The sequence below is a fragment of the Micrasema longulum genome, unplaced genomic scaffold (assembly GCF_059751315.1).
Source record: "Micrasema longulum isolate JH-2025_06_02 unplaced genomic scaffold, ASM5975131v1 h1tg002076l, whole genome shotgun sequence".
Lineage (NCBI taxonomy): Eukaryota > Metazoa > Arthropoda > Insecta > Trichoptera > Brachycentridae > Micrasema > Micrasema longulum.
In genome coordinates, this window is record NW_028279243.1 from 1 (window position 1) to 235181 (window position 235181).

Sequence of the window (235181 nt, forward strand, 5' to 3'; positions counted from 1 at the left end):
TACTGACTTCTATGCGATTATAAAGTAGCGTTTATACGTAGACACAATGTTGTTTTGTCTCAGGACTCTACCATTGTCCGCGTGTAAACAGCAATTTGAAGGACAAAAAATTGTCCCGAGATGTCGCCACCGAGATGGACGGGCGGGCTATCTCCGCTGCACAATGATTACTCCCCACCACCGCGCGTGTCCACGTGTGAACACGTACAAACAGGACCTTGTGACAATCGTGATTTGCTTGACGTGAACGTGTCGCTCCCAAAAAAAAATCTACCGATAACGGCTGCAGAAAAAAAACATTTTAATGCGTCCTTTAACAATTCCAATATATATCGGTATACAATAAATCATATTTTTCTTGAATTCGCTCGTAAATTACGCCGTCGTAATTTTGCGGCGCTCACGTGTGAACTGCGGTCGAATTTTCGTATTTTCCCAGCGTGCTGTCCTGCGCCGTCGAGGCTGTTCGCGGAGCTTGGACGACACTAGGACAATGCGGCCGCGCACGGTGGTGGGGGTAATCCGTTGTCTGCCCGACCGCCTATCTCTAGCGACAATGTCTCAGTCCACTGTCCTGTCCTCCTGTTTACACGAGGACAATTGGTCTGATGCTGGGACAGGACAATATTGTATTGTCGTCGTGTGAACGCTACCTATATGTTTTTAAAATTATTTTTACTCATATTCTTGACTAAATTGTTTTCATTTTCAATTTAATTAAATGCATTCTGAGAGAATCTGACGTTTTTATCACAAAGGTCAATTACTTCTGATAATTCAGTCTTGGAATACAGTAGAATTCCGTTTATCCGGATCGTTGTCAGGAAATAAAACCTCGAAATAAGAACGCTGCTCGTAAACGAGTTACTTCGTCGAAGCAATTAACTTTGCTAGACATGTTTAAGTAAGTTTTAATGTGATTCCTATTCGCTTTATTATTTCAAAAGTAATAAGAAAGTGATCCTAGAGTAAGTTTTGCGTTTTCTTTCAAAACATTGCCCTAATTTAATGGCTAGCCTTATTATTTGGAGTTATGCATATCCGGATAACGTCTGGCACTCATTTATCTAATTAATTGGGTGTTTAACTGTAGAAAAAAAATATTCTTAAAAACAAACAATCACATCGTTTCTCGTTGGGGGTAGGCAGAGAGAATAGAACGCTAGCCAGAAGAAATTTATTGTTTTTTTTTTTTATAAAACCAACAGACTAATTATACAGGGTGTTCTTTAAACCCTGTCACATCCGAAACCACGATGATCAGTATGAGCAAGAAGACATATTGGCACATTAAAATATTTTTTTAGAACTAATAAAATTTAAAAAAATAAAATATCAAAAAAGCAAACGGTTGCTTACTTCTGCAGGGGTGAAACGATAAGGGGGGAGGGGGGAGTCTGATACTGCGCCGCGCTCCCCTCACTACTCCCCTGCAGAAGTAAGCAACTATTTGTTTTTTGAAATAGTTTATTTTCAAAAATTTTCTTTGGTCTAAATATTTTTTTTAAATATGCTAATATATCTTCTTGCCCATACTGATCATCGTGGTTTCGGATGTGACGGGGTTTAAAGAACACTCTGTATAAAGTCCGATTTCATTTCTTACCGAGTTAATTCTTTAACATGCCATAGTTTTGGGAGATGTCTCAGGATAATATTTAAATGCGCAAACTTAATAATGAAATACATGAATCGCTACAGGTCACATTGTGTTTTTCTCAAATTTGCTTTTTCCATATTATAAACGGCAATTTTCATATAAGTTACATGTATTATTTCACCAAATTTTACCTTAGAATTATATATTATGATTGACATAACATGACTTTGCCTTTGATATGTTGTATAAACCCAAACGAGTTTTTAAAAATAAAAATAAAGAAAAAAAAATGTATAAAAGACGACATTGATAAATTTTATTAATGGAATATTTAAATGAATATTTTTTTCTTATCTTGTATCTCTTCATATATCTGGGCCCCGATTACAATGGGAAGTTAACATTTATCTTAAATTTTATCTACAAAGTGAAATTAAGTTTTCTGCATGAAAAGCAGAATAAGCATGCATTGTTTTCTTCCAAACATGTTCAATTATAGGTTACCGACGAAGATACTTAAATGTTCATGCAAATATACCAATTTTCGTACACAAATATCGTTTTTTTTTATTTATAGATAGTCGAAGATAACTCTGTTAACTTCCCATTGTAATCGGGGCTCTGGGCCTGTATTCCTGCGAAAAGTTATCTGTAATTTTATCTAAAAGGTAAAATAATGTTTTCTGGATGAAACATATAAAATGTATACACTTTATATTCTAAATATGTTCAGTTACAGGTTACCGACGAAGATATCTTAAATTTTCATTCAAATACACACATTTTCGTTCATAAATATCGATTTAACTTTATACTGTCTTGATATGTATCGATGAAGATGGCGTTTATAATCGCGGGCCTGGAATGTTATTGATGTGGCAAATTAGTTAAAATTTGATTTAGTGACTTTTTCTTGTTTATAATCTGGACAACGCAACACAATAGAGTTAGTCATAGGAAATAAATATCAAAAATAATTATTTTATCGTGTGCCTAAAAATATGTTTTACGTAATAAAATATTTTTTTAAAACTGTCATACTTAAAAAATGATAAAAAAGCTGCCTAAATTGTAAAAACCTACATTATACTCGTATTTGCCTTTAGTGATTTAAGCTTGTTGAGATTTATTGTAATTCACACCACTGTTTTTCAGCAATAACAAATAATTTCGATTTACGCAACCTTTTTCAATGTAACCTTGGTGTCTTGCCTTTTAATGAACATGATTTAGCGCTTTCAATGGCATACTCAACTCAAAACTGACTTCTTTACCGGCGACGATATGTTATTCAAAAATCGATTCTTTCATTAAACCTTGCATCGATCTAAGATTCAAATTTGACATCGGTGATCGGAAAATTCTAATTCAGTTCTACACATTCCACATAATCTCTGATTCACTTTCAGTAGAGTGTGAACTGCCCTCGCGTAAGCACGTCCGTTTCAGGCAATACAAATAGAATATTTTTTAGTGTATTGGAGTAACAAGTAATAATAATTTATTCAAGAACTTAATGTGATATTAGTATTGAGTGTCGTGAAACTATGATAAAAAAATTCCAGTTAACATATTTTGTTTTCAATTTAAACAATGCCGTTTTGTAAGTTTTTAAACATTTTAATATACTTATTTGTTTTCATTTCTAACCAATTCTTTAGGTCTTTTATTTTAAAGTACCGACAAATGTGATTATTGAAGAAATATGAATGTTCAAACATAGGTAGGATTGAAATCCTTGTACGACTTTTATCATGTTTTATAGATGTGATGTAATGTATTTTTTTATTTAGATAGTTGTAAAAAAAAAACAACCAGTATATAATAATTGTATATTACCACTCACCGACTTTTCTGTGTTTACCGGTTTTGAGACGTACCCGTCTCTTCGTCAGAACACTAATTAAACCAACATTCAATATCCACTATACGCCTTTACACATATACTTTAAAAATATAAAACAAACCAACGTGCTGACTGAACACATGACGTTAGTAGCCAACACCAACGTGCACTGTTTGATTTTGTGGGAGAACACTAATGTCTGAGCACTCGATGACAAACTATTGGTTAATTATTTATCGGGACGAATATGTTTATTAAAAAAAAAAGTATTATATTTAAAACTTTAATTACAAATAATAAGTACTTTGGCGGAGTTATTGCAAAAAGCAATATCTACCAGCCAACCAAAAAACAGACTGGTCAAAATAAGAGATTGGTCAAAATTTTGTACTAAAAAAACATAAATATATCAAAAGATATACATAGATAGACACATGTGAAAATAAAATAAAAATGAACCTAATAAATCAAAAATAACAGCTGTTTTTTAATTGGGAGATAAGGCTTGCACATATTAACATTAATAAAAAGAATAAAAAAGTACAACATGTTATATTTACATATTAAATTATGAGGAATGTGGGATCAGATAATGAGTTTGGAAGAAGAGAGAAAGACAAAAGAAGATTTAATGTTTTATAATGTAAAATAACATATGTTTGTTTATTTTTTTTATTTAAACCAATCGACAGGTTATTAGATAAACCCTTATGGATTCGTATATAAAAAAGTATTTCAAAAGTTAATTTTAAAAATATTAAAAAAAGTATGATCAAAACATAAATTACGTAGTGTAAACAACATAATATAAGGAAAAAATGTACACAAAGAGATAAGACAAGAGGCAAGACATTATTGCTCTTTCAGTAAGTTTCATCTTTCAAAAAGTGAATTAGTAATTTATCTTTTGAATAACTCTCTTCGCTGTAGGAATACATCAACCGAGCTGTCTTTGGACACGTCATCGTAAAGCCTAAGCATTCTTTTTTTCTAATTTCTTCATTCTATTCTACGAGCGTATTTTTACCAAATTTCTTTTTTACATGTATGAAAACACTTCTCCACAATATCCATATTGATTTTGATAATACAATTAATTATTCTAAATCTATTTAATATATTTTTATCGGTATTCGTAGTATGTGATATTTCCCTATTTTTACTGTAAGGCTTTTACTCTTCACTGAAAAAAAGTAAGTTGAGGATTCACGAGTTTTACAAGCAAACCTGACATTAGACGATATACATATTAATGAAACTAAATATTATCTTATTTCAATGGATTTCAATTGGAATTTCAATTGCGTATTGTATCTTTTTCAACTTATTTTTAAATGTACCTACACTTAAGATAATATTTAGTTTTATATAAGTTATCCTTACACTGTATAATATTCACCAGTCTGAAGATGCCTATTAGAGGGTGAAAGCGATAATTGGTCAAAATAAATAAGTGGAGTGTACCAAGTATTTTTTAATTAATAACTTATATGTAAATATAAGTTATTACATCATTACAATGGAATTCCATCAAAAATTGTCAATAAATAACTTAAATGAAATATTATTTATATAGTTTAAATTTCAAGCCGTCGTCTCTTTATTACAGTATTATTTAGTGAATACATATAATTGGATGGCAGGCCCTACTATGTATACATTTTTTATAGTTTTTTAAAAAAATATTAATTTAACCTGTACATCTGTTTGTATTCGAAATAAATAAAATAAATAAATAAAAATATTTTAACAATGTTTGATTCTGTCCAAATGCTTGCAGACTGGCTGGATTTTACTCCCTAGGGAGTTGTTCATATTAAAATTTATTTCAACAGAGAGGGAAAATTTTTTTGAGAAGGGACTAAAGTCACAAAAGTCAACAGGTGGAAGAGTTGAGGAAATGTGGATGTTCAAACATGGGCAGAATGGTGAATGTTACACAGTGTGTAAAGTGGCCACTTAAACCAGCCAATGACAGGTCATAAGCCCTGTAAATGCCTAGACTTCCATATTCCCTTCTCAAAAAAATTTTCCCTCTCTGTTGAAATCAATTTAAATAAAAATATTTTACTCTAAAGGGCATGTCTATGTATTGTATGTCAATGGTTCCGGTAGAATGGGTTAAATACTTTTGAGTTTCTTTATCTTTGACAAGTACCGGATATTATTATGACGTTCATGAACTTATCAATCTCGACTCTCGACGTCCAATCCGGTAGGTTCACTACATCATCTACGTATAACATACGTACTCGTGTCTAGCTTCAACAGCTTCGCCTAATGCAGTGCATTCTGCATTCCTGGCATGCCTTAAAGCTGTTTTATACGGATCAGAATAAGTGTTCAATAATCTAATGCCGAAGTATTTTATGTGTGAAATTATACCAAATAGAAATGTACAAAACTATAGAACAAGAAATAGGAATAGGAAAAGGCTACCACTTACGAAACATAACACAAAGGAGCGCAAAAACTGAAAGATGAGATGACTGAATGTATGAAGAATTAAAAAAAACTTTTTTTTTTACAATAAAAATAAGTGATAAAACAGAGTATTAAAAAAAAGCATAATTACATAGCAATGAAATACATATTAATAGTAAAAATAGTAAACAAAAAATCCCACAAAGGCATGGCCTGTTCGTGGGTATACAAGAAAATGTTAATGAATTTTCGCTTCCATAATAAATAATGGACAGTTATATTTTTGTGTAACATAGTAATTAAAAAAGGAAATAAAAAATATTCAAAAAAACACAAAAATATTCCTTATTATTAAAGAGCAACAAAATAAATCATAGAAAAATAGAGTTCATATCTTTAGTTTGAATCCAGGATAGTGCATGTTTTTTAAAATGAAAGTACCTTCTAATCTCTTACAGAATATTTTCTTTTCTCTTTCTTATATTATTTTATACAAAAATATTAAACCTGTCTATTATAGGAGCAAAAAATTCATAAACATTTCTTGTATACCCAAGAACAGGTTATACCTTTGTGGGATTTTTGTTTAATATTATTACTGTTAATATGTACATATTTCATTTCTATTTAACTATTCTTTATTTTTTTAATACTCTGTTTTACCTCTTATGTATATTGTAAATAAACAAAAATAATAATATTAATTTTTTTTTAAAAAGTATTAGTATCTCTGTTTAAATCACGTCTGAAGTAACATCTCATTTCTCTTCCTTAGTCTCTCCTCCTTTCCTCTTTTTTTCCTTTTCCCGTTGAGTAATAGTATTGATTCAAGATAATTTATATACAAATACACTTATTTATATTTTTATATATCTTTAGCTTTTTTTAAAATATGTTTTCTATTGAATATGTTTTTTAACTTTAATTATAAAAATAAAACTTTTATTTTATTAGTGGGTTGGAATAAAATGCCATTTGGCAATAAGCCCGCCAATGTACAATTAAAATTATGTACGAAAAGTAAAATAAATAAAACAACTTTGTTTTTAACCACTAATTTTTTCTTTTTTTTTTTCCACCGACCTGTTTCAAAGACGAAGAAGCTTGTTTGCTTTGAAACCGGTCGGTAGAAAAAAATAATCAAAAAATTAGTGGTTAAAAACAAAGTTGTTTTATTTATTTTATTATAATGAATAACCAAAAAGTTAGTGCTTCAAATATAAACTTTATAAAAAAAAATATTTATTTAAAAATGTGTTTTTACACTGGAATATTTCATAATCCCTAGACTGGCACCTGAACCGTAAGACTGATCATCTTACTTTCATGTTACAATAATGATTAATGTACGCTGCAATTTGTGTACCGATGCAGTGTCCTATGCACTATTAGGTCCGGGAAGGGAATGACGCTGAAGATGGTTTATTAGACCTACATATTAACTTTTGTAATGAAACGGTTGAATTGTAATTTTGTACCTGACATGTAAACGCCCTCTGGGCGTATAAATTAAATAAAATTTTACCAGCATGTAGGTGATAGGGACTATCGTGGCATTTCTGGTCCGTGTGATTCGGAAATTATTCCCGTCATTCTAGTACCGTGGTATTCTTGCCAGTTACCATCCAAGTAGTGCTTAGTACCGATAGACCTAGAGGCTTGTCTTGTATGTACATTACGATTTCTCGTGTTGGAATTTACAAGTCCAAGCTCAAACCATTCGCGTTTACATTATCGTCGCTTACATTAATCAACACATTACAACAGAGGTGGGGTACACTTGACAGTAGGGAATATGCAGGTCTAAGCATTTGTCTAAGCATATAAAAAAAAATAGTTGGAAACTTACAGCATGTGTCCTATCAGCACGTTGGTTTTATATTTTTGTGCAACTAAAATGGCGAAGGTGTAGTGGGATTTGCATGTTAGTGTAATTTTTTACATTTTTACATTTACATTTTTTTTTTGCACCACAACAGGCCAGGAGGCCTAATTACAGTGGTGAATTACGTCACAGAGCACCCAGGCTTGAGAAAAATCACATTTTATTTTTTGTGTTCTCACCGGGAATCGAACCCGGAACCTTCCGTGCGTGAGTCAAGCGTCTTGACCACTACACCACGGAGGCCGCCAATTAGTGCCCTGACGGAGAGACTGGATGTCTCTAAACCGGTAGACACAGTAAAGTCGATAAATGGTAATAGACAAATATTTACTAACATTTATTGAAATGTTTGACAGCAAAGTTAATGCTTTTTTTTCAAATTATCATATTTTTTTCTTTGCATTTTACAATAGGTATACATAAAATACAAATAAAAAAAACTATTACTTTGGACATTGACATTTTTCACGTCTCTGAGGGAGTTTTTCGTTTCAAGATTCTCTTTTTTAACATATTATTCTCTGGATATTATGTGGTTTTTTTTTGTATATACTAATTATTTCTATATGTATGAATTAAGATATTCCATTTTGTAATGTACATAAATATGAATAAATAAAATTGAATTGAATTGAAAATGTCCTCTTAAAAAAATTGCAATCTTTCAGCAACCCTTTGATAATAATCGTGTAATCCTGCATTTATTTTTTCTAGTGACTTACCGAAACCGAATTTCGGCTTTTGTTCTAGTTTCGGCCGAATCCGAAACTTCGGTCGGTCAATAATGTTTTCTACTCTCCAATACGATCAAAACAGTGAATCATATCATTATTGAATGATCTGATTCATGAATTATGTTTTAAACGTGTATATTTTCACATTATATTCGTCATAACATAATTCAACAAGTGAGCCAGTCAATAATTATTATTTGATATTGAATCTCTATGTTTGCTATCGTCTAAGGCTCTACCTAATTGTTTTTGGAAAGTTGCAATTGAATTTGTGGTATCTTAGACAATTATGACCTTTTAAATATAATGTCACGCATTAAGATTTATTACTATTCATTTTCAATCCTCAGCTTTCGAAATCATTAGGATAGGAAATAGTGATTTAAAGATTTAATTGAGACTTCCTTTAATGACGTCAAGGCGGGCTCCTATTACAATAGGGAGTTAACATTTATCTACATCGTAAAATTAAGTTTTCTGTATGAAAAAAATAACATGTATACAGTTTTTTTAAAACACGTTCAATTACAGTCGAATCTAGATATAAGAGAGCCCATAGGGACTGGACTTTTTCCTCTTATAAAGAGGTCTCTCTTATATTGTTATTATTATTATGGATAACTTATATAGTGCCATTTTCGGAATATAATACCCTAAGGGCACTTACAAACGAGTTATTTAAATAAATAAAAATATTTTAACTTTTTGAATTTGTAATTTAAGCAAAACCATTTATTTTGTTATCACATGCTACGGATTTATTCAAACGATTTAGAGAACAAATGGGTTTTAAGATTTTTCCTAAACATCGCTTCACTATCACAGTTTCGCATATCTGCTGGGAGAGCATTCCATGCCATGGGGCCTGCGACCGCAAATACGCGTTCACCGAATTTAGTGCGCTGTTTGCGTAGAGGTATAACAACTCTCCCTCTTGACTTAGATGCAGCTGATCTAAGCGTTAGACGCTTGTCAGCTAGTTCGTCTGGAATGCAAAGTTCCCTTAGATATTCCGGAGCAGAGTTGTGCAGTGACCTCTACATAAGCCAGCAGAGTTTGTATTCAATTCAATTAATTTATTAAAAATAATACATACAATATAAACTAAAATTCTAGACGTATATAATATTATAAAAAGACAAAAAATACATAAAGAGACTTGTCAAAATAGGAGAATCCTGCGCCGGTAAACCCCTTCGGATGCATGGAATAGATTAACACCCAGAGCGATGTTGTTCAGCATGGCTATAGCCCTTTCAACAGGCATAAGCATCAGCAGGTTGGCCCTGTATATCGGAATATGAAATAATCTATGCTGACGCTGTATTAGGTAATTATCAGGAACATACAAACCAATGCTCATCATAATCTCTGAATTTTTTACCATACCGCGCAGCAATCGATAAAAATGTGTAGACAAATACACATTCCTTCTAGTCTCTAAACTGTTCTAAACTATTCCACCCTGTGTGGAAAACGTAGCCAGTGTAATTCCCGAAGTAATGGTATGTCCGTGCTTTCTTTTATGGAGGTCAACAAACATAACCAGTTGCTTAATCACAAATAACTATCGTCGTACCAATAAGCGACGTGATAACAATTTCTCACCATGGTTGTTTATCGTTTAAAATAAAAACATCCGTAAACACCTAATATTAAATGTCAAAATATTTACGTTTGGCGACGTATAATTCTGCAGCGCAATCAATCACATATTTGAATTTCACCGGTGTAAATATGGAAAATATTCCAAAACTGCTATTTTTATCGTGATATTTATTGCATTTAGCCGGCGGTTGGCAAGCCAAATGTCAAGAAAAGCAGCCACCTTAGTAATTGTAATTTAATTTTCACTTTTTTGTATTAGATACCCCTTACTATTTTGCAAATGCAATATATTGTATTATTTTTATAGTAAACGCAGATTTTTCGCCAATGAACTGTATTTATTTACGAGGAAAACCAAAAACAAACCGACACGAGCGTTGACTTAGAGATTACACACGCGTTGACTTATGACCGTGATAACTTAAGCATGTTCATTATTGTTCATTGTGATCGCTCAAATGCTTAGCATGTTTTTAAGCACGTCGATAGTTATTCGTGATTGAGCTACAGGCTTCCTTTTCCGATTGTCTATGTACTACTATGTACGTATGTACAGGAGGTACAAAATAAACTAAAGTACATGACATATGTATGTATTATATGATTATAAATGACGTATGTATTATATTACATATGTGTATTTACATTCTATAATTTCCAGCCACAATCAATGAACCTTGACTCCGCGCTTCGGCTCCTCTCGGGACACCTCATCCGCATTTGGTATTCCGAATTCTTAATCATAATTATCATAATTATTTATTTAAATGAAATGTAAAAAGGTGCTTTTTAGTTGCGTTCTCGGACTAGATGTAGAAGTTAGTCAAATCAATAACACTTTTGTTCGTGTCGTGTCGATCTTAAATTATATTTTAATTCTTTAGCGACAAAACTATTCCATTAGAACCGCTGAGGAATAATAGAGATGACGCTTCATAAAACGCGAATTTAAAATCGTGTTCTAAAAATTATATACAGGTGTTCATTATTCCCTGTCACATCCGAAACCACGATGATCAGTTTGAGCAAGAAGACATGTTTATGCCGCTCACTCTGAATTCAAAGCTGTACGTCGCGCCCTTTTGCATCGCTTCACACTATGAAAAACTTAAAACTACGAAACCACGTATACAAATTTGTTAGAGATTTATTTATTCATTTTAAAACTATATGATCACAAATACCAAAAATCGTAAAAAATAAAAACATGTTTCTGGATAAAAAAATATTTTCTGTATCGTATTATCAGTGCTATGATTTTTTAAAGTTTTATATTTCTGAAATCACTCCGCATGTGACGTCTGAAGTTCTCTTCCGCTTCTTCTCCTTTCTCTTCCTTAATCTCTCCCCCTTTCCTATTGCCTCTTTATTCCCTTTTCCTATTGAGTAATAGTATTTTTTTCTTTTTTTTTAAATTGATTTAAGAACAAAAAAATTAAGACAACTAGAGCACATCTTTATACTTACAGAGGAATATTTTTCTTCAATGAAATAAACAAAGAAAATTAAAAGTGCAGTCAGGAATACAACATATTTAAGAAAGAAATGAAAATATCATATTTTTTTTTTTTTTGTGTAGCACTGATTAAAAACACATTTTTTTTGCAATTTATATGTTATCCTAAAAGTATTAATTAAAAATAAAATATTCAAATTATTGTAAGACGTCACTCACCATTATGTACACAAGAATTGTTTTTTTCTTTTACGTAATGTGAAACGTTAATGTTAATATATGTTAACATATTACAACAGAGATGAAGAACATTTAAGAAAAGGTAATATAGATGTCTAGGCATCTACAGGGCTTATGACCTGTCAATGGCTGGTTTAAGTGGCCACTTTACACACTGTGTAACATTCACCATTCTGCCTATATTTGAACATCTTTATTCCTTCAGTTCTTTCATCTGTTGATGTTTGTGAAGTTAAAGAGCTGAAACCTTTATTTATGCAGGTGAGATTCATCTAATTGAATTATTTCACCTACATACTAGGCAACGCCTGAAAATGTTATTTTTTCAATTTCTATACTTCTTCATGGACCAGGTAATTTATCAACAATATTAAATTCATATTCAATACATATATTGTTAATATGTGTATTGAATTTATTTAAAAATTGTATTTAGAAGTAATATTGGATACATATTTGTTTATCTGATGAAAAAAAAAAAAATTTTTAATTCATTTATGTACAAGTACAATTATTTATATTTTTGTATATCTTTGGCTTTTTTATTTTTATTTTCCATTGCATACGTTTTGCAACTTGGATTATAAACATAAAACTTGTACTTAACTGGTTGGTGGGAAGAAATGTCAATTTGTCAATAAGCCCCTATGTAAAATTATCATTATGCACAAAAAGTTAAATAAGTAAATAAAATTGTGGTGAATTTTTAAATACTAAGTATCATTTTACTTAAAATAATGTCATTTGTAGTTACGGCCCTTTAGTTCTCGCAGTGTGATATGTTTTCAAACGCTTGGTTGATTTTTAAGGCCAGGCTCTTGCCTGTGTTTTGTATTACGCTGGCATTATTTATTTATTATTTTTCTCAGCGGCACACCCTGCGTATGGTTTAATAGTAACAAATGTACAATACTCTCAACTGATAAAATAAATACATACAAAAAATGTAGCTACGAAATTCGTTAAAAAGCCGGTGGAAAATATCTCAAAGAACGAAATGTCGGAGTCTAATCATTTACTACAGGGCTTATGACATAGCAATGACTGGTTTACATGATCACTTCAAAAGCTGTGCATCATTTATCATATTGCCTATGTTTAAACACATTTTTTTTTTAAAATCCATCTTTTGACGTTTTGGACAAATCATCATCATCATTCCCCTTCCGCACCCAATGGTGCATAGGGCACTTCATTTGTACACCAATCGCAACATATCTTGATCATTTTTGTTACATGAATTTATGTCTGTAGCTCAATCACAAATAACTATCGACGTGCTAATAAGCGACGTGATAAAAATTTCTCACCATGGTTTATCGTATTCGCGATCACAATGGAACACCCGTGAACACCTTATATTAAATGTCAAAATATTTACGTTTCGCGACGTAAAATCCTGCTGCGTAATCACATATTTGAATTTCAACGCTGTAAATATGGAAAATATTCCGAAACTGCTAATTTTACTTTTTTATTTATTTTTTATCATGCTATTTATTTCATCCAGCCGGCGGTTGGCAAGCTTAATGTCAAGAAAAGCAGTCGCCATAGTAATTGTAATTTAATTTTTCCTTTTTTTCCTTGATACTTAATTTCCTTTATAAATGAATAAATGTTCAGTTTTGTTATTAGTAAATACTAAAATAATGAAAAAAAATAAAGTTCTGAATGCTTGAAGGTCAAATTTTGGAAAAATCTCAATAAAGTATAAAAATTTACATATCTCCCAAACTATAAAACTTTAGTTTAGGAAAGAAAGGTCCAATAATCAGCAAATGACCTCCTCTATATGCGAATTTGTCCAGGCGAGTTCAGTTCCAGTCACCCTGTATAAGTAAATAATTGATTATATTTTTAGAACATTTTTCACAATTTGAAAGTACACAAATAATAACACTGACAGCTGCAAGGTAGTGTCGTATCTGTGGTAACGAGTTATGCGAAAATAAATATGAAGTAAGGAAATATGTGTATTTTTTTTATTTTTATATTCTTGACAGCAACCAATAGGAAAACGCAATATGTATATCTAATATATAGCTAGTATATGTCTATTTATTATAGATATGGAATCTCTACAATAAATAGAAAAATCTAAAAATCTCTGCTGTAAAAATAATCGAAATGTTAACTGAAAAAGGTTTCATAATGTGTATTTTTTTAGGTTATATTTCAAATAATTTTAAATTAAAATTGAAATGACATGTGTTGCCAAATTGGCGCATCTAATGTTTGATCAAGTGCATTTAAAATTTCGATCTTTTAAATAAAACTGTGTCAGTATTGTTTATTTAAACACGTTTAATTTTTTCCTACAAAAAACCTTTTATTTCCTAAAATATTTTTTTAACTTGTTTTTTTCAAACTAATTACTGTCAATTTTGTTTTGATTGAAACTGAAAAGTTTCCAGAATCAGATTCCTGAAATTATTTTCAATTTTCAGATTTATTCCTGCTCTCAGTAATTTAAACGGATTAAAAGAGTCAAAATGAAACATAAACCGCCAACAAGTTGTTTAGTTGGTTTTATGTAAAGTAATATATTCCGCAAGGCTATTCCTAGCGTAAACAATGTCTTATTTTTACAATAATTCCATCCTTACAGAGTATCATTATTGTGATTCATAATATAAATTATTTCTGTCTAACCTGATGTATTTTGTAATTGTTCATTGATTCTTTATCATAAATAATTGTAATCTTTTTTTGCTTAATTAAATGTTTAATCATTAAGTCTCTGTAAAACATATTATTTTGAGAATAAAATATCGAGTAGTGAAGAAACTATCTAGAATACGTAACATGATTTATATGTTACTTGGTTACTCAAGAAGCATTTTTATTCATTTTTAATACCGATATTATATAATTGTAGTTGGTAGTAGCCTTTAAAGGGAAACTATTAAACACAACTTATAATATAAAGGGAAACTATTAATAAATACTTAAGCATTGTTGTTATCCACTGTATTACTCTAAAATTGATTGATTGCGTCTGTCACTTATACTCGTGCACAGGAATTTGAGCCTCATTATTATGGTATCTATGATAAATCGGGGTCATTTTCGTTTGTTAAAATTTGGTGAATTGCTATCCCAGTAATTTAATCCTCGTAAGCTAAAAATATCCCCATAGTAAAATGGATAGTCAAATAAATGAACAAATCGAAAAAGTTTGAGACTTCAACTATAGTCATTAAAATATAGCTTGATTAAAATGACAGCTGCCAAACTAATGTCAATAGTGATGGTGCACATGATAATATGTGCACATTAGGGCAGAGATGAATTGAGGAAACATCTTCGGGGTAAACTTCGTTTACCTTACATAGTTCTGCAACGGTAGCTGAAATTATGGAATGAGTCCAACCTATGTGGAATCACCCAAAAAAGATTTTGCATATTGCTGAGTGACTGTGAAAATCTACGCACCTATGTAATTACGATTTTTTTTCTTCTTATTTTTTATTAATTTTATTTTATATATTTTTCACGCCCACAAGGCTTTTACATACATGAAAGTCATATAAAATATGAGTATATAAACAACATAAAATTTAAAAAATACAATATAAAGCAACAAAAGATAGAACAGTGTTCAAAAGTAAAGTTGGTATAAAAAAAAGAAGATGAGTATATAAACAACATAAATTTTTTAAAAAATACAATTTAAAGAAATAAAAGATAGGAACATTGTTAAGAAGTATAGTTGGTATAAAAATAAAAAGATGAGTGTATTAACAACATAAATTTTTTAAAATATCATATAAAGTCATAAAATATAGAACTGTGTTAAGAAGTTTAGTTGATTTAAAAAGATTAAAAAAACCATAATATTTTTAACTTTTTTTTTTTTTAATAAGCTAAAGAAATGCAGTTAAAGGTTCTTTCTTTTGGGTCCGTATTACAATGGGAAGTTAACGTTTATCTTCAATTTTATCTACAAAGTAAAATTAAGTTTTCTGTATGAAAAACATAATATGTATACATTTTTTTTTAAACACGTTCAATTACAGCTTACCCACCACATACTGCACACCGCATCTGAGGACATAAGTCTCCTTGGCGGTGCCCACATACTCGGAAAATTTGCTCGTTGTCAAACGAGAAAAGCTGCCCGAAGGAGCTTTCTGAAATCTGGTAGCCTTAGCATCTTTGTGCTGAAAGAAAGTAATCCAGAAGTACATAATATGTACTCCATTGGATTGAGAAGAGAGGGAAGTGAACTCTTCACTGACTGGGATTAAATTGATTGTTTAAATTAAATTAAAGTGTTTACAATTTACAAATTTTCATACATAAATATCGGTTTTACTTTGTACCGTCTCAATATGTACTGATGAAGATAGCGTTTGTAATTGCCCCCCTGATGTTATTTTTACCCCTTTGTTATTTATCGATTTTTTACTCTATTTTAAATTATGGATTTATCAACAATATTTTGAGTTTGTCCAAATTTTTGTAGACAAGGACTGGATTCAACTCCCTGGGGAGTTTATATTAACATATTACAACAGAGATGAATAACATTTAAGAGAAGGTAATATAGAAGTCTATGAATGTCTCTCTATAGAATCTTACAGTGTGTAAAGTGGCCACTTGAACCAGCCATTGACAGGTCATAAGCCCTGTAGATGCCTAGACTTCTATATTACCTTCTCTTAAATGTTCTTCATCTCTGTTGTAATATGTTATGGATTTATATTTTATTCCTTGTTTTTTATTTAATAATTTGACTGGCTAAGCACTGTTTCTGCTTTGTCACGCTGGAATGAATATTATTGGTTTCTTTATTTATTTTCTGTTTATTTTTGTTCGTAACATATTATTTTCAATTTTTTTAGATAAATAATGAGCCAAAAAAATCAGCCACGCTGCGTTGTTGCTGTGGAACCACTAAACAAAGTACAAGAGGTAATCATTTATTATCCGACCGTCCATTTCGTATTCAATTTGAAGTTTTTACAGAGCGGGTCTCACTTACAGTCGCAATTCCCGAGTGTTTCTGCCGCTGGTGTATGTTTGATGTTTTATCTTGATTGCAGGAAAAGATGGAAAACTCAACCAAAGAATCTTCAAAGAAAAGGTCCAAGGATGAGAAGAATGTCATTCCAACCAAAGATATTGTTCCTGCTGAATCTACCAGCAATGGACAAGCGTCAGCCACCAAGGTATTTACATTGTGTTGTTTTTTTATATTTCCTTATTTACACATTTTTAATTTTCTGTAACAAATTATAACATTATGCATCATGAAGTACAAGGAAAGGTATGAAGAAACATAAAATATAGGGACGGCCGTCCGTCAATTAATAAATGCGTTTGTAGTATCTAGAGTCGATTATTGTAATGGTATCTATGCAGGTCTACCGATGAACAAAATGACTCACCCACAGTCTGTATTAATTGCTGCAGAGAGACTTATTTTCGGAATCTCTAAGTTCAGTCATATCACCCCACTACTTCGGAAATTACACTGGTCTACGTTTTCCACAGAAGATGTTGACACAAACTCTGTTGGCTTATGTATAAATCACTGCACAACTCTGCTCCGGAATATCTATACAATATTATAATTTTTTTCTATTATTTTGCCACCAGGAAACAGAAAAAACTTCTGGTCACGAGAACGGCGTTAGCATTAATGGGAAAAGCTCCAAAAAAGACAAAAGCAAGTCTGACAAATCGTCCGACAAGGGCCCCGTAACAAACGGTGTGTCTGACGTCGCCCTCAACTCCGCTCCCGGGTCCTCCCCGGGGGGGGCGGCCGCTGCCAGCGCCGCCGAAGGATCCGCTCCCGACCTGAACCCCGACATTATCGAGGAGGACGCCCTGGTCCAGCACCCGGAGCCGGACAATGATGAACTGTTCCCAGAACTGAACTATGATGAGAATTCCGACACTGATAACTTTGAAACCGCCTCACCCAATTTCTCACCTGTTGGACGCAGTGCTACACGACGGTCACAGGTCAGTGTGATTCTTTCTTTGTTTATTGCCTTGAAGCATTTTTTAAATTATGTTTTTTAACCTGCGAGTCACATAAGTCTTCATTAGGATACAAGGTTTGATATATCTCTCTCTTAATAAAACAAGCCTAAATTATATATATATTTTTAATGTATAAATTGTGAAAAATAGATTATCAAATAGTATATGAGGTATTTAGCGCAGAAGCGATGTAACCCACAAACTTTAGCACAGATGCGATGTAACCCACAAACTTTAGCGTTTTGTGAGTCTGCGACCACAGGACCACATCACGACTAAAAAGTATATCAGAAATTTACAATTTTTCAATATATTTTTTTTTATTTTACAAACTTATTCCTCATCTCCTTTCATGGATTTTTTGCTGGTTCCCTTTCACAAACTTATCACTGACTCCCTTTTATGAATTTTATGCTGGTTCCCTTTTACAAACTTATCACTGACTCCCTTTTATGAATTTTATGCTGGTTCCCTTCACAAACTTATCACTGACTCTCTTTCATGAATTTTATGCTGGTTACCTTTCACAACCCTATTACTGATTCCCTTTCAAGATTTTTTTATTAACATTTTTTTTTCTTGCTCGCTTTCATGAATTATAGTTGAGTCTTTCACTTTATATTTATGGTTTATTTATTTATATAAATAGTATTTTTATTTTTCTGTATGAACACCTCATTGGGCAACACCTGTGTCGAGGCATTCATTTACCCTACAATGGATGCATCTAGGCGGCCTCCGTGGTGTAGTGGTCAAGACGCTTTACTCACACATGGAAGGTTCCGGGTTCTATTCCCGATGAGAACACAAAAATTAAATGGGATTTTTCTCAAGCCTGGGTGTTCTGTGATGTAGTTCACCACTGTAATTGGGCCTCCTAGCCCGTTGTGCAAAAATAAAATGTAATAAAACATATAAATCTAGTTAACCCGTACCTGAAATAATATTTCGTGTTAGCTTTCATGCATTATCATTAGCTCCTATTCAAAAACATCTTTCCTAATCTTTTTCTGTAGTTCTGTATGTAAATTATCGCCTATTTCCCCTGCTCGTTTTCCTTACTTTTTTCAATATGAAGATTTTTTTATTTTATTTTAAAAACCTATGATAAATTAACCTCTGCATGTCAAAAATAATTTTGATTATTTCCTTGCAAACTTCCATCAAAAATATAAGAGCCACCAATTTTATCTCTCCCTTCCCGGTGATGTGTAGCTAGTACACATTGCATCTAATTACTTTAATATCTCAATAAATTTTATAAATGATGGGTTGAGATTTTCCGTATTCCTTCGTTATACATTTACGTATCAGCAAAAAAGATTTTTTTATTAAATAATTAATGCTTATTGAAACATAAAAAGCGTTTTATCAAAAATCGGAGGTATCACCAATACAATAGAAAGTTTACCAATGTCTCGCATGTTGCGTTTGTAGTAAAGGAGTAATCTTAATATATAATTGTCTCGCACACTCTTTACGTCTCACTCTCGATAATACGGGTATATTAGGAAGCGAGAGAGACAATTTTTATGCGTCACGCGCGAACAGCAAAGTTTCTTGTACTTCTCCAGGACGACCGTTAGCTTAGTTAGTAGCTCCCCGGGTTTCGTTGGGGGCGGTTCTTTTGCGCACTGAGAGCATGAATTAATGTTTTTTTTTTTCATGTTTTTAGCAATTAGATTAAAATATCATCACTTTTGACTTCAACTATAAATAATTGAAGCAATTGAAAGATTAAGATATAAAAAATATAATTTGAATTTGACCTGAATTTTAATAAAAGCCATTTTTCCTAGGCTAAGAAAATACCTACACCAGAAACTCCACAGTTGCCAGCTTCCAAAAGTGATACTCCCGAAGTTGTTGAAATTTCGCCTTCCCCTTCTAGGAACACACCAGATCAAACAACTCCGGTAAGTCCTATTGTTCATGCAGCAATGAATATTGATTTATTTTTATAATTAAAATACGAGGGTTGATTGATGTACTCCACTCCTGACATGTGTAGGTATACATTAGGCATATTTACACCGGTGAAATTCAAATATGTGATTGCGCAGCAGGATTATACGTCGGGAAACGTAAATATTTTGACATTTAATATTAGGTGTTCATGAATGTTCCATTGTGATCGCGAAAACGATAAACAACCACGGTGAAAAATTGTTATCACGTCGCTTATTAGCACATCGATAGTTATTTGTGATTGACCTACAGGGGTCGTACAAAACTTAATTTTTTACCATGAAGCTATAAAAATGAGCATCATTGGAATAAATCCATACAAGTCTAGGGGACTACGTCGAAAAATAAGACACAAAAACTTTTTCTCATCCACTGCGAAATAAATCCGGGATGGAGCATGTCAATCAACCCTTATAGTTTTTTATTTCGCCTCAGTAATCTGTTCCATATACGCAAAAGAACCCTTCGAAACTTTGGTAGACGGAAGAGTTCTGCCAAATCCAGGCTGCAAAACCGTATTTCGTATCGTCAACACTCACTTTCATCAGTTTCTCGTTTCATAAAATATATTTACAGCGCTAAATTTCTTTGCAGTTGCGAGAAAAGGTATTCAAGATGAAAGATATTTACACACCGATGCGAGTTTCGCCCGCACCGGATTCTGCCAAAAAAACACGAGACACGAATTCACCTGCTGCAGACGCAGACAAGGACGAAGAACGTAAGGCCATAATTTGTATTGGATTTATTGTCAATTCGCTGAAACAACTACTTCTTTGTTATTGAGAACTCAAAACAACATGAAAAATGTTAGCAGTTTTAGTATTCGTCGTCACAATACAAATTTCACAGAATTTTCAGAATAACATAGGTTTTAACCCTGCCACATACAGCACCATTAAGACGATACAGTGCGCCAACAGCTAACTTTCGTTAAAATAGATTTAAGCCTATCAGCTTTAAGCTGCTCGCTTAAAATACATATAATAATAATTGATTGAGTATCTCTACTGTATTTTAATTCAAATAAATAAAACATATTGTCGCTGCCAAATTGTGTTTACGAATTGTAACCGAATGTTTGATGTGATATTTTCAGACGAGTCAAAAAACGGGACACACCCCGCTAACGAGAATGGGTCCGCTAAAACCGACACAAACTTCTCCAAGTCCCGGATAAAGGTGTCCCCTTACCGTCGCAGCTCTCGCATATCCGACCAGTTCTCCATAATGGCCAACTATTCCGGCAACAACACCACACAGCAGACGGAACTCATCGGAGACATATCGTCCTCCAGCCCTGCCGGAGACGCCGACCAATCGGCAGATTGTTCTGCGACAGAGAAAAGTCTCTCGGATAGCTTCAAGTTAGTATTTACAAATACATTTTTGATCAGGATTTTTTTTGTTATTCAATATATCGTCAGGCTTCTGAAACAAGTTGGTAGCTAACATTTTAGTAGTTGTGAGATATTGCACTTTTAAAGTTAAAAGCTCCAATGAAATATTTTTATTTACGTTATTTTATGACATTCACGAAGGCATTTCATTTTATGAAAATTTTTTGTAGTTACCAACTCGTACCAAAATACTTACTCAAGAATTTTTCTGAATTTTCGTCTCTTTGCCGACGTTTTATATCGCATTGCAGTGATCCGAAATTTCAGCAAATAGCGCGAACGGCACTTTTTATTTTAAACTAAATTAAATTATGTTTGTAGGAACATCAAGGGGCGCCGAAGCTACCGCCACCTGCGTGAAATCAGCTTCAGGAATTTATCAGCACAGAGGCACCTACTGCGAAGCGAAGATGGAGAAAACAGAGAGAACACTATCAGCAGTGTCAATGCTACTGCTGGATCATCACCATGTAATTACGATTTATTATTAATATTTACTTTGTTTATGTTCAAAGCATTAACTTTGTGGTCAAAAATTTTAATTAATGTTAGTAAATATTTGTACTTACGGACTTTTTATGTCTACCGGTTTCGAGACATATCCTATACGGTGTTGGACAGACCATATTGAGTCTGTCCAAAACCATTTTCTAAGAAAATCGGCATGGTTGCTCGGATTACAAAGTGGTAATTATTCCTATTTGAAATAGAGCAATCTCTTAATCTGTCTTCATTGGAGAAACGTAAAACTGAGACGGACCTTATATGCATTTTCAACTACTTAATGCCATAAGTGATGTCCCATCTCTGTTGAAATCAATTTCTTTTGTTCCCAACCGTGTCACCAGAAGTCAAAATCTGCTATTTATTAAATCTTCTATGAACAACTTTTGTTTTACGCAATGTTTTGTCCAGAATGTGTAGATTAGTCAATTCGTCACACGACTTGGAATTCTCTGGGATAGAACTTCCGGCTTTTCATAGATCTCTTCGCGACTAAAACAGTGTAAGATGAAGTTGGATTGGCATGGTTTAGCTCGAAGTCTTATGTCTTTCGTTTTTATGAATATATTGTATACCATTATTGTATTGCCCTTGTTTGTCTTTGCTACATAGCATTATGTTATTTTTGTTCAGTTTCTTGTATTCATGTTTCTTCGTGTAACTGTAGTAATTGGCTTAGGCCGTATATTTAATAAATAAATAACGATCCGTCTCTTTGTCAGGACACTCACTACACCAACATGCAAATACTAAAATACACTTTTACAAATTTTGCATTCAAATGAAAAAAAAGGACTTAAAATTAAACAATATGGGGATATTAATTGGGAGGCTGATGGCATATATAAGAGAGCAATCTGTTTTGTGTTTTGATAACTCCCTCTGTTGGCCGATCTTGCATTTTGTGCGATGTTAAGGTATGTGGCTAGACTGTACGTGACTACGGACTGTTGATTCTCAAAAATATTTTTTCTGAACTTCCCGTAATTTACCTTGCTTTCTAAATTCAAGGCACTGTATTGCAAAATAAATCATGATAAATAGACAACCTCATTGCCTTTTGGGTGATTTTCAAGAAAAAGTCGCTATGGTAATAATAAAAACAATTTAAAAAAAAAAAATTAAAAAAATATATTCGCGTTCTTATAATTTACGCAAATATTTAATTTTGAAGGCCATTTTCAATGAGTTGTAAATAACTCACTATTAGAAAATGGAAATCAAGTTGGGGTAGAGTGGGATTCGAACCACGGATCTTTGATCCGTGAGTCCGAGACAATAGCCACGAGACCACAACCCGATTCTAAACTATACTAATAACTTGATAATCAAGTGTAATTTATATCACTGACTGGCTGAAAAAACTTCCTCTCATTCATATACCTGTTCTCGCTAACGGTGTTTCTTTTTCATTCTGATTTTCAGGTGACACGGTGTCCTCGGAGACTTCAACCAAGTGGACCCCCGTAGGGCACGTGGTAGGGCGCAAGCGGCGCCCGGACAGCGAGGACCCAGCCCCCTCTGCGGAGGAGTCTCTGGATGTGGCGGCTGCGGGCCTGGCCAGCAAGAGGGCCCGTCTGCTGGGTTACGTGGCCACGCCCCTGCGCCACCTCAGGGACAGGGTTGCTAGCAGCACGCCTATACACGTGAGTGCACCGGGGGTATACAATTACACCGGGACCTTTCTTTACGCAGGCGATACGTCCCACGCAGTACGGTGTATAAAAATTACTAAATTAGGAAATGGATGTCGCATGACATCACAATAACTACTATCACTGTTATGTAAAAATGTAGGACATTCTAATAACATATACAGTAAAACCCCAGTTTTATGTTCTTCAAGGAAGCAACAAAAAAGTGTTAAACTAACGCTTAACACCTAACCTAACCTAACGCTTAAGTGAGGAAATGAAAAACCCCAGAAAAATTGTAAAAACAGTCAATTGGGGATTATTCATGGTTACATTATGATTTCATTAAAAAATACTCTGTATTTTTTCAATCAAAACCACAATGGGTTTTTTTTATTGAATGTAAAAATCATGTTTAAATAATTTTATGTAGGTACTTAACCTTAAAAACACAATAATAAAAATTTGAATTAGCATAAAATGATTTTTTCCCTAAATATTGGAAAATTTTATTAATATGGTATCACTTTTTTTAGTATGGCACCACAGAATTTCAACTGTCATTTACATCGCGGCAAAACTGTTTCACACTTTTATGATTGAACTGTTTAAACAATCTTCTTTCCAAATTATGTTTATAACTTCAAATAATATTTCTATTATCAAATTTTTTATCTTTCTGCATCGTAATTTATTGATGTAAAGACTTTATTCTTCATGCGACCGCATGTCACAATTTAGTAAAATGTAAAAATTAGGCACTTGCACAAAATGGTCAATTACACTGCACCCACTTTGAATTTAGTTTGAGACAACAATTTTATCAACTTTTTTATTTCACTAGATTTTATTCACCATTTTGGGCAAACGCGGCGGCGCGCGGCTTGGCGTCTTTTGACAGATCGAATGAGTTTTGAAAAATTTTCATCGTATAACCAGGGTTATGAAAAACGTAAAAAACTTTAATTGGGGGGATATTTGAATGAGAATTTATGGAAAAAAAATGGGACCTAAACATTTCGGCGTGAAAACATAAAATTGAGGAACGCAAAAACAAAGTTTTACTGTAGTATAATTATATTACTATTACTCATTGTTAAATTTATATTTTAAAAATATGTATATATATTTATCACTTCACAATATTTTAAATAAGCCCACTTCGCCTGTTGATCTGAAAGAGCTTTCCAATCCCTATCACAGCATGGGCTATATTTTCGTTCTTGTAATGAGAGAACCCTTTTAATACCCATTTGCCGCTCTAATTTTTTTTGCCTCCTCTTTCGCAGTAGTAGCTGCTCGATTGTGGAATCATCTACCCAATAATGTCAGAGAGGCCCCTTTTCTATTCTTGATTGAAAAGTCACTATCTGAATATTTGCGAATTTCCTTTCTCCTTCTTTCCTTCCCAATTTTACCCCCTCTGTTCATATTATAGTGTAGATATTTAATATTTTTAGTTTATAAAAAAATTTAAATATCTTCATTTTCTTAAATAATTAAAATATTCTAATATACCTACAATATTGAACAATGTTTTGAGTATGTCCAAATGTTTGCAGACAGGCTGGATTTCCTCCGAAGGGAATTATTTAGATCTAAATTTGTTGCAACAGAAAGGGAAAACATTTTTGAGAAGGGAATATAGAAGTCTAGACATTTTATACACTGTAACATTCACCATTCTGCCTATGTTTTAACATCCACATTTTCTCAACTCATTCATCGGTTCAAGACTGGAATAAATTGCCAAGAATTTCCACCAACTCGTTAAATCTGTTTGGTACTTTTTTAAAAACCAGCAAAGGCTAAAAATAATAATAATGGTACTTTTCTTTCCAGTTCACTCGGTCATACAAAGCGGAACCCCTCCTGGCGTCAACCACAGCGGAGTCCGTAACAGTTGAAGAAGAAATGCCTGCGGTTGCCGATATTGTCCCCCTCAAGGAAGGCGGGCCCGAGCACAAATGGTGCTCTGTGATGTAACTGTACGCCTACGCAGAAGACCAGGAAACCATCGCGTATAACTCCAGTTGTTCCAATCTGTCTAGACACTGGCGCAAAACACATTAATACCAACTTATTTACGTAAAAGAGTGCACCGGCCAATTATTTATAGAAAACATTTTCAGTTATCAGATCATAAGCTCAGCAAATGCCTAAACTTCCTCTCGAAAAAGTTCTTGATATATATCCAACTGATTTAAATAATTTTTTTGTAAACTTATAAAAATATGTAAAATTATGGATTTTCGGTAGTGTGATGGATGTTAGATGAAATTCCTCACCATCATCATTCCCTTTCCGCACATAATGGTGCATAAGGCGCTGCATTGGTACACCAATCGCAGCCTTTCTTGATCATTTTTGTTACACGAAGGTAAGACGATCAATCTTACGCTTCAGGTACCAGACTATGAAATATTCTAGTGTGAAAACACCCTTCTAAATAAATATTTCATATCAACCATGTCGGGAATCGAACCCGAGGCCTCTTGCGTGGAAAGGAAATGCGCTGATCATTACACCACGAGGCCGACGATAGATGAAATTATCTATGCAAATTTAGACATTTTTTATCTTAGAACATATTTGTTTTTATATTGAAGGTATTCTTCTATCAATAATATACGTATGAAAGATTCTAGAATTTATGATTATAAGAACTATTAAAAAGTTTGTCGCTCAGAATTTAATTAGTTAAAAGGCGATCAAATTTACGTTACTGGATGTCAATATTTAAGGAAATTTGTGCACGTAAAAATCTTTTTTTATTCCCTATTTCTTTCTTAGCCTCTTTTTGACTTGAAATAAACATCACTCGATTTAAATATATTATATGCATTGCTCATCTACCTAAAGTAATATTATGTAGTTCCAATTCCTGAATTAGTTCATTTTACTTTCAAATTTATTATTCCGAACCGGAGTTCACTATCAAGACAGCACAACGCTGGATTAAGCATTAATCCAATATGTCCTGAAATTTTACATTTTTATTATTTTGTTATTTGTCAACTTGTAAAAGGCCGTTAAAAAAAATAATCATGATATACATGAAGCTGGCAAAATTTCATTATACGGTGTCATTTTTTTCTCATAAATGCATTCAAATCTTGGCATTTTTCAATATGTAATTCTCATTTTCATCTCTAAGTTTATTGATCTTACACGTACATACATCATAAGCATAAATAAGTTTTCTTTAATATTATCATTGTAATTATATGCATAAGTGTTAGAGACACATAGCGAAGTTTGATTGCCTAGTTGGTTTGCTGTATTAGTCATTAATTTTGGTGAATTTTTACTAAAAATTTTAAAAGGTTGTGAAGCCATTTTATGGAAGAATCAGAAATGATTAGACATCATTTTAACTTACAATAGATAATAAATTTTTCAAATCCTTCTTTATGCCAAAAATCTTTTTGCATTATTGAAATGATTTTTCAAAAACTTTCTTGTTGAGATATAGTGTGGTTTTACTTACAAATAAACGCGGTTCTTTTTAAATTTGACAAAGTGAGTCGACTCAATTAGAATTTTATTTTTTTTTAATAAAAAAAGTGTAAATAAAAGTGGTATGTATTACTTAATAACGTCTTGTGATCTGAAAAATTCACTGGACTTTTATATGAATCTACAAAAATTATTATCTTTTCAAATTGGACTAGGTACCTAAGTATAATTTTATTGTTAATTTTTGTGAAATCATTTCCTTTTTATTTCATTTATGTTTAAAATTGATCATTGCGTATAATTATTTTGCATTTTATGTCTTTAGCAATCGATAATAAAGTTAATAATGCTTTTGTGTTACAGCAAACCATTTTTTAATATTTATTCTAATTGCTAACAATCGCTATTGTGATGTATTCAAAAGACAAATATGTATATATGAATTGTAGATTGTCTAAATAGCATTTTCCTGGCAGTTAGTGAATCAACTTAAATTTGATGTTTTACATTCACTTATTTACAGACAGTTTAAAAAATAAATAATTAAATTAAACATCAGACGGTTTATTGCTACAAATACCAATAATCTAAAGACGAATTTCATTGATTGTGTGTAAAATTATCAGCAGTATTTTAATTCTTAATCAATTATCAAAACAAGCATTAAAAATCCGAAAACAAATCCACTTTCTACATTTGATAAATATATTTAATGTCCGTCTTTTGTAATATCAAATCAGTAAATTTCCAATTCGCCAAATGCAATTTGATGTATCTGAATGTTGTAGTGTTATTTTGATTTACGTATAGATTTAGAATTTTGAATATTTTGTTGATGTATCCGTCCACCTTTCTCAGTGTCTTCAGACATATCTCCATTAAGTTTTCCGAACTGTTTGTATTTTATCATTACATTTTTGTTTTGAGTATTACCAATGATGTTTTCTTGTGTTAAATATCCCTAGATTTGTAAGTGTTAATATAAAAGGGCCGGGAGGAGTTTTACTTTGACTTTTATCAAATAACTGAATGGCGGGTGATTTTGAAATCTAGTAAAACATTTAGATACTTATAAGATTTCTCATCGTAGGATTATGCTACCCTACACATGTTTGTGTAACTAAAAGATTTATTGAATTTCATGTTATGGTATGGAGTCCGTACATATTATATATTACAATAAAATTATCATTCTTACATGGTATATATTTTTTTTTCCTTGACATAAGACAATTTGCTAAATAAGTTAGCAACTCTGGGGTGTGAATTCCGTGTTATTATTTTAACCAATGGCCATGCGGATTGAGAAAGCTTCGTAATAACTAAAATTACGTCTACGTCTCTGCCTCCTTTTCTCGCTACTTCCCATGCCACTCATCGAGTGTGTGGCAGGCCCATAACAAAATGAAAAATACATGAGGATGAAATATTATGCATATAATAATGTTTCTACACACGAAATGTGAGCACGAGACCTAGAACAATTGTTGGTAATGTCTTACTAAATGTTCTTAAATATGTGTATATAACAACTTACTGACTTTTCTGTGTCTACCGGTTTTGAGACGTACCCGTATTTTTCAATTAAACCAACATGCAAAACCTTGTTTTGTCGGTTGTTAGTTTAATTTTTATTTAAATGGTTGGTTTGATGCTGGTTTCATTGGTGCCCTGACGAAGAGACGGGTACGTCTTGAAACCGGTAGACATAGAAAAATCGGTAAGTGGTTATATACAAATATTTTATAATATTTTATCAGCGAGAGGTTATGTCTTAATTCCAAAATTGAAAACAGAACAACATCATTATACTTACATGAATAAAGAAAATAAAAAGTGTAGCCAGGAATGCAGAATATTTAAAAACTGACCATAGTGGAAAAAATCCATTTCATATAACAAATAATAATATTTGGCTGATTTATATAGCGCCATTTTTGTAAAAAATCACCTCAAGGGCGCTTTACAATTGTATATCTAAACTTACATTCTAACTAAACTTAAGTGATATATTATATTTCCAGATTTAAAATTGAGGGTATGATAGTCTAAAGAAGTGGGAATTTAGTTGGGATCTGAACTGACTGGGACTGTCGATGATTCATAAGTTTGAAGGCAATTGGTTCCAGGCAGAGGGGCCGGCGGCGGCAAAAGCACGATCTCCAAATCTAGTGTTTGGGGAGCGCCGGATTTCGACAAGTTTTCCTCTTCCTGAATCAAATAGGATGAACATCACAAGTAAAAATGAAGATAGGGATTTAAAATCACTGTGGCGTTAACGTTGTGTTATTTTGATCTATGTAACACCAAAATTGAACAGTATACATCATTGAGTTTATGGCACAAGTCGGTAACAACATTAGACTAGTGAGATATTGCACTTCAAAGGTTAAAAGCTCATCGCAAATCAATATTTAAATAAAACCACAAGTTGAATATTATAAAATATAATTTTTTGTATTTATAATTTGCGAAATATTTTTATTTATTTTTTGAACAAAGACTATTTGATGCCATTTATGAAGAAATCTAATTTTTATTTGTCAACTTGTGCCAGAAACCCAATGATATATTTATTAATCAACATTAATCCTCCCTCTTGTCTATGTCCACATAATGGCCAATTAATCACATTATATACCCCCCCACCTGTCATTGCCCCCTTTTCAGTGTTGAAAGATATAACCTAAAAGCGTGGTGCAGAAGATTGGAGATCTAATGCGTAATTCACACGAGGACAGGACAATACTGCCTTGTCCCAGCTTCGGACCTATTGTCCTAGCGTGAACAGAAATTTGGAGGATAGGAAAATGGACCAAGAGATTGTTCTAGAGATAGATGGCAGGCTATCTCCACAGGACAATGGCTTACCCCGACCACCGCACGTGTCGTCATGTATCTATTTTCATGGTTTTGCACTTGAACTATGGTTGAATTGTTGTATTGTTTCGCTGTCCAGTCCTGCACGGTCGAGGCTGTTTACGGAGCTGGGACAGGATAGTATTTTCCTCGTTTGAACTCTGCTTAAAGCACATCTATTCCATTATAAATCATAAGGAATTCAATTGAAGACGTAAATGGATGAAGGTGTTATGTTTTAAATTGTGAAAAATGTACTTTTTTACATAGATGAAGATTTTATGTTCGACCCATTCACATAAAGCCAACTAAAGTGCTTCTTTATTTTAATTATAAACTAAATAAAAAAACATTAGTGTAATTAAATTATATTTTGCCTTACCTAAACTATGTTCAAGTATTCTTTTTATATAAATAATTTTATGCATAAAATAATAAATAGTAACAAAATGTCATATGAACAGCTAACAAAATCTATAGAAATTGTATGTCCATAAAAACAAATATTTGATTGTTTTTTTTTTAAAGAATCATACAAATATTTAGAATGAGGAACTTCAGCCCTACGGGAAATTAGATACAAAAAATGTTCTCTTTCGCGGGGTAAAAATTAGAGCATTAAATTGTACAGCAAAGTTTCTTGAAAATGTACGGAAAAATAATGAAAAATATTTTAATAAAAAAGCACTACTTTGAATGATGTCACTGGTTCATATGAATCATATGATCATATGATATATTCATATGATCTGAGAGCTATGGAAGATTTCCAGTCTGCTTGTCGCTTCTGGACCAATGGGAAGAACTGAATGAGAATAAGTGGAAATGAACCTCTGACGTCACACGCGGAGTTATTTCCGAAATACAAAACTTTGGAAAAATCGTAGCGCTGATAATACTATATATAAAAATTTGAAAAAATTTTTTTGGCTAAGTTTAATAGTCTATTGACAAATAATAAAAAAACCACTGAACTTCCTCATTGTAAAATTATAAGTCGGGAATTATTTGAAGATTGAATTAGCTAAAATTAACACCGATACACAGAAGAAGTTTCGCAAGCCTCGGGCAAGGTTTTCTGATGTAGTGAGTATAATAAGGAGCCTATTTATAAATCACGACTTTAAATATTTCTATTTGCTTTGACTGGAGCACAAAATCTGTTTTTATTTTATTTAGGGAGGTATTATCCTAAATTAATGCTGCATTTATGTGATTACAATCAATACAGATATATGAAGGAAATCTTATTACTTCACCAAAATCTGACAAAAACGCCTGAGTTGTTAGTCTAACATGCATTATGAGTTATGAGTTAAATGAACTGTTTGCATGATCATTATATCCGGAATAGTACCATCTTTTAGAATGTCCCAGTCAAACTACTTCCAGTAAAAATCTAGTCTGCTGTATGTACTGTATAAAAAGCATAAAGAAAACTTTTTTTTTCGATTTGATCGCATTGAACATATTCAAAACTGGTTTTGAAGACAATTGGATTTTAAATACAATGTTACTTTTTTAAGTAGGACTGAGTCCGCTAATTTTCATAAAATTCAAAATCTCGCAACTCGGCGTATCGTGTTGGATATGAGCTTTCTCTATAAAATAGTTAATAACGTAATAGATAGCCCAGAAATTGTAAGAAGCATTTCATATTCAGTCCCTGTCCGTAGAACTCGTAATTCTGTACTCATCGACATTCCGAGCTCAGACTGATTATTTGAAAAAAACACTGAAGAATACAGACTACCTATGACAGTTTTAGTGAAATCGACATATTACACTGTAAATTATAGTTTTATCAGATCTGTTAAAGGCATTTTAAATTTATCTCCTGCTTAACTTTTAACTTTTACTTTTACATACATCTACTACCTGTATCTAATGAATTATGGTTGGTTGTGAATTGTTAGTAATAAATATAAATGTTCATGGAAGCAGAGAGGGGGGAAGAAAGTAGAGTTGGGACTATACCATGCCTTCTCCCTTTTATGTACTTTTTATTTAATTTTTATAATTCACATAAAATTATTTATGTTTAATACGGGTAGAAAAATATGATCAAGTGTTTTATACCTAGTTTCTAAGCATTGATGCAATCAAATTACAATATTACAGATTCTGACTGCTTTACAATATTCAGCCATAATGGACTTTTGTACCAAAATATATCTCTGAGTTATTTTTAAATATATCAACAACCAGTAACAGTTATCTAAGAATATTTAAAAGCCACTGTGAGAATGTAAATTACACAACAATTCATACAAATTTAATATTCATGTATTTATTCTTTTACAACCAAAATGGATACACATCTTGGTAAATGTGTGGTGCTACCTTGTAGACAGATTGAGACAACAAAAATGCAATTGTACAAGAAACTGCGCAAGATCATGTATCATTTTCTTACCCATGTAATAAGAGATTTACCATATACTCAAAAAAATTGTTTGGCTTTCAGTTTTAAAAAGTTATAGAAATTGTCGATTGGACACTCAAAGACCTGTTTACTCAGCTTTGTACCATCAAAATACTCTAATATCATCGTCAAACTATTGAATTTAAATAAAAATAATAAATTGAAGAAGCTGCATGATTTTACAATCTTATATTTATAAATGTGAAGGAAGATCTTATATATTTCTAATGTAGACAATAAATAAATGGATAGGGAAAATCACTGAAACAAATCAACTTACCACAAGAAAAAAATCTACAGCACATAGCGGTTCTTTACTTGAGATAAAATGAATGACTGAAATATATTATTTTAAACTTTTTTATTGGTTGTTTCAATACACAAACATTTTGAAAATTAAAAATACTAAAAATAATCACAGGTTAAGCTTCAGTAATTATAAAACTATGTATAAATTATTTTATTCTAATTTATAAGCAATCATTAAGATATACATTTTAAAATATGGTGTACAGTGCTTTCGGGTGTTTAATAATCCTATGTGTGTTAGTGCCTGTCAGTGAACCGAGTAAACATACAAATTTCGTTTGTGTTGTAGACACACTAGAATGATTCATTTATATGAACACACATATTATAGCAAAGGTTATTAAAGATTTGAATGGACTGTACTTTTGCATATTTAATTTTTACATTATATGTAAGTATACATATATAATATTATAGTAATTGTTATTTACAAACAGTAATTATTTTGCATTTTGTACGAAAAACTATACATATGTTTGACAGTCGATAAATTAAGCTGAGTAAAAAAACTGCAGGGATATAAAGGTACGAAATGAAAAGTCCTTATTTGTTATTAACATCAGAATTATTCTAGTATAGATGTACTAAATTTAATTCTACTCTAGCGTCAACTTATTATAATACATACACATAGACGCACCCTGAGCCCTCAAAATTATGACACTTAACTGATGCCCACTGCGTATTTAGTCGTTCTTTGAACGCCAGCCGGGTGTGATGTGAGCTTGACGTTTAGAATTGAAACCAAAACATCTGCTCGTGTCGTGAAGTGTAAAAAGGTATCCTCCCAGTTTTTGTAGTACATGCATTCTCTTCAAATGCAGCTGTGGTATAAATAAACAAACTCAGTAACTATGAGTATGTTTTCGTGTCGCTACTTTTTTCAATATTTTACTCTATAGAGTAAATAAGGCCCCTACAAAGAGCCCCCATAGGGCGCATCTATGTGCATTAATAGGTTGATGTAGTATAGATGTAAAAATATTTCGACTCTTAAATCTGGCAACAAAAATATCTAACATTTTAATTCTATTTCCGGTAGGCACATAATATATTCGTTAAGATTATATTTATATTATACAAGCATTTAATGAAAACAAACAACACACATTTAAAGTAAATATTTATGTAGTCATTGTTACTTAAATTATTTTTGACGTAACAATTATTTTGACAATGTTTACGCTTTATTATATAACGTAAGATATTTTTATCTTGCATGCAAAATTATCGGAAAGATTTTACATTTTTTTGAATTTCATTTTCCTTATTCAATAAAATACTTAGTGGTCCAATATCAAAAACACTAGCATTTGGTTCCCAGCGAGCTTACAGTAATTAAATGTGATTTTCACAAACCTGGATGTTCTGTACCGATTCTTAAAATCAAATTGTGTCATCCAAAGCCTGCTCTAGATGAATTTAAGAAAAAAAAAGAGTATCAAAATGTTTTTTTTAAGTTTAACGTCCCTCTACATTGTGTTAAAATATTAAAATAAATATTTTGGTTCGTCGCAAAACCAACTTCACATCATATGGAGTCATGATCGCCAAAAAATCGTAACTGACAGGAGCAAAATTTTTTCTTCTTAATTATTAAGGAATATTTGTACTTTGAGAATTCAGTTTTGTTCCTTGTTAATTGAGAGTAAAAAAAGTTCTCCTGTAGAATATTATTTTCGTCGGTTACGATGTTTTGACGATCATGCCTAGATGTGTTTACTGTGAAATGTATATTGTAAAACAATATTTTAGAGCGGATTTTGTAACGCTGCGTCTCAACAGACCTTGTAACTTGTTGTGGAACGGAAGAAATATAAATATATTTATATACTGTAGACCCAGCTACCTTTATACCAATGTAATGATGAGCAATCGTATATAATGATGCATCGATGCTTTCATGAAGAAATAACATCGCAGAAAAAATGTGTTTGAGGTATAGGCACACCAGCAAAGGCAGCTTGCCTACAATCTTTTGACATTCAAAATAGAATAAAACGATTAGAATGTATTGGAAACTGAAGGAAAATGATAGACTTAAACTACTGAATATCGATGGCCCCTAAGAAAAATATTATATTTGTCATTTTTATCTCGGAAGTTATCATTTGTTGACTCGTAATAATTTCAAATAATATAAAGAAAACTAATTTACTTTACTGCCATTATATAATAGTACTTTGCCGTTGAGAAATATGTATTAACCAATAAGAAACATGCTTATATTACTATATCTGATCTTACTGGTGTCAAATTCCGGAGGAGGTAATAAGCCGTAGCATGAGCCAATGAAAGCTTATACTGGAAGAAATCATATAAAAAATTGACCTTTTGAACATGTGTTACCATTATGGATAACGTCGGGGCCTGCAATGAACAGAAGAATAATTATATTGATTTTTGGATTACAAAATACACAAAATTACTAGTTTTAAAAAACACATTTTGAATAATCTGCATGGCATTAGTCTTCTGCATATATTTTATACGATCAATCAATTTCAAAATTTTAATTTACAAGAATTAATAACAAATGCTGTATTTTTTTTATCTGATACTTTTTTACATATTTAAAATAGCATAATTCTATGCCCACTCCTTAGTTAGAGCATATGGTGTCCACTTGGCGCCTCGATGCCCAAAATCCCTCGACTGTCAACCGAGTCATCGAAAGGGTCGAGAGTGGGGTTCGAGTCTTGGTCCTTTGATCCGTGAGTCCGCGACGCTCGTTGCGAAACCAAAACCGGATTTTTTCTGTGACTTACCGCTGTGGCCACAACCCGAATGAAGCCACTTTAGAACCACGGGACACAAATCTAACTTTGGAGGATGCACAGAAGCTGGCAGTTGACGGAGATGCCTGAAGACTCTTTGTGGACACCATATTTAAAATATAATATGCTATCAATCTCATTTCAGATGATTGAATTTTTATTCGGTATAGTTGAAATAGAAATTGTCATCAATTTTAATAAATAAGTGCTTTGTTAATAAATTCTTCAGGAAATATTAATCACGGCGTATACTAAAAATTTCAAAAGAAAATGTTTTGAAAAAACTTACTAAAAAATAAATACCTAATATGTTTTTACTGGCGCCTTTCCACCACAAAGACAATAAAGATTTTTTAATACTTTTACTAAGGACCATCGATATACAAGCAGAGTGTTTCCTTTAAGAGCGAAGTGCCTGTAGGCGTGACTGCATATCTTGCAGCTCTCCATCGGAATCTGCAACCTCTTCTTCTTCTTCTTTGCTGGTTGAGGCAGATGGACCTTCGGCGTCGGCTTGAGGGGGAGCAGGAGCCTCACCAAGTTTGCCCTTCGTAAGCTCCCAAAGAACCTTAAATTTAGAACACATTCATATATGCAAGATGGAAAAAATGTTTAGTTTAAAAAAATAATGATCAAAAAAAGAAATCTGTAAATCTTTCTGAACAATTCAGGAATATTTAGTTACTTATTGTAGAAACAAAAGACGAATGACACTTAAATCTACAATTTAGTGACTGGTTTCATCACTTTTATGACATCTTTGAGGCAGGTTTCTTTATTACAAGATCAAATCTATTTGTACAAAACCAATATGGAATTTAAAATTCTATAAAAGTAATTCAATTTTATTATTTTTTAAATGTAATTAAGTGTACCGAACCTTATATGGGAGCGAAGTATGGAATGAGGAACTTCAGCCCTATGGGAAATTGGATACAAAAGATGTTTTCTTGAGCGCAGTAAAAATGAGAGCATTAAATTAAATCGGGTTGTGGTCCCGTGGCTAGTGTTGCGGACTCACGGATCAAAGGTCCAAGGTTCGAACCCTACTCTACCCCAACTAGATTTCCATTTTCTGTAGTGAGTTATTTACAACTCGTTGAAAATGGCCAACAAAATTGAAATATTTGGGTAAATTATAAAAACGCTAATATTTCTTTTTTTTTAAAATAAAATAAAAAAATTATACAGCAAAATATCTTGAAAATGTAAAAAAAAATATTTCAATAAAAATAAACTACAGTAAAACCTTATTTTTACATTCCTCGATTTTACGTTTTCCCGCTTTTTACACCGAAATATTTAGGTCCCATTTTTTTCCACACTTATTCAAATATTGCCCGTGTTCATTAACGTGTTTTATAATTTTCATAACCCCGGTTTTACGTTGAATTTTTTTCATAACTCATTCGATTTGTCGAAAGACGAGCAGCGCAGTCGCGTGAATGGAGAATAAAATCAAGGTAAATAAAAAAGTGTGTAAATTATTGTCTCAAAACTAAATTCAAAGAAGTTGCAGTGTAATTGACCATTTTGTTTAAGTGTCTAATTTTGTCAATTTACCAAATAGTGACATGCAGTTGACGCATGTTTAGGAAGAATAAAGTCTTGACATCAATAAATTATTGAAAAAATACAAAACATTTTTAATTAAATCATTGGTAAATATGAATAATCCCCAATCATAATAGTTCTTACAATTTTTCTGCAGTATATATTTCCTCAGTTTTACACTTTTTTTTTGCTCCCTTGAAAAACGTAAAGCTGGGGTTTCACTGTACTTTGAACGACGTCATTAGTTTATTTAGAGAGTTGTGGAAGATTGACAGCTTACTTATCGTTTACAAACCAATCGGCAGAACTAACCGAGAAGAAGTGGAAGAGAACTAGAGACATCACACGCGGATTAATTTCAGAAATACAAAATCATCGCGCTGATAATACGATACATAAAAAATAATTTTTGACTAAGTTTAATAGTACATTAAAAAAATATAAAAACACCCAATGAACTTCCCCTCATTGGTGACAAAATCAATCAAGAAAGGAGTGCTGTGTTGGTTTGGACATGTAGAAGTGAGAATGGACAGTGAAAGAACAGTTAAAGGATTAACGATATAAATGTTGATGGATACAGAAAACGAGGAAGACTGAAAAGGCATGGCATGACCAAATTCAACAAATTCTTGAAGATGGACGTGTCAAAAATCTAAATAATAAGTTCAGTGGCTTTAAAAAAAGTTATTTGTTAACCCATTGCAACACAAAGCCGGCGAATCGCCGGCCAATGTCAATTTGTCACTGACTCACAAAGCCGGCGGTTCGCCGGTTTGTCTTTAAAGTGATTTTTATAACATTAAAACTGAATGACACTAACTTTATTCATAAAAACGACATAAATAAGCATATTTCGGTTACTGATTTAATAATAAAATGTAACAATCACAATTTATTTCACATTATTTATTACAAAATATAAATTTAGTCTTAATGTTATAGTAATAAAAAAACGTGTCAAAATTAAATAGAGTGTTGTAGGAACAAATTATGTCATCTTTATTAGTGGTGTAATGGGTTAATAGACAATTAAACTAAGCCATTTTTTTTAAAAATACTTTTATGTATCGTATTCTCATCGCTATGATTATTTTAAAGTTTTGTGATTTCAAAATTACTTACTATAATAATGTAATATTCAGTGAGTTGTCATGACTGGTGGGTTGTCTTCCCGGAAACCGAAAATTTATCCAACGCCGCAGTTGATTGATTGATTAGCAAGAACTTAGTTTAAAATAGTTCATTCGTATTATTTTTTTTGTACATTTTTGAAAAACTTCGCCATACAATTGCTCTAATTTTTACCGCTTGTAAGAAAACATTTTTTTTATCCAATTTCCCATAGAACTTAACTTCCTCATTGTCGTGCGTGCATGTGAAGATGGATAAAGAAAGAAGATGTATACAAAGACAGAGTGATATGGTGTTCTATACTTTTTTTCTATCTTCAACCCGAAACGGGAAACAGCATGATGGTATTTTTGTGTTAAAAATATCAGCCTCAAATATGTCGCGAAAGCAATGAAATCGACTGCGGGTTAGTTAAGATTTGTAAATGTAATGTTGTAACTGATCTTTTATTTATGTAATAAATTACAATGTACTTCTTCAATGCAAGAATTTTCACTAACGTCCTTGAATATTTAGAAATTGACCATTACCTTATCAACTTCACTTTGAGCTTCCTCCTCCATTTCCTCTTCATCCTCTAGTCCCTCCATAGTCTCATCTAACATCTCCTCGATGATACCGGCTTTCATCATCTCTTTGGACATCTCTCTCATGGTGTTGGCTACCTCGGGTAATCTGACTAGGGACTGCATAGCTTGCATTACCTATTTACAAAAAATAATATTAAAATTGAAATCATTGTACAATACTGGAATTCAATTATCTTGGGGTATCATCTTAACAGACCGATCTCTTATGAGAAATATCTCAACGAAGATGAAGGAATTATTCGGGAAAGTGAAAATATGTAATATACACGGTGTTTCAGCGCCAGACCATGAAACTTCAGGGTAACATTCCTGATGATGAACATTAAAAATAATGCCAGTATTTTTTTTCCAATAACTCTTCTTTTTTTTATAATCTCTAAATGGAGTAAATCCTTACTTTCTCAGACTAGCATTCCTTCCTCAGACCCCTAAACCTCCCCAACACAGTAATTTTCCTTGTCCGCGACTTTTTTTTAACTTAAAGATTTACTCCATTTTAAATTAATAAAAAAACACATTTTCTATAAAAAAAAAACATTTTAGAAAAAAAATTATTAGGATTTTTTTAACGTTCACCATTGGGAATTTTTCCCTGAAGTTTCGCGGTCTGGCCCTGAAACACCGTGTATACGTATGCAATAAAAAATGTACTAAGATGTAAACAAAAAATTGTAAATAAAATAAATAAACTTTACAACATAGATAGAAAACATTTTAGAAAAGGGAATAAGGATGTTACTTGGCTTATGACCGGTTATTGGCTAATTTAAGTGGCCAATTTACAAACTGTGTAACATTCACCATTCTACCTATGTTTATACATCCATATTTCTGCAACTCTTCCATCTATTGATTTTTGTGAAGTTGAAGAGCTGAAACCTTTGCTTTACTGAATTATTTCACCTACATACTAGGAAATTCCAGAGAATATTTTTTAAAAAAATGAACTTCTTCTTGGACCAATTGGTTTAATCAACAATATTTTTAGTTTGTCTAAATTTTTGTAGACAAGGACAAACTCAAAATATTGCCGATTAAATCAACTGGTACAAGAATGTAATATATTAATCTTTATAAGTCACGGGAGGTCTTAGTTTGATTCCCGACATGGTTAACATGAAATATTTATGAACCCGAAACCTCTTGTATGGTAAGCAAATACCAGACCACGAGGCAGACAATTTTTATATAACCCTTTTTTATAATAATTTTACCAAGAGCACTTTTGTTAAAAACAACACAAAAAAGCCAAAGGTAAAAACAAAAGTTTTTTGTAAATAACTTACCTCTGTTGACTTCGATAGGGCACCAGCTACTCTCAATGTCGCTACAAAAAAAAAAAAAAACAGTTTCAGTTTTAGTTTTAGTTTAGCTATACAAGCTTCCAGCAACTAAAAATACAACACTTTTTCTGGTTATATTTATTTATTTGTTTATTTATTTATTATATATATACGGGCCTAAGCCAATTACAACAGTTACATGAAGAAACATAAATGCAAGAAACTGAACAAAAAGAACATAAAACTATTTAGCAAAGACAAACAAGGGCAAATAAAAACAATATTAAATAAAAATTAAGTCAAACTTGGTTATTACGAGGAAGACGGGACCGATTGAATTAGCTCATTATAAGTATTACTCCTTATACCAGAGAAAGGTATTTGAAATCCAATCGCCATTGCATACTGACGCTATTAAAAAATATATATTATACGCTTCAACATATTTCGCGCGACGTTCTATTTGGCAATTAATTGCCACTTTTTCCCAAATTGAAACGTTTACATTTCAAGGGTAAGGTTTTAACTTATCTGACATCACCCACATGTAATGTTCATTATGCACTGACCATAGAATATTGAAAAAAACATGGTAAAAACCTCCGAAACAAGGATATCATTCATAAACTACAAAAGCAGTTGTAAACGGTAGTGAGATGCCGAGCCTATGCTTACTAAGTTCACAAAGCTTGGATTTTTTACAGGCAATTTAACTCATATGTGTGGTACTTTGTCAATGCTGTCTGCGAAAACACCAATTAGGTACTTAGACACTTACATAGTATCATTTTTGGTCTTAGGAAATATGACCACATTTTGATTATCGTAGGCAACTGAAATGGCTCAAAATTAGACTGCGGAGAGACTATCACTCCCTCTCACTTCTGTTAAATGTACTTCATAGTCCTAAAGCTCCTATATACCTGCGTGAAAAATTTCAACGCTATCAGTTCATGGTTTACCACTTCGTTCTAATTCTCAAGGCACTCTTTTAATACCCATCCACAATTCCTCTTTCTTCTCTAACTCATATAGTGTCCATGCGGCTCGACTGTGGAATCATCGCCCATCCACCATCAAAAATGTTACTACATTATCTATGTTTAAATCATGTCTGAAGAAAGACCTCCTTTCTCTTCATCTCTCCTCCATTCCTCTTTTCTGTTTTTTCCTTTTTCCCATTGAGTAATAGTTTTGATTTAGGGTAATTTATAAACAAATACGTTTATTTCTATTTTTATATATCTTTAGCTTTTTAATCTTTATTTTCTATTGAATATGTTCTGTAACTTGAATTATAAAAATAAAACTTTTACTTTATTGATTGGTTGGAAGAAATTGCCATTTGGCATTAAGCCTGCCAATGTACATATAACATTATGTACAAAAAGTTAAATAAATTTTTAAAATATCGATACCAACGCCCAGCAGCATCGGTAATAAATTAATCCCCCATTTGGACTTTTTAACTTAGGTTCTTATTTCGAAAATGATGTTTTTGAACAATTGAAGAGTTTTTCTTTAAAAACTCCCTTCCCTTGGTCGTCTTCATGCATTAGCGCCATCTCTGGACATTTGCTCTTACATCTTTACTACAATAATACCAAATAATATGGTGATATTGACTGTAAAAGTTTTATACATATATAAGACTTTGGTTCCATGGAGTTGGGACTTGTGTCTCAATAAATTTTTTATGAATAAAATAAATAAATATAGCTATTCATCGGCTTAGAACCGTGATCAGGTCCAGAAAATAGGTTGTATGTCGATCTGGTCGTAAGTCAGACATGCAATAGTTTCCTTATGGATACAATTACTTGTGCTGCGTAATTATTATGTAACAAAAATGAAATAACGTGAGAAGGTCATTTATCGGGTTTCTATATGTTTCTTTTTATATTATTTTGGGTTGGTCTGTGGTTGAATAATCATTACCTTACTTGGAAATCTCAATTTATTGCATTCAGCGCAGGCGAACAACTGATCGCGGATTGTGGTCATAAAGTCGAACAGTCGTAAGTCGCATAGGTCTTAAGTGGATGAATAGCAGTACAGATAAATAATACACACCCAATTGATTTTTCATCTGCAACTGTACAGAATTAAGGTGGGCTTTGCTGGTGTAGATTTTAGTAATGGCCTTCCGAGATCTGATGATTTCTTTAGCTAATATTGTGCACACCTGCTTATCATTCTTGGTAGCTGCTTCCTTAAGCGATCTTTTTATCTTATCTTCCTCTCTCTGGATGGCTGGAATATTTAACATATTTTATATATTACTTTTGTTTACACCACTTCAATGAGGAACTTCAGCCCTACAGGAAATTGGATACAAAAAATGTTTTCTTGTGCGCGGTAAAAATTAGAACATTAAATTATATCTACATAATATTTTAAATATCTGCCTTCTAATAATATACAAAATGATAAATCAAAGCGCTTATACACGCGTTTGTGTAATATTCATGTAAAAAAGTGAATTTGAACAGGAATGTTGCGTCTCATAAAACGAAATAATACGGACCAAAATGGACACCAAGTCATTGGAACAAAAGGCATAATAGTACTACACACGTGCGTTTCCAGAAACTATCTACCAACCAGCGGGCCACATGGCAACGATATCTACCTACTGTCTACAAAAGCTTCTCTTCGGACACCTATCTCCCTTTGTTAACCATGGAGTTGAAACAGTGTTTGATTTATTTCGTTTTTTATTGCTTACTTCTTGGCATGAACACTTGACCAATTTACTGCTATACTCTATTTTTTATAAATTTATTGATATTGTTTTAACTTTGCTGGAATTCCTCTCGTCCATACGCTTTGTAGCTGCACGATGATTGGTTATCTAGCTTTAATATATCAACTTTAAAATACCTAAATTTTGTAAACGGGGTCTAGAATTCCAATCGTCTATGCGCTTAGTAGCTGCAAGGCGTGTTGTAATCTTACTCCTTTTTATTATTCATATTATTATTTTTTTTTAATACACTAAATTTACTTGTCAATTTTTAAAATGTGTAAATAGGGGCTAAATTTCTAACTGTCTATGCGCTCTGTAGCTGCAAGACGTCCTATAATCTAGCTCCTATCTGTTATAATTTTTGATTGATCTTAATTGAAAACGAGGAACTAGAATCCCAACCGCCCATGCGCTCTGTAGCTGCAAGACGTACTGGGATATTTATTAATTGTACAGCGCCCTTGAGGAGATTTTCACGAAAATGGCGCTTTATAAATTATCCAACTATATATATATATATATATTTAAAATTTCTTAAAAATTTATGAAAATGATAAAAATAAATATTTTAATAAAAACGCACTACTTTGAATGATGTCACTGGTTCATATGAACCATCCAATTATATGAGAGCTTTGAAGGATATCCGTTTTGGTCACTGTAAATGAACCAATCGGAAGAACTGTCATAGAACAACCTCTGACGTCACACGCGGAGTTATTTCAGAAATACAAAACTTTAAAAAATCATAGCGCTGATAACACGATATATAAAAATAAAAACTTAAAATTTTTGGCTTAGTTTAATATTCTATTAACAAATAATAAAATGAAAAAAGACACTGAACTTCCTCATTCAAATATATCAGTTTCTAATCAAATGACCCATCTTCAGGTTAAGTAAAAACTGACTTAAAATTATATTTAAAAATATGTTTTTAAAATATGACAGAGAGATGAACGATACAAAAATAACAGTTTAAAAAACATATCGATATAATTTTATATTCAGTTATTTTTTCAAAAATGTGTTAATGCAGTACCCTATGCACCATCACGTGTAGATAAGATATTGTAGATTATGACTTTTTTTCAGTCAAGGTTAGAAACAGTTTTAAAAGAGAAAATATAAGTGAACAGTTAATAATTTGAGTTTTTTTAAATATTTTTATTTGTTATATTATGGTAAATTCAATTTTGATTCATATATTTTTACGTGTTCACAGTAGTTATTGCAATAATAGAAAAGATGTTTTTTGGAGAATATGTTGAGCAATTGTGATATGCATTTTAAGAAAAATCAATGATGCGTAAAAGAATCAAGGAGATATGATTATCTAAAGTTGGTCATAAAAATATGTAATAAAAAAGATTGTTTCTTTGAACGAATTTTATGCTGTATATTTGGCAATATATATTTGTCTGGTGTTATAGCTGACAATTGAAACAATACAAAATCACAATTGACTATTGTATTCAAAAGATTGAGTCACCTCTAATTTGGCGGTCGAGTTGGTTGCTCTCTTTCCTCAATTTGTGACACCATTCGTTTACCTGAAAGGTGGGGTTAATTTATTAATGTTTTGATAAATCGAGTCGACATTATTTGACAACATTGAGATAAAAATTTACCATATCCTTGGGATTTCTTTCTGGAGTTTTACCGAACAGGCCCATTGTGATTTTCTTCAAATCAATAAACAACTACGAACTAATTAGATATTAAAAATACCGTTTTCTGGTTATATTTTTGCCAGTGACAAACACAGATTTGGCGACAAATAGACAAATAATTTGACAGCGTCGGGTAGTATTGCCATGTGTTTTTCAGCCTTCAAAAATATATTCAAATTTTAAACATCATAGACGGACCCTACGCGCAATTTTCAAAGAGGATGTTGCATGTAAAATACTTTTTTTATTATTTTTCTTCGTTTTATCCTAAAAATCCCATTTCAATAAAACTGACTAATTAGATCGATTTCAATATATCTGAAATTGTGCTGTATTTAAATAATTGCCACTTTATTTTCAAGTTGGTCAAATTTTTAAATCATTAAAAAAGCACTCATAAACATACTTTTTAAAAGTCGGTATGATAAGGTAGAACAATCAATTATAAATAAAGCGATAAGTTGAAAAATAAATCCTTAATAAAATGCAATACCGACGTCTTGCTTATATATGCTAACATTGTATTTTTCAGGTGAATTAATAAATTATAAATAATTATATTAGAAGTTTAGAAAAAAATATTACGATTTATACGTAATTAGGAAAAAGATTTTAATACTCGTACATTAGGTAGAAATAAAAATGTTGTTTTTAAAATTCGATTTGAAAACTAAACTGTTCATTTTCTGTTTTTGCAAAATACATAGCATATTATAAATTTGAATGGTATATCTGTATTATATTTTTTGCTCAACACAGATCAATACGGATTATTTATATTATTATATAATTATAATATCTCATCATGGAAACGTTACATAATAAAAATATATCTCTTTATCTAGCATTTTAGTTATTATTTTTATGCAAATGATTTTTTTTGCAGTTGGAAATGTATTTAAACCTATTAGTTAACCTAATTTTAAATAAACCTATTGGTTAACCTAAGTTTTAACATGTAAACTTATTGACAATTATACCTATATGTTAATCATGTAAATGCTCTATAAAAACAAATGATGGTAACATATCTACATATATAGTTATGTGGACCAACCTCAGATTAATAATTCTTTTTTGGTTATTACTCTAAGAGTAACCAATTTTAAGTTTTTAATAAAATAAATGGAAAACTGTTTTTGTAAATACAAAACAAGTCCCTTCTAGAAATTAAATTAACAAACTTTGCATGACCATTTGCTGGCGTGTGTATAATGTCAATAATTAGGAAATCCATCCTTTAAATTTTTATTTACTTGTTTACCAAATACTTCTTAGTTTTGGGTAGAGAGATTTAACAAATAAACAACAAAGGTGGAAACATATTATAGAAGGAAATATGGAAGTCTTAGCATTTACATAAACTTACGACCTGTCATTAGCTGGTTTAAGTGAGCACTTTTTGTCTACAAACATTTGTGGAATATCAACATTTTGTAATTATAGAGATTTCAAAAAAAATATTTTGAAATGATTTACTTTCTTAATAATTTTTTTTATGACTTTTAGCCAGTCTAATGTAAATTTGCCGCTCTTATAGATAAATAATCGACGCACATCTTCTGTGAGTCACCTATAGACGTGCCAATAATAACTACAAACGGTATATTTGTTTAATGACATGCGAAAAAATTTCATTGAACTTGTCTGTTTATGACTTTAAGGTTTTTTTCCATGGAATAAATTTAATATGGAATACCATGGACTTTTTTCCTGTCAAGTTGTTCGCAACTTTTCGGAATGCGCATCAACTTCACTGTTATTGTCATGCGACCTCTCAGCACGTCAGAAAATGTGGCATCAGTTTTTGCATAGTTTATAATAGTGTGTCGATTTTTCGCTTATGTGGCAGTGGTACTATTGTCTTTAAAAATAACGCAATTGTTGTGTAATACAAAGTGTCTTCATCGCGTACAGTTTTTCAACAACAATTCGAAGACGTTCAGTGAATTAAAACGGATTAAAAGCTTGTGGATCAAGGTAAGTTTTGCCAATTAAATCTTGCATGTGATCGAACCAAATGAACGGTTCTTCGTCGTTCTACATTTTCTAAATTTCTAAAACACAACGAATAATTTGGGTTATATATTTTTTATATAACCATAACTGTCAACTATTCGTCCATATTTATCTGACCCTTTTTTTATTTACCGGGAATACATTTATTAATACATTTATGTAAGATACAATAACGAAAAACAGTTTATCATTATAATTTCACATTTCGATTTTAAAATTTAACTTTGATTTTATAGATAAACGTTTTATTATAAAGGTACTAATTACTTTGTTATAAAAGTAATTACTTTTTCTTTTATTTTATGTATATCTTGCCTATAATTAATTATATGAAACACACGCGAATACTTTAACTATTTTAGAAGCAAAATATCATAACACTCATGAATTGGATTCATTTAGTAAAAGTTTTTTTTTAGATAATTATCAAGTTCAATAATTATTATCTTTCTGAAGTGAGCACAGATTTGTATACAATCGCGCTTTCTAAACACTTCAATAAAAGTGACAGTTTAAAAATCTAACATTTTAATAAAATAAATTAGTTTATTATTAATGAGTTTTTTTTTAAATCTTTGCAGACAAGTACTGGATTTTATCCATTAGGGAGTTAAACACTATGTACAGATTGAAATAAAACGAATAACCTTCTTTTATTTACCAATTATTAATTATGCATACTAAACTTTTTGATATACTGTGAATTGTTTTTTTAACATAATATTTTGTCTGTTTGAATTTTAATCATTTAAAAAAATAGAAGTATTAGAGTTCTTATTATTTACTCAAATGTTTAAATTTTTAGACCATTTCCTAAAAGTCGTAAATAACTTGTGCTGGAAAAATGGAAATCGAGTTGTGGTAAAGTGGGATTCGAACCTCGGACCTTTGGCCTATGTCTCATTATTTTTTATAGTTTATTTTATATTTTCTAATTCATATTTATGTTTCAATTTTTATTCTTATTAGTATTTTTTTAATTATTTTTTTTTATTATATTTAAAACATATTATACATAATTATATACAATATTCCCAAGGAGTTTTTAAAAAAAAAACTCATTTAGGGACATACAGATAATAATTTTTTTAGAGACGTTTTTAAATTTTAAACTATAATATTATTTAACAAAAGCAGAAAAATTAAAATTATGATATACTACAAATTAAAAAGGGTATGAAAAATACTTGAAAATAACAGAATAAACAGAATACTAGGCATGGAAATAAATTCAAAATAATGTTTACATTATGCAATCTGGGAAAGAAAATTGAAAAAGTTTAAAAATTACATGGATGTATATATACATACTGAACTAGTACAAAATAAAATAATTTTTTTTAATTAACAAAATATGCGCACACCCAATACAGGTTAATTTTTTTATCAAAAACGTTGAAAAAATTGAAATTATGTATACAAGCCAAAAAAAGTATATAAAAAGAAAAAAACACAAATAACATTTATATAGTATTAAAAATTACATATACAAGCAAAAACGGTGAAATATTAAAAGGTATATGTTCAAGATGCGCATTCTCTATAAACTAACATTATTTATTCAAAGTACTTCTGGAAAAAATAATTCTTCAATTCGCACGTCCTGTTTCTATATTTTGAAATAGGTACTTTAAATTTTTGTGGCAATTTATTAAATTCCTTGAAACCTATGTATTGTAAAGATCTAGTACCAAACTTCGTAGACTTCACAGATCCAATATATATATTGTTTTTTGATCGAGTACTGTACCGATGGATGTCTCCAATGAAAGCTGGCTTTATGTTACTGTGCATTGAGTCGAGAGTAGTATTAATGATAGTGTCAGTTATCTCGAAATAGGAAAGCATGCTAAAAGGCATGATTTTTGTTTCAAAATAAATGTCCCTTACATGAGTATCATACGGTAGGTGAAACACATTTCTGATCGCTCTATTCTGAATAATCTGCACCTCAGAAATTTTGCTCTTAGTTGCAAAACCCCAAACACAGCATAGGTATGATAAATGCGAATGGACCATAGAAAAATAGATTGCTCGAAGCAGCGAAACTGGAAGCATTCTCTGAAATCTGTACAGTATTCCAGCTACAGGGATAATCTTTCCTTTCACGCGCTCAACATGTTCATTCCAAGTAAGCTGCGAGTCCACTAACAGTCCCAAGTACTTAGTGCTATTTTTTTTCTCCAGACGATCAACACCAATAAAGACATCAATAGATTCATTACTCTTGTTTCCAAATAGAAGGTAGTGAGTCTTTTTTGCATTCAAGCTCAATTTATTTAAACGCAGCCATTCCGCCAGATGTAAAACGTCACTTTCAACCATCTTCTGTAAATCTTGTTTGTTTTTAGTGTGATATAAAATAGTATAATATTGATTTTAATTGTTTTAGCATCATTCAATTCAAAAACCCAAGTGACAAAGAAGGTCCTCCCTTAACACAGGAAATTCCTAGCTAGTCGGAACCTGGAACAAAGCACCTATGTAGGTATACTGTAAAAACAGTAAAAAAATTAATTCGACATACTATTTGAAATTTTTTATTTTATTTATTTAACTTTTTGTACATAATGTTATTTGTACATTGGCGGGCTTATTGCCAAATGGCAATTTCTTCCAACCAACCAATAAAATAAAAGTTTTATTTTTATAATTCAAGTTACAGAACATATTCAATAGAAAAAAAAAAGATTAAAAAGTGAAAAATATATAAAAATAGAAATAAACGTATTTGTTTATAAATTACCTTAAATCAAAACTATTACTCAATGGGAAAAAGGAAAAAAGCGGAAAGAGGAAAAAGGAAAGGAGGAGAGATTAAGGAAGAGAAAGGAGATGTATCTTCAGACGTGATTTAAACAGAGATTATGTAGTAACATCTTTGATGGTGGATGGGAGATGATTCCACAGTCGAGCCGCATGGACACTATATGAGTTAGAGAAGAAAGAGGAATTGTGTATGGGTATTAAGAGAGTGCCTTGAGAATGAGAACGAAGAGGTAAACCATGAACTGATAAGCGTTGAAATTTTTCACACAAGTATATAGGAGCGTTAGGACTATGAAGTACATTGAACAGAAGTGAGAGGGAGTGATAGTCTCTCCGCTGTCTAATTTTGAGCCATTTCAGTTGCCTACGATAATCAGAAATGTGGTCATATTTCCTAAGACCAAAAATGTACCTTATGCATGTATTCTGAAGTCGTTCAAGTTTATCGAGTTGCTCACAGCTTAAATCAGTCATGGAAACATCAGCGTAATCTAGAATATTGCTGGTAAAAAAAACAACTGGTTAAACAAGTGTTTTTAAGCGTTTCCTTGTAGGTGAAATATTTCCGTAGAATCTCACCCACATCAACAAAAGATTCAGCTAAAAAAATAAAGATGTTTAAGCACAGACGAGTGGTGAACACAGTTCGTGAAGTGATCGCAAAACAACCAATGATAGGTCATCAAGAACTTAAACTTGATAAATGAGGAGTTTACTGCTTATCTTTAAGATTTGGGCAAAACTAAATAAAATTTATAAACATTCGCTGGATTCCACACCTCCCATGTTTCAAAATAAATATGAGAAAATAAAACCATACAATTCAAAGTAATCTCCATTTAAAAAAAAAAAAAATGCACACTTAAATCTCAAAATACTACTTTGACCGTAGCGCGATAACGCGCGAATGAATGCAACTAAGTAATCACAAATAAATATATGCACAGGATGCCATCATTAGGAAACGCGTGAATTAGTTAGACCAATAATTAAGCATGCATTTGCCAAGCTGAGTATCCTGGAATACTTCCATAACGTCATCGTTCAAAAATTCTGAAATGAATTTATAGCGTCTAGCTTGTATGAAGCGAAACAGTGCACGGCGCCTGCCACTGATTACCCTTTCTCCTTGTATCAAAAATGTTCTAGTTACGCTGCAATTGAAGTGCCAAGGCAGTGTTCTATGCACCACTGGGATAGAGGATAGGGAAATGATAATTTTGTTGGAATATATATTTATTTTTATTTAAAAAAAATAATAACCCGCTAAGCCTCTACTGTAGAGGTTTGTCAGCAAGCGGGAAATGGGATATCGAAGGAAGTTATGAAAAATACACCACAATACCTAGAGAACAACTGAGAGAAGATCTTTCTTGGATTTTTTCTAGCAACTGGCGGGAATCGAACCCGCAACCCCAGTTTCACATTTAGCGGTCTAACTAACTGCTCCACGGCGCTTACCAAATGTGTATTCTAAATTTATCGACGAAAACGAATTGGAATGTAGGACTGGAGTTTTTTTAACTAGTGTTGTCCATCAAATACTTGAAGATGACAGTGGCAAGCGGTGAATTTTTAGATTGGTAAGCTGCAAAAGTTATGATAAAATGTCCATAGGGGTAGTATGGCACATAAAAAAGTCCTATTTGATAAATAATCTATAACAAATGGCACTAGCGGCTAATAGTTTCAGTTAAAATACTTTCTAATTTTTTTTTTTTTTTTTACATTTTTTTTTTTGCACCACAACAGGCCAGGAGGCCTAATAACAGTGGTGAATTACATCACAGAGCACCCAGGCTTGAGAAAAATCACATTTTAATTTTTGTGTTCTCACCGGGAATCGAACCCGGAACCTTCCGTGCGTGAGTCAAGCGTCTTGACCACTACACCACGGAGGCCGCCTTCAAACAAATTCAAACATTTGATTAAAAAAAACATAATTGCAAAAAACTAGTCACAGGAAAGCAATGATTCATCCACACGGCGTTTTCATATACTCGTCCGGTCGTCGAAAAAGTGATTTATAAAAGTTGTATTATTCATTAGCCTACTGATAATTTTTGCTTACTTGCGACTATCGTTACTTGTCTTGAAGTAAAACACTATTTCTAAGTAAATAATGATAAAAACTAGATGATTTAAAAGTATTCTGTAGAAGACGGGACTGAGAGAAAGGACGTAAAAAGGACGGAAAAAGGAGTGTAGAAGAAGCGAGGTCTGTATGTAAAGACAGAGTGATGTGGCGTTCTGCTCTCTGCCTACCCCTCCGGGGAAATGGCGTGATGGTTTGTTTTTTTTTGTGTTGAAAAAAACAATTTTATCTATTCAATTGTATCTACTTATAGTATCTACAAATGGGTCGATAAAGCTAACTGTCGATGAATTCGTCATTTATTTTTCATTCGCACATCCGCCTTATCGGCTGACGTTAATAATGCAGCCGTCCTCACTTCTGTTGTAGCAATGTTTGTTCATCAGAACTGCCATGCAGGTTTTATTATTTGCTAACATTGAGTACCTACAGTTGTATTGACGACTCGGTGTGCATATTTTAAATACTTGATGTCGAACGACCTTATGACCTTTTACGAAGCAGGACGGTGTCGAAGATGTTATCCAGCGGCGAAATTTAATGAGAAATCTAAGATAGCTCCACCGATTTTTGTTTTTATTTCTTCTTCATCAGCGTCTTGATTAATGCTGAGCGTCGTGGTCTTCGGAGATATCAGTAGCTCAATTACAAATAATTATCGACGTGCTTAAAAACATGCTAAGCTTTTGAGCGATCACAATGAACAATAATGAACATGCTTAAGTTATCGCAGTCATAAGTCGACGCGTGTGTAATCTCCAAGTCAACGCTCGTGTCGGTTTGTTTTTTGTTTTCCTCGTAAATAAATACAGTTCACTGGCGAAAAATCGGCGTTTACTATAAAAAATAATACAAAATATTCCATTTGCAAAATAGTAAGGAGTATCTAATATAAAAAAGTGAAAATTAAATTACAATTACTATTGCGATTGCTTTTCTTGACATTTGGCTTGCCATAAATAGCATAGTAAATAATAAATAAATAAAAATAGCAGTTTTGGAATATTTTCGATATTTACACCGGTGAAATTAAAATATGTGATTGCGCAGCAGGATTATACGTCGCGAAACTTAAATATTTTGACATTTAATATTAGGTGTTCACGGATGTTGCATTGTGATTGCGAATACGATAAACAACCATGGTGAGAAATTGTTGTCACGTCGCTCATTAGCACGTCGATAGTTATTTGTGATTTAGCTGCTGATGGAGAATTTTGAGCCGCTTTTGTGTTGCATTTGTGCCGTTCAATAATGCAGTATGTCGAGTGCGACGAAGGGGAGTATGTAAATTTATTTCAGGCATCAACTTATATCAGGTTTAATTTTTCCTGGCAACAATGGATGAGTCGAGTGTTCTACGAACCAGTCAGTGATTGATTGAATATATTAATTGACAAAAGTTTTATTCACCTACTTAGCGTATTTACTTGACCTCACGGTGATACACAACCACTGCATACATGAACAGAATTTCAAATTACCTTTAAATGCGTGCTATTTTATAGCTATATGGGTAGGTACTTACTACTTTTTAATAATATTATGAATTTATTCATCATTTTGCATTGCAATTAAACTAACAAGGACAAGTTTTATTGTAACCACCCTATAGTGTTTATTGTTCGTAATTATATATGGCGTTCTTCTATATCTATACCATGAATGCAGGTAAACGTTGTTTTTCGCCGGTTCAATTTACGCCGATTTACATTTACGCCGATTTACATTTACGCCGGTTGGTGCCGGCGTGGGATTCCCCGGTTCGGCCGACACCAGTTCACTGCGGACAGTTCGCCGGCAGTTTATGTCAGAACTTCGGGACGAGAACCTGACTTGGCAGGACGCAAAGGAACTGGCAGCCGACAGAGATGCATGGAGGCTCTTTGTGGATACCATATGCTCCAACTGGGGAGCGGAAATGGAATGATGATGATGATGATGATGAGATTCACCCGGCTGAACCAATTCCTCTATTAATGTTGAATGTTACACAGTGTGTAAAGTGACCACTTAAACCAGCCTAATTAATAGGTCATAAGACCTGTAAATGCCTAGACTCCCATAAACTCTTCTCATATTTTTTTCCCTCTCTTTTGCAACAAATTTAGATCTAAAACGGATATAACTTATGTTAACACCTAATAGATCATCTTCTGTTACATGAAGGTAAGGTGACTGACTGGTCAGAGTGGCCAGTCTTACGCTTCCGGTGCCGTTCCAGAGACAATGAAGTATTGCAGTGAGATAACACCTTAAACGCATATACAGGGTGTTCTTTAAACCCTGTCACATCCGAAACCACGATGATCAGTATGAGAAAGAAGACATATTGGCACATTAAAATATTTTTTTAGAACGACTAAAATCTTTTTAAAAAATATAGAAAAAACAAATGGTTGCTTACTTCTGCAGGGGAGAAGCGAGGGGGCGCGGCCGTGCAGTTCAGACTCCCCCTCCCCCTTCTCGTTTCACTCCTGCAGAAGTGAGCAACCGTTTGTTTTTTTCTATATTTTATTTTTTATGATTTTAGTCATTCTAAAAAAATATTTTAATGTACCAATATGTCTTCTTGCTCATACTGATCATCGTGGTTTCGGATGTGACAGGGTTTAAATAACACCCTGTATATTACGTTGATACTGTCAGGAATCGATCCTGGGACTCGTTGTTTTTCTCACAGTGACTTCTTCATATTGATCAGACACGGGAAACATAATTACTACGTGACCAATTTGCCCTGGGTATTTTCTAAATAATTAACTATTGAAGAGAGGTGCCCTTACAGGGCTTATGCCCTGCTTTGGAACATTTACTTTTAATTACCTAGACTTTCATAAATCTCAGTCGAAGCAGATACAGATGGCGACCGTTTATTCAAAACTCGACATTTGCTTGAAACTATAATTATTCAAGATATGGTTTTTTTGTGATTCGCTTTAAAATACGTGAAAAATCTTTGATTTTAAAAATTACGACTTACAAATAAGCCTCAAGGTAATCTAATTCATAATTTATATATATTAATAATTTGTTTTTATATTTCATCAGCACCTAATATAAAAGATTGAAATTATACACGATACAATATCGTGTTTTGGTGAGATTTTGTTTTAGGTCCAGTATCTTTTTTAATTTTTTTTTATATATATTTGGACCCCTGTATTAGTAGCCTTGCGTGTCATGTAAAAGGCTTAGGTACTCGGAAAAAATCGTTTTTGTTTGTCTTGGAAATGGGATGTTCGATCACTGATTTTTAATTTTTTTAAATTTTTTTAAAATTTAAATCTTAAAGTAGGGCACACATATCATACATATTGTTATGTGTGTTCTAATAATAACATTGAAAATATATTTAATTTATAAATTGTTTATTACATATGTCTTGACCATTATTTTAAATTTTGATACGTTTTTTTCTTCATAAATATTTTTTTCCATTTCGTAATACTTTTTAATTGCTTTAAATAAAATTGAATTTTGTGACTTTGCCTTTTTCCTAAATGGAAGTCTAATTTTGTTCTTTTCTCTAGTATTGTGATCGTGTTCATGCTGGTTCCGATCAATTTTTTTCCAAAATTCTGTTTTTTTATTAGAGTTTATAATTTTATGAACAAATATCATTGTATTGTAAAATATTCTTTGTTTATATGTTAATAATTTCATTTCATTTACCATCGACTTTACCCTCGTATATCTGTTTTGGTTTATTACCTTTATGAGTCCAATCACCATTGCTGCAAAGTTCAAGAACAATGGCGCGTAATAACTACTTTTAACTTCAGTGTGGATATCTGTTAAGGATATTCCATCTTTCCTGCATTCTGATTCAAGATTATGGCGTTGCAAACTGAAAAATGGGCACTGAAATAACAGATGTTCGATACTCTGTGAAGAAATATCATCGCATGGACAATAGTCATCATTCTTTAATTTAAACCTATATAGATAACTTCTCATAGCTCCGTGTCCGGTAAAAATTTGGGTAGTTTCGCAAGTACTTTTGTGATGATGACGGAAGTTTGCTGCATCAGCCAGCGTTGGGAATTTTTTTTAGTGATTTTACCTGTAGAAGAAGCGCGGTAATGATCCTCCCAACGCTGCTGCGTATTTTGTTTTATACAGCGTTTAGCAAAGCTAAGGGGAAATTCTGAGAAGAAAGATGCCGTTCTTTTACAAGTTGCAGTAGGTCCAGTATCGAGAACCATCGATTACCTGAATTTATATTTTTAAAACATATTTCAAAAATGAAAGCCAAATCGCCATGTAGGGCGAATATCGTGTTTACAAAAAACGATCCCCTAATCTTACATTTAGGATTTAGGTGGTAAATTCAAGTTATCATAATTATAATTAAATAAATATAAAACAACTTTGTTTTTAATCATTTATTTTTTCTACCCACAGGTTTCAAAGCTACACAAGCTTCTTTATCAAGTTATTCTTAACTTATGAATTATATCGTGTTTTATTTTTACAGTGATTACTCAGTTCATAATAATTCATCGGGTTGTGGTCCCGTGGCTAGTGTTGCGGACTCACGAGCCAGAGGCCCGAGATTCAAACCCCATTCTATTCCAACTTGATTTCCATTTTCTAGTAGTGAGTTATTTACAACTCATTGAAAATGGCCACCAAAATTGAAATATTTGGGTAAATTATAAGAACGCTAATATTATTTTTTATTAAAAAAAATAAAAAAAATTACATTGATAGAAAATGATCATAATTTTAATAAAGACACTGGATTAAAAGTTCTCCATGTTGAAAATAAAATATTCAAATTAGACAACTAGGAAATGGGATACAAAAAATGTATTCTTGCGCGCGGTAAAAATTGGAGCATTAAACTGTACGGCAAAGTTTCTTAAGACGTGACTAGTTCATATGAATCAACCAGTGATAAGAGAGTTATGCAAGATCGGTTTGTTTGCGGGCAATCGAACAATGGTAGAACTGATCGAGAATAAGCGGAAGAGAACCTCTGACGTCACACGCGGAGTTATTTCAGAAATGCGAAATTACCATTTTAACAATTTAAAAAATGAACAAATATTTTTTATTTAAACCATTGAATTTCCTCATTGGACGAACTCAAAATACAGTTTTATTTCTCTTTCTTTACATTATGCCCGCGCATTATCAATCCCAAGTCCACACTCACACAGCCATAGCGGCCGATACGTGTGCAGTGTGCGCATACGTATTCCCCGCGATTACTCGCCACTCGCCACTGCCACTCGCCACATACATAAATACGCCGAGGCCAATCTGGTCTTCGGTACCATAGGTCAGTCACACGTAGCTCTGCGCCCGGCTTTTTACTCTAAGGTCAACGCAGAGGAGATACGAATCCAGAGATGGTTTTTTTCACGTTGACAAGTCAGGTCTCAACAGAGACGAGGAGGACGGAATATCGATCGCCCACTTCACTAGTCAAGACAAGTAGGAAAACGAGTTTTAACCCTTCCGGGTCTAACGGGGTATTTCGGGTCCCCCAAGTAGCATTTTTTTTTCAAAAACTTTTTTGTTAATCATCTTATTTATTTTAAAAAAAAAATATTAATAAATTTCATAAAAGGTACATGTTTTAAAAAAAAATCAATAAGATCTACTTTATACGTCTTGTAAATGTTATCACTGTAACTCTCCAAAAAAAGAGCTCTTCAACTTTTAACTCAACTCTTGTGCTTAGGAGTGACTTACACTGTTGTAGTTGTTTATTTATAAGAGTTTATATAATTTTAAATATACGAGTACATGAGAAACAAAATAAAAACATAGGAAAAATAAAGAAAAAAATAAAACAATAATACATTCATACTAATTTTAAATTTAATGTAGTTTTTACACGTGTTAAAAAAAGCTTTAGATTTACTTTAAAAAAATTTATTGATATATTATTTTTAATAGTTTTTAGTTCATTGGGGAGATTATTATAAGTTTTTACACCTTTGAAGACAAAGCTATTTTTACCATGACTTGTGTGGAATTTCGGAATTTTAATATTATGTTGGTATCTGAGTGACTTATTCATCTCAAATTCTTTTTTTTAATTTTATTTTTTTTATTTATTAATAACAAATAAAAATACAATATAACTACAAAATACATTTTTTTATATCAATCAAATACATATATTTACATTGACGTTTCCCATTACGCAAAAGAAATAAACAATTCTTGTGCACATAATGGGGAGTGACGTCTTCCAATAGTTTATTTTATTTTAATTAATAATATTTTTAGGATAACATAAATAAATTACAAAAAAGATATAAACGATGTTTTCAATCAGTGTTACATAAAGAAGAATTATAGATGTAATTTTTCACTTCTTTCTTAAATATATTGTATTCCTGGCTGTACTTTTTATTATCTTTGTTCATTTCATTAAAGAAAAATATTCCTCTGTAAGTAAAATGATGTTGCGCGGTAGTTGTTTTTAATTTAGGAATTAAGATATTACCACCTGTTCTAGGTCGCGTACTTACGTTTTGTGACCTAGAAATACTACTATTTATTTTATCTTTATGTATTTGAAGCAAACAATTCTTTTTATATAGCAATTTTATATCTAAAACCTTAAATTTTTTTAATAATTGAACAGTGGGAAAAGTAGTCGGTTTTTTCAAAATAATTTTTATAATTATTTTTTGTATTTTTTCAACCGGTAAAATATTTGTTTTAAAAGCACCACCCCATCCGATTATTCCGTACTGTTACATGGAATGGTCGAATCCAAAGTAAATTGATTTTAATTTTTCGATGGTTAATATTTTGATAAGGAATATTCCTTAATACAATAAATACATATATAAGTTTTCTCATTCTATTTACAATATTATTTATTTGCTGCTTCCATTTTATATTTTTATCAATTATAATGTCTAAATATTTTATGCTATTTTTTTCAGTGATTTGAAGGCTTGAAAAAGAAGGTTATGAAACTAATATCCTTCATTATTTATTTATTAATTTCAAATTACATTTGTGTACAAACATATTCGCTGACATATTATGTCTTTTATGACTGTGCCCGTGTTAAGCCATAATAATTAACAGCAACAACATGTAAAGTAAATTAAAACAACAATGTTTTGAGTATGTCCAAATGCTTGCAGAATGGCTGGATTTTCTCCATAGGGAGGTGTTCATGTTTAAATTTGTTGCAACAGAGAGGGAAAACATTTTTGAGAAGGGTATGTGGGACTCTACGCATTTACAGTGCTTATGACCTGTCATTGGCTGGTTTATGTGGCCACTTGACACACTGTGTAGTCCCATATTCCCTTCTCAAAAATGTTTTCCCTCTCTGTTGCAAAAAATTTAAATTAAAATAATTAATAATTACATATTATACAACAACAAACAATAACGCCGTTTCCCCGCAAGGCTAGGCAGAGAGGATAGAACGCCACATCTTTGCATACATATCTCGCTTCCTCTACATTCAAACCTCTTCTTATGCACGCGTGCCGATTATTCCGACTGTTGACATGTCCATCTTCAAGTATTTGTTGGATTTGGTCATGCCATGTCTTTCTCGGGCTTCCTCTATTTTTGCATCCATCAACATTCGCATTGTAAATATTTTTAGCCGTTCTTTTGCCGTCCATTCGCTCTACATGTTCAAAAACCAGCGCAGAGCTCCTTTATTAAATAAAGTAAATTAAAATAATTAATAATTACATATGATACAACGACAACAATAAACCATCACAGCGTTTCTACGTAAGGGTGGGCAGAGAGGATAGAACGCCACATCACTCTATCTTTGCATACATATCTCGCTTCCTCTGCATTCAAACTTCTTCTCATGCACGCGCGCCGATTATTCTGACTTTCGACATGTCCATCTTCAAGTATTTGTTGGATTTGATCATGCCATGTCTTTTTCGGTCTTCCTCTATTTCTGCATCCATCAACATTCGCATTGTAAATATTTTTAGCCGTTCTTTCGCTGTCCATTCGCTCTACATGTCTATGAAAAAAAACCAGTCAAAATACAAGAAATAACATGAAATATTTTGATAATAATAATTACATATGATACAGTATGGCGGCCTCCGTGGTGTAGTGGTCAAGACGCTTGACTCACGCACGGAAGGTTCCGGGTTCGATTCCCGGTGAAAACACAAAAATAAAATGTGATTTTTCTCAAGCCTGGGTGCTCTGTGATGTAATTCAGCACTGTAATAAGGCCTCTTGGCCTGTTGTGGTGCAAAAAATAAATGTAAAAAATGTAAATGTATTAAAAATAAAATAATCCAAATAAAAGAAATATGACTAAAAACGTATAAAATGAATAGAACATAAATCATACCTATGAAGAAAAAACATTAACCAGTATACAAAATAATATCATTAAAATATAATTTTAATTACTTTTACAATTTTTCTTCATTTTTTTACTTAAATTTAAATTTTTAAACAATTCTATTTATGTATTTTTTCCTTCTCTTTTTTGTACTTTAATTAATAACCTTACATATAATTACTTTATAATATGGAAACTTCACTGGTCCATTAGAGTTAAGTCTAACTGTGTAAAATATAAAACTTTGTAACTGTACTGTATGTTTCCTAAATAAAAGAAGAAAAAAAAAATAATAATAATGTGCGGCGCACACAGCTAGTAGGTACCTTATCAATAAAGTCAAAATCGTCGTATCGCCGTTTTCCTTCAGCACAATAACCTATTCAGTACCTCATTTTTTGTGCTACTGAATTCCTAACGGCTTCTTATATTTATTATTTTATTTATTTCTGACAGCTACGCCGAAGGCTAGCGGCACGTCTTTTTTTATTCCCTAGAACCTAGGCAATGAAGAGACAGAATGCGGAAGTTCGGTGGTTTAAAAAAAAATATATATTTGTTAAAAGACTATTAAACTAAGCCAAATATTATTTTTTTAAAAATTTTGTTTATCGTATTATCAGTGCTGCGATTTTTTAAAGTTTTGTTTTTGTGAAATAACTCCGCGTGTGACGTCAGAGATTTTTTTCCGCTTATTCTCATTCAGTTCTTCCAATTGGTCCATCCATGACAAGCGAACCGGAAATCTTCCGTAGCTCTCATATATATATTTGGATAATTTATATAGCGCAATTTTTGTTAAAATCCCCTCAAGGGCGCTGTACAATAGATAAATATCCCAGCACGTCTTGCAAGTACAGATCGCAGGGACGGTTGGGATTATAATTCCTCGTCTACAATTATAATATATTACAATTATGATATATATGAAATAAATTACAGCACGTTTTGCAGCTACAGAGCGCATACAGTAAAAAATATATCCCTTATTTACATTTTTTTTGACAATGTCATGATTCATATGAACCAGTGACGTCATTCAAAGTAGTCTGTTTTTATAAAAACTTTTATTAGTACTTTTTTAGTACATTTTCAGGAAACTTTGACGTACAATTTGATGCTCTAATTTTTAACGCGCGCAAGAAAACATTTATTGTATCCAATTCCCCGTAGGGCTGAAGTTCCTCACTATCCAACTTGAATTTTCTATTATATAGCATATACTTAGCTTCGTTGGGCTTTGTGAATATGCAATTTTAAATATTCTTAAATTGAACATTATCTTCTTGAAATTCCAACAAACTCAAAAAATAAAACGTTTGAAGTTCTATTATTTATCGGTTGCTAACCGATTTTCATGTTAAATATAGAATTTTTCTTTAAAAAAATTCTGTCCTGTTACCAATTTAGTATATTTATCCGGTGTTATTCCTAATTATTATAAATAATAGATTGAGTTTTTCTACTGACATTTCTTGGTGGAACTGCATTTTAATTATATTAATAATAATACGTACATAGTTTTATTCCACTTTTATTTATAAATTTTTACCAGTGACCGGGTTTCGTCGTGACCGATATCGTCAGACTGGTGGGAGACTAAACAAATTTCTATGTTATATACAAGTGCAAGCAGGAGTTGTAAATCATGATATTATATAGTTATGGAAATAAAGGAGTTTAAATTAAAATGATTTAAGTGTAAAGTAATAACAATTGTATGAATTTAAGTTTTGTTTGAATGTACATAATAAAAACCGGTGAAAATCATATAATTTTATGAAGTTTTATCTTCTTCCAAGTCGGTCCCTCAATGCTGAGGATCGTGATCACCATGAGCACTTCTAATTAGTCTGTTCCACTCCAGTCTGTCCTCAGTCCGACGTACTGACTCATCAAATTACAGCCCCGTAGCCACCTTTATTTGGTCAGTCCATCTATATGGGATTCTACCCCGGCTTCTCCTATCTTCAACTCGGCCAGACATTATTGCCTTTTCTAGATTGTCTGGCTCACGTCTAGCAATATGTCCAAAGAAAGACAGTATCCTTCTCAAACACACCACTGATAGACGAGTTGTAATATGGAGCTCTTCCAGTATCGATGCATTCGTCCTTCTGGCGGTCCATGGCACTCGCATCAGCCTTCTCCAACACCACATCTCGAATGCATCGATCCTCTTCCTCTCGTAGGCACGCATTGTCCACGTTTCAGCCCCATAAAGGAAAACGGAGAATACCAGGGCTTCCATCAACCGCTTTTTTGTGTTTATTGATATACCTCGATTTTGCCAAATCTTCTCCAAACGGTTCATAAGTTCGGTAAATTTTATTAAAGCTATTATAGGGGCCGCTGGTTGGTGGTTCCATCGGCAGCTATGTCCCCGGGCCCGAGGGTAATTAAGTGATTCTCTGAAAGCAAAATTTCCCGGCGGTTAATTCTTATCGAGTAATTTCATGTTTGTTTTTTAATGGATACAGTCTCCCACCAGTCTGGCGATATGGGTCACGACAAAACCCGTTCACTTGTACATTAAAAAAAGTGGAATAAAACTACATACGTATATTTATTATTAAATAATGTCTTAAAACGGCTTTTTTCTCGGATAATTTCGACCTCCGAAACACCAACTTTATCAATTGAATGAATCATCTGCGTGTCCTCGTTATCTGCCCATTCGTTTAATAGCGACCCAAATTTCTAGCAGTTAGTGACTGCAAGAAAGTTTTTCGGCAAAGCATTTCTATGAGATTACTAAGATAAGTTAGAATATTATGCGAAATGGCAGCCACTCCTTTCAAAGAAACGAGCGGTAGTAATTTGGCAATAACACATCAGTGAATGATAGCAACATCAAGCCTAATTAGATCGCAAAACTGAACTGGAAATCTTACTAGAAATATTGCGAAGAAGAAAGTCTGTAGTTAGTATTGGAAATACTATTTTCTGTTTCTAAATTCGCCTCTGGGCATGCGCAATAATCAACACAAAATAAATTACTGCAATGGAATTTATGCATGTCTCCCAAAATACCAAACTGAAAACCTAAAATTCATATTCAATGCGGCAGCAAGGCTTATTTCGACAGTTTGAAATATTATCTCACAACATGAAATTTGCACTGGTTAAAAAGCTCAGAGAGAACAAAGTATTGTTGGATGGGGTGGTGCATGTGCCAATAAATTAAACCCTCCTTAAATAGTACAAATGTTAATTATCAAAGTTATTTTCGAAGAAACTCTCAGCATTCGATACGGAAAATCTATGTAAATTATTAAAAGTTCATGCAGTAGACAATATTTACACGATAAATTTTTTAATACAAATTTACGAAGAAGAAAAAATAAACGAATTTGAGATGGATAAGTCACTCAGATACCAAAAGAATATCAAAATTCTTAAATTTCACATAAGTCGTTGTCAAAATAGTTCTTTTTTTAAAGAAATAAAGAATAGGGAAATATCACATACTACGAATACCGATAAAAATATATGAAATGGGTTTAAAATAATTAATTGTGCTTTCAAAATCAATATGGATTTGTGGAAAATGTTTTCATACATACATTTAAAAAATAACTTTTTTTTAAAATACGTCGCTAGAAAAACCGAACATGTTTGGCCTTGACAGTTGTGACGTCAAGATTCGTGACAATTTTCTAAACAAATTAGAATAGGCAGGAACAAATAAACATGAATCGTGACGTATTAAGGCGTGGCCAATGGAATTGGTGTTTTTTCGAGAATTCAAAATTACAAATTTAAATATATTTTTTATGCCACTAATAATTAGCAAAAAAAATTTTTACTGGTCAATATTTCATAGACCTTTATAACTTCAAAAATGTAAAAAAAAAATATTTCCCTATTAAAATAATCTCCCTAATAAACTAAAAACTATTAAAACTAATATATCACTAAATAAATTCAAAGTATTTAAAAAAAAAAAATTTGAACGCTAGTAATAACAGCATTCTATTTTTGTTTGTATTATTGTATAATTGTTTTCTGTTTTTCGTTTTATTTCGTTTTCATTCTTTATTCGTTTTAATTCTTTATTTTTTTCTCACAGTGTAAGTCACTCTTCAAGCACAAGAGCTAGTCTCTTTTTTGTAAAGTTACAGTTATAACATTGACTAAATATATAAAAGTAGATTGTAATAAAAAATATTTAAAAACATGGATCATTTTATGTAACTATATTAATCAATTAAAAAATTTAAAAAATTAAGCTATGTTACAGTATTTAAAAAAAAAAATTGTCTTTAAATAGTACAAACATAATAAATGAATGTCGTAATATTAACTTATATCTAATTATTAATCCCTTCATGAAATAGCTCTAAAATACCTATCCGGACATCAGATCTGTATTCGGGAAAAAAATCTACTCTTAGGTCAGCATTTGATCAGGCAAAGGAAAACTTATCGAACTCTGGCGCGACCCGAATCCTAGGTTCGGAGATCGTCCTTTTGCCGTAGCGGGCCCATCTGCCTGCGGTGCTATTCTAAACAGCTCTCGCGGCCGTAGGAAACACTTTTATCTCGCGTATTTTGTTTGTAAATACGCGAGAGAGTGAAAAGTGTTTTCTACGGCAGCGAGATCGTTTGGAATATCATCCCTGGAACCATTTGCCTTCACACTTGCGAATTATCGACAGTTTCAGTCAGTTAGATTTCAACTGATATCCCTCTTTTTCGTATATGATACCCTTCATTTTAAAATTATATTTTTAATATGCAGTGTTATCTTAATGGAATGTAAGTATAAGTATATAATTGTAAAGCGCCCTGAAGTGATTTTTCACAAAAAATGGCGCTATATAAATTATACAAATATTATTATTATAACGCGCACAGTATTGGACATACGCGCTGAGATTCTGAATCGGAAAATGAATTATTAAGTCAGAACTTTAAGTTGGATTATTAATTGTTATTAAGTTGGAATCTAATATGATAATGTGTGGTCAAGTGCCATGGCGGCCATTGTTCCTCAATTGGAAAATAAATGCATCATTGTGTCAGAAGTCAGAACAGGACTTAAATAGTATATTTGTGGTTTATATTACGATTTTTGCACAGTGTTTTTATGCGCGCGCAGAATCTAAGTGAAAAATTGGATCCTAACTATTATGACGTTTTCTAAAATGTAGTACTCGCAAACAAGATTTAAAACTGATTTCTGTATAACATAATTTTTCTGATATCTTTACCGCCAATTTCAGCCATGTGCACTTTCAATAGCTACGAACTTAGAAAAGGGAATTAACTCTACTGACTATTAAAAATATATAAATGAGTCTAATTTAAATTCAACATAAAAAACACGCGATGACTTTGCTAACCAGACACTTAATATTACCCTACCTTTTAATTTATTAACCCTAACAGGCTTTAAAAATAATAAATAAATATTTTTTAAATTTATAATTTCAGCAGGTTAATTCTGTCACAATTTCGTTTCGTAAGTTCGTTCGTTCGTCATATATTCATCTCATTCTAACGCAGTCAAAACCATATTTCCCTCTCATACGATACGAATGAATTTACGAAACGGATTAATTACAGCATAAGGCCACTGATTCGTATAATATAGGCTTTAGTAGCGGAGACACAACTATACGTATATGCGTTCGTTGCTTATTCACGCTTTAGCGAACACACGTATGAGTACTTTCTCCAGTCATTATCTGCATACCTTCTACTACTGATGTATGTATGTATGTACAATTGTACACAGTATGTGTGTATTGTCAATATCAGGAGTGGCAAATTCACTCGAATTATATCTGTAAATAGCAAGTATTTCGTATTATCGTGTCTAGGTAGTAATCGACCGAAACAAGATTTTCAGCCGAATTTCGACTTCTGTTCTAGTTTTAGTCAAAACCGAAGCATATTAAAATAAGTTAAAAGTCATCAAAGTCATTTGCTTTCGTATTTATTCTTAATTAAATTATCTAACTTTAATTTATTTAATTTTACTCTGCATCTATTTATTTAGGGATGAAAATATAACTAAATGTGAGATCAGCGTGAACGGAGATATTCTGAATCAGGTAGAAGAATTTGTGTACCTGGGAAGTATGTTTACTAGGGACGGAAAGGCCGATAAAGATATTAAAAGGAGGGTGAGTGCCGGGAACAGGGTGAACGGTGCACTAAAATCTACTTTGGCAAACAAATGTTTATCGCAGGAGGCTAAACTAGCAGTTCACAACGGAGTTCTAGTTCCAACTCTAATGTATGGGAGCGAAGTATGGAATTGGAAAAATAATGATGAAAGTAGGTTGAATGCTGTCGAAATGCGATCCCTCAGGCGAATGTGTGGTAAAACGATGTATGATAGGTGCACAAATGTCGAGATCCGTGAAGTGTGTAAGGCTGAGACATGCATTATTGACAGAATTAAGAAAGGGGTGCTGCGTTGGTTTGTACATGTAGAGCGAATGGACAGCGAAAGAACGACTAAAAGGATCTACAATGCAAATGTTGATGGATGCAGAAAACGAGGAAGACCGAGAAAGACATGACACGATCAAGTCCATCAAATACTTGAAGATGGACATGTCAAAAGTAGGAATAATCGGCGTGCGTGCATAAGAAGATGTATGAATGTAGAGGAAGCGAGGTCTGTATGCCAAGATAGAGTGTCATAGCGTTCTATCCTCTCTGCCTACCCCTACGGGGAAACGGCGTGATAGTTTGTTGTTGTTGTTATCTATTTATTTTATTTTTTTAATTATTTTTTTATTTGTTTATTTTTTCATACATATATTATTTACATAGAAATATAATTACAAAAATACACTTTAGAAAAATACATCTTAAAATTAAGCTAAAACATGAATTGGAAAAAATGCCAAAAAGATTTGAGTGTCTGAGCGTGGGCCATTTCTTTTTTAATTATTAAAAAGTTTACAGCACAAATATATATATGGTATGACATGACCATGAAAAGAAAATAAATATAAAAGATAAACTAAATTAACATATGCTGAAATTACAAAAATAAGATTTATTTGCAGTATGCATTTATTTTAATTTTGTTTTTTGTTGTTTTAAAGAATGTGTCTATCAGTTCCTTCCATGCTAATCCAAGACCTCAAACCTACTTTAAACTGTACCAGTGATTTAATGTTTTGTAGTTCCTTGGTTAGAAGATTGAAGGGTTTTGGACCAACACGTAAGGAGTGCCTCTGTGCGAACTTAGTTCTGCATCCTGGAACTGACAGTTCACTATCGGATCTATTACTAATACGATTTAAATTATTACTAAACAATTCCCTATTCAAGTAAACATATTTCAGGCACTGAAATAAATATAATTTTCTAAAACTAAGGAGTCCACTCAACGTATAATTTATTACTAGTAATAAATAACCACAAAGTTAGTGCTTCAAATATAAACTTTATATTATTGAAGAGTTTATTGGGACAACATATGTTTTAATACTTTGTTTTCTTTATAACGTATTAATATTGTAATAATGTGTATATTGTATTGAATAAATAAAGATTATGAAAAAAAACGGGTTTCTGCATATCCGGATAACGTATGACACTCATTGATCCAGGTAATTGGAGTTTTACTGTATATTCACGACGCATTCTCAAAATATCTTTCTGTTAACTTTGTATGACTTGTTTTACTTATGTTCTCTATTCCCTGTTTGAAATTTTTGGCACGGATTTCAACGATTTACTACTGCTGCTATTTAACGTTCGTCAGTTGATTTGTTTTCTAGTACCTATCTTTATTTAAAAAATATCCGGTCATGTTATGTTCCGTGTAGTACAGATCGATTGACAAGTGCTGGCGCTGCGCGTTCGCAAAACTCACACAAACGCATTTAAAATATACAGGATGATGATTTTCAAAGAGTTATTTTAAATTTTAACCAAATGTTCTATCTTTTTTAAAAATCTCTGTTGAATTAGAGGGTTGTTTATATGGAAAATAAACAATGGGTTAAGAAAATGTAATAAATATTTTTTTTTCCACGAGTACATTTCTTATTTAATATTTTGTGTTCATCATATTAAAATAAAAATTATTACGATGTAATTAAAATGGATACCACAAGTTATATTTTTATGGAATATTGTTTTAAGTGTATAAATAATGGGATTTATTGTTTATCAATAAATGTGCACACACATTTTTTCCAATATAACTTAAACCATGCATTTTATTTTTTGTGTTGATTTTAGAATATTTCACTGTCCCTAGACTGGTACCTAAAGCGTAAGACTGATCACCTTACCTTCATCAAACAAAAATGATCACGATACGCTGCGATTGGTGTACCAGTGAAATGCCCTATGCGTCATTAGGTGCGGAAAGGAAATTATGATGATGATAAATTATTATTATTATAAAGAACACAAAATATTTGATAAAAGATGTACTTGTTAAAAAATAATTGAATATATGACATTTCTTAACTGATTGTTTTTCTATTATATACACAATCTCCTAATCCAAAAGAGATTTTTTTTAAAACATAGAATATTTGACTAAAATTTATTAATAAGGTTTTATAAATCAACGTACATTTAATTTAACATGCGTTTGTGAAAGTTTTGCGAGCACGCCAGCACTAGATAATGGACATATACATGATTATATTAAATGAACATTTATATTTATAAACTAGTATTTTTAATCCATAGCTTAATTTATTTATTTATTTACTTGAACATTGAATACATATTACTATATTTTTACTATAAAGAATCGCAGCGAAATTCAGACGAACGTAGGAGCACATGTGTATATTTTATTACCATATCATTATAGTCCTTAAAATATAGCTTGATGAAAAAGACAGCTGCCAAACTAATGTGACTAATGGTGGGAAAGTACTGATCACTGATCATGCACCGGTCAAATCGATTTTTTCAGTTTTTTCATGTAAACATTAAACTCTGTTTCCGAAAATTGATATAAAAACGCAAAAACAAGCCTATTATAGTGTGTTTAAGACAATTATTCACCAAAAATAAGACATTTTATACTTTTTTTCATTAACAACATCAAATGAACGATTTTTTTATTTGATCGATTTACATTGATCAATTTGTCCCATCTGTAACATTTTTGCAAAATGATGTAACCTTGTAAGAAAGACATTAATAATTAGGTTTATTTTAGTTTTAAAGCTGATTTTATATAATTATATTGACTTATATGTCAAGCGTTGTATTAAAAAAATAAATTAACACGCCAAATACGAATGATTTTTTGTGTGTCGATATAAATCACTCCTTAGACGCAACTACAAAGTTATGTCGTCACTTTTGGTGACAACTATCACTCTAATCAAGCTATATTTTAAGGACTATAGCAACAAACAAAGCGATAGTTGTCTCTGTCACGCTTACAAGCGCATCTGAGCGCGAGAGAGACGGATATTATTTTCATAATGCGTATGCCGTGCGATGTCTAACCATGCACTACACAAGTGTGTATGCTATGTGTAAATGTATTGTTCGCGCCGGCTCTTCCTAATCCTAACAGACCGGTACCGAAGTAGGAACTATGTAGAACCCTGTACACGGCGCGATCGGGAGTATTCGGGACCAACCTTGCCCCGTTTTATACTTGACCGTGTATCTTGCGCATTAATAATTTATTTATATTCCCGTCGTGTTCGCGATCGGGGAGAGCGAATTTAACCGAACGAGAATGTTTACGATCGTTTTTGCGAAATATCGTACTTGGTTCTTACGTGCATTGTAGTGTTTTCATTGAAATATTATAATACACTAGCGGACCCGACAGACGTTGCCCTGCCCGAACGTCGGCTTGCCTGCTAGTAGCTTGGAAAAATACTTTTTATTGATAAGTAGGTACCTAGGTACTTGTTTATGATTGAATTCCAAAACTAAAAAATATTAATTTTCAAATATTAAATTTAAGTAGGTACCTAGGTACTTGTTTATGGTTGCATTTCAAAACGTAAAATAATTCATTTTTAAATATAGATTTTTTTTGGAAATGTCAAACTCGGCTCTTCTCACCAACGGAGTGCACTTTATACATGAATGCGATTTTCAAAAATGTATTAAATGTCAGTTAATATTAGTTTAGTATTACCAAAATCCAGTAAAAATAAATAAATTGGATGAAATTTAAGGAATGTAAGAAAAGAATCTGATTGGGATCTATAAAAAGCTAATGTTTTTTGTAAACATTTGAAAACAAACTTTTTTTAAACACAAAAAACAACATCATTTCATTTTTTTTGTAAATGCATTCTCGTCGAATCCAACCCTGGTAGGTTGATAAAAAAAAGATTTATGCTTCTATTTTTTTTTCGGATTTGATTGAAGATTTACGAATATTACGATATCTACGAACACACGCATCGCAAAGATCTACATTTCCCTAAAGACCGGACGTAAAACGGTTAAGTCGTTTAGGAGAAGTTCAGTGACATCACACGTACAGAAGAATTCTATATATAAAGATAAACGCAGACCAGAAACCAATCTATGTATAATTTCTAAATGTTCCTCTAAATCTTTTCAAAATTCATTTGTAAATTGAACTTGTAATATGTGTAATCATCAGTTAAATTGTATTGATATTAATAACGTATCTTTAACTTAATTAAAAAATGAAATTTACAAAGAAAATTCAAGTTATGATGTTGCGCCTTGAATCCGCAGCCTATATTATGCAGGTTTTGTGCAGCTCTGCATGTAGGCACATAATAAGTGTACACTGTGTGGTCAACTATAGTTGTAATATATACTCGTATTATAGCTTCTTCTACAGGTAAAATCACTAAAATGTTTTCCCCAACGCTGGCTGATGCAGCCGTCGTCATCACCAAAGTACTTTCGAAACGACCCAAATTTTTACCGGACACGGAGCTATGAGAAGTTACCTATATAGGTTTAAATTAAGGAATGATGACTATTGTCCATGCGATGATATTTCTTCACAGAGTATCGAACATCTGTTATTTCAGTGTCCATTTTTCAGTGTACAACGCCATAATCTTGAAGAATGCAGGAAAGATGGAATATCCTCAACAGATATTCACATTGTCGTTAAAAGTAGTCATTACGCGCCATTGTTCTTGGACTTGGCAACAATGGTGATTGGACTCATAAAGGTAATAAACCAAAATCAGTGATCGAACATCCCATTTACAAGATAAACGATAACGTTTTTTTCCGAGTACCTTAGCCTTGTACATGATACGTATTAAATATATATGTATATATATATATATATATATTATGATGTGCAACTGTGTGACCAATATTCAAAAGTAGATTTATTATTTATTACATTTTTAGTAATATTATAGGTTGTGTATGATTATTTATTTTATATTATGTATAATTTTTATGTGATAACATTTAAAATAACAATATTATGTAGAAGCCTCTAATTGGACTTTATGAAATGTATTTATAATATAATTGTATTTTATAAATATAAAAATGTCTGTTGGCTTTCCAATAAAATAAAATAAAAATAAAATAAATGTGCCCATGATTAAAATGTTAAAAAAGTTGTGGCACGAAAACGTACTCATAGTTACTAGGTACTGTTTAAATACCAGGTCTGCATTTAACGAGCATGCATATTAGAGCATAATTCGAACACGTTTTAAAACTACCGAAATGCAAAAAGTTTACACTCCGCGGAACTGATTCCGTTGAGTGCCTGGCTAATATTGACGAAAACAACGGCTCACTAAAACAATGCTAACCATTTATTACAAAACAAAGTGCAACTCACGCCCTTGGATGCTTATTAATTTTTTTTTTTTTTTTTTTTTTTTTTGTTTATTTTTCCATACTGTTACATATTATGCATGTATTAAATTACATATTTTACATATTAAACATATTAAATTACATATTAAATTACATATTAAACATTAGAAGAGAAAAAGAGAAAAAATACATATTCTAAAAATAAACATAGCCTTAAATTTGGAAAAAATGCCCACAAAGACTTAAACGTCTGAGCGTGGGCCATTCCTTTTTTATTGTTTTTGGTGAATTTTTTGGTATACAAACACAAATATGACAATGCCATTAAAAATCATACAGAAATAACAGGAAAATGACATAAACAATGTAATTAAGACATCAAAGTTTAGAATATGCTGTTGTACGACTCTTTCACAATAGGTGTATATCTGTATTTTCCATGCTGATCCAAGTCCTCAAAGCCGCTATAAACTTTGGAAGGGATTCTATATTTTGTATTTCCTTGGGTAGGAGATTAAAAGATCTTGGACCAACATGGAAAGAGTGTCTCTGTGCGAACCTAGTTCTGCATCCTGGAACCGACAGTACACTTTCTGATCTGCTACTAGTCCTATTTAAATTATTGCCAAACAATTCCCTATTTTTGTGTACATATTTTAAGCATTGTAATAAATATAACTTTTTAAATTAAGGAGTCCGCTCTCTATGTACAATTCGTTACTAGGAAATAGTCTATGCTTTTTGTACATTATCTTAACTATACTCTTCTGTGCGATTTCTACAGGGCGACTATGTGCGTCCAAAACTCCACCCCATCCAATTATGCCGTATGTAACAGAAGACTGAATTAGAGCGTAATACAGCATTAAGGTATAATGCACAGTATGAAATTTGACAGCCGGTTTAGGGCAAACAATCGACTTTTTCGAAAACTTCAAGCTCTGGTTGAGGGCCAAAAGAAGTATTGAATTTTTTAAAATTATATTTCTTACATTCCGAGTAATCCAAAAGGCAACTTCAGGGATTTACAGGGCTTATGACCTTTCATTGTCTGGTTCTAAATTTGATAATCTTAATAACTCCCTAGGGGGTGGATTCTAGTATTCTGTTTACAAAAACTTGGACAAACTCAAAATATTTAAATGTTTTACTTGAATTTTAAGTTAATTAAATACTGCATACTTTTATTTTTTGTGTTTACTTGTTTATTTGTGATAATTTCCTGTTTTTTTCATTTGTAATTGAAACGCGCCGATAAACTATTATTTATTATTAGTTTGGCTTTTGTCTGGTCTGGTTGGACGAGCATTTGAACGAACTCAAAATATTGAAATGTTTGACTAAAATTATATGCAATTTTGCATAGTTTTTTTTTGCTTTTACTTGTAGTGTTTTTTATGAGATTATTAGAAACGCGCCTATAAACTTTTATTTTTTATTATTTAGGCGCGATCTAGATATTGTTGACTTTAAAAAAAAATAAAAATAGTTAGGATACCTTTAAAAAAACGCGTTTACAAAACGGCGTTATACAGGTAAACGTTGTCTTACGCCAGAGTTCCGTTCCGAGAGACACCGGCGTAAAAAAAAATCGGTGTAAAATAAACTCAAATATAATAGAAGATATATAAGGTTAGGTTCCGTGTCAAAATTATAAGAACAATCTAACATGTTTATTAAAAACATATCCTATGTATGTATATTCAAAATAAATTATAAATGTATTAAATAAATACAATTTAAAATCGTTTAAAACATAAATAATAATCTCTTGAACTAAATAATGACTTTTTTATAATAAATACTAACTCACCAGTTCGTCGGTACTAAATTTAATTATTACACTTTTTTTAAAAAAGCATCTAATTTCATTTGCTTTGATTGTTGTTTCGTTTCTTGCAGAATCATAGCATAAACTACAAATATTTCAATATTCTTTTAATTTTTATAATAATAAAATTAAAATTAAAATAACACCTTTTTATTTTTCTTAAAAACGAAACGAAAACTAACTCGCAAATAATTACACACACACAATAGGCTGCTCGCGTATACGGTAATAGAATAAAACAACGTGTAAAAGTGTGTCTGCTATTAGAATCGCGGCGCCTACTGTCGTCTGGAGTCAGCCGAATCGGAAATCCCACGCCGACACGAACCGGCGTAATTATAAATCGGCGTAAATCGAACCGGCGCAAAACGACGTTTACCGGTATTTGCTATCCATTATAAAAATACGATAATTGGTATCTCATTAAATTTTGCATGTTCTATTATCTGCTGCAAATTCTATTGTAATTTCAAGATGCTAACGCTTATTATTCCCTCACTATCACTATACGAAGCCTTTGTTTTGGTTGCCTCGCGCCTTGCGCGTGCCAATGCCAGCAATGCCACATGCCTCGCTGTGAACCTTATTCTATGACATTCGACAATCTTATCTTCTATGACATTTGACACCTCTCCCAAAGTGGAACAGACGTACGACATTCTGCTGTTGCGATTCACCGAAATGACGAAGTACGCGCGAATTATTTCTAACGCGGCACAAAGGTCGCTTGACATATTTATTTATTCGTGTTACTATTGTGTTTTTCGTGTCCCGGCTGGGGTGTCCATTCGAGACTTGAGACATTCGAGATACTAGTATAAACATTTTGACACCAGTACGATTCTAAACGCTCTCTAGGGGGTAGAGAACGTAATCACGTTGCTAGCACGTAATCAGCATAATTATTTTAAAATATAACAATAACAATATCATGTTATATTCTTCAGACTTCGGAATACATGCATAAGGTATATTTTTGGTCTTAGGAAATATGACCACATTTCTGATTATCGTCGGCAACTGAAAAACTCAAAATTAGACAGCGGAGAGAATATCACTCTCTCTTACTTCTGTTCACTGTACTTATAGGCCTAACGCTCCTACACGTTTACTTACATTTTTACGTTTTGGGTATCCAAATTATGTTTCCAATAATCATGTGTTCATTGTACTATACGACATTTCTTAGGCATCCAGATGTTTACTAACTGAGATGGATATGTTCTCATCATCACTATGGCAGCATCATCTGCATGGCATGTGATGTTAACGACCTTTTCTCCCTTAGTAGATAGATTCACTACTTTTTTTATTCTTAAAAGCGTTTTTTTATTTATTTATTTATTATATATATACGGCCTAAGCCAATTACAACAGTTACATGAAGAAACATAAATGCAAGAAACAAAAAGAACATAAAACTATTTAGCAAAGACAAACAAGGGCAAAACAATAATAGTATACAATATATTAAAAAAAACGAGAGATCAAAAACTTTGAGCTAAACCATGCCAATCCAACTTCATCCCACACTGTTTAGTCGCGAAGAGATCTACGAAAAGCCGGAAGATCTATCCCAAAAAATTCCAAGTCGTGTGATGAATTGACTAATCTACACATTCTGGACATTGGGGCATAAAAACCAAAGTTGCTCTTAGAAGATTTTATAAATAGCAGATTTCGACTTCTGGTGACACGGTTGGGAACATGAAAAGAAATTGATTGCAACAGAGATGGGACATCACTTAAAGCATTAAGTATTTTGAATATGCATATAAGGTCCATCTCAGTTCTACGTCTCTCCAATGAAGACAGATTAAGAGATTGCTCTATTTCAAAATAAGAATAATTACCCCTTTGTAATCATAAAATTATATATATATATATATTTATTCTGCTTGTGTAAGAAAAGGTTTTAGGCGTATATATTGTTGTTGTATATTTAGTTATAAAGGTGATAAACTTGCTTTGTTGTTCTCAATATGTGTTATTTTCTAAATGTTAATATTATTTATGTCCCGAATTGAGTTGTTGTAATTCCTGGGAATGTAATTCAACGTATTATACTTGTAAAATACTTTGCGTTTTATGATTTATAAATAAAAAAATATAAATACTTCCGTGAAAAATTTCAACGCTTATCAGTTTATGGTTTACCTCTTCGTTCTAATTCTCAAAGCACCCTCTTAATATCCAATACCCATCCACAATTCCTCTTTCTCCACTAACTCATATAGTGTCCATGCGGCTCCACTGCGGAATCAACTCGCATCCACTATCAATCATGTTACTGCAGTATCTCCCTTTAAATTACGTCAGTAGCTCAATCACAAATAACTATCGACGTGCTAACAACCGACGTGATAACAATTACTCACCATGGTTGTTTATCGTATTCGCGATCACAATGCAACGTCCGCTAACACCTAATATTAAATGTCAAAATATTTACGTTTCGCGACGTATAATCCTACTGCGCAATCACATATTTGAATTTCACCGGTGTAAATATTGAAAATATGCCAAAACGGCTATTTTTATTTATTTATTTATTATGTCATTTATTGCATTTAGCCGGCGGTTGGCAAGCCAAATGTCAATAAAAGCAGTCGCCATAGTAATTGTAATTTAATTTTCCCTTTTTTGTATTAGATACTCCTTACTATTTTGCAAATGCAATATACTGTATTATTTTTTATAGTAAACGTCAATTTTTTACCAATGAACTGTATTTATTTACGAGGAAAACAAAAAACAAGCCGACACGAGCGTTGACTTAGAGATTACACACGCGTTGACTTATGACTGCGATAATTTAAGCATGTTCATTATTGTTCATCGAGATCGCTCAAATGCTTATCATGTTTTTAAGCACGACGATAGTTATTTGTGCTTGAGTTACTGAAGAATCATCTACTTTCTCGTCCTTAACCCCTTCCGTGCCCAAGGGGGGTATCTAGGGTCCCGCAGGTAGCATATTTGTTCAATACCTTTTTTGTTAATCATCATATTGATTTAAATTTTTGCTTAATCCTACCGCATAATGTTAAGAATGTATCAACAATATAAAGAAATATTTCGGCTGAATTCTTTCAATGATAATTCACATTTGTCTCCCTTTCACTGTTTTAGTAATCTTCGACACTTCGGTTGGTTTGCACGTGCGCCTCCACTCCCAACCCCCCACAGAACCACCCCGCTATCTGGTGGCATTACAAATCAGTGTTATTTAAAATGGTATAGCGAGAGGAGCGCGCTTCCATATAGAATGTTCTCGCAACAGTACTTTTTTTTAAATGTATGGATTTCGCAGAAAACTGGAATATTATGAACCAGTTTAATGAACACTACCTAATTAAGTAGTATTTATAGCATTTTAGCTGGGGTATTAGCGTTACTCCCCTCAGGCACTCACGGTTTTTTCACCTTCAGGCTCGGAAAGAATCTCTCCTCCTTTCCTCTTTATTCCTTTTTTCCATTGAGTGATATTATGAAAACTCCGAAACTTGAAACTTAAAACTCTCCGATTCCGCGTTTACATTTCTTAAGCTCGGGTTTCCTTGGACAGCGGTGCTCGTATTTTAACGGCCGTAGTGAACATTAATGCGGTTGACAGCCGTCGTAACGGTGACTAAAGAGTGGTTTCCTATAAAAATGGTGTTGATAACACCGTTAAAAAATAAAACCACTCTCTAGTCACCACTACGACGGCTGTCCACCGCATCACCGTTCACTACGGCCGTTAAGATACGGGCACCGCTGTCCTAGGAAACCCTAGCTTTAGCCAACACATTTACTTGTGATATTGACATTTTTAATACAACAATTATTCATTTTAAAACATTCTTAAATGCATTATTTAAAACTAATTATTATTATAGTTGTAATAAAACTTTCTTTTTCGTGCAATTATTTCTCTGTTTTTGATGTGTATTTATTATCTTATCTCTTTCTTAAATTAATTTATCAAATATTTTTGTGTACCATATATTATATTATTATCTTATATTTACTTACTGTAAACTAATTTTTATTTATGGTTTTTAACATTAATTTGTTAATACCATTTTTTTGTTTAAATTCTTTACAAGTTATTTACAATTTGCTTTTTAATTCTTTTTTCTAACATTTTTCTTATATCCTTTTTTTTTTCTTTTTTTTTAAATGCAAAGTTTCACTTTCTTTTTTGCATTGCAGCATCCTTTTTTGTTTCTACGTGTATAAAAAAAGTGTTGTTTATTTTGACTTGTTTGTATTTAATTAATTACTATGTTTTTACTTACCTGTATAATTTTTGTAAATGCCCCTTGGGCGGATTTTAAAATTAAATAAATAAAATAAAAATAAATGATTGATTTAAGGTAATTTATGATAATCCTTTCTCTTCCTTAATTCATCCTCCTTTCCTCTTACATCTTTATTCCCTTTTTCCATCGAGTAATAGTATTGATTTAAGGTATGTTATGTACAAATACAATTAATTATATTTTTGTATATCTAGCTTTTTTATTTTCTATTAAATATGTTTTGCAACTTGAATTATAAAAATAAAACTTTTATATTGTTGGTTGGTTGGAAGTAATTGTTATTTGGCAATAAGCCCGCCAATGTACAATTTACATTGTGTACAAAAATATAAATGGAAATGAATGTAGAATTTGACAATCTCACTGCTTCTCCTTACTAGTTGTTGATTTAAGAAGATTTTTCTGTTGTGTTATTTATATAATATGTTTCGACGGAATTCAATAGTTGATACACACTTGGAACACAAATTGACCATTATAACTTTAAATTATAAGTGTCCTTAATCGGCAGAAAAATGTTATGATATTGGTGTCATAGACATTTTCATACCGGATTTGAAAAGTAAAATTTGTATAACTTTGCTGAATTTTAATACAAAAAATATTTAATACTGCTACCCGAAGACTGGTGTCCGCAAATATAGCAATACACCCGTATTAGAGAGAGCACGAAGATTGAACACATTACAAGAAAGACAGAGACGCGTGGCGTAATCATCGGTGTGGTCATTATGTGAAGCAAAGTCTCGTCACTTTAAAATAATAAAATTCTTCAAATTAATCACTCTCTAGGGGTAGAGAAGCTCCAGAATACCACCCCTGGGTTTTTTTCGTACAGTTCAGTCACAGGGGTCAAGTAGGGTAAGTTGTATGTTAGTTTAATTATTTTATTTTGTTGTCTTTGAATCGTTGTTATGTAGCCCAATTTGCCTTTAACTGGAGCTTTGTACGTCATATTTTTTTTTATTTTTCGGTATGAGGTCTTTATCGTGTCGGGAAGTTTTTTTTTTGGTGTGAAAACGACGTTACACTCGTAATGACACTCAGAGATTGTCCAGTGCAAATTATAATATTATTCAATAATCGCAGTGGGCATGTAATTATCAAACACTTAGCCTTTAACCTCTATTTAATGAGATTATAAATATAATGTATAATGAGCTATCAAACCGAGAAGCTGCTAACTTAGAGATACTAAAAAACAAAGCAAATCGCGCAAAATAAAATCGTGAAATACAAAACTGAAACGTGAAATACCAAACATGTTTATATGGTAGAATTGGCTCTGCACTATATAGCTATTTTACTGGAATAAAATAAAATAAATAAAATAACTAAAATAACTGAAATAAATAAAATAAATAAAATAAATAAAATAAATAAAATAACTAAAATAAATAAAATAAATAAAATAAATAAAATAAATAAAATAAATAAAATAAATGAAATAAATAAAATAAATAAAATAAATAAAATAAATAAAATAAATAAAATAAATAAAATAAATAAAATAAATAAAATAAATAAAATAAATAAAATAAATAAATAAAATAAATAAATAAATTAAATAAAAATAAATAAATAAAAGAAATAAATAAAACTGCCTTGTTATAGGGTAGGTATATATTATTTTCTCGGCCTCGTGGTGTAATGGTGAGTGCGTTTGCCTTCCATGCAAGAGGTCTTGGGTTCGATTCCCGACATGTACATGCTTCCACTTTTCATTATGTTGTATTAATTTAATCATACAAATACATATGTATTGCAAAAAAATAATTATAACGTTTCCCAAACTCTATGAGGCCAAGAGCCCTGTATTTTTTGTACACCATTTTGAAAATGACTATTAATATGGTATTTGTAACAAAATAGATTAAAGTTTGCTGAGTGTAAAGTTTCCGCAAACCAAATTTAGTAAAATTTTCATTTACAATAAACGTTAAAATGGCATCTTTCAATAAAACAAGCTCCATCTATGAATAATTGGTCTCGAAAAAACGTCAATAGTCCCAGATACACTACTATAATTTAGCATATGCTATTTTTATTTTAAAATTTATTATTTTTCATTGGCAGTTCCTTTACAGGTTGAAATTATCTCATTGGGTCAGAAGTTACGATGTTTTGGCAATCGCACAACCACATATTGATTCCTAAACATTTCGTTCAATGTCCTGCCGTAGTTTATCCTTCAAAATTTCATAGTAATAATTCTCTAGAGAAGCCTTTGAGCTTCATTGCATAGAATAAAAGCGCCCCAAATTTTTGGTTTTTAGTTAAACAACAAATGTGTAATGGACGGTTTCGGTTAGCGCTCGCAATTCTCAACCCGGGAACCTATTGCTTGTTGTCTTGCTGTAATATGTAGCTGACTTCGTGGTCAATAATCATAGAATGGTTTTTCTACGTATGGGCGACTTGATTAGGTTATTACTCTAAGTTTAAGATATATGTATTAAAATCATCAATCAGAACATTTAATGCCACTTGTTCCAGTAACGATTATATATCAATTAAGCCATTTAGTAAAATAAACATAAATATGGAGTCGATGTTATTTCTACGTTTTTGTAGACTTGAGATTTAAAATGGCTTTAAAAGTTACCCATCACTGGCCTAGCAGACCGAAAGTCGCGTTGTTCGAGCCAGTGCAGTTCGAGGTAATAATATTTAGGGGCACGGGCACTGCCCTCGCTTATCAGCAGTGATTCGCTTACACTTTGACCGCTTCCATATTCACACTCCACGAAGCTATCTATCTATCCGCGAGCTGTCGTCCACACTCTACACCGGGTGCCGAGTGCTGGGTGCTGAGCCACGCACGAGTCATACAAAGCGGCCACACTTCTGGGACATAGTCAATAGTCACTGTCGGTTCCCCAGTTGCCGGTCAGCGGCGGTCCTTAGCGGGTCGCGTGTTCCTGCGACGAAGTTGCGAAACGATTACGAAAGCGAACCGCGAACCGCGAATTGTGAAACGTCGGCATTCGGTGACAGTGCGTTCTCATATTTCAAAAAAGTTGTTTCATTTAAGTAAAGCACAATAATCCGTGAATAATAAAACTGTTTAAAATAATAACAATAGGAATAATAATCATGATTTATTAACAAAAATAACAATTTCTTTATCTACTACATACACACATAGGTAAAAGATTTCTCTGGATCATGTCTAGTCTGCCTAACTAGGTACAGCCAGTTTTAAGGCAGACATTTTTATGCTAAATAAAGAATAACATTACTACCTACCAGTAAATTGAAATTTCTTTGCCCGAATTCAGAGTTTGTTGTGACCCCGCATGACCCAGCCTCTAGTATAATATCTTATTAAAGCTGTTTTTACAAAAAACTTGAAAAACCCTTTTTTAAAGGCTTTTACGTGGGGATTAGTGGTAACGATTTACGCGTAGATTAGTGGTAACGATTTGCTCATAATCGCGGATAGAAGGCCTCGTGGTGTTATGGTCAGCGCGTCTGCCTACCATGAAAGAGGTCTCGGGTTCGATTCCCGGCATGGTTGATATGAAAGCAATGTCTTTACTCAACCGTATCTCTTCGGATATTGACATCTTTCATATTAGTAAAACAAAGTTCAGAGAGGATAGCATTCTTTCTCTATAATTGCTGGGTATTTTTATTTTACCATTTTTGTGTATTTAAATTTTAGTATTATTTTTTTCGTTTTATGTATGCATCGAAATGTTTTGTAATGTACATAAACGTTTATAAAATAAATACATTGAAATTGAAATATTTATTTAAAAGGGTGTTTTCACACTAGAATATTTCATAGTCCCTGGACTGGTACCTGAAGCGTAAGAATGATCATCTTACCTTAATGTTACAACCCAAATTGTGTAAATAAAGCTATTTATTTAATATATATACAGAAGAAAAACAATTTAAATGTCGAACTCAACGTCAAATGTCACTTAGTACATAGTTTATCGAAATTCGTATTTTGAAAAAACGTTTGCTGAACTAACCCAACGTTCGGGCAGGACAACGTTTGTCGGGTCCGCTAGTTTATTATATAGTCTTTATTCAATAAAATACTCACGTTATTACCATATCAAAAGAAAAATAAAAAAAATATATAAAGTTTTAAAACATATTTGTCCCGATAAACTAATAAAAAATAGTTTGTGTTTATGAAGATTCAAATAAAAGAGTACAGACGTAATATTGTACACATAAAATAAGGAACATATATTTATTTTGTTTTTGATGCTCTGAAAATAAATAGTATTTATGATAATAAAAATACTTTATAGTTTTATTCCACTTTTATTTATAATTATTTTATAAATTTTTTACCAGTGACCGGGTTTCGTCGTGACCGACATCGTCAGAAATAGTATTTAGTCGAAAAATAACTCAACACAAACATATAAAATGGTTAAAAATATTAAAAAAATTATAATAAGATAGAAAATATACAATCAAATTAAAGAATAAACATGTTCATTTCGATTAACAAACTACAACAGGGATGGAGATTACCTTAAATAAGGGAATATGGAAGTCAAGGCATTTACAGGGCTTATGACCTGTCTTTGGCTGGTTTAAGTGGCCACTTTACACACTGTGTAACATTCACCATTTTGCCTATGTTTGAACATCCATATTTCTTAAATTCTTCCATTTGTTGATTTTGGTGAAGTTAAAGAGCTGAAACCTTTATTGTTGTGAAGAGATTCATCTGACTGAATTATTTAACATACTAGGCAACGCCTGAAAACAATTTTTCAATTATTAAACTTCTTCTTGGACCACGAACTTCTTGGACTACGAACATTTGGGCAAACTCAAATATTGTAATGTTCATTTCGGTTTTGAAACTTTAAAAAAATATAGTGTGTGCTCATGCAACCAAAACAAAAAAGAAAAAATCAAAATTTTAATTTATATCTACACAATTTTTAAATACTAAACGTACCTATTAAAATAACGATCTAAAATATGTAAATTAAATAAAAAAGAAAATTGTAATAGATTGAGTTTAAAAAAAAAATAAAGTTAAACATAATGTATTTTAATTTTCTAGTAGTTATTGTACAAAAGGGCCTCCGTGGTGTAGTGGTCAAGACGCTTGACTCACGCACGGAAGGTTCCGGGTTCGATTCCCGGCGAGAACACAAAAATTAAAATGTGATTTTTCTCAAGCCTGGGTGCTCTGTGATGTCATTCACCACTGTAATTAGGCCTCCTGGCCTGTTGTGGTGCAAAAAAAAAAATGTAAATTTAAACTGAAAACCATAAAAAATAAGACTGTTAAACTGATCACTTTATCTTTACATAACATATTATCGAACTACGCAGTATTTAGTTTAGCAATGCAGTGGCCTATGCACCACTCTGTGCAGACTGGGAAATGATGATGCTGATCAGAAATACCTAAGAAGACGATTGTTTTTATCCAATGTTTATTTATTTTCTTTTTATAACGGCGCAATTTTTAAAGAACTACGTTTTAAAATGAGGAAATCGTTTGATATTCTTACCCTTTTTATCAGACTTCTGCCGCTTTAAGATGGACTTAGTACTTATGACAGATTCTGGAACTGTACTAAAAAAAAATACATTTTTTAATTAAAATATTTTTTGCTCAATAAAATAAATGCTATATTCCGTTAATGATTAAAACGACATTAATTAATACACGAGTAATACTCAAATGCTGAAAATAATAATATTAAAACTAGATTTTCTATTTATCGTTGCTTACTAATAAAGATAATTTGAAATTATACTTTAAATTAGACTTTTGCACCAACTTTTAGGCGTTTTTTTTTTTTTTTTTACTTGTGTATCATTAGTAAAGGTTTTGAAGGAACAGTGACAAAAACTAAATAAATAATGCACATATTTTAGGATTATTTTAAAATTGTGGCGAAACTTTATTAATGTTAGTTTACAAAGTATGATTAGGTTCATATTTTATAACAAATGTTTTTATTTTTAACGTCAATTAATTGTTCAATAATTTCAATTGATTTCAGGGTACGTATTCTGATGCGAAGTTAAAATTTATCTTCAATTTTATCTACAAAGTAAAATTAAGTTTTCGGTTTGAAAAATACAATATGTTTACAATGTTTTTTCTAAACATGTTCAATTACCGGTTAACGACGAAGATACTTTGAATTTTCATACAAATATACACACTTTCGTACATAAATACCGATATTATAAAATTGACGATAAATTTTAACTTCCCATCAGACTACGTACCCTGGACTGGTACCTGAGCCCCGATTACAATGGAAATTTAACATTTGTATTCAATTTTATCTACAATGTAAAATTAAGTTTTCTGTATGAAAAGCAGGATATGCATGCGTTTTTTCTCCCAAACATGTTCAATTATAGGTTACCGGCGAAGATACTTCATTTGCAAATATACTAATTTTCATATTTGAAGCACTAACTTTGTGGTTATTCATTGTAATAAAATAAATAAAACAACTTTGTTTTTAACCACTAATTTTCTATAATTGTTTTTTTCCACCCACCGGTTTCAAAGCAAACAAGCGTCTTCGTCAAGTTTAAATTTATTTCAACAGAAAGGGAAAACATTTTTGAGAAGGGAATATGGAAGTCTAGGTATTTACAGGGCTTATGACCTGTCATCGGCTGGTTTAAGTGGCCACTTTACACATGTGTAACATTCACCATTCTGCCCATGTTTGAACATCCACATTTCCTCAACTCTTCCATCTGTTGACTTTTGTGAAGTAAAACCAGCCAATGACAGGTCATAAGCCCTGTAAATGCCTAGACTTCCATATTCCCTACTCAAAAATGTTTTCCCTCTCTGTTGAAATAAATTTAAATACGAACAACTCCCTAGGGAGAGAATCCAGCCAGTCTGCAAGCATTTGGACATAATCAAACATTGTTGAATTACTACCTGGTAAAAGAAGAAGTATAAAAATTGGAGAATTGTTTTCAGGCGTTGCCTAGTAGGTGATTTGGTTCAGCCGGATGAATCTCACCCGCGTGATAAAGGTTTCAGCTCTTTTACTTCAAAAGCAAATTTATAAAATTAGAATTTACATAACAACAAGTCTTGCAGCTACTGAGCGCATGGACGGTTGAAATTCTAGACCCCATTTTCTAAATTAAGATATTTGATAGTTGATAACATTTACATCATATGATAGCTAACATCACAAAAAGTCTTGCAGCTTCAAAATGCATCGGCAAATGGAATTTCAACAACATAAGAATGATTTTAAAAAGTTAATAATAAAAAATAATTTTAAGAAACGCAATAATAATACATTGAGCAAAGAACTAGTAAGTATGGCAATTAAGTGAACATGTAACAGCGCAAAAAGTAAAATATAAAAAAGTAAACAAAGATAGCATTTCTCAACTTATTATTAAGGTTAACAAGACAATAGACGATACTCAAACTCAAACTCGTCCCTATTTTATTTTGGTATGCAGTAAACAGGATCTATTGTCTTTTTCCTAGTAAATAACTGTAACTGTATTTGATGGACTTGATCGTGCCATGTCTTTCTCGGTCTTCTTCGTTTTCTGCATCCATCAACATTCGCATCGTAGATCCTTTTAGCCGTTCTTTCGCTGTCCATTCGCTCTACATGTCCAAACCAACGCAGCTCCCCTTCCTTGATTGTATCTTATAATTTTTTTAATGTCGCGTCTGTTGGCTCTCCAATAGAATAAATTAAAATATGTAAAAATACGCATTATATGTACGTATAAAAAAAACAGGGTTTTAAACAAACAAGAAATAAAATAAATGAAATAATTATTACAATATTTGAGTTGGTCCAAAGTAACTGTTCACCCTTTCAGACCTGAATAATTACCCCTGAATATAAAAAAAAATAATTTAATTCTGCTTGTTAAGTATTCTTTGACATTTTTTGGTATTTGTAATGATTTTTAAAATCGTTTTTACTTTAGAAATTAAATAAATAAACAAACTGCGTCAATTTTATTGATTCATTTTACTTTGATTGTTAATTGATTAACAGTCTGTAGATAATCAAGAACCGCGGCTACATTAATTTGCCTTTATTTGTCGCACTCGAGTGCATGGTTATACTCTTTGATTACAAATTCGTTATCGACATCCTAATATAATTATAAATTAATTTCTGTTCAACCATTTCTGCGCTTAAAACTTAAAAGCACGTTTACACGTAGATAATACAATATTGTAATGTCCCAGGACTCGAACATTGTCCACGTGTAAACAGCGATTTGTAGGACGGAAAATTGTTCCGAGACATTGTTACGGTGAAAGACGGGCAGGCTGTCTCCGCGGAATGATGATTACCCCCACCACGGTGCGTGGTCGCGTTGCCGTCGTGTAAACACGTACCGACGGGACCTTTCGACAATAGCGATTTGCTCAACGTGTATCTGTCGCTTCCGCGCATTTTTCCTTCCGATAATGGCGGCAGAAAGAAATGATTTTTATTCAGTTCGTCCTAGCAATTGTAGTATATTTTGGTACAAAATAAATAATTGTTTTCGTGGACTCGCTCGTAATAAACGCCGTCGTGTATTCATTTTCGCAGCGCTCACGCGTGAACTGCGGCCGAATTTTCGTACTGTCCCAACGTTCTATCCTGCGCGGCCGATAATGTTCAAGTAGCTGGGACAAGACAATATTGGTTTGTTTGCGGGTAGTCAAAGATTGCTTAGTAAGCTAGACGTATCTTCACTTAATGCTCTTAATGGCAATGGTACCAATATTCAATACAGGAAATCCGTAAACAATCTAGAAGTACCAATGGATGAACATCTCTACTAGCGAGCTCATACTAATGAATTAAGCCGCAAAATATTTTTCAGTCTACACTCACTTAGAAGGTTGCAAAAATTCTTACCCATTAATACTAAATGCACCCTTGTACAAGCATTACTACTACCCATTCTAGATTACGCGGATGTTTCCATGACTGATTTAAGCTGTGAGCAACTAGATAAACTTGAACGACTTCAGAATGCATGCATAAGGTACATTTTTGGTCTTAGGAAATATGACCACATTTCTGATTATCGAAGGCAACTGAAATGGCTCAAAATTAGACTGCGGAGAGACTATCACTCCCTCTCACTTCTGTTCAATGTACTTCATAGTCCTAACGCTCCCATATACCTGCGTAAAAAATTTCAACGCTAATCAGTTCATGGTTTACCTCTTCGTTCTAATTCTCAAGGCACTATCTTAATACCCATCCACAATTCCTTTTTCTTCTCTAACTCATATAGTGTCCATGCGGCTCGACTGTGGAATCATCTCCCATCCACCATCAAAGATGTTACTACATTATCTCTGTTTAAATCACGTCTAAAAAAACATCTCCTTTCTCTTCTTTAATCTCTCCTCCTTTCCTTTTTCCTCTTTTTCCCTTTTCCCATTGAGTAATAGTTTTGATTTAAGGTAATTTATAAACAAATACGTTTATTTCTATTTTTATATATAGCCTTTCAATCTTTATTTTCTATTAAATATGTTCTGTAGATTGAATTATAAAAATAAAACTTTTATTTCATTGGTTGGTTGGAAGATATTGTTATTTGGCAATAAGCCCGCCAATGTATAATTAACATTATGTACAAAAAGTTAAATTAATAAAAAATAAATATTATATTATCTAACCCCATTATCGTGTACATTCTGATTCACTCGAGTGCGTCCAGAAGAAATTTCTAAAATATATTAATTTTAAACTTCATATTCCAGCTGCTTTATTTAATTATAATCAATTGTTGTCTTCAGCAAATCTATTAAGACTTTCTGATAGAAGAATCCTAACTGACCTAATATTACTTTTTAAAGTGATCAATTCATCAATTGACTGTCCAGTTTTGCTGGAGTTGGTGTGTTTCCGTGTACCTGGTCGACATACCCGCCACAGATCTCCGTTTTGTTCTGCAAGTTCTAGGACCAACTATCACATGCACTCGCCTATCCCTAGGCTCCATAGATATGGCAATCAGTATGAGGACAAGGCTGATATATTTGGTTCTGGACTTGATAGTTATAAAACGAGTCTGATTTCTTTTTTTCTCTCGCAATATTATTCTTAAACTTTTCTTTATATTTAAAAATGTTTTTCCTTTTTTTGTTTTTTCATATTTATGTATTCATTTCGTTAATATTTTTGGTTGCTTATGTGTATTAACCTACTTGTTACTATTGTTAAAGTTATGCAATTTTATAATTTTTTGTTATGTTTTTATATATGTATTTTTTTCCTTCATATTTATGTTCAATATAAGTTAAAGGCAATTTATGCCGTTTATGTAAAATAAATAAATACTGTCTACATGTAAACGATACTTAAATACAAACTCGGGTCTGTGTAATTTTTAATTTGCCGTGTACAGGTTGTATGAAATCAAGGCCTTTTAAAACGCTGTACTTCGTAAACCGGACACTTAAGCCCCAGCCCCGTATGATATACTGCAATTTTTCGTGACCCGTTCATTGCGATGACGTTGCGTCAAAGCGTAAAATGCAAACTGTGAACAAAATTAATCACTTTTGATGTAACACGCGTAGAAGTTTCTGATTTATCCATAGGGCTTTTCTGATTCAAAAGATTTATTTATGTCAATACTTCGTGATGTTCACTACTCTGCTTGTGATTTAAAATTGATACATGATGCCTATCATAGTGCAATCATGAAAATCGTCATTCCTTAAAACCAGTACTATTTTAGCTGTCTCCACGCAGTTGATGAAATACTAACTAACTAACTAACTAACCATCACGTCATTTCACCGGAGGGGTAGGCAGAGAGGATAGAACGCCACACCACTCTGTCCTGGCACACTTCCTTTGCTTCCTTCACATTCATACATCTTCTCATGCACGCACGTCGATTATTCCGACTTTTCACATGACCACTTTCAAGAATTTGTTGTACTTGATCATGCCATGTCTTTTTCGGCCTTCCTCGACTTCTACAACCAGACACATTCGCATCATAAATCTTTTTAGCCGTTCTTTCATCATTCATTCGCTCCACATGACCGAACCATCGCAAAGGCGGCCTCCGTGGTGTAGTGGTCAAGACGCTTGACTCACGCACGGAAGGTTCCGGGTTCGATTCCCGGTGAGAACACAAAAATTAAAATGTGATTTTTCTCAAGCCTGGGTGCTCTGTGATATAATTCACCACTGTAATTAGGCCTCCTGGCCTGTTGTGGTGCAAAAAAAAAATTGTAAAAAAAAAAAAAAAAAGACCTTTCTTAATTTTGTCGATAATGCTTAACTCAGCCTTGCATTCTGCTCTAATTTCGACATTAGGGCACCTATCATACATTGTTTTTCCGCACATTCGCCTGAGGGATCGCATTTCAACAGCATTCAGTCTACTTTCGTCCCTTTTTTTCCAACTCCATGCTTCGCTTCCATACATTAGGGTTGGTACCAGAACTCCATTATGAACTGCTAATTTAGCCTCTTGCGATAGACACTTATTTGCTACGACAGACTTTAAGGCACCATTAACTCTGTTACCGGCACTAACCCTCCTTTCAATATCCTTGTCCATATTTCCATCTCTAGTAAACATACTACCCAGATATACAAATTCTTCGACCTGTTTCAAACTATCTCCATTTACTACAATCTTACATTCAGTCATAGTTACATTTCTTTCAAAGACCATGACATTCGACTTTTGCACATTCATTAGCAAATCACTCTCCTTGCACACTTCGTAAACCCTTGGTTGATGAAATACGCTAGGACAAATGTGTTTAAAAGGTGTAGCCTATACATAGCGAATAATAGATCACATTTTGAGCATTTAATTTAAAAAAAAAAAACAACATGTCTTTGTATTAATTTATACATATATTGTTACAAAAATGGCACAAAAAACACTCTGGCAAATTCTGCTTGTACTAGGAGTAGGCTCAGTATATGAAGGGTCGGCAAGCCAGAAATATTAGTATGCCTAATGTTGCAATCGGTTCCTATTTGGGCAAATGCCTGTTCTAAGAAACCGATTTTTTGCGGCAAATACGGTTTTCGAATATGTTTTCCATAAATAAAAATAATATTGAAGAAATATAAAAACATTTTTAGCCCAAAAGAGAAGAAAAAAAAAGTACAGTTTACATTAAATGTAAAAATAAAATTAAACATATAAATATATGCACATACACGCATACATACTACATACATACATACCTACATAATATATATGGACACGCAAAATAAATTGGCAATATTTGTGTACATACTGTTTGTTTACATAATAAAATAAATAAATAAATAAATAAATTAGATGCGATGTGTAGTAGCTACACATCACCGGGAAGAAAGAGTTAAATCACGATATGACCCAGTGATTTACTAATCTGATTAAATTTCTATAATAATATGTAATAACCAATTAATCGATCCACAAAATCTTTATTAGATTAATAATTTTTGTTGTGTTTATCTAATAAAGTTATCGGGACTCGATAAAAAATAATGACGTGGAAAATAATCGCGAAGGATTTATTTTGGACATCTCCCGTCGGCGGCAGTTAGTGAGAGTGTTGAACAGTGCTAGGAGGCCGGTGCCAGTTACTTGCCCGTTTAGTGATTTAGTGATATCGATTAGTTACTAACATGGCCGGGATACTGGAGGTTATTATAATCCTCGGCTTCGTCTATTGGCTCTACAACAACAGGTTTGATTTTTTAAATATATCTATTTCGGTACCTAGTCAGATGGCTCAAGTAACCATCTGTTATTTTCAAAAATCTTCAGGAGAGCCGAAATACTACTCAATTTCAAGACTTTAATCCACTAACCAAAATACCAGTAGTGTTAATTCTCAATAATAAATTACCATTCTAAATAATGCTGTGTTTTTTATTTTTTTTTATTTACTGAAATATATATTAAAACTTTTGAAAACTACGAAACAGAAAAATACAGATGGTCCCTTCTGCCATCTGACTACAGATTTAATAAAAGAAATTACTAGAAAAATTTAAAAAATAATTTATGAAATTGACATAATAAAGTATTCATTTATTATTTAATTTTTTTATAATTTTTTTTTTATATTTATTTCTTAAGTTAGCTTATATTAAAACTAAAATAAACTATTATGTACATTTACATCATCTATATATATTTACATTTCCTTACAGTAACTTATACATTTATTTTTAAATTCTTTCAGACACTTTTCATTCTTCATACATTCAGGCATCTCATCATACATTTTTAAACCCTTATACATCAAACAATTTTGCGACTCAGCTCTTTTCAATAATGGTAGTCTTATTTTATCCTTTTGTCTAGTAGCATATTCATGACAATTTTTGTTTAAGACAACTTTATCCTTAAAATATTTTGGTAATTTTTTCGTGAAAAAATTTATGTATAAATATCAACATATTAAATTTAAGTCTCCTTCTTACAGATAACCATTTTAGTTCATCTCTCATTTTTTTTACATTGCTATATTTATTTTTCTTAAGAACTATTCTCATCGCTTTATTTTGTAAAATTTCTAGTTTATTTAAATTTCCTTCGTTTGCTAAAAATAATATTGTTGAGCAGTAATCTATATGTGGAAGAATGATTGTTTTGTAAATTAGTTCTGCAGTATCTTTATTTAATTTATTTCTCAATCTACTAGGGAAAATTTTTTTTTTTGATATTTTTTTATTAACGTGTTCAAAATTTGCATTTAATGTCAATTTTGAAGAATAAATTATTGCCCGAATACGTGCTTTGTGATGTTCAGCGTAATAATGAAATTCATCGCTATCCTACGAGGGCGGGTAAAGGTTTCAGACTCCCCAAAACAAGAATCCAGGCAACTCAAAACAATCTGTGTCATAAAGGACTTAAGATGTTTAATAAGTTGCCAAAAGATATTTGGGATGCTGTGTCTACCGCATCGTTTTGTGGGATGGCGATGATTTTTGTTAAAAACAAACATCCATATAGGTTGATAGTGTCTTTGGAAAGCGTCTGAATTTTATAACAATGTTTGGTTTTTGAAATTTTCTTGTATATATATTTTTTATTAGTTAAGGTATAACTAGGTGTTCAAATTTTATCTGTACAACTATCTTAATAAATAAATAATATTACATTTAACGTTGCTGCCATTATTAAGGAGCAAGATTCTCTTCTTAGAAAAGAAATGCGTTTGTAGTGTCTAGAGTCGATTATTGTAATGGTATCTATGCAGGTCTACCAATGAACAAAATGACTCGCCTACAATCTGTATTGAATGCCGCAGCGAGACTTATTTTCGGAATCTCTAAGTTCAGTCATATCACTCCACTACTTCGGGAACTACACTGGCTACGTTTTCCACAGAGGGTCGAATACAAACTCTGTTGGCTTATGTATAAGTCACTGCACAACTCGGCTCCGGAATATCTAAGGGAACTATGCATTCCAGATGAACTAGCTGACAGGCGTCTCACGCTTAGATCAGCTACGTCTACGGCGAGAGGAAAAGTTATTATACCTCTACGCAAACAGCGCACTAAATTTGGTGAGCGCGCATTTGCGGTCGCAGGCCCTATGGCATGGAATGCTCTCCCAGCAGAGGTGCGAGGCTGTGAAAGTGAAGTGATGTTTCGGAAAAAACTTAAAACCCACTTGTTCTCTAAATCATTTGAATAAATCCGTAGCACGTGACAACAAAATAAATTATTTTAATCAAATTACAAATTTAAAGCTTCAATTAAATTAACTTAACAGTAGAATCACCATGTAAAGCGCCCTTGAGGTATTTTATTACGAAAATGGCGCTATATAAGTGATCCACAATAAATAAATAAATAAGAAGTTCGTTTTACAAATTTCAATTCGAATAATTTTAAAGTAAGTATTTTAAGTAATTAAAGGTATATTTTATTACAATAATCGATGAATACAGAATAGAAATTAGAATGTATTTGATTTTGTAAACATTTTTTTTATAGTAAAAAGTAAATTGCGTCCTTATAATTTATTTATACTTTTACATTGTTTGTATTCTTTTTTTATACAGAATAATGTTACCTCACTGGGGTGTCCCGTGCCGAGGCATTTTACAAAATATGAAACATGCCTAAGATTAGCTAATTAACAAAGTTAACATAATAATAACAATAAAAAAAACGTAATTAATCCAAATAACCTAATTATCATTAACATAATAAACAATAAAATTCTAAAATTATAAAAAAAAAACAATTTATATAGACCAATAGAACAAATTTCGTAAACAGTACACATATTTTACCTATTTGGCTTGATCCACTTATCGATACGTGCGCATCCCACCTCCAATTAACCCAAACATTTCGATTTTGCGGCCATTGTCGACAAGTTGTAAATAACTCCATGTTGGAAAACAGGAATCAAGTTAGGGTAGAACTTGACTCGAAACCAGGACCTCTGATTCGTGAGTCCGCGACACTAGCCACGTGACGACAACCCGATTTGAATTTTGTTATTTTTCTTTAGTTTGGCTTTGACTTTTCTATTTATTTACATGTTAAATCTGTTTTTATAAAGAATTTTAAGTATTTATTTTATTATCCGTTTGATAAATCAAAATTATAGTTCCTGAGTATTTCCGTTTTTTTTCCGAACGAGAGGGAGTTAGTTTTTTATGCATTTTTATTATCTAAAACACATTCCTTAAAATTAGATATTATATTATAAAAGATAATATATATACATACACTCATACACACTGTATGCAGTTTAGGAAAGAGTGTTTTTATAATTTTGATTTAAACGTTTTAATATTTCCTATTGAATTTAAGATTTCTGGAAGATTATTATCAAAGTTTTTTTCCCTAATATATGAAAAATGATATAAAGCTGCCGTTGTATTGCATCTATGTTAAATTGTTTTTTTGGAAATTTATGGTTTCGAGAATTTTGTAAATTAGTGGGTTTTATTTCATTTGATGTTTGTTTAATATAAGATTTTTAAATATTTTAATATTAAATTTGAGACTGAAAACCAAAAATATGTTAACAATGTTTAGATTTGTCCAAACTTGTGTAGACAAGGACTGGATTCAACCCCCTCGGGAGCTGTCAATATTAACATATTACGACAGAGATGATGAACGTTTTATACAACGTACACTGTAAAGTGGCCAATTAAACCAGTCAATGACAGGTCATAAGCCCTGTATATGCCCAGACTTCTAAATGCCCTTATGTTAAATGTTCTTCATCTCCGTTGTAAAATATTAAAAATATACTAATCAATTATTACTCTTGACACCTCTAGTCTTTGTAATGTCTACCTACAGTTTGGTTAAACATAAATACCTACTCGATAATTTAATCGATCTTTGCTGAAATATATCACAATATTTATATTGTTTTTTTTATCTTATCTGGTTTACTTTTTCTTATTTGTTGTTGCTTAGTGCCCATTATTTTATAATTATCTTTTATATTATTATTATCTTTCATCTGTTGATGTTTGTGAAGTTAAAGAGCTGAAACCTTTATTTATGCGGGTAAGATTCATCTTATTGAATTATTTCACCTACATACTAGGCAGCGCCTGAAAATGTTATTTTTTCAATTTCCATACTTCTTCGTGGACCAGGTGGATTTATCAACAATGTTTTGATAAATTGAAGGAATATAGATGTTCAAATATGGGCAGAATGGTGAATGTTACACAGTGTGTAAAGTGGCCACTTAAACCAACCATTGACAGGTCGTAAGCCCTGTAGATGCCTAGACTTCAATATTACCTTCTCTCAAATGTTCTTCATCTCTGTTGTAATATGTTAATATAAACAGTTTCCCAGGGAGTTGAATTCAGTCCTTGTCTACAAAAATTTGGACAAACTCAAAACATGGTACGGGAAAGTAACGCCATCCCACGGGCAACTTTTTAACGTGATTTTTGAGAATTTGCGAATCCGCTTTAAACAATGTCAACAAGCTGGTGGAACTCACTCGGATAATATAATTTTTAAAACTTAGATATTATTAAAATTTCCATTTATTTTAGTTTCTGAAAACATAAATAAAACATTTGAAAGTTCTACAATTATAACATTTTTGGTAATTGAAATTAGGTATACAGTAAAGGCCCATCCTATATTAATTTTAAGCGAGCGGCTTAAAGCTGATATGCTAATCTATTTTAACGAAAGTTAGTTTTTGGCGCACTTAAATTTTTCTGAAACAAATCTAGTCCATTTTTGAACCCATTGAGACTACACATTGAGATCAGCTCTTGTGGCAGCTTATTCCAACCATCAACAACCCTATTGATCCGGAAACGCGTCCGTGGATTTAGATTGAATCTGGTTTTCTCCAGCCCGAGACTGGCCTCGAAGACGAGCGTCTTGTTCAAGTTTGAACATGGGATCCAAATTTAGGCAGCTTTAGTGACTGTTGAGTATCATCGGGTATTGTAATAAGTATTGATTGCATTTTACCTTGATATTAAATATATTTGTATGAATCTTATGCAGTTTATGCAATTTGCTTAATGCAAAATGTAATAATATGTAGATAAATGCAATCTCAATTTGCCCTTTTGGCCATACTCATATGTTATCTGTCATGCGCTCGTTTGATGATTTGATCGATTATTATTTATTTTAATTACTTTAATTTTATTTACCCTAATTATGTAATCTTTAAATTTGAACTAAATTACATTAAGTTTGTCTCAGCGACCTTTATATTATTAATGATTTAAAACATAATTTGTGTACCTTGTACTTACCTATCAACAATAATATTATAATGAATATTTCTGATTTTGTAAATCAATTAAAACATTTTCCCGATAATATAATAGCATTGATGCTTATTTATTGTACATTAACGTATATAATGTATAAAGCCAACTCGTTATTTTTTTAATTTTATTTTTTTTAAATAAATAAATAAATAAATAAATATAAAGCCAACTCGTTATTTTTATTTTTTTATTTTTGTTATATTTTATTTTTGCACCACAACAGGCCAGGAGGCCCAATTACAGTGGTGAATTACATCACATAACACCCAGGCTTGAGAAAAATCACATTTTATTTTTTGTGTTCTCACCGGGAATCGAACCCGGAACCTTCCGTGCGTGAGTCAAGCGTCTTGACCACTACACCACGGAGGCCGCCAATATTGTGTATACAGGGCTTTTGCCTTCAAAAATCATTATTCCGGAAGATGCCTACTTAGGCGAAAGCGTTTAAAGTTCTCGTACATACGAATGTAGTACTAAACCTAGGAATTTGGTTTTTACTTTAAAACATTCTCAAAACTCTAATATTGTTTAAAATTGTACCCTCGTACAACTATGTTAAAGATTAAGGACTTTTTTTTAAAAACACATTTCTGTTTATTTTGATCCTTCGAAATTCGAAGAGGAATCCTACAACAAAAAACAACGCGAGGAAATTCAGTGCAACGAAAATTTGATATAAACGATGTTTTCTTACGCGCGGTTCTTAATAGAAAATTATAAAATAATTAATTTAAAATAATCTACTTTGAACGTCACTACTACAATAACAACAACAACGACATCGCTAGTTCTCCAACATCAACCAATGACAGTGTGTTGTGATACATTTCCGGTTAAGCTAGGGTTTCCTAGGACAACGGTGCCCGTATCTTAACGGCCGTGGTGAACGGTGATGCGGTGGACAGCCGTCGTAACGGTGACTAAAGAGTGGTTTCCTAGGAAAACGGTGTTGATAACACCGTTAAAAATAAAACCACTTTCTAATCACCTCTACGACGGCTGTCCACCGCATCACCGTTCACTACGGCCGTTAAGGTACAGGCAACGCTGTCCTAGGAAACCCTAGCTTTAGCGGGACGCCAACCCACCAATCAGGACAACTCAGCGTGGAGAGCGGAGTAAACTCAAAATTACAAAACTTCAAACAATTACAGCGCTCATAATACGATATATAAAAATAAAAATATTTGGCTTAGCTTGAAAGTTTTTTTTAATTTGTTTTTTTTTAAACCACTGAACCCTTCCTTATTAGTGTAGTAATTGGAGTAATTAACTGTTGATTTTTTTTTTCTTAAATTATTTTATTACACCTATATTAATTTTTAAGTCACATAATTTTATGTATCTTTTAAAATATATAACATTGTACAATTAGCTTCTATTCCCCATTTGAAAACTACCTATACATTTGTATTATTTCGATCAAAGTTAAAATATTACACATTGTAAAAACAGTGAAATAAATAAATACATATCATCCAAGTGAAATTATGACTTAATATTGCCTTAAATAAATAGAATGGTGTTTAAAATTGAATCGCTGAACTTCTCCTAAACGGCTTAACCGATTAACGTGCGGTTTTCAGCGAAATGTAGATCTTTGCGCTGGGCGTATTCGTAGATACTCGTATAAATTTTCAATCGAATCTTTAAAAAAGGTTTTTTATATGAAAGCATAAATATTTTTTTTCATCGACTGCCGACATCGAAATTAAATACGTTGTTGAAAATCGCATTCACGTATAAAGTGCACCCCTGTTGGTGAGGAGAGCCGAGTTTGACATTTGCAAAAAGAATTCTATATTTGAAAATGAATTATTTTACGTTTTGGAATTCCACCATAAACAAGTACCTAGGTAAAAACTTAAATTCAATATTTGAAAGTTAATATCTTTAAGTTTTGGAATTCAATCATAAACAAGTACCTAGGTACCTACTTATCAATAAAAAGTATTTTTCCAAGCTAATAGCAGGCAAGCAAACGTTTGGGCAAGACAACGTCTGTCGGATCCGCTAGTTAACATTTAAAAAATCAGCAAATGTCTTTTTACCGCAGTTTTTCTAAACAAATAAACTATTCATATAAAATTAAAGGGTCGATTATAAACTCTTCTTCAGAAATCCATGACCTTGGTGTTGTACTTGATAGTAAACTTAGGTATAACAAACATATTAACTCGGTTATAAGCTTAGAATATACCCTGCCTGCGTAATCTATAAGTGCGAAAGCTCTACAAATTATGATATGAATCATATTTAAGATAGTGTAGGAAAAGCTTACAAGATATTAGGGCTTGCCATACGATCAACCAAAACTTTTTTTTTGCATGTACGTATGTCCTAGAGTTTGGTTCTCTGATTTGGAATTCTCAATATAATATTTATAAAAATCGTATTGAACATTAAAAAAAATGTTTTCTCAATCTGTTGAAATAAATTTAAGTTATAAATATTAAAAAAAAAAAACGATTTTCTCAAAAACTATTATTAAAAAAAAAAAAGTTCAATACTCTGATAGTAAATTTTAAAACCAACTCTGGCCGTTTTTTTTTTTACTTGTATTTTTCGGTAAAAAAATATTTTTAAATATCGGTAATTTAAAAAATTATTACATGATAAAACCTCACTCTTCAAATAATGTACCTATTGCATATCCAACGCCATTTGTGCACTCATTTCACTTTCGTCAATGCATTAGTTTTCCTTTTACCAGTAGTATCGCAAAAGGCGAGCTGCGGTCACAGCCGCGCTGTCGAATTGTAATTAGATATTCCAATTGCCAATCACGAGACGGATCGGACCTAGAATTCTGATACATTCGTTCGGTGCCTCGTTACTCTTTGATAGCGATACGGTATGCGTAATCGATTGATTTAAATTTAATTACTCGTTAAATTAAATTTACAAAAAATAACAAAAATTAACAAAATAAACTTTGACAGTTTATCAAAATAAAATGACCTATTTCTCCTGTATTATCTTTATATACAGGGTGTTCTTTAAACCCTGTCACATCCGAAACCACGATGCTCAGTATGAGCAAGAAGACATATTGGCACATTAAAATAAATTTTTGGAACGATTAAAATTTACAAAAATAAAATATTTAAATAAACAAATGGTTGCTTACTTGCAAGGGAGAAGCGAGAAGAGGGGAGGAGGGAGTCTGATACACCGTCAACCACATGGCCGCGCCCCCTTGCTTCTCCCCTGCAGAAATAAGCAACCATTTGTTTTTTTTAATATTTTATTTAAAAAAAAAATCTGCGTTCTGCTTTTTTAAATATGTCTTCTTGCTCATATTGACCATCGTGGTTTCGGATGTGACAGGGTTTAAAGAACACCCTGTATATAATTCTTCTGTACGTGTGATGTCACCGAACTCCTTCTCAACAGCTTCGCCGATTTACGTGCGATTTTCAAAGAAATGTAGATGTTTGCGCTGCGCGTGTTCTTAAATATTATAATTTTCAATCGAATTCGTTAAAAAAAATTCAGAAGCATGAATCTTTTTTTCGTCGACTTACCTTACTTATTCATTTTGCATTCGACGAGAATACACCTACGAAAAAAAATAAGGATGTTGTTTTTCTGTGTTTAAAAAAAAACGTTGGTTTTTGAATGTTTACAAACTTTCTTTTCTTAAATTCCTTTTAATTTCTTCCCATTTATTTATTTTTACTGGATTTTTGGTCGTAATTAAATAATATTCACTGACATTCAATACACTAAAAAAATCGTATTCCTACATAATTGCACCCCTGCTGACGAGAAGAGCGGAGTTCGACATTTGCAAAAAAAAATCATATTTGAAAAATACTTTTTTTATGTTTTGGAATTCAATCATAAACAAGTACCTAGGTACCTACTTATCAATGAAAAGTCTTTTATCAAGGTAATAGTAGGCACGCCAACGTTCGGGCAGGACAACGTCTGTCGGGTCCGCTAGTGTAATATAAATTTACGGCCTTAACTAAATAAAGTTATATAATCTAAGATCTAACTTAATTATGAATAAATAAATTGAGTGACCGTTCTAATGTTTTTGCTTCCTCTTTCACAGTAGAATAATCTACCCACTAATGTCCGAGCCGCTCTTTTTATTCAAATTTAAATCACGATTGAAGTATCACCATCGTTTTTCCTTTCTCGTCCTTCTTTCCTTCCCACTTTTACCGCTTCTCTCCTCGTCGTATTGTAGAATGTACACTGATTTTTTCTTTCTATTGTAATTTATTTACTAACTACGCTGTCCGCCTTAGGTCAGCGAGCACCTCAAGGAGTAGTAAGTGTCCGCTTTATCACTTCATATTGTGTTGCGTTAATATCCCCGTCCCGTAACCGGGCTCAGGACACCGCTACTTGAAGCACAATGCAGTAGACTGATGGCGTTACAAAAGTATTATTGGAGATGTGTAGCTTGGTTTAGCATTATTGGATCTAATTGGTGAATTGGCTCGGTGCGAAATTCGTGAATGGGACACGGCAAGTGAGAGCCCAGTCGACAGTCAACACCGAGGCCCGTGTTAGACGAGTGTACAGCCTCGTTTACACGTGGACAATACAATAGACATAACAATAACAATTTATTTATTTATGTATTTTACAGTTATGAAATGTACAGAGTTTCTTTGTCTCAGGTTCCGACTAGCTAAGAAATTCCTGTGTTCAGGAAGGATCTTCTTTTTTACATGTGTTTTTTTTTATTTCATTAAATGATGCTTAATAAATTCAAAGAATAATAATAACATAAAAAAATTTGATATAAACATAAATTAGAAGACATGCAGGTAATAATAATAAAAAAATAATCATAAATATACTACTACTACTACCATCACGCCATTTCTCTGTAGGGGTAGGCAGAGAGAATGGACCGCCACACACGTCTATCCTGTGGCATACAATCCTAGCCTCTTTCACATACCGAAAATATTCCCTTAATAGTTAAGAAATGAGACATAAATATTATAAATTAGAAAACGTACCGACAATAATAAAAATTGAAGCATAAATACAAATTATAAAATAAAGCATTAGTAATTAAGAAATTAAACATAAATATAAATTGGAAAACATACCGATAATAATAAAAATTGAAGAATAAATATAAATTCGAAAATATACCGAAAATAAAAAAAAAATTGAAGAACAAATATAAATTAGAGAATACACCATTTATAATAAAAAATTAAACATACTTGTAAAAACTAGTAATAATAAGAAAAATAAAACAAATGTGACTGAATAAACATAAAACGTAAATAAAAAATATAATATAAATATAATAATAACAATCACCAGATCCTTAACACAAAGACAACTTAAACAAATACAAACTAATACCACTTTCGGACAAAGGGATATTGATTATTATTCAATTTAAATCTATAACCTACTTCCACTATCTATTAAAACAATTAGAAAGAAAGAAAGTGTTCAAAAAGGCTATAAAAAAATGGATAATACTTACATTATGTAATTTAATTAACAATGTATTCCTCACAGGGAAAACACGTGCCGGGGAATACATTTTACAATTTTAATTTAGTTTGACTTATTTATTTTTTATGTACAAAAATAATATATTAAGTATAGACTTTTCACACTATTACATAAACACAAAAAAATCAATTTGCACAAAATAATATTTTATAATATTCAACTTCTAAAAAGGCCATAAAAAATGGATAGTGAAGCTAAGTAGAAGTAAAATGGATTGAGCTCTGCTCCAGAATATCTAAGGGAACTCTGCATTCCAGATGAACTAGCTGACATACGTCTTACGCTTAGATCAGCTACATCTACGTCGAAAGGAAAAGTTATTATACCTCTACGCAAACAGCGCACTAAATTCGGCGAACGTGCATTTGCGGTCGCAGGCCCTACGGCATGGAATGCTCTCCCAGCAGAAATCCGAAACTGTGAGAGTGGAGTGATGTTTCGGAAGAAACTTAAAACCCACTTGTTCTCTAAATCATTTGAATAAATTCGTAGCATGTGTATATAAACTTAATAAATATAAACTTAAATACGTAGTGTTTAAAACTGTCTGAACATTTTGTTATAATTAATTAATATAGATAATTCTCTGTATATTAAATTAAGTCTTCTTTGTTTATTCTCAAATGTAAAATTTAAAAAATATTATTAAGAAGATAACCTCATGTTTATGATAACACGGTAAACATGTCTTCCGGAAACCAGAAATCTCATAACACATAATTGGCTATTCTAAACAGCTGTTGACCAGAACCTGAGACGTTTTAAAGTAATTCAGTTTTATAAAAACTAATTTTTATAAATTTTTAAATGCACGGGAAAAAATGCGCGGAAGCAACACGTACACGTCAAATAGATCTCTAATGTCACGAAGTCCTGATTAATTTCAAATAGAAATTTACGTACCGAATTCAGTTGTTGTAACTCCTGGGAATGTAATTCATATGTATTATACTTGTAAAATGCTTTATGAATAAATAAAAAATAATCATAAATAAAGCGAAAATCAGCAAAATTATTTACAAGACTTGTCACTCAAACTTCTGTTTAATTTTCTGATCCGTGTACGGCTCATTACATCTTGCTTTTCTATTAGTTTTTTATTGATTGAATTTTCGAAGATCCTCATTACATTTTACTCTGTTTTTATTTTGTGTGTTTTTTTTTAAATATGTTTTTCTACCCGCATAAATAAAGGTTTCAGCTCTTTAACTTCACAAACATCAACAGATAAAGAATTGAAGGAATATAGATGTTCAAATACGGGCAGAATGGTGAATGTTACACAGTGTGTAAAGTGGCCACTTAAACCAGCCATTGACAGGTCATAAGCCCTGTAGATGCCTAGACTTCTATATTACATTATCTTAAATGTTCTTTGCCGCTGTTGTAATATGTTAATATAAACAGCTCCCCAGGGAGTTGAATCCAGTCCTTGTATACAAAAATTTGGACAAACTCAAAATATTGTTAAACATGTTAAATTATAGGTTACCGACGAAGATACTTTAAATGCTCATGCAAATATACTCATTTTCGTACACAAACATCGGTTTTTCTTTATAGACAGTCGAAGATAACTCTGTTAACTGCCCATTGTAATCGGGGCCCAGGTGTGCTCGACAATAATACAACCGGCTTTACTTCTGATCTTGAATCTTGACCACTAAATACCGAACACGAGATTAGTTATCGGAAACCGGTTACACTTCCCACTTTCATTACTGATTCACTTTCTTACATCCAAATTCATCCGTCTAATTTTATTTTACTACAGACATCATTATCGTTTACTGATAACAATGATTATGAATTAGTTCTTATGTGCTACATTTTTGCTATCTGTAAGTACTTACCTTGATAATTTATATGGAACGTAACATGTTTAAACATATATTTTAATGTGTTTTTTCGATAAATCTGGTCCCTCTAGATTTTACAAAGCTTTGTTTATTTATTTTATTTTTAAAATACTTGAACTCTTTGATCCCCGAACATACGTAGTTTTTGATCTGTTTCTTTTTGTATCATGTTATTTATAGCTTAAAAGCGATTTCGTATTTTTGTGTTTTTTTTTTCTCTTTATCAAAAACAAAATAATAGTACGAATTTGTACCGTCAGGGAATTGCAATGTAAAAAGTTTTTAGTTTTTGAATTCCTAATATTTACAAAAATAACCTAACAAACCACAAAAAATTTTGAAAAAAAAATCTTCTTGCCATCATAATTTTATTATAATATTCTGGTTTGCAAAGGAGTTGTAATTTTACCCAACCACAAGGGTGACCTACTCAAAACTGATCCCTGGAATTTTGAAAGTAATTACTTAAAAATAGCCGAAACTACTAAAAAATATCTAAATATTTTTATTTATTTATTTATTTTATTTTATTTGAGAAATCAACAGTTTTACATACATATTTATAGTAAACAAACAGGTAAAGTGTATTAACTCAGAAGAAATAACAGATTTCCACAAAGTATAAAAAGTTAGTAACTACAATATATTACATATTAAATAAATACATATAAGTTATTTTCATGTACTCTTAAATATTTTTCAATAATCAAAGAGTTTTTAAATATTTTTTTAAGAACAGTAAGTTATTGTAAATTGGGCGGGATTAGGACAAGAATGCTTGAAGAGAGGATAAGGAGGGGAAGGAAGATGTACATATTTATTATTATAATGTCTACTAAGTTATATAATGCATTTTTAGTGTAAATTTTAAATCTGACAGAGTGATGTTTGTGTAATGTGTATCTTAAAATTTTGTTTTGTACACTAAAAAGTCCTACGAAAAAAGCATTAACACATACGATGTTTTACTAACAGGTGGTACCGTCTACAAATCTTGACTGGCACATGTTTTTTTATTAAACTAAGTAGTTCTGTACAGGCAACTATTCCTGTCATAATTTTGTAAAGCAGTAGTTGGTCCGCACACACTCTGCGGTATTCTAGAGAAGTGATTCCACGGTAGGTAGAGGCAGTGAGAGTTGATAATAAGAAATACCGGTTTTGTATTTTAGGAACTTATATGTATCGACAATGATAAGTTACAACAAATGCATTATCATATAAGAGAAATACGAGTTATTTTACATCAGGACAAATTTGTACCGTCAGGGAGCAAAGGGTGAATATGCAGTTATAATTTTCATGATAAAATTTAACAATGTTTTGAGCATGTGCAAATGTTTGCAGGCAGGCTTGATGATATTCAGATTCAAGTTTGTTGCAACACAGAGGGAAAACATTTTTTAGAAGGGAATATGGAAGTCCAGGCATTTACAGGGCTTATGACCTGTCATTGACTGGTTTAAGTGGCCACTTTACACACTGTGTAATATACACCATCCTGCCTCTCCAACATTAACGTTTACTCAACTCTTCCATCTGTTGACTTTTGTGAATTAAACAATGACAGGTTTAGAGGCTTCGAAAGTCAAAGACTTCTATTGCGGGTGAAGTTTCGCAATATAAAAGAAGGAAGAAACCGCCAACCATTGCTATGTCGGCAGAATAAACCGCAAAGGCGAATTCCCATATTTACTGCTCTCCGAGCAAAGAAAGTCACCGCTGATCAGGTGTCGTACACTACCTATCCGCACAACGATTAGTGAGAAAAATGTACAAATTTTATATCGTTTTTTACATAATAAGGAAGGTATTTAAACTAATCTGGGCTGGTATTTCAAACGCTCTCGCGGCCGTATCATCTCGTATATTTACACACAAAATGCACGAGAAAAACTGTTTTGTCGTGCTGCGCGAGTGGTTCAGAATAGCACCCCTGGTCCCCGGCTGCAGTGAAAAGTTAACAGAGTTATCTTCGACTGTCTATAAAGAAAAACCGATATTTGTGTACGAAAATGAGTACACATATTTGCATGAAAATTTAAAGTATCTTCGTCGGTAACCTATAATTGAACATGTTTAGAAGAAAAAATTGTGTGCATATTCTGCTATTCATACTGTAAACGACTTAGTAATAAATTACCTTTTTATGTATATTATATTATCTTTTTATCATAGAGTCGTGGGCAGGACAATACAGCTTGGCAGTTGATTCGTGGTTTCTTATTTTGTTTTAATTTAATCATTTTTATTATATTGTTCATTTTTATTTGAATCGGTTTGTAGTCCCGTGGCTAGTGTTGCGGACTCACGGATCAGATGTCCGAGGTTCGATCCTCACTCTACCCCAGCTTGATTTCCATTTTCTAATAGTTAGTTATTTATATCTCGTTAAAAATGGCCATCAAAATTGAAATATTTGGGTTGATTATAAGAACGCAAATATTTTTTTTTTCTTTAATAATCAAAGTTGTTGTTTGAATTTACTGATTTTCAAATTGGATAACATGGTTTTTTAGTCATTGGCGGTTACAAAAAATTGAAGGAATTACATGTAATTAAATATTAAAAAAAACAAAACAATGCCTCCAAGGTATCCATCCAATTCATCCAGTAGACTTTATTTCAATTTAAAATATATAGATAGATTATAATTTATAGATTATACAAACATCACTCTGTCAGATTTAAAATTTACACTAAAAATGTATTATGTAACTTAGTAGACATTATAATAATAAATATGTACATCTCCCCCCCCCCCTCCTTATCCTCTCTTCAAGCATTTTTGTCCTTATCCCGCCCAATTTACAGTAACTTAATGTTCTTAAAATTAATATTTAAAAAATCTTTGATTATTGAGTACATGAAAATAACATTTTTATATGTATAAATTGTATGTATTTATTTGATATGTGATATATATTTTCTTTACTAACTTTGTATACTATGTGAAAATCTGTTATTAGTTCTGAGTTTATACACTATATCTGTTTACTAAAAATATGTATGTAGAACTGTTGATTTCCCTAATAAAATAAAATAAAATGTATACCCACATGCCTTTGTGGGTTTTTTTGTGTTAATGGAGTAGTTTTTTTTGTAGATGTTAAGAAAAAAATATAAAAAAGTTAATACTAGCCGTCAATTTCAAAGTGTTTTTTAAACTTATTTACTCGTACTTTGTATATTTCAATATTGAAGATCTCATTATCAGCGATTTTTTAATCTTTTCATATCTCGCCAACACCTGGCAAGTACTTTTGAACGCCTCTTACCTATATTATATTCATTATGCAAAATATAAAATTGTTTTGAAAACGGCATAATATATAATATTATTATGTTTTAATCACATGTATGGTAGGTAATGTATCTAATAAAATATCACAAAGTTTATTATGATAAGGTGACCATAGTTCATTCCGTAATTAGATACGATTGTAATTATTATATTCGTGAATCTAAGCGTTCTAATTAAATATCTAAATGATTGCTACGACGATATTTTGTTTTTTAAATTTTATTTTAATTGTGTGATTCATAGTTATAAAATTCGTGTATTTTAAACTATGTATTTATTCATATTTATTGTTGTGCATACGGGGCTTTGTTTGACTTTGTTGTAGGATTTTGGATTTGTGAACAGAATAACGATGCTTTGTCACCGCAGACTAACGAATCGTTATATTTCTTTCATAGCGATAGTTGGAGGACCGGCGGTCGATACAAGCTACTTTCCGTCCCGAAAAAATGTATCATTCTATCTTGAAAATTATTATTGCTAGACGACAAAACTAATTAATTACGTAACTAATTTCTCCCTAATACCACGTGAACAAAGCCGAGGGTAAAAGCTAGTTATTATACAGGATGGTCGGAGAAGTGGCGTCCAAAGGTAAAATGTAGGTACCTTATATTATGGGGTATCCGAATCACCTCGTGTATGTTGCGAGATTTTGCGTAGTTTTCGAGTTATGATTTTTTTAATGGGTCTTTCGTTTTTTTTCTTGTAACTCATTTTTTTTTATTGTACTTTCACGTATAAAATAATCAGCTTCGTAACATTCATAAAAGCTACAATATCTGTGACCTAAAATCGAGAATTTACGTTCGAGCGTGTCAGACTTGAATTTTCAACATTAAATTAATATCTAAATTTATTTCAACAGAGAGGGAAATTTTTTTTTAGGAAGGAAATATGGAAGTCTAGGCATTTACAGGGCTTACGACCTGTCATTGGCTGGTTTGAGTGGCCACTTTACACACTTAAATATGAAAAACTCCCTAGGGAGGAAATCTAGCCAGTCTGCAAGCATTAAACATTGTTTAATTAAATTAATATCCTAAAAATGCAATTTCTTAGTTTCTGGGTAACTTTAAAAAAGAGCTTAGCCTACATAATAATAATTTTTAAAAAGTAGCATTCAATAGGCTATTATTCGCTGAAATCAGCCTTCAAAGCTACTGAGATGATAAATTCTTAAGATAGTAATTTGATTAAATAAATAACTTGATACCTTTGGTAGGAAAAAGTTTCTTCTTGTGTTTTTTTTTTTTTTTTTTTCTTTTTATTTATACAATTGAGTTAATAAAACAGAGTTGATTGTGATAAAAATAATTTTATTTTCCAAAGGTTTTTAAAATTACGGCCTCCAACAGAAATGCACATCCCATGCCTACGCACGAAATTTTCTTTTAATCGTCTAAAAACTCATTTGTTGCCTTTTATCACACGGTAAGTACAAATTTACGTATGGCACAATTGATTATTAATAGTTTTTTATTATGTTCATACATGTATTAAAATAAAACAATAACATTTAATTTTCTAATCAATCCGTGCTGATTTGTTTCAATAATAATGTTGTTTATGATTTGCGATTTATCATACACAGATGACGTAGAAATCGCAATATTATGTTTTATTATTATTTTAAAAATAATATTTATATTTCTGATTTTTTTGTTTATTAACTATTTTGACACAAATATCTACTGTTATTATACATATAAATTTTAAATGTTTTATAAAAAGAGTATCCTACGCATTTAGTCCAAAGCTCACATTTAATAAAAAATATTGTTTTCGAGATGCGAGCTCGCGCTTTATCTACAAATATAATGAATCTATTTGGTGGACAGTTTTATGTAATTTTACCCTGGTCTGCATCAAATGGTGCTCCAAGCTCTGCATTTGATTGGATGAAGTATAGATTATTTCTTACACGAAAGTTAAATCAGTTTTATGCTCGAAGTAATAATTCGCTAGAGAAACCCTTTAGCTCTATTGAATAGACCAAATCGTTCGAAATTTTTGGTTTGGTTTTTAGTTTAAGGGTCGGTTTAGGGGTCGGTGGTGTATCATCGTAATCGCTCGGGAGAATTTATCTTCAACTTTACCATCATGGTGTAGAACATCTTTTATTTCCCATTGTTATAGCGGCCCAGGGCCCCGATTACAATTAAAATTTAACGTTTATCTGAAATTTTATCTACAAAGTAAAATTAAGTTTTCTGTATGAAAAGCAGAATATGCATACATTTTTTTCTTTTAAACATGTTTAATTATAGGTTACCGATGAAGATACTTTAAATTTGTATGCAAATATACTCATTTTCGTACACAAATATCTTTTTTTCATTATAGACAGTCGAAGATAACTCTGTTAACTTTCCATTGTAATTTGGGACCTGGTATTATTGACGAAATATTGAAGTAAAATTTGTAGATAATAGATTGAACAGGAAAGTCGTGGAAAAAAAAAGTTTCATTTTGGTTTTTGCTGAATCCTTTTCATTATATATCCCAACTCAACAGGCATCGTAGAGTTATGAAATTTTGTAATACGTACGTTTGTATAAACAAACAAAATATGAATGTTTGAACATAGCCAGAATGATGAATGTTATACGTAAGCCCTGTAAATTCCTACTTCCATATTCCCTACTCAATTTTTTCCCCTCTCTGTTGCAATAAATTTATATCTAATAAATAACTGGATATGCCGAATGAACCGAAATAATTCATAAATCATGTTGACTTTGACCGTTCCCAATGCTCTCACAACAATCTCTGACATAGTAAGCCAGGGATTATTTCCTAAATTAGAATTCGCTTATCAGATAATTGGAATAATTCAATCTTCTCTGATTTAAGCCACTACGTGGTAAATTTTATTGTATCAAATTTATTATTATTTGTGCGTGCGTGTGTGTGTAAGGGTAAGTGCTTATGACCTGTAATGACAGGCCAATGGGCTGGTTTAAGTGGCCACTTTACAAACTGTGTAACATTCACCATTCTGCCCATATTTGAACATCTATATCCCTTCAATTCTTTCATCTGTTGATGTTTGTGAAGTTAAAGAGCTAGAACCTTTATTTATGTGAGTGAGATTCGTGTAATTGAATTATTTCAACCACATACTAGGCAACGCCTGAAAATGTTATTTTTCCAATTTTTATACTTCTTCGTGGACCAGGTGGATTTATCAACAATATTTTGAAGTTTGTCGAAAAACGAATGATGTGTAAAGTTGCCACTTAAACCAGCCAATGACAGGTCATAAGCTTTGTAGATGCCTAGACTTCTATATTACCTTCTAATTACAAAATAATTACATCGAGAATTGTAAATAAATAACACAAATCGAACTATTAAGGACGCCAATCCTTTTTGTGTTACCGATGTTAAGACTTCCTTCAAGTACAAAATCAATATCTTGTCTGTATGATCCAATTATGCTTGTAATTTAATTTCAGCACACGTTTAAGTGACACGGTAATCATTATATCTAGGTAGCAATTCTTTTTTTGCTTTTTGAAGAATGGAACTTTCTCTTATCGCGTCATATCGTTTTATAGTCAAGAGGCTTCAACAAGTATTGATAAAGCTTGTGTTGTTGCCAACGGTATTATTTTTGTCTCTGGGGTACCGCTTTTTCTAAATTATTTTCTGCATCTACCACCACGTTTTGGTGATGACATGATATCTTTTACTATGTGGGTCCCTCTAGCATTTCCAGATAAACCACCGGTGCCATTTGACCAGCATAAACCAGAATTTCTCCAGACCCCATTTTCAGTTCTCGGGTTTACTGTATTTCAACGTTTTTTGCAATCGGTTAATTCTTCAAACGCTTTCTTCGGGCGACCAATATTTGATGTATAGTATATTTCACAAAAGTGATTCCATGATTTTTTTGTAAAAATACTTTTTCTGTCTGCCATTTTGCTTTCATTTTTGACTTAAGTAGCGATTTTTTTCGTACAAGTTTTTGCGTTTGCCCGGTCCGGATAGCAGGTCAGATTTACAATTTGATTCGACTAAATCCAACTTTTTTGCAAAACCCCCTTTTCTGCTTTCTGTTGTCATACGATAGACGCCTTCACGACAAATGATCTTGAAACCAGAGGATCTTATTTCGATAAGAAACTATCAAATGTTTGTAGACAGGCTGGATTTCCTCCCTAGGGAGTTATTTAGATCTAAATTTGTTGCAACAGAGAGTGAAAATATTTTTGAGAAGGCAATATGGAAGTTTAGGCATTTACGGGGCTTATAATATGTCATTGGCCTCTCTGTTGAAACAAATTTAAATCGCAATAATTCCCTGGGGAGGAAATCTAGCCTGTCTACAAGCATTTGGACTTGGAATATTCTTAACAGATATCCACACTGTAGTTAAAAGTAGTCATCACGCGCCATTGTTCTGCAATAATGGTGATTGGACTCATAAAGGTAATAAACCAAAATCAGTGATCGAACATCCTATTTCCAAGATAAACAAAAACGATTTTTTTTCAGAGTATCTTAGCCTTGTACATGACACGTTATGCTAGTTATAAAGGGGTCCAAATTTATATATAAAAAGCATTTGCACATACTCCAAACATTCTTATATTACAGTTTATTTCATCATATTTACAGAACTGTGACTAATCTTATTGTTTTCAAGTCACGTTGAAAAAAAATCATCCTTTTTTTCCATCTCTTTTGTATTTTAGTACTTACAGAATTATATTGAAATGTGATGATTATTTTCATGAGTAAAAATGCATTGAATCAGGCAATACCGGCAAAAAACAGTTATTTATAAATTATGAGGAAATATAATTTTTGTTCTGTATTCATTTCATGTGATGACACACTCAATATTTATAATTATGAATTTACGTGTTTATTTATGTAACAAGGGCATATTTTTTAGATTTTTCCGTAGAATGAAGAAGATATACCTAGAATAACGAGTCATTTGGTAATTTTTCATGAAACACAAAGAACTACTAAAACAGCCCATCCAAAAATACTACATGTATGACCCATTTTCCACGTTAATATGATAAACGATTCGGTTTATTTACAGTATCTTGAATTTGTCCAAATTTTTGTAGCTAAGGACTGGATTCAACCCCCTGGGGAGCTGTTGATATAAACAGATTACAACAGAGATGAAAAACATTTTAGAGAAGGTAATATAGAAGTCTAGACATTTACAGGGCTTATGACCTGTCATTAGCTGGTTTAAGTGGCCACTTTACACACTTCACAAACATCTTAACACATTTCACCTTCACGCATCTTCGCACATATTCACAAACTTCACAAACGTCAACATATGAAAAGATTGAATGAATATAGATGTTCAAATATGGGCAGAATGGTGAATGTTACACAGTGTGTAAAGTGGCCACTTAAACCAGCCAACGACAGGTCATAAGCCCTGTAGATGCCTAGACTTCTATATTACCTTCTCTTAAATGTTCTTCAACTCAGTTGTAATATGTTAATATTAACAGCTCCTCAGGGAGTTGAATCCACTCCTTGTCTACAAAAATTTGGACAAACTCAAAATACTGTTGAGTTATTGAATACGACATGTCCGCTGAGACACTGCGTGATTCTAAATGTTGTCTCCCCGAGTTTTCTATTCATCACTTTCTTACGTCCTTGATCAGTCTTTTTGTCCACCTGCCTTTCTCTGACTCGTCCCATTGTTCCTGCAAAAAATCTTAAACCTACTTGCACTGGCTATTAAAACAAATTGAAATGTGAAAATGTTCAAAAAGGTTATTAAAAAATGGATGTTCAGATATGGGCAGAATGGTGAATGTTACACAGTGTGTAAAGTGGCCACTTTTACCAAAAAATTACTACCCTGGCAACACTAACGAAATGTCCATTTTGATTTCTTCAACAATCTGAAAGATGGAAAAATAATTCAATTTTTAAGTAATGTGTTTGCTACTTACACATTCGTTTGCTAATTACACATGAAACGTGATCCCATTCTGTTTCTTTATGATCCTAGCAGTATTTCTACACTTTAAAAGGACACAACATGGAATAGTTGAATTCAAATCAGGAGTGGCGTACTGAGCGACGTCTACAAAGAAACTAATCGGTCAAAACGTAAAACTACTAATTTATGAGTAGTTAAGTCGCCTTCTGTTTGATGCTCGTATGCGGTTTCTGGACTATTCTTAATTCTATGGTTGGGACCTTTAACAAGTTAACAAGAAATTCAGGCAAAATGGAATATAAAGATATTTCATAAATCTGGAAAATTAACGATACTTGCTCTCCTGGACATGAGTGCTGCATTTGACGCAATTGACCATAGTTTTTTATTGAAAGATTAGAAGTCACTTTTGGAATTTCTGGGCTCACTAAGGCATGGATCCAATCTTATCTTTCGGAGCGAACGCAATCAGTTCAAGTTGTGGGTAAAAAGTCTTCATTTACCCTTCTTAAATCTGGCGTCCCACAAGGTTCCGTGCTTGGTCCAATGCTCTTCACACTGTTCATTAACGATGTGTCCAAAATTATTCACTCATTCGGATTACTTTCTCACTGTTATGCGGATGACCAACAAATCTATTTTTACTGCTCTCCTCAAGATATAAACAATTAAAAAAATCGCGTGTCTCAATGCATCCAGACCGTCAATAACTGGATGTCATCAAACATACTCAAACTCAATCCATCTAAAACTGAGCATTGACAGCGACAAAAAAGCGACAACACCTTTTAGACCAATCTCCAATTTCAATCACAGGTTGTGATCTTACCCCTAGTACAAATGTTAAACTACTGGGTGTTCATTTAGATTCAGATCTTTCTCTTCATTCTCAGGTCAATAAAACGGTAAGTGCTGGTTTCTTCCATCTCCGACAGATCAAATCCGTGCGGAGAAATATTCCTATAGATGTAACTAAAGCTCTTGTAAATGCTTATGTCGTTTCACGTCTAGATTACTGTAATGGAATATACGCAAATCTCCCAAAATATCAAACTAATAAACTTCAATCTGTTTTCAATGCAGCGGTGAGGCTTATTACGGGAGGAAAAAAAATATTCTCACATCTCACAACATCTTCGAGATTTGCACTAGTTAAAAAGCCCAGAGAGAATAAAATACAAGCTGTGCTAGACAGTATTCAAATCCCTTCATGAAATGGCTCCAAAATACCTATCGGACCTTTGTATTAGGGAAAATACATGTCAAAGAAAATCTACTCTTAGGTCAGCATTTGATTCAGGAAGAGGAAAACTTGTCGAAATCCGGCGCTCCCCAAACACTAGATTTGGAGATCGTGCTTTTGCCGCCGCCGGCCCCTCTGCCTGGAACCAACTGCCTTCAAACTTACGAATCACCGACAGTCCCAGTCAGTTCAGATCCCAACTAAAATCCCACTTCTTTAAACTATCATACCCTCAATTTTAAATCTGGAAATATAATGTATCACTTAAGTTTAGTTAGAATGTAAGTTTAGATATACAATTGTAAAGTGCCCCTGAGGTGATTTTTTACAAAAATGGCGCTATATAAATCAGCCAAATATTATCATTAAATGAATCATGTTATTATGTACCTGCATTATTCCTTTAAAAATTAAATTTCTAACGAGTTTTACTCTAAAACCTTACGTGTTGGAAACATTTGGAAAACAGATTCGGAATGAGCTGAAAAAAATAGAAGAATAACCTTCCTTAGCTCATGTTACATCATCAAAAAGTTTTTTTTTCTTAGTGCATTTAAAAAAAAAACAAAAACTGATAGTTTCGAACGACAAATAAAAATACACTTATTAAATTATCAGTAGCAATCTGCGTAATCATACGATAATGTACTTAAAACAAATGTTCAACGACCTTTATATCGATATCGATAATAGAACCCCTACGAACACGATAAATATATATCTATCGAGATCTAATTGCAGATTACGATTTTTTTTTCATTAATTTATTTTTCTTTTCAGCGTGATCTTTTAATATGATAGCGTTCTTGTTGTAGACGTTATTTGTAGTGTTAAATAACAATGATTTGAATCCTTTGTTGACTTGAGCTTTGATATTTTCCTCCTTTCATCGTTTCCTTGTCATTCCCTACACTAGGCTGGCATTTACTAGTAATATTTATTATTTATTATTTACTTTTTTTAAAATTTTAAATGATACAGGATGCATTTCATGTAATGTGGGAAATGGCATAAATTTTATATTTTCATTTATCACCTCTAATTTATTATTTTATTTTAATTTATATAGCTAATCATCATCATCATTCCCTTTCTCACCTAATGATGCAAAAAGCACTGCATCGGTACACCAATACGGAAATATCACATACTACGAATTCTGATAATATGTAAAAATAATAATTTTACTTTCAAAAAGAATATGGATATTGTGGAGAAAAGTTTTCATACATAACTTAGAAAAAAAATTCTTCCCTAAAAAATGCCCTTTTCAAAACTAGGCATTCAAAATTGTAATTTTAATATATTTTTTCAGCTACCATGAAGTAGTTAAATTTTTTTTCTTTTGCTCGACAGTATTTCATAGACCCTTATTCTTTTAAAATAGTAAAAAAAAGTGATATCTCCCTATTGCAGCGTATCTTGATCATTTTTGTGATATAAAGGTAAGATGTTCAGTCCTACGCTTCAGGTACTAGTCCAGGGGCCATGAAATGTTCTAGTGTATAAACACCCTTTTAAATAAATATTTCAAATCAACCATGCCGGGAATCAAACCGGAGACCTCTTGCATGGTAGGCAAACGCTCTGACCATTACACCACCAGGCAACATTACACTCACCATTCTGCTTATGTTTGAACATCCACATTTCCTCAACTCTTCCATCTGTCGACTTTCGTGAAGTAAAAGAGATGAAACCTTTATCATGCGGGTGAGATTCATCCGGCTGAACCAACACAGTGTGTAAAGTGGTCACTTAAACCCTGTCATAAGCCCTGTAAATGCCTAGACTCCCATATTTCCTTCTCCAAAATGTTTTCCCTCTCTGTTGCAACGAATTTAAATATGAACAACTCTCTGGGGAGAAAATCCAGCCAGTCTGCAACTATTTGGACATACTCAAAACATTGTTAAAATTATCTCATTTTTCTACATAATTTCATTGTTTCTATTTTATTAAATGTAATGTCAGCAGAATGTTACGTTTTTGTAACCTGCACCTTTTTTTTGCTCAAATTTTCGTAATCGTTTTTAGCGATTAGAATTTTTAATTTTATTAATAAGCTTAAAATTACGATAAACGTAAAAATTTATGTAAATTATTGTAATCTCACTGGAAATCGAATCCGGAACTTTTCGTGAGTCAGACAAGCGTCAGCGAGTCCCAAGGGGCCGCCATTTGAAATTTAAAAAAAAATTGCATTGCGTGTTTAGCGAAATTTTGTAATGAAAAAAGGTTGGGAAATGTTAATACAACCCCCTTCCCCCACCACAACGCGCCGAGGACGATGAAACTACCGAAATCTACCGATTTATTATTCTTTGTCTACCAAATTTTCGCATGACGAAGGTTGGCAACGGTGGTCTTGGGCCTTAATAATAATAGTACGACTTGGTGTATCAATGCAGTGCCCTATGTATCATTAGTTGCGGCAAGGGAAGTATGATGAATCTTTGTATTTTGATCTAGCTAGGATTAGACATCGACTGTTGAATTATAAAAATATATTATTTTTAATTATTAGTACTTAATTATTGTTTAAAATACATTGAACTCGCTTCTCGTTATCATTTATTATTTTTATCAGATTGTTTATCAAACTTCTCGCTGAACCAATCGATCGTACTTAGAGGACATTTTGAGGATACTCGATTAGTGAAGATAATTATAGTAAAATATTTATAATTATATTACGCAAATCTATTATACGACCAAAACAATGGATGACCTAACAACCTTTGGACATGTTAATCAATATTTATTTTTTTGAATCGCCATTTTTGGCGATGCGTCGGTAATGACCTTAATTCTACAAATACACTGCATTATTTTTCAACACGTTCACTGCAAGCCTAAAATATTTTAATCCCGAAAATAATCGAACAAACGAAAAAAAAAACATGCTTTTTAAGTAAATAACAGTATTTATCGATACTATTCCTGGCCGATTGCCTTTCGTTCCCACTATGGTACCTACCTAACATCAAGATAGAAGATATTCAAAATTAGAAGATTCGGATTTAGAAAAAAAACCAAACAAAATTTTTGACTTTACATAAATTCGCATAAAAAGTGGTTAGAATCGTCGCGCGTCGTGGAAAACATTGTTACATTTTATAGTTCATTTTTTCATCCAGTGCCAGAAATTAAAGAACATTCAGATCATATTAAAGGTAGGTATCCATTCCATGTGCCCATCCTTTCTCAAATATTTCCAAATCACAAAACTGAATGAAATTCGTTTTTCATTTACAGTCCGCCCTTTCGTTTACATGCTTTACTATCATATTACGAAAAAGCAAAATGATATGTATAAATGTTCACTGCCAACTCCCCTGTTAACGAGTATTTTACACGTTTCGATCAAATCCACACATACATACACAGAACTGTATTCTTCATCCGACCGAACACAAATACATTTCTTGTAATATTATAGTATGGCGAATGTTCCGTAACCGGGGCCGCGATTTTGATGGGAAACAAAGGACGTCATACCTTCACTAAGACAGTATAATTGAAGATAAATTCTCCGGAGTAATTACGAAGACACATTACCGACCCCCCACCTTTTCAAGTTTTGTGTCAGTGCATCGATATGTAACAAGGGAAGCGTACGTCACGGTAAACACATCTACGCACTTAAGTGACATTGCTTCATTATGACGTCATAGTTGAGGAAAAATTCTCCCGAGCGATTACGAATTTACACTACCGATCTCCCCATCGTCAAGTTTTGATATAAGTTCATCGGTTTGTACCGACGGGTCTAGTACCCCTCGGAACGCATATATACGCATTTTATTTATTTTTAATAATTTATTTACATCCATAAGTTTATTGTACATTATTTGAGGCATAAGTCCCAACTCCACGGGACTAAAAGTCCTGTGTTGAGATGGGACTAGCAATTATATGACATAGACACACGAGTATCACCACAAATATAGGATCAGAAACATTTAAAAAAAAAATATATATGGCACATCAATATGGTAAATAGTAAACTCAAACATTCGTAAAACCATCAAGGAGTTTCATACTCAAATCCCTCCCACTAAGGAATATCCAGTCCTTATCTACTTTCTTGAAAATATGTTTTGTCCTTAAAATAGCTTAATAAGCTCTTCCAAAATATTGAACACTCTCGGTGCGATAAATGAGAGATGTCTTTGAGCAAAAGTCTTACGGGTTTTGGGTATGGCATAATTCATGCTCTGAGAAAACCTGTACGGACATTTTGCTGAGACCTATTCTTTTGTTTGACCAGTGTGTAAGTGCTTCTTTAAAGTACTGTCGTCTCATATCCAGCACCCTCGTTTATTGGAACAACTGTTCTGACGGGCATGTTGGAGGGCGCCGGAATATTATTCTCAACAATAATTTCTATGAAATTATGAGAGGCTTGAAAATAGAATTTAAAGAAAAAAAAAATCACCGAGCAATTTTTCCTTCAATTACGATTTATTTAAATGTTTAACCGTTCTGAGGTGGGCACTTCTTTTCTTAGAAGCCTATTAAAAATTTGAGAGAGAAATTAGTAAATTTTGAAGTCGTTTTGAATTCTGACATAACTGTCAGTTTTGAAAACGAACGCCTAGATGCACATATAATGTGGCTCGATTCTGCCCTATTAACATATAAGAGCATCTAGGCATAACATGTTGCCGCTATAAAAAATAAATTTAATTATAATATTTTTCCATCTGTTCTTACTATCTTCCTGAGTGTATGCATCGAGATTTCAAAGGAGCCGGCTTTGTAATAGCTCAGTAGATAAATACAGACTTCCGTTAAGCATACCGTCTTAATACTTGTCAAAAGTCATGTTCAAGCGAGCAGTTTTTGCTTGAATTTCGATTTATCGGAGTTTATAGACGCTTTGAAGTTGGCATTTTTTATTACAAAAGCCTATTTAAAATTCAAATGAGAGCTTTTTTAAATTTTAATAAAGTAAGGAAGGCGGATTAAATTTTCAGCCTTTTCAAATGCAATATGTTTATTGTCTTAAAAATTACATGTTTTATTAGGTTTGCAAGACGTAAATAAATACTAAATATATGTCTTATTAAGGGTTAAAGGAGGTCTTGGAGAAAATTTGATATAAAAATGTATTCTCAAACGCGCTAAAAATTAGAGCATTAAATTGTATGTCGTAGTTTTGAAAAGTATGAATTTTATTTTTTTATTAAACGAACTACTTTGCATGACGTCACTTGTTCTTCTGAGTCAACCACTGATACGAGGGTTGTGATACGTTTTCGGTAAGTCAACCGACGAATCAGCAGAACTCATCGAGAAGAAGGGGAAGAGATCTTGAGACGTCACAGGCGAAGTAATTTAAAAAATACAAAACTTAAAAAAATCACGTCGCTGATAGTACGATACTTTTTTTTATTGAAAGGCTTAGTTTTGTAGTCTATTATCAAATATTTTTTTTTTTTTTGTAAACCACTGTACTTTTTCATTTCATTGAAAGCGATTGTGCAATCGGACTCATTTCAAACTATGATTGAGCTAGCAAAAGCTTACAACGTAAGTGACAAAATAATATTCGTGTAAATCATTTAAATAAAATCGGTTAAGTAAAGAAGCTTTGAAAGTTGGTACCCTTTCAACTAAATGAACCCCAACGGCAAGCTTGTTTAGTTTTCTGTAGCTCAATCACAAATAACTACCGACGTCCTTAAAAACATGCTAAGCATTTGAGCGATCACAATGAACAATAATGAACATGCTTAAGTTATCGCAGTCATAAGTCAACGCGTGTGTAATCTCTAAGTCAACGCTCGTGTCAATTTGTTTTTTGCTTTTCTCGTAAATAAATACAGTTCATTGACGAAAAATCAGCGTTTACTATAAAAAATAATACTATCTTTTGCATTTGGAAAATAGTAAGGAGTATCTAATACAAAAAAGTGAAAATTAAATTACAATTTCTATGGCGACTGCTTTTCTTGACATTTGGCTTGCCAACCGCCGGCTACATGCAAGAAATAGCGTAATAAATAATAAATAAAAATAGCAGTTTTGGAATATTTTCCATATTTAAATTAGATTATACGTCGCGAAATGTAATTATTTTGACATTTAATATTAGGTGTTCACGGATGTTCCATTGTGATCGCGAATACGATAAATAACCATGGTGAGAAATAGTTACAACTTCATTTATTAGCACGTTGATAGTTTTTTTATTGTTTTATTTTATTTATTTACTTACAATTTTAAAAAACCTGTTAGGGTTACATTAGAAATTTAATATTGTCTAGTCATTTTATGTCTCGTCTAGTCTAGTTAGTTCAGTCATCATGTGCTTTTTCAGATTGATTTTAAATTTGTCTCCAGTAAAAGTTTTCAAGTAGTAAGGTAAGTCGTTGTAGTGTTTAAGTCCATTATGTAGTATTTTTGACTGCACAATTTTTAAGGTCTCGATTTTAGTCAAGTAGTTTATGTCAAACTGGTGTGTTTTTTGTACAGTTCAGTCGTAGAGGTCAGGTAGGGTAGGTTGTATGTTAGTTTAAGAATTTTATTTTGTTGTCTTTGTATTCTTGTTATGTCTGTCTTGTTACCAGTTCCCCAGAAGGCGATCATGTAACTCAATTTACTTTTGACATAGGCTTCGTACTTCATATTTTTTTCCTTTCTCGGTATAAAATCTTTAATTTTGTAGAAGAGGCTACGTAGTGATGCCATTACTTTAGTGAGTCCGTCTATGTGTTTTGTCCATTTTAATTGTCTGTCCATTGTTATTTGTGATTGAGCTACTGGCTTCAAGAGCCCAATTTTTTGTGCGTGAAATTATACAGATGCTCTTTGCAACTAGCAACCTCCGCGTCTGACGAGTAGCACCGATACTTAGAACATTTTTTGCCTGAAGCGATCGGATGATTTTTGTTTTCACCAAACGAGCAATAATTATTTCGTATATATTTGTCACGGATTGTGTATCTCTGTATACTTATTCCGGAACTTAGATACAAACACCTCATTTTAATTTCTCCACCGTCAAAGTTCGTTCGTTTATTGAAATATATAAATACAATAAATTTTCCCCGTGTAAAAATGATTCTCAAATATGAACAGTTTACTTTAAAAGTAGCGCTGAATGTACCGAAACAAGGTTAATAAATACAAACTGTGCGTGCTCAAGAAAACTTATTTCGACGCTATCAGGCTTTATTTGGTAATAAATAAAACAAAATTTTCAATCGTTTAATTGGTAAGTGCCGCAGTTTAATACTTTCAAGTTGAATTAATTTTATTTTTATCAACAAGCACGGTCCCGATTACAATGGAAAGTGAAAAGAGCTATCTACGATTGTCTATAATGTTAAATCTAATTTTCTGTATGAAAATGTGTATATTTGTAAAAAAAATGTGTGTTCATCGTTAACCTGTAATTAAACGTGTTTCGAACAAAAATCATACAAATATACGTATTTTTGTACGTATAATTCGATTTCACTTAACATGCACTTGATAATTAAGGCACTTGTGCCGTATAATAAATAAATAAAGATAACTTCATTAACATCTTTTTGTAATCCAGGCCGGTGTATTACAGTTTAGTTAATTAAATAATAATATTTAAGTTAAACATAATGTATATTTTTTATCATATACCTACCTACATGTAACAATCTTATTATAAATAACGTGTAATGTATATTTTTTAAATTAAGTTAATCCAATTTTTTGTAGGCAACGACTGGATTTACACTACGAGACGGTACACTTAACTTCTGTGTTATCTCTATGTTCTCCTGATTTGTCATCTCGACGTCATAAGATCGAATCTGACCAATGAATGACCCCGAAAATTTAGTCCGCCTTCCTTACATTATTGAAATTTAAAATAGTTCTCATTTATATTTTAAATAGGCTTCTGTGATAAAAAGCGCCCACTTTAAAGCGTCTATAAACTCAAATAAATCAGGATTGAAGCAAAAAATGCTCGCTTGAGCATGACTTTTGAGAATTACCAAGACGATACGCTTAACGGTCGTCTGTATTTGTCTACTGAGCGATTACAAAGCCGGGTCTTTTTACGTCGTGATACGTACACTCATGAAAATAGTAAAACGGATAAAATATAATTTTATGACCAGATGCTCTTTTATGTCAATAGGGCAGAATCTATCCACATTATCTGTGCATCTAGGCGTTCCCTTTTTAAAACTGACCTTTATGTCAAAATTCAATTCGACTTTATTTATTTTTTTTTTTTCTCATATTTTAATAGTCTTTTAAAAAAAAAAGGCCCACCTCATAACGATTGAACATTTAAATAAATCGTAATTAATGGAAAAATTGCTCGGTGAAACAATTTTTTTGTCATTTTTAATGGTTATAAAAATATTTTGAACCATTGAAAAAAAAAACATAAAAAAATTAAAACAATTTTTAATAACATCAAACGATTAAAAAAATGTATATCGTATATATTTATTATCTAGAACTACTACTTAGGTAAATATTATATATAAATATATATATATCATCATTCCCTTTCCGCACTGGTACACCAATCGAAGCATATCTTGATCATTTTTGTTACGTAAAGGTAAGATGATCAGTCATACGGTTCAGGTGCCAGTCCAGGGAATATGAAATATTCTAATGTAAAAACACATTTTTAAATAAATATTTCACGTCAACCATGTCGGGAATTGAATCCGAAACCTCTTCCATGGCAGGCGAACGCGCTGACCACTACACCACGAGGCCGACAATTTATATATACCGATGTAAAAATATTGATAAAAAATCTTAATAAAAATAACATCAATAAAGAAATAAAGAAATGAAAACAATTTTGAGCAATACAAAATTATAATAAATGTATTATTATCTAGAACTATTAGGTACAAGTTTCTCCCATCCATGAAATACAGAAGGGCCGCCCGCTTATTTTTTTCGTCACTCTCTCGCAACCGCCTCGCCGGTACTGTGAAAAAAAAAGACATCTGCACGTCGTGCGACTGATTTTGCCTAAGTAAAATTGACAAAGTCGTCGTTTCGCTTTCCCGTTTTCCGTCCCCCAAAACAGAACAGATTCGATTGAAATTTTTAAGGTCAGAACCGTTTCCGTTTTTCAAAATTATTTATTATATTTGTATTCCATACGTCCGAACACGGCAGATACAACTGGGCGCTTTTAAGGGTTTTCGGATGGTACTACCCCTCATAAAAAAACATTTTTGAAAAAAGCAAAATGATAGACACGTCAATGGTAAATATACATAATCCAGGAAGAGAATATGAGAATACGTTTGTATGAAGAAAAGTCAAGACCACCTTTCATACACAAAAAATTAACACTATACTATGTAGATAGGAAAGAGGATGGGAAGGAAATAAGGAGGATAAATGAACAACTTAAATATTTAGATGGTGACATTTCAATCTTGACTTAAGCTAGGGTTTCCTAGGACAGCGGTGCCCGTAGTTTAACGGCCGTAGTGAACGGTGATACAGTGGACAGCCGTCGTAACGGTGACTAGAGTGTGGTTTCCTAGGAAAACGGTATTATCAACACCATTTAACACCGCTTACCTCGGAAACCACTCTCTAGTCGACGTTACGACGGCTGTCCACTGCATCACCGTTCACTACGGCCGTTAAAATACGGGCACCGCTGTCCTAGGAAACCCTAGCTTTTAATGTAAATATAGAAGGGGAGCGTCTCTAACATTAGTGGGTAGATTATTCCATAATCGAGCAGCTACTACTGTGAAAGAGGAGGCAAGAAAATTAGAGCGATACAATTAGTATTTACGAATGAAATTAAATTGTTTTTTAAAAACATTATCTTTTGGCTTTAGAAATTTAATGATGACCGGCAGAGACGCTATCAAAAATTATTGATTATTTACCCGAAATGATGACATTATTTGCATGTTGGACCTTGTTCGGGAAGAGTAGGTGTTTTGTATTATGTAGCCGATATGCAGTCAGCGATAGTAGGAATGTAATTTTGCCACCAGTGCGCTTGACTACCTGTTACAAGGTCGCAAATCGATCGAATAAAAAATCAATTAAACGCGTATTAAAAATTCATTAACATTACCTTGTTTTAGTTCATAATCGTCATTCAGGTTGCCTTAAGGTTCAAAGTGCAAAATTATTCATGATTTCTATAAATACTTGATTGTATTATTTATTTATTGTAGGCATATTTATTTAATATTTCATAAACCTTTTACATCAACATACATATTCTATAAAATTTGACTATTTAAACATAATTCTAACATATTCACTTGTAAATAATATAACACGAAACAGTTATAAACATATTGTCATTTAAAATAAAAATACACTAACAAAAAAATATATGCAAATACTGTTTTATAAAAATAATGTTGGATTAAAATAGTTTTGTCTGTATCAAAATATAAATACATATTAAAATGTAAAATACGTAAAAAAAAGTACAAAATTTTAATTGAAAATATATGCAGGGAAAATAATAATAAAAATAGATTTTTATTTATTTAGGAAAAAAAACAGTTTATTTATAAGAATACAAAGTATAAAAAATAGTACATACATCCAGTTAAAGTTTTATACAAAAATAATGAGAGAACATGTTACACATTAAAGAAAAAAAATTATATAAGACAAGAGAAAAAAAAGCAAGAATGTAAAAATATGAAGAAATAGGAGGAGAAAGATTTTCATAATATAGTTGACCGATTAAAAATTTTGATATGATAATAATATAAACATAATTAAAGGAACATAAACTCATTACACACTGACAAATGTTTCATTTTACAGTGTTTCAAATATTTTTTTGAAGTCACAAAATTTTGTATTAAAAATATCTTATTGGTGGCCAAGTTAATTAAATTTGGAGGAGCTACGATAAATAAACTTTTTTTTGAGCAAAGAATTACAAAAAAAATAATTTGTCGTATTGACTTACGGGACGATTGATTGAAATACGCTCTAAAAGATATGGGCCATCGATAAAATTGTTCAAAATTTTGAAAAGGAAAGCTAGATCAGAAATGCTTCTACGTTTAGTAAGGGAAGTTAGTACAGTTGTTTACTGGCATTTAATAAAATGATTTGCCACTAAGTTAATGCTTTAAACTGTAATCATGTAAAATTGGACATCAATATGTTATAATTATGTAAGTACACCGGAAAGTAAAAATATAAAATTAACCACATCAATCTTTTTCTTCATATCAGCCCGTTTCTCTCCACTGCTGAATATTGGCCTCTTCCAAACTTTTCCATGTTTTTCGGTCCTGTAGCTCAATCACAAATAACTATTGACGTGCTTAAAAACATGCTAGGCATTTGGGCGATCACAATAAACAATAATGAGCATTTTTAAAAATTAAAATTATTTATTGACAATTCTTGATGGAATTCCATTGTAATGATGTAATAACATGATAATGATGTAATAACTTATATTTACATATAAGTTATTAATTTAAAAGTAATTGTAATAATAATTTATGTAAATAAGTAAAATCATTTTAAAGTACAAATTACTAACTATTTAATTTCAGATCTATGTGTCTGTTACTAAGCTGAACATTTTGTATATGCATACAAATCTTTGTAATTTTGTAACTCATATAACCATTTTTTTGCCTTTTTTTCTACGTATGATTTAATATTGGATTTAATATTGAAAAATGTCATGTCACATGTCACAGTATAAATAACATATTCATTTACTAACCGCGGAAGTTCAAACCATGATGAACATAACCAGGAAAAGCTATCAAATAATGAAATAATATTCTCACATGCATTATTTATTTATTTCTTTGTTTAGAAAAAACATTATTGTACTCACCTAATCTATTTTTCACGCAGTTCTAAACATTTCTAAAATTAATATTTATTTGAAGGACTTTATTGTTTTACATGTAAATTGAGTGATTTTACATAAAATCACAACTTATGACACCAAAACAATTATACGCTAAAATAATACTCACTTATAGATTAAAAAACTACTCTTACTCAATTGAAAGACATAGCCCCCACAATACATCACATACATATAATATAATCACTCGATCCTCAACACATAGACAACTTAAACAAATACAAACTAATACCACTTTCGGACAAAGAGATTTTGAATATTATTCAATTAAAATCTATAACCTACTTCCACTATCTATTAAAGCAATTAGTAAAAAGAAAATGTTTAAAAAGGCTATTAAAAAATGGATAGTGGAGCTAGGTAGAAGTAAAATGGATTGTCTCATTCGACCATACCAATACTGAATCAACTGCTCCACAACTGTATAGCTTATGTTAGGTTTTTGTTATTTTCATTGTGTGTTTTGTAATATAAATAATATACATGTACATAAATACCTTTTTTTTTAAACTGTCTAAATATTTGTTAATTATGTTTGTTTTTTAAGTTAGTCTTCTTTGTTTTTTCTCAAATGTAATTTCAAAAAACTAAATTGTTAAGTGTCCTCGGCACGGGAAACCCCAGTGAGGTCACATTATTTTTATTATTAATTATAGTTTGTAAGCGAAAAATATGAATAAATAAATAAATAAGTATAAATACCTTCGTAGTTACGAGGTAATTCAAATTACTTGTAAATTGTTCAAAACATTTTTCTATTCAACACAGAAATCTATCGTATCAGAAAGATATATATTTTAAAAAAACGGAATAATATTTGTATTATAAAACTGCCTATGTGAGAAATATCATCATCCTAATTTTATTGTTTTTACGGTTAACAAATCATTGTTCAGATCGTCAAACGTGAAACCATGAATTTACCGTGTGACAAGTTTGGCGACAACATTATTTCCTAAAATGGTCCTGTTAGTTTAATATATCGGCCTCCGTGGTGTAGAGGTCAAGACGCTTAACTCAAACACGAAAGGTTCCGGGTTCGATTCCCGGTGAGAACACAAAAATTAAAATGTGATTTTTCTCAAGCCTGGGTGTTCTGTGATGTAATTCACCAATGTAATTGGGCCTCCTGGCCTGTTGTGGTGCAAAAATAAATAAATATCAAATTTCCCTTAGCACTGAACTTTCTCGTTTATCTATGAATCTAAATACAGTAAATACGCATTTCGTTTATCTTCAAATCAATTCGATTACCATTGATTTGATGGTTGACATTGACCTAAACCTCGTTATTTAAATTGGTTACCGGTTTTTATTCACAAACAAAAGAAATTTTATTCATATATACCGATTTGGGAATCAGTCAAGTATTGGTAAATCAGCGGCGTAATTACTAAGCCTTACGCTCAGTTTAATAAATATTATTGTTTTTTATAATTTATTTAACACGGTCAAAAGGCCACGGCTTAAAAATGATCTTAGATTTGTTTTTTTAATGAATCATTCGTAACGTTTTTAAGTGTCGTTTACACCTGTAGCTCAATCATAAATAACTATCGACGTGCTTAAAATCAAGCCAAGCATTTGAACGATCACAATAAACAATAATGAACATGCTTAAGTTATCGCAGTCATAAGTCAACGCGTATGTAATCTCTAAGTCAACGCTCGTGTCGGTTTGTAAATTAATTCAGTTCACTGGGGAAAAATCGGCGTTTACTATAAAAAATAATACAATTTATTGCATTTGCAAAATAGTAAGGAGTATCTAATACAAAAAAGTGAAAATTGAATAACTATTACTATGGTGACTACTGTTCTTGACATTTGGCTTGCCAACCGCCGGCCAAATGCAATAAATAGCTTAATAAATAATAAATAAATAAATACAAATAGCAGTTTTGGAATATTTTCAATATTTACACCGGTGAAATTCAAATATGTGATTGTGCAGTATGATTATACGTCGCGAAACGTAAATATTTTGACACTTAATATTAGGTATTCGCGGATGTTGTATTGTGATCGCGAATAGGATAAACAACCATGGTGAGAAATTGTTATCACGTCGCTTATTAGCACGTCGATAGTTATTTGTTATTGAACTACTGGCCAATCTAATATTGTTTCGTCCCAGGACGCAACATATTGTCCACGTGTAAACAGCAATTTAAATAACAGGATATTGTTCCGAGAAATTGTTCCGAGATATTGTTACGGAGATAGACGGGCATGCTGTCTCCGCGGAATAATGATTACCTTCTCAACCTCGCGCGGCCGCATTGTCCTCGTTTGGACGCGCACGGACAAGGCTCGGGCGTATCGCGGCAGAAAAAAATCGTTTTCGTTGTTTAGTTCGTCTTTTAACAATTCCAATACATCTTAGTATAAAATAAATAATATATTTCATTAACTAGCTCGTAATAAACGTCGTCGTGTATTCATTTTCGCAGCGCTCACGTGTGAACTGCGGCCGAATTTTATCATATTTATACAAATACATATCATCATATCATATTCTATTCTTTATATATAAAAGGCAATGTTCGAATGGTTGTCCTCGATGGACTGAATAACTACTGGACCGATTTACGTGCGGTTCTCAGATAAATGTACATCTTTGCCACGAGAAGGTTTATAGCTCATAAAATCTCCAATTTATTTAGTACAAAAAAAGTAAGGAGCGTAATGTTACTTTCATATATTGCCAGGGTTGCATTCGACGAGTATGCATATAATAAAAAATGTGAAGATGTTATTTTTTAGTGCATAAAAAAAGTTTGTTTTTTAATGTTTACAAACAATATTCATTTTTAATGGATCCCAATCGTATTATTTCCTAAATTCCTTAAAATTTCTACCCGTTTATTTATTTTTACTGGATTTTTGGTAATAGTTAACTATGTTTATGGGAAAATAAAGAAAATAAGTTATTTTTTATAAATCATCACCACCGTTTATATCTTCCGATAAAAAAAATATATATATATAAAGTGCGCCCAGCACCCAGCCCGTTCTCAGTGATCGATGAAACTTACCGCAGATTATTTCGCCATACAAAAAAAATACACCATATTTTACGTCTTTAACCTAGTCGCGTTTTTTTAGTACTAAAACATGCTTGCAAATTACAAATATTATTTGAGGATTATCTATTTGGAAACTAGCATTTCGAACATTATTTCCTAAGGACTAATTTTCTTTGATAGGATACCGTTGACATATTATGTATCACATAGGACATGTGGCCTTTTCACTGGCCGTTTTTGACATTATTCATTTTAAAAGGAATCAGCTAGTGCTCAGTGTTGACATTAATTTAAATCATAATGGAAATATCTGCTGAATGTCATTGTGGTATTTTTCAATAAACTTTTGTACAAGTATTGTATCAAAATAGTATGGAATAAAGCTACATACTCGTAATTTCCGTGGTTAGTTATAATTGTTGTTTGAGTTGATTTTCACAGAACCAAATAAAAAAGTAGTAATTTATAATTACATCACTTAGACATTTATGTACTTATATGTAGGTACAAATTAATGGTAATTTTTTGTAGATTACCTATAAAATAAATCACGACTCGCCACTGCAATACAGTTCCCCATGCACCACTGGGTGAAATATATTAATATGTATTTTTTATATTAACATTTTATTTTCTCTTTCTTATTTTTTTTATTTATTTATTTGGAAGTTCAACAAGGATACATAAAATACATAATTTTTTAAGTAAGCATTTTTATTTATTTATTTATTCATATTTTTCACTTACAAACTATAATTAATAATTACTAACGTTCTTTATATATATCCTCAATTATAGTACTCCACCATCTTTTATAAATTATATAAAATAAGTCTGTAAAATCAATTTAAGTAATAATAAAGATTAAGTTTAGTGAAAGATAAGAATAAAGATTGAGTTAAAGAAATAAAATTGAGTTAAACTTAAGAAACTACATTTTTTTTTAAAGAAAAGAAATGAGAAAATAACAACATATAAGATGTAATAAAATAGACTAAAATTAATTTACATACACAAAAATAAGGATTAGGCATTTGATTTAAGACACATAGTAATATTTTTTTATAATCATTTGCTCTATCATGATAAATGTCAATGTTAACTTTTTTTTCTATTTTGTTATAGAGTCTTAACATACTTGCAAGAGGGTTAAAATGTGGCATATTGTTTGTGAAAATTCGAAGGTAAAATGTATCGGGTGATCTCAGACGCCTTATGCTACACAAAAATATTATAACTGTCTATTTATTATAGGAGCAAAAATTCATTAACATTTTCTTGTATACCCACGAACAAGCCGTGCCTTTATGGGATTTTTTTGTTTACTATTTTTACTATTAATATGTATTTCATTGCTATGTTATTATCCTTATTTTTTTGGATACTCTGTTTTACCTCTTATGTATATTGTAAAAATAAAAAAATATATAAAAAATAATGTGGTTTGACACTTTAAACTAGTAGGTGCTACTTTTTATCTTGTTCGTTTAAATATGTGAAAGTTTATATAAAACTATAACCAGGGCATTTTCTAATCATAAATAAACTTAAGAGATAGCTGTCGTTTCATTAAATAAATAAATACACGTGTACCTTTATCTTTTCTTGTTCTAATATTTGTGTTTTGAACTACTTTTAAAAATGTAAAGATAATTTCAGTATTTATATTTTCAATGTTTTTCACTATTATTACAACTTTTAATATTATTATTATTTGCCAAAATCGAGAATCCTTTATCATCATTCAATTCAATTCAAGGTAACCTTTTAATAAACATGTTCAGAAAAAAATATACATTCATATTCCATTTTCCATACTTAGAACCTCGTTTTACTTTGTAGATAAAATTAAAGTTAAAGGTTAACTTCCCAATGTAATACGGGTCCTGAGCCCCGATTACGATGAGAAGTAAACATTTTTCTTCTTCTTCTTCTTATGTTTCCTCTCCCCGATGGAGGTTGGAAATCATCGTTGCGATTCTTACTTTGTTGGCAGCTGCCCTGAACAAGGACTGAGTGCTGCAATGGATCCAGTCGCGCAAGTTCTTAAGCCAAGAGATGCGCCATCTACCTGCACTGCGTCTTGCTTCAATCCTTCCCTGTAGAATGACTTGTAAAATTGTATATTTTTCGCCTCTCACCACATGCCGAAAGTACTCGAGTTTTCTTTTCTTTATGGTCTTCAGTACCTCTTTATCTTTTTCCATCCGTCGGAGAACATCATCGTTTCGGACTCTATCTACCCAGGGGATTTTTAATATCCTCCTGTAGCACCACATTCAAGATAACTTTGTTAGCTTTTGTTAACTTTCTATTGTAATCGGGGCCCTGGGCTGGTATTCCGAACGCATTTACAGCGCGCTATAACGCGTATTTAGTACGTAAAAACGCGCTTTACCGCGCTACAATTGCGTTCGGAATACCAGCCGTGGTAGATATCAACCCACAAACCCAATTCTAAATTTTATATCGCCCCCACGAGATGTGGACGTTATTTGATTACTCCTAAAGCTAGGGTTTCCTAGGACAGCGGTGCCCGTATTTTAACGGCCGTAGTGAACGGTGATGCAGTGGACAGCCGTCGTAAAGGTGACTAGAGTGTGGTTTTCTAGGAAAACGGTGTTATCAACACCATTTAACACCGTTTTCCTAGGAAACCACTCTCTAATCACCTTTACGACGGCTGTCCACTGCATCACCGTTCACTACGGCCGTTAAAATACGGGCACCGCTGTCCTAGGAAACCCTAGCTTAAGGCAGGTGGAGTACTCCGAACCGTATACGTCGGGCGTCGGTTCACATCGATGATTTTATCTATACCATATAATAAATATTTGTTTAAGATACTGAATTCGATTTACCGACGTAGATTGAAATAAGCGAGGCCAGGAGCTCAATCACAGATGGCTATCGACATGCTAAAAAACGTGCTAAGTATTTGAGCAATCACCACGAACAATCATGAACACGCTGAAGTTATCGCGGTCGCGTTGCAAAACGCCATAGATAAGTTCCGTATCCGTAGTCCGTGGTCAAACGTCAAATCAAAAAAGTCAACACGCGTGTAATCTCGTGCCGGTTTGTTATTTCGTTTTCAAGTTACAAACAATTACTATGGCGACTGCTTTTCTTAACATTTGGCTTGCCGACCGCCGGCTAAATGCATCGAGAAAAATTGAAAGAAGGCGTGTGCGAGATTCAACCAATCCTCTTGAACTGACCGAAGTTGAATTTCGTTTTGCAACGCGACCGCGATAACTTCAGCGTGTTCATGATTGTTCGTGGTGATTGCTCAAATACTTAGCACGTTTTTTAGCATGTCGATAGCCATCTGTGATTGAGCTCCAGAGGTTTAACGTCCTTTCGTGAGTAATACCGTAAGTATGTAAATAACGCATTTTAGTTGTACATAAATTGCCATTATTTTGATATGCAAAATCTGTTTTTAACTAAAAATAAAATAACAGCAATTAAAATCTATTTTTGTTATTCATAATTTGAGTGGGTCAGAACAATGGCGTATCTTAAAATTTATAAAAAAATGATTTTATTCCATAGTCGAGTTCATAATGAGTTAAAAATCAATTATATCGAGCCATAATCGGCGGAACAACGTAGGCGACATTTTTTTGACATTGCAATCTTGACTTAAATGTAACTCTCTTACATCGGCGCGTCTCTAACATTAGTGGGTGGATTATTCCACAATCGAGCAGCAGAAGAGGCAAGAAAATTAGAGCGATGAAAGGGTATTAAACGGGTTATCTCGTTTCTAGAACGAAGAGATAGTCCGTGTTGTGATAGAGGTTGGAAGTGCTCTCTCAGATAAACAGGCGAAGTAAGATTATTTAAAATATTTTGTTTATTTAAAATAAGTGATAGAATGTGAATGTTTCTTCTATGCCTAATACTGAGCCAGTGTAGTTGCGTGCGATATCCTGTTATGTGGTCGAATTTGTGAAGATCAAAGATATAACGTATACAAACATTCTGCAATCGTTCTAACTTATCAAGTAATTCAGAGTTAGCACCTGGGTAACATACATCCGCATAGTCAAGGAGTGGAAGAAGTAAGCTCTGGACTAATGTTTTTTTCTTAATTGGTCTGGGTGTCGTGGTGTATTTTTCATTACCTCCTTCCATATCCCCTCTATCCCATCTGCTCAATCCTCGTAATAGAGATTTAGCGGATTATTCATTTTAAAACATAAAAAATATATGAATGAACAAATTGACTCGCCTACAATCTGTATTGAATGCCGCAGCGAGACTTATTTTCGGAATCTCTAAGTTCAGTCATATCACTCCACTACTTCGGGAACTTCACTGGCTACGTTTTCCACAGAGGGTCAAATACAAACTCTGTTGGCTTATGTATAAATCACTGCGCAACTCTGCTCCGGAATATCTAAGGGAACTATGCATTCCAGATGAACTAGCTGACAGGCGTCTCACGCTTAGATCAGCTACGTCTACGGCGAGAGTAAAAGTTATTATACCTCTACGCAAACAGCGCACTAAATTTAGTGAACGCGCATTTGCGGTCGCATGCCCTATGGCATGGAATGCTCTCCCAGCAGAGGTGCGAGGCTGTAAAAGTGAAGTGATGTTTCGGAAAAAACTTAAAACCCACTTGTTCTCTAAATCATTTGAATAAATCCGTAGCATGTGACAACTAAATAAATTGTTTTAATCAAATTACAAATTTAAAATCTTCAATTAAGTTAACTTAACAATAGAATCACTATGTAAAGCGCCCTTGAGATATTTTATTATGAAAATGGCGCTATATAAGTTATCCATAATAATAATAGTTGTCTGTAATTTGTCTAAAATTAACAGACCTCAATAAACCGTCTAGGCGAGTTATTTCGCGCCGATGCACGTTTAATTAATAATCACAAGCGCCCTTGAGATATTTTATTACGAAAATGGCGCTATATAAGTTATCCATAATAATAATAGTTGTCTGTAATTTGTCTAAAATTAACAGACCTCAATAAACCGTCTAGGCGAGTTATTTCGCGCCGATGCACGTTTAATTAATAATCACATCATTGCGATAGGTATTTAGGTACTTGGATAATTTTGTGCACATTCTGTAGTAGGCACTGTGGTCTTGAGAAGAAGGCAGTTTGTAGGTACGTAAATAGTAGTTAACGTGACCGCAATTTTCTGTAAAGCAAAACTTGCCCCATTCTAGAGATCGCATGATATTACGGGCACCACAAGTTACACTCTATTGATTTTCTTGTTTTTATAATATCAAATAATAAGTATAAATGTAAATATTGTGTTGTAAATATATATTAGACTATGTTAATCATAGAACTAAATTTAAAAAAATATATAAAAAATATGAGGTCTATCATAATGAAAACCGAAATCTCTTTTTTTTCTAAATACTTCAATAAAATTATAAACAAACTTAATTCATGTTATTTAATATATGTATAAAACCACTTTCAGGCTTTTCTTTGCTTACCGGTTTCGAGACGTACCCGTCTCTTCGCCAGGACACCAAATAAACCAACATGCAAAACTCACTATACACCTTCACCATAGTTGTTGCACAAAAATATCATATAAAACCTACATGGCGATTTAAAACCACATGGTTTTAGTAGGAAACCCTTACATTCACTTTATTTATTTTTTATTTTTATTTATAATTTACGTATAATATTTTTTATTTTTTGTATTTAAAACATTCTTTTTTTTTTATTACAGGACTCACCAAGCTAATTAATTAGGCTTGTCGGTAAAGATCCTTTACATGAAAACATATGATCACACCACATGATATTATTTAATAATAATTACTACTAACTTAAATATAAGGAGCGAAAAAAAAGTATATATATTCTCGTAAACGAGTAGATAATATGTTTTCAAATAATATTTAGAAAAATGTAAAAAAAAGCAAAAAATAAGTAAACGATATCGCAATTATAAGATGATTCAACTGATTTCAACTATTTCTCCCACAACATTAAACATTTTCATAACCTAATCAGTGCGTACAAGGTTTTCCGGTTAAAAGCGTGTGAAACGTCTCGAAACCGGTATACATAGAAACGTCGGTAAGTAGTTATATACAAATATTTAATAACATTTAGTAAAATTTTTAGCTACAAAGTTAATGCTTTGAATATTAATAAGATAAATAAACTTGTTTATATATCTTTAAACATAAAAATATCATAATATAAATTTTGTATTTGAAGCACTCACTTTGTGGTTATTCATTATAATAAAATAAATAAAACAACTTTGTTTTAGCACATTTTTTTAAAAAGAAATGTGAACATATATAGCATATTATTTTTAAAGATGGTTGTGGTCCCGTAGCTAGTTTAGACTCACGGATTACAGGTCCGTGGTTCAAACACTCTTCCCCAATTTGATTCCCATTTTATAATAGTGAGTTATTTATAACTCGTTGAAAACGGTCTCAAATATTTTAATTAATCATAAGAACGCAAGTATTTCTTTATCTACACTAAATCTGTCCATGCCACTCATTGGGTGAATGCAGAACTATTTTATACTAGTCCCAGTGTTCTGTCCTGCGCGGTCGAGGCTGTACACGGAGCTGGGACAAGACAATATTGTCCACGTGCAAACAATATTCAACAAATTAGATCGTTGTTTTGAAAAACTATAGATGTTCGTATTCTGATTCTTAGTGGTGGGGGTCAGCGCTATGCAAGCTCCTGACATCACTGCGACTTGTGAAGATCTTTGTGACGGGTCCCCGTGAATAGTTCTCGCCCTCCAAGCCCAGGTTTATAAAGAGCCTGGCTACTGTGTGGAAGGCGAGAGTTTACATTTTGATAAATCTCCTCCCCCAAACCCAGAGATCCGCAAAGTATCGGGCTATAAGGTAGCGGGCGAGCTCATTAACATCCTCAGGTTTAACCAGTGGTCCCCCGAGGATGAGGCTCCTTTTATGATGTAAAGCATCACATTCACATATAATGTGTATAGGTGTTACCTCATCTGTACTGCAAAACCTACATCTAGAAGTTTCGGGAAGGTTCATTTTAGCAAGGTGTTTGTTCAATCTGCAGTGCCCTGGGCGGGCTCTAGTGATAACCCTCACTCGATTTCGGCTTAGCTTCATTTTTAAATTTTTTTTTATTCATAAATTTCATAAAAAGTACATGTTTTTGTAAAATTCTAAACATATCTACTTTTACACATAAAGTCAATGTTATCTCTGTAACTCTCCAAAAAAAGAGACTAACTTGTGCTTGGAGAGTGACTTACACTGTTTTAGTTGTTTATTAATAAGAGTTTATATAATTTTAAATACGAGTACATGAAAAGAAAAATAAAAAGATAGGATATATAAAGAAAAAACATAAAACAATAATACATTCATACTAATTAAAATTTAATGTTGTTTTTACACGAGTTTAAAAAAATTCTTTAGATTAACTTTAAATTTATTTATTGATATATTATTTTTAATAGTTTTTTGTTCATTAGGAAGATTATTATAATTTTTTACACCTTTGAATACAAAGCTATTTTAACCATGACTTGTATGGAATTTAGGAATTTCAATATTATGTTGGTATCTGAGTGACTTATTCATTTCCAATTCTTTTATTTTTCTTTTTATATATTTGTATAATAGAATTTATTTTATAAAGAGTGTCTACTGTATGAACCTTAAATATTTTATATAGACTTTCCGTATTGAATGTTGAATATTTGGTGTAAAGTAAAACTTTGCGAGTACCCTTTTATCAGTAGAGATATTAAAAAAACTTATTTATTTCGGGATAAAAATAGCCGTTTCTTTCTTGACAATTTTTTTTCGTATGAGCAGCATTTTGTCGCATCGCGTTAGTGTACCATTACTAACACCCGTATTTCTGGTCACAAGGTAAGCCCTAGATTCTTGTTAGTAGAGTGTAACTTGATGACTGGTCTTGTTCCATACACTCAGTACTGGACCACAAACCGCTATGTAAACTGGTAAATGTGATTGTGCGCGTACTTGTCAATTATTGCATAATGACATGTGTCTGCTCAACTATAAACAGGGTATAAACTGTATTTATTTTTTTATTTTTTAAAAAAATATTAAGGAAAAACAGTTGTTATATAAGAATACAAAATATAAAAAATAGTACATACACCCAGTTCAAGTTTTTCACAAATATAATGAGAGAACATGTTACACAGTAAAGAGAAAAATAATATATTAAATAAGACATGAGAAAAAAAAAGAGCTCTGCAAAAGATGAGGAAGTAGAGTGGAGGAGTGGAAGAGAGGGATTCACAAAATATAGTTGACCACACACTAAGTTTTTCTGGGTTATTATGCCGTGTGTCGTTCGTACTCTCTACCGACGTTTCGGATCGCGTTACAGCGTCCATCATCAGGGTTGATGTTATTTGTGTATGAATATGTGTTACGTTAGGTACTTAGAATTTTTACCGTGTCGTAGTCGTTTTTGTGTGATGTTGTGTATTTGGGACTTGTACCGTGTCGTAGTCGTTTAGATTAATGTGTACCATTATGTACTTAGGATCTATACCGTATCACAAATCTGTGTTACATTGCAATCTTTATGCGATTTCTTTATGACTGGGTACCAGGATGTTTTTAATCGCATCCCATCATCTCTGTTTATGTTGTCGGGATGTTTGTAAATCTCAATTGCTTCTTTTACTAGTCGTGTTTGGTGGTCTAATAACCCAGAAAAACTTATTGTGCATCTTAACGGCCGTGAAAATCTAAGAAGTTTATAGTTGACCAATTTAAAATTTTGATATTATAATAAAATAAACATAATTAAAGGAACATTAACTTATTACACACTGACAAATGTTTTATTTTACAGTGTTTCAAAAAGTTTTTTTTTTGAAGCCACTAAATTTTGTATTAAAAATATCTAAATGGGGACAAAGTAAATTAAATGTGGAGCAGCTACGATAAATAAACGAGTTTTGAACATAATTTTTTTGGGCAGTAAATTATAAAAAAATGAACTTGTGTTGACTTTACAAGACAATTAATTGGAATACGCTCCAAGAGATATGGACTATCGATAAAATTGTTTAAAATTTTGAAGAGGAAAGGCAGATCAGAAATGCTTCTACGTTTAGTAAGATAAGTTAAACTATGAAAGGAAGAAGAGTCTTCATACGAGTCAAAATATGTAAGAGATTTACGATTCAGAAGTTTAAGTTTAAGTTTATTTATTGTGGATTTATTGTGGATAACTTATATAGCGCCATTTTCGTAATAAAATACCTCAAGGGCGCTTTACATGGTGATTCTATTGTTAAGTTAATTTAATTGAAGCTTTTAAATTTGTAATTTAATTAAAATAATTTATTTTGTTGTCACGTGCTACGGATTTATTCAAATGATTTATGCTTAGTTTAAAGATGTTTCTTATTTATACCCCCTTATGTTTGAATGCCATAAGCGTCAGTTGTTACGAGCTTCCCGGTTTGTATTGATTAAAAAATATATATATATATAAGTGCTATTTATTACATCGAACGTTAAATGACACTATACTATCGTGGGGTAATTACTACAACTAGTTTACTTCAAAATCAGCATTTTTTAGGTTAATATTTAATTTAGTTTAGTTTTATTGTATTTCTGCGTTTTATTATATTTATTTATTCATTCAAAATTACACTAGTTTAAATATTAATTAACTTATTAGGCTATGCCCGTGTCAAGCCACAATAAATGACAATAAAAATACATCGTAAAATTAATTAGATTAAATTATAATGACATGTGATGCAATAGAATAACAATCTAGAAAAAAGGTATAAGTAATAAAAAATTAAATTCCAAAGAATACAATGTAAAAAAGATAATCAGAAATAATTTTTAAAATATAAATTATACAAATTAAGAATCACACATAATCAAATATACAAAATAATAGTATTATTAAAATCAACAAAATTATAGTAAAATATAGTAGTATTAAAAAAAACAAAATAAGAGTATCACTGAAATCAACAGAAAAAGAATATAAATATAAAAACAAAATATTGGGCCTTACTTATTAGATTTCCTTATATCAGGTTTACATTAAGAAATAACTATACCCGGTTTAACTATTTATAACCGATATAAAAAAAGCTTTCTTATGCAAATATTTATTACCTGGAATAAAAATTCGCGGGTTATTTCATGCTTCATTTTTTTAAACAGTCAACACTGATATGTGCGCGTGCGCAGTAACTTTTATAACAACAACAAACAAACGGCAAAGTCAAATCGAGACTACTGCCGGTGTAATGGGAAACATGGAGAAAACCGCTAGAAAAACAAATCAAAATTAGCAAAGCATCTAGGACTTGGAGTTCTAATGGTATTTTCCCCCCTCGCTTGTCTCCTTCTAAATCAGAGCTTACCAAAGAAATAACATGCCTCACATTTTCTTTAGCAAAACTATAATTCATTTTAAATTCTCTCTCTGAATAATCTTCAAAAGGGTCGGCTCTTTTTTGTGCGCGAGAAGGTCGCAGGATTTTGAAATAGTTTAAATTGAAAAAAAATCTTATAAACTATCCATTTTGATTATCGAAAAATATGACTTTTGACAGATCGCGTGCTTATTCCAGCGTTATACCACATAATGTGCAGGTATAAGTTTTTATGGTCGCTATCCCAGATTTAAACCGAGTTTAACTCTATGCGAGGTTTATTAGTAATACTTTTTGCTATACTATCATTATTCTACCACTATTCTCAACTTTTTTTTTAAATTTAAAATTTTTACTGATAAACCTGGATAAACCCTTACGGGTTACATACATTTAACAAAATATTTTTACATTTAAAATTCACATTCTACTGTTAATAATAATATTTTTAACATCTTTTGTAAAGGTTGTTTGAGTCTTGTTTAGTTTTGTCTGTAAGTTTATTGTATAATTTCAGTCCATGATTTATTAGTCTCGATTGCCCTTTTATCGTTTTAAAAGGTTGTATATGATATTTTTCTGATATTCTCGTATTGTGTTCATGTTTACTACAGTATTTTTCAAGTTTTAATTCTTCGTCTACAGTTACATCAGTGGATAATTTATTAATAAATTTTAAGGATTCTAGTTTAAAGAGTTCAGTTACATTTAATTGTTTAGTTAGTTAAAAAAGTTCTTTAGTTGCTGTTAGATAGGGTAGGTCATATACTAACTTTAATATTTTATTTTGCTGTCTTTGTAGTCTGTTTATGTCATTTTGATTTCCTGTTCCCCATAGTAGTTGCATATAACATATTTTAGTTTTTACATAGGCTTCATACATTAAAACTTTTTCCTTCATTGGAACAATGTTTTTGATTTAAAAAAAAGACTCGATAAAGTCGCCACTTTGCTAAATAAATTGTGATATGAATTGTCCATGTTATCCGCTACTTTATACCCGATTTATAAGTAAGGCCCATTATATATACGGCCTTAGCCAATTACAACAGTTATGTGAAGAAAACTTTAAGCAAAGACAAACAAGGGCACTGAAATAATGATGTACGATATATTCCTAAACACAATCAATATATTAGATATCGAGCTAAACCATGCCAATCCATCTTCATCATACGATGTTTTAGTGGCGAAGAGATCTACAAAAAGCCGTAAGATCTATCCCAAAAAATCCAAGTTGTGTGACGAATTGACTAATCTCCACATTCTGGACATTGGGGCATAAAAACAAAAGTTGTTCTTAAAAGATTTTATAAATAGCAGATTTTGACTTCTGGTGACACGGTTGGGAAGATGAAAATAATTTGATTGCAACAGAGATGGGACATCACTTATAGCATGTATAGAAGTATTTTTAAAATGCATATAAGGTCCACCTGAGTTTTACGTTTCATTATTTGTTTATTTTTTATTTCGACTTTCCCTACGTATACTATCAAATCTGCATTTTGCGAGGAGGAGTGCAAAAACAAAGCTTGATATTTTTTAATGAAGCTATCAGGTACCGTAGAATAGGGAAATATCACTTTTTTTATTTATATTTTTAAAGTAATAAAGGTCCATGAAATACTGTCTAGTAAAAAAATATATATAAAAAAAATAAAATATTAGTAGCATAAAAAATACTTTTAAATTTGTAATTTTGAATTCCCGCTAAAAATGTTATTCCATTGGCCACGCCTCTATACGTCACGATTCATGTTTATTTGTTCTTTGCCATTGAACTTGGTGTAGAACAATATCACAAGTCTTGACTTGTAGAATCGTTTTCAGCGGAAGGAATAAAAAAACTAAAAAATCGCTGAAACCGTTGTATCGAGCTAAAAGGGGACTATGCTCAGGAATAAAATGATTTTTGCCCAAAGAATTGTGTTTATGATTGTTAGGTTCACTAATTATCAGCCCACCAGTAAATAGTAAAAACTCATTGACTGACGGTTTCTCTTTGTTCACAGCGCTTCTACAATGATAGACGTGATATCGACGCGCGTCCACGACGCGTACACCGGCCTACGCCAGCGCTCCCTCACTCGGGCTGCGGAGGCGGACTCCGGCCCCGGCACCCGGCTGACGGGGGCCGCCCTGAGGCGGGCCGCCGCCCAGCCCCGCCGCCAGTACATAGCGGACCGCCAGATCGGGAGAATGGTAAGGGAACTCATCTACTTGTTGGTCAGGTGGCGGTACAGTGGTAGACACGATATCCACGCGCGTCCACTGACCCCGCAGCATAGTCGTAAATACTCGACGAGGAATCCACCCGAAGTGGCTTTGTCAACAGCAGACGTGTCTCATGAGGAGATATCTGACGCGTTATCCACCCCAGTGATAACCGAAACAAAATAGATTATTTTATAAGACATTTATGGCCTAGCCGAGATACTTCAATGAAAATGAGACTGTTTATGTTGAGTGTCGTTAGTAAACGCTATTCAGGGTGATTTTGTAGCGTTACGAAATTGAACAACGCTAATAAATAACGAGCGCCCGAGTGATTCCAAAATATCCCGTTCGGGATGTTTCGGAATCCACCCGAAGTGGCTTCGTCAACAGCAGACGTGTCTCCTGAGGAGATATCTGACTCGTTATCCACCCCAGCGATAACCGAAACAAACAAAATGATTTCATGAGACATTTATGGCCTAGCCGAGATACTGCAATGAAAATAAGACTATTTATGTTGAGTGTCGTTAGTAAGCGCTATACGAAATTGAAAATCGCTAATAAATAACGAGCTCCCGAGTGATTTCAAAACATCCCGAATGGATAACGCGTCGGGTATTTACGAATATGCACCCCGGCACTTGGCTGACGGGAGCCACCCTCCAGCCCCGCCACCAGTACATAACGGACTGTCAGGTCGGGAGACTGTTAAGGGAAACTGGCCTTTGCTTGTTGGTCGGGTGGCAGCGCATTGCATAGAAGGGATCCAAATGCCCGCCATCCGCCCGCAGCTGCTGAGTCCCGGGACTCCGTCAGCTGCACGTAGAAGAAATTCTACAAAATTATTCCGAAGGAATACAAAATCTATGCAGATTAATGAAGGGGTGGACGACGTGTGGACAGAAGCCAACACGTCGCCCCTGTCCCTCGATTCTCCCCGAATGCCTTTGTTTTTTTAAATTCAATATTGAAATATATACACACTTTAAAAACAACTGATTATACGAAGACTTTTTCATTTTTTTTACTATGTATTTTATTTATTACACCTTTAACTTTATTTTTTACTATGTTTTTTTTTCTCTCTCTACTCGGTATTTTGCTATGTTTTTTTTAAATATGCTTTTTGCTATACACATACATTTATTTTTTTACTATGACTTTTAATATGTTTCTTACTGTGTATTCTGTTTTTACTTCGCATTTTTCCGAGTTTTAAAATATATTTATGTATATATATATATTTATACATTTTTAATGTTTTTTTTACTATGTTTTCATCACATTTTTTACATTTATTACTTTGTTTTTACTGTGTTTCTGCTTATTTTTTTTTACTACATTTTTACTATGTTTTTACTGCATTTTTACCATGTTTTTACTCAATTTTTCACTTTTTTTTTCACTTTGTCCACTATCTTTATAACTGTTTCCATATATTGATTTTATTTAAATTATTTTTTTTGACTGTCTTTGAACGGGGTAAATAACCCTAGTTAGGTAGTCAAAGCAACTTTGTATAAATTATAGTTTTGTGTATGTAATATAATAATAAAGATTAAATAAATGATACCCTATTCAAACTTTGAATTTTTTTTTTTTTTTACAATTTTTTTGCACCACAACAGGCCAGGAAGCCTAATTACAGTGGTGAATTATATCACAGAGCACCCAGGCTTGAGAAAAATCACATTTTAATTTTTGTGTTCTCACCGGGAATCGAACCCGGAACCTTCCGTGCGTGAGTCAAGCGTCTTGACCACTACACCACGGAGGCCGCCGTTATGTTATAGAAAACGAAACAAGTATACACGAAAAAATAATGACTAGAGAATTTGAAATCAATCAATCATAATGAAAATGAAATCGTTGTATAAAATCAAAAGTATTTTGTAATTTATATATAATAACAAAATGGGCGTAATATATACTTACGTTTTTTTTTATACATTAACGTGGGTACGTAATACAAAAAAACGAATTTAATATTTACAAGAATATTGATGAGATGAATTCCAATTTGCTCTTAACTAAATCAGTATGCATCAATTTTGATATAGATATTAAAAAATTTTAATCTTTTGTCACGCACAATATAGCCTAGCATTTTAAAGGATTGTTTGTAAGTGGAATATATTATATTATTAATATTTAAAGCATTAATTAATTATTAATTTATTTTATTACATCTTATATGTTGTTATTTTCTCTTTTCTTTTCTTAAAAAAGAAAAAAAAAACGTAGTTTCTTATGTTTAACTCAATTTTATTTCTTTAACTCAATCTTTATTCTTATCTTTCACTAAACTTAATCTTTATTATTACTTAAATTGATTTTACACACTTATTTTATATAATTTATGAAAGATGGTGGAGTTCTATAATTGAGGATATATATAAAGAACGTTAGTAATGCTTACTTAAAAAATGTATGCATTTTATGTATCCTTGTTGAACTTCCAAATAAACAAATAAAAATAAAAAATATATGAAAAAATTTACTTTGTGGTCAAACATTTTAATAAATGTTTTTAAATATTTGTATACAACTACTTACCGACTTTTCTATGTCTACCGGTTTCGAGACGTGCCCGTCTCTTTGTCAGGACACTCACAATACCAATGTGCAAATACTTAAATACACCATCACCGTAAGTGATGGTGAAGGTGGAGTAACTATTGTGAGTGTCCTGACGAAGAGACAGGTACGTCTCGAAACCGGTAGACATAGAAAAGTCGGTAATATATAAATTATATACAGTTATATAAGTTATATCCAAATATTCAAAAACATTTATTGGAATATATTATGTTTTCATATAACACAGAGATAACACGATATTCGTGTTTTACAGCTGAAGGAAAAGAGTCTCTACAAGATCATGGAGACGCCTGCAACCCTCGCCGTGACTCCCATGAAGCGCCCTTTCGTGGGCATCTCCTGCAGCAAATGTGCCCCCAATAGCGCGGTAAGTTTCTTAATAAACACAACAATTTTAAGTTTACCTTTAGAGCATTTGACTGACTTAAATCTGACTCGCCATCGCTAATCCTGTTATATTTTAACGTTCTTTGCCTTTAAAGTCTTCCATCCTTCGTATTGGGTGAAGTCCATATATTTTGACGTCCTTTCTCTTAGTCCTCCATAATGGGTGAAATCTTTATAATATTTTGGCGTCCTTCACCTTAGTACTCCGTACAGTGTGAAATCTTTATAATATTTTGACGTGCTTCACCTTAGTCCTCCGTTAAGGGTGAAATCTTTATAATATTTTGATATCCTTCACCTTAGTCCTCCGTTCAGGGTGAAATCTTTATAATATTTTGACGTGCTTCACCTTAGTCTTCCGTTCAGGGTGAAATCTTTATATTTTGACGTCCTTACCTTTATCAACATTTATTAAGAACGTTCTTTTTAATTGGTTTGAAATATTTTAAGGCTTTTCTATTTCATTTATTTTTTAGGTAACTCGTTGTGCAATGTCAAACTCCTATGAGTTTTAAGACCTGATTTCCTTCTAATTGATAAAGTCATCTTGATTTATATTAGTCTTTTTCTTTATCGTATGGCTTCGGCATCTATTATGTTTGTAATAATAACGCATCTTTTTAAATGCAGTATTTATTATTAAAAGTCGTCCATTTAAGTCAGTTTTTCCGAGAGAATCAATTAAATGTATTATTAGATTACAAAACTGTATTATCGTCGGTCATAAATTTATTAATAATATAACTAAAACAATGTTTTGAATGGTTGACCTAAAACATCAGCCAAAAGTAGTAATTATGCTAAAACAACGAAATTAATGAAGAAAGATAAAATTCCCAAATTTCATTGTTTTCCAGTGAGTCTAAAGTATTTTAATCAAAACCTGTTACTAAGTCTAAAATCTGTTCTTAAAATTACTAAAAGAGAATGCTTGTGAAATCAATAAATACAGTAAGGCTTCGATAGTATGAACCCCAGCTAATCCGAACGTCTCTATAATCCGAACGACCCCTCCTACCTCGGTGAAGTCTCTGTGTTATTTGAATCAGAAGACGTTTCCGGCCAAGATGCGGAAGATTTTGACCCCGAAGATTTTTATTTTATTTTATTTATTTCGAATACAAACAGATGTACAGGTAAAATGAATAAAAATAAAAGCTACAAAAAATGTATACATAGTAGGGCCTGCCATCCAATAATATGTATTCACTAAATTATACTACAATAATGCGACGACGCGCGACGGTTTAAACTATATAAATAATAAATAAACTATATTTTTAAAATAAAATAAATATGGACAAAACAAGGAGATAGTGGGAAAGAAAAGAAGGAAATTGATAAGGAAAGGTGAAGGATTATTGATGGAAAGCAGGAGTGAAAAATTGCATTTGATTTAATGATTAAGAGCAAGAAAGGAGACAAAACGTATAATCTTTGTTATTCTGAATCAATCTTATTAGTTCTCTTCTGCACCTATTATATGGAGTGTTAAATATATCAAGACTATTCAAATTCTTGTTAAATGCTTCACAAATTCGATGGATAGTAGAATGTTTCCGATGATTAGTTTTAATATACGAATATATAAAATATCAGACAGCCTAGTTGGTCTGGAGGGGACACGGTAAGCAAGTAGATGAATTAGTTCTGGAGAATCAAATTTATTATTTACAATTAAGATGACTTACCACTAAGCCTTTTTTGAAACGGAGGCTTTTCACAAATAGAGATTAACAATTACTTGATAAACAATGCTGGTATTGATTATCTGGAGTCTTTAACTGATGAAGACATAGTAAGAAAAGTAAGAAATACGCATGACAACGAAAACAAAAAATAATTGGAGGCATCGGCGCTAGTTGTAAGGATTCTAATACTTAAGCTGTGTCTGTCTGCCTTGAATACGTGATTTTTATTTCTTTATTTTAACATGTTAGACATAATTTAAATTGTACATTGGTGGATTTATTGCCAAATGGCAACTTCTTCCAACCAACTGATGATGATGATTTCACTAAATAAAGGTATTATGTAGCTAATTTAGGTTTTTTACATTTTATTTTATTGCTCAAAAAATGTATATTTTTTAAATACTAATGTTGTATTATTTTTTTAAATTATTATTATCTAGTTATTCTCAACCTTACCGTATTATATTTATATTTAGAACATAAGATTTTCTCATGGTTATTGTTATTATTTATTTAGAGATGTTATGTTTCTTTTTTACTTTTTTCTTTTTTGTATTGCATTTTCACCATTTTTTTTAGTTTTAATTGTTCTATTATTTAATACTACGTACTACATGATTATTGTGCACTGCTGTGATTATTTCTGTAAATTGTTATTTTTTGTAAAAGGTTCTTTGAACCGTTGATGTATAAATAAATAAATACGTGCTTGGATTTGGCGGATGAAGTCGATATATCAATTCCAGAGCCGCGATTATGAACGGCTATCTTCATCGGTATATACTGAAACGGTATAAACTAATATCGATATTTATGTAGGAAAGTGTGTATATTTGTATGAAAATTCAAAGTATCTTCGTCGGTAAGCGGTTATTGAACATGTTTAGAAAAAAAAATGTAAACATATTCTATTTTTCATACAGAAAACTTAATTTTACTTTGTAGATAAACTTGAAGATAAATTTTATCTTTCCATCATAATCGAGGCTCAGGGCTGGTATTCTGAACGCAATTATTGCGCCGCATAGCGCGTTTTCACGTACTAAATACGCGTTATAGCGCGCTGAAAATGCGTTCGGAATATCAGCCCAGGGCTGGTATTCTGAACGGGATTGCGGGCGAAGAGATCGCTCTGTTAGCGTGTATTTAGTACGTAAATACGTGTTAAAAATGCGTTTTCTACGCGCGCTTTTGCGTTTAGTTCGTGCAACATCGAAAAATTGATTTTGTCAAAAAAATATGAACACGTGAAATCAAACACGATGATTTTCATTTAGAATATTATTGAGACTTATACCCGTATGCAGAGACAAAACTCAAGGTGAGGAAAGTACATTCTATTGTCTTCACCTTCGGGTTATTCTCCGCATTTGAGATTAGAACTCTCCTCACCTTAAGTTTTGTCTCTGCATACGGGTATTAAAATAATTACAATTTGTTTTTAAAAAGGTTTACGAGATTTATCCATTTTTGTTTTTAATTATGTTTTACTAAATATGTTTTTATCTGATAATCTTTAATTATATCTATCCCAGAAGGAGTTTGCTACTTATGGGAATATTATGTTATTGTACATTTTTGCATTTTGAAATAAAAAAAAATAAAAAAAATAGCATCACCTAAAACACTAAATTATCTTGGTTTGACTAAACCGTATTAGTTTTATTTCCGTTTTTGAAGCAGTTTTATACACCATGCCATTTGACGTTTAATCATCTGTGTAGTCATTATATAAAGCAAAAATTAGTCATATGGAAAAAATAAATATCCCCAAATTAACCACTCTCTAGGGGGGGGGGGATATAGATTCATAATTGCACCACAGAAAACAATTTTTCAATTGTAATACTTCTTCTTATACCGGTTAGTTTAATCATCAATATTAAGTCGAGTATGTCCCAATAGATGCTGAATTTCCAGCCTGTCTACTAACATTTGGACGTACTCAAACTATTGTTGGCCTTTAACACGTTCACAATATTGAAAACTCAAAAAAAATCGAACACGTTTTGCCATCATATTGGCGCTCGTAAATCAAATAATAAATAAAGCCAAATAATATTTATTTGTTTTTGTAGAAAAACGTAATAATATAAAGACACACTAATCAAACAAATAATAATTGCACAAAAATCTTTAATAAAAATTATCTTAGGAGTTCCAATCAGAACTAGCTCCCTCGGTATATTCGAAAATCTTCATGTAAAATCCATAAAACAACTGTATGTAAAAGCTCTGTTACTGTACGCACACTAACATTATTCTCTACCTTCCATAACTCCTTCCACAAATACAAGAGTTACTAGATACTCCACCCTGATGCTGCAAAAAAAAAATACAACCTTCGGCCAAAGAGGATTGACCTACTACTTGGTTAAAGTGTACAATCTACTTCCATAGATAAAATTCTCAAAAATATTTTCAAAAACAAAGAAAAAACATTAATTTGTAAACCCAGAATTGTCAAAAAAGGACAATTAGTAAATACTCACAATATAAAATTGTTATTAAGAAATGGATAGTGGAGGTGGGTTGCGCACGGATCGATGAGTGCATCAAGCCAAATAGGTAAAATGGGTGTACTGTTTAAGAAATTTGGTCTTTATAAATTAGTTATGTTTTTTATGATTATTTTAGTTTATATTGTTTATTATGTTGATGAAAAATAGGTTAATTAGATTAATTACGTTTTTTAATTTTTTTATTATGTTAACTTTGTTAAACAGCTAATTTAAGGCATGTTTCATTGTACTTATTGTAAAATGTTTCCCTCGGCACGGGACACCTCAGTGAGGGAACATTTTATTTATTTATTTATTTGATACTTTATATACATATACAATATATATACATATAAGGGCGGGTATATTGCCTTAAGGCAATTTCTTCCTACCTACCCAAACTGTTCAGTTTGAGAAAATTATAAATACATGGACATATTGAATCTTACAATTTTATACAAAAATTAAAAGCAAAGATTAACAAAAATAGATTTATATATAAAAAAAAAATAACACTATACCATGAAGAGAGGAGAGGGGATGGGAAGGAAAGAAGAAGGATAAAGGAACAATTTAAATATTTAGATAGTGACATTTCAATCTTGACTTAAATGTAAATAAAGAAGGGGGTCTCTAACATTAGTGGGTAGATTATTCCACAATCGAGCGGCTACTACTGTGAAAGAGGAGGCAAGAAAATTAGAGCGATGACAGGGTATTAAAAGGGTTCTCTCGTTACTAGAACGAATAGATAGTCCGTGTTGTGAAAGAGGTTGGATAAGCTCTCTCAGATAAACAGGCGAAGTGGGATTATTTAAAATATTATTCTGTATAAAAAAAGAATACAAACAATGTAAAAGTATAAATTAATAAATTCCGCCAACAGGCAGAGCTAGCGTTATATGGATTAAAAACTGCTTTCCAATCCAAAGGAAAAACATTGTGAAAATCACCTTTTATGAATTGCGATTAAAACGTTAAAATCAGGTATATCCCCGTTTTTACTAATATATTTATTTAAGTAAATACTAAATTACGAGCGGCACAAAAAATCACAAATTTTCCGATATAAATATTAATTAATATTCCAGTACGAAGTTTCCGATGAAAGTCTAAGAAAAATGCAAAGAACATTGTATCCGAAGATACGTTTGTTACCAACTGCTGACGGGATGTGAATTCAGTCATTTCGCACATCTGTTTTGTTCTATTTTCGTCATACATTCGGCAAAAATACATTCGTGTCTCTAAAACTAGGGTTGTCAAAAATGTATTCTTTAAAAAATGTAGATGCCCGATTTCAAAAAATGCCTAAGTCAATTTTTGTAGTTCTGAGATATTTCAAGTTTGAGTGTTTATTTTGTTCCTGAAATGTTAAATGATAGAATTTCGTAAAATTGAACTTACGTATTGTAAAGTTTTTCTTCATCTTTAGTTTAAGATAAAAAAAATACGAAATGGTTACATGTTTAGTTATAAAATTACTGCAGGATTATTATTTCAGGACCATAGAATTAAGAATAGTCCAGAAACCGCATACGCTCATAAATGAGTAGGTTTACGTTTTGACCCATTAGTTTCTTTGTAGACGTCGCTCAGTACGCGACTCCTGATTAGGATTTAACCATGCCGTGTCGTGTCCTTTTTAAAGTGTAGAAATACTGCTAGGATCTTAAAGAAACAGGATGTAATCACATTTCATGTGTAATTATTAAATGAATTTGTTTGTCACAAATACATTACCTTAAAATTTAATTATTTTTCCGTCTGTCAGATTGTCGAAGAAACAAAATGGAAATTTCGTTAGTGTTGCCAGAGGTAGTAAATTTTTTTACCCTACTTTGCTCATACAATAAGAGAAATAATGAAAATTGAAATGGATTAAACAACGCCGTGGTGGACATTTGGCCGATATTATCTTTAAAACATAAAATATTACATAACATGATAAAAAAATATCAGTTTTATGTAAAATAATTTTTTTTTATATTTTAAGTTCAAAACTCATTAATTCAATTACTCTTATAAAATGACCCTTTACTTATCTACTCTGTTTTGTCAATCAATGTTTCCGAGTGCACAATAAAATTTTAGAAAAATTAACAAATTGTTTTTTTTTTACCTTACATAAGTGTTATGGTTATATTCTTCGCGATCTGGCAATATTACTCGGTGACTTCAAGTATGCGCGCGGCGAAAGTGGGTCTAAGTGGGGGATTTATTGGACACAGTCCGATGTATTCAAATATGATTCTACGCTCCTTCTGGACTATTCTTAATTCGCCTTGCTGCCACAGTTGTCTTGTTTTTGCACTCCAGTGTCTTTTTTTGCCCCACCTTGAGGGTAAAAAATAAGGCATATTTTTTTCCCCCCTTAAATAGTTACAATAGTCCAAGAAAATGTCTAATATAATGAAAGACTATTCAAACATATTTTTTTATTACAATATTTGAGTTTTTCCAAATGTTCGTAGACAAAAGATTGGATTTCACCCCCTCGGGAGTCATTAAGATTAACAAATTACAACAGGGATGGAGAATACCTTAAATAAGGGAATATGGAAGTCTAGGCATTTACAGGGCCTATAACCTGTCATTGGCTGGTTTAAGTGGCCACTTTACACAAAATCAACAAATGGAAGAATTGAAGAAATATGCATATTCAAACATTGACAAAATGGTGAATGTTACACAGTGTGTAAAGTGGCCACTTAAACCATCCAATGATAAGCCCTGTAAATGCCTAGACTTCCATATTCCCTTTTTTAAGGTATTCTCCATCCCTGTTGTAATTTGTAAATATATATGTACGTCTAAAAATTTATACATTAAACTAGATTCTTTAGTGAGAAAATATAAAAGATATAAATTTCGTCTCATTATTACCCCTCCTGACCGTACCTACATGTAGCAAAGTCAAAAAAGGACAAAAAAAAATAATGGTATACAGCATGTTTAGTTAAACAGCATTTATCAAAATTATTCCTGGCCGTTGTTTACCTTTTTTTCCTGTCCTTTCCTTGACCCATACTTATGGTGGAAATGATGGGAATTATAAACAAAATTTCGACATTACATTAAACTTTGCATAAGAATTCTTGGAACCGTCGCGCGTCATTGTAACTGTTATAATAATAAATAGTTTAATATCGCAATACATAGTGAACATTCATCATCCACTGCCCAAAATAAAAGAAAATCCTCATAGCATCAAATGTAGGTCCATTTCCGTGCTCCTTTCCTCGATTAAAATATTTCCAACTCATTACAAAACTGAATTAAATGAGTTTTTTTTGCTACAATCCGCTTTTCGTTAACAGTATACGTATATATATTTTCATGCCAATCCTTTTTTTACCCTAAATTGTGTTTAGTTATAAAGAGATCTACGGAAAGCGGGAACATTTATCCCGAAGAACTCCAATTTCTGAGACGAATTGACTAATTTGTACATTCTGTACAATTTGTACATTGGACCAAAAAATCCAAGTTGTTCTTAGAAGATTTTATGAATAGCAAATTTTGACTTCTGGTGATATTATTATTGTATTTACATAAATATATGCATTACTAATAAGGGGAAAGTTATTATTTAAAATAATGTTTTTTTAAAATAAAATATCCTCACAAAAAGTCTTTTGCGACTTGATTCCGAGTTTGTTTTTAGAGTAGAAGGTCGATTAAATTTTCCTGTATTTAAATGTTTTTATGAAAAGTTTACACGAATACAAAAATGATAACTTTGAACATAAAGAAAATTATCGCAGGTATATGACAGTATATGTTTGTATATTTTATTTATTAATAGCATTGTACATACATGTTGTAACGTTATAAAATAAGGTGGCATGTCTCTCTCACGCATCGAGTCTCCGGTAGAACATGGAATGGCATATTATGGCAGAGCATGGACTCTCTCATGGAGTGAAGTGGATTCTTTTCTCGCTTGTCTATGGTCAGTCATAGACAATTCAGGTTTAAAATATTACTAGTACTTGTTTGCAATAGAAAGACGGGGTAAGAAGTAGATATTAGAAAAGGCCTATTTATTTAGGATTATTTCCCGACAATGTGTTAGGGACAGAGGCACAGTTTATAGTGACACGATCAGGAACGACCCATGCCTGTGAACATATGTATGTAGCCATTCATGAATAGACCTTTGTAACATTATTAATGAGAAAGTTCAGCGTTTTTTAAATATTTCTTTTATTCGTTAATAAACTTTTTAACTCAGCCAATCGTATTATCAGCGCTATGATTTTTTAAAGTTTTGTGTGTCTGTTCGCGTATGATGTCTCGAGTTCTCTTCCGCTTCTCGGCCAGTTGTGCACTCGGAAACATTGATTGACTCAACAGAGTAGATAAGTAAAGGGTCATTTAATAAGAGTAATTGAATTAATGAACTTTGAACTTAAAATGTAAAACAATTTTTATTTGACATAAACCGGATATTTTTATACCATGTTAAATAATATTTTATGTATTAAAGATAATGTCGGCCAAATGTCCACCATGGCGTTGTTTAATCCGAGGTTCAATTTTCATTATTTCTCTTATTATATTAACAAAGTAGGGTAAACATTTTTACTACCCTGGCAACACTAACGAAATTTCCATTTTGTTTCTTCGACAATCTGACAGATGAAAAAATAATTCAATTTTTAAGTAATGCATTTGTGACAAACACATTAATTTCATAATTACACATGTGATTGCATACTGTTTCTTTAAGATCCTAGCAGTATTTCTACACTTTAAAACGACACAACACGGCATGGTTAAATTCGAATCAGGAGTTGCGTACTGAGCGACGTCTACAAAGAATCTAATGGGTCAAAACGTAAACCTACTCATTTATGAGTAGTTAACTCGCCTTCTGTTTGATGTGCGTATGCGGTTTCTGGACTATTCTTAATTCTATGACTGAGGTCCTTTTAAAACATTATTTAGTAATGAAAAATAATCTAAACAATTCGCAATCTCGTGCCGAACTGAACGATGCTGTTGTATTGCGTAAAAGTTTTACATTTCGTTAGCAAACAAACTCACCTCTTATACAATATTTACTCAGATTTCACTTTTTACACATAATTACGCGATTAATTTTTAGAGATTAGAAATCAATAATTACTTTTACTTTTCTAACAACAATTTCTGTGTCCGAGCGGATTCCGAATACAGTTCTTTTTGTGAAACAAAACTAGAATCCTGGGTTAGCTCTTTCGACTCGATGGTTACTCTCAGATTTAAATCCTAAATATGGAAATCGACTGGTGATAAATCCGCCTCGTGATGTAGTGGTTGGCATGTTTGCCCACTTTGCTTGGGGTCCTGGGTTCGTTTCCTGGAAATGTCGATGTAAAATATTGATACAAAATGTGGTTCTACACTGAAATAATTTATAATTCAATTTATTATTTTTTAATAGCCCATCAAACTCAGCTAAATTTAAAAAATATATATTTTTACGTATCGTATTATCAGCGCTGTGATTTTGACGACACAAGTTCTAATCGGTTAGTTTTGCTGATCGGTTAGTTGGCTTACGGAAAACCGGAAATCCATCACAACACTGGCCATTGGTTGATTCGGAAGATCTTGTGACGTGATTCAAAGTAGTTTGTCATCATTATCATTCCCTTTAGGGCGCTGCATTAGTACACCAATTGCAGCGTATCTTGATATTTTTTTTACACGTAGGTAAGACGATCAGTCTTAAGCTTCAGATATCCGTCCAGGGACTGAATTATTCTGATGTGAAAACACCCTTTTAAATAAAAAAATTCATACCAACCATGTCGGGAATCGAACCCGACACCTCTCGCATGGTAGGCAAACGCGCTGACCATTACACCACAAGACCGACAAAGTAGTTTATTTTTATTTTTTTTTTTTTTTCACATTCAAATTTTTAAGAAACTTCGCTGTACAATTAAAAACTTTTGAACAATTAAAAATTACCACGTGTAAGAAAACATTTTTTATACCCAATTTCCAATAGCGCTGAACTTCCTTATTGGCACTAGTTAAGTCATTTTCTTCGTAAAATATATATTATGTAGTTAACGCTTTTCTTGGCAATGTATATATCCTATTTATTTTAAAGAAACCAACAGTCGACAATGATATAGTAACATTAAAAAAAATACCGTTTAAAGACAGACCAGCCAAGTTTCTAAATAAGAATCATACATATTATTAAATTGTGTTACAACAAAAGGGTGTGTTTATGTGTATTTGTATGAGAGTAAGTGTAGATGAGTGTTTATATGTATTAGTGTAGGAGTAAGTGTTCAGGTGTGTGTAAGTGTGAGCATCATTAAATAGTAAGTGGGATCGTATCGCAGCCAGAAATACGGAGTCTTAATTTATTTTTACATAAATTAAGCGGCATGTAAAATATATCTATAGATGAAAAAAAAGCATTATAGTTAGAGCAAGAACGATAGAGGAAAGAGTGTTGTGCATAGTTAGTGCTACAGACTGGCAGATGGAACAAATACTTATTTCTTGACACGCGAAAGGGGACATTGAGATTAATTTTGGGTACATACATGATCTAATTTATTATCATGAACTGAATCGCGAGTAAAACGGCATTCAGTCAAAAACTGCTCGTATATTTTTCATTCTAACTGCATTATCACAATTTATGTTTATGATTAAAACAGAAAAAATGTTTGGGGTTCTGAAGGCTATACAACCTTCAAATGTGTAAAAAAATAATTTCGTTCTTCCAAGATAAGGGTGATAAACTCTACAATGCCCAATGTAGACGATCTGCTACATATCAATAATCGGTGTATAAAAGTGATTTTAAACATGTTTATCACTCGGCGACTAATTTATTATATTGTATGCATACTAACCATTATAATTTATTTTAAAAAGTTGCCACCAGTAGCTCAATCACAAACAATTATCGATGTGCTAATAAGCGAAGTGATAACAATTTTTCACCATGGTTGTTTATCGTATTCGCGATCACAATGCAACATCCGTGAACACCTAATATTAAATGTCAAAATATTTACGATTCGCGACGTATAATCCCGCTGCGCAATCACATACTTAAATTTCATCGGTGTAAATATGGAAAATATTCCAAAACTGCTATTTTTATTTATTATTTATCATTCTATTTATTGCATTTAGCCGGCGGTTGGCAAGCCAAATGTCAAGAAAAGCAGTCGCCATAGTAATTTTAATTTAATTTTCACCTTTTTGTATTACATACCCCTTACTATTTTGCAAATGCAATATATTGTATTATTTTTTATAGTAAACGCAGATTTTTCGCCAGTGAACTGTATTTATTTACGAGGAAAACAAAAAACAAACCGACACGAGCGTTGACTTAGAGATTACACACGCGTTGACTTATGACCGTGTTAACTTAATCATGTTCATTGTGATCGCTCAAATGCTTAGCATGTTTTTGAGCACGTCGATAGTTATTTGTGATTGTGCTACTGGGTAAAATTTTTCGATAAAATTTGAAACAAAAAGTCAGTTGCACGTATTCTGTCAAAGTGTAATTTAGCTATAGTTCAAATGGTGATTTCTTCGTTTTTTTTTTTTAAAGATTTGAAGTGATAATTGCTTCCGCAACTTTCATTATTGTATAAAAAGATGTTCATAAGAATCGTTATTTCTTGTTTTCCTTACATTCTTGTATTTTTTAATATTTGAATGCCTAATGTTGCATATTTTCCCTATAAACTAATATGAAAGTAAAACTGAAAAAAAAAACTTTTTTTAAAATTGTTTTTCCCAGTATTTGCATAAAAAGACATCCATAAAAATATGTTTATAGTTAAATTTAAAAAGGTTGGGCATTGGAGGGTTAAAATATTATGTCACATTCAATAAAAGTATTATGCTATCATCGGGAATCGAACTCATAACACCATGCGTGAAGCAGGAAAATATATCTTTAACAATATTATATCGCAATTTTTTTTTATTATTTATTAATTTTGCCATTTAATTTTCATCTTGCTGCATCCTTTATCATTATATTGTGACGCCGCGCGCTTCCCCCGCGTTCGAATATATTCCCTATCGCGTGTGTAATTAGAGACGATTATCCGCCGCGGCCGGCCCCTTCTCTCGTGCGAACCACTTGTATGAATGCAGCGACGAACAGTTCGCAACGTGAAAATCCAAATCTCAGTCTCGCGATTGCTAAAAGTTACAAATTAAAATTGAATGTGCTTCATCTTCGCCGAGGAAGATACAATGCTAAAATGGCGCGGTTTTCACGATGTTCGACAATACGTAGGTTTGAATTTTTGACAATTTGTTCGTTCCATAGACATGTGTAATGTAATGTGTAATTCGTATGCTACTCATCTGTCATTAAACTATAGGTACCTACCCTACTTGATTATATTTCCATTGTCTGTGGTGTTCTAGATATGTTTTCCCGCGTGTTATTTTTTCATAAAATAAGTTTTCTTTGTTTTCCGCGCTGTTCTTTTGTTCATGCATTTGTATATTTAGAATCTTTGTGATGATTTTTGAAAATAATATTCTTTTTGACAATTCTGGGCTTACAAATTAATGTTTTTTCTTTGTTTTTGAAAATGTTTTTAAGAATTTTATCTAATATATATTTTTTTTCCAACTTTATTTGGTTTTGAAAACTATGCTTTTATGGATTACTTTATCGGCTTTATTTTATGCTTATTTACAATGCTTTATAACGATAATAATTTTTATTTATAGCACAGTTTTAATATATTGCTACAGTAAATGGAAAATAGTTATTTATGATATCTAAATTTGTAGAGCCCTTCCAAAAAATAGAAAAATTCTTGTGTTTGGAAAGGACCTGAACTTTAAATTTTTTAACAGTGAAAAATATATCGTAACAGTAACTCATTCTTTCTGGCTGCGATACGCTCCCACTTGGTATTTAACGATGCTCACGCTTACACACTTGAACACAACACTTACTTCCACACAAACACACCACTACACTTACTCTCATACAAATACACACAAACACACCATTTTGTTGTACCACAATTTAATATGTATGATTTATATTTAGAAACTTCGCTGGTCTGTCTTTAAACCGTATCTTTTTAATGTTATTATATTATTGTCGACTATTTGCTTCTGTAAAATAAATAAATGTAGATGGTGTTAAGCAAAAATACGCCACACCAACTTCAAGCTTAGATATATTTGATGTTTTTTTTATTAATGTTCATGGCACAAATGCCTTTCATAAACATAAGCATAAATACATTTAAACATAACAGTTTTTCATTACAAATTTATGAAATAATCCAAAAACAATATAGTTATACATATTACACAGTTGTTTTATACATTGTACTATATTATAATACTATGCAGTACATTAAACTTAACATACTTAGGTATAAAGATAAAAAATAAAGATAATGCAGTAAATTAAAAATGGCAAAAATCATTAATGCTTAACTTGTTGGAATTGTTGCAATGTATACTAAACATTGGATACATAAAAAAAATTGATAATTATTTAGTTCGGCTGTTAAGTTTGGGATGCGCCACATTCGGAAGACTATCCGTAATTTAAGTGGAAGAAGCTAGGAATGTATGCCAGGATAGACGTATGTGGCGGTCCATTTTCTCTGCCTACTCCTACGGAGAAATGGCGTGATGGTTGTAGTAGTAGAAGTAGAACAGGCATTTGCCCATATGGATGATTAGTAAGGAGAAAATTTCAAAAAGGCTATGAAAAAATGGATAGTGGAGCTAGGTAGAAGTAAAATGGATTGTCACATTCGCCCAAACCAATATTGAATCAACTGCTCCACAAGTGTATAGCTTATGTTAAGTTTTTGTTATTTCATTGTGCGTTTTGTAATATAAATAATATAGATGTACATAAATTAATTATAAACATAAATATGTAGTGTTTAAAACTGTCTGAAAATTTTGTTAATTATCTCTGTTTATTAAGTTAGTCTTCTTTGTTTATTCTCAAATGTAAAAATATTTAATAAAAAGTATATTGTTAAGTGTCCTCGGCACAGGTAACCCCAGTGAGGTCACATTATTTTTATTATTAATTATAGTTTGTAAGAGAAAAAATATGAATAAATAAAATAAATAAATAAAGGAACCAATTGCTACATTAGGCTTATAATATTTCTGGCTTCCGACCCTTCATATACTGAGCCTACTATGAGCATAAGCAAAATATATCAGAGTGTTTTTTGTGCCATTTTGTATAATATGAAATGCACGTTTAAATAAATAAATAAAATCCGCATCGAGTGTGTAAAGGCGTATAAGGCTCGGTAGTCAACTGATATTCCGCCAGGGAATATGTAGTGTGGCTGCTCGTTCGGTTGTGGATTTACCGCGACAGAAGATCGGTGATGGAATTTCTGCTGAGGGTGGCGTTAACCTTAAGGATTATGTAAAATTAAAACAAAATAGAATAAAAGAAACAAATAAATTGTATTCTTCATTCTCTCTGGCACAGAATAAATAGTTGAATATTTTTGTTTACAGAATACAAACAGAACAGACAGCCAGAATGTCATCAACATCTTGGAACTCGGTTACATGATCAACCAACAAAAGGGCTTCATGGCGCGCTCCTTCTGTGACATTGCACAAGTATTTCGCGTGAAGCGGTTCGACTATAAGCAAGCTTCGGAAACGGTAAATATCCAAAATGAATCATAATCCATTATGAACTATATGAACCAGTTTGTGTCTGTAACGTCCGTAGTAGTATCGCGTACTCACAGAACAGAGGTCTGAGGTTCGAACTCCACTCTACGACAACTCGGTTCCTATTTTTCTCGCATAATTTGTTTATTTTATATTAGCATCATATATGATTTCTTCAAAATACAAAATTAATTCAAAAGACTTCCTCATTAGGAAGATCTTTTTTTAATTTTTAAATATTTTATTTAGTTCTATAATAAACATAGTCTAATATATATTTACAACATAATATTTACATCCATACTTATTCTAACATTATTTATCACTATTGTACACTTACTATCCGTATTTATAATATTCAAACTGTTCAATATGTACACTTATATTAACCAATGTATATTAACTATTTACAATATATAACCTAGTATTTTTTACATATACACTCTTTACATTTAATTTTAAATATATTTACACTTTTTTTCATTTTTTATGCTTTCTGGCATTTCCTCAAATAACTTTATTCCCTTGTACATAAGGCAGTTCTGGGACATAGCTTTTGATTTCTTTTCCAGTCTTATATTTGTAGATCCTCTTGTTGCATAGTAATAAAAGAACTCATTGTTTTTTATTTTGTTTTGAAAATATCTCGGAACTATTCCTTTAATAATTTTGTTAATTTCATTGGCAACACTGAATTTGATTCTACCTGTTCTAAGGAGGATGCAGTGTTCACAATTTAATGTGTATTCTTTCTTTTCGTCACTCTTACTAATCTTTGTTAAAAGGTGTGTATAATATTCACTGTGTTTAGGACAAAAGCTTTTTCTTTTTTATTAAAATATGTGTAAGACCTACGTTATTGGTTTAATCTGGTAACAAAAAAATGACACTCTAAGCTCAGTAATTGCTAATAAAAATATTTCAATCGAAGCTAGACAATGGGGCTTTAGTCCCAACCCTCATGTATGGAAGCGAAACATGGAATTGGCAGCGGAAGGCTGAAAGCAGTGTGAACAGGAAATACGGTCTCTTACACAAATGGGTGGTCAATGTATGACAGGATTCCGAATGATAAAATCAGGCGAGAGTGCAAATCTGAGACGGGTGTAATTGATAAGATTAAGAAAGGGTTACCGAGATGGTTTGACTATGTAGAACGAAAGAATGGTGAAGCAGATATATATGGAAAGAATTAAGGCTGTAGTCGGGAAAAACGAATGCAAAATTAGGAAATCATACGATTTTGCCATTTTAAAATGAATGTTTTTTTTAATCAGATCAATTTTCGTAACCTTCAGACCAGCCTTTTCGAAAGCAATTAGGGCTGTACTGAAAGTCAGTCTAAAAGTCAATAAGATATTGTTTTAAATTGAATATTACAATTAGAATTATCTTCTTTTTTCAAAAAAAGAGAATATAATTCTATAAAAAAAGGCTTCAACTAAAGTATTTCAATATTTTTTTTTTTTTTTTTTAAATATTACCGAAGGCATAATTTTAAGTAGAAATAAAGGAAAAAGTCACAGAAATGTATATGATTTAAAATGCTTTAAATTAAAACTTAGCCACGGCCACTTTTATGTTAAATGTATTATCATCAAATTATTACCACAAATTTTTGTTCAATACTTAGCCTTATCTAATTAATTTTTTTGTTTTTTTTTATTGCCCGATTAAAAAAAAACATTCATTTTAAAATGGCAAAATTGTATGATTTCCTGATTTTGCGTTTGTTTTTCCCGACTACAGCCTTAATGGTAACATGATTGGATAGACCAAAATCTTAAGCCTGATCATCGCAAAATCAGATCAGATATGAATGTACGCCAGGATAGACGTGTATGGCGATCGATCATCTCTGTCCACCCCTACGGCAAAATGGTAGTAGTAATAGCAAAACATCAAAACCAATTTTTCTATAATTGTGGTTTGAAGCCTCTATCCTAAGCGCAGTCTGTATTTAATCACATTTTTATTCTGGTTGCATATTGAATGTTCAACAAATTATGCTTGTAGACGTAATTTGTTTTTTGCAAATCTCTCATAAACATTACTTTGTTATTACCTGAAAACATAATATGAAAAATAGTCGACATCTTCTAGTCCTAATGATGTTTTAGCCAATTTTTCGTAACCTTGATTATCATCTAAACAATAACCAGAATATATCACTGTCTAACTTCTAAAATTGGCCTGTTATTGACTACTCACATCTCTGCACGTTTATGATTCTTATCTAAACAATAAAAAAGTAAAGACATACATCTATTATAATACATTTGAATATATCACAAGCTTGCAAACAAATACAGGGACAGTAATTAGTGTTTTTGACTGATAAATTTGTTTGCCTAACTTCATATCTTGGTTTAAATGCTTATTGTATGAAACAATTCATATTTTTCTAATATAAAGTGTATGCTGCGCCAGAATGTAATATTTTGTAAATACTGAGATGCAAAATTTATTAAAATTTTCAAACATCAAACATGTTATTTTGAATAAGTGATTTGAATAAATATATTTTTTCAAGAAAATAAAATATAGGCTTTTTAGCATAATAAGAATCCAAGTTTGTTGCAAACGAGAGGAAAAACATTTTTGAGTAGGGAATATGGAAGTCTAGGCATTTACAGGGCTTATTTTATTTATTTATTTATTTATTCATATTTTTAGCTTACAAACTATAATTAATAATAAAAATAATGTGACCTCACTGGGGTTTCCCGTGCCGAGGACACTTAACAATTTAGTTTTCTTTAATTACATTTGAGAATAAACAAAGATTTAAGAATTATGATCTGTCATTGGCTGGTTCAAATGGCCACTTGGTGTTGTAATCCAGCATCCCTGTAATAATGATGGATGTATTTTTTCCCCTTAATTTTTAGAATCACGTATTGTAAAATATTTTTTAATTCAGCGCCGTGAACAAAATAAAAAATGTTTTTAAATTGAAACTTCTTGAGTTATAATTAAGGCTGTATTTTTTAAGGTGCTGAGTGATGAACGATTCAGACAACAACTCCAACAAATGACTGACGATGCTCTGGAGAAACAGAAGACCGATGGCAGTCAAAGTCCTCCGAGAGATTGTGCTTCAATATATAAGTCCTTGGAAAACAGAGCCAGAATTATACTCAAGGACATGCGCTCCACCATCTCTGATTTCCTGCTCAGGTCAGTTCATAAAAATACAATTTTGCTTTAATTAAAATTAAAATAAAAACACTTTGTTTTTATGAATGTTTTTTGTAGATATTTCTTGATAAAACTCCATAGTTAATGATTTATATAAAGTTATTAATAAAACTTCTTGGATTGGTTTCACTTTTATTTAAATTGACCGACGAGCGCTTTCGCCTATGGAGATATCTTCAGGACTAGATATTTATAATTTATTTAATTACTGACCGATTTTGAAGCTACACATGCTCAACAATAGAGTATTCAATGTCCTGTATGAACATATTAAGTTCTTCGAAATGAAAGCCATTGTCAGGAGAAGTGTACAAGTTTGGATTTTGTCTAAGGGAAGAGACCATTGCAGGAGACTGCTGCAAGACGTTGCATAGATTTATATGTAGTACTATTGAGCGTGTTGCCCAGATATTCATTGAAATTTAACAAACAAGCAAAACAAACTATCACGCCGTTTCCCCGTAAGAGTAGGCAGAGAGGATAGAACGCCATATCACTATCTTAGCATACAGACCCTGCTTCCTCTTTATTCATACATCTTCTCATGCATGCACGCCGATTATTCCTACTCTTGACATGTCCATCTTCAAGTATTTGATGGACTTGATTGTGCCATTTCTTTCTCGGTCTTCCTCATTTTCTGCATCCATCACCATTCGCATCGTAGATCCTTTTAGCTGTTCTTTCGCTGTTCATTCGCTCTACATGTCCAAACCAACGCAGAACCCCTTTCTCGATTCTGTCGATAATGCATGTCTCAGCCTTACACAGTGCACGGATCTCGACATTTATGCGCATATCATACATCGTTTTACCACACATTCGCCTTAGGGATCGCATTTTGACAGCATTTAACCAGCTTTCATCATTATTTTTCCAGTTCCATACTTCGCTCCCATACATTAGAGTTGGCATTAGAACTTAATTGAAAACTGTTAGTTTAGCCTCCTGCCTCCTCCTTTAGTATCCCAATTCAACACAAGGCTCTTGGCCTCATGGAGTTAGGGCTACATTATTATTTTATTTTTTGTAATATGTGTCTTTATATGAATAAATAAAAAAAATAATAACTATAAATAATCAACAATATTTTGAGTTTGTCCAAATTTTTGTAGACAAGGACTGGATTCAACTCCCTGGGGAGCTGTTTATATTAACATATTACAACAGAGATGAAGAACATTTAAGAGAAGGTAATATAGAGTTCCAGGCATCTACAGGGCTTATGACCTGTCAATGGCTGGTTTAAGTGGCCACTTTACACACTGTGTAACATTCACCATTCTGCCTATATTTGAACATCTATATTCCTTCAATTCTTTCATCTGTTGATGTTTGTGAAGTAAAAGAGCTGAAACCTTTATTTATGTAGGTGAGATTCAATTAATTGAATGTTGATAAATTACCTGGTCCATGAAGAAGTATAGAAATTGAAAAATAATATTTTCAGGCGTTGCCTAGTATGTAGGTGAAATAATTCAATTAGTTGAATCTCACCTGCATAAATAAAGGTTTCAGCTCTTTAACTTCACAAACATCAACAGATGAAAGAATTGAAGGAATATAGATGTTCAAATATAGGCAGAATGGTGTATGTTACACCGTGTGTAAAGTGGCCACTTAAACCAGCCATTGACAGATCATAAGCCCTGTAGATGCCTGGAACTCTATATTACCTTCTCTTAAATGTTCTTCATCTCTGTTGTAATATGTTAACTATAAATAAGGTTTCGTGTATGTCCAAATGTTTAAAGACAGGCTGGATTTCCTTCCTAAGATATAAATTTGAGAAGGGAATACTTTTTACTTCATAAAAATCAACAGATCGAAGAGTTAAGGGAATCTGGATATTTATTTTATTTTATTAACATAAACGGCAAATCTGCCTTTTACAAACATTTATAATACTAACATATTTGGCTTAATATTTTTTTTATAAAACATAGAAAGTTTAAATAATAAAACATTCTACAGTAATATAACAAGAAAATCATAAGTACTGTTTCATACAGCTGGGCAAAGTGAACAAAAAACTGTATATATTATGAAATGCATGAACAAATAAATATAATTACCATTCACCATCTTTGAAAAAGTTCAAAAGGTTTGTTCTACAGCAGTGATTCCCGAAGTGGTCTATATCGACTTCCAGGGGTCTATGACAACCTGCAAGGGGTCTACGTCAACGAAAAAAAATTTTGGGGGTCCATGAAATGAAAATGGGGGTCCACGATAGTGGATCTCAACATCTGTACTTCTGGCTGCAAAAAAACATACCCGTTACTTATCCTGTATTATGGAATATAGCGAGCAAATTTTTGATTTCCTTTCCATCGTCATACCTAGTGGAAAGGGGGTTCAGCGCTGTTACTAATCTCCTAACGAAAAAAAGAAACAGACTGGACATCATTGGCCGAGGAGATTTAAGATTAAACCTGACAAAATTGACGCCAAATGTTGATAATTTATTATTTAAGCATCAGGCATCCTTCCCACTAAAAACATTTACTTACTGCTTATTTTATGTTACGTTTATTTTATATAACAGATACAAAATTTTATTTTGAGTAGTTTTAATTTAAATTCAATTAATAAATGTATAAAACTTAACATGTGTTTTAACTTTAAGTTTTTAACACTAAACTTCGCTACAGTTAGAAATTTATAAAAAATCAATATCAGCTAAGTAGGGGGTCTACCAAAAACCGAAAAACATGGCAAGGGGTCTACGACACAAAAAAGTTTGGGAACCTCTGTTCTACAGGAACAATACCCTACACTAAATATATCAGATATGTGGGAATAACTATTGCCGAGTTCATGAAGTCTATTTAATACGGCATTACAAGTATACACATTATTTATACAGTAGAGTGTTCACACAATTATAACTTGATGATAATTCCTCTTTCCCCGTTCAGATTGACGTCGTATACGCTGTACAAAGTCCTGCCGTACTTCGTGAGCAAGGTGGTGGCGTCCCCCGAGCAGATCAGCGTCCTGCGCAAGGCCGGAGACTCGGGCCTGCCGCTCGTGTTTGTCCCCCTGCACCGCAGCCACCTGGACTACATCCTCGTGTCCTTCATCCTGCTTAACTACGACGTGCGCAGTCCCATCGTGGCCGCCGGAGACAACCTCAAAATACCGCTCTTCGGGTAAATGCTAATTTATATTCATTTTGCTTAGTTTATCAACAGCAATCATTCTGACGAGACATATAAATATTCTCTCATTTAGCGGGAAAATATTGATAGCGGTCTGTAAAATAATTATGTGTCCAGGCGGGTGAAGAATACAGTTCTGTAACCCTGGATGCGTGTTTTCGACTCGATGGCTGCTCCCAGGTAAAAATCTGTAAATAGGAAATAGAGTGGAGAAGTCTGCCTCGTTGCGAAGTGGTTGGCGTGTCACCTACCATTTTTATTTCCCAAATCTGACAATATTAGCAATAGATAAAATGGCCGACAATTTGTCTAGATAAATATTCCGACAAGAGACCAATATGCAATAAACATTAATTATCCTTCAGATACAATGTCTCATCATCAGTGATATGGTCTCTGGTTTCGCCACATTTACTTTGTTGTATTTATTTGGTGCACACTGGGCCCTGATAGGAATGTTGCGTTTCTTACTGTGGGTAGGTACCACATTTTTGTCTCCGGCTCAACTTGTCCAATATTCAAAAGTACACAAAATGCATTTAACAAAAGAACAATTGTTAATATAATCAAACTGTCAGGATTCATGTGCTAAGATAACTTTTCTTCTCACCGCGATCGCGAACCAGTTACTTTATCCACTGTATCGTGAAAAAATTATAATCAAGAAACCAGCTCAAGTGCCCCTCCTTCATGACCCCACGTTCTGATCTGATCCTGACTGCCGCGAGACAAGTTACAAACAATAAGGTACCACCCCAGTGCAAGGTAGGAATTGCATTCATTGTATTTAGGGTTCAGTTGGCAAGTAAATAAAGGATAACGTATCCCGCGAACCAGCAGCTTCGAGCGTGCATCTGCTAACGGACAAGTGGCGCGATCAGTCTCTAAGCGGTCTGATTATTAACAGTATACTCGTATTATGAAGGTATTGTGAGTGGCGAGAAAATCACAAATGTTTTAAATGATATGAAAGGCGATGGATGGCAACTTTTCAAACACAAGCAGTAGAGCGTGAGATAGCTGGAGTTGTGAGCTTCTTGTCCAGTGGCGTCGGAAACCGATGATACCAGATGAGCAATTTAATAACACCAAGAGTCCTTGCTAAAATAACATCTGAATAGATTACATCGGCTCGGCCACATTTTTTCTTGAAAATTTAAGTTACGCAGTTTTTAATTGAAAATTTCCCTTTCAGCTGGCTCCTTCGTGGGTTGGGGGCTTTCTACATAAAGCGTCGGCTGGACACCACCGGGTCGGAGAAAGACCTGGTATACCGCGCCACCCTGCACACGTACATGATGCACTGCCTGCGTGCCCGTCACAACATCGAATTCTTCATCGAAGGAGGCAGGAGTAGGACCGGGAAACCGCAGCTACCCAAAGGTAATAAAGAAGCCTAGTGGGCTTGCACAACGAGAACTCTCGCCTTCCACACGATAGCCAGGCTCTTTAAAGACCTGGGCACGAAGGATGAGAACTATTCACGGGGACTTGTCACAATAGATCTTAATAGGTCGCAGTGACGTCAAGAGCTTGCATAGCACTGACCCCCACCTTAAGGAATAAGAATAATAGTGTGCTCCAAATTTTTATTTAATCAAAAATCCGTACTGTTTACAAGTTAGATGAAACAATCTATTAGCCCATTTTGACAAAAAGATTCTTTTTTAACAAGGTAGGAAATTGTACCCAAGATCACGGTTACAAGATCTGTGATAGAAAAAATAATATCTCAGTTTGTTATAATTTTGGACAGCAAAACAGCAAATTTAAATGAAATACAGTAAAACCCTTGTTTTACGCTTTTCAAGGGAGCAGCGAAAAAAAGTGTTGAACTGAAGAAAATGCTAAAGTGAGGAAATGAAAAACTACAGAAAAATTGTAAAAACGGTCATAATTGCTGATTAATCATATTTACCCATGATTTCATTAAAAATATTTTGTATTTTTTCAACCAATACCACAATGTGTTATTTTATTGAATAAAAAAAAACATGTTTAAATAATTTTATGTAGGTACTTAACCTTAAAAACACGAAAACAAAAATTTGAATTTGCATAAAATACATACAATATTTTTTTACCTAAATATTGGGAAATGTTGTTTATATGGTATCACTTTTTTTAGTATGGTAACACAGAATTTCAACTGTCATTTACATCGCGGCAAAAATGTTTCACACTTTTATGATAACTGTTTAAATATCTTCTTTTCACATTATGTTTATAACTTCAAATAATATTTCTATTGCCAAATTTTTTAAATTTCTGTTTCGTATTTTATTGATGTAAAGACTTTATTCTTTCTAAACATGCGTCAACCGCATGTCACAATTTAGTCAAATGAAAAAATTTAGACGCTTAAACAAAATGGTCAAATACACTGAACCTACTTTGAATTTAGTTTGAGACAACAATTTACACACCTTGATTTTATTCACCATTTTGGGCAAACGCGGCGGCGCGCGGCTCGGCGTATTTTGACAGATCGAATGAGTTTTGAAAAAGTTTCAACGTAAAACCGGGGTTATGAAAAACGTAAAAAACGTTAATTGGGGGAATATTTGAATGAGAATGTATGGAAAAAAATGGGACCTAAATATTTCGGCATAAAAAGTGGGAAAACTTATTGACAAGGACGAATTGAGGAACGTAAAGACGAGGTTTTACTGCATGTAATAATGCAGAACACCAGACAAACAGTTTCGACTGTACTTATTATTTTTATTTTTTTTTTTTTTTTTTTTTTTTTTTTTTTTTTTATTCAGGAAACATACAGTACAGTTACAAAGTTTAATATTTTACACAATTAGACTTAATTCTAATGGACCAGTGAAGTTTCCATATTAAAAAGCAATTATATGTAAGGTTAATTATGCAAGTATAAAAAAGAGAAGGAAAAAGAAAACATAAATGAAAGTTGTTTAAAAATTAAAATTTAAGTGAAAATAAGATATTTTAAGGTTTGTAGTTTGTAGTGAGTATTTACAAATGGAAATAATATTAAAAATGAAGAAAATTTGTAAGAGTAATTAAGAATGGAAATAAAGAATGAAAAACATGCTCAGATGTAAAAATAAAATAAAATAGTAATAACATTTTTTTTTAAATACGAAAAACATAAACACATATTTATTTTAAGGGATTCAAAGAAACGATAAGACACTAAATTTAGGTCAATTTAAAAAACATCTTCAAAATTAATGACACATTATAGTAAGAGCAGCAATATATTGATTTTATTAACATATATAATATAAGTAATTAAAAGTAGTTTAAAAGTATAAAAACATGCCAATGGCAGCAGAGAAAAAAGAAAAAATAAAGAAGGAATAACAAGTATAGCAAGTAATCTTTAAAATTTGAAAAAGCAATATAAGGAGAAGATTTTAAACCAAGAGAAGTCGATAAAATTTCATTAAAGCGATTTTAGTATTAATACAAAATTTCAAAAGAGAAATTTGATTTATAATAATTTAAAGATGTTAAAAGTTGCTGAAGACCACATTTAATATGATTGAGTGACCCATGCGAGTACCAATGTCTATGCCGACCGCTGTTTGTTACAGAAGACACCGCAAAGTTTTATACTTTTTTTTTTTTTTTTTTAAATAGTGATATTTCGGCCTAGGTATTTCTAAAGTAGAATAACGACGATACGGAAAGATATTTATTTTTATATAATTTTTGGATTTCTAAATTTATGTAATAATTTTACATCTACCCATGTCAAAAATGTTTTATTTATTAATTAAAAATATTATAGACATTAGTTGATTACGGAGACACAGTTTATAGTGACACAACCAGGAACAACCCATGCCTATGGAAAAAATAATAAACCCGTGAACCTGCTAAGGCCAGTCTCATAGTTTAATGGGTTTTCATGTTTCTTTTATTTTCATGTGATTTTTATATCTTTTTTATATGAATAACTGAGCAAATATCGGTTATTTATTGACTAATTGTTTTTTTCACTTTACCAAAACACAAAAATCTAAAATAATTAAAAAAGAAATCTGTGACTCCCCCCCGTTGATCAGGTTTTAAAAAAAGTTAAGATTTCAAGCCTAATGGTGGAGCTTCACGATGAAGTCACTGTAGTATTATTAAGTTGTACAATTTCCCAATAAAATAAAATTACACCATCTGTTGAGAAACAGGGAGAACTTGTTAAGTCCATATTATGAATTCTATAGCTGCTATAAAGTACTGAGGAAGTATGTTTTAATTTTGTATTTTTTTATTTTAAGTTTTTCCATATAATTTATAATCTCTTAGAGATTTTCGAAAAATCTCCGAATAATGCAATTTACAAACTCTTTTTTAAATCCTGATGTACAATTCATTTGAAGTCGCAAAGTTGTTTTACCGGCAGGACGTTTCGCTTCAATGTTTCCTTTCGTGTTTCCTTATGTGTTTTTTTGTCTCATCGCAGGCGGCATCCTGTCTGTGATAGTGGATGCCTACCTGGACGGGACGATCGAGGACGCCATACTGGTGCCCGTGTCCATGAACTACGAGAAACTCGTGGACGGGAACTTCGTGAGGGAACAGCTCGGCGTGCCGAAGCAGATGGAGTCCTTCGGGGCGGCCATAAAGGCCATCTGGAACGTCTTTAACTCCCACTACGGCAGTATCAGGATAGACTTCAACCAGCCCTTCTCAATGCGGGTGAGAAACACTAACAGAACAATGGCCACTTCTAAGAAACGCCTAAAACATTATTATAATATATCCTTAGAATCTCAACACCCTTCCTTCATTTTTTTCTTTCCCGAATCCTCTTCCTGTCTTCTTCCAAACTCATTACCTAATTCCACTTTCCTTATCATATAGGTATATTATATAAGTATTTTTATTAATAAGTTCATAATATTATGTAGAACCTCTATCTGCTGACTGAAAAACAACTATAGTTTGAAAATAATTATTTGCATTTATATAAATATATCTTTTTTAATTAACAATTTTTTTTTTAAATTTGAAATTGATTTTTACATCGATAAAACATAAGACAAAATTTCCTTTATCGTAGTTTTCAGAAATAATACTAAATTTGTTTTACCATGATACCTTTTAATTTATCCACCCGCAAAACGAGCGATGCAGCAATGCCGCACCCCGCAGATACTAAAAATGCTTTGCGTCCCTCAGGAACTGGTCCAATCATTCCGCAAGCCGAGCCAGATGTCCCTGTACCCGGAGATCGTGCAGCAGCAGGAGATCTCCATCGCCATGTTCGGTCGGGAGAGGACCCTCACTGCCAACTCCAGCTGCGCCAGCCTGTACGGGACTGACTGTGTCCAGGAGGACCAAAAGGGACTGGTGGAAGCCATAGCTAGACATGTTGTCTACGGTGAGTCTATATAATATAATATAATATACAATAATATCACTGGTTCACCTAAAAAAAAATCTTTTATTTTTTCACTATCGCAATTTCTATAGATATTTCTAGAGATCTAGGATATAAAAAATGTTTTCTTGCGAGCGGTAAAAATTAGGTCAGCTATATAATGTATGAAAAAATTAATAAAAATAAGTTTTGATAAAAATGAATTACTTAAAACATCTCAGGTTCGGGTCAACAGCTGTTTAGAATAGCCAATTATGTGTTACGATAGATTTCTGGTTTCCGGAAGCCATGTTTACCGCGTTATCATTTACTTGGGGTTATCTTTTAATAATAATTTTACACGTGAGAATAAACAAGGAAGACTTAATATACAGAGATAATCAACAAAATGTTCAGACAGTTTTAAGTTTATAGTTAATTAATTTATTTCTTTCGACGGCTTACGCCTTTAACAAAGTATAAAATAATACTGAAACAATAGGTAAGCAGCAAATTAACAATAACTAAATGGTTTAAATAAAAAAGTATTGAAGTAACAGAGGCGATGTATCATAGCATAAACAGTAAAACAAGTATAACACAGTACAATTTAGAAAAGAAATGATTAAAAAGTAATGATTTTAATTGGCATAAAGATAAATTAAAGAAATCTAAGTTTCCATGTTTGTTATGTACACATATATTATTTATTTTATAAAACGCACAATAAAAGAACAAAAGCATAACATAAACTTTACATTTGGGGAGCAGTTGATTCAATATTGGTTTGGGCGAATGAGACAATCCATTTTACTTCTACTCAGCTCCACTATCCATTTTTTTATAGCCTTTTTGAACATTTTCTCATTTCAAATTGTTTTAATAGATAGTGGACGTAGGTTATAGATTTTAATTAAAGAATACTCAATATTCCTTTGTCCGAAAGTGGTAATAGGTGTTATTTTTTTTAAAGTTGTCTTTGTGTTGAGGATAAAGTGATTGTATTATTTGTATGCGTTGTATTGTTGGGGTTATGTCTTTCATTTGAGTAAGAATAGTTTTTGAATCTATAAGCGAGGATTGTTTTAACATATAATTACTTTGGTGTCATAAGTTATGAGTTTTAACACTTATTTTGTTAACAAATTACAATAGGGATGGAGAATACCTTAGAAAAGGGAATATGTAAGTATTTTGTTAGTGACTATGAATATATCATCGGGTTCTGGCACAAGTTGGTAACTACATTTTGCTAGTTGTGAGATATTGCACTTTTAAAGTCGAAAGCCTATCCCAAATCAACAATTCTAATAATTCTGGCAGTTGAACATTATAAAATATTATTTTGTGTAAATTGATTTTTTTGCGTTTATGTAATAGTGTATTTGTAACTTACGTATACCTATTGTGAAATGCAAAGAAAAAAATATAATAAATAAAAAAAAAACTGTATGCACATAAAAAGTCCATACTTAATATCGTCGTCAACGGGAAAATACCTCTTATGTGGTCGATTTTACGAAAATGAGTTAAATATGACATTGCGTAGATTTTCAACTGTTCTACCGATTGGAAAAACCTCCCATGCGTAGATAATACTGTTACTTAATTCAAAACCTTTATTTGTATCTCTTATGTGGTCTTTGAAAAAAAATCGTTTTCAAATACCTCCCATGTATTCCATGTATACATAGGAGCTTTTGATTTAGCAAACTTCTATGAATATTAGCATAGTGCGCGTTTTGAAAAAAACACATAGGAGATGTTTCATTGTTTCTTCCTGCTCATTCCTGCCTTTGGCGCCTTTTTTTGACAGTGTTGACAGATTGATTTACTCTCACCTAAAAACGTTTTAAAGCATATTTTTAGCATATTAGTGGTGCATTACAAACAACATAGAATACTATAGGAAAGAACTGATAATACTTTATGTAAGTACTATTATTTATTACGTAAATTATGAGGTTTTTTGTTTTCTTTACTACTCACATAGTATTGAGGTTATGTTGTTTAGTTTAAATAATGCGGAATATTATGCATTTAACTTTTCGGCAAGTTCATTCGAACCAAAGCTTTTAAAAATTGCTAATGCCTAATACTATTTGTTCAAAAACCAAATTTGATTGTGTAAACTTTTCTCAGATAATGACAAGTCGAGGAAGACGTATGATTGAAATGGTGAACGAAGAGAATAATAAAGCAACAAAAAATGCAACAGAAGTAGAAAATAATATTGGCGAGCATTCAACACTTCAGATGACATTATCATCTGAGGAATATTTTTCTTACATCCCGGATGAGTCCTTGAAGAAAATAATTTCAGAAGTATTACCATCCACCAATGATTACGAATCGCAGATTGCAAAGCGGACTGATGATGGTGTTTTTATCAATTTTATGAATATTGAAAATGAAATGGAAATTCAATTTTTGGATCAAGCAGAAGGGACCACAACTACAACTACAATTCAAGCAAGTTCTAATTTATCAGTAGATAAAACAGTGCACACTGAGGACCCTGTTATTAATCATGAAGTGGAGATTCAATTCTTAGACCAACAAGCAGGGATTGCAACTCGAGAAAGTTCTGATTTATTAATAGACAAAACATTGCGTGATAGAAAAGAAACTGGAAGACTTCTTCGAGCATCAGGAAGTCCATACGTGGGATATCGTAAAGTTAATCAAAAGGTGGTTAACGATTCGAAAAAACCAGCAAGACTTATGAAGAGTCGCTGTGGGCATAATTTGTTAGTAAAAAAAACTCAGAGGTCTTTCATGTGTGCCCAGATAACTGACTGCATTCGTCAAGGTCTGTTTGAACAATTTTGGGAATTAAAGACTTGGGCTGAAAAAAAGGTGTTTATCAGAGGATTTGTGCACACACGATCTATAAGAAAAAGACGAAATAAAAATGTGATTGAATCTAAAGTTTCACAAAAAGAACGAGGCCATGATATTTTATTACCAAAAGATGGGGGTGAAATGGTAAAGGTCTGTAGGAGGTTTTTATTGAATACCTTGTGCTTGGGAGAAGATACGTTCAAAAGATGGAATAAAAAAGAAAATATTATTGAACATGATTCAGCTGAACATAATACAACTGCACAATTACCGCCAAGAAAAAAAAGGAAAATTGAGACTTCCCAATCTGTAAATAATTGGCTGGATTTATTACCTAAGGTTCCTAGTCATTATTGCAGGAAATCATCCAAAAAAATGTATGTAGAACCGATATTTCGATCAAAGAAGCACATGCATGACGTATATTTGAAATGGTGCCTTGAAAAAGAATTATGCTCTGCTTCCTTGAGCGCATTTAAAGAAGTTCTCAAAAGCAAGAATATTGCTATTCACAGTCCAAGAAAAGATCAATGTGATACTTGTTGCAGCTTCAAACTGGGTCATATTTCAGAAGAGCTGTACAATGTGCATGTGATTAGGAAAGATCAGGCTCGCTTTGAAAAAAATAAAGCAAAAACTGATGCTCAAGTCAATAGTAAACATATTGTAGTGGCTATGGATCTTCAAAGCATTCTATTGTGCCCAAAGACATTACAATCTGCAATGTACTACAAAATGAAATTACAGGTTCACAATTTTTCAATATACAATTTGGCAAATCGTGATGTTAACCTTTATGTGTGGCACGAAGTAAATGGTGGTGTTACTGCAAATGAATTTACCACGTGTATAATTGATTTTATTTTGACTTGTGATGCAACATGTGAGAAAATTACATTAGTGTCAGATGGTTGCGGTTATCAAAACAAAAATAAAACCCTTGCTAGTGCCCTCAGTGATGTTGCTGTCAAAAAGAATTTGACCATCGAGCAACTTTACCTGACTAAGGGACATACAATGATGGAAGTAGATAGTGTCCATGCTACATTGGAGCACTTGTTTATCCCTCCAATAAACACGCCCTCAGATTACATCGCAATGATGCGAGCAGCGAGGCCTGAAAAGCCCTACACTGTGAAAGTAGCGAGCTATGATTTCTTTTTAAATTACGAGGGTAAAGAAACTAATTTTAAATCAATCAGACCTGGAAACCAAATAGGGGATTCAACAGTGGCTGAGTTGTGTAAACTAAAATACACCCCAGATGGAAATGTATTTTATAAAACTAAATTTACCGACGAATGGGCAATACTACCTCAGCGGCGTACTATTGAACATAATGTGCCATTGAACAACATTAAACCCCTCTATGATCAGCCCATTCCTATAACAGATTCTAAGTTTAAAGACTTACAATCCCTTAAAAGCGCAGTAGAAAAAGACAGTCATTCATTTTACGATAGCCTTCCTCACAAGCCAGACTCGAGAGTTAAACATAAAATTAAATCTAAAAATTAAGTAATAAGTTGATTACTTCTTACATACCTGCAAAGATTTATTATTAAAATTATTAATTATAAAGGGCAGGCAGCTGCAAGCTGACATAAAATGATTGTATTTTAACAATATTATTTTTATTTTGTTTTATTTACTTTAGTTTTTGTATGTACTTTTTTCTGAATAAATATTTTGATTTGATTTTTGAATTTTGAATTTTTAACTGGCAATTCAAGTATCCTATGTGGCTGATTGTTCATTTTGTACATCTCTTAACATCTGAAAAAATGCTCCCATGTATAGTTAAAAACCTCCTATGTGTCATTTCATGTCCAAAAAAACCTACCATGTGTTTAAAATCACAAAAAATGTTATTTGTACTTCAAATAAAAAGGTTTTTTTTCGTGAAAATACATTCTGACATTTAAAATTAAAAAGCGTATTTTTGGTGTTTTATAAAACAATTCGTAGCTCTCAGAAATCAGTTTTTAGTTGCTCCTGAACAATTACGTTTTTGACACACGGGAGGTATTTTCCCGTTGACGACGATATATTCTTTGTGTACATAAAAATTAAATAAGTCAAACTAAATTAAAATTGTAAAATGTATTCCCCGGCACGTGTTTTCCCAGTGAGGAATACATTGTTAATTAAATTATATAATGTATTCTGGTAAAGTATTAAATAAAATATTATTTTCAGTAATATTGTTTGTTATCAGACTGCACCAATGCGACGGCAATTATGTCCACCAACGCTCTGGCCTTCCTGCTGCTGACCAGATTCCGGGGAGGCTGTTCCCTGGCGGACCTGGCTGCCTCCCTAGATGGACTGGCCTTGGAGCTCATCAGGGACGGCCGCTCCATGGGCTTCATCGGAGACTCTGTGGACGTCGTCAATCACGCTGTCAGTATAATATTATTGGGGATACATTCCATACCAATATTTCTAGTATCCGATATGTAGCCTGAGACACTGATATGCTTTGAATTTATACTATAGAAAACCCATGTAAAAAACATTTGTAACCTAGATGAAGGAATCCTGGGTCATGTGTAAACTTAAACATTTACAGGCCTATGACCTGTCACATTCACTATTTTGCCCAATGAAGATGATTACCACAATCGCCTTTATATCTTAAACGAATAAACTATTCAAAGGTCGCACCATTTTGTATAATGATTTTGATATAAATATCAATAAAAATCCTTAATTAAGTTTTACTATTTTACTATCATCATAATATTTGTCGGCCTCGTGATGTTGATATTATTATTATTCACTATTGTTTTTTTTTTTAGACGGCTTACGCCTTTGACAAAGTATTAAATAATATTGAAAAACAATTATACTAAAACAAAACACCTGAACACAGTATAAAAATATAGATACATGATATAAAATCAGTTGAAAATAAGGAAATAATAAAGAAAAATTAAATAAGAAATAGGTAAGGAGCTAATTAACAGTAAATAAAGGGTTTAAAAAAAAACGTATTAAAGTAACTGAGGCGATGTATCATAGCATAAGCAGTAAAACAAGTATAACACTTAGTACATTTTTATAATTTAGAAAAGAAGTGATTAAAAAATAATGATTTTAATTGGTATAAAGATAAATGAAATAAGTCTAAGTTTCCATGTTTGTTTGCTAACATGTGGAAGCGTGGAACCGTGGAATAGGAGTATTTGGCATAGTTTGAACTATGCAAATCAACAGCAAAAGAAGTATCTTGTCTCGTCCCACGCTGTCTCACATAAAAATTCACACAATTTAAAAATTCGGGACTGTCAAGAACATTATTTAATAACTTGAAAAGCAGCACTAAATCTGAAATTTCCCTTCTATCACTAATACGTATTAATTTTAACTGCTTCATTAAAAATTTATAGCTAAGCTCTTCAATTGGAATGTTTAATTTGAAATTTATAAATTTTAAAAGCTTGTGTTGGACCTTCTCCACACTGTTTATATGGGTAACATAATGAGGAGACCAAACTGAGGACCCATATTCTAACTGGCTTCTTACTAGTGTCGTGTATAATATTTTCAATACATCAACAGACTTGTTGTTCTGATAACAAAGCCTAGGGTTTTCGTGGCTCTATTTACCATCTCATTCAAATGGGGAACAAGGGTTAATTTATCATCAAAGATGACACCTAGATATTTTATTTTCTTTACAAGAGTTAATGTCGTATTACTGATGCTATGAAAACTATCAGTCTACAAAAATCATCACTATCATTTTGTGTGTTTTAGATCAAAATCTTGGGACCTGGTCTAGTGTTGAAGGAACATAATGAAGATAACGTAATTGTGAAGCCAGTCTCCATCCTCCCTAACGTCATCGAGTTGTCCTACTACGGCAACTGCCTGTTGCCTCATTACGTCATGCAGAGTGTTGTGGGTAAGACTGACATCAGCATTTGATCATTACCCTTGTATTGTATTTGCATAATACCCCCTACGTTTACAGACAGATCATTGTTAATAATTTTAATTTCAAGCAAGCAGCCTAAAGTTGATGCATATGCGTTATTAAACAATCTACATTATTTGTTACCATTGTGCCTTGCATATTGTTATTTTAACTGTCAAATATCTGATGCATGCTCTGTAATTAATTACCTTGAATATCCAAATCTTAACCGTCAGTCAAACTTAGCTACCCTAAAATTAAATTGAATTTTTTTTTTTTTTAAAAGACTTGCGTGATAAAAAGCAGTCTCCTCACCGACTCGATGATTTAACTAAAAAATGCCAATCCAAGCAAAGAGTGCTTGTTTAAACATGAATTTTGACGTTTACCGTGCGTAGATATGTTTGGAGTGTCGATGTATATAATATCTTCTGTAATGTATTTTGTATGTTTCTACTTTAAGAACATTTATTGTCGCCATTTTCGTATTTTAGTCCTCATTTTAATAAAATTTTATTATGTTTTACTCACGTTTATTATTTATGAAACTTGTATTCAAAAAGTTCAATGAAAAAATGGTTCAAACATCCCTCCGTAACTTTTTTAACAAAAAAATACTTTCTTGATTTTTTTTCCACTACCCTCCATTTGCATTTTCCCACCATTTACATTTTTTTTGTTGGCCCCTAGAAGAACTTAATTTAGGGGTTTTACTGTATATTTCTTAATAATTAAGAAGAAAAAATATTCTCCCGTAAAATATTACTGCTATTGGGTACGATGTTTTGGCAATCATGACTCGATATGTTGAATCCTTGTATATTTGCCACATTCCAATATCGTCTTCATGCCTCGAAGTTACTGGGTCTGTATTGTATTTTCGTAATCTTATATTCCGAATGTAATCTTTCTTAATGTATATTAAATTACATCCGTATTTCATTATGATTATTTTTGTTTACAGTGACATCTCTGCAAGTGCTGATAGCCGACCGTCCATCAGAGAACTGCCAAGTCAGTTGGCAGGAGTTGATGGACCTCTCCCTAGAGCTGTGCGAGATCCTCTCCCAGGAGTTCATCCTGTGCAAGCCCTGCCAGGATCTAGAGGACTATGTTAGGGAGTCCATCCACAAGGTGGTCTGCAGGGGCTGGATTCAGTCAACTAAGGTAACAATAACATTTTACCCGCTTTAATTTATACTTGTAACATCTTTCTTACTTTCTAGTTATTATAGAAAATCTTTGGGATATTTTTAAACAGGCTTTTATGATTAGCAAACTTATTTAGGAACGACATAGGTGTAATATTTATAATTAGTTAAATTATTATTCATATACTCGTGTACACATTTTACTCGAATGTGATTTTTTAATATTTTTTTCAAATTTCTTTAAATACTTGAGTTGCCATTTTGGCCAAAGACCATTCTCAACGAGTTGCAACTCATTTTTTATTAAGTAACTTAACAGTTTCGCATATTTACTATCAATTAGGGATACGTTTTTTTTTTGGTTATATTTATCTTTATATGAATAAATAAAAATATAAAATCAAATCAATTTTTTTTAAACTAAGCCAAAATTTAATATTTATTTACAATCAAGCCACAAAAATAACAAGACATGGAAACTTTAAAGGCTTTCATTTTACCCCTCACTGCAGTATTTTGACAACCTTTACAAAAGATGTTAAAAATTAACTAAACTTAAAATTTTATCACTAGAATATGAATTTTCAAAAAGTAAATTATTTGGTTAAATGAATGTAATCCGTAAGGGTTTGTAAATTTAAAAAAAAAGATTCAGTAAATACTGCTAAAAACCTATACAAAATAATATTAAGAACACCTTTGAACTGTCAAACAATGAGTGAGAGTGGAACTATTTAGTGGTAGAAATGGTAATTAAAGGATATTTTTTGTTCATTCACAAACACAAATTGATGTGGACATTTTCTGTTTTCACAAAAACACCGTATTTTTAAGAGTGAATTTGAGGCAATTTCAATTGCAGGCACAGCGACGAAACTGTCCATTACGTGTCTGTTGTTAAACCAAAAATTTGCAATGCTTTTGTTTTATGCGATAGACTGAAATGGCTTCTCTATAAATGGGTCACACATTAGTCGTTATAGTCTCATTTAATTTTATTGTTATTATAAACTTTTTAATAGCATTGTTTATTAAGTATGGGCTTTTAAATATTTAAATAAAAAACATATAAAATATGTCGTCTTCCCTTTCCATGTCATGCGCCACATGCCTTTTCAAGCAGTAGATGCTGCATATAACAAGCAGCAAAAGATAGATGTACAATTTATCGATTTTATTTCTTTACAGGATGACGATTTAACGGAAGACCAAATTATGGGAATTAGAATGTCGAGATCTATAATGCCGATGGATTCTGAAGAGTATCACCAGCCTAGCTACACCAAAATTGTATACTACAACGTCAATCAAAGTGAACAATATGTAATAGATAGGTAATTATGTTTTATATGAAGAATGCAGTTCTGTATGTAAAATACAGCCAGAACCCTGGATGATTTTTGTATTTAGTTTTTTCGACTCGATGGCTGTTCTCAGGTAAAAATCCTGAATAAAGAAATCGAATGCATATAAGGCCGCCTTCTTGTGTAATGGTTGGCGCGTTTCTCTACCATTCTTGAGGTCCTGGGTTAAATTCCTGGCAGGGTGGAGGTGAAATATTGATATTAAAGGTTGTTTAAACTTAAATATTTCATTGTTCCTGTCACCCGAAGTGTGTGACTGATCGCCTTACCTTCATGTAACAGATGATGGAAATTTGCTGCATTCGGTTTACCAATGTAATGTCCTATGCGCCACTGGGTGTGGAAAGGAGAACGACGAAGGTGATGAAATAAAAATGAAAAGCACTAACTTTGTTATTAAAATCAATTTTATATTCTGACCGGTTTCAGAGGAAGACTTGTTTCTTTGTCAAGGCTTAAAAATAAACTGAAAATAAATATTTACTAAGTTACTACTTCAACCACGCCATTTCTCCATAGGCATAGGCAAAAAGGATGGAACACTACACGTACATGTCTATCTTGAGATACATTCTTAGCTTTTTCCACATTTAAACATCTTGTATTACAATTATGTTTGCTTTCGATATGACCAGACTTGAGATCTTAGTTTATGTATCACTCTAGATAGTACAGGTATATTTGAGAGCAAAAGAGACAATTTCATGCATCACACGCGCGAATAGCAGTTGCCAGTACTTCAGTACGGTACTCCAGTAGCGCTGTAGCATCTCTGGCAGTAGCTCTCTCGAGTTTTGTTAGGGATGGACCTCTCGCTCGCGCCGCGAGTGTGAGCTAATGGTTTTTTCATGTTTTTAGCAATAAGGAAGTTCAGTGTTTTTTTAATTTAAAAAAAATATTTATAAAATTTATGTGTCGTATTACCAGCGCTATGATTTTTTAAAGTTTGGTCATTTTGAAATTACTTCGCGTGTGACGTCACAAGTTCTCTTCGGTGAGTTCTGCTGATTGGTGAATTGACTTCCCGTAAACTATAAATCTATCACAATACTCAATTCAGAAGAACTAGTGACGGCGTTCAAAGTAGTTCATCTTTATTATAATAATTTTGTTTTTTTCATGCATTTTTAAGAAACTTCTCCGTATAATTGAATGATCTAATTTTTACCGCATTTTAGAAAATACGTTTTATATCCAATTTCCTGTAGCACTGAACTCCCTCATTAGATTAAAAATATTATCACTATTGACTTCAACTATTAATAATTGAAGCCTATGAATATTCAATTTTTCAAATTAAAAATCTCTCATTTTTGCATGTTTATCAACTACACATCACCGTAAAGTGTGGATGTTTTTGGCACACTAAGGGAATGGTAAACAATGAATTCCTCATTAGGAAAACCCGTGCGAAGGAAGACATTTTACACTTTAAATTTAGTTTGATTTATTATTTTCTACACAAAGAATAGTTTACCGATGATTGAAGTTCGATAAAACTATAAATTTGTTTTTTTGGATGTTTATTTATTGCAAAATTTTATCTTTCCAGACAATACCTACAAACAGTTCTTAGGCCCCTTATAGATGTGTACAGTACGACAGCTGAGTGCCTCCCAGAGCTACTCACTACAGATAATGGCCTTTCTACACACGTTACTGAGCCTGCCTTTGTTGAGGAAGTACTTAACAACCTGAAGCACAAGTTGGCCACTGGAAATTGCAAATATGGTCAGTGTAATTTAAATATAACATTTATTTATTTGTCATAGCTTTTACTAGCGGCTTCATTATTATACATTATATTCATTCACACATACACAGACATGAATACAAACGTCACACACATACATTCAGTAAACTCGTTTCCTATATATTATGTATTATTAGATTTACAGTTGATTTTTTTCATTGGCTCTAGTATTTTTCATATATTTCTACTTATTTTTTATGTAATTGTAAAAATCCCAAATAAAATAAAATAAATATTGTCTGAAGACAATTTTTTCCTACCTCCTCAAACTGTTTGAATTGAGAAAATAAATACTTAATATGAATATAATGTAATCATTTTAGTTTTATTAAAAAACAAACAATAGATAATATTAAAATGTTGATGTGCCCGTTGGTTATATATCTAATGAAGTATAAATGTTATACATCAGGCGAAGCTCTCTCCACGGACGCCATCAAGAACTGTCTCCGCCTATTCCGGATGTGGGGAGTCGTGGAAGTTCACACCGAAGGCAGGCTGAGGAGTCTCTCTATAGCCAAACCCTACCAAAGTCCCTCCAAACTGCGGAGCATTCACAGACTGATCGCCAGATTCAGGACAGAGGACCAGAATGAAGAATCCACCGCGCAAATCAAACGATGATCGCGCTGCATCAACACATACGCATAATACACTTCTGTAAAACATCGAAGGCTTGATTTTGTAACCCGAGATAACAGTTGAACGATGATTTTCCATTGCCAAATGTTTGAAATTAACACGATTCACAATCCGAGTATGTATATACACATTTTGCAGACAACTACTGCATTTGATCCTCGAGGGATTATATCAAAATTTTATATTATTTCGTCCGAACCTTTAATTCAAACCACATATTGTCTATTTTTTAATAAGGCTGGGGCACATAATAGAAGTTTTAATTACTGCCAAAACTTTTATATTATCTATTAAAAACATTCAACTGACTACAATGGAAACTCTTATTTTGGAATTTATAAAAATAAAAATGTAATTATGGATGGTTGGTTGTTAATGAGCCGAATTGTTAATGTTGCACGTTGTGTTAACTTAACTTAACACTTAACACGTGCCTCTCATTTAGGAAATGACAGCTATAGCCGCCAGTTCAAAAGACATTGGTAGTTAATATACCACTGTACCGTATGTGAAACTGAAGTAATTATATGATGGGAGATATTGTGTCCCAGTGTGATAGCCGAATAAGATGTACTTCAAACCATCGACTGCTGTCCAATCGGAAGTGAAATATTCCAAAAAACAAGAAAGTTATATGTGTCCATATGAGTGGAACGTGTTGAACTTGCCAACTCTAAGTTATCTGCTTTGTAAAGATGTTATGGCTAGACTTCCATATTGTCTCAAAACAAAAATCACCCAATCGATTAGTTAAATAATACATTGTTTTCTGATTTGATAAAATGAAATATTGGAGTTTTTTTCATGTTTAAGTTTCACAGTGATCGATTGTTAATTAAATAATATGATTGTGCTTTGGATTCCATCAAAATTTTAATTTAATTGTTATAACGGGTATCGAGAAAGCCACTGAGTTCTGATACTCAAAAAAATAAAAAATTTAATACTCTCTTAGAATAAGGCAACATTTTTAAATATTCGACTATCAAGTGACTTCAAGTGCTTTAAAATATGCGGTGCTAAAGAAAATGACATTAGTTTTTTCACAAATTTTAGTGGGAACCATACAGTTTCTATTCGTCGGAGTGTTTAAGTTAAAATTCAAAGTTGATATATTAATTTTACTTTTTCTAACTTGTTGATTAGTGATTATCATATTGCGACCTTACGAAGGTAGGTATTGAGTGAAATCAGTTATTACCTTGATTTCCCCGCAAACATCGATTTTTGGCAAAATATTTATCATAAAAAGTACAAATAATGAGATATCCCTGGAAAAAACTTGTAAATATACTATGTATCAAAATGGTTTGTAAAAGTTCCTTCAAATGTATACATATGTGCATATTGTTTCAAGAACAATGGATTGGTTCCATCAAAATTATTTATCATGAAATAAATCCATTGCTAAAACAGAGTTCAAAATTAACAAACTAAATCCGTAATGCTCAAAATGCAAACTCTACGGACCAAAAACGGGGGTTGTGAATTCTATTTTCTTTAGCATAATTAATCAGAACATATTTTGTACATTGATATTTATAAAAAGCGTGTGGACGGTTATAAATGTTTGTTATTTAAAAATACACTCTTATCGAGATCCTAATATTATATGTAATATTATAAAGTATATTCTATTATAAAATTCTGAATAAAAATAATTTAATGCAATTACAAATTGAGCGCGTTGTGAGTGAAGTGACAAAATGGTCTAATTTTTGTATTAAAAGTTTTAACTCTTTGAACTTTGTGCCTTTTAAAAAAATACTAAACTGTTGATATTTTTAATTAACACAGATGTTTTGTACATAAATAAGCGGGTAAAAAGGTTTTTAGATTATACTGATTACAGAACTTAACCCTTAAAATGTCAGTTCACTTCGTTGCACAATGCGGTTTTCTGGGTTATTGTGTCGTTTGCACTCTCTTCTGACGTTTCGTATCATATTATAGTGTCCATCATCAGGTTTGATATTATATATGTGGGTATTTATATAACGTTATGTACCTGGGATTTGTACCGTGTCGTAGTCTTCGATATGTGCAGCTTGTTAATCTAAAATCTGTGTTGTGGGATAACTTAGATATGTGGGCACTCCAGTACATGACCATAAAAAAATATTGTCTTTGATTTTCCTATAGTCCTTACAATATACATTGATTAGATTGACAATGGTCAGCAAAAGTGACTACATAACATTGTAGTAACGTCTAAGGAGTGATTTATATTGACACACGAAAAATCATTAGTATCTGGCATGTTAATTTATTTTTTTAATACAATGCTTACATATAAATCAACATATTTATATTATCAGCTTTAAAATTAAAATAAACCTAATTATTAACGACGTTCTTACAAGGTTACGTCATTTTGCAAAAATGTTAGAGATGGGAAAAATTGATCAATGTAATCTGATTGAATATAAAAATAATTAATTTGCTGTTGTTCATGAATAAAAGTATTGAATGTCTTATTTGTTAGTAAATAATTGTCTGAAACACACTATGATAGGCTTGTGTTTGTGTTTTTATATCAATTTTTGGAAACAGAGTTTTACGATTGCATGAAAAAACTGATAAAATCGATTTCATCGGTACATGATCAGTGGTCAGTAATTTTCCATCACTAGTGGCATTAGTTTGGAAGCTGTCTATTTAATCAAGCTATATTTTAAGGACTATAGAGTTTAAACCATTGAAAAAAAAGAAGATTGGAAATCTAATCAACTGACAGCTGAAATTTGATGTGTATTGTTTTAATCGATTGTCTATTACAGAAAAATACAAACGAGAAATATGCGTTTTTATTTATTGTAATAAAAAAAGTACCCATAGTAAATTAGAAGTAATAATAATATACTATACATTAACAATATTAAGAAAAATACTAAAATAACATTGAATATGTTGGTCAAACCCTCAGAACCAGAACCCAGAAAACCTCATAACGGCCATGAAAATCTAAGAATTTTACTGTGTGATGTTATCACGCGATGAACTCTTAAAGATATAGTATCCAGTAATAGAATACGTCTTTGACAAGAGAGAAAACTCTGGCCATTTGAAAATGAATGGAAAAAATACTGATTTTTATATGAATTTTGTATGCGATAATAACCACGGTTTTCCAAAGTTTAAAACTTGTAATTACGAAAAATATTTATTCTATTTTTATACCTCATGATGAAAAAAATGTAACAACAAATATATATATACATATATATTTAAGGTGTATGTTTTGGTCTACAAATTTATATTAATTTATCCCAACTCAACAAGAAAGGTGTAACTGGTTATCCAAAATATGTTAAGTGTGCGCTTTTATTCATGCATAGTGAAATAATCATTCTAAATTTTCAATAATAATTAAGTTTGATTCATAAAAAAAAGATTGTTTTTAAACTTAAAACCTACATGAACCTAAACATTCGACCATCTTCAAACTGTGACAAATATTGTCAAATGTCGTGAGTTTCTCCAGATATGATTGATTTTTGACGAGTGTCATTTGTCACCGATGCGTAGCCACCAGATATTCTCGATATTTGTATTCTGTAAAAAAATATTAGGTCAATGCCAAAATCAAAAATCTGCAAGAACTTGATTTAAAGATGTTAAGGTTAAATGTTAAAACTGGTATTATAAATCTCTGTATTTCAATTTTACTAAAGCAGCTTTATAATATAAAAAGTTATGTAAATATCGGGTCTTGTTGCAAAAATTTATTTATTCATTTAACAATTGTAGTCAGCATTACTTTATGGGTTTTTTAACCCATTATGCAATGTAGACTGTGAAGGTAGAACAACATGAAGTAAAAATTAATTCATAGAAAGCAGATAGCTACTAAACTGCCGATATGTACAAAAAATATGTTCATATTATGTGCAGAAGCTGTATTCAGTAAACAAATTGCCCTTTTGGGTGAATTCTGACTTGCATCCGTACAGCTTCTGGGTGTTAAAAATGAGGAGGTTCAATGGTTTTTTTTTTTTAAATATATTTTTTATTTGTTTATCGTATTATCATTTTTAAAGTTTTGCATTTCTGAATTTACTCCGCATGTGACGTCTCGAGTTCTCTTCCGCTTCTTTTCGGTCAGTTCTGCCGATTGGTCTGTTGACGGTAAGTAAACCGGAAAAATTTCACACCTCTCTTATTATTGGTCAATTCATATCAACTAATGACGTCGTTCAAAGTAGTTAGTTTTTATTAAAATACATATTTTTTTCCATAGATTTTCAAGAAATTTTGCTGTACAATATAATGCTCTAATTTTTACTGCGCGAAAGAAAACATTTTTTGTATACAATATCCCGTAGGGCTAAAGTTTCTCACTGTGCATGAGATCTCGTTCTGGTATAGTTATTGGGAGCATACACTTAATCTTTTTCCAGTATATTTAGATTATTTTATTATTTAATCTCATATTATGCTACAAGACCAGATATTAGTCGCTTAAAACTCAACAAATTGCAGATTCACAACTTTGGCATTTGCTATTATATAAAAACTATATGCTACAAAAACAAGTACTTGAAATATGATAATTTAATTTATAATATAAAATATTAAATACACATGTTTATAGGTGGAGTTTGTTGTTCATATAATTAAGACATGTTTATCAATAATAATGATTACTCTATACAACCACCAAGATATCTCTAAACATAATTTTGTATGTGTTATATGCCAACGTTTTGTAAACAAAACAATATTATAATATTTGTAAATAACAATCCTTAATAATAAATATTATACTTATTCCGATCCATTTTACAGATATAGAAATTAAAGAGCACACAGTAAAAAGAGACTAATGTTATCTAACTTTTCTGTAGATATTCGTATTTCTTGATAATAATTTACCAATTTACAAAGTGTCAATCAAATTCCTCTGTTTATTTTTACTTTTCTTTATTTGCCATCTTTGTATTTTGTCTGTGCGAGCATATTCGAGAATGGTAATCGTAAATCGTTTGATTGCAAAACCAGCCCTTGTATTTTTTGTCCCAAATTGCAACTGCAGACTAATTCATATGAAAAGACAATGATAATCGTAATAGGAATAACAGTAACTAGAGTTAAAGCTATGGGAGAGATCGGAGCTGTGGCTCTGATGAATAAATATTTTGCTTAAAATATAAGTGCTAGCACAAATAAGGGATTAGCTCAAATAAATGTGATTGTAACAATATAAATTTATATAAATATGAATAGGTCAACTGCTGTAAGAAGATGCTCGGAAGATTTTCATTTGCTGTGAAGTTGGAGCGATTCTCTCGCTGATTAGTTAATTTGCTCGCTAATGAATTCATTCGGTCAAATTGAAACAATTGGATGTTAAAGCAATACGCCCATTGGTCTATTTGCACTCAGATGCGCGCCTATTGATCTGTTTGCATTTTAATGAAACCCTAATCAGTCTATTTGCATTAGAATGTAATCTGTTCTCATTTTCATGAAATTTAAAATTTTAATGATTTAACAATCTACTAGCTTTTACCCATGGCTTCGCTCGCACGGTATTTGGGAGAAAATAGTTAGGTAATTAATTTGTTTTGTCGCTTATCAATAAGAATTTTCCTGATGGAATAATATATTTTTACGAGATAATTACAAATTTACGAGAATTAGAAAGTAGCTTGATCGATTTCCGATCCTCTTAACCCTCCCTCCCCGGTGATGTGTAGCTAGTACACGTTGCGTCTACTAAGTATAATATCTTTATAAATATACATGTAGTGGCGTTACACGTCCACTACATGTCCAGTCACGTAGTCCAGCACTAGCTACTTAGTAGCTCTCGGGAAGTTGGCGCGGGTGCACATTTCGCTGAAGAGTCGTTAGCGGTACCCAATGGTTTTTTCATGTTTTCAGCAGTTAGATTTGAAATATTATCATCTTTGAATTAAATTATGGTTCATTAAAGCCATTCCCTATAAATATTCAATTTTTCAAAAGTGTAGTGACTACACAGCACCGTAACGCGCGGGTGTTTTTAGGGCAGTAAGGGAAAGGTTAACTATTACTATGAAAAAAATATGACTATACATTTGTCTATGGTGACGTAGCATCGTTATTCTATTCACGAATCCAGAAATCCCATTACAAAACCAAAATGAAAAGTAAACCAAACTAACCATAGATAAAGCAAATCAATAGTAGAAATTTAAAGAATTAGTTTCAAATAGATTCTTTTTGACACCCACTTTGCCGCCTACTCATTTTCAAATAATTTTTCTCATTGTTGATATATCAATTTTTTTTTATTGTATTTTTTTAAAATTCAGGATGAAAAATAAGTATCCTATTTTACTTCTCCCCCCATGTCAATCGATCGCTCCGTTAAGTCTGACGGAAACACAAACACAAACAAACGAACAAACACACTTTCGCATTTATAATATTAGTATGGATTTACATTCTAATAAAACCTATGCATCTATCGGTCTATTGTCTACCGTGTAATAGCTAAGACGCTTGCCTCACTGGATTCGATTACCGGTGAGACGACAATTAGATGTGACAGTTCTTAAGTCCGAGTGTTCTGTGCTGTAATTGGCACTTTATCTGGGCTTCTTGGCCTGTTGTGGTGCAAAGAAAGTTTCGAAGCAAACTGTTTTCGTTAGAATAAATTAGTTCGGTGTAAAGTTGGCGCATATCCATCACAGTAAAACCTGGTTTTAAAGTCATCGATTTTACATTTTCCTGCTTTTTACTCCAAAATATTTAGGTCCCATTTTTATCCATACATCCTCATTCAAATATTCCGCCCAATTAGCGTTTTTTACGTTTTTCATAACCCCGGTTTTACGTCGAATTTTTTTCATAACCCATTTGATCTGTCAAAAGACGAGCCGCGCGCCGCCGCGTGAATGGAGAGTAAAATCGAGGTAATTAAAAAAATATGTAAATTATTGTCTCAAACTAAATTCAAAGTACGTGCAGTGTAATTAACCATTTTGTTAAGTGTCTAATTTTGACATTCGACTAAATAGTTACGTGCAGTTGAAGCATGTTTAGGAAGCATAAAGTCTCAACATCAATAAATTACGATGCGGAAAGTTTAGAAAATTGGCAATAGAAATATTATTTGAGGTTATAAACATAATGTGAAAAGGATATAGTTTACACAGTTATCATAAAATAATGAAACAGTTTTGCCGCGATGTAAATGACAGTTGAAATTTTGTGGTGCCATACTAAAAAAAGTGACACCATATAATTAAAATTTCCCAATATTTAGGGAAAAAATCGTTGTATGCATTTTATGCAAAATGAAATGTTTTTTTTAGTGTTTTAAAGGTTAAGTGCCTAGATAAAATTATTTAAATATGTATTTTTTTAAATTCAATAAAAAATGACACATGCTTGAAAAAATACATAATATTTTTTAATTAAATCATTGGTAAATATAAATAATCCCCGATCATGATAGTTCTTACAATTTTTCTGCAGTATATTTAGTATAGTCTTGCACAGTAGTTATATTTTAATGAAATTTTATTTTTTTCCTTACATTTTTCATCACTTTAAAGTTTTCCTCAGTTTTACACTTTTTTGTTGCTCCCTTGAAAAACGTAAAACAAGGGTTTTACTGTATATGATATTTTCATTAGTAAAGTTTAAAAACTTATTTATTTTTACTAACTTTTGATTTCGAAGAATCTTTCGAATGCATCAGATTATTATCATTTATATGATTCATATTTCAAAATATATTAATGATTGAGAAGTGATGTCACAGTGGTTAGGTTATGTATCTATGCATCTTCTTATAACAGTCGGCCTACATAATTTAGTAGGTAATATAATTGTATAGAGATGAGGTATACGCGTAGTATGAGAATAATTAATCTCTTCTACTTTTGTATCGATCTTACACAATAATAGAATATTAATATGTATCCGAATTACTGATAGTAAGAAATAAATATTTTATTATTGATGTAATAATAATATAAGATATTTAATAAATTTAGTAAATGAATGAGTTTCTTGTTTTATTGTCTATCTTACTACAGAATTCATTTAACTATTGTAATATTTATTTATTACTGTCTGGCGGTGCGCAAATGTCGAGATTTGTGCATTACGTAAAACTGAGATAAGTATTATCGACAAAATCAAGAAAAGAGTTTTGCGTTAGCTTGGACATGCAGAGCTAATGGACAGCGAGAGAATGGCTAAAAAGATTTACAATGCGATTCATTGACAACCTCTGTGGTATACTGTCTAAGACTCTCGACTCGCACACGGAAGGTTCCGGGTTTGATTCAAAGTAAGAACGCAAAGCGTAAAATGTTATTTTTATCATGCCTGGGCTGTAATTCACCACTGTAATTGGCCTGTCGTGGTACCAAAAAAAAATTACAGGCTGTGGTCTCTTGGGTAGTGTCGAGGACTCTGGAGTAGAAGGTTCGAATCCCGCCTTACCGCAACTTGTTACCCATTTTCTAACACAACTATAAATAGTCGTAAACGACTAAAAGAAAATGGCCCCAAAATTAAAATATTTTGCGAAATCATAAGAACGCAAATATTTTTTTATTACAAAATTTATGTTGTTTATGCACTCATCTTTTTATTTTTTATACCAACTATACTTCTTAACACTGTTTCTATCTTTTATTGCTTTATATTGTATTTTTAAAATTTATATACTTATGTTTTATATAACTTCCATTTATGTAAAAGCCTGATGCGCGTGAATTTTTTTTTTTAAAATTAATAAAAATAAAAATAATAATAATGTTGATGGATGCAGAAAACAGGGAAAACGAAGAATGATCCAACAAATACACGAAGATGCACAGTCCATGAGTGACAGTGGTGTAGCGCTTTATCTCTGCCTACCCCTATTGGTAAACAGCATGAGGGTTTGTTGAATTATTCTCGAAGTTTTCAATTTTTATTCTAAAGAAAAAAACAAACTAAATTAAATCAGGAAGAATAACATATAAATAAAATTTCTTAAAAGACAAATATTAAAAAACCCCGGGGTGCTATTCTGAAACGCTCTCGTGGCACGAGAAAATAGTTTATCTCGTGTATTTTGTATGTAAATAACGTTTGGAATACAAGCCCTGGAAATTACAGTGGACAATAATAACGTTTAGTAAACCCGGCTAGGAAGATTCTTGGATTTTCCTGATAACCTCAAACTTAAAGTCGAGTTGTGGTCCCGTGGCTAGTGTCTCGGACTCACGGACTAAAGGTCCGTCGTTCGAATCCCACTCTGCCCCAACTTGATTCTATTTTCTAATAGTGAGTTATTTACAACTCGTTGAAAATGGCCCTAAAAATTTAATATTTGGGTAAATCATAAGAACGCAAATATTATTTTTCTTGAAAAAAAAAATGAAAAAATGGCAATCAAAGTTATCACGAAAGAAACTGATGACCTGGAATCCCGACAAAGTGCATCACAAAAGTCTCTGATGATATTTGGAAAACCTACAGGTGAAATGAACTTTGACAAAATTCGATTGGAATACCGACACGACGAATGCAAGAATATTTCAAATATTGCGACAATTCATTTCAATAGATGGCGCAGTGCAAATGAGTTAAATTTGTAAAAAAAAAATGTTAAATACTTAAAATCGAAAATCCGGATAATCGAGGTTCTAAAAGTATATTCGAGGTATTTAAAAAATTTTACTACCTACCATTTACTCTGTTTCCTACTCCGAAACTATTGCTTGGACACTTCCTTCATTGTTTCCGGCTTAGAGTTGGTCTCCGGAAATGGACCCTCGTTTCATCAGCAGTGACGTATCGACGAAAAAAATCCTTCGGATCACGTTTTATGTTCGCCAAAAGCTTCATACGTGTGCGTTTTTGGTCGATAGAGAACAAACGCGGCATCGCGCGGATAGCTTTTTCAAATACAAATGTTTGTGTACGATGGCGTATACACGCTCAGTTGATATGTTTGCAGCCTCTTCTAGCTTACGGGCTTTGAAAAAATAAATATGAAAGATCTCAGAACTCATGAGAACTTAAGTCACGAGCCATAAGATGCACCCGAGCACGGCCAAACGTAATCCGAAACATCCCGACCGCAGGTTTCGGCTGAGCCGAAGTTTTGGCTAATTTTTAGTCGAAACCGAAACCGCGGCCGAAACTCGTTTTATTAACGGAAACTGGTTGAAACCGAAACTAAACTTCGGTCGTTAACTAGTTTGCTTTTTACAATTTGTACGGCCAAATTCGATTTTATGCTCAGCTGATAGTATGCTATAAGGCGCAATTTTTCGTTACCTTATCTAACTACGGCTTTAAGAGGTCCTGCAGCTCAATCACAAATAACTATCGACGTGCTAATAAGCGACGTGATAACGATTTCTCACCAAGGTTGTTTATCGCATTCGCGATCACAATGGAACATCCGTGGACACCTAATATCAAATGTCAAAATATTTACGTTTCGCGACGTATAATCCTGCTGCGCAATCACATATTTGAATTTCACCGGTGTAAATATGGAAAATATTCCAAAGCTGCTATTTTTATTTATCATGCTACTTGTTGCATTTAGCCGGCGGTTAGCAAAAAAAATGTCAAGAAAAGCAGTCGCCATAGTTATTGTAATTTAATTTTCACTTATTTGTATTAGATACTCATAGAGATATAGATATTTATTTACGAGAAAAACAAAATAAAAACCGACACGAGCGTTGACTTAGAGATTACACACGCGTTGACTTATGACTGCGATAACTTAAGCATGTTCATTATTGTTCGCTCAAATGCTTAGCATGTTTTTAAGCACATCGATAGTTATTTGTATTTTAGCTACAGGAGGCCCAAAAAAGCCATTTTTCAACATTTTTTCCTGAGAAAACTTTTAAATTTATTGATATAAAAATTAACTGTACAATATTATGGTAACTTTTATCTATATTTTAACATGTTTTATTTGTAAAAATAATAATTTTTAAAACTGCTAAAGCTGATATCCAAGAGCTCCTCTCAAAAAGGCGCCTTGCGGTGACCACGATATCTCAAAACTGGATAATTGAAAATAAAAAACGAAACGGGTTTCGTTAATGTAATGTATAATCTTGTAATTAATCGAAGAAGTAAGCAAAAAAAAATTTCAATATTTTAATGTGCCAATATGTCTTCTTGCTCAGACTGATCATCGTGGTTTCGGATGTGACCGGTTCAAAGAACATCCTGTATAAGCCCTTAATTCCCCAATGACAAGAATGTGTAGACTAGTACTCTTCCAGTGACTTGGAGTTTCTTAGGCGGGACCTTCCTGCGTTTTGCAGGTCTCTTGTTAATGTCAAGAAAAGAGGGGGGGACGCCATGGCTAAACTGAGCTACTGTAAGACTTATACCCGTATGCAGAGACAAACCTTAAGGTGAGGAGAGTACATTCTATTGTCTTCACCTTCGGGTTATTCTCTGCATTTGAAATTAGAATGTACTTTCCTCACCTTAAGTTTTGTCTCTGCATACGGGTATTATTATCTATACTATTCCAATAGAGGAAAAAACGCCACATCACTCTATCTTTGCATACATATCTCGCTTCCTCCACATTCATACATCTTCTCATGCACGCGCGCCGATTATTCCGACTTTTAACATGTCCATCTTCAAGTATTTGTTGGATTTGGTTTTGCCATGTCTTTCTCGGTCTTTTTCTATTTCCGTATTCATCAACATTCTCATTGTAAATATTTTTAGCCGTTCTTTCGCTGTCCATTCGCTCTACATGTCCAAACCAGCGCAGAGCTCCTTTCTTGATTTTGTCGATAATTCCTTTCTCAACCTTCATAATGTACGGATCTCGACATTTGTGCATCTTTCGTACATAGTTTTACCACACATTCGCCTGAGAGATCACCTTTCAAAAGCATTCAGCCTGCTTTCATCTCTGTTTTTCCAAGTCCATACTTCGCTCCATACATCAGAGTCGTGACCAGGACTCCGTTGTGAACTACTGATTTTGTTGTTCTAATTTACTGTCCTTATTTCTGACTTGAGCTTAAATATTATTTTCTGTATTTATAAATTCTTTTTTTTTTCAAATAACATTTATGTACCAGTAAACTGTGCAAATTGGCTTAGACCGTTTATAAATAAATAAATATGCCTAGACGTCCATATTCCTTTCTCTAAAATGTTTGTCATCTATGTTGTAATATGTTAATTGATGTTTTTTGTAGAAAATTCTTGATAAAACTCCATAATTAATGATTTTGATGAAAATATAAATAAAGCTAATTGGTTAATTTATTTTTTTAACAAGCTATCTTCGGGACTGGTCCTGAAGATCCAAATCATTTCTGTTTTTTTTATTGGTTCGACTTAGTATTGCTAACATCTTTCTACTTATTGATTGATTAAAAATCTCTTATAAAATGTGTTAAAAGTTATCTATGAAAGCTTTTCTTTTTTATGATTACAATACTTTTACAGGCAGTGTTTAACCTTTCTGAGCCTAAGCGAAAAAATCCACTAGTCCCGGACGGGGAAATAGGAATACCCCAGCTAAAATGATTGTCACGGTAGTGTTTATAAAATTGTTTCATAATATTCAGAATTTTCTGCAAACTCGTATATTATTTTATTTTTTTATTTTTATTTACATATGTATATATACTCCGAGTAAGCATTTTCACGAGATGTTTATGCATAGAAAATTATTATAAAAGAAAGTAGAAAGACACCATGGTATATAGTACACTTTGTGGGAGTGGAAGCGGGAGACAGGTGTTTATAATTGAACTTGGTTCAGTGATTGTATAAAATTAGACAACTTGTTATCAAAGAAATCAACACTGGTATGTTGTTGGCAGACCTAAGAATTCTGGGCATAGGGAAATAAAAACCATAGTTAGTTCTATGGTTATCGGTATGAAAGAGTTAGTTCTGTCTGGGGTTTCTAGTTGGGATATTTAATTTTATAGAGCTCAGTAGTTCAGGCGCATCAAAGAGTGATTTGAGAATTTTAAATAAGACTAGAAGGTCGGATTTGTTTCGATGGTCTTGAAGAGAAGATATATTTAAGCTAGTTTCTTACTCATTATACGTATATTGGTCTTTAGATATAAGCCCAACCTCCAGCCTATCTTTTTTTAAAATCGATGTTGAACTGGTTCAATTTTTTTGATGTGAACATCATAATATGAAGACCAGATAATATTAAGATTTATAAAATACTGTTGTAAAAGGATGCTATATCGTCGGTGATATTGCAATACCGCGTAACCTGTTATTTTTAACGTTTTTTTTAACTGAAGTAACTTCGTTATAGGAACTAATAGCTATTAGTTTTGAATTATTGCTACAATTATAGTTTTTCTGATGCTTCGACGGTATTTTTGGTTGATTAAAATCGTAAGTAATATACCAACAGAACGCTTCTTAAGGTCCCGTGACAAAACAATCCATTGATAGTTATGCGGTATTGCAGTTTTACCGACGATATGACATCGAGCTCCTCTTCTACTACACTTTTATAACAATGCTCTAAATTCACGCAAATCGTTACCGGGAGTTGTGAAGGAATGCTTGTGAAATCTAACGCACAAAATCCGGATTTTTGTGGTTAATGCTGGAAATAAGACGCACACGCGCGAACTGACCAACGTATCGAAGATTATTAAACTAGAAAGCGAATGAATTGTGATGTTTGCTGTTTGCACGGGAAAAAGTCAAGACAAATGTGAATTATTATTTAAAGAATTTGGCAGAAATTAAAAAAATAATTTTGATACATTTTTAACATTATGAGGAAGGATTATGCAAAAAATAAATCAATATGTTTTTTTTAAAGCATCAAAAATAAACTAATAAAAGTTAATTAATTATTTGTTTACAATATTATGTCTGTACTCTTTCACTTTTATTTTGATCGCAATCAAAACTAATGTCTGAGCACCTGATGGCGAACTATTATTCATTAGTTTATCGAGAGAAAATATGTTTTTCTTTTTTTAATGTATTAATATTGTAATAATATGTGTATTTTCTGAATAAAGACTCCATTAAAAAAAAATCTTCATCATCATTCCCTTTCCGCACCTAATGGTGCGTTGGGAACTGCATAGGTACACCAATTGCAGCGTATCTTGATCACATTTTTGTTGCATCAAGGTAAGATGATCAGTCTTACGCTTCAGGTACCAGACCAGGGTCTATGAAATATTCTAGTGTAAAAACACCGTTTTAAATAAATATCCCACATCGACTATGCCGGTAATTGAACCCGAGACCTCTTGCGTGGTGTGCAAACGCGCTGGCCGTTAAACACCATGAGGCCGAGAAAATGGTTATTGAAAAAAATTTGCTACCCGAGGGACCCTAGTTACCTCCTCAGACCCGAAGGGTTAAATAGCTTTTTTATAGTCAAACGTCCATTTTGACAGCTAACCGATACAAATCGAGCGAGCGGAGCAACACGTTATTATAGCCTCCGTCCTCTCCCTCTCACTCCGCGTTACTTTGTTCTCACTCAGTACAAATCCACCAACCGGAGCGTCCGGTGTCGCTGTATGTGTAAGCAACTGTTGTTCGATATTCAAAAATATGACATTTGAATCAAACTCGTTCTGGAGCCCGAAATGTTCTAATTCAGTGGAGGTAGTCAAGTGGACATTGTATGTAACCAGGAAATAACAAAAAGCAGTACCTACCTAACCGTAATTCAAACAAAAAAGTGGTTGTGTTGTTTATAATTTTGTGAAAAAAATGTTGACAGTGCGTTAATTCCAATTATAGGTTTTGGATTGTTGAAAAAATATTCCTCTTGAATTAATTACAAGTGAATTTAAATTATTTAGTTTGTTATTGTTTATTTACAAGTATTGTGTTTTACATCGAGAAATGTATATAGGTAAGTTTTTTGTTATTTTTACAATGCTCATGTAATTTACTGTCTGGTAGAACTCCGTTTATCCGGACTTCAGTCTTCCGGGTTGCCAAATGTCCTGATTGTTATCAGGAAAAAAAGTATAATTAACATATTACAACAGAAATGAAGAACATTAAGTATAAGGTAATATAGAAGTCTAGGCATCTACAGGGCTTATGACCTGTCAATGGCTGGTTTAAGTGGCCACTTTACACACTGTGTAACATTCACCACTCTGCTCATATTTGAACATCTATATTCGTTCAATTCTTTCATCTGTTGATGTTTGTGAATTTAAAGAGCTGAAACCTTTATTTATGCAGGTGAGATTCATCCAATTGAATTATTTCACCTACATACTAGGCAACGCCTGAAAATGTTATTTTTTCAATTTCTACACTTCTTCATGGACCAGGTGGATTTATCAACAAAATTTTGAGTTTGTCTTAATTTTTGTAGACAAGGACTGGATTCAACTCCCTGGGGAGCTGTTTATATTAACATATTACAACAGAGATGAAGAACATTTAAGAGAAGGTAGTATAGAAGTCTAGGCATCTACTGGGCTACAAAAATTTAGACAAACTCAAAATATTGTTAATAAAGTATAAGTTTAAAAAAAAGAAAAAACATTTTTGAGAAGGAAAAATGTAAGTCTAGATATTAACAGGGCTTATTAAATGTAATTGGCTGGTTTACGTCGCCACAATATACACTGTGTAACATTTACCATTAAGTCTATGTTGAAATGTCCACATTTCCTCAACTCTACCATCTGTTGACTTTTGTGAAGTAAAAGAGCTGTAACTTTTATCATGTGGGTGAGATTCACTACGGAGGAAATCCAGCCTGTCTACAAACATTTGGACGTACTCAAAACATTGTTGATTTAACTAACTGGTATAAGAAGAATTATAAAAATTGAAAAAATATTTTCAGGCGTTGCCTAGTAGGTGAAATCGTTCAGCCGGATGAATCTCATCCACATGATAAAGCTTTCAACTCTTTAACTTTTCAAAGGTCAAAAGATGGACAAGTTGTGGAAATGTGAATGCTTAAACATAAACAGAATGGTGGATGATACGCGATTCGCAAAGTGGCCAATGAAACCAGCCAATGACAGGTCAAAAGCCTTGTAAATGCCTAGACTTCCAATCCCTTCTAAAAAATGCAAAAATCCCTCTCAGTTGCATCAGATTTATAGAAGTTTTTAATTTTAATTTAATTGTGCAATCAACTTTGTTTAAATGTTTAAGTATTTATGTATTTAAGTATTTATATACATTTAAGAAGTGGTGAATTACTTAAAAATTCAGTCTCCAGTTCATTCATGGGTATGTCAGCAAACAATGGGCTACTAGGCTGTCCCGTCGGCAAACCCTGTGTTAGGCTATAAATTACATTACTATACTGAAAATCCATCTCACATTACCATGCTTACAAGACAAAAAGACTCGATTTATTAATTTCATACACAGCGTAATACTGATAAAATAAAATAAGATATAATGTATATCTTGATGAAGAAGCTTATAAATGGATAGCTTTAAAACCGGCCGGTAGAAAAAACAAAAAATGAGTGGTTAAAAACAAAGTTGTTATTATTTTATTTAATCATCATCATTATTCCCTTTCCGCATCTTATGGTGCATAGGGAACCAATCGCAGCGTATCTTGATCATTTTTGTTAGATGAAGGTAAGATGATCAGTCTTACGCTTCAGGTGCCAGTCCAGGGACTATAAAATATACTAGTGTAAAAACACTTTTTAAAATAAATAATTCATGTCAACCATGTCGGGAATCGAACCCGAGACCTCTTGCATGGTAGACAAATATTTTATATAATTGTTTATTAATTATAATAGTTTATCAAAATGAATAATAACCAAGTTTGTGCTTCAAATAAAAAATATATATTTATTTTTGTATATGCAGTCCGCTTATCGTGCACATTTGGTCACATCGTCACCGGGTATTATCAGGATTTGATTATTCATTCAGTTTTGTTGGAATATACAACTTGGAAATCTTTGGGATAGATCTTCGGCTTATCGTAGATCTCTTCGCCACTTAAATAGCGTGGGATGTAGATGGATTGGCATGGTTAAGCTTGAAATCTCATATGTTTAACGTGTTTATGAATACATGGTATACCATTATGTTATTGCCCTTGTTTGCCTTTGCTACATAGTTTTATGTTCTTTTTGTTCAGTTTCTTGTATATATGTTTCTTCATAAAACTGTTGTAATTGGCTTGGGCCGTATATATAATAAATAAAATAGAAAAATTTACAGAAAAACCCACTCATCATAAAAAATGCAAACACATGAAAAACATATGATTTTTATTATGTACTCGTATTATAATTATTGAACTGAATTATTTTTGTAGCTATTCTATTGCTAACCTGATGGAAATTAGTTAAGAAAAGATATACTAACTTTTAATGCAATTGTTTAAATTGTGTTAACTTCCTTTAGCTAGTTAATATTACATTATTTGTATATTATTTAATATGATCATCATAAGCATAAAATATATTTTTTAACCGATAAGTTTTTTTGTTTTTCTTGCATTCCCATGAAGTATAAAATTGGAAACATTATTATGAAAGTAGGCTAAATACTGTTGAAATGCTATCTCTCAGCCGAATGTGCAGTAAAACTATGCTTAATAGGCCCACAAATGTAGAGATCCGTACATTTTGTAAGGCCGAGGTAAGCACTATCGACAAAATCAAGAAAGGCGTGCTGCGTTGGTCTGGACATGTGCAGCGAATGGATAGCGAAAGAACGGGTAAAAAGATTAGCTGATTACGGGTTTGATATTTTTTTTATTTCAGTGTATGAAATTAAACAAGAACCCTAGTCAGCTCTTCTATTTTTCATACAGAAAACTTAATTTTACTTAGTAAAAATTGAAGATACACGTAAACTTTTCATCGAATTTCGGGCTCTGGAAATAGAAGCAATAAAAATTATTTTTAATTGAGTTCTTTCTAATTTGGTAAGTAATGTTTTAGGCGTTTCTTGAAGGTGGCCAGAGAAAGTATTATGTATGCATTAATTCGTACAGAACTCAGTGTAATATTATTTATAAAAATATATATAATATGAACGCTGAAAATAAAACACAGAATGTGTGAACAAAATAAAGATGCCGGAATATTATTCGTGACTGTGTTCGCAATTTTTTCTAGGTACCTGCGTAATAAAATCATAGTATATTTTTTACTGTCAGAGATTAATTAAAAACGTGAGTCGTATAGCCTCTACCGGAGGAGAGCCGCGTGCTTGCGGCCACAATAGGTAATGTAGTATGCAATAGCCTTCCTGACCTTTAGAGGTTGTTCTGAAGATGACCTAGATCCGCAGCCAGGTACCCCGTGGAAGGTAGAAACCTCGCATGTGTCATATGTCCAAATGCAGCTGAAATGTATGGCTTCATGCCGCGATAATCTTCTTAGATTTGCCGGAAAATTTTGACAACCCTGACCTTGGAAAAAAACAGTTTCGCAACGATTCTTGCGCCACGCCGCACCATGCCACGCTGTTCATTGGTTATTTTCATATTATTTACTTTAATTATTAAAATATCTTTCGGATTGAAAGAAAAACGACCATTACTTGTATTTCTTTGTTATTGGTATTTTATTTATATATTCACAATCAGTTGAAATGCACACACGATACTACAAAATAACAAATAAACCGTCACGACGTAAGTAGAAAGAATATTTTACGACTCCATTGTTTTATTTATTTTTTTTATTTTTTTTATTGGGGATATCAACAGTAATACATGTAACAAAAATATAACAAATAAAATATACAGAGAATAAAACCAATGACAGATATCCACAGAAATACATTAAATACTCGTACAATACATACTAGTGTGTTTGTGTGAGTGTAAGTGAGTGAGAGGGTGGGTGAGTGGGTGTTATATTGGAATGAGGGTGTGCATGTGTAAATTTTGCACAATCGTCAAGTGTCGAAAATATAAATATATATAAAATATTAAAAATTAGAGATAAAATAAAATAAAATAAGATAAAATAAGACTTTATTATTAAAACTAAGTATAAGACAAAAAAGTATGTTTTAAGACGCGCATTTTAAATGTTTTTTTTTTTACGCGAACAAAACGTATAAGTGGAGATTTCTGGGCATAGTTTGTACGAACTTCTGACACATGAAATAGAGAGCTCGACGTGTGACGGGTGCGGTAGCCGGGGACATTTAATGATAACTCCAACAAAAGAGCCGGACTATCAGGGGGTCCACTAAGTATGTCATGAAGCACCCCCATCTTTTAAAGTAAGCAAGTGGTGCTTTTTGCAGGAAAACATATAATTAAGTTTTTTATGTATATACAGACATCGCTTCCTCTATATGCGAATATATTCTTATGTACGCACGCTGATTTATACTGATTTTTGACATATCAAATCGGTGTTAAAGTATTTGTTGGATTTGGTCATGCCACGTCTTTCTCGTTTTCTGTAACCATCAACAGTCGCATCCTCAATCTTTTTAGCCATTCTTTCGCTGTCCATGCGTCTAAACCGGACATCCCCAAAGTGGTCCATATCAACCCCCAGGATTCTACCGCGACCTGCCGGGGGTCATGGCAGTGAAAAAAAAATTGGGGGTCCACGAGACGTAAATGGGGGTACACGAGAGTGGATCACATTTTGGCAGGCCGTCACAAAAATTAAACCGTAAATATAATAATCCACCTGACACAGATAGTGCCTCATAAGGTACTAACGTAATAATGTTTTATAATAGTAATATAAATTGCCTAATTATTTGTTTGTTTAAAGTAATTGTGTAAAAGTAGGCTATTCGCTTTGTTCACGGTACGTGTAAGATCGGAATAATCACCAACAAAGAACTTAAGGTGCAGTTTAGAAATGGAGATCAGCAATTCTGGCTTTAAAGTGACATACCTGTTACGTATCATGTAGCTCAATCACAAATACATACGTCGCGAAACCTAAATATTTTGACATTTAATATTAAGTGTTCACGGATGTTCCATTGTGATCACAAATACGGTAAACAACCATGGCGAGAAATTGTTATCACGTCGCTTATTAGCACGTCGATAGTTATTTGTGATTGAGCTAAAGAAGTTATTTAGTCTATCGAGGACACACATACGAACATTGTTTTGATTTATGTCAGCGGTTTCCAACCTTTATTTTACTACGCCTCCCCGAAAAAAAAATTCCCCTCTCCCTACCTTTTATTTTTTTAATTGTTGTAATAATATAAACAAGTTTTAAATAATAAAAACAAAAAAACTGAAAATTACAATAAACAGAATAATAACAAGGTTATGCTTTAACATATACGTTCATGTATATTTATTTTGGAGGATGGTACATAATCTAAAAATTTAATGTGAGGGTTGTTGTTGTTTTTTTTGTTTTTTTTTTTATTGTTAATAAAAACATATAATACAAAAACTACACATTATACTCCCAGGAGTTATTAAAGAAACTCATTTGGGACCGTACATAAGAAAAAACATTGTTTTGACAGTACATAATATCATACAAATTAATACATTCGAAATAAAAAGAAAACATTATTTTATAAGAAAAATAAATCACCATCTTATATAAACTACATTAATAATTATCATTAAAATAATTCAAATATTTTTTAATTGTGACACTTCTGGATTTTTTATTCAATTTTTCGTGTCTTAGCTCGTCAGGCAGTTTATTATATTCGGAATGGCTAATATTTTCCAAGGACCTACTGCCAAACTTTGTTGAGCAAAACTTAGACACATGAAGATTCCCTGAATAACGCGTATTGTAATTATGAATATTATGACCAAATGTGTATTTTAAATTTGAGTGAGCAGAAAAGTTTATGATATTTAAAATAGTATTGGTTTTGCCATGCAGTGGCATTACCTTGAAAGGAAGTATCTTTGTTTGTCGGTAGATTTCCTTGACATGGGAATCCCATTTAAGTCCAAGAATGTTTCTTAGAGCTCTGTTCTGAAGAACTTGTATTTTCGAGATCTGATTTTTGCTGGCAAAACCCCATATGCATGATAAATAAGATAGGTGGGAATGAATCATCGCGTTTATTGGCACAAAGTTTATCAAATCTTGAGAGCAATGTGAAGAGTGTCACTCCTTTCTCCTTTTTGACTACTAACCTGGCTCGATATTTGGTTTTCATTACAGCCAGTGCCGAATAGCACGTTTCGCATAAATAAGACGTTACAAACGGTAGAGTCACCTGCATTTCTTTGCAATACAAAGATTCATACTCTCCGCTAAGATTAATCCAAAATGATATTATGGCAAGACTGGCACAGTCCGCGCCTCCCCGAAACGAAACCGCCGATTGATCTGATCATACCAAATCTTTAATACTTGTCCTACAATACCATTCACTCTCGCAGAACATTTATTTTGTTTAACTTTTCTTACGAACACTCAAAGCAAACAGTTTTAAATTTGGAAGTAGGGCGCACGTAAACGTATTTTTATGTGTCCTCTAATAATAATAATGTTGTGTAAACACAAATCTCATTTATAAATAGTTTAACACATATTTCACAACTTTAAGTGCGAATTTTGGTATTATTTGAATGATCCTTATGTCTAATTGACTACTCTTTTTTATTTATTGATTTATTATAATTTTTTTATTAATAAATTTCATAAAAGGTACATGTTTAAAAAAAAATCTAAACAGATCTACTTTTATACATCTAGTAAATGTTATCGCCATAGAATTAAGAATAGTCCAGAAGGAGCGTAGAATCATATTTGAATACATCGGACTGTGTCCAATAATTCCCCCACTCCGGCTTACTTTCGCCGCGCGTATTCGCAAAGTCGCCGGGTAATGTTGCTTGATGGGAAAAAAAAATCATAACACAAATCTAAAGTAAAAAAAAGGAATCTGTTAATTTCTCTAAAATTTTATTGTGCACGCGGAAACATTGGTTGACACAACAGAGAAGATAAGTAAAGGGTCATTTAATAAGAGTAATTGAATTAATGAACTTTGAACTTAAAATTTATTTGACATAAAACGGATATTTTTATATCATGTTAAATAATATTTTATGTTTTAAATATAATGTCGTTCAAACGTCCCCCACGGCGTTGTTTAATCCGATGTCTAATTTTCATTAGTTCTTTTATTAGATAAGCAAAGTAGGGTAAAAAAAAATCTACCCTGGCAACACTAACGAAATTTCCATTTTGTTTCTTCGACAATCTGACAGATGGAAAAATAATTCAATTTTTAAGTAATGTATTTGTTAAATACACATTCATTTGCAAATTATAGATGAAGTAACAACGCATCCTGTTTCTTTAAGATCCTAGCAGTATTTCTAAACTTTAAAAGGACACAACACGGCGTAGTTGAATTCAAATCAGGAGTTGCGTACTGATCGACGTCTACAATGAAACTAATTGGTCAAAACGTAAACCTACTCATTTATGAGTAGTTGAGTTGCCTTCTGTTTGATGTGCGTATGCGGTTTCTGGACTATTCTTAATTCTATGGTTATCTCTGTAACTCTCCAAAAAAAGAGACTAACTAATGTGCTTGTTTGACTTAAACTATTGTAGTTGTTTATTTATAAGAGTTTATATAATTTAAAATACACGAGTACATGAGAAAAAAAACGTAGGAAATATAAAAAAAAAAAACTTAAAACTATAATACATTCATATTGATTGAAATTTAATGTAGTTTTTACATGTGATCTAAAAGTTTCTTTAGATTTACTTAAAATTATATTGATATATTATTTTTAATAGTTTTTAGTTCATTGGGGAGATCATTATAATTTTTTTACACCTTTGAAGACAAAGCTATTTTGACCGTGACTTGTGTAGAATTTAGGAGTTTTAATATAATGTCGGTATCTGAGTGACTTATTTATGAGAAAATACATCGTTTTGCTTTTCATATTACATTACATAACATATTTTGTTTGTACAAAATACAGCCAATCAGTAAAAGTGCTAGTATGAGTGGATTTAATATTTTAAGTGGATAAAATAACATCACATATCACTCCTCGCATGGCCTGTAAGCAGGGTTGCTAACTTAATCCATTGAAAATCCGGGAGGTAAAATTAAAAACAACTAAAATGTAATGTTAGTTACTAGATTTGGATTAATGGATAAATGCAACAACTTTTTACTCCTTTCTCACATTCATTTTCACCAGAAAAGGCGGATGGAAAATATGGATCTGTGTGTGAAATAGAACCATAAAGTATACATGTGTTTTATTATTGTATTTTTTAAAAAATTCTTTTTAAAAAAAAATAATTCCCGCCAAACTGCAAAAGCAGTTTTTTTGCAGGGATTTCTCTCTTTAAACATTTTGGTAACACAATATAATAATGTTTACATAAAAATAAATCTTAAATATATCAATAAAATAAAAGTTTAAAAAAATTAAATACAAGTAAATCAAGTCATTTTTGATATTGAAATATATAAAAAATAATAAACAAACACTTTTTTGACACTATTTTAAATTGTTTGGTTTCCCCATTTTTTTTAACACACTAAACTTAGAATTTAAGAAAAAGATTTTTAAAACCAATTTTACTTTGTTTTTATTTATATCAATATTCTTTATTTCATCCGGGAGTTTCTTTACTATGCGAGGGAGTATATATAGTTTATCACATTGTTTATTATTGTTAATTAAGATTTATTACTATTATTTTTATTTTCCTAAATAAAGGAATCGGGCGGAGATAAGTCTACCTCGTTCTGTAGTAGTTGGTGCGTTCACCTATCATTCTCGAGTTCGATTCCTGGCAGGGTGGACTGTTTAAAATGCAATGTTTCATTGTCCCAGGACTGGCACCTAAAGCGTAAGACTGATCAATGTTAATAAATATTTGTATATAACCACCTACCGACTTTTCTATGTCTACCAGTTTCAAGACGTACCCGTCTCTTCGTCAGAACACCAATTAAACCAACATGCAAAACCCACCATACACCTTCACCATAGTTGTTGCACAAATACAATAATTAAACAAACTTCCAATATAGTCTTTTATACGATGTTTTACTGTAATGGTGACCCTATAAAACCTATTAAGCTTATCCCCTCCCTACATCCCCTCTACTTTTTTAATTAATTCTCTTACAAGAATTTTTTTTCATAATTTAATCAGTGCATGTTTGTCCAAACAGTGCATGTGCTTATTGAAATGCATGTCGTGTTGGTTTTATATTTTTGTGCAACAACTATGGTGAAGGTGTATAGTGGGTTTTGCATGTTGGTTTGCATGTTGGTTTAATTGGTATCCTGACGAAGAGACGGGTACGTCTTGAAACCGGTAGACATAGAAAAGTCGGTAAGTGGTTATCTACAAATATTTCATAATATTTAGTGGATATTATTATAATACCTACAATATGTTATTTTTTTGCCCCACAACAGGCCAAGAGGCCCATTACAGTGGTGAATATTTGTTTATTTATTTGTATACAGGGTGTTCTTGAAACCCCGTCACATCCGAAACTACGATGATCAGTATAGGCAAGAAGACATAATAGCATATTTAAAAAAATATTTAGAACAAAGGTTTTTTTTAAAAATAAAATAAATAAAAAACGAGGAGGGGGAAGGGGGGAGTCTGACACTGCGCCGCGCTCCCCTCACTTTTCTCCTGCAGAAGTAAGCAACCATTTGCTTTTTTTGATGTTTTATTTTTTCAAATTTTATTCGTTCAATAAAAATATTTCAATGTGCCAATATGTGTTCTTACTCATACTGATCATCGTGGTTTCGAATGTGACAGGGTTTAAAGAACACCTGTATTTGCCCAATGGGCGTTTTTAAGGACATATTTAGATATAGAAAGTTATTATAAAAGAAAGTAGAAATACACAATGGTATATAGCAGACTTGGTGGGAGTGGAAGCGGGAGAGAGGTGTTTATAGTTGAATTTGATTCAGTGATCGTACAAAAGAAGACAACTTGTTATCAAAGAAATCCAGACTGGTGTGTTTGTTGGCAGACCTAAGAATTCTAGGCATAGGGGAATGAAAACCATTGTTAGTTCTATCGGTAAGAAAAATAATATGTTTGTACCGCGGATTTTCTCAATTTGAACGGTTTTGGTAGGTAGTAAGATATTGTCGGGCAATATGCCCGTCTTTGTGCATATGTATATAAAGTATTAAAATAAATAATAATTTGTTGAATATTATACACGTATATATAAATTTCTCAATCTCAAGAGCAGTATAACAAGTTTAAAAGTAGTGCGTTCTGGTTAGGTTAGTTTCCATCTAACATGGCTTAGCCCGTTCTAAGATGGATTTTTTTAATGTAAATTAATTTATAGTGCATACACATATAAATATGTAGAAAGACAGTTATAAAAAAATCAGAACTACGCAATTATTAAAAATAAACTGAACATAAAATTTAATTCGTAAAGATTCGTTTAATATTTTTTTTACATTCCTTTACAATATTTTCATCTAACTGGCTGTATCGACCTCGCTTCAGGCATTTTTAAAATGGCCATCACCGCATTAATCAAAGCCATTATAAAATATTATACCTCTAGTATTATAAATGTATACGAATGTCTTTCTATCCGTAAACGAGTGTGGCCGATTTCAGTCGACAGTAAAAATTCTCACGGCACGATAAATAACATGTGGTATGAATTATTTTTTTTGGCAGTATAATTATTGTTTTTTTTTTATTTTTATTTACAATGGCAGAAAAACTCACTAACCACACCGTAAACACGATTAATGTTCACTCAATTTCCTTTTGCAGAATGTTTACTTGAGAGTAACCACTGATTTAAAAAAAAATTAAAAACATTATTATCATTTATTTTTGAAATTTATTTATTCATACAAATACATATATATTACAAAAAAATAATAATAAACTATCCCAAACTCTATGAGACCAAGGGCCCTGTGTTGAGTTGGGATACAACCCAATGGAAAGTGTAAACCTGAACATAATTAAATAATATAAAAATTAAAAATCATTACAAAAACAAATATACTTTTTTTTTTTTTTTAATATAAATAAGAGGTTCAAAAGAGAATTAAAAAAATAAAGGATGATTACATAGCAATGAAATACATAATAACAGTAAAAATAGTAAACTAAAAATCCCACAAAGGCATGGCCTGTTCGTGGGTATACAAGAAATGTTTATGAATTTTTGCTCCTATAATAAATAGACAATATTTTTGTGTTATATAAGAAAGAGAAAAGAAAATATTCTGTAAAAGATTATAAGGTACTTTTTTATTTTGTGGTAATTAAAAAAAAAAAAATACAAAAAAAACATAAAATATTCCTTGTTGTTAAAGGGCAACAAAATATATCATAGAAAAAAAGAGTTAATATCTTTAGTTTAAATCCAGGATATTGCGTGTTTTTTAAAAGAAGGAAAATTTTGAAATTTTGGGATCAATGAAATATTATCAGTAAAAAAACAATTATACATTTTTGGGCCTATAAAATACGCATGTCTCTGTGCTAGCTTCGTTTTACAATGCGGTATTTCTAACACACGATTCCTTCTTTGACTTGATATATTTGAATTACTTGTAAATACATTTTGGTTCTTAAATATATATTTTAAACATTAAAAACAATTATATTTCAATAAATATGTGAACAACACGTATGTAGTATATTAATCTATGCAATATCTCCCAGCAGCCTCCTGTAATGGCTTCTTCCATTGGACAAAACTCAAATTGTACGTAAACTCTTTCTGAAAATGGCTTTAGTTTTGGAGAACTTGATATGTGCATCCAGGACATTGAACACTCTTGGGGCCACGAAAGATAAATTCCTCTGAGCAATAGTCAATTATTGTTTTTCTTATAATGTTGTATATATTTTTTCTGTATTACTATTGTTTTTCTTAGTAAACAAAAAATAATTTAAAAAAATAATTAATTGAATAGGTACAAACGAATCTACTAAATGTCGATCCACTATAATTTTACCGTGCCGTTTAGATTACGATGATATGTGTGAAATTTGCTATTCTCCGTCGGATATCACGCGGCTGGTTTGATTATTTGGAAATTCTTGTAATAATAAACAGACTTTAGATAATTTATTTATGTATTAATGTACATATGTGTAATTATTGTATAGAGCACGCATCACGATTCATGTATTAAAATAATAATATTGTATCTCAGCGATGAAAGCTATATTCGAAACATGTATATTTTATGTTTGTTCGACGGCATCTTTTTTATTTACAGGTTCAAAGAAATAAAATTGTCCAATTAATAAAAAAAAAAATCATTTCTTTCTTTCATTAAAATATTTTTTTTATCTGCACACATTGATGCATAGGGCACTGCCATTCAGCTAGAGACAGTGGGATATTGAAGTACAAATAAACTTTATATAATAATAATAATAATAATAATAATAATAATGATAATAGTCTTTATTAAATAAAACACACATATATTACAATATTAATACATTATAAGAAGAAAAATTTGAAGTATTAAAACATAAATTTTGTCCCGAAAAACTATTAAATTTGTCAGTTTTAATTTAGTTTAAAATAAAAATAAAAGAGCACAGTCATAATTTTGTACACATACAATTATGAACGCATATTATTTTGTTTTCGATGATTTGAAAAAATAGTCTTAAGAAGATAGAGAAAAAAATATATAATAGAACAAAATAAATCAAAATTTTCAATTAAAATCTTAAAAACTAAAAATTAAAAGTACCGATTAAAATAAGAATATTTAATATCTTAATTAAATAAGAATTAAAGAATATATAAAATTAAAAAGTAAATTATAATAATGTATTTAATGAGATATAGGAAAATGAATGTTTTACGTAAATAATTAATCAGTTTAGAAACGTTCTGTCTACTAAACACTTTCGTAATAAATTCGTTGACATGTTTTCAAGTCAAGTGGAAATAGATTAAATATTTTTGGAACAATGTAATCCATCGTGCGCTGTCAATTGAAATCAGTATTTCACGTCGACCCTACCACAAATTGAACCCGGGAGCCCAAGCATGGAAGGCGAGTGCGCCTACCACGACACTACGAAACCGACTCATCACCACTCGATTTAATTTTTTTCAGAATTTTTAACTGAAAGTATCGAAAGAGTCGGGAACACTCGTTCAGGATTCTGGTTCTATTTCACACAGATAAATATTCTTTATCCGCATGGATAGAGACAATATAACATGTACGAGGTGTGTTCAGAAAATAAAAGAAATGTTTAATTTTCGCGGGCTTGGAGATTCCGATTGTCAATTTATTTTGTTGGTATACATGCCCCTGAAGTATGCTTAATTTTCAGCTGTATTCATTGTTTACTTTGTCTGTGGCAGCCGCTAAGAAGAGACGTGTTTTTATGAGCTCGGCGATTTTCGTTTGTTAAAAAAAAGGATCAAAGAATCTGTATTAAAATTCGAGTGAAAAAATTAAATAAAGTGTAACAAAATGTGTGAAATGTTTACAGAGGATGAGTCTGCTATGAGTAAAACAGGATTTTACGGGTGGTATAAGCGTTTCCAAGATGGCCGCGAAAACGTTGAAGATGATGAACGGCCCGGACGCCCCAGCACATCAACAACCGATGGAAACGTGGAAAAAGTAAATGTAATGGAATGATCGCCGAATGACAACCAGAGAAGTCGCTGATGATGTTGGCGTATTGATTGGCTCATGACATGAAATTTTTTCGAATTTTTTGGGTATGAAACGCGGGGTAGTAAAATTTGTTCCAATTTTTTTTATTTCGAACAAAAACAGCGGCGAATGGAAGTTGTTCAGGTGTCACTAAATGAAGTCATGCAGAATTACTGAAACGCGTTATAACAGGTGACGGAACATGGGTTTACGGATATGACGTCGAAACTAAGGCTCAATCGTCCCAGTGAAGGCATTCTGGATCGCGAAGACGAAAATCCCCGAGCACGCCGAACACGTCAAACCTTAGCGGCTGCCACAGACAAAGTAAACAATGAATATAGCTGAAAATTAAGCATACTTCAGGGGCATGTATACCAACATAATAAAAAAATTGACAATCGGACTCTCTCGTTGTTTGTATTACTACGTTCTTTTTCTTTCCCGAGGCGGGATCTGGAGCGTGCGGCCGCGGTCTCAATTTGGAACTAACACCGTATTCCTTCACTGTCATACTGGGAAATTAGAAAAAGGTGATTGTGCTGACCACGTGTATTTGATTGATCACAAATTGACAATACTGCAGTGAGGGGTACAATGAAAGCTTTTAAAGATTCTTTGTTTTGTCATTTCCGCGGTTTGATTGTAAAGAAATATTAAATTTTCGCTTAATTAGTTTAAAAAAAATTGATATTGATATGCGAAACTGAAGAAAGACTTGAGTCTTTATGAACAGTATCGGGAAAGCGGTGGATGCTTTCATTGAAATCGGACTCTCCAAACCCGTGGAAATAAAAAATTCCCCTTATTTTCTGAACACACCTCGTACTTAATAATGGATACTACGCGATACTACTCGCGGTCGAACTTGGTGTATATTTTGCAACTTATTTATTAGTTGCTAATATAAGTTGAGTACGTTTTTTCCAAATGAAGAAACAAGATTCCACAAAAAAAAAATATATAACAAATTAGTCAATAATGTATTCTCCTTCATTACTTTACAACAAATTAGTCAATAATTCATAGCGTCTTCACCGTACACTGCGCAAAAATCGCGAGCAGCTTAGACGCTTTTAGTCCCTTGATTGTACGAAAAATAAAAAGAGTTGTCGAAAACGCTCACTTTAGTCTACTTTACATTCCATTTTGAAGGCTTCTAATCAAATAAAATAATATATAAAACAAAAATACACATTTGGTCATGATATTCACAATTACAATACGCGTTACTCGGGGAATCTTCGTGTCCAAGTTTCGCTCAACGAAGTTCGGCAGTAAGTCTCTGGAAAACATTGGCCATTCCGAATTTAATAAACTGCCCGATGAGCTAAAACACGGAAAGTTGAATAGAAAATCCAAAAGTGTCGCAATTCAAAAATATTACTTAAATCTTTTTGATAGTGATAGTTATTAATGTAATTTATATAGATGGTGTAAAATACTGTGTTTTATGTTATGTTTTCTTACTATTTCGGATGTATTAATATGTATCATATTATGTATTGTCACAAAAATGTTTTCTTTTTATGTACGGTCCCAAACGAGTTTTTTTTAATAACTTCTGGGAGAATAATATGTATTATTAATATTTAAAAAAATACATAAATAAAGCAAACACAACGTCTTGTAGGGGAGAAAAAATATCTTGCGAATTTAAACTTTTTCAACTTTTCCAACTAATTGTAACAATAATCCAACATTTAACAAGTATAAATTATAAATAATTACTACTTACTTAGGATAATTATTTTCTGACCTCGAGAAAGGTCAATTGCACCAGCACTAGGTCGCGTGTTATTTAGTATCAACGTATACCTGTGTACACATAAAAAAAAACAAATAACATTTTTTATGACTCACATAATTCCATGATCAGATGTACCGACTTAAACCACACGTTTTTCTATGCCCTTGATCAATAAGAATATAATATTTTCTATATCCGTTTGTACGAGTCGACTCGTAAAAGCCTGTGCTAAAAAAATCATCAAAAGACAGAATATTCTTAAGAAAAAAAAAATAGACACATCAGGGTATTAGAAGCAAACTTTAAAATCTCTACTAAAAACGGAAAATAAGTTATTGATGCCAAAATAAACATACATAAAAACCTACCTACCTAATTTATAGCGTAATTCAAAACCGTTTCCAAATCTTGAAAAAACAGATTTCAATTATACTACATGACACCGCAAACTTAGCGTTCTCCATTGAGTTAGTGAAGCGAAATTAGAAATCTCACAATTATTTTTTTAAAGTTTTTCGCAAATATCTCAGTAACTTCTTCAATTGTAATTTTACCTTTAATGTAAACTGTACTATTTTTTATCTTTTCTTCTCTTTTGGGCAATAACTGTTTTTCTATTTCTTCAATGTTATTTTTATTTATAGGAAACATATTCGAAAACCATATTTGCCGCAACAAATCGGTTTCTTAGAACAGGCATTTGCCCATATAGGAACCGATTGCAACATTAGGCATACTAATATTTCTGGCTTGCCGGCCCATCATATACTGAGCCTACTCCTAGTACAAGCAGAATTTGCCAGAGTGTTTTTTGTGCCATTTTTGTAACAATGTATGTATAAACTAATAAATAAATAAATTTACATTTTTAAGTTTGCTTCTTATTCGCTCACATATAGTACTGTTAAATAATTCAACAATATTTTGCGTTTGTCCAAATTTTTGAGGACGAGGACTGGATTCAACTCCCGGGGAGCTATTGATATTAACATATTACAACAGAGATGAAGAACATTTTAGATTAGATAATATAGAAGTCTAGGCATCTACAGGGCTTATGACTTGTCATTGGCTGGTTTCAGTGGCCACTTTACACACTGTGTAACATTCACCATTCTGCCATTATTTGAGCATCTATATCCCTTCATTTCTTTCATCTGTTGATGTTTGTGAAGTTAAAGAGCTGAAGCCTTTATTTATGCGGGTGAAATTCTTGTAATTGAATTATTTCACCTACATACTAGGCAACGCCTGAAAATTTTAACGCCCGAATAAATAAAGGTTTCAGCTCTATAACTTCACAAACATTAACAGATGAAAGAATTGAAGGAATATAGATGTTCAAATACGGGCAGAATGGTGCATGTTACACAGTGTGTAAAATGGCCACATAAACCAGCCAATGACAGGTCATAAGCCCTGTAGATGCCTAAACTTCTGTTTTGTGGCTGCTTTTTTTTATAGTCCAGTCAGTAAAATATTTTTTGTGGTAAACCATAACGCTGCATAACACACAATTATATTTTATTTGTATTAAGATAATATATTGTTCGCGGTTTGGCAACATTACGCGGCCACTTCACGCAGTGCGCAGGCATTCAACAATTTTTGGAATTTTTTTCAATGCGTTTTTGAAAAAATATTTTTTTGATTTTTAACCATTAAGAATGTTCATTAGAAGTCTCGCCGTCTGGCCCTGGAGCACCGTGTATAATACTAGTTTAATATTAGAATACATACAGAGCGTTTTATTCAAAATATATTTACTGATGATAATCGCCCAGCAGACGCAGACGTCAGGATTGACCTGATTTTCAAGAAAATCTTTGAAAGCGGATCCGAATGTTTCGTATTACTTATATCTGGGCGAAGTCTGCTTCAAGTAACCGAGAAAAATAATTTATTGCGTAAATATTGAAAGATGAACAAATCACAATATGGATGGAAAACATTTGAGAGATGGAAATATGGAATTCTAGGCATTTACAGGGCCATTGAACTGCCATTGGCTGGTTTGAGTGACCACTTTACACACTGTAAAATTCACCATTTCACCTGTGTTTGAAAATCCATATTTCTTCAAGACTTTCATCTGCCGATGTTAGTAAAGTTTTTTTTTGATTTTGAAATATTTGATTTCGAGGGCCATTTTCAACGAGTTGTAAATAACTCACAATTAGGAAATGGGAATCAAGTTGGGGAAGAGTGGGATTCGAACCACAGACATTTGAGCAGTAAGTCTGGGGCACTAGCCACGTGACCACAACCCGATTCAAAATTAAAGAGCTGAAACTTTTATTGTTGTGAAAAATTCACCTGCTCGAATTATTCCACATTCTAGACAACGCCTGAAAACAAATTTCCATCCCTGTTGTAATTTGTTAATCTTATTTATTTATTTATTGTACGGGACAAGTGTCTTTTGCAATATAAAATATAACATTATAATGAGTTCAGTTATACAAAAATAAAAACAATATTAAAACATGAATATGTAAAAAGAAAAATAACAAGAAAAGTATATATACACGTATGTATGTCAGCATATAAAAGATTTGAAAAAGGCGGTGAATTATGAACATATAATGAGTATCAGCAGATCATTAACATAAGTAGATTATGCAAATAAATCGGTAATTGTTACTGTAGAACATAAAATATTTATAAAAAGATGATTTGAATTCACAGAGAATCGAGTAATGAAAATTGTTTTCAGGCGTTGCCTAGTATGTGATCAGATGAATCTTTTTACACCAATAAAGGCTTCATTAAAATCAACAGATAGAAGAATTGAAAAAATATAGATGTTTAAACATTGGCTAATTAGTAAATGTTCCACAGTGTGTGAAGTGTCCACTTAAACCAGCTAATGACAGGTCAAAAGACCCGTAAATGCCTAGACTCCCATATTATTTTCTCTAAAATGTTCTCCATCCCTGTTGTAATTTGTTAACCCTAATGATTCCAAAGGCGGTGAAATCCAGTCTTTTGTCTACAAACATTTGGATAAACTCAAAATATTGTTATCAAAAGATGTATTTAATTTAAATGTATGTTATAAAATTCTATTCATTATCATTAATTCTTCATCCGCGGTGCAAAGGGCACTGCATTTGTACTCCAATGAGTAAGGACAGTGGTTATTCAAATTTTGTTATTTTTCAAATTGACCTTTACTCTCATTATCATCATCATCATTTCCTTTCCGCACTTAATGGTGCATTGGGAACTGCATTGCTACACAAATTGCAGCGTATCTTCATCATATTTGTTACATGAAGGTAAGACGATCAGTCTTACTGGGACTATGAAATATGCTAGTATAAAAAACCTTTTTCAATAAATATTTCATATCAACCATGTCAGGAATCGAACGCGAGACCTCCTCTCTTGCATGGTATGCAAACGCGCTGACCACTACACCACGAGGCCGACCATTGCACTAAGTCAAAACAATAAAAACGACTTACTTTTGTTGTAACAGAGAGGGAAAACACTTTTGAGAAGGGAATATGGAAGTCTAGACACGAACAGGGCTTATGACCGGTCACTTTCTGGTTTATCATCCTCATTCTCTTTTCCATACCTATTGGTGCATAGGGTACTGCATTGGTACACTAATCGCACCGTATCTTGATCGTTTTTGTTACATGAAGAAAAGATGATCAGTTTTACGCTTCCGGTACCAGTCCAGGGACTATGAAAGATTAAATTGTTAAAACACATGTTTAAATAAATATTTCATGCAGACCATGTCGGGATTCAAACCCGAGGCCTCTTCCATGGTAGGCAAACGCGCTGACCACTACACCATGAGGTGAACTTAAGTGACATCATTCACCATTCGGCCTGTGTTTAAACATTCAAATTTCCTCAACTCTTAACATCATAGTGATGATAATATAGTGCATTAAAAAAAAAAAAAAATTATATACCAACAACCCTAAGAAAATGGCTTTCTGGGATTTAAGATACTTGTAAAAAAAATTGTGTAAAGTGTAAAAATGAATATTAATGTAAATGTAGCAGAAGGGAAATATCACATAGGTACTACGAATACCGATAAAAATAATTGATTTATTTATTTATTCATATTTTTCACTTACAAACTACAATTAATAATAAAAATAATGTGTCCTCACTGGGGTTACCCGTGCCGAGGACACTCAACAATATACTTTTTTGAAATGTTTTTATATAAGAGAATAAACAAAGAAGATTAACTTAATAAACAGAGATAATTAACAAAATATTCACAGTTTTAAAAACAAGGTATATATGTACATGTATATCTATATTATTTATATTACAAAACGCACAATGAAAATAACAAAAACCTCACATAAGCTATGCACTTGTGGAGCGGTTGATTCAATATTGGTTTGGGCGAATGAGACAATCCATTTTATTTCTACCTAGCTCCACTAATCATTTTTTATAGCCTTTTAAACATTTTCTGTTTACTAATTGTTTTAATAGATAGTGGAAGTAGGTTATAGATTTTAATTAAATAAAACTCAAAATCCCTTTGTCCGAAAGTGGTATTAGTTTGTATTTGTTTAAGTTGTCTTTGTGTTGAGGATCTAGTAATTATATTATTTGTTTGTGATGTATTGTAGAGGTTTTGTCTTTTATTTGAGTAAGAGTAGTTTTTAAATCTGTAAGTGAGTATTGTTTTAGCGTATAATTGTTTTAGTGTCATAAGTTGTGATTTGTGGAATTCAGTAGATGTCTGTCTCGGGACTCTGAGTATTATTTTAATTATGGATTTTTGTGCAACAAATACACTATTTAAAAAGTGTCACTTGCACCACCATAACCGATTATACCGTACTCCAAAATTGATTGAATAATTGTATTTTTAAAAGCAATATTTATATTGTGGAGAAATGATTTCATAGATAAATTTTAAAAAGAAATTACAATGACCATAGTCCGTGAATAAATATAAATTAATGTATTAATTATGCATTTTTAATTAACCGTTCTTATGTGAACAGCTTTGTGAAGGCGGAATAGCATAGTGTAATCTACTTTGTAATGGTTGGTGCTAACACTGCTAACGACATAGTGGCGTCTCGACGCCGCGCCCCTGCCTTACGCTAGACGCCTAAATTACGACGCTTATATTTTGCATGCAAACATTGCTTGTACACACCGTTTGATAATACTGTGCTTATTTATTTTATTACAAAGATAATTTATTAATGGGAAAGTAAATTGTTGTCAAAAGCGAATCGTTAGGACAAAATAAAGAACGACGTATAATGTAAGTAGTAATTCTTTACAAAGTATATACAGTCGGCCTCGTGGTGTAATGGTCAGCGCGTTTACCTACCATGCAAGAGGTATCGGGTTCAGTTCCCCACATAGTTTCTAGAGTCGATTATTGTAATGGTATCTACGCAGGTCTACCAATGAATAAAATGACCCGCTTACAGTCTGCATTGAATGCCGCAGCCAGACTTATTTTTGGAATATCTAAGTTCAGTCATATCACTCCACTACTTCGGGAATCACATTGGCTACGTTTTCCACAGAGGGTGGAATACAAACTCTGTTGGCTCATGTATAAGCCACTGCACAACTCTGCTCCAGAATATCTAAGGGGACTCTGCATTCCAGATGAACTAGCTGACAGACGTCTTACGCTTAGATCAGCTACATCTACGTTAAATTCGGTGAACGTGCATTTGCGGTCGCAGGACCTACGACATGGAATGAAATGAAGCGATGTTTCGGAAAAAACTTAAACCCACTTGCTCTCCAAATCTTTTGAATACATCCTTAGCCTGTGATGACAAAATACATTATTTTTCTTAAGTAATAAATTAAAATAGTTGAAATTTAATTTCTTTCTTTATATAATCAATTTGAAAAGCGCTCTCAAATAATTATATAATTAAAATAAGTTATCCAGAATAATAATAATAGATAATATGATATATTTATTGAAAAGGGTGTTTTTACACTAAAATATTTTATAGTCCCTGAACTGGTACCTGGAGCGTAAGACTGATCTTTTTACCTTCATGTAACAAAAAACGATCAAGATACGCTGCACTTAGTGTATCAATGCAGTGCCATATGCACTATTAGGTGCGGAAATGGAATTATGATGAAATGATGAATTCTTTACAACTGTCCGCAGCATAGAAGTTTCAAGTATAATAAAAAAATAATCACAAACATTAAATAAAACACAAACATACGAGTCTTTTACATGTATTTATTTATTTTATTGCCCTTGTTTGCCTGTGCTACATAGTTTTATATTATTTTTGTTCAGTTTCTTGTATATACGTTTCTTCACATAACTGTTGTAATTGGCTTTGACCGAGTATATAATATATAAATAAATATAATCAAGGCGTTCGTACATTTTTTTTTTGTATTTTTTGGTTTTATGATGGTTAAAGGAGAAAAAAGGTAAACAGTCAAAAATATTAAAATAAACACCGCCGATTATTTGTTACAAAAAAATTATGAAGCTCCCGTCAATTTATTTTTTATTAAACAACAATTTAAAACAACCCACCGCAGCCAAGCGGTAGTGGGACGATATATTTTTTTTTGAGAACACAAAAGACGCTACAAAAAAATACAGTAATTACAAATAAACCAAAATTATAATAGCAATTGCAGTTTTCTACATAATCTTAAACGCAATATTAAAAAAGGATAGGTACATTTATTAGGTTTAAATTATTTATTGATTTTTTTTATGGAATCCCATTTTAATGATGTAATAACTTATATTTACATACACTCGTAAGTTACTAATTTAAAATACTTGGTACACTTCTACTTATTTGTTCGACCAATTAGGGCTTTTACCCTCTAATGGGCATCTTCAGACTGGTGAATATTATACAGTGTAAGGGTAATTTATATAAAACTAAATATTGTCTTAAGTGTAGGTACATTTAAAAATAAGTTGAAAGAGATGCAATACACAATATTTCAATGGAACAGAGTGGGACAAATTATTGAAACATGTGCTGGCGGTGTACTTTAAGAGATGATTATATTCTACGAAAACATTTATTGTTTTATTACAATGTACAGGGTCCAACTAAGGGGGCTAATAAGGGTGAGTTTTTTAATTCTATCTACTAATTTATTAAAATTCTATCGCTATTATTTTTTATCCTATTTATATCTAAAATTTCTAATATATCTAACAAATAAGTGAAAGTGTACCAAGTATTATTAATTAGTAACTTATATGTAAATATAAGTTATTACAGCATATATTTATAACGAATTGTAATTTTATTTTTTTATTTTATTGCGTAAACAAACAGTTTTTTTTTTCTCTTACAAACTATAATTAATAATAAAAATAATGTGACATCACTGGGGTTGCCTGTGCCAAGTACACTTAACAATATACTTTTAAAAAAATATTCGAACATTTGAGAATAAACAAAGAAGACTAACTTAATAAACAGAGATAATTAACAAAATGTTCAGACAGTTTTAAACACTACAGAAAAACAGAAGTATTGTCAATTTCTGCAACATAAAAAAAATGCTTCCAATAATTTTAATTATGTTAAATATAACAAATGTAAAAGAAAGAAATGAAAAAATATGTATACAATAATAATTATATAAATTAATGTAAAACCCTCATGGGTGTAAAAAATCATATTTAACTTTTCAGGCGTTTTTCAAAGAAAAATATCTAAGTTCTCAGTGCCTACTTTATTAAGATATGTATATTACGTAATATATTGTATAATTGGCTTCGTTGCATGGTAAATAGCTATTTAAAACATAAAAACACATGTCATGTATGACAGCTAATTTACTAGAAGGTACTTGTGTAACAAGTTCTAGTTGAAAATCGAGTTATAATCAAATGTTATGGCCCTTTGCTGGTAATTAATATTACTGATAGGATATAGACAGGTTTTTAGTAATTTGATAAAGTTTTAATATATTAAGGAATGTTACGAGCCTGAAACTTATAAGAAACGTATGTTTTGCACTTCGCCAAAGCATTATTGGATGTGGTATATATAGTAGGCTGGGGTGGAGCCGCTAAATCTATACTTGACCCAAAGAGAAATAGGGTCTTTAAACGTTTTTTTTATTTTTGAATCAGCAAAAAAAATGAGATAATAACGGTACTAATATTTTGCGTGGGATGCGTTGTACCAACATCGCGACGTTGGGTAAATTTTCTACAAAGGTTTCATACATGCATATTTTGAATTACCCGAAAACGAGACGTTTCGCGTTCTATGGGACAAACGGCACGTATGACGTTTGTGCTCAGTGTTTATTAGAAGCGCAGTCGGCGGTCAAAATGCGTGACGTCAAAATGACGTGATGCCAACTGAAAGCCGTTTTGTATGTGCTCATTTTCAAACTCGAAAACTATAAATGAAAACTGGTTTTGAATACTTTGATAGTTGAATCATTAGAATCGTAAAAACCTGCTCTAAACATGCATTTTCAATGTTATTCCCGATTTGCGAAAATACCCAATTGCTATCATGTACTACCATCACGCCATTTCTCTGTAGGGGTAGGCAAAGGCAATGGATCGCCACACACGTTCATCTTGTTCTGTGGCCGGTGTTTTGTAAAAGAGATTCAGTCGGTTATTGGCAGTGATGGGGGACGCACGCATGTAAAATTACCGGCGTAGTTATTATTTTATTTTGCTATAACGGGGCTAAATGATATGTTTTTAAAAAATAAATAATTGTAAAGGAATTATAAAACTGTATGTTGCCATGTTTTTTTTTATTTTTATTTTATTTTTATTTTCTTTTATTCAGGAAACATACAGTACAGTTACAAAGTTTAATATTTTACACAATTGGACTTAATTCTAATGGACCAGTGAAGTTTCCATATTAAAAAGCAATTAAATCTAATGTTAATTATGAAAGTATAAAAAAGAGAAGGAAAAAGAAAACATAAATGAAAGTTGTTTAAATATTTAAATTTAAGTGAAAAAAAAAAATATTTTAAGGTTTGTAGTTTGTAGTGACTATTTACAAATGGAAATAATATTAAAAATGAAGAAAACTTGTAAGAGTAATTAAGAATTAAGAATGGAAATAAAGAATGAAAAAAATACTCAGATGTAAAAATAAAATAAAATAGTAATAACATTTTTTTTTTATTTTTAAAAAAGGAAAAACATAAACACATATTTATTTTAAGAGATTCAAAGAAACGATGAGAAGAATCTTTAAGTGAAATATAAGACAGTAAATTTAAATTTAGGTCAATTTAAAAAACATCTTCAAAATTAATGACACATTATAGTAAGAGGAGCAATATATTGATTTTATTAACATATATAATATAAGTAATTAAAAGTAGTTTAAAAGTATAACAAGTATAAAAACATGCCAATGGCAGCAGAGAAAAAATAAAAAATAAAGAAGGAATAACAAGTATGGCAAGTAATCATTTAAAATTTGAAAAAGCAATATAAGGAGAAGATTTTAAACCAAGAAAAGTCGATAAAATTTCATTAAAGCGATTTTAGAAGTAATACAAAATTTCAAAAGAGAAATTTAATTTATAATAATAATATGAATGTATGTAATTTGAGTGATATAAGAGAAAAAGGGACCAACCGGAGTTTTATTCAAAAGTTTTAAATACACTATTTTTAAATAATTGTAATCCTGTATGATATATATCTATATGGTTAAAAAAGCTGTTAAAAGTGGAACACGATCATTTATGTTTGAATTTTAGAATATTCCGTATTTTGCTTGTGGTAACACGATGTTATATCACCACGCACAAAGGAATTATTTACCACAGTATTTAAAGAGTTAAAATAGTGTCTCCTAAGAATCGAATGAAGTCATCTGGAAGAGATCCTCAGAATGCAATGCTGCCTTCATGAAACAATATATTTTTGGTGTTTTTACTTTTTTTTTTTTTCCAATCTGTAATATAAATTCTACTTAAATCTAGTTTTTATGAAGCTTTCGAATAGGTAGTTTTTATAAATGAAGCTACTACGGATATTTCTTTCAAATTTTATTTGTCAACTTTTTATTTATTTATTTATTTTATTTTATCAACATAAACGGCAAATCGGCCTTTTACAAACATTTATAATTCTAACATATTTGAATTTATTTCAACAGAGAGGGAAAAAGTTTTTGAGAAGAAATTTGGAAGTCTAGGCATTTACAGGGCTTATGACCTGTCATTGGCTGGTTTAAGTGGCCACTTTACACACTGTGTAACATTCACCATTCTGCCCATGTTTGAACATCCACATTTCCTCAACTCTTCCATCTGTTGACTTTTGTGAAGTGAAAGAGCTGAAATCTTTATCACTTTCTCCAGGAAATCCAGCCAGTCTGCAAGCATTTGGACATAATCAAACATTGTTGAATTACTACCTGGTAAAAGAAGAAGTATAAAAATTGGAAAATTGTTTCCAGGCGTTGCCTAGTAGGTGATTTGGTTCAGCCGGATGAATCTCACCCACGTGATAAAGGTTTCAGCTCTTTCACTTCACAAAAGTCAACAGATGGAAGAGTTGAGGAAATGTGGATGTTCAAACATGGGCAGAATGGTGAATGTTACACAGTGTGTAAAGTGGCCACTTAAACCAGCCAATGACAGGTCATAAGCCCTGTAAATGCCTAGACTTCCAAATTTCTTCTCAAAAACTTTTTCCCTCTCTGTTGAAATAAATTTAAATATGAACAACTCCCTAGGGAGGAAATCCAGCCAGTCTGCAAGCATTTGGACATAATCTAACATATTTGGCTTAATATTTTTTTTATAAATCATAGAAAGTTTAAATAATAAAACATTCTACAGTAATACAACAAGAAAATTATAAGTACGGTTTCATACAGCTGGGCAAAGTGAACAAAAAACTGTATATATATTATTTATTTATTCATTCAATTTTTATGGACACATTTGTACATAGAAAATTATTATAACAAAATTAGAAAGACTCAATGGTTTATAGTAGACTTTGTGGGAGTGGAAGCGAGAGAGAGGTGTTTATCGTTGAATTTGATTTAGTGATGTTTAAAAGAAGACAACTTGTTATCAAAGAAATCAAGACTGGTATGTTTGTTGGCAGACCTAAGAATTCTGGGCATAGGGGAATGAATTATGAAATGCATGAATAAATAAATATAATTACCATTCATCTTTGAAAAAGTTCAAAAGGTTTGTTCTATAGGAACAATACCCCACACTAAATATATCAGATACGTGGGAATAACTATTGCCGAGTTCATGAAGTCTGTTTAATACAGCATTACAAGTTTACACTGTCCGCGAATTGTTGCTACAAAACGGTGGCACCTGTCTAGTCATTCTTTCAGGCACCCTGAAGTTGATGAGAGATAATAGTTCAGGGCAATCCCATATTGAATTTATAATTTTGAATAAATTTAAAAGGTCTATAATTTTTCTTCTATCTTTAAGTTTTAACAAATTTAATGTTTTTAGTAAAAAATCGTAATTTAAAAATTCATGACTCATTCTAAGTTTAAAATTTATATATCTTATTTTTTGGACTCTTTCAAGAGAATGTAGCTGACAGTTTTCTACAATAAGCACTAATTTTATATGATTCTTTTGTGTTAGGGGGTACCCACGTCCAATTTTTTTGCCAATGTAGAAAGGATAAGACAAAGCAATATTCTCTTAACAAACAAATTGTATTATGAACTAAATAAAATACTATACAAATGCCGGATGATCTTTGAAACATGTTTAGCTCACAACGTTTCGTTGTTCCAACTATCATAAAAGTTATAAAAAATGGCGAATTACCAACCTATGTAACTACAGGTAAACTAAAGGTTATTGACATAAAGTACTGGTCACTGTTGCTAGCCAATCTTCGGTCAATGGTATTCTGTGTTGGATTAGTATTATACGATTAATGTAACCGTTGGTTATTTTTCGTTACTTTTAAAACTACATTTCAAACCTCAACGGCAGTTTTTTTTATCGCGATACAACTTTTAATCGGTAATTGTTTCTCGGTAAACTTTTTTTAAAACATTTTACTATGTAAAAATACTCGAAACAAAAATGGATGGCCTTACACTCGAACAACGCTTGCAAATTGTAAAAAAAAAACAAACATTCTTCTTCTTCTTCTGCAGCCTAATTCTCAACACTGCTGGATAAAGGCTTCTTCCAAACGTCTAAATTCCTTCCTATCACCCGCTTTCATCATCCACGTTTTACCGGCAATAGAGGCAATGTCGTTGACCCATCTTTTCTGTGGCCTTCCAACACTTCTTTTGTTTGCCCATGGTCTCCACTTTATTATTCTGGGTGTCCACCTGCCATCATTTTGTCTCGTCAAGTGCCCTGCCCATTGCCATTTCCATTTCGCTGCACGATCCATGATATCCACGACTCCGGTTCGGCGCCATATTTATTCATTTCTTATTCTGTTTTTTAGACATACACCGAGCATCTGTCTTTCCGTGGATCGTTGCGTGCATTTTAATACCTGGCTACTTTTTTGTGTTATAGACATGGTTTCTAGTCCATATGTTGTCACCGGCAATATGCACGATTCATATACTTGTCTTTTCAAGCATATAGGAACTTGTTTATTTTCAAAAATATATTTAAGTTTGCCGAAAGCAGCCCAACTTAGCCTTATTCTTCTTGGTAACTCCGCTATCTGGTTATCTTTACCAAGTTTGACTTTGTGTCCTAGCTAAATGTATTCTTCAACCACTTCGATTTTATTATCGTTAATGAAAATGTCTCGTCCTGTTGGACTCATAATCTTTGTTTTATGAATATTATAAAAAAACAAACATTGAAAATCAGTATTTATTAATTATCTATATATATATATATATAAAAGACAATGTTCGTATGTGTGTCCTCGATAGACTAAATAACTTATTTAGCTCAATCACAAATAACTATCGACGTGCTAATAAGCGGCGTGATAACAATTTCTCACCATGGTTGTTTATCGTATTCGCGATCACAATGGAACATCCGTGAACACCTAATATCAAATGTCAAATTATTTACATTTCGCGACGTATAATCCTGCTGCGCAATCACATATTTGAATTTCACCGGTGTAAATATGGAAAATATTCCAAAACTGCCATATTTATTTATTATTTATCATGCTATTTATTGCATTTAGCCAGCAGCTAGCTAGCCAAATATCAAGAAAAGCAGTCGCCATAGTAATTGTAACTTAATTTTCACTTATTTGTATTAGATACTCCTTACTATTTTGCAAATGCAATAAATTGTATTATTTTTATAGTAAACGCCGATTTTTCGCCAGTGAACTGTATTTATTTACGAGGAAAACAAAAAACAAACCGACATGAGCTTTGACTTAAAGATTACACACGCGTTGACTTATGACTGCGATAGCTAAAGCATACTCATTATTGTTCATTGTGATCACTCAAATGCTTAGCGTGTTTTTAAGCACGTCGATAGTTATTTGTGATTGAGCTACTGGACCGCTTTACATGCTGTTTTTTTGGGAAATGACAAGATTAGGTCTGGGCATATTTGTAGCTCTCAAAATCTTCAATTTGTTGGGTAGAAGCGAAAATGTTTTATTTATCGTTTGCCAGGGCTGTTCTCTACGAGAATGCATATACTAAACAGACAGGTGTTATTTTTTCGTATAAATAAAAAGTTTTTTTTTAATGCTCACAAACCATACCTCGTATCTAATGCATCCCAATCAGATTATTTCTTTAAATTCCTTATAATTTCTACGCATTTATTTCGTTTTACTAGATTTTTAGTAATGCTAAAATAATATTAACTGACATTTAAAACATTTTTGAAAAGCGTATTCCTACATAAAGTGCACCCCTGTTGGTAAGAAGAGCAGAGTTTGACATTTGCAAAAAGAATTCTGTATTTGAAAATAGATTATTTAAAGTTCTGGGATTCAATCATAAACAAGTACCTACTTATCAACAAAAATTTACACCATCTTTTTTACGTTTATTCGAAAGGCTTTCATACGCTTTCACGACACAATCAGGCATTTAGGTTTCAAATTAAATGTCAAGCTCACGTTAAAACTGGGCTGGCGCTCAGAGAACGAATACACGTTGGGCATGAGTTAAGTGTCATATATACATTTGAAAAAAATTGTGGACGGGATGCTAGTCCAAAAAAAATCAAGACTTGGTATATATTTTTTGGATTTTTTCAAAAATCTTAAAAAGAATTTTAAAAAAAATGTTTTTTGAAACAAAAATTAGGACTTTTTAAAAGTTTACACTGAGGAATGTTCCTCTGAAGTTTAATGGTCTGACCCTAAAACACCGTGTATATGCTTTATGAGCTCACTATTCTGCTTATAGCTAGTTGACATCCATATTTATGTATGGCATTTTTCGATTCTCTATATATGCTTGGTTTAAATATTGCATTCCATACGTGTTGGTTTACTATAGAGAATAAATGTATGGAGAAAATCAGCCACATTTTTTGAATATGGAAGTCAACTACTAAATTTAATATCATGTTCTATGATCTTTGAAATATGAAATTACCCAGATTTCAATATTCGTAAATACACGACGCGTTATACCTTCGAAATGTTTTGGAATCCACCCAAAGTATCTTCTCGAATATCAGACGTGTCGGGTGGAGATACCTGACTCGTTATTTATCCCAGTAATAACCGAAACAAACAAAATTATTATTTAAAACGTTTATGGCGCAGCCGAGATACTACAACGAAAGCGAGAATGTTGATGTTGAGTGACGTTAGCGGGTGCTACTTATGACATATTTTGTGGCGTTACGAAATTCGAAAGGCCTAATTATTAAAGCACGCCCGAGTGATCCGAGGCATCCCAAATGAATAACGCGTTGGGTATTTACGTAATTACAGTGTCAGAGGTTGTATTCTGAACACTATCATGGGCGTAGTTAATGCTTTTGTAGGGCGTATTTACGTACTAAATACGCGCTAGCAATGGGTTCTGCACGCCTGCGGTAGCGAACGGAGTACCAGCCCAGAAAACAGTAAAACGTGTCACAGGAAAAATCCAAGGACCAATTGACACAAACAAAAATTAAGCGGAAAGTTGTTAAATTTGTTTCAAATATGTTTAGAAATGAGGACATAAGATGGAAGGTCGAATCGTCGCGACCAAAAACATATGATTTACTTTTGCGATTTAGCCAGTGTAATTTGCGTTTTTTACAGAATTTCAACTGAATTATTTTGTTTAAAAATACATGAAAATCCAAAGCGCTTTTTTCGAGGTACGTTACACTTTATTCAGTTGATAGTATGTGATAAAATAGTCCTCTAACTGTATCATCTTCAAACCCTTATCTGGACCCATTGGTGCGTAGGGCACCGTATATATGCAGCGTATCTCGAAAATCTATTACAGGACTGAAATGGCCTTCCGCTTGCCGGATATAACATTTAATCGAGATCGGTCATGGTTCAGTTATTGGTCACAAGATCATACTTGCTTTGCCTTTCAACAGTTTTACATCTAAGGGCGCTCTACCCTAACTCAAGTAACTGTAATTCACTAGAGAAGTAGTGTCCCTTCAGGACAAGCTGATTTGAAACACACGAGTATTGACTCCTGAATGAGGGATTTTTATTTTTGTTTATAGACTATTAAACAAAGTCAAACAACTTTTTGTTTTCGTGTATCGTATTATCAGCGCTACGATTTTTTTAAAGGGTTGTATGTATTTCTAAAATAACTCCACGTGTGACGTTTCATGTTTTCTTTCGCTTCTTCTCAGTCAGTTCTGCCGATTGGTCCATTGACTTACCGTAAAGCGGAAATCTTTTACAACCCTTTTATCACCGTTGTCAGTATGTTTCTTGATTTGTTCCGCTGTTTCGGCTACAAATGCAGGAGCCATCTTCAGGGTAAACTGAAATTCACAGTTAACCCTGAATATGGCTCCTGCAATGGTAGCCGAAACGTCGGAACAAATCCAACACACACGGTGTCTCCCAAAAAAGAAACACACTGATAACTGTGACTGAAAACCTTCGCACCTATTTTCTCTTATCACTGGTCACATTTATATGAACTAGTGACGGCGTTCAAAGTAGTTCTTTTTCATTAAAACATTATTTTTCAATAAACTTTGCCGTACAATTCAATGCTCTAATATTTACCGCGCGTAAGAAAACATTTTAAATATCCAATTTCCTGTTGCACTGAACTTCCTCATTGTACGCTCCGTGCCATCAGAGCAAATACCTTATAATGCAACTTTCATCAGAGTTCTACTTCTGTTTTCTGCAAAATGCACATGTGTGGTCAGCAGACTTTAAAAATCATTAAAACTCGTCAAAAACATGTTTAAGTTCTATTTTGTATCATTAAAAAATTAATGTATCCATTATTTATCATTTGTCAAAGTAAAAAAAATAATCCAACTATTGTGTTTATTTAGTTATTCACACTTTTCATAAAAGTTTATTATCTCAGTTTTACTTTTCTGTGGCTGGCTGCTTTTTGCATAACTACGAACTGTTTAGTATAAAAGAGCTTTAATTGATATTATTCCTAGTCGATTGCCTTTTTTCTTCTTTGTTTCCCATCCTTCCTGTGACACATCCTTATGGTACCTACCTAGAAAGAAAATTGATAAAAATATAACATTTGGAATTGGAGCATTATGAACAAAATTTTCACAAAGAATTCTTGGAATCGTCGCGCGTCGTTGTGAAAGTTGCTAATCATAAACCGATAAATATCATAGTCATAGCCAATATTTATCATCTAGTGTGCAAAGGTAGGTCCATTACTGTGCTCCTTTCCTTTATTCAAATACTCCATGTTTGTACATAATGGAATGATATTCGTTTTTATATAATACAGTCCGGTTTCCCACCCTTCGTATTATACACATAGCTATATACGTCTTCTGTTTGCTTAGCCATCAGTTTCAGTTTTCTATGGCTTGGCTACTTCGATCAAAGACAGGTCCATTTCATTGTTTGTTGAGTCTGCTTTTCTCTTTAGCCCCGAACCTCGCCTTGGGCAAACCAAATAATCTACATGTACACCAATTATACCAATAAAAATAGGTGAACTCACATAATCACATAAACATTATATTTTTAATATTTTCTTCAATAACTTTGTGTATCATTTTAAATTAAATTTGGAAAAATACAAATTATACTTTGTTTTTTGATACACTCACTTTATTTTTACCAACTAGTTTCGGTAACCAACTGTTACCTTCTTCGGGGTATTTTTATAACTAAACATACATAAAAGAAACAGTGAACAAATTAGTGGGTGTCGATAAGGATGAGGGAGGGGGTGATTGTGTTTAAGGTGGGGGAAGGGAAGGGGGTAATTGCGTTCAGGGTAGAGTTCGATTTTATAGGAAAAATATTAAAAATTGGACTATGACTTAAGTTTAATTGATTATTAATTATGTCTAATTTATTATTTATTTATTATGGATAACTTATATGGCGGCATTTTCGTAATAAAATACCTCAAGGGCGCTTTACATGGTGATTCTATTGTTAAGTTAATTTAATTGAAGCTTTTAAATTAGTAATTTAATTAAAATAATTTATTTTGTTGTCACGTGCTACGGGTTTATTCAAATGATTTAGAGAACAAGTGGGTTTTAAGTTTTTTCCGAAACATCACTTCACTTTCACAGCCTCGCACCTCTGCTGGGAGAGCATTCCATGCCATAGGGCCTGCGACCGCAAATGCGCGTTCACCAAATTTAGTACGCTGTTTGCGTAGAGGTATAATAACTTTTCCTCTCGCCGTAGACGTAGCTGATCTAAGCGTGAGACGCCTGTCAGCTTAGTTCTGTTTTACCGCTTTTTTTATTTCTAAAATTTCAAAAAGATTAATTAGTTTATTTTTATTATTTAAATGCAGGATTTCAATTCCATTTTCAAAATTAAAAGAATGACTATTTGTTATAATATGGTCAGCAAATTAAGAAAAATTATTGTTATTGAGACATCTCATATGCTCCTTGATTCTTGTATTCAATGAACGCGATGTTTTTCCTATATAAATGGATCTGCAATCATGACAAGTTAATTTATACACCCCTGATTTATCTAATTTATTTGTTATATCTTTAGTACTTTTTATATAATTTCCTAAATTATTATTTGTGTAGAATGCCGGTCTTATGTCACTTGGCAAGTCCTTAAGAATTTGGTTGCTTAGGTTATCAATATATAAAAATCTCCTCCACCGTCTATTGTCATTCAAATCTAATTTTCAACAATATTTTGAGTTTGTCCAAATTTTTGTAGACAAGGACTGGATTCAACTCCCTGGGGAGCTGTTTATATTAATATATTACAACAGAGATGAAGAACATTTAAGAGAAGGTAATATGGAAGTCTAGGCATCTACAGGGCTTATGACCTGTCAATGGCTGGTTTAAGTGGCCACTTTACACACTGTGTAACACTCACCACTCTGCCTATATTTGAACATCTATATTCCTTCAATTCTTTCATCTGTTGATGTTTGTGAAGTTAAAGACCTGAAACCTTTATTTATGCGGGTGAGATTCATCTATTATTATATTTTCAGGCGTTGCCTAGTATGTAGGTGAAATAATTCAATTAGATGAATCTCACCCGCATAAATAAAGGTTTCAGCTCTTTAACTTCACAAACATCAACAGATGAAAGAATTGAAGGAATATGGATGTTCAAATATAGGCAGAATGGTGAATGTTACACAGTGTGTAAAGTGGCCACTTAAACCAGCCATTGACAGGTCATAAGCCCTGTAGATGCCTAGACTTCCATATTACCTTCTCTTAAATGTTCTTCATCTCTGTTGTAATTTATTAATTCAAATCTATTTTGTTTGAATAAAGGTATTTACAATCAAACTTAAGTCATAGTCCCATTTTTAATATTTTTCCTATTAAATCGAATTCTACCCTGAACACAATTACCCCCTCCCTCATCCTTATCGACACCCACTAATTTGTTCACTGTTTCTTTTATGTATGTTTAGTTATAAAAATACCCCGAAGAAGGTAACAGTTGGTTACCGAAACTAGTTGGTAAAAATAAAGTGAGTGTATCAAAAATCAAAGTATAAGTTTTATTTCTCCAAATTTAACATAAACATTAGCTTCATTATTATTATTGATTCACACTAATTGGGTACTAAAAAATAATAATTTAGCCTACATTAGGTGTATACTGTAATTACAACCAACACATCATAATTACTACACACCTTCTCATTTTTAAACACTAGTTTTTGACATGTCGAGATATGAACCGGTATTAGATTATTTTATATTGTATAAGAGTAGAAAAAGATGTTGAAAGGAGAGTGAATGCGGGCAACAAAATGAACGGAGCACTAAGCACAGTAATTGCTAATAAAAATATGTCAATCGAAGCTAAACTGGCTGTGCTCAGCGGAGTTTTAGTCCCAGCACTTATGTATGGAAGTGAAGCATGGAACTGGCAGAGGAAGGATGAAAGCCGAGTGAACGCGGTTGAAATGCGATATCTTAGACGAATGTGTGGGAAATCAATGTGTGACAGGGTTACGAATGATGAAATTAGGCGAGAGTGTAAATCTGAGTCAAGTATAATTGATAAGATTAAGAAAGCGTCTCTGAGACGGTTTGGTCACGTAGAGCGAATGGACGACGAAAGAATGGTAAAACAAGTATATATGGCGAAAATGAACGGTAACGTGAGACGAAGACGATCAAGGAAGACGTGGCATGATCAGATAAACCAAAATCTTAAGTCTGGTCAAAAAAAGAAGTCCGAAGGGCATGTATGACAAGATGTATGCATGTGGAAGAAGCTAGGAATGTATGCCAGGATAGACGTGTGTGGCGGTCCATTCTCTCTGCCTACCCCTACGGGGAAATAGCGTGATGGTAGTAGTAGTAGTAGTATTTATATAAATATTTTTCTTTTTTAAATAAAAATAAATATGTGCGTTCTAATGATTTACTGAAATATTTAGATTTTGGGGCCGTTTTTAAATAACTTATTTTTAGAAAATGGGAGTCAAGTTGGGGCAGAGTGGGGTTTGAACTTCGTACCTTTGACCCACGAGTCTACAACACTAGCCACGGGACCACAAACATATTTTTTTACTGTTATTTAGAATTATGTAGGTTATACGTTATTATTAAATGACATGCGATTATTTTTTTTACGGAATTTACAATTGAAGAATAATTTACTATTTGGAGATTAATCGTCATTAAACGTCACATTGGATCGGAGGCTGTCGGCGTGGAAAAGAGAACGATCTCTCTTACGTTCTCCTTGAGGTGGCTCTACACGATGGTCATATATTAGCCAGTACGCTGGCGCGCGTATGGGCAACAAAATCGCTACACTCCCCACACGTTGGCGAGTCGTTCAGAATCTGTCAGTGCGGGCCAATGGCACAAAAATTGCGTGCGCTCTTTCCGGTAGTTCGAAGCGTACTAAAAGGCCTATGTGTGTATGCGCTGATTAGCGTTCAGTCAGCGCCCTTTGGTCTGCGTTGGAAAACCGACAACAGACGGATTGTGCGCCAGCGCATGTGCCAGTGCGTGTGCCAGCTCTGCCAGACACAAATACTCCCCTCACGCTTGCCAATACGTATTTGCCAACATATTACTAGCGTGTAGAGCCACTTTTTTATAGATTTTCGACAGCGCCTTCCATAACCATCAAGTCAACAATATTCACCAATCGAACAAATATGTTCCTACTACTACCACCACGCCGTTTTGCCGTAGGGGTATGCAGAGAGGATGGACCACCACACATGTCTACCATGATATACATTCCTAGCTTTTTTTACATTCCTCTTAGATTGTATCTGCTTTTGACATGACCAGACTTGACATTTTGGTTTATCTGATCATGCCACGTCTTTCTCGATCGTTCTCGTCCTACGCACAGTCTTGCTATATACATTTATTTGTTTTACAGATTGTTAGTGTTAGCTTCTAAAAACACTTGGCTTCAAATCATTACGTTAGTTTTAAATATTTCTGCAATTACATACTATAGTAAAGTCGTATAGTGGGATTCGCATGTTTGTTAAATTGGTACCCTGACGAAGAGACAGGCAAGTCTCGAAACTGGCAGACTTAGAAAAGTCGGTTAGTGGTTATGTAAAACAATATAGTAACATTTGATGTAGTGTCATACTGTTCTATTCTGTGTAATTCTGTTATTGAAAATACATAATGTGCTTGAGGAATTGTTTCGACGAATATTTACAAAGTGTGTGTTTTTATGTATCTTTGTCTTATATAAATATAAATAAATAACTTAGATTAAAAACATGTCATTTATAAAATAAAAAAATCCACCAGAACATGGCAGGAGGCCCAATTACAGTGGTGAATTACAACACAGAGGCTTGAAAAATTAAATTAAATTATTGTTCTCTCGCCAGTAATCGAACCCGGAACCTTCCAAGCTTAAATCAAGTGTCTTCACCACTACACCACGGAGGCCGCCTGCCAGTTTCATGCCCTGATGTTATCCTAATACTATTTTTTACATGATTACTTTATTTCACCGAGTACCTAGTTAAAATTTAACATATCTCAAATCAGCAATTTCGCATAAGTAACTCACAAATGCTGATTCTAAAGTTACCCAGTTTAGTAAATCATATTTAAGACATTGTCGGGTCTTCAATTGTCGATGAATACAGAACTCTATAAATAATATGCTAACCTTGCTTAACCTACGTTGTACTGTCTCAGTCGATCCCTACGGAGAAACGATATCAAATTGATATTATACATATTTGATTATTCCTGGACGAAAACATGGTATAATTATATTACATTGTCCTTCTTAGCGCGTGGAGACAGTATAATAAAATCTACAAGGACGAAATGGAAGAAAATCTTTGTATACACCTTGATAGAATTCAGAAGAAAGTCGTTTTCTCACATTAGTGATTTAAATTTTTTGTTAAGGCAATTTATACTAAAAATTGTTATTTATTTAAGAGGATGATGCAATAAAAATAACAATAATAAAAAAATATCGATTATAAAATTTACTGTATTTTTAATATTTTGTATATATGTATTTATAATATAATATAGATTTTAATATTATATTGAAATGTAAGTAATACAATTTTTATTTTTTATTTATTTATCAAAAGCATACAAAAATTAACATATAAATTATCAAGTCCTACTGAACTGCATAAAATGCAGTTCGTCGGCAGATGCTTATAGTTAAGTTTTAATATATATTTACGTAATCTTATCTATTCAATTCTATAAACATATAAAAACTTTTATTACAATGAAAAAAAAAGAAAATATGTACATCGAAAATAAAAAAAAATATTTGACCAAATGAAATAAAAAAACACAAAAAAAAATAAATAGAAAAAACCACGTTCTAAAAGCCAGATTCTCAGCAGACGTCTTTCTCCTGAGCCAGATAAGTTTTTTGATATTTTATATTTAATGGGAGTGAATTTAGGGAGAGGTATTTAGTTACATATGTACATTTTCAAATATAAAAAATAATGTAATCATTAAAATCAATAGAAAATAATACAAAAAAAAAGTTAAAATCATAATTAAGAAATAGATTATAGATTAAGTATAGTTATTTGGCATATTATTATTACTTTAACAATAATATGCCAAATATTTGTATTCTTATTACTACCCAACGGGTAAAATTCAGTTCTTGTATACAAAAAAATGTACAAACACATAATACTGTTAAAAAAAATAGCAAAAAACGTTATTTTTAATAATTCCAAATATTTTGTTTTTTTACAATATTTGAGTTTGTCCAAATGTTCGTAGACAAAAGACTCGATTTCACCCCCTCGGGAGTCATAAAGATTAACAAATTACAACAGGGATGGAGAATACCTTAAATAAGGGAATATGGAAGTCTAGGCATTTAAATTTACTCTTCACAACAATAAAGGTTTCAGCTCTTTAACTTCACTAAATCAACAGATGGAAGAATTGAAGAAATATGGATGTTCAAACATAGGCAAAATGGTGAATGTTACACAGTGTGTAAAGTGGCCACTTAAACCAGCCAACGACAGGTCATAAGCCCTGTAAATGCATAGACTTCCATATTCCCTCATTTAAGGTATTTTCCGTCCCTGTTGTAATTTGTTAATTCTTCTTTATTATTTTTTTTATGGTGTCATTGGTCTAAAAAGTTTGACAATCTTGGCAAAAATAGTCGCAGTACACAGTAGTAAAACCAGGTGTTATCCATGACCTA

The 235181-nt window shown here is 32.2% G+C and overlaps 3 protein-coding genes and 1 long non-coding RNA gene across 9 annotated transcripts; 3 read left to right on the plus strand and 1 right to left on the minus strand.

The window, feature by feature from the left end:
* Nucleotides 1-3003: 3003 nt before the first annotated feature.
* Nucleotides 3004-27956, plus strand: LOC148273098 (uncharacterized). 3 transcript variants are annotated; one of them, XM_088239144.1, is made up of 11 exons: nt 3004-3203; nt 16641-16710; nt 16842-16967; nt 17398-17766; nt 19587-19703; nt 20350-20476; nt 20855-21122; nt 21477-21625; nt 23085-23305; nt 25136-25305; nt 25355-25472. In XM_088239144.1, exons 2-10 carry the CDS (start codon nt 16648-16650, stop codon nt 25277-25279), a joined length of 1584 nt encoding a protein of 527 aa, XP_088095270.1. In that variant the 5' UTR covers nt 3004-3203; nt 16641-16647; the 3' UTR covers nt 25280-25305; nt 25355-25472. The 3 variants fall into 3 exon arrangements, with proteins under 3 accessions (XP_088095270.1, XP_088095269.1, XP_088095271.1); XM_088239143.1 differs by having other exon boundaries at nt 25136-27956; XM_088239145.1 differs by lacking the exon at nt 3004-3203 and adding an exon at nt 7509-7671 and having other exon boundaries at nt 25136-27684.
* Nucleotides 27957-34745: 6789 nt separating this feature from the next.
* Vps24 (vacuolar protein sorting 24) lies at nt 34746-44236 on the minus strand. The gene is made up of 6 exons (XM_088239146.1): nt 44064-44236; nt 43925-43985; nt 41757-41936; nt 39687-39727; nt 38341-38514; nt 34746-35690 (listed from the first exon to the last, which is right to left on the minus strand). Exons 1-6 carry the CDS (start codon nt 44106-44108, stop codon nt 35523-35525), a joined length of 669 nt encoding a protein of 222 aa, XP_088095272.1. The 5' UTR covers nt 44109-44236; the 3' UTR covers nt 34746-35522.
* Nucleotides 44237-45853: 1617 nt separating this feature from the next.
* On the plus strand, nt 45854-184378 carry mino (glycerol-3-phosphate acyltransferase mino). 4 transcript variants are annotated; one of them, XM_088239140.1, is made up of 16 exons: nt 79967-80187; nt 89654-89879; nt 140128-140317; nt 143187-143300; nt 158037-158189; nt 161197-161381; nt 164324-164557; nt 165762-165949; nt 169005-169240; nt 169724-169925; nt 174967-175151; nt 176511-176658; nt 177635-177837; nt 179010-179155; nt 180738-180916; nt 181351-184378. In XM_088239140.1, exons 2-16 carry the CDS (start codon nt 89818-89820, stop codon nt 181560-181562), a joined length of 2637 nt encoding a protein of 878 aa, XP_088095266.1. In that variant the 5' UTR covers nt 79967-80187; nt 89654-89817; the 3' UTR covers nt 181563-184378. The 4 variants fall into 4 exon arrangements, with proteins under 4 accessions (XP_088095267.1, XP_088095266.1, XP_088095265.1 ...); XM_088239139.1 differs by having other exon boundaries at nt 79978-80339; XM_088239141.1 differs by lacking the exons at nt 79967-80187; nt 89654-89879 and adding an exon at nt 45854-46085.
* LOC148273101 (uncharacterized) lies at nt 171597-172972 on the plus strand. The gene is made up of 2 exons (XR_015824689.1): nt 171597-171835; nt 172047-172972. It is a non-coding gene; the product is annotated as an uncharacterized LOC148273101 (long non-coding RNA).
* Nucleotides 184379-235181: the final 50803 nt, after the last annotated feature.

Coding starts and splice junctions, on each gene's coding strand:
- LOC148273098 (XM_088239143.1), top strand. CDS start 16,648: ATGAGCCAAAAAAATCAGCCACGCTGCGTTGTTGCTGTGGAACCACTA. Junction 16,968..17,397: donor GACAAGCGTCAGCCACCAAG/GTATTTACATTG, acceptor TTTTGCCACCAG/GAAACAGAAAAAACTTCTGG. Junction 17,767..19,586: donor GTGCTACACGACGGTCACAG/GTCAGTGTGATT, acceptor CATTTTTCCTAG/GCTAAGAAAATACCTACACC.
- Vps24 (XM_088239146.1), bottom strand. CDS start 44,108: ATGGGCCTGTTCGGTAAAACTCCAGAAAGAAATCCCAAGGATATG. Junction 43,986..44,063: donor AAAGAAATCCCAAGGATATG/GTAAATTTTTAT, acceptor CCCACCTTTCAG/GTAAACGAATGGTGTCACAA. Junction 39,728..41,756: donor GCAGATGAAAAATCAATTGG/GTGTGTATTATT, acceptor TTTTTTTTGTAG/CGACATTGAGAGTAGCTGGT.
- mino (XM_088239140.1), top strand. CDS start 89,818: ATGGCCGGGATACTGGAGGTTATTATAATCCTCGGCTTCGTCTATTGG. Junction 161,382..164,323: donor ATCTCTGATTTCCTGCTCAG/GTCAGTTCATAA, acceptor TTCCCCGTTCAG/ATTGACGTCGTATACGCTGT. Junction 179,156..180,737: donor GAACAATATGTAATAGATAG/GTAATTATGTTT, acceptor TTATCTTTCCAG/ACAATACCTACAAACAGTTC.